This window comes from Balearica regulorum, chromosome 25, assembly GCF_011004875.1.
Source record: "Balearica regulorum gibbericeps isolate bBalReg1 chromosome 25, bBalReg1.pri, whole genome shotgun sequence".
In the NCBI taxonomy this organism is placed as follows: domain Eukaryota; kingdom Metazoa; phylum Chordata; class Aves; order Gruiformes; family Gruidae; genus Balearica; species Balearica regulorum.
In genome coordinates, this window is record NC_046208.1 from 942927 (window position 1) to 1206654 (window position 263728).

General features: G+C 47.2%; 10 protein-coding genes across 27 annotated transcripts; 6 read left to right on the forward strand and 4 right to left on the reverse strand.

Moving 5' to 3' along the window:
• The first annotated feature begins 4696 nt into the window (after positions 1–4696).
• Positions 4697–44468, forward strand: SYT6 (synaptotagmin 6). 5 transcript variants are annotated; one of them, XM_010306727.2, is made up of 7 exons: positions 4697–5277; positions 26005–26341; positions 28204–28762; positions 34990–35110; positions 36642–36813; positions 37474–37624; positions 42907–44468. In XM_010306727.2, exons 1-7 carry the CDS (start codon positions 5124–5126, stop codon positions 42976–42978), a joined length of 1566 nt encoding a protein of 521 aa, XP_010305029.1. In that variant the 5' UTR covers positions 4697–5123; the 3' UTR covers positions 42979–44468. The 5 variants fall into 5 exon arrangements, with proteins under 5 accessions (XP_010305029.1, XP_075632070.1, XP_075632071.1 ...); XM_075775955.1 differs by having other exon boundaries at positions 37474–37603; XM_075775956.1 differs by having other exon boundaries at positions 26088–26341.
• Positions 44469–59701: 15233 nt separating this feature from the next.
• On the reverse strand, positions 59702–62156 carry OLFML3 (olfactomedin like 3). The gene is made up of 3 exons (XM_075775743.1): positions 61977–62156; positions 61191–61476; positions 59702–60760 (listed from the first exon to the last, which is right to left on the reverse strand). Exons 1-3 carry the CDS (start codon positions 62082–62084, stop codon positions 59976–59978), a joined length of 1179 nt encoding a protein of 392 aa, XP_075631858.1. The 5' UTR covers positions 62085–62156; the 3' UTR covers positions 59702–59975.
• A 3923-nt stretch (positions 62157–66079) lies between these two features.
• HIPK1 (homeodomain interacting protein kinase 1) lies at positions 66080–90228 on the reverse strand. Of its 3 annotated transcripts, none has more exons than XM_075776068.1 (16): positions 90091–90228; positions 88217–89294; positions 82498–82621; positions 80116–80235; positions 79260–79346; positions 78220–78404; positions 77754–77916; positions 77159–77381; positions 76167–76288; positions 74507–74641; positions 71811–71950; positions 71448–71630; positions 70655–70870; positions 70139–70377; positions 69611–69747; positions 66080–68611 (listed from the first exon to the last, which is right to left on the reverse strand). In XM_075776068.1, the coding sequence occupies exons 2-16, from the start codon at positions 89290–89292 to the stop codon at positions 68126–68128; spliced, it is 3636 nt and encodes a 1211-aa protein (XP_075632183.1). In that variant the 5' UTR covers positions 89293–89294; positions 90091–90228; the 3' UTR covers positions 66080–68125. The 3 variants fall into 3 exon arrangements, with proteins under 3 accessions (XP_075632183.1, XP_075632182.1, XP_075632184.1); XM_075776067.1 differs by having other exon boundaries at positions 71811–71953; XM_075776069.1 differs by lacking the exon at positions 74507–74641 and having other exon boundaries at positions 71811–71953.
• Positions 90229–90920: 692 nt separating this feature from the next.
• On the reverse strand, positions 90921–97468 carry DCLRE1B (DNA cross-link repair 1B). Its single transcript, XM_075775589.1, has 4 exons — positions 97218–97468; positions 96992–97145; positions 96744–96923; positions 90921–96629 (listed from the first exon to the last, which is right to left on the reverse strand). Exons 1-4 carry the CDS (start codon positions 97404–97406, stop codon positions 95758–95760), a joined length of 1395 nt encoding a protein of 464 aa, XP_075631704.1. The 5' UTR covers positions 97407–97468; the 3' UTR covers positions 90921–95757.
• Positions 97469–97577: 109 nt separating this feature from the next.
• Positions 97578–104978, forward strand: AP4B1 (adaptor related protein complex 4 subunit beta 1). The gene is made up of 10 exons (XM_075775588.1): positions 97578–97794; positions 97872–98096; positions 98223–98353; positions 98749–98896; positions 99573–100069; positions 100795–100878; positions 101819–101922; positions 102119–102326; positions 102607–102891; positions 103128–104978. Exons 1-10 carry the CDS (start codon positions 97682–97684, stop codon positions 103553–103555), a joined length of 2223 nt encoding a protein of 740 aa, XP_075631703.1. The 5' UTR covers positions 97578–97681; the 3' UTR covers positions 103556–104978.
• A 957-nt stretch (positions 104979–105935) lies between these two features.
• On the forward strand, positions 105936–109894 carry BCL2L15 (BCL2 like 15). 2 transcript variants are annotated; one of them, XR_012838925.1, is made up of 4 exons: positions 105936–106300; positions 108106–108266; positions 108961–109591; positions 109701–109894. XR_012838925.1 is itself a non-coding variant. In XM_075776014.1 (4 exons), the coding sequence occupies exons 1-4, from the start codon at positions 106195–106197 to the stop codon at positions 109716–109718; spliced, it is 501 nt and encodes a 166-aa protein (XP_075632129.1). In that variant the 5' UTR covers positions 105936–106194; the 3' UTR covers positions 109719–109894. The 2 variants fall into 2 exon arrangements, 1 of the variants encoding a protein (XP_075632129.1); XM_075776014.1 differs by having other exon boundaries at positions 108961–109176.
• A 1058-nt stretch (positions 109895–110952) lies between these two features.
• Positions 110953–129891, forward strand: PTPN22 (protein tyrosine phosphatase non-receptor type 22). Of its 2 annotated transcripts, XM_075775932.1 has the most exons (22): positions 110953–111232; positions 115052–115160; positions 116007–116083; positions 116958–117053; positions 117444–117482; positions 117827–117898; positions 117993–118052; positions 118476–118618; positions 119480–119546; positions 120190–120267; positions 120810–120902; positions 122257–122333; positions 123170–123912; positions 124871–124954; positions 125082–125212; positions 125747–125774; positions 126200–126280; positions 126575–126678; positions 127317–127347; positions 128081–128158; positions 128802–128866; positions 129760–129891. In XM_075775932.1, the coding sequence occupies exons 1-21, from the start codon at positions 111146–111148 to the stop codon at positions 128864–128866; spliced, it is 2343 nt and encodes a 780-aa protein (XP_075632047.1). In that variant the 5' UTR covers positions 110953–111145; the 3' UTR covers positions 129760–129891. The 2 variants fall into 2 exon arrangements, with proteins under 2 accessions (XP_075632047.1, XP_075632046.1); XM_075775931.1 differs by lacking the exon at positions 117827–117898 and having other exon boundaries at positions 111038–111232.
• A 675-nt stretch (positions 129892–130566) lies between these two features.
• On the forward strand, positions 130567–151096 carry RSBN1 (round spermatid basic protein 1). Of its 2 annotated transcripts, none has more exons than XM_075775605.1 (7): positions 130567–131016; positions 135082–135752; positions 142622–142759; positions 143185–143327; positions 144212–144379; positions 145695–145803; positions 150808–151096. In XM_075775605.1, exons 1-7 carry the CDS (start codon positions 130605–130607, stop codon positions 150913–150915), a joined length of 1749 nt encoding a protein of 582 aa, XP_075631720.1. In that variant the 5' UTR covers positions 130567–130604; the 3' UTR covers positions 150916–151096. The 2 variants fall into 2 exon arrangements, with proteins under 2 accessions (XP_075631720.1, XP_075631719.1); XM_075775604.1 differs by lacking the exon at positions 150808–151096 and adding an exon at positions 146419–147844.
• Positions 151097–151185: 89 nt separating this feature from the next.
• PHTF1 (putative homeodomain transcription factor 1) lies at positions 151186–163944 on the forward strand. 6 transcript variants are annotated; one of them, XR_012838933.1, is made up of 19 exons: positions 151186–151361; positions 151426–151482; positions 151631–151700; positions 152188–152346; positions 153110–153269; positions 154068–154193; positions 155034–155193; positions 156246–156416; positions 156497–156574; positions 157378–157587; positions 157961–158089; positions 158502–158774; positions 159460–159591; positions 159783–159869; positions 160063–160217; positions 160865–161020; positions 161422–161517; positions 162135–162260; positions 162637–163944. XR_012838933.1 is itself a non-coding variant. In XM_075776115.1 (18 exons), exons 1-18 carry the CDS (start codon positions 151317–151319, stop codon positions 162655–162657), a joined length of 2256 nt encoding a protein of 751 aa, XP_075632230.1. In that variant the 5' UTR covers positions 151186–151316; the 3' UTR covers positions 162658–163944. The 6 variants fall into 6 exon arrangements, 4 of the variants coding, with proteins under 4 accessions (XP_075632230.1, XP_075632231.1, XP_075632232.1 ...); XR_012838934.1 differs by lacking the exon at positions 154068–154193; XM_075776115.1 differs by lacking the exon at positions 160063–160217.
• Positions 163945–164057: 113 nt separating this feature from the next.
• MAGI3 (membrane associated guanylate kinase, WW and PDZ domain containing 3) lies at positions 164058–236380 on the reverse strand. Of its 4 annotated transcripts, none has more exons than XM_075776114.1 (22): positions 235991–236380; positions 199280–199396; positions 197332–197451; positions 195154–195363; positions 193699–193873; positions 192779–192858; positions 190614–190671; positions 189535–189629; positions 188722–188910; positions 186677–187285; positions 185624–185655; positions 183869–184022; positions 183180–183271; positions 180816–181008; positions 179433–179618; positions 175801–175986; positions 172297–172399; positions 172062–172188; positions 171410–171553; positions 169394–169532; positions 167683–167772; positions 164058–167207 (listed from the first exon to the last, which is right to left on the reverse strand). In XM_075776114.1, exons 1-21 carry the CDS (start codon positions 236310–236312, stop codon positions 167723–167725), a joined length of 3381 nt encoding a protein of 1126 aa, XP_075632229.1. In that variant the 5' UTR covers positions 236313–236380; the 3' UTR covers positions 164058–167207; positions 167683–167722. The 4 variants fall into 4 exon arrangements, with proteins under 4 accessions (XP_075632229.1, XP_075632228.1, XP_075632226.1 ...); XM_075776113.1 differs by having other exon boundaries at positions 171410–171558; positions 172061–172188; XM_075776111.1 differs by lacking the exon at positions 167683–167772.
• Between the last annotated feature and the right edge of the window lie 27348 nt (positions 236381–263728).

Here is a 263728-nt window from a genome sequence, read left to right on the forward strand (position 1 = left end):
TGGTTGGGTTTTTTTTGTGTGTGTGTCTGTTGAAATCTCTTTAAGGTAAATTCAAATTTCAGACGCAATACCTGACAGAGGTATTCCAGGAATTCCTCTCTTGGTGCCAGTTTTGGTGGCTCAGGCAAAAACTGTTGCTGTGCTGGGGAGACGTGGCGATGGCATCATTAGCCAGGGGCTCATCTGCATCCCCTTGGGTCTCACCGTACTTTGGGTTTGGGAGTCTGGGCCACAGGTGCCCCGGAGGAGGCAGTGAAAGGAGGAGCAGAGAAGAGGTGCTGGTCCCTCACCAGGACCAGTAGTGCTGGCAGGCATGGGCTGATGTCCAGTAGCTCTTGTGGAACATTATCTGAGATGCCTGTTCATGCGCTGAGGCTGACCACGTCTATAATGTAACGGCTTTCCGTGATGCAGGGGCGAAACTGCTCTATTTAGGAAAACCTTGGGAGGCTGTGATGAGCGTTGATGTACTTCTTCCTTGCTTCTTACTGTCATTAGCTCATATTTTGGAGCTGGCTCCCAAGCCTGGAGTTCTTTGTTGCTTGTGAACTGTAGGTGGTCACTCAGCAGAGGAGTTTATCACTAAATCCTGATGTACGTGACCTCCACTGAGCCATCGGCGCGTGGTGTGTGCAAACCATAGCTACTTGCTCCACTGCTTTGGGTTTGGGGTTTTTTTTTTCATTGGGTGAAATTTTGGGGGAGGGTGATGTCACAGTTACTACTTGGGGATGCTTCAGCACTCTTTGCTAGAAACTATGTGATCCTAGTTTGGGGTGGTCTGGTGCTCTGTATGCATTTCCCACACCTTTTACTAAAGTACAGGTGGCTTCTAGAATATTTGGCATTTCATGGGGCTGCAGAAGCTATAAGGCTGGATCTGCAGTGCTGTAATATTTAGTGTGGCTTACTTACATCCTGACTTGCAGAACAGTCTTCCCCAGCACTGCGAAACCAACTGCTGATGTTCATTTTCTGCCCTAGAGTGGCCTCCTGGACACTGCGTGTATCTGAATTTTCCCAGAAGAGGATAAAGTTGTCCTGAAAGGTCGGGGGTTGTTTTGCTAATCTGTCTCTAATCACTTCTGCTAATCTGGTTCTGCAACAGCTGCCATTAATGGTGCTTTCAAGCAGTGGGCAGCAGATCAGATGTTTGGGATCCAGTCACCCTGAAGAAGACTCTAATAGGGAAGCAGCAGCACCAGCACAAGGTGATTGTAATTTAACCTAAGTCATCTCTTGGCTTTTTTTTTCCTTTGTGTGCTGAACGCAGTGTTATTAATCTGCCCAGGTGAGCTGCATGCTCACCAGTTGAGCCTTGTAAACCAGTCAAGCTTTGTCACAGTTTCCAGCTAAATATCATCTCTGGTCCCTCCAGTGTCCCCGTGGAGGTCTCAGACCCCAGCTAGGGTCTCCCTTTGCAAGGGCTCTTGCTACCTGCTCTCGGGACTGCAAATCCCTGCGCTGCATCGTTGACTGCATCTGCAGGGTGGACTGAGCACAGTGCGTGCCATGTTCCTACTGCATCTTCTCAGTCACAGGTGAAGAAGATATTCTATAGGACCTTCTGCAGTGGCACTAAGTTTCTTCGCATACATGAGTGTAGGTATACAAGTTTCTCCTCCAGAGGAGGTGGCGGAAGTAACCCAAATGTTCAGCTTTGGCAAAGATCCTGGGTTGAACTCCTGTTGAAGCAAACCCATAATGAACTCCCTCACACTTCAGTACACCTAAGAGGCCATAGCAGAGTAGGGTCCAGCCCCTGGTAGATAGTGTATGGACCCAAATCAGGGAGGGAAAGGCCCTTCTGTAAGGGCTGTACAGCCTAAGGAAAAATACTGTGCAACAAGTAAAGAAAGACGGAGGCTGGGGGTGTCAGTGATGGGAACGATTGGTTCTAAGGACAGGTTTTGGGCATAATTTGAGTTTCAAGTTTCTTAAAAAGATAAATAGGTGGGTGGGTTTAGTGAGTTTGTCATATAAATGTAATGCAAACTATACCTGAGCTTGAGCTCCTGGCAAATTACTGGTTTAGCTTCCAGCCTTGCAAAGCCTGGAATGTCTACTCTGTAAATGTTTGCAAGCTGTGGTGCTGCCAGCAAGCAGCTGGTGATGTTGGTGTTTGCACATGGTAACCACTTTCCAAAATACTTCCTAACCTGCAGGTATGCCTCACACTGTTTGCAGCAGAAGGTTATGCGGCACTGACCGGGAGGTGGTAGTGTCTAATTAAAAGTGTCTCTTTGCGACCAGTGGTAGGATATTGCTGTCTTAATAAAAGATTTCACTCATGTTGTCATGGCAACAGAAGTTTTTGGAAGGAGAAGTGCTTAGTAGGTAAGTTGCTCTTGCCAGGCAGAGGTTGCCACGCTGGATAAAGTGCTGTGGCCGCAGCCTGTGCTCAGCTAGCGATGGTAAGGTGTCCAAAACACACTGGTCTGGGCAAGGAGGCAAGGACCGGTGTGACCGAGGGGGTCCTGTTTGCACAGGGATGTTGGAGCCATGCCTTCAACTCTGTGGCACATGCACTTCAGCTGCAACACAAGCCAGTTGTGTTGGGAGCCGGCCGCTAACCCAATGGTTGGAGAGTTTACGGTGTTGTTGAGAAATTCTTTTACCAAACAATTATTAGCTTTGAATTTAATAAGGCCTATGAGTGATTAATGTGTACGGAGAAGGTATCCTGACCTTGAGAACAGAAACATCCTGGCAGGATTGCCCAAACAGGGTGAATCACAGAATATCCTGAGTTGGAAGGGACCCATAAGGATCATCGAGTCCAACTCCTGGCTCCACACAGGACCAGCTGAATCAGAGCATATGACTGAGAGCGTTGTCCAGATGCTTCTTGAACTCAGTCAAGTTCGGTGCCATGACCACTTCCCTGGGGAGCCTGTTCCAGTGCCCAACCACCCTCTCGGTGAAGAACCTTTTCCTGATACCCAACCTAAACCTCCCCCGTCGCAGTTTCATGCCGTTTCCTCGGGTTCTATCACTGGTCACCAGAGGGAGGAGATCAGCGCCGGCCCCTTCGCTCCCCTCGTGAGGAAGCTGTAGGCCGTGATGAGGCCTCCCCTCAGTCTTCTCTTCTCTAGGCTGAACAAATCAAGGGACTTCAGCCTCTCCTCATACGTCTTCCCCTCTAGACCCTTCACCATCTTTGTTGCCCTCCTTTGGACACTCTCCAATAGTTTTATGTCCTTTTTGTACTATGGCACCCAAAACTGCACACAGTACTCGAGGTGAGGCCGCACCAGCGCAGAGTGGGACAATCCCTTCCCTAGACCAGCTAGCAATGCCGTGCTTGATGCACCCCAGGATATGGCTGGCCATCCTGGCAGCTTGGGCACACTGTTGACTCGTGTTCAACTTGATAAGGGTTGATAAGGAAGAACAGCTTGGCCGGACAACAGAGTTGGGAAACATCCAGGGAGAAGAAATTGTCCTCAAGAGTATAAAAGGGCAAAAGGAGTGTGTGTGTGTGGGCTAACTCCCCAAATGACCGCCTGAGACCCCCATGCATGCGTAGTGTAGTTTTGCAACACCAACATTATGTGAATGTAGTGGAGAGGCGGAGACTTCTTGGAAAATGTATGAAAAAATGTATGAATATTCATGTCTTTAAGGTGTATAAAGGATGACCTTTTGTTTTAGGGTATGTACGATAGGCAGAGCTATCCCCCGTGCATCCAAGAATGCCTGCTCTTTAATACTACGTTAGTGTTAAGGAGTTCTTTTCCGGTTTTTCGGTGTGTTTTATCCAGTGCGGAGGCAGCCCCCAGCAGAGCTGCAGCCCCATGGAAGGGCACCTTGGTGGTGCTGAGCTGTGGGAGAGGTGTGGGCAGCGCTGGGGCAATACCGGCTCCCCCACGCCCAGCCCTTGTCGCCCCCAGAAGTGGGCAGGGACCAGGCAGGAGGAGGCAGCACAAGAGGCACCTGGGGTAGATCCTGGAATTCCCAGCCTGGGAATTCAGATGCGGAGCTTCTGGGAGGTTTGCTGCCGTGCAGGAACTGGCGTGGCTGGGCTGGATGGTTGTTAGAGGAGCTGTGCTCCAGGGGAGCCCGGTGCTGCATCGGGTGCTCGTGTAGCTCCTGGGACTCAGGTGGTGTGATAGCTCCGAGTGCTTTGGCAAGTAATTAACAGAGAAAATAAACACAGTGGCATGAAGCTAAACATACTCGGTTGCGATGTGGGGCTGAGGGAGCTGTGTAGCTTTAGCCCTGGCTCTCCATTATGCTCATTATATTTGTACTAGCTTCTCTGCTCCAGAAGCTGCAAGAAATCATTCTGCTGTACATAATTTTAATTGCCTGTTATACAATTGCTTCTTTTCCCATGCCTGTCAAATATATTCTCTGTTCAAAAGTGTAGCTCTGTCATGTGGCATGACCTGTCTGCTAAATTACAATAGGAATAAAAAAAATACTGCAGAAAATTAAAAAAAAAAAAAATCCAATTATGAAATACAATAGCATTCTCAATCTCTGTTGCCATCTGCAGCCTGTTGTGTTCGGACCAGTAAAAACAAATCAATAAAACCTGCTGCTTTTCTTCTGTTGCCTTTGGCAGTTGTAAGTAGTTTGTGCAGCGTTTGTGGGAGCACTCTCGTTTCTCTGGTCTGACGATGTGCTGGCCTGAGCCAGAAGATTGCAGCCTTCACTTTTTTTTTTTGCAGAATTGCTCATGGGCTGGGATTTGAAACTCTGCACCTGGAGAATGGAGAAGGGGGCAGCAATGAACGCGTTAAAAAGAATTATCTGGGCTGCAGCTTTAACAACGTCTTGTATGGAGGGCACGAAACTGAATTTGGTAGGAGGTTCTTTGTCTGGAACACGCCTTGGCAGTAAACAGCTATCTGATCTCAGAGGCAACGAGGCATCGGAGCGCTGGCAGGACTGCAGTGGGCTGTGGTTCCTGGCGGCTGACCGCCCCGCTCCGAATGCTGAGGAGGGTTTGTAGAGCTGGAGCACTGCCTGGCACAGGGTGTCCCTTAGGGTGCTGCCATGCCAAAGGGTGGACCTGGTGTGACCCTCTTTGTGTGATTAAAAGTAAACAAACCCTCTTTTCCTAGTTTGACTTTCTTAGACAGCAGAGGGGGATAGCGGAGGATGCGGTGTGGGAGATGAGTGGTACCAAGGATGACAGCCGTTGTCAGAAGGCAGTCCGCATTGTCACCGAGCTGTGCCGGAAGAAAACCCTGCCTAGCTTGGACCTGGACATTTGCAGGGAATTCCTCCTGCTGCCTTCCGACCAGAGCCTGATCATCTCCGAGCCAGGTACAGTACTCTGGTCCTGTCTGCTCCAGTCGTGCTTGTGACTGACGACAACCGGAGGAAGGCAGGAGGACTCCGGCAAGGGGAGGGAAACGTTTGCAAGTCCCGTGGTAGAGTCGGGGGGATTGGTCTCGGCACACATCTCTGTGTCATTATGTTCCTTTACACGTAGTCTGCCGTGAAGTTTTGGGTGCAAGTGCTACCTCACCTGTTGATGCGAAACGGCGTTGCCCGATGGGGATAGAGCTGCACAGAGGGGGCAGATGGGGTGTTACGTGCTGGCGAGGAGGTGGTTAATGAGGTAAAGTTTAAAAACATAGACTGCTGTCCTGTATAAAGCAAAAAAAGCAGTTAAAAAAGCTTATTTAAGCTACTGAGATGATAGGAACTGATTGCTGTTATCCCAGTTTAAGAAAAGGAAGGACTCGCGTGGATTTTTGTTCACCAATAAGGGATCTGAAGGTACTTTCATGTATTTGTTTTACTTTCCCTAAGAACTGCCTGAAGTTGTTCCTTGTTAGCTTGCAGAGCTGGGCAGACACACTGGCGGTGTCAGCGATGAATCAGGAGGAAGCATACTGCTCGAAGAGCAAAGGGGCATTTCTTTATTGGAAAGCAGTTAATTTTCTGTACACTTCTGCTCACAGCTGCTTGTTCCAGAGAGGTCGTCTTCTGCTGTAACTTCAGAAGACGTTGGCAGGGGGAGCTTATATCCCAGGCTCACAGGCTGAGGAGCAAAACCAGAATCCCGTGCTTTTTAGCATTATTGATAACATGCCTTAAGTTGTTTGTGTATGAAAACATTTGCATAGAGTGGGGTGTTTTTTTTTTTTTTTTTTAAGGTTTCTGTAGATAATGATCTACCAGCCCTGCCCGATTTCACAGCATTAAGTTTTCAGAAACTTTTCTTCTCTCCTCCTGAGGACACCTGTGCAGAGCCCAGGCACAGTAGCCTGTCAGTCCCCGTCCAAGGCTTCCTGCGTCATCTTGCTTCGGTTTCTCCTGCCCCTCTCTCTGCCAGCGTCTCGCGCTGGGACACGACTGGCACGCGGGACACGCTTGGGGCTCTTCAGTTTCTCTGGTCTTCTGCCGTTTGTTTGCTTGCAGCGGTGCTTCCACCGTTGTTTTGCCAGTACGTCCAGCCTAACACCTTCATTTCACATCCCGCTCTGCTTGTAACTTAATTGTCATCTTACAGTGCCTTTGCTTTGTACCAGCTTGTTCCGAAGGCCTCTTACCACGGCTGCATTGCATCCAGTGCAGCTGTTTTCTCTATTGCAAATAACTTACTGCCTTGCTTCATAATTTTTTACCTTAGTACCAAAATTAACGTTTTTGTGACTCTGTGCAGCAGAAATACCTGTACTGATCTTGTTCCATCCGCCCCGTTAGGACCGACAGTTGCCTGGCGTTTGCGCAGCCTGCTCAGGACCTTGTTTTCAGGTCGCGATGGCATCATCATACGCCTTTAACATCTCAACCGTTTGTCTGCTCTGCTCTCCGGTTTAAGCGTCAGCCTCTACCCCAGTGCCCTGGGCAAGTCGTGCTGGGCTGGCTGCCCGCAGCGGGTGCACTCACAGCTATTGCTGCTCTCTCTGCTCTGCATGACCGGGCCCGTTTTTATGTCTAGACGAGCGCTCAGGACACTGTTTGGGCCCAACGGGTACTAATATTTCTCAAATGCCTGGATGTAAAACTGCTCCAGCAAGGGAAACACATCCGTTTACATTAAGTGTTGACTAATGTAACGGTTGGGGTGATAAGATACCTTTTCCATTAGTGTCTGGATGTTTATCTAATTATCTGCATTTGTGCTTCGTCCATTTTACACTGAAGACTCATGTTAAGCAAATTTGCTATCGGCTACCTGGAGTGCTGTGTTCAGCTCCGTCGAGTCCTTCCTCATAAAGATATGTAAATAAAAAATGAGGTTGTGCAAAAATGAGCAGTGACACGGCTTTGAGATAGGGTGCCGTGTCGGTACCGACAGGAGTGTCAGAGCAGCCGTGCAGCCTGAGTACTGGGTGCTACCCGTGCTGGATGGCGCAGCCTCAGATGCAAAGCTCGCTGGAGGAAAATTGGCCCTATTTGTCATCGTCATGTGAAGTCAGCGGCTTCTCCGTCAGTTTGTTACCTCCTGGATAAATCTATTAGCTAATAGCTAAATCAGCTTGGCTTGTCAAGTAGCTCAATGAAGTTTGCATCGTTTGTGAGCGGGCGGATGAAAGCACTCTGGTGCCGCCAAAGCTGGGTGCCAGGGCTGCTGCTGCGAAGCTCTGCTTGCCGTTAGACCCAGAGAGGTGGTTTGGGTTTTTTCTGATATTTCACGTATCGATGGAGGGCCGTATCTCCTGGGGATGCTGTGGGGTTGCAAGGAAATCAGCCGGGTAGCACTCGCCTTCTTGAACTGCATCTGACAGTGGAAAAATCCCCTGTGAATATAGAAATATTACTGAGTAGTTTATGTAAGGAAATGTCAGAATATGCTTTTATGCAGTCATTACTGTTTTTTAAACCATTTTGTACCGAATGTGGAAAGTGCTACTGTGTATAAAGTAGATGCTCCTCTGCTCTCTGTACGCTGGGTTATGTAATAGCTGATTCTTCTACTTAAAGTCAAAAAGAGAAATATAGCTGCAGTGCTTCTCCAGTACGCCATACATTACTGTACAGCCAACAAAGGAGCATTGCAGGCGGCTGCTGCTGGCTAGTAATCCAGCAGCTAAGTATGTCAGAAAAATAAGGTATTTGGATGAGGAAGGTTTTGGTACGGATGCGTCAGTGGATATGCGAGGGTGAGCGTTTGCCTGCAGTTTGGCCCGTGGCGGTGCCAGGAATAGAACTGATCTCTTGGCTGTGGGCCCTGCGATCGAGCAAGATGCAGCATCCTTTTGTTGTGCCTATCTAAAATCCTCCCCCGTAGCTCCCTCCATCTGATAGCTCTCTTCCCTGCCAGTCCTCAGCTGTTGTGCAGCGATGCTGGGAGTGTGACAGGGGCATAAGCTGTCGACAGCGGAAATACCTGTGATATAGGGACAACATTTACCACTGCGGTGATGTGCCTTAAATAAATGGATATATCGCTTCTCTGCCCTGGAGGTGCAGGAAATGCTCTAGGACAGCGCTTTCAGAAAATTTGTGGACAAGCCCTGCTGAAGTGCAAAGTACTTGGCTGGGGATGCAGGGGAGCCCATGCTGGCAGTTTCCCACGGGAATGCTGCGCTGGGCATGGTGAGCCACCCCGCGTCACCGGTCCCTCTGCCCATGGGAGTGGGGCTGCTTGTTGGAGAGCAACAGGCTCCAGGGTCTTTGAGAAACAGGGGGCTAAATCCTGCTCTCCGGGGCTGCTTGGAGCTCCTGAGGTGGAGTGAGCTCTCCCCTGACTGCTCCTGCCCAGAGCTGCTCCCAGGAGTACGAAGCCCATGGTCCTTCCTGCGGGCAGCTCGGCTCCAGCCTGCCAGCATCCCTGGGTACCGGGCATTGCGTCATGCCCTGCACAGCTCCTGCCACCATGAAACGTCCTTGTCTGCACGGTCAGGTTGTCGCTCAGTTTGGACTGAATTGCATTCCGACTCACTCCCAACGTTTACCCGCACCAGGTCGCGCTCCCCAGGGGTGCACAGTGCTGGGTCTGGCCGCAGACAGAGGCTGCCAGCCGGTCCTGGGAGGTCGTGCCGAGCACGGAAGATGGGAGCTTGCCTCCTCAGATTTAAAAACAAAATGAGCGTTCTCAAATGAAGGTGCAGAGCTGGTGGAGTGCAACTGGAGCCTGCGGCTTGCGACGCTTGCTGACTTTAAAGGACAGTGCATGGGTACAGGTGGGAATTTACAGCAGGATCAGAGCACATCTGGGAGCAAACCCCTGGGTTTGATTTCTAGCTCCAGCATTACCGTGTTGCGACTTTCTTTAAGGAACATGCTGAGGGTTTTGCCTCGGTGTATCCATTTATGAAAAGCTTCACTGCCCTGTGGAGTAAGTCCAGGACACAATGGGTGATGCGCAGAGGTGTTGCAGTTTTTACCCAGAGTCACCCTGGGATTGCACGCACAGCAGTCCCTGTCGATCTCGGCACAGCGTGTGCACCCTCCTCAAACCCTCCTGCGTGCGCTGAGTCGCACCAGCAAAATGCTCCAGTGCTTTCCCAGTGCAGCATGTGAAAGCTGAAGTGAGAGGAAGAAAACAGACAGCTGGGGAAAAATGCAAAACCAGAAGAGTCTTTACAATATTTTCTGTTTCCTAGCACGCTTTGTCAGCTGTCCTTCTGTGCTCTAATCCCACAATAATTCAGAGCACATTTAGTGTTGTGCCCTTTGCGTGAACTGTTCTTTTTAAACTTCATGATGCAGGCAGTACATCTTGTACAGTGCTGAACACCCTCCTGGCACTTCGCAAATACTATTAAAATGTTAAACCCACAAGTACATAAGTGTTCTTGCTGCAGGCAGAAACAAGGGGTGAATTTTTGTGCAATAGGGGTTTGGTTTTTTTTCATTGCAGGAATGTTGATGCGGAAAGATCGCTTTTATATGGAGAAATTGCTTCTGGAGTATTTTTCTTGGAAAAAAATTATCCCTTGATAGGGCAGTTTGACTAATGGGAAAATTGATGACATGCTCATTCATTGATATCGGATACCGACAGCCACTACCTGTGAAATGCGGGCAAGTCTTGAATTTACTTACCAGCTGTCATACCACACTTTTCTGAATCACTATTCAAGTGTATTTTAAGTAAATATAACAGTAAACACGTTTAAAGCCACCCAGGCAAAGCTAATATTAATCACTGAAGCTTGTATTTCCAGAGGCCAGGCACGTGAGGAGTAGCACCTTGGGGCAAAGATCTTCCTCATCACAGAGTAATGCACTTGCAAAATGGATCTTGCCTTCCTCTGCGAGTGTCTGGTCCACCAGCAGGAAAAGAGCCAGCGAGAGCTACGTGCAGCAGATTTGCTCTTTAGCTCAAGTAAAACAGGTTTGTGCTCTGATCCTGAAGGTGTCAGGTTCAAACCTCGCTACCAGAGGAAGGTTTGCGAAACTATGGTAAAATAAGGTTAAACCCAGCTGCATAAATCTAAGCAAAATGGATTATACGGTCTGTCTACGCACACGTGTCTCTGCTTATGTATTGTGTGGATCTATGACTCTACAGCTGCCTCTGGCTACGCGCTGTGATGGTCCCGGTAAATAAAACGCACCTCCAGAGCTGTGTGGAGAGTGTGCATGTTTAGGAGCTTTCTGAGTACCTCTCCGCATAGACGCAGGTTTGCGTCTGCCTAATTGCTGTTGGTTGACTCATTCCTGAAGCAGTACGGGGAGGCTGGTGATGTTTGTAGATTTTTTTGCGGACCTCGGAGCCTATTCCAGTGCAGCTGCAGTAGCCTCATGCATAGTCAGGGATCAGCATCTAAAACTCCATAGAAACAGGCAGCCAGATTGCTGCTGGTGTTAATTGAGTGTGTGAGCAGGCTGAGGACAGTGACCAGGGACCGAGCTGAGGAGCAGATACCTGTTCGGTAAGTCCACCTTTCTGAAGTTACTTTGTTAATTTTTTTGCCTTTTTTCATAATACAGAGCCTTTTTTCCTTAACAAACATTTTGCTTCAGCAGTTTCTCTCTGTGCTGTTGAAACATTTTCTTCCGATTTCAGTATTCTCCCGGCGTTTCACTGAAACCGAGCATGTGCTTTCAGCTAGTTCAAATCAGGGCATAGCCTGACTCTCATCTTCGCCGTTGTTTTGCGGGATGACTCTGAAAGCTGGTATTTCTGTGTTTGCAGGTGTTTGGGGCTTGACATCTTTGCTTTTGCTGAAGTCGTACCAGTGCAATGTGCACAGCCTGCTGCACGTATCGTGTATTCGCTAACAGTCAGTCTCACATGTGGATATTCATTGTTCAGAGATAAAAACAGAACCATAACTGGATCTCATGTCTGATACAATTTTTCATTTAACTGCAGTTTCAGCTATCCTTGTTTTTCTTACCCGTTTCTTCTTACTGTTCACGTTTCCAGGTACATCGCTTGTTCTTCCTTAGGACCCCAGGTTTCCATCTCTTGTTGATTAGGCAGCTTTTTCTAGCTTTAGTATTTGTTATTTCTTTTTCAAAGATGCTAATGTATATTTGTCCTTTCTAGCTGTATATTGGAAAAATCAGGAAGCTTGTCTGTGACAGCCCTTACTGTTTGAATCCAGTGGACTCACTCACAGAACAGTCCCTCACCCTGGCAGTTGTTTGGGAGAGATGTTTTTTGTCTCTCTGCCACGCATTGTCTTTAATTATACTTGTACATTGCAAAATGGCATCCTAGAGGGACAGAGAAGGGATGTTTCAAGTGACTGTACGTTAACTGCGCATTTTCCATGTCTATGGAAAAAAAGAAAGTTATCCTGCAGGGTGTCTTGTACGTAGTGAAACCGCAGTTGCTAATTAAGGCCGCCTTTATATTTAGTTCGGTTTGTTGTGCCGTAGCAGGTTAGTGTTTGACAACATGACAGGAGACTGTGCAGGGCAGACTGAAGGCAGGATACCAGAAGCTCAGTTCACTACAAGCCCTTTCAAAACCATCCTTAAGACATACAGTCCTAGAGTATTTGGTTCTATGGATTAATAATCGCCCAGAAATTCTAGCACACCAGTGTCTCTGGTAATGTAGGTATTACTCTGATTTTCTATGCATGTTTTCTGTAGGTAATGTAGGTGTTACTCTGTTTTCTATGCATATAAGCACTGCAAAGAAATGCATGTGCTCTTGTAACATCACAGTGTTAGGTGAGTATAGCGAGCACCTCCTTCAATGCATCCTTTCCATACGCAGCACTACATCTCTTGGCTGTCTGCGAGCATTTGCTCAGAGTTATTTGAGCTCAGTTCTGAATGTGGTCTCGGGTCAAGATGTTCCTGATAAATGGATTGTCAGCTGCACAGCATGGAGTGATATGAGTCATTGGAAAAGGGAAAAAGGAATCTCAGAATCCATTTAATACATCTGTAGGATCAGGCAGTCCAGCCTGCGTGCGTGACTGCTGTATAGTAGATTTTAGGGGTTAAAGATCTCCGTCTTTGTTAGGAGCTAATGGAAGCAGCAGCAGCAGCTAATGACAGGAGCGGAGCCATTCAGGGAGGAAGTTCCCTGACCATTCAGCGGAGCTTGAACAAAGAAATACTCTGTTCATAACTGCTGCATTCCCGGGTGGGCAGCGCAGGGTGTCTGTGCCAAGCGGCGGGTCCCGTGCAGGTATGGGGGTAGGTGGGGGGGGGAATCCTTCCCGGCTGCGCTGCACCCTGCGCAGAGCCTGCTTCCAACCAGCCGGTCCTGTTTCGCCATGCGGACCAGACTGTCTTTTGTGTGCCAGGTATTATAAGCATGACAGGTTGAGAGAAAGAGGGCATGACATGGGCTTACGTGGTCGTACTGCGTCTAGATGGCTTTAATTGGCAACCTGACCTCTTGAGGACACGGATCTGTGTATCGCCCAGACACAGGGCAGTTCTTGATGAATCCTGCAGCTCTTGCTTTAGGTTTCCTGTGGGGCAGGTCCAGGCAATAAAACTCTTCCAGCATGCCTTCCCGTGGTCAAGGATCCCCTTTGCACTTGGCGGGGCTCTGTGTCCCTGGAGGGGGGCCACTCAGCCGAAGGAAAGCCTGTGGAAAGCTTTCGGACTGCCTTGTCCCACACTTGGGGCCTTCTGCCCTTCCCCAGGCCGAGCTCTGCTTTTCTGGGTTCTCAGGCTGGGTCCTCTCACGCCAGCCCGGACACAGGGTTGGAGATGCCTGGCACCCGTGCTGGGATGAAGATCAGCACGGGGCTTCAGCCTCTGGGGCTGCAGGCTGGGATGGGCAGAGACCCTGATTCTGCTCCCAGTGAAGCCTTGTCCTGAGATCTTTTCGAGGCAGCCTGATTTTTTTGAGCCAAAATGGAGTCAAAGAGCTGCAGAGCAGCATTTCCCCAGCCCCAAATCTCACTGTAGAAAGTGAAGGGCAGAGAGACGGCAGCTCCGGCGCAGCTGGACACTGAAGCGCTGCTGACCCCGGCCTCTCCGATGTCTCACAACACTCACGGCTTTGAGCAAGTTTGTGAAGGGAAATTTTAAGGTCCAGGGTCTTTGGTGACTTAATGGAGACAGAGTGACAGTGAAAAGCTGTTGCTTTTTCTGTTTGCGTCACATCTTGAGATGCAGTTGTATTTCTACTTCCCAGAAGTGTCTGTATTATGGGATTTTGCTCTCTGTCCGGCTCTGCTCAGCTTCAGCAGGTCTGGCCAGAGACTTGCCCCATGTTGAACAGCCCTGGCACGTCTTCGGCGCGCAGCTCGGGTCCTGGATGTCTGGGGTCACATCATGGGAGGAAGACGATGCTCACTGGCAGGTATTTAACCTCAGCCCAGGGTCACTGGGTGCGTTCAGTGCTGCCGAGTCATTTACAGACGTTGCTACAGCGTATTGTGAGAAAATGTCATGGGTTTAGCACACAGCTACGTACTATAATTATATGCAGTGTGGCTTATAATAGTTCATTAGATCGTCATCAGTTAGGCATAAAGCAATGACAACTCTTACTATCTCATTTATAATACTCTAGAGAACAGCTGATTAAGACACAAAGCGACCTAAATCACTGGGGAATGTTTCCTTTGGTTTGGAACATTATTTTTTTTCCCTTTTTTTGTCACTTTTGATAGCAGAAACGCTGCATCGCTGACAGCTCAAAGTTCCCCTTCTTATTGCACATGCCAGCAAAAGTTTGAATAACAAATGTGCTGCTGATGCAGCCTGGAGGGAAAGTCCGAATCGGCAGATGGGTCAATAACCACTGAATACCAAGGTATTTGGTCTTCAGAAGCCTTTGAGCAATCTTCTCTGGTCCAGCCGTTCCGCTGGGGCACGGCCATTCTAACGTGTATCAGTTATTTTCTCTGGGTATTGATACGGGCCTCTCAGCGTTTTGTATGAAGCCCGTAGTCACTAGTGGGCAAGGCGATGGTGGAAGAAGGGAGTTTCACCTCCAGGTCCTGGCTGGGGAGCCCAGGCTGAGGACAGGTCAGGGACTGTCCATTGGCAGAGCCAACTTCCAAGCGGGAGGCTGGGATGGCACCGCTGAGGATGTCCGTGTGGTCGCCTGCTGCTGCTTCGGCCGCCTGCTCGGCTCTGCCTGGCACGAGCTCTGCTGCCATGTCGGCTCTGCGGCGTGAACAACCCTTGCTCGGGGTCACTGAGTGCTTCTGCACGGTGTCCCCAGCAGAGTGCTGGTGCTGTGCCCGTCTCGGCATGTCTGGTTTGGGCACGGGTGCTACCAGCGAGGAGAGAGCTACGGCAGCACCCCAGCCCCGGGGACCTCCTCTGCCACAGACATTTCTCCCCGGGTGTCCTCTGCAGCCGTGTCGGGCTTGGCGTCCCTCCCGCGCAGGGGGATGTAAAGAGGAGGGAGCAGGGCTCCGCCAGCTGTGCCGAGACCCTTGTGCAAAGAGCTGTTCCAGATGTTACCGTGACTTGTGCTGCACAGCAAGTGTGACTGCTGTGCCTGTGGCTTGCCAAGGTGATAGGTGGCATGTTAACCTCGTCTCCAGTACTGACCTTGGTGGTTTAATACCTTTTGGACAGACCTTCCTACCCACACAGATTTGAGATTTCTTTTCTGTTTCTAATCCATTTTGACCATGATCTGATCTGGGTTTTCAAAGATGTTCGGCTTATGTGGGCTTTCACTGAGCTACCCATCATCTTCGCTCTGGAGGAAGGTGACTAAGGGAAAGGAACAGGCTGTCTTTTTCTGAGCTTGAACGTCTGACATCCTTTTCTCTGTAGAAGATGGCCTTGGATCCAAAATGTCCTGTGCACGGGGAAGAACTCTTATTTTTTTTGCCTGTCTCCTTTAATACGTACACCAGGAAAAGGATGTAGGCATAGGAGTGCCTGACTTGCGGTGGTCAGCAAGCAAAGGTCTCTTAGGGGAAGATGGTGCAGCCCTTTGAGCGGGGATGGTCACAGGACCCTGCGAGTTCAGAACGCACGAGGCACAGACGCTTCTGCCTGCTGATGTGGTCTGAACTCCGGCTGATTGCGGACTACTTAAGACTGTTTCAACTTGCTTGACATTCTGGTTGCCAGAGTCTCAGTGAACGATGAACTGAGTCTATCTTACCACGACAATTCAGCAATTCCTGCGGCAATCCCTCTGTCGCTTATATTCGGTATTACTGCGTAGCAGAGATTTCGCTGAGCTCTTGTTACGGGCGCATGGTATTTTGTAGTTGGGTTTTGGCTGACCAGAACCTGATGTGGTGGAGGTTTCTCCTGTATGCAGCAGGCATGCAGACAGCTTTGGCTTGTCAGCTATTCACGATTCTTTGCACTTTTTTTTTGGCAATTCAATCTTTCTCCATTCTATTGCAGTGAGTAAAGCACAAGCTCCAGGCTACTGAGATCTCCTCTAACGTTGCATTCCTTTGTTTGGCGTATTACACATTTTCATATGTATGTGTTTATTTTTTTTTATCATATATACATATGTATGCGTAAAGTACCTCATTGTCGATTCTGGACTTGAAAAATCACCTTTGGTACTTCCCTCTGAATTACTCTGTTCGGATTTTCTTCTGCTTTTTTAAACTCAGCCTGGTGGACCGGTGCACCTCCCTCCCCTGTATCTGAATGCATTTACCGTCTGTTCCCTGGGTGATAAAAGTACCAAATCGGAAACTGAAAACCACCAGCTAGTAAAGGGTATGCTAGCCTCTATTTTCCCCACCTTTTCTCTGTTTAATGCACTTTAATCAGCTTGCTCAGACCATCAGGTGTGAAGGTCCTTCCCAGCACCGGGGTGCAGCGAGGACAGCACATGCGTTGCCCTGCCCGAGGGAGCGAGCAGCTCGCAGCCCTCCCACCCGCGCGCCCGCTTCCTCCAAGCCAAGACATAGCAGGAGCTTCAGCTGTAGCCTGGCTACGCAAGCAAAAATAAACCCAACTCTCTTTTCTTCTTGCAGGCAGCACGCAATGCAGGTGACTGCTCGGGGGGTGTCCCCGGACCCCGTCTTCTTGCAGGGATGAGCTGCCGCAGTCTCCATCGCAGCACGGGGGAACCAAGTTGTGTTTCCTGGCTGCACCGACACCCAGGCTGCTTGCTGTGGCTGGTGTTGCTGAAATAGTACTTTATTCCATGTGCAAATTTATTGTTTAAGTGTTTTCTCCTTAATTATAATTTGAACCGGAGTTTATAAAATTTGGGAGTTTGCAAGTACTGTCACTAACAAGCTGATAGCTGGTTTCCAGGACAACAAATTACACAACTGTTAAAGGAACAAAACTTTGCGTGAAGTTGTCCGTGTCTCATGTTCTAGTTATTCTCCCAGCTATAGAACCACGTCCCCTAAAGAATTACATTAAATGATGAAAAAAAGCCCTGGCATTGCTTAATGAAGAAAGTTTTGTCTGGACGGGAGTTACGAGGTTGCTGTTTGCACTTGGACCATAAATCATAGTCGCTTGAAACACTGGATCCCTGCAAGGTCTCCTTCTGAAGCAGGTTGTCTTCATACTTAACGTGCAATAATGAGATGGTTTGAATTTTATAATCTTATATAATTACTCTCAAAATAGCTTCTGATTCATCCTTCCCTTTGAAGCTTATAGTTTGCATTCCAATAAGCTCTTGCATGGCAGGAACCCTGTGGTAGCAGCAAATTAATTTTTAAGAAGTTTTTCTTTTTTTCTATCTAACTGAAACTTTGGCATAGCCAGTTTGAGCTGTCACGTCTCTACCTTCCTATAACCCGTTACATAGCTGGGTGTGACAAGGAGATGAGGACGCTCTCGGGGTTCCTGCGGGAGCCCGTGCTGGTAGGAGGAAGCTGGTGGGAACTGATAGCGTGAGACTCGGTGTCCGGGGACTGCCGAAGCACATGAAGAGGATAAATCTCCTTTTAACTTTGTGCAGGAGGAAGGTTGAGTTTGCAGAGCTTCCAAGGGGATATTTCAGAGACTCTGTGAATGTTTCTGCTCAGAAAATTTGCGGTGTTCATCTCATGAGGATTTCCATCCTGCCGCTAGTTTGAGAGGGGGGTTTGCCGTTGAGCTGCATGTGATGAACCGAGCGTGGAAGTGCTCTTGTGTAAAACAATCTGTGAAAACTTCCTGCTTTCACGCTGTTTTCAATTCACTTTCATTGTGCTGTCTCCTGTGGAATTACTTGTGGTTGATGTAGAGTAACAAAACAAGATTTGGGCATGCTCCACAGCAAGAGGCAGCTGGAACCGCTGCTTGCCTTCACCCAGAGAAACTCTGTAAAGCGTACCAGGGTCGTGGGGGTGTGCACAGTGCAGGAGGCTCCCAGGGTCTCTGCGGGTATTTTGTACCATTGTGCTGCGCTGGGCAGCTGAGAGGAATAATCAGTGACTTTTTACTTAATTACCAAGAGACAAACCCACACTGATTTGTTTCTTTCTGGATGGGTCGCCGAATATTTCTGTGACTTCATTTTCCTCTCCCACATACTCTAAGGATGCGGCACTGTCCTCGGCCGGGCGATGCTCCCCGTCCCCTTGCAAGGAAACCTGACAAGCAGCCGAGCTCTGAGCAGGGTGTCAGTAGGTGCAGGTAGAGCCGTAAGGGACCGCTGACACTTGCTCCTGCTGCTCAGATCGCTCCCAGGCTAGGAGCAGTTTGGAGGGTCTCAGTAAACGGTCTCGGAACCTGTGGACCCGCAGGTGATGGATATCCCCGGTGCTCTCCAGGTCTTGCTGCCCGCCTTGCTGCTGCACGGGGGCTGCTCTGCAACCCTTATCCCCACCCACTGCATGAGATAACGTCTGAGGGACGACGGGAGCTCTACTCAATCCATAATTGTTTTCTGACCTGGTCCTTTAACATCTGCTGAGAACTTGATGAAATATTTTCCCCTCACTAACGACCCACACCTCTGTGATCTTGTTTGAGGAGCAGCCTGTGCTGCAGTGATTCGCAACGCATCCAGCTCCTGTGCTCTGAGGCTGCTTGTGAAAAGCAAATTGACTGCAGTTAGACTTTGAAGTGACAGCTGCTAATGGCTTGTCTAGCTCAAGCATATTTCAGGACATGTTCCTATAGCTCATAGCTGCCTAGAGAACACAACCAGTAAATCAAGAAGTGTTGCTGAAGTTGCAAATGACAACCAAATGGCAGCGAGTAGGCCTGAAGATGTGATGATGAAGACCTCAGCAGAGGGTTGACACGCTGGACATAATCCCAGAAAACAGGGGCAATTAGTGAGCAGGCTTGCAGTGCTTCCCTCTTGCAACCGGGGTCTCTGCAGACCCCAGCGCCCACTTAGCCGTTAAATAGAGCTGCTTGCAGATACAAGAACTGAAGCTGTGTTGGGTGACAGGGACAATCTGATCTTTATTATTTGCACATCCCCGTGTCCGTGGCGTGCTCGGGGAGGAGATAAGGAGCTGCCTGAGAACTACATGCTGCTGCACTGCAGCTCGCCTCTCATCAAACGCAGCATTTCACGATTTATAAGAAAGACAGCCGGTTTCCTTTCCAAAATTCTTGTTGCGACGTGCTCTGCTTGCTGCTGCCCTCCCTGGTGCCTTGCAGGGTTTGTGCTGAGCTGTATTCCCAAAGGGGCAGTTCCCTCGCTCTGCTCTGCTTCGTGTTTCGGTTTTGGCTGCGGTGCTGCTGGATGCTGTGCTGCTGCGCTGGTTTAACATTCGGTTTCTGTTCCATCCAGTCCCTGCTCCTTCCTCTGTAAATGGTCAAAGCTGACCGGCATTGCTAAATAAACAAGTCTATAGGTAGGATTTAATGGAAACCTCTTCTTTTTTCCCCTGCTGTTGCCCCGTGCTCCTCTCTGCCCTCGCCCCAGGCATCTGAGATTCACCACAGTTTCTCATGCCCAATTTCCAGCCCTCAGCTAATCAGACTTACATTGCTGAGGTTTCTCAATTGAGAGAAAATTAGATCAGCAGTTGGTGGGTGCCTCACGTGGTCTTTTGTAGCCCCAGAGCTGCCTGTCTTCTCCTCCAGCAATAACTCTCGTAGTAATCCATCATTTGAATGCGTGATCTCTACAAAGCCCTACAGAAATAGAACAATATATTCTCACAAGTGCTGTTGCAATAGAAAAATGTAGCAAAAATGGACAGAGAAGCCTGGAAACATCTCCTGACGTGGTATGAGCAATGGCTGATGTATTACACTGGAAAACCAGTTGCGCAGCCAGTACAAGCGAGGTTAAGGTACATCACCATCACTCCCCACCTCGGGGCTTTGCCACCTCCTGACACTGCTCTTCCAGGAGCATTTGCTGTGGCAAGACGTTACGTGCTCCAAGTCATCGCTCAGAATAGCTGGGAACTGCTTTTTCAGCTGGAAGAAACCTAGTGGGGAAAAAACCAGCCAGACCTCTCCCTGATGCTGAGATTTTCCACTGACCACCAGAAAACTCACCAGGAGGAACTTCTCGCAGGGGTGATCTTGGCAGGATCAGGTCAGACGCTTTGTCTGGGTCTGTGCGTGACAACGGAGCCGTGGCACCCAATGTGCCATGACGGCAGCACCACCGGTGCCCAACCTCAGCAGAAAGTCATGTCAAAGTGCCCGCGCTGCTTTGGTGAGGAGGTTGTGCTGAGGGTGCTCCAGGGCCTGCAGAAACACATCTGTCCTCTCGCAGATGCCGAGGGGCTCCGGGAAGGGGACCACTGGGTCAGTACCACAGGTCCTGGTGGCTGGTGGCCGCTGTGGCATGAGCCTGGCCCCACGCTGGCCCTCAGCCTGTAGCATTTAATTTTTTCAGCCCCCCTTGAACTTCCACTCTAGGTATTCAAACTGTGTTTAACTCCAACAGGTAGTTTAACTCCAACTCCAAATCAAACGTATTTTGTTTTCTCTGGGGGGAGTGGGTGGAAGGAAAGCTAAATTACATCTTCAAGATATTAAATATAACTCTTCACATTAAAATCAGAGCTATCCGTGAATCTCTTAAATGATAGTGCAAGCTACTTCACAGTAATAAAAGTCAATGTTGCCATAATTAGGCCAGTATTGTCTTGCAGTTAATAGACTGTTTTAATCATGGCTTTGTCATATTATTAATCGCTTTCTGTTTGAACTTTGCTAATTATCCCCTTTGGTAACTCAGTTTGGGTATTATGAAGTCATCGGGGACATAAAAGCTGAAAGGTAGTTCCACCATATTCTCTTAATTAGTTCCCATCCAAGATTAAACATAATGGGTGGTTGTGCTGATGAGCTGCTTTCCAAGTGCATGGGTACCGGGGCAAGGGAGGGATGGACTAACCAAGAAATGATCCCCCTTTCCTAAATTTGCTTTTTTAAAATCGCTCCATTGTCCCTTTGTCCTACCCTGGGCCATCTCATCTTTTATTTGAAAGGCAGTAGAAAGGAGTGACCTTCTCAGAAGGTTTATAGTTTTGAATCATTCTGTGAGCTTTGTTGTAAGACTGAATAGCAAGGTTTTTAGATGTTACAAAACCAGTAAAAACACAAACTAAGAAGTCAAGTCAAAAGAGAAACGAGATCATTTGCTAGTGAAGTTGATAGGTTTCAGACCATCTCCTTTGTGCTCTTGGCATCCCCATTGCTTGCTGTTGGCTTCAGGTCTTTTCTGCAGTGAGATTGTTCTGTCAAAGAGCATTTCACTGCTTGAGTCCTCTGCCAAATATTCTCAGTCGTGAAACTTGTTTGTATTTAAATGCTTGAATATAATCTGGTCTCTCAGCTTGCATCCCTTGCCACTGACTCAGGGTGTCCCTGCACGTCCCCATTGCCGTGCTGGTCTTGCCACTGCTCCTGCTGCCCTTTACCATGGGAGAGGGACAGTCCTGGGCCGCACAGCTCCTGAGCATCGTCCAGCCCTCACCGCCTTTCCTTCATAGATACATAACTGCTCCTGCTGCAAGAAAACACAAGCGCAGTGTTGTTTTTGTAACGAGTCAGTCCAAGCTGTTTGTGCCATCTCTGAAGACTTTGATTCATTATTTTCCCTTACGCCAGGCTACAGGGGTGGGAGATCAGCGTCTCCATTGACTCAATTTTGATGTTTAACAGTACCTCCTGCTGCGTAAGTGGTGATAAGCAGTCATTTATCATACGATCATATCATATCTCAGGTACAGCTTGCTCTCTCCTGTTCACTAAAGGAAAGCAGAGCAAAGACCATGATCCGTGTCAGCCTTCCCATGGATGTGCTCGTGTCTATCCTGGCAGCAAGTGGCTTTCTGGTTTAGAAATCTCTTTTTCTCTCCATCAGCTGCTCTGGTGGGGAATCTGTGGCACAACTCATCAAAAGCTCATTCCTGGCCGAGAGGAGTCTTTCCCCCGTTCTCCTGGTGTGGAAATGCTTTTGGTGAAGGTCTCTGCTTTGCAGCAAAGGACCAGGACTGCTGGTGGTGGCTATCGATGGTCACTTCTGGGCCACTGCTGTGAGATGTAATGGTGCTTTGTGTCTGTAGGGATTGGGACAAAGTCTCAGTTCTCTGAGGAGTTTGGGTGCACTCAGAACACAAAGGGTCAGAAATTCACAATTTCTCTTCTGCTTTACATACCATGGTAAACCTCTACCTCCAAAAAGACCTTCATAAGTGAGGTGGACCATTCCTGAAGGAGCCATCTCCATTCCACTAGTTAAATAACAGCTTGGTGCCTTATCCTAAGCGTTATCAGCTCATGCAGGTAAATGTCCATGTCCACGTCCATGTCCTTCCTGCTGCTTGTTCTCCCCTCCCTCCTCCTTAGTCATGCGAGACCTTCGTCATTGCTGCTCTGTAGCCAAAAGCCAAAGCAGTTTCCAGCTGAGGGTTCCTCTGGGAAGGGGCTCTTGCTCCCAGGAGGGGAAGTGAGGCTGGAAAATAGCCGTGTTAAATTTGTATTTGCCACCTCCTCCTTTTAAGCTTTATCTTTTCAATTACAAGTTGTAATAAAATCCATTTTCCAACATGGCAATTCCTGCCGTGTCTCCCAAGGGAGCTGGGCTAGGATGAGGTAGCAGCACCGCGTTAGGTAAGAGCAGGGTGAGGAAAGGCTGAAGTCGTTCTGCGCTTGTACAGCCCTACAAAGCGACAAATAACTCACTGTTATATTTTTTTTGGCGCAGAATAGAATAGAAACATAGTTCTTGTGGGAAACGGCATGGGAAACGTTTGGTGAAACAGAAGCTGAACGATTCCTGTGCCGCTCTGCGTTAGCCAGACACAGACACATCTCTCTTTACCCTTGCTCAGGAAGCCTTGGCTCTGAATGGTGCGCAGGGTGGGATAATCTAAGCAAACAAGCTAATCTTTCCCCTGGGCTGAGGTGTCCTTTTGGTCATTGCTGGCTTTGGAGAAGTCTCTGGGGGAACAGGCCTTACCTCCATCTGCACCAGGAACGCACAAGCAACCTCTGGCACTGGGGGATTTTCTGTGAGATAAGGAATTATCTTGTTTTTATGGTTTCTCATAAGTTAAAGGACATTGAAAGCATAACATTTTGAATACTGGGCATTTTTTAAAAAGTAACTGGTATTTTCAAATTCATAAGAGAAAGCTCATTAAATCAATTAAGGTCAACTCTGTCCAACTGATATTTAAGTTTAATGAGTCACGAAGAAGTCTTGAGGAATTCAGTGTCATCTTCAGACAAGCCAATATTCTTCCCAGGCAGATGCTTAAAAAATGTCTGTAAAATCCAGATCCCTTCTACTTGTGTTTTATGTGAGCTGTCAGAGGAAAGAGTAGGAGGTCATGCATAAAAGTATCTGTGAATCCTGTCAAAGACATTATGAATGCAGCTCAGCAAGAAATGACATGAACTCAGATCTTTCTCAAGCTGGCAACAGGTTTTCAGATGGGATAACTGATTATTTCTGATTATTTCCATTAATGAGTCTGGTGTGCTAGCAGATTCATGCATGCTATATAACTTCTTAGAATGGGCAGAAGTATCTTAACAGAAACTTTTCTGTCATGTAACAACTCCCAGCAGTGATAGATTCGGCACTGTAACTAATTCCTTTCTAACAACATAGTCCAGGTTCTTCGGTTTTCTTATGAAACTGTTTGACACGGAGTTTCCTGGGCACAATTCCAAGACTTAAAGTATAGGAAAATGGTACCTCTGCATTCTCTGTTTTGGTGAGAATACATTTGGCCAAATCTCTAAGGAAGCTCCGCTGCTGACTTGTACAATCCTATTTATTATTGAATAAGACAGGACCTATTTATTCACCCCAGTAGTGATCGGTATTTCCACCTTGCAGCTACAGCAGGAAATAAATGGTGCAGTCTGACCTGTACAGGAGGCTGGTGAGGAAGAGGAAAAGTTGCAAAAACTTCTGGATGGCATTTATTCTTTCCATCTGCACCTACTGGCAGCTTCCAGGCCTTCTTTTAGAGTTAAAGAACCTGTGGGCAGTCAGGAAGCTTTGCCTCAAGCTCTTAGTGGATTTGCTAAGCCAGGTAATTTTGTGGAAAAACAGTGCATTTCCTCTGGGATATCAGAAACAACAGATGGTTTCCCAGGTGTTTGGTAAAACTGCCTTGTTCCGGTGTAGATGTCACATTTTGTGTCTGATGCTTCCTTGAGATTTCACTTATAAGAACTGATGCAAAAATCCTAAATATATAGTAGCTGTTGTATTCCCAGATAGCACGTTAGCAAAGTTTGGTGATATAAATTTGAATACTTTGCTGTTATGGTTTGTTGGTGGTGGTTGTGTTTTTTATTATTTTTTAAAATAATTTTTAAATTCAGCTATTTTGTCAAGATAAAAAACTAGTCTTTCCTCATATTTCATGGATTGTCTAAGCCTTAAGCATTAAATGTCTTATTACAGCTGTACAAAACTAAACTATATGACCAAAGGAAACAGAAGGGCTTCTATTTAAGGTAAAGCTTATGTCAGGGGTCACATTTGTAGTAGCTATGATGAAGCACAGATTCAAGTTTCCCAGTTTATCTTCTAAGAGCTAAGCTGCCTGGTAAGGATGGATTTTGTGGGAGATATTGTTTTAAATGCAGTTTTTGAGAGAACCTAGCGTTTCTTAGAGCTCCTGGAGGTGAGAAGCTGTTTGCCCTGAGAGCATCTAAACGTGATCCGAAGAGGCGCAGTCAGCTCACACAGACAAAACCGAAACACTCCTGTCTGTGGCCGTGGACGTCGGCGTTAACTGGCTTTGACAAAGGGCCGCTCCGTGCTCTGCCGAGGGGGGTCGTGCAGACCCCGCGGAGGGGGAACAGACCCGGGTCCCTTCCCGGGGTGCTGCCGCAGACGGCTATGTCCCACCGCACCGTTTGAGCTGCCGGGGCACGGCCGCTGTCCCACACCTCCCACCCGGGATGGGCTCCGCTCCTGTTTGGGACCAGCCCCGTGCCGCAGAAGAGCGGCTGTGTCCTGCTGATCCCCTTCCACCCAGGATGCGCTGGCTTTCTAGCAGCTACACCTGGCCCTGCCTCCATCACCTAATTTTACAAGAGGCTCATTATACTCGCTAGGAGTCATTTCAGCTGTGACTCCTTAGACAATCCAGAAACACGCACCTCTTGGGCGGTGAATTAAGTAGCTGCCGCCTGTTTCACATGCCAACGCAAAAGATTTATGGTCTGAGTCTACACATAAACAGAGGAGAGTAAGAGGCAATGGTTATTCCACATAAACTTCTGGAGCATTTGATATTTTTTTGCCTGTCTCTCTGTCCTGACTTGCACTGAGGTAATTTAAGGAGTATAGCGTTACTGGTTGCTACAAATAACACAGTGAGCAATCAAGGAATTGTCCTTGGACTCAGAGTAATCTGTGAGTGAATTGTCTGTAGTCCTGACAGTGCAGACTTGACTCCAGTGCAAAACCTGTCTTCATCTTCAGGGACTGGTATTTGTGATTCTGAACTGTTGGAATTTGGGGTTGGGTGGGAATCTGGGAATTAATACACTAAGAAAGGAACTAAAAATAGCCAATGTTTTCTCTTTTTGAAGTGTTGTGAATCATTTCACAGCCTAGATCGTGTGTGTGTATATATATCTATATATATCTATATATATCTTCCTTTTTTCCTGACTCTTCAGCCATAGGTATGGAAGCTCTTTCCTCTCCAGAAAAAGACTGAAATGCTAAAATACATAGTGTATGAGGTAAAAGTGACTCAGAGAGTCAGAGAACATACACAGCTTCTGTGCTATTCAGAATAAAGAAGAACGCGTCGTACTTTCTGTACAGCCTTTGGTTTCACTGCATCAGCAGCTTGTGATTTTAATTTTTTTTTAATTGGTATTTACTTTTTACTCCCTATGGGCACAACAATCTGCTTCCAGGATCATGGTAGATAGATTTTTTTAATATAATGTCTGAACACCTGTGGTATGACGCACTGGACCTTGTTTCTATCATTCAGTTCTGCAATTCTTCTCAGTTTCAGGCTCAGCAGTTTGCCAATGCCACCAAACAAACCAAGGCTGATAATTTATAGCCAATCTAAGCATCATGGTATAAAACGTCATAGCTCGGCCATCTGGAGACGCCCATTTCTCCCCAGATGTGTCTGGGGCAGGAATCGGTCCCAGATCTGTCAGGTGATGCGCACCTGGGTTTGACTCTGGCTTGCAGAACCTGCTAAGAGCTCTCCGTTAGTTGTGATACAAGTCGGTTTGGACCATTTCTTCCCTTTACTTACGGCTTTCTCACCATCTTTCTTTTCTCTCCTTTTCTCCTTTCCCCTTCCTCCCCTCTCCCTGTTGCTGTTGCCTTCTCTCCCCCTGTAGAGCTCTCCGTCAGCCTCCTTGCAGTGATAGTTATTGTGTGTGGACTGGCCCTGGTGGCAGTTTTTCTGTTTCTCTTTTGGAAGCTGTGCTGGGTTCCTTGGAGGAACAAGGCCATTTCTTCTAACCTGGCCGTCTTGCAGAGCGAGGCGGACTGCAATAAGGAGAACATGGCGGACAAGCTCAAGGACACGGGTGCCCTAAGTTTCCTGGAGGCAGCGGTGAAGATCAGCCACACATCGCCAGACATCCCTGCAGAGGTACAGATGTCCATGAAGGACCACATCATGCGGCGCACACGGATCCAGAGGCAAACAACGGAGCCTGCGTCTTCCACCAGGTGAGCGGGACGTGGTGCTCTGCAGGGATGCTGCGCCGTGGGGCGGCTGGCAGGGCGGGAGCAGCGTTGGATGGAGCCTGAGGTTCGGATACATTCGGGGAGGGTAAAGCAAGCACTCTCACCTACATGCTGGGTTACTTTCCAAAGATTGGTCATTAACCGATTAATGTGTTAAGACTGGTTTACCATGGGCCCCTTTTAAAAAAATCAAGGATTCAAGCCCCGTTACTGTGCCTTGACCTCATTGTGTCAAGCTGTCAGTATACTTTGGCCACTTTAATTTTGTTCCAACATGAGAGGCAGGCTGAAGTATCAATGATGGTATGCTGTCAGACAGAATTAGACCTTTTTGTTCTCTCTTGGTTTTGTGGCTCAGAGCAGAAACAATTAGATAAGCAGAATTGACGTATTGCTCGCTGCACAAGCTTAGAACCAGCTGCGCTCAGTGCTTGTGCTCAAGTGTGCAGGGACAGAGATGTCAACATCACATTAAATCATGATAAGGCTGTATGAATCTTGGGATACCTTGGCAAGCACACTGAGAAATACGGTACCTCTTCCTTGACACAGAAGGCTGTGAAACTGGGACAGGAAAAGGTGATCGCAGGGTCCTGGCTGTGCCCCAGCACTTCTGCTTGCTTTGTTGGCCGTGCCCATGATGTGTGCGAGAGTGCAACTGTGAAAACAGACATTGCTCAGAAAATTGGCTGCAGTATTGCAGAATTAATAAGGCACCGATCACAGCCTTCTGTCTGAAGAAGCTGGAGTTTAAATCAACCACCTGCAATTGTGCCACGTACTCTTTCATTTAACTGCACCACTTTTTGGACAGCTGATTGCCTCTCTGTCACGCACACGCTCGTTCAGCTTTTATTACACATTTCCAATGGAGGAGAAAACAAAAGCTCAGCCTGTCTGAATTAGGACAAACAACGTGGAACTTGGTTGTATGTGGGAAGGTTTCAAACCCACTTTCTAGAGCGAAAGAGCCCGGCTTGACTCATGGGCAGGCAGCCAGAGCTGGGGACGCTGGGGAACGACCTCAGCGGTTTGGGATCTCTGACTCACAGCCCAGCCTAGCCCAGGCCAACATGCCTTGGAGGAACCTGCCAAGGAGAAGTGAGGTCTCTGAGCACCACATATCACTGAAAGCTAATGCTCTGGCTGCACAAGTTCTTCATATGGTTAAACTTCATATACTGCTCTTGTAAACACCCGATAATCTGAATTAATGCCATGAGTCCACAGAAAGCTTTTATGCTTTGCTTAGATAAAGCTTTGCTTACATACAGTTTTCCTTGTGCTCAAGGCAAGAGACAGCTTCAGATGAAGCTGTGTGTTCCTCCCTGTCGAGAGTTTATCTATCAGTTTCTGATGGGATTCTGTTGGAGAAGTTTGGAAGCAGCAAGACCCAGAACAAAATCTAACTTTCTGAGATGGTTGTGGTTCTCTTGCTTTGAAGGTTTTTTTGCCTGAGGGAAACTTAGTGCCAGTATCTTGGAGTTGTAAGGGCTGAGAGTGGGAAAGAGTCTTCACATTGGGTTGTCTATGGCTTGGTAGAGGAGTTGTCTGGTCTCATATATTTAGCTGTGGGCTGTTACCTGTGTAACGGGTGAAAAAAATGCAGCTTGCTGCAAATACTCTGAAAGGTAGGAAATTTGCTGGATTGGTTCTATTGACCACTGGAGGTGTTCCCTTCAGTGTTCATTTCCATAATGTATGTGGTTTCTGTACAGAGGTCAGGAGCACCTATTGCATGTGTTTTTGTGCTCTTCCTGCTTTACTAGCATTAGTAGTCCAGGAAGAAAAATGAGCGAAATGTCCTTGGAAAACCATACAGCTGTTGTGTCTTCCTCCTGCAGGCACATCTCCTTCAAAAGGCACCTTCCTCGGCAAATGCACGTATCCAGCATGGACTACGGCATGGACCCACCAGCAGTGGCTGAACAGCCAACCAGCATCGGTCGCATTAAGCCCGAACTCTATAAGCAAAAATCTGTTGACTCTGAGGACCCCAAAAGAGAGGCAGCAAAGACCTGTGGGAAAATTAACTTCACTCTCAAGTACGACTACGAGAATGAGACGCTGACTGTCCGAATTCTCAGGGCTTTTGACTTGCCAGCCAAAGACTTCTGCGGCAGCTCAGATCCTTATGTGAAGATCTACCTCCTGCCTGACAGAAAGCGCAAGTTCCAGACACGAGTCCACAGGAAGACTCTGAATCCCACCTTTGATGAGTCCTTCCACTTCCCTGTGCCCCACGAGGAGCTGGCAAGCAGGAAGCTCCACCTGAGTGTCTTTGACTTTGACAGGTTCTCCAGACATGACATGATAGGAGAAGTTATCCTGGAGAACCTGTTTGAGGCCTCAGACCTTTCCCGGGAGACTTCTATCTGGAAGGACATTCAGTACGCGACGACGGTGAGTGTTTGCCTTCAAAGCAGAGGTGACCCTCCAAAGGTCATCCCTGCCCCGGGAGCGTTCGCAGCATGGTGCTGCGGCGTGGCGCGTGGTACCTGTGCGTGCAGAGGATGGGTACCGAGTGTGTGGTGAGCAGCTCCAGGGCAGGATGGGTTGGGATTCTCATTTTGGCTGGACTACCTAAGGGATAAGTCCTGCATAACTGCCAGCTGATGGGCTTATTGCCAGGTGGCACCTTAGCCCTGTGGACCCACACGTTGCACGCAGGGGTGGCAAAGGCTGTTGTACATACACGCCTGTCAGCTCTACCGCAATCCCGGTTTACTGGAATCTCATCCCCTTACGTAGTGACTGTTATCTTGTTCACAGCGAGTCTCACTGATAACAGGTTTGCTAAAAAACAACCAAGGGGTTCAGTATGTTCCCTGTCGGACCTTCTGTCGGCATGTGGAGGGTCTCAGGTTCTGGTTGTCTGCCACATGCACGTGAAAACAGTAAGAAATAGCTCTGGAGGGCCACTACCAACCCATCAGAGGTACTGGGCTTTACTGAGAGCGTTGTCTGATGTGTTGCTGGCAGCTCTTCCAGAGCTTGATGTGGGTCTTTTAGTAGTTCTGTTGAATTGCCTCTGAAAACGAAGCCACGCATGAGAGCAGGAAAAGTCCCAGCCACTTTCAGTGTTGCAGGGAGCTGGCAAGAGAAGCCACCTTCTCACATTGATCGCTGAGTGTAGAAGCAATGACATTAACCTCTGCATAATAGCTGTCTGCTCCTCCACTGTCCTCCCAGGAGGACCTGGCTGGTTCTGAGGGCAAACAAATGATTGCACTGCTTTGCAGTTGGACACCAAGTCAGTCATCGTCTTTGTCATTTCATGTTGTTATTTCTGAAACTGGAATATGAGATGTCTTCACCCCTGTGGCTGAAAGCATGTGCCCTGTCAAATCTTTCATAGTGAGTGGCATAACCCCATGACTTGCAAAAATCTGTCCTGCAACTTCCTTCGTAGCTCATCTCACACCTTTGCTCTCCCACTTTCTGTATTGGGGAGTGAACTGTTAAATATAAATATTTATTGCATTGTGGTCAGCAGCATCAAAACACATTTGCTTTGTAACTCTGCACAGCTTTTTTTCTCAGTACCTTGCTCCTCACCCATTGTACCCCTTGGTCACTACTATTAGTGCTTGTTCTTTCATTGTAGCATGTTCCTAACTTTCTACAAGAGCTGTGAGGTCCGACATGCGTGTGCAGCACTGCATCCTATGCTGTTGTGCCGCAGCTGGGACTCGGTGCAGGAGCTCAGCGCCGAGGCACTGTGGGGATTACGATGTGCGTGCAGCGTGTTGGTCCTGGTAGGTAGCTCTCAGGCTAGCAGCTGCCCTGGTAGGGCGCAGAGAGTGGCCGTCACGCTTCTGTGGTGGTACAGCTTTTGCTATGCCTGTCTAAGGACATCGAGGTATACGTGATGCCCGCCAGGTACCCCGGGGCATTGCTGGGAGCGTGCTACGAGCTGCTGCTGTCTCGCCTTTTGAGCATCTCGCCTGCAGGCAAGGTGGGAGGGAGGCGCAGGATCAGCCGCAAGGAAAGTCGATGGTATTTAGTTAGCAGGGTGTTTACAGGTCTTGGCTTTCGATCAACAAATAGCCATGTCTGTTATGATTAATGGATGGTAATGAAAGGAAAACCACTGACAAAGAGGCAAGCAGGCATCAGGCACATCCGTTCGCCTGGCAAAGGGTTGCTAGGAGAGGAACGAGGTGCATCACACTTGCGGATGCCTCTTGGAGGCATCTGCCCCTTTGCATCTGCTCTGCCTCTGAGACTCAGCTTGCCGTCAGCTCTGCAGGCTGACTGTGACGTGCCGTGGTGTTGAATCCTGGGGTGAACTCATTTGTGTGGTGGTGGGGAGTTTCCCTTTCCTTGCTCTATGATCAGCATACAAAGTGTGGTAAGCCTGGAGAGTTCAGAGGGAAGAGATCTGTGGGCAGGAGTGAAACTGGGAAGGGGTAACACTTGGTCTTACTGGAGGAAAAGCACATAAAACACAAAGCGGCATGAGAAGGTTATGGAGTTTTTAACCTACGTATGTTCTCTGTTTTGCTGGGATGGTTCTGCAAGAAATAGTGGATGTTTTCCTAGCTAAGTAAACTAATTTAATGGGGAAAAAACCTCCACAAAACCAGGTGGAGAGACACCAACAGAAGGGTTGTTGAGGGAGAAGCCTCCAAAGAAGATGTGAGAGGAGCACAGCCAGCATCATGTCCGTGACACATTGTGTAGCAACCTTGCACAGCTCCCACAGAAACATCGAGTGCCGCATTTGGCTCGTCCTCTCATTCTCTCTGTGCCACTCTTTGGGAATGGGCCAATATTGGTACATCTCAGCCAGTTGTAACACACCCAAGGACATTTCTGTTTAATCAAAAATGAGAAGGGTAAATACAGTTTTCATAAGACCCCAGGAAAGCTCTAGGTGACTAATAATACATTAGATCAATCGTGTGGGTAAGAAGATAGGAATGCACTTAAGCAATGATATAAGCTATTCAACTAGGCAGCACTCAACTATTCAATTAATGATTGTACAGCTTGTGAATCAGTGAAACATTTTTGGTTTCAAGTCTGCAAGGGTTATTGATTCAGAGCTTCCATTATTTCATAAGAGCTACTGATGTGAATTTTGGAAATGTCCCAATGTCTATAATCTGCAAGAAAATAATGTACCCACAGGGTACGTTTTACTCTCCTGTAAAAAATCTCTTGGCCTAATACAATGAGGTCAAAGAACAGTTTATGTTAGTTTTATACCCTGAGCAGGTCCTCTGAGTGCAAGGAGAGGAATAGAAGATGAGATGATGCCCAGAGGGTGCTCTCTCGGTCTCATATGAGGCTGCTCTCTTCTGACATCTGTGTCCAAGGTTTCCTGCCCTCGTCCTTCCCAAACCAACACAGACCAAAGAACACGTGAAAGAGCAGACCCAGCCCAGTGAGTCATCCGGATGCCAGTCTCTGTTGCACCGTGCAGCGGATATAGCGTCCAGTGCAGCCGACTGTCGTGGTTTAACCCCAGCCGGTAAGCAAGCACCAGGCAGCCGCTCACTCACACCCCCCCCGCAGTGGGATGGGGAGGAGAATGGAAAAAAACCTTCTGGGTTGAGATAAAGACAGTTTAATAGGATAGCAAAGAAGACAATAACAACAACTAACTAACTAACTAAGCCACAAGTGATGCACCAATGCAATTGCTCACCATCTGTGGAAACCACCCCCCCTCAGTGCCCAGTCTGTTTCCGAGCAATGATCCCACTTCCCGACTTGCTTCCCCCGTTATATCTGGAGCATGACATTACGTGGCAGGGAATATCCCTCTGGCCAGCCTGGGTCAGCTGTCCTGGCTGTGCTCTCCCAGCTTCTTCTGCACCTGGCTGGGCATGGGAAGCTGAAAAGTCCTCGACTTTTAGTGTAGACATTACAACTACTCAGCAACAACTAAAAGCATCGGTGTGGTATCAACATTCCTCTCATACTAAATCCAAAACACAGCACTATACCAGCTACTAGAAAGAAAATTAACTTTATCCCAGCCGAAACCAGGACATCGGCACACGGTGAGGTTCAGGTGCTCATTTCTTTGGGAATAGAACAGCCATTTCTAATCATAATTTCAGAATATTTATTTTAAATTATTTTCTATTGCCAGTAAAGCCTGTAGCTAAGACTGGTAGATGCAGTGTCTGACTGGAGCTGGAGACACTGAAGCGAAAAGGTACAATCCCAGTCCTCAAGCTTAGTTCCGATGCAGTGGCAGCAAGACACTCCTTGCAAAGTGCCTCCTCAGGGCAGAGTTATTTATTCAGGCTCTTTATTCTGTAAAGCAATTAATCTTAAAAGAGGAAGAATACCTCTAAAGGTAAACAAGAAGTGCCATGTTTTAAAAAGCAAATTGTAATTTTGGGGCACACGATTTTTGAGTGGTCATTTTAAGACACTGTAAATGAATGAGGCTCCGTAAAATACCGAGCTCCCTGTCCTCTGGAAATTGGCTTCACCGGAGTCAGGCAGCAAGACCTGGGGCTCAGCTCAGCTCTCGGGGGCAGGTGACCGCAGAGGTAAAACTGCCAAACGTTTCGGAGCGCTCAGGGGTGGTGTGCATTGCTGCTCTACCTCCAGGACAGCAGCCTGACTCGGGGACACCCGTTAAATTCCAGGTGCCGTAGCTGAAATGCAGTCAAGAGTTAGAAGGTGCAGGGGCTCAAAAAGGTCTTTTGTGTGTGATGAAAACGATCCTGGTACCTTAATGAGGAACTGTTAGTGATATTTTGTGAGGCAAGAACTTTAGCTCCCTGTAGATGTCAAGAGGTACTAAATGATCCTCAGGAAATGTTTCCGCTATTTCATTACTGGTGCCTGACAATGATGCTGTGACTCAAGATCATTTTGTCGCGTTGGAGGGAAAGCTGTTTAGGGTGCCATTGGTTCATTAAAGCGAGCGAGAGATCAGAGTGGGAACTCTGGGTGGGTGACGGTATTAAACTCTTATTTACCAGCAAATAACACCTTCTGAAACAACATTTATTTAGATACTTACAAGTCTAGCCATATGCTGTTCTGTCCAGAAAACATCTGGCTGCCACTGTTTCTTTTGTACACTCTGTACTTGAGAAGAGTTTCAATTTATTTGCTAGTGAAGTGAACTCTTGTCAAGAACCAAGACTTGTATATAATGTTCATTAGTATTCTGCACATCTAAGTGGCATAAATATCTAATCTTTGCCTTACCAGAGAACGAGAAGGAAATCATTTGGCAAAATTCTCATCCATCAACAAGATCTATTCTCCTAACACTTAGCAAAGCTTTAAGTGCCTAATGCATTTACTTGTCTTTCTAGTTCCATCGCTCTACTACTAACAGCTAAAATTTCTTTTCAGCAGATCATTATATCACATTGAAATGAATCAAACACTCTATTTCCAAAAATAAACGGGTTGTTTGCTCTACAGATGTGGGATCTGTACGTACAAAATAATTTCTTTTTTTTAAAATCTGTTTTTGGAAGGTGTTTGGAAATCTTTCTGCTGACTTCAGATAATAATGCTTTCTAGTTTAAATAATAGTTTTGGTTTGTTTAATTTTTTTTCCTGATTTCCCATGAGCAAGGTAACGACGGAATGGGCTTTTAGGAGGTGTAGTAGATAAGGCTGCATGTACAAGAGGGGCTAAGAGCGATGTGTAAAAGTTGTTTTATGGGGGACTAAAAGAGTAAATTGTACTGGCCTCTCTGTAATCCAGAGACTACCGTACATTTCTGAGTGCCATCTGCTGGTTAATTCACTATTTATATACATACATATACCTGCCTCATACTGCGTTTGTTAGCTCTTTGAAGGCATCTCAAAAGGGTTGGTGGTCCAAACGATAGTAAGCATGTCATAACCTAAAAGCTCAGTTGCTACTAAATGGGGCCCTTCATGGTTCTCGTCTGTTTTCAAGCTATGACCTCTGGTCTGTAACTACCCAGTAATTCATGCTCAACTTCAGAGAAAATCACCGTGTTACTCAGAGACGTCTGCATTCTCTGCCAAAATGTAGGCACCAACAAAGTCTGTAAACTCTATTACTGAACTGATGGCACTGGGTATACTAGAAAGTCACTCATTGCATTTGTTGTACAACCAGAGAACACGGCACCGTCGCATGTTAAGGTCTCACCTTCCTGCGATCTTGCTCTGTGTTTGTATCACATTCCTCCATCTGAGGAAAAAGATGTTAGTGCCACACACTTGGCACTGGAAGATATACACTGTACAGTCAAGCAAGACTTGATACAAATATGATTTCCTTAATGGCCTTCATTTGGTGTTAGATATCACTTCACTTCTGCAGAAGCAATGGAGCCAAAAGAGAGGAGTGCGTTAGCTGTAATGCTGCAATAGGAAGCACATACTCCACTGAGGCAGCGGAAGATTATCCTTAACTATGATTTGGAGCCGTAACATTTTTTTTTTCCCTGGTCCCTTTATTCATTTTCAGCCAAATAATGGGGGGGATACACTGGAAGCACCGCCATATAGTAAAGTATTATCACTTGAAAATGACGGAATAGAGAAAAGCCCGTTTCAGTGTGAGTGCTATGAATCCTGCACGAAGCATCGTGGTGGGGGTGGAGGCAGCCTAGCTGGTTCTTGCACGTTTCCAATATAATGTGTTCTCTGTTTTATTAAAGGAAAGCGTGGACCTGGGAGAGATCATGTTTTCCCTTTGTTATTTGCCAACTGCAGGTCGCCTCACCTTAACAGTCATTAAATGCAGGAATCTCAAAGCGATGGATATTACTGGTTACTCAGGTAGGTGCTCGATGGTTCAGGACTCTGTTGCATCCACATTTCTTCCTCCTCCCTCAAGGTAGTCTCAATGGATGGTTGGCATACGTCTCTTGATGCCAAGGCTGTATGATTACGGAAACACCTGATGAAGCTTTGTCCATATTTTAAGTATGAACAAAATTCTAAAAGTAGAATTATCTTTTGAACCCATTCCCAAGGGCATGAATCCAAGGAAGGTGATTATATACATGAATATATAAGGAGACTGCCAGTGGTTTCCCATCCCCACTGAAGGGTTTGCAGGGTCAAAGCTCTGATCCCTCTCTTGGGTTGGACGCTTCAGATCTGTTGCAGGTACTGGCCCTAGCAGTTTTATGTGAGTAGGGAGGTTTCCAACAGATAATGCCCTACAGCCAGAATCAATCATTTCACCCCAAGATTAGGAAAGGAGCATGGGCCATCTGGGTAAATCCCAGGTGAATGGGCATCCCTCTGTACAGTGGCCAGTACTCAAACATTAGCATCGAAGTCACCTGAAGACTCTATGCATTCACAGTTCCAAAGAGTTGGCTTGCAAATTCAGCATGCACAAATTCTAGATTTCAACATAAAAAGCAGTTTCTTTTCCAGAGATCAACATCGTAGCATTTGAATTTCTTTGATTACTTGTATAAAAGGCAGTAACAATCTAGTAAAAGATCTTTGCAGAAAACATTTCTGCTCAGTTGGAGCTTGATGCCAGATGAAATATCTGAGAATTGAGACTTCAGATGAAGCCAGCTCAGCATTTCTGTAATAATACATCACACATTTACTGTTACTTGAAAATGCATTGAAATTGCCTGGGCAGCCGTTACAGCGAACAGGAGCTGTTTGTAACCTGAGAGCATTCTGCCGTCATCAGCCGGTGGAAAGCACGTGAAGCAGGGCTGCCCTAATACCTCTTCTTTCTGCTGCTCTCTGACATTGGGAAAATGGGTTTTAAAATTCCGCTACTCACTGTAACTCTTCTATGGAATGTTAGCAGTTGGATAGTTTTGGTAGCAGTGCAGGAAAAGATCTCTGTAAAATAACCCTCTCTGCCTGTTTGGATTGTCAAACTGCTGCATTACATTTTGCTCTCTTAGGCAAATTTTGAAAAAGTTACCGAGAAAGCACTGGGTTTGCTGTCATTGCCATGCAATTAATGCAAGCTAGAATGCCTGAGTGCCCGTTATCATCTTCTGATGAATATTGGCCTTTGGCTTGAGATAAGGCCTTCTTACACTTGCAAACCTTTATCATGGAAAAATTGATGGAACCGGCTGATTTTTCCTCCCAAGAAGTCTGCAGTAGTGGTTCTCCAGTGCCTGAACCTCATGTTCACACCGGTAAGAGAAATGGTGGATTCAACTGGTACACAGACATCCCTTTTCCTAAAAGTCCATTTGAGGAGTGCCTTTGGCTCACGATAACTCACAGTCCATCCTTTGACAATGCTGTTTCTATATTGTGACGGTAACAAAATAAACCTCCATAAACAGAAGGCCTTTTCCTATCTCTTCCTCTCTAGATCCGTATGTCAAAGTGTCTTTGCTCTGTGATGGGCGAAGACTGAAAAAGAAGAAAACCACCATAAAGAAAAACACACTTAATCCCACTTACAATGAAGCAATAATCTTTGACATTCCCCCAGAGAACATGGATCAAGTCAGTCTGCTTATCTCTGTCATGGATTACGATCGGTAGGTGGGAGGTTCTGGAGAGCTGGAGGGGAAAACATCCTGTTGGGTGCAGGTTTTTCTCCTCAATAGCCATTTTCTTTAGCATCAGGGTCTTGATTGCACAGCTCTGTGCATCAATCCGTCTCTAGTGATTTATTGTTAAAGTGTCATTGATATTTACAGCTATGGAAAATTACCTGCTAGAATGTAAATAGTAAGTATGGTAAAGCTGGTCCTTTGCTTTATTGCATTTTCTTGAGTCAGTACTGTGTTCCCCTTTGCTATTTGCTTGTCCTGCAAAGCATCATCCTGTTTTAGAAAGTAAATGGTCTAATTCTGAGCAGCAACGGGTGTATGAATTAGCCATTACTGACCTTGTACTTATTCTTGCTGTACACCACTACATCACACATCCTTCCAGATCTGTATCTGGACTGAGCTACAGTTCAAATAATTTTAAAGTTGTTATAATTATTTCTGGGGATGGCAGTGCCTCACTGTGCTGGGAGCTGCGTGCGCTGATGGTAGCCACGATCTGCCTGTCGTCGTGCAGACAGGATGGCCCTTGTTCGCTAGCACCGTGCCTCATGGCACTCCGGTAACGGGGTGGAAATCTCGGTTAGACACTGTACGGGCAGTCTGAGCGAGAGATAATCACGTCGCTTTTCTGTTGTTCTTCAGAGTGGGGCACAACGAGATTATTGGGGTTTGCCGTGTGGGGGTCAATGCTGAAGGACTGGGCAGAGACCACTGGAACGAGATGCTGGCATACCCACGCAAGCCCATCGCGCACTGGCATCCATTAGTGGAGGTAAAGAAGTCTTTCAAAGAGGTGTGTGGAGTTATTCTTTCCTTTTAATGCATGCACTGTGCATGAGTGAGCCGGTTCAAGGCTTTCAGAGAGCTTCTACTCTCACTTGGGATTTTCTGACAAGAGCTGAGGGAATTTTCTCACCAGAAATGAACTCTAGAAAACAAGCATCTCTCTACTGTCTCAAAATAGCTCCTTGAGCTTGCAAGCAAGAATGAAAGGGACTATATTTACAGATGTGACTGTTACCATACTGGTTTTTTTGGGGGTTGGTTTGGTTTTTTTTTTTTTAAATTAGAGATTGAGAGCAGTAACGAAAGAGAATGCTGTTCTGATTGCAGAACAAACTGTCCAGGGATATCGCCTATTTCAAGTTTCAATTTTTTTCATCCTAAAAGATTTTTTTGTTGACTCATCTCCAAGTCTTTGAGGGAGAATAAATAGAACAAATGTAATTGCTCTAAGCATCTCCAGAGAAAGAGATTCACTTGACGCAGCCCCAGATGATAAAATAGGGCTGAAATGCCTGGGTACCATTTTGACCATCTCTAGCATTTTCTTCCTCCTTGCACTACATTTTCTCACACTCCTATAGAACATTTTAGGTTTTGCCTGATTTAGGTCGTAAATTCTGGAGGAGAGATAAGGGAAATGGCACGCATGCTATTGCCACTTCAGGTATGAAAAGAAAGCCACCATTTGTGGGCAGTGATAGTATAATAAAAGCAATAAAACCACTGTATCTGGGGCTAAGGAGGCATTTTCCCCTCAAAGCCACAGACTACACAACAAAAAGCCTCTTATTTCCCCCTTGAAGTTCCAATACTGAGCTTTACTGGAAGGCAGATACTAGGCTTGGTGATCCTCCACAGTAGTCTGAATTAGTATGCACCAAAGCCTACGTTGCTCTGAAATCTGCTCTTTCCTCTAACAAGAATGCGGTTTGTGCTCAGCGGTCTCCATCCCAGCTCATATTCATCAGGCTGGTTTCTGAAATTCAGACGTGCCCATCCCAGAGGCAGGTCTGCTTCTTCTGCAGGTTTCTTTCTTTCTCCAAGCATTTGTAAGCAGCAGCCGTGCGAGGCGAGGCCAACCTCCCGAGCAGAGCTCTACAGCAGTTTTCATTACTGCTGTGTCCCTCGGTGGGCATTTCTCATGGATCACAGATGGAACGTGGCCGTAGGGGCCTGTCCAGAGCCAGGGTTTATCAGAGGAATACCCTCACTTCCTGGACCCAGGTCGATGACACCCACTGGGGCAACCCGGCAATTAATATTTTAGTTTAAGACACAGTGGAGATACATATATTGGATAATGGAAATCTGAAAATTCACACTCATTTGTATGAGGCATTTCGTGATGTCATATCGCATCACTGTAAACCAGGAGTAACCACCCAGGTCAGCTGTGCAGAACTGGTGTAAATCAAAATGGAATTAAACCAATGCACAATTCGTGTTTAATGGTAATTTTGCCTTTGGGTGGTGAGCAGTACAGTCCTTCATTAGCTTTTCCATGCTAAAACACCAGCATCGTCCGCTTGAGCCATCGCTGTTTGAGCAGGCAACATATGCCATCTCACACTGCCCCGGGGAGCTGGGCATCAGCAACCGCTGAGTTTCAGCATAAATGCTTAGCGATCTATCCTTTGATCGGTTAGCTCAATGTCTGTATCATCCGTAGCACCTCGCAGCGTGATACCAGCTGCACATCCGACCCAGGGGCAGGAGTTCCTTCTCCAGTTGGTAATTTAGATGACTTTACCACACTGTTCTTGAGATGCAGGTGGGAGTTTAAAATAAAGACTCCTGTAAAGTTTTTGATAATCAATAGGAAAAAAAAAAGATATAATTATTGTGACGAAACTCAGAGAAACAAAGGCAGGCATGTAAGATGACTCACTTTCTAAAATATACTTTGAAAACCACTGCCGAGCCCCCAAGACTTTGGAAAAAAAACCTGAGTGAATCATTTCACCCCCCAGTGCACAGGTCAGGAGTTCTGCTTAAAAGGAAAGAGAAAAAAAAAGCCTCTGATCATCTGTTCTGGTATTTCTGCCACAAGCTGGTGCACAGAGCCAGCAAGCAAATGGTCCCTGTATTTATTTGCCCTTTTAAGTTTTAGCACTGCTGTCTGCAAATCCCTAGTGCAGCTTAAAAAAAACCCAAACAGAAAAGGCACAGGCTCCTGGAGAGAAATTAATGGGAACTGGTATATGTTGGTTACAAGTAATCATCACATCATTTTTTCCATATGTGTTTGTGCATCTTCTAAAAGCAATTTGGGCTTTGTATCCTGTATCATCACCCCTGGGTCCCTGCGCACAGGGGGTCCAGACCGGGCCGGCAGGTGTGCGCTGGGCAAGGGGGGGACGAGAGCTGCCGGCTCCCCAGTCCGTCTGCTCTTGAATGCAGATGCTGGGGGAGAAGCTGTTGACGCTCCATCCCTTTTTCACTCTTGTGTCTTCATGGGGGTGAACTCAGGATGTGCTGGCATCCTGAGCGGTCATCTTCACCACCTTCACCATCTTCATTATCTTCATCATCTTCATCATCTTCATCATCTTCAAGAGCGTTTACTGCCAGGCACCAGCAAACAGAGCATTTGCTTTCTAGTTGATCCTCATGATCATCTCTCTGTTTGCTCTAGTGACCAGTCATGGCCTCTGCTGTACATCAGTGTCTTTCCTGATTGAGTGCTTGATCTTAAACTGAAAGCAGGGCAGCTAGGATTGAATTGTTTTTTTGAATGTATAAATTGAGCAGTGGATGACCAGAGCGGTTAACGTGGGAGCACAGAGCCGTTGGGTGCCTGCTGCCATCTCCCCGCGCCACTCTGCAGTTAGATGTGCTGGCCCCCTCCCCTCGCCGCACAGCAGGACTGCGGATGGGTGAAGAAAAGGGTGGGAATCTGGAATTTCTGTACTGCCCTGCCTGGTATGCCTTGAAAAAACTCTGGCCAAAAAAAAAGAGGCTTCCACCATATTTTGCCTACACCTCAGAATCACAGGTTCTGGTGAATTTACCAGGAAAACTGACACCAGAGGCGTGTTGCACCATGAGGACAGACGGACCCTGGCCCCTGGCTCCCCACCACAGCGGTGCAGGATGGACAGACCAACACCAGTGCCCTTGGGGCTGTGGTCCCTGGGCCAGGCCACCGGCCTCCTCCTGTGTGGCGGGCCTGGTTCCATGGCTGCCTGACACGAGGGCCCTGGGCAGCATCAAGCGTGTTTCCCCCATCCGCACTGCTGTGCCAACACGGCCCCAAACCCCCATCTCAGGGTGGGCGGCGTGTGGTGGGCCCTCCCTCCCTCAGCCAGTGTTCTTTCTTCTCTTTCATGGCTGGAGCCTCGAGGGAATCTTGCTTCTCTTACATTTCATGTCTTTGTTTGCTCCATATTTATCAACAGTGAGTAACAAACTGTAATGACTGCACTTCTTTAATGACCATCATTATTAAAAAGAGAACATGTGCAAATGAATCATTAATTACAGGCTTCTAAGTACTATCCTCCTCACACAGCCAGTTAGAAGGAGAGTTTGTGAGCAGAAGGCAAGAATCCCACTTGCTGTTGCATTTTTAAGTTATTTGGACAATAAACTCTTGTTCTCAGCACAAACCTGTTCCCGTTTTTCAGCCCTGAGGTCCCGCTGGCACCTGCTGCCGCGGCCTTGGCCTCCCAGGTGTGTGTAGCCATCCCACCCATCGCCCTTCCTTCTGCATTTCTCAGTCCCGCCAGCAGCCAGGTTAAGTGATGTGCCTATAAAAAGACATACAGAATTACAGCACATCTTTAGAGGCTTTGAAGGGGATGTCTTCTGAAAATTGGAAATTTCTCTGTTATCTGTGAAAGACAAACTCTCTCTGATGTCGTAGAGTAGCATCATCAGTGCAATGCAAAATGGATCTTTGATGTTGCCAAGTACCTCTGACATTCAGCATGGGAGCATTTATTTGTTTACAACTTTTCTGCAGATAAAAACTGGTAACTTTGCTGAGAGCTAAGTCATGTTCATAATGAAGAACAACTGTTTATCTTTAAAGATATGCAAAACCAGCCTTTTCCAGACTTTTGGGCATGTTTGACTTTCATTGAACTGTTCCTAGTGCCTGACTGTTAATTACACAATGGATGGTTCGCCTTTTCTAATTCAATGAAGGAAAAATACCTCCAGGTTCCTCACAGCGCATTGGCCACTTGAACCTACTCTCGGAAGAGTTTTCATCACATTTTTTTGGGGTAGCAAACATTGACACCACAACTGCAGGCAGAACAATGCAAGGAGCATGCTGAGGACTCTGCCAAAAGCCCATTCCTATTGTAATTTCTGCTTATCTGCAGTTTTATTAGTAACAAATTGGCTGGTGAGCAGCCATCCCATGGCCAGGAGACCCTGCGTCGTGTCACTGGCCGTCACCGAGGGGCACCTGCAGGGTTGCCTTCCTGTGAGCACCGTGCAACCATCCTGTTCTCTCATTTTCAGCTGTGTTTCATTTGAAATGCCTTTGCAAGGGTGAATTTCAATTTGCCAAATGAGTTTTCGCCCGCAGAAGTGAAATTTGTCCATGCTAGAGCATTAATATCAGCCAGCAAAGAGTTTCTGCTTATGTAGGAGAGGAGGGAATTGATCCAGGGGGAGAACAAAGCAGTGGAAGTACTATTCCTCCCGTTGTCTCTGGGAGATGTCTATCATTTGTCACTTGAATTTAATAAAACAGGATGGTGAGATGGACAAGTACTCAAAAGCTTGAGGAGTAATGGTTTTGAATTATAATAATAGCCCCCAAGGTAAATGACTAATAATTTATGATCCCATAAGTATGACAAAATGTTTGCTACATCCACTGACTCTCTGATCTGATTTGCACTTTGAGAAATGTCTCTGGCATGGTGGACACAGCTTCCTTGGAGTGTAATTACCAGACTGGAAAGACTCAAGTAATTTGGAATTAAGCAGTATTTCTAAAACAAAAAAAGCAACAGCACTAAACCAGAAAATGACAGAAAGCTAAACCGAGAGCAAACTTTGTCTTCATAGCACATACAGATACTGTTTATTTTTCCTTTTTCTGTGAGCAGTCCTCACGACTGTGAATTGATTTACAAAGCAATAAAGTAAATTGTTCAGTAATTCTTCCTGAGTGGTTCAACGCAGGTGTTCAATAAGTTGGGACATGCCGTAGAGCAGATGAGAATACTGCAGAACAGGAGACAGGCAACGTGGTAAAGGGATGTGAAGAATTTGAAATGCTTTCTCCCATTTGCTTAGACTTGCTTTCTTTTTTTTTTCTCCCACCAGTGGCAAGGCCGGGCAGCGAGCTTTGACAGCCAGGGTTCCTGTCCCTCACCTAAACCACCCCCCACACCATGATACAGAGCGCGGCGAGTAAAATGGGACTAAACCAAGTTATTTTTGCACTTGGCCTACAGTCTCAGTAATTTGTTGCTGAGTGGCAGTGGCAGCAAGACTTTCCAGTCTAGTTGATCCCGTGTAAGTAAAGGCAGAAACCCGTTTTGTGGTCAAATATGTCTTTGTCTAATATGTTTCCCAAGGTGATGTTTTTTTCTGTGGCTTTTACTGTATGGATCTGTTTCCCGAGGAAGAAGGCGGACTGAGACATGAGCTGGAAGTTTGGTCTATAAAATAACATGTAAAATAGTTTTTAGTGTGTATGAAGGCTGGAAAAAAATGCAAAGAGGCTCTGAGTGTCTACAGACAGCACAGCTGGCCAGGAGACGGGACGGCTGGCCCAGCCCTGCTGCGCTGTCTGTGCCCGCTTTGAGGAGCAGCAGCCAAAGACCCGCGAGACTTCTGATCCGTGAGCGGCTCTTTGGTGGTCAGCCCAGATCCAGCAGTCTGGTCACAGGTTTCCTGTTCACGTAGAGGTGTTCATGAGCTCTTAGAAGTTTGTGCAGTGTGTATCCCAAATTCCTTTTGTCATATAGAAAAAAATGCCCTTGATTCCTCGGGGGGGGCAAAACTGGGGTTTTTTTCCCTGTATTTGAAGTCTCCCTAGAGCTACTTGCATGAAGAATTTCTTAAGACCCCTCTGTAGCTGCTGCTCATCCCCCCCCCGCCCCGTACATCACCACATTATCTGGAGTTGGGTGGAGAGAACTGCGTTGCCACAAGTGGAGTTCAGACATAAAGGGGCAAAGATGTTACGGCCATAGGTGACATCTTCGCACGAACACTAGATCTTTCTTATATCATCCTAGTAATGAAGGGTGAACAAAAGGGTAAAGGGAAATATAGAAACACAACCAATACTAAGAAAAGCTTCCAAACTTTTTTGACCTATCAACACTTCCTTAACAAGTTTTGAAGGCCCACACCCTGGAGGAAGATCAAGTTTTGAAAAAAATGAAACTTTGCTGGTTCCTTGGCTGCAGAGGCCAAAAATGAAGCTATAACATCCCGAGCACTAGCTTTGCAAACGCCGCTGAAGCAGCCGATCTTTATCAGACAAATGTGGAATTTAGACACATTCTCATGGTGGATTTTTCTCTGAGTTTATAAGTGCTGTGCGTTCCACTGTAATTAAATTAAGTAAATGCAAATATTTTGGTTTCGAGTTAAAAGAAAATTTGCTAGCAAGGCAGCCATTTCTCCTCACATCAGGTTAGCAGAACTGCATACGTCAGTTCAACTTTGGTTTCCTAAATGTCACAGCGTCAGCCTTCACTGAGCATCCCGACTAGCAGAGAAGGGTATTTGTTTGTATTGTTTTTCTGGGTAAGATGAATCCTTTGTTCAGTGAAGGACAAATACATAATTTCTCATCACACCTTGTGTCTTAATTCTCTTTACGTGCCACATGCTATAGAAGCGGAAACTCAATAAAATTATTTTATTTGTAAGTCTCGCCTTGTCTGGTGAAATACTTCCTCTTGCGAAAGCAGTGACTGCGTGTTATGTGATTTTTAGACAGTTACAGTAATCACAGGAGATGCTATACAATGTGATAATAACAGACCCTGGCGTGGTATGAGGCACTGTGAGGGCAGACTGCGTGATTTGAAGCAGACGGTCCTTAGGCCATAAACTCTGCCGTTCCTGGCTGTCCTGGGACAGTCAACGCGCATCCCTTGGGGAATTGCTGAGCGTTAGTCACAGAGGGAAAAAAGTATCTCAAGCCCTTAGAGTTCATTGAAATAAAAAGGTGGTAGAACTGCATTAGCTTTCCAGCATAAGCAGTACTGTAGGCTTCTGCCAAGGGACACTGCTGAGGACGCCCCTGTCTGGGATCGGTCCAGGTCTCATGGAAAAGAGTTTCTAACCATGCACAATAAAGCACTTACAGTGGTGGCTGGTTCAAAAACTGACCGCAAACCCCCTGAACCTTGACCCGAGCTGGACAGAGCCTCAGGTGCTCAGCATCGTGAATCGGAAGTGCCTCTTGCAGGTTGGCAGATCAAAGCACCCGTATCGCACGACGTACCCAGAAGCCGCAGCAGCCCCAGATGGATGCAGGGATGGCACTTGACAATCATTAATTGCGCTAACCCACTCGAATCCTTTTCTTTAATCCTGGCTTCTTGGGTTTTGGTGTTCTCTGTATAAAATCTCCATCTTTTATCCATTCTTCTTGTTATCTAGGATTTAGTCAAAACATACGTGGGGGTTGACAAAAAATTTCTATTTTTAATCCTCACTTCACACAGATAATCAAGTTCCACTCAATACTGGCTGTCACTTGCATTACTGGAAAACTGGATCTCACGCTAGTGAATAACACCCACGCCTAGATGGCTCAACCCCCCTACACTTATATTTTAAATGCTGAGATTTTGCCATGTCCCTCGGTGAGGGGATAATCAAACCATTGTGTGTTTGTCATCGCCTCAGCGCAGCCACTCGGGAAGATTGGTCACACTAATGGAAACGAGATATAGCGTACAAGTGCAAATATTTCCCTTTCATCTAGAGAGGGATTATAACTCTGAAAAGAAGCTGAGCCTGGCACAAGTGCCATGCCAGGATTAGTTAAGTTGCTTTCTTGCTCCTCACTTTCCACGCTACTCTTAACCATATAATAGTAACTCACAGCAAAGTTTAAATTATTACCAAGCAAAATAAGGAGGATCACCACAGGGCCATGTCCCACGGCAGAGTTTGCCATCACGGGACTTGGAATGAATTTCAGTCGCCGAGGGGGAGGATGCCTGCTGCCGGCGGTGCCGCTCAGAACCAGGCGGCTGCTGCAGGGCCACCCATCTGTGCCATGCCAGGCTGAGGGCAGCGTGCCGGGGAGGCACCCCCCGATGTGTGGCTGTGCCGGGCACGCAGGCCGGGGAAGGAGACGCTCACAGAACAAGTCACTGGCTACTGGTCATTTTTCAAAGCCTGCAAGCAGCCACAAATGAATAGTCTATTTTATTTTGAGTACTGCAAGCAAAATAAACACACATGAGCATTCCCAGACCTTCCATTTTAATTTTTTTTTTCCCTTCCTTTTTAGTTTTAGTCTCACAGTCTCCAATTTCATAGACCAATGACTGACTGCAGGAAGAGTAAGAGACACTGAAGTGAGGGCTTGCCCATAATGACTGCTCGTTTAAGGATGGGGACACAGGGAAGAGTGAAATCCCACGGGTGCATTGCACTGCTCATGGCGAGGGGTCAGAGGAACTGTCCCAGCCAAGTGCCCTCCCACTGATTTGTGAACAAAATAACTTAGTATATGAGAAAAAAGTGAAAAACACCCAATGGAAAAGTGAGTTTCAGCCGTGGTGAAGCTGTGCTGGGATGGGAAAGGGGCGACAGTCCCCCCAGGCATGCCGCAGCTCCCTGCCGCAGGAAGCTCTGAGCACAGCCCTTGCTCGAGGAGGCAACCACTCCCCAGTGTGCTCGAGAAGTCAGCCCGCATTCCAGCGCATCGCGGCTGGAGCTGCCCTGCTGTGCCTGAAGCTTGTGCAGAATTGTTTTTGTTGAAACCAAGCACCGAGTGCTGCGTCCCAGTGCCGGGACTGGTGCTCACCAGTGCCAAAGGTCCGTTCTGAATCATCTCTCCCATGTCCCTGCTTTGAACAGTCCTGCAGCCTCCAAACGCTCACGGCATCAGGCAGCCAGACACTTGGCAAGGTGTCCCGAGGTGATGGTGTTGGGAATGTCGTAACAGCTACTGGCCTCCCAGAAAAGCCTTCGCCTTCTCTGCACTTAGCACAGAGCTGCCTTTTCAAGCAAATCAGGGGCGTTATCCCTGAAAAAGGTATTGCTGGGATGAAACGGGCTGTTCTGCTGCTCCGCTCAGCAAACGGCCCAGTTCAACTGGTGCTCTGCAGGATGGGAGGACAAGTGCATCGCTTTGAGCGGAGTTTGATCCAAAGTTGAACCCCAAATCTTTCCTAGCGTGCATCAGATGGCTTGCTCGGCTTGCTCATGGCAGCAGGGAAGCACTGCCCGCAGCTCACACAATCTGTGTGTCCCTTCCACCCGTCCGGGACAGTCCCCTGTCACTGCAGGGGAGGTGATGGGTCTTTGAACATCTTTGCCTTTTCAGTTGAGGAGCATACACAGGTTCTTCTGGAGCTCTTCTCTGCTATTGGCTTCCAAGCTGATTGCATCCTTGTGTGATTATTTTTTTTTCATACATCAGCAATGCACGATTTGGCAAAGAGAAGAATCTTGTCACAACAACTTACGTTTATTCTCCAAAAGTGGCCTTTAATTTCTAATTATGCAATGCTACTCACAGGTAGGCAAATCACACACACAAAAAAAAGTGAGGAAGAACTGGGGTTTTATAGGGTTTTAAGAAATAAACAAACATGCTCTGTAATTATCTTAGGAAAAAAATAGCTGAGAAGAAAGAAATTTAAACAATACTGATGTTGAATGTGCGTGTGTGTCTCAGCTGCCATATTCAGGTTGGCTATGTGTCCCCACCGTGGATAACTTAATCTATAGGATGTTTTTGTGCAAATTTGAACAAGACTCGCAAACTCCACCTGGATGCCAGGAGCCAGAGGGAGGGACTGACAGGCTGGGGTATTTGGATCCCAAATTGCTTCGCTCCGCGCAGTCTCACCGAAGCCGTTAGGATGCTGGAACCGGCAGACAGGGCAGGTGCGGGGGCACACGGGATAGTCAGCGTTCCTTGATCACTCGGCTCCGATGGTGACAGCATCGGCCGCTCCAAAGGGTGACTCAGCGGTGACAGACACGGGTTTCTGGGCACGTGGGTGACTCGAGCTGACCTGTGCCAGCTGTGGGCTCAGTGGAAACAGGACCAGCTTTGTGTGCTTCATTTCAAATTTTATTCTGTTTCTTTCAAGGCTTTTATTTACACGTAATTCTTGAATAGCCTGTAAAGAGTATGGAATCACATATACTCAATCCCATACACATGCCAGTCCTGCTGCAGTCTTTATTCCAAGTATCTTCAGTCCAGATAATTTTGTCTTCATTTAACGAGGTAATAAATTAGACAGCAAATTACAGCTCATTTGAGAAAAACAGCCCCGTTCCTTGAGATCCTTATCTCAGCTCTTTATTTGTCCTTCATTTTTTCTACTTTTGTCATTTGCCCTCTTAATCGTCTCTCTAATCTAGCAGTTCTAGATTTCTCAGGCTCATTTTGCTAGAGGTTTTCTCCCCCAGGGCCCTGATCATTCTTCCTGCCATTAAGATTATATATATCAGTGCAGTTCTGCACTTATTTAAATGCTGGGTCAGGGATCTAATTTCTAGTTAAAATGCATCCTGCAAGGCTGACTTCCTTGGGACCAGAAACTCTGTTTGTCATTTATATGGAGTCACAGCTCCTGGATGCAGAAATCCAATCGCTTTATTCTCTTTGATTTCTGCTTACGCAGCTGCTGCTGGGGCGTATGGGGCTGGGGGGACACGGCCCAGGCAGCAGCCGTCCCACACCGGTGCGGGTCCCAGTGATCGCCAGCGTGCCGTGCCTAAAACAACCTGGGTTCTGTCAGCGTCAGCGCGGTGGGGACCCCGCGGCGGGCAGGCTTTCGGGTGGTGGCTCTGCGCTTTGCAGGGGCAGCATCAGTCCTGAGACACTTCATCTCGGACCAAAGATCTCATGGTGAACGCGAATACACTGAGAACATGGGGTCTACAAACTGATAGGGAAGAGGTGGTTTTTCCTTTCATGCCGGTGGCTTTTTGTTTTTAATGTCTCCACAGCAAAAAAATACCTAGTCTTTGTTTTGCAATAAAAGGTAACATAGCCTGCTTTTTTTTTTTTTTTTTTTGCTGGGGTGAGCGTCACCCCAAAATCAGGGTTGTCAAGAGCCCAGTGCTGCAGGTGAACCCAGGAGAAGTGGAGTTTGGCTCCTCTTTGCAGATGCGCAGGCTTCGAAAGTCTGGAGCTCAGTTAGCGTAGCTCTGCATGCCTTACGAACCTCTGCAGCCAGCCTTCAGTGGCAACGCTACTTGAATGTGCAAGAAATGTGGGGCTTTTTTTCCCCTGGACTTTTCTCAAAGATAATTTGCAATTATATTTTACAGCTTTATATATATATATATATATAAAGTAAGACAGTGCATTAATCATGCAAATATAATTATGTATCTTATGTTCCCATGTCATTTGTAATTAAAAACATGGAATTTAAAGCACATCTATTTCAAAATTCCAGTGTAGGCTTCTATTAAAAATGCAGTTCATTAAAGCTAATGAAGTACCTCAGAATGGGTCAAGGCAAATCCAGAGCATGTTCCGTTGCCGTGGGAACAGCCGGCACCAAAGCCAAGTGCAGACGCGGTAACCTGCAGCATCAGAAATAACCGGCAAAAATCAGATTAGGAGAGAAAGCACCCCCAAACCTGGAGCGGCAGGTTCCTGCCTCCTCCCCGTCTGCGGGTGCCAGACACACCAAGATGCCCACGGTTCTTCCCGGGGCTGGAGGAGCTGTCGGGACCCTGGCCCCACCGTGGGCTCAGGGCAGGGTGGGGGTGACGGTGCTGCAACCCCACAGACGTGTCCCGTGGGGACAGGGTGCGTGGCATCGTCTGGTTGCTGGGGCAGCGGCGCCAGAGGCATTGCAGGACCCCCGGCAGCAGAGAAACGTCCCAGAGCAGAGCGGTGACCGGGAAATGTGGCCCAGGCACCAGATGCCCATATGTAAATACTCGCTGGATGGCTAATTGCTTCCAAAGTGGAAGACTTTCTCCTAATCTGCCATTAGCAACCGCACATCCCTCTCCATTTCAAATTGCCTTTGAAGATGAGGGTTTCTTCACTGCCACGAGGGACAGAGTGGAAGAGCAGTTATTTTTTAATTAAGTCAGTTTGCTGGCATTACTCTTGGATGGCTTACATAAATGAAGGAGGATTTTGCTCATTGCCCTGCTGATTTCCTCCTGAAGCCCAAGACCACCCTGCCTGCCCCTCCAGCCCCTCAGCCCCGAGCTGCAGACACCCCACCAACTCTCCCCTTCCCAGCTCCAGCAGCCCCGCTCTCCGCACCAGCCCACTGGGGACTTTGGTCCCACAGGGCTGGTCCTGAGCCACAGGACCCCCGGCCGGCTCGGTGCTGCACGGCGGTGCACGTTGCAAACCCCCTTGAATGTGTCTGCTCCGAAGGCTGCCGTACCAGGCACAGCCCCCGATACGGCCCCTGCCTGCTGGAGATGAATTAATGCAGTTTTTCCAGGACATAATAGTTACAGAAACCAGGACCTTTCTGCCTGTTGCATAACATCGGCTTTATCTAATGAACCTCTAATCGCTGCATGCTGGGTGCGTCCTGCAGGGCTGCTGAGCTGCTCTGCCCCGTCCCCCTCTGATGGAGCTGGCCCCCGCGCAGGGCTGCACCACCCTGGCCCTCGCGCCGTGAGCGCAGAGGGAACTTTCCCCTTTCCTCATGCCGGCAGGGTCCCACACCAGAGCCGAGCTGCAGCCCCCGGGGTGGTGGAGGCAGAAGGCTCTCCTCCTCGGGCACCCGCGACGCTGGGCTGCAAGGCTGGAGCATCCGCAGTGCCTCGGGACCGGCCAAACGCTGTCCTGGGAGCGGGGACCCAGCTGCGTCGGGGTCCTGTGTGCAGACCCAGCTGCTTCCTAGCACAATGCCCGGCCGCCCAAAGCCTCAGCACGCTTCACTAACCCATGAACGATGGGGTTCACCAGCCGTGGGAGGTGAACCAGCAGAAAAGGTGTGTCTCTACAGAACGTACGGGAAACGGGTTTGCGGATTCACGCCGTGCCCTGCCTGGCCCCAGGGGAAGGGCAGCGCTTCTCCCTCCTGCAGTCTCTACAGGAAAAAAATCACCGAGCCCCTAAATGGCGTTGTGCAAACAGGAGCCAAAGTCATTTGTATTCCAGATGCATGGGAGAGCTGGTGCTGGCGTGGCAGGGGGTCCCTCCAAGCTCATCTCTCCAAGGTGACACCACCAGCAAGGGCCGTGCAGCCCCTGGGGTTCTCGGGCTCTGCCGCACTAAGGGACCGTCTAATGTCCTTCTGCCAAGTTGGGTATTCGAAAACCTCCGCAGCAACATCTCCTGTCCCACAGCGCTCACGGCCACCGCAGCAAGTCACGAAACGCCTTAACTCAGAGCTGTCCCGCAGCGACCGCTGGCCACCGCTGCACGACACCAACCGTGCCGGATAAGAGCAGTGGTTCCAGCAGTTTCTTTGAATTCCTCTCTCCAAAACAAAGAATGACTTCAGATGATCATGGTGTGGGACAGCTATTTCTGGCTCGCTGCAGAGCGTGGTGGTGTTGGGCGCTGCGAGGACGCGAGGCTGGCACCGACGGCCCCGCATGTCCCAACCCACCGAGGGGGTGAACTGCTCCTGGGCTGTGCCCCATGCTGGATTTCTTCTCACGAGCAAGCAAAGGTGTCAAAAATGCCAAAGGACGTCTCCATTATTTTCTGCCATAAATCTACAGTACTTAAAAATCATGCTCCTTTCTGGAACCCGGAATTTGTCTCGTCTGCACAAATGATCGGCAAAAAAGGTGTTTTCCACAGGGAAGACAGTCCCAGCAGCACCGCGCGTTTGTGCTGCCAGAAGCGGGTTCGTCAGATATGTCAGCAACAAACACCCTTCAGGGCGAACCACGGTTGGCTAGAGATTGGATTTAATACGGATTTCTTTAGCCAGAGGAAGAATTAAAATATGAGAATTAAAATCTGACATACCCTCCTTCCCACCCCACGTCTCCTCTGCCCGGCGGAGGTGCAGGGTGAAAAAGCCCGTGCTGAGATGTCCAGCCCAGGAGAGCGGTGAGGACACCTCGGCTGCATCTCTGCCCCACGGGAAGCGCAGGGGTGCTGGGGGTGGCTACAGCACCCAAGCTGAGCAGGGCCCCCCACGCACCCCGGGAGGGCTTGGTCTGATTCCAAAGGCCCCAGCAGATTTGATTTGTTTGGCCCAAAGCGAGAGTTCCCAGGGGCAGGGATAGGGAAAAGAATTATTTCCTGAAATGGCATGTTTCTCTAAGCCTACGAAAGTGGATCTTGCGATGAAGGGAAAAACGGAAGAGCCGGCGCTGCAAATCGGTGGCACATAATTGCCTGGTTTGCCTGCGTACGGCTGAACATCATGGGAATACTGCACGGTCCATACACGGCATGACGACACTGCAGCCCAGCTGTGCAGAATTTCATGGCATTTATTGGTACTGATGTCTCTTGATTAAATTATATTCCTTTCTTCATTTATTCTGTAACAAGCTGAACATTTCAATTTCTGAGGCAAGCTCGGATGGGGAATGGAGAGAGGCAGGAGATGGCAGATGACACTGACATCGGAGGTGGCTCAGTCGGGGAAAACCTCTTTTCATTTAAAACCCTGCTTTCCTGAAAAACTGCAGTCAAGGAGGAATTGACAATTTTGAACAAAGCTGCGAGAAGGAATCTTCTGCAGGAGCCGGTTACAAAGCACGGCTCTGCTCTGTGGCCTGTGTGTTTGGCTGTTGAGGGTCCTCCAGGTTGCAAGGCTTGAAGCAATTTTAGGTTAAAAGGGAATGAAAACTAAAAGACGAGAAGGACTGTGAAAGTCACGGGCTGGACTCCAGCACTTGACAAGGAGCAGCTCCCTGGAGGTCAGGGCCTGGCTTTCCACTGCAAATTAATCGATGCATTAACATTTATTTCTTAGTTCTCATTTTCCCCTTAGAGATGTGTCTAATTACATATTAAAAATCTTGCTTTCCCATCCAGAGTTCACCCATCTGCCCCACCGCTACTACCCCGTCCCCGCAGGACCCCTGCCCGGTGCATGACAGGCTCATGCTGCCCTGGTGGGGGGTCCTGCCCTGCCCCTCCTCGGTCGTCCCTGAGCCCCCCCAGCGCAGAGCTCTCCCCGACCCGCAGCAGCGCTTTATCTCTGCTCATAACCCTGGTCCTCTTCCACCAGCCCGTGGCTGGGTGATCTGAAAAGCGCCGTTGCTCTAAATCAACCCTAAAATGTCTCTGCAGGCAGGGAAAGTTTATAGCTCGAATTAAGAGCTATTAAGCCTCTGAGCGCTGCTTCTTGGCGAGGGATGAAGAACAAAGCACGCTGCTTTGGGTGACTGATGCATCAACGGGAGCAGAAATGGGGACGCACCAGGGACACGCGTGTCCGTGGGCTCTCGCGGGTGTGTTTGGGGAAGGACCCTGCCGCAGCACCGCCACCGCCAGCACCAGCGGGAAGGGCTGCGCCGCACACCCGCCCGCGCCGCGGCGGATGCTCTAGCGCAACGCCTCAGCTCTAAATCAGCACGATGGGCTGGCTGCCCCCCTGCTCGCTGCACCTCTACGCCAGACATCTGGTCTCCTTCGGACAGATGCTCCTCCGGTGGCTTTGCCTCATGGCTTTGATCAGACCTTTCATTTTTCCTTGCCTGAACAATTCCATGGAAGTGTTAATCTTTGCATCATTTTCATTTACAAGGGTTAGTAGGCAATTTTGGAGAAATCCATTTAACTGAGCAATTAGTGAGTCAATAATACACTTCTGTATTTTATTAGAAACAGAAAAATTGGTAATTTCTGTTTGTTTTGACCCTACCTCTGTAGTAGTGGCAGCAATTTTCCATAATAATCACAGTTACCATGGTTATATCTCCCTCCAGGTTGTCAGACACCTGCAGCAAAAGACACCGTCGCTGCACGAGCACAGCCGGGGTGCTGCACTGGGGAGAGGGCAGCTGCTCCAGCCCCCCACAGCACCCCACATCCTCATGTCACCCGGTTGTCGGTGCAGCCGTGGGTGCTGGAACCCCACTCCTCCCTCCCCAGCTGGCTGACGGGAAGGCGAGGGGGGCTGGGGACCCCAAACTCGGTACACCAGTACAGGTCAGGGGTTGACCTGCTGGGAAGCAGCGCTGCGGAGAAGGACCTGGGAGTCCTGGTGGACAACAAGCTCTCCATGACCAACAGTGTGCCCTCGTGGCCAAGAAGGCCAATGGTGTCCTGGGGTGCATTGAGAAGAGCGTGGCCTGCAGGTCGAGGGAGGTTCTCCTCCCTCTCCACTCTGCCCTGGTGAGGCCACATCTGGAATATCGTGTCCAGTTCTGGGGTCCCCAGTACAAGACAGATGGGAACTACTGGAGAGAGTCCAGTGGAGGGCTGTGAGGATGATGAGGGGCCCAGAGCATGTCTTGTATGAGGAAAGGCTGAGAGAGCTGGGGCTGTTTAGCCTGGAGAAGACCGAGAAGGGATCTTATTAATGCTTATCAATATCTAAAGGCTGGATGTCTAGAGGAAGGGGCCAGACTCTTCTCTATGGTGCCCAGTGAGAGGACAAGGCGCAATGGGCACAAACTGGAACACAGGAAGTTCCATCTCAACATGAGCTAAAAATTCTTCCCTCTGAGGGTGACCGAGCACTGCGACAGGCTGCCCAGAGAGGTTGTGGAGTCTCCTTCTCTGGAGAGATTCAAAACCTGCCTGGATGTGATCCTGTGTGACCTGCTCTGGGTGATCCTGCTCTAGCAGGGGGGTGGATGAGATGATCTCCAGAGGTCCCTTCCAACCCCAACCAGTCTGGGGTTCTGTGAATCTGTGAACTGGGTGTTTCACTGAGCCTCAACCAGGGGTGAAGGAGTTGGAAGCAAACAGACAAACAAAACTCATCTTGCGTTTCTTGGAGCCGTCCCACGGTCCTCAAGCTACAGCTGGTGCTGGGACGAAGCACCCAGGAGGGAAACCCAAGCCCTCCTTTGCACAGGGAGAATTGCTGCATCCCTCAGCAGTTTTGCTTCAGGAGGATGAATTAAGTAGAAAATTCGGATCTATTCCAGAAACGCTCTGGGGAGCTGATTTTCAGAGAGGAAAGAAATTAAAGAACTGCTTAGCTGAATAGCTGAGCTAGTATTTTTCTGTCCTCAGGAAACATCTTTCACAATAATAGCATTAGTAATAATAACACCCCAAAGAAAATCCTGGTGAAATCATGTAGACTACAGGATGCGTGAAATCCCTGGGATGGGGTCAGCTGCCTGCGTGGGTCTTCCTCGTGTCAGTGATATCCTTGTTGGCTGGTGACAGATACGTTACCACAAACGGGAGCAGGGCACGCAGAGTAATCCATCTTGATCAAAGTACCGAAATAACTGCAAATGCTGTTCGTAAATGAAACTGTCCAGAAAATAATGAAACTTCGCGTGTGTCACAAACCACAGCTCCTCTGACAGGGTTGTGAGCTCCAAATTTGAAGATTTTATTTTTAATCTTCCTGTCAAGAGGAAAGGAAGGAGCGGACATGCCGGCACTGGGAAGGATGAGAGGTGCACCCAGCACCCAGGCTGGCTGCGCCAGGTGGGAAGGCAGCGCCGCAGGGACCCCATAGCTCTGCAGAATCCACCTTTTTAAACTAAATTTCCGTTTCTGTCCCTTCCCGTGAGCCGCAGCACCACCTCCTCCAACACAGCACATGCGACGATGAGAGTGCAGAGGGGGTGCGAGTGTTGTGGAGGGTTTGGGGGGGGCGGCGGTGGGAGGCGCGAGGGACAAGGGGCAGCTCTGTGCCGCGGAGGGTACGGCAGGAGCCGGGGTTGGTGTTTGAGGAGGAAAAGCGGCGCTGGGGGAAGTGGGGGCAAGCTGAACGCGGCCAAACACAGATGTGACCCAATGTGCTCATCCTCAAATCATCTCCCATCAGTGTCTCCCCCAGGCAGAAATGGCCGTGGGCGAGGGGATGCCCAGGGACGCTCCCCCCAACCAGGCTGAGTATCCCCGGCCGGACCAGCCGGTGCAGGGCTCTGCGGCACTGCAGGCGAGGGTCATCCCTGCAGATGGACAAGCATCCCAGGAAAACCTCCCTCCCCTGGCGCCTCATGGTTCTCATCCCTGCAGACCCCCCCACTGCGCCCATGCTCCCGAGGCCCTCATGTCCCCAGATCCCCCAAACTGCCCTGTAGAACTTTGAGCTCACCAGAGATGTGAAAATCGGAAATAGCCCAGAGCTGTGATCAAGCACACGCTTTTAAATCCCTGTTATTAACGGGAAGATCCCACTTTCGGAGGAAGGAGGCTTCCTCCATTTCGGAAAGCAACAGCAGGCTGACCCCAGTGTCAGCACATCTGGCCAGATGCCGGCAGCGCCCAGCAGAGATGGATTTAGCTCCAGCTCAGCCCACGCTGACGCGAAGCCACAGGCTCGAGCTCTCCCTCTCTGCAGCAAAGCTCCACGCAAACGCTTCTGGTGAACTTGGTTTTGCTTATTCTACCTTTCCATTAGAAAGTGCAAAGAACCGTAAGCAGCTGCTGCCGTTTTGTGTCCCTCTTAGCACGTCCGAGACCGTCTCGAGCTCCAGTTTCCTCCCACTTCAGCTGCGAAGTCCTGGATAGAGTGCTTTGTTGGCTCCCAATTCATGTGTGACGAGTTAGACCTCAACCAGATGTTACGTGGGCAGAAATACCTATTTGGAGTTAAAAGCCTGTGATTATACTTGCCAACCAGCCATTAAGAAAGTATTAAATGGAGAAATTATCCCCCTCTTCTTGTTTCAATACAATAGCATCTTTATAATACACTTGTTTAAGTTGCCGACTTTTAATTTTAGTTCCCTTGTTTCTAATACTACACGCAGAACTGTTTCACTTTATCAATAGCTCCTGTGAGCTGGAAAAGGGTCAGGGAGGAAAAAAAAAGCCAATATCCTTGAGAATTAGATGAAGGGGAAAAAATTAGCCAGAAGATCTTGCTTTCTCTTTCCTACTGTTAATATAACTCCTCAATTTAGTTTATCAGATTGCCTTCCAAAGAGAAGTATTTTTCAAGAGGAGCAGAGATGAAAGGGATTATTACTTACAGAGACTCTTCTTTAAAGAGATAAAATATTTGGCAATTAAAGCACAAGGAGCTGCAGACGCACGAGGAAAGCAGTGACTTCATTGGAGCCGTCACATTAGCATATTTTCCACTAACCCCTCATTATGGAAAGCGATAACCCCCGGAGTCGGGGTTCAGGGCCACGAGCCATCTCGTGCTGCTGCCCCGGGAGCAGGGGGGATGCGGGGAAGGGCCAGCCCTGGTCCCAGAGCCGCCTCCGTCGCGGGGCTGAAGGGGACCATGCGCTTGGACGTGAGGGACCGGAACGCGGTGGAATCTCTGCCACCCGTGACATTGAAGCGAAGGCTGAATTTTCCTGAAAATCTGTTAGTTCAGAGGGAATGGCTGGGAGGGCAGAGACCTGGGCAGCCCTGGGGCCGGGGCTGTGCAGAGCAACCGGGACCAGCCACAAAAGCGACAAACCCCCCATTTCCACAGGGAGCAGAGGGGCTTGAGGCCGCCACGCCGGGGTCCCTGCTGCCGCACCGGGCTCACCCGCATCCCACCGGGGTCTGCGGAGGTGCCTGGCAATTAACACCTAGTAGGGCACGGAGGGCCCTGGCAATCCCACCAGCTGTGGCACAACCTTTGCTTTCTCCTAATGGGGTTGATAAATATTTAAAGAAGAAAAAAAAAAAAAAGAAATCAATAAAGCCAAGCAGGAGATGAACTCTTGCGTTGCAAGCAGCAAAGCGTGCGCAGTGCCCGGTGGGGGTGGCTGGGGGATCGGGGCAGGAGCCTGCGGCAGGTCAGGGAGCACGGTCACCCCGAGCAGGCGGCAGCATTTGGGGGGTGCAGCGAGAGAGCCCCCCCCCCAAATGCTTGCAGGGATGTACAGAGCCGGAGGGGACTGCACCTCTTGGGTGGCTCCTCTCCAGGAGACAGAAATCTGGTTTTCTCCTGTTTCACGAGCAGTTTTCCGGCAGCGAGTAAATCGCAGGGTCTCAGCTCCCGCAGAAGGGCCGCGTGTGTCGGTTTGGACGGGCCGACCTTCACGTTTGCTCCTGGCTGTTCCCTGCAGCCGACGCTCCCGAGGGGGACCCTGAGCAGCGCAGGCCAGCCGCCCGGCTATGCGGGCTTCATGCCCCTCCTGCCACGGCAAAACGAAGCCTAATGAGCCAGATTTTCTAAAGAGATTAAAATACTCGATGAACACGTGATGCTCGGCACAAGCGGGACTCTGGCAAGGGCTGCTGGCGACCGTTCCCCCGTCCCACTCATGCCAGGGCGAGCACCGGTGTCTCGGGAGCGAGCGTCAGGTTTTGCAGGACTTGTTTCAGGTTAGAAGATGGTTTCTGGTGCAGCATCGTTACTGCCCCATCAATTTTAATTCAAGCTTAAGAAATCATTGGCATAATTATTTACAACTGTGCAATTGCTGAAAATTATATTTCTGTTACCGTAGTTATTGATCTTGAAAAGGGCTATAAATTAACTTGACAGTTCACATAGTCCTTCACACTTGGATAATTTCTCTGCTTGACTTGTGCTGTGTGTTGAACTTTCAGCACCATCCAATTACAGTCATTCAAAGCGTGTATTTAAACATCTTTCTTATGCAACCAAAAGATATTTTAATTATAATACAGAAGAACCTGAAGCAAATACCATGTCACCTCCACATCGCAGGACAGCTTGCCTCGAGGTTGGCGCAGGGGGATGCCAAACGCCTGCCTTTATGGCAACGTGGGGGTGGCGTGGCCATGCCGTGGCTCCGGGAGGGCCGGTGGCCCCCGGAGCCCCCCAGGTGCTCGGCAGCGGTGTTCCCTGCAGGGCCGGCACCTCCCCGGGGCACCCGGGCAGCCCCATGGCCTCTCGCTCTGGAGGGGGGCCCTGCACCGACACCAGCAGGACGCAATCCTTGCCTGGCATGACCGGCTCATGGCTTCATGTGCTCAGCGTTTGTCCCCAGAATTATCTCTGACGGGAAAAAGAGATGCTTAACGACACATAAAACACCTCGTACTTCATCCTCTGTCCTCTCAGGACACTGTGACAGGAACAAATCACAGCAACCCCGGGTTTCTGGGGGGGCCCATGACACCTCTGGCCAGAAACCGGCCAAATCCTGCACCCCCCAGGGTTGTAGTGGAAATGGCAGCACATGAGGCAGTCGCCGCTGGGTGACGCGGCATGGACGGGAAGGACGTGGCATGGTGGCCACGTGGGGCTGTGCCCGTGCCTGGCAGGTGCCTGCTGCGATCCCGGCCCCCGCCTCGGGGATGAGGGTCTTGAGCCCTGGCAGTGCTGGCGCTGCCCTCCCGAGGGGCTCCCGGCACCTGCCCCGTCCTGCCCCATCTCCTCTGGGGTGCTGCTGCCGTGGGGCCGTGCGGGGACTCGGTGCTGGTGAAACGGGGACGGGAAGGGGCTCAGGGGACGCAGGGCCTTACGTAAGGGGTCTGTGGCAATCCTGCGGCTGCAGGGGGAAGGCAACTGTGCTTCATTAGAAGCGAACTCGGAAAATCAGCAACATCTGGTGCCCGCTGGCTAGGACGCCTCCCCAGCATGAGAAGAAAATCTCCAGTTGTCCTCTCAGATTAAGGGATTTTGCTGTTTGCTCACAGTTTTGTACATGCAAACCAGGCTGGCCCTGGCCAGGCTCAGGGGTCCCCTGGCTGCAGCAGGAGCCTGCCCGAAGCCCCCGCCAAACCCCCTGCCCGCAGCCCAGCCCAATCCCCCAGCCCAGAACTCTGCCCAGACCCCCAACCCACAGAGCTGTCTGCACTCGCTGCTCTGGCCAGCCCTGCACGGACACCCCACCCTTGGGAAGCGTCTTTTGGGGTGACTCCGGGGCAATGTGGAGCTTGTGGCTCTGGCAGCCTGGCCCCAGCGCCCCGCGCTCCCCCCAACCAGGTGGCTGCAGCTGACTGCGTAGTATTTATTCATTATATCACAAAGAAATATCATTAAATTAGTCCAGGTTTCTGCAGGGTGGTTCTGGGCAGTGACACCTGGTGCTGGTGGGTGGAGGGTGGCCAGGGGCGGGGGTCCAGCATTTCATCATTTCACAGTGATGGGAGATGGGGCAGAGATGCTGCCCCATGCCCGGGCCGGCTGTGCCCCGTGGGGCAGGATGGGCAGAGCCGTGCTTGCCTGGGCGGGGTGGCTGGACGTGTGGGGACACCCTGCCGTGGCCCCTCAGACCTCCAGCTTCTTCTTCATCTCCATGCGGTAGATGATCTGGTAGCCGTCATCCCAGGCGTAGATCTGCCTCTCCCGGGGGCTGTACTTCATGCTGGAGTGGGAGCCGTAGCGCTTGGGGAAGTAGACGAGGGAGGCGTCCTCGGGGGACAGCGTGCCGCTGACGTCAAAGACGCACTGCACGCGGGAGCGGCTGGGCAGGCGGGTGTTGTAGACCACGTGCAGCGCCCCGCACACCACAAAGGCACCCTCGGCGTTCTCCCGCGGGCACGGCGTGTCCCACATCTGCTCGATGTCCAGCGAGGTGGGGTCCAGCTTGGCCAGGCATATGTTCTTCTCATCCTCCTTGGTGGCGTAGATGGCCCACAGCCCCTCCTCGTCCGCCGCCAGCTCGATGTAGGTAAAGGGGGAGAGCCCAAAGACGGGGATCTGCTCCTCAGCCGGGAACACCGAGCTGTCTACCACCGTCTTGTTGGCCAGGTTGAACTTGATCACCTGGAAGGGGCCCTGCTGGCGGATGTAGTAGAGGTGCCCGTTGTAGACAAGGTGCCCGGTGCCCACCCAGGGGTAGGGCAGCTTGATGCGGGCGGCCTTGCGGGTGGCAGAGAAGAGAGTGAACTCCCGCATGCGGGGGAAGACGTACACCGTGTCGTTGGCCGTGCCGTCAAAGACGTAGATCTTCTCAGAGTTCCCTGCGGCATCCTTGGTCCAGAGCCCTGAGGTGCTGCCGAAACGCTTCAAGATCTTCATGGCTCTGATGCTCGCGATGGTGTCGCTGCAGTCTGCAAGAGTGGGGCAGCTGTGAAAGCCTGGAAGCCACCCAGTCCCACAGCAGGGACTGCTCCCACCCTGCACCGGAGTCACGCAGGTCCCACTGCGTCCCACCCCAGCCCTCAGGCCTTGCAAACTTGCTGCAGAGGTTGCAGTGCCATCCCTGGTGGCATCGAGAAGCCCCCTTGTGCAGCCATGCCATGGGCAGGGGAGGCCACCCTCACCCCAGCCCTACCCCCAAGGGCTTTGGAGAAGCCCAAGGCTCTGGCCTGGGGCTGGAATGTGTTTCCTAGGTAGTTGCAGGGATGGGGGTTTTGTTCCTGCTGGGACGTAATGCCACAGCATGCGGCCGGGGGAGACCTGGAGCTGGGTGGGCTGGGAAGGCCCAGATTAGCCCCGCACCCGGACCATCTCCCCAGGGAGCCACAGCACGCCCCTCACCTGTCAGCTTGGTGTACTTCTCGTTCTTCCTCTGCTTGGCTGTGGCCACCTGCTTCTCCATCAGCATCTCGTCCACCTCCACGCAGGGCGGTGCGGGGTTCTGCGTCTCCAGGTAGTCCACCTCACGCTCCAAGCGGTCCACGCGCACTGCGGCGCTCTCTGCCTCCAACCGCATCGCCTCCCGCTCCTTCTCTGCTGTCTCAAGCATCCCCAGCACCTGGTTCTTGAAGTCCCGCAGCTCCGTGGAATAGCGGCTGCTCTGGTCATGCCACTGTGAGATCCTCTCCTGGGGGGGGGGGGCCAAGGGGACACTGGGGTCTCTGCACTTCACAGCCTGTCTGCAGCAGCCATCCCACTGCCTGTGCGAGGCTGTGGGAGCCCCCGGGGGCCACACGACACTGCCACCCTGGTGCTCGTATCTCTGGGTCCCATCCTGCCACGCTCCTGCACCCATGATACTCCTGCACCCGTGATGCTCCCAGACCCATGATGCCCCCGCTCCCGCGATCCGCCTGTCCCACAGCGCTCCCATGCCCATCATGCTCCCGTGCCTGCGATGCTCGTGCTGGGCTGTGCCGGGCCCTGGTGAGGTGGGGGCCGGGGCACCCCACACCAGCTCTGCTCCATCCCCATCCCGGCTCCTCCTCGCCCCAGGCCTGCTCCCCGCCAGGGAGGAAGGGCCTGGGAGCCCCGTGGCGGGGCAAAGTGGGGCAAAGTGGGGCAAAGTGGGGCGAAAAGTGGAGCAAAGTAGGGCGAAGTGGCCATGGGGCTGGCGCGGGGCCCTACCTCCAGGAGGGTGAGGCGCCGCTCCACGTACTCCATGAACTGCTGCTGCTGGGCGCGGAGGGCCGTGGCGAAGAGCGGCAGGAGGAGCAGGCAGCGCCAGGGCCCCATGGCTGTCGGAGAGTGCAGCCTCCACCTCAGTGCTCAGGAATGCTCCGGCCTCTCGAAGCCCTTATTGAATCCAGATGTGAAGAGGGGAGGAGAGGCTGCTCCTTCCCCGAAGACCAGCCCCAGGCGCCTTAACCCCTTCGCACCCCGGCGGGTGCTCACTCCGGTCCCGGCACCCGAGCCCGGGGGATGCGCTGCTGCTGCTGGTGCGTGTGGGGTGCGGGGTGCGGGGTGCACTGCAGCAGCCCCACGCAGCAAGGGAAGGACACGTCCTCCGGTGCCAGGACAGCACGAGTCCCAGCGTGGGGACAGTCTGTGGGACAGCGTGGGGCCAAGCCGGGCCCGGTGCGCCGATCCGCAGAGATGCCCGAGGCAGATGGCCAACCTGAGGTTGCCTCAGCCGTGTGCCAGGTCCGGTGGAGTCAAAGCTGGGCCAGCACCGCGGCTGCCGGCCCCCAGAGCCCCCCTGCCCAGCCGGGAGCTCCTGCCTGCCCCCGCCTCACGCTGGGGTCCTGCGGGCTCCCGCCGAGCAGAGCGCTCCTGGCCCGGCCCACCGGCAGCAGGCAGCCCGGGGCTGCCCCGCCGCCCGCTCCCGTCAGCTCAGCGCCTGCTCCCGGAGCGGGACGGAGCCGCACGGCCGGTCCCGCACCCCGGTGCTGGCCGAGGGACGGGGCAGGGCCCAGGTGCAGCGTGGCGGAGGGAGGCTGCAGCGTGGTCGCACCTGCAACCGGGCCAGGCCTGGTGGTGCTGCCGGTACCGGCAGGGGCACCGGCCGCGGCCCGCGGGTTTCCCGGGAGCTGCGCGCAGGCCGCGTGTGCCACCTAGTGCTCCCGCAGCCCGCGCACCGGCCCCGGTGCTGGCAGGGCCCGGCTCGGCCCCAGCGCCTCCCCGCTGCGTTTCACGCGAGGCCGTTGCTCACGGGTGGACAACCGTGGTGCCCAGCAACACGCAGCTCACCGCGGGCCAGGGCCGGTGGCGATGAGCCCGGCCCAGCAGCCGAGCGGCACCGGCGGCCGGAGCAGTTTCAGGCTGACGCTGGGCCTCTTGCCCCGCTGCCGCAGGACTTGCTCTGCAGAGCGAGCGGGACGTGGCCCAGGCACCGCTCTGGGCAAACGCAGGGACCCTTCGCCCAGCGGACGCAGGCTGCCGTGGCGGGTGCAGGGTGCCCCGGGGACCAGCGCCGGGCTGGGGGCTTTGGCAGCCGCTTCCTTCCACAACTGACCCTGAGAGGACAGGAGGTCTGAGAAGAGCCCTTCGGCACTGGCAGCCTCCCACCACCCCACTCCATGGGGAAGCCCCAACACTGAGCCTTCACTGCGCAGGCTGTTACGGGTGTTTTGGGAGGGTGAGGGACTCTGTCCTTGCCTCCTCCTGAAGCCTTCCTGGGCATCCAAGTGTCTAGCAAGATCAGAAGGGAGAGGTAATTTTCAGTACCTCCCAGCAGCCCCTAACCCCACCGGGATTCAGACCAAGAATCAACAGCACTCAGGGCACCTAGGCTAGATGTGCAAAGTCAAACACATTTATGAACATAGACCAAGGTGACGGGAAAGCTTTTTGTCACTCGAGATAGACCTGATCCCAGTTTACCCCCCAGGAGCACCACCAACAGCCGCAGAGCCCGGGGACCCCGAGCCGTGGCACAGCAGCTGCCCGGCCGGCGCAGCTCAGCTGGGGACCGGTCTTGCCTCGGCTGCTGGAGCCGGGGCCTGGCTCCGCTACCCGGCACGGCACACGCTGCCTTCGCTCTGAATCCAGCTTGCCAAGGATCTCGCGTCGCACACTACCCCTGGATGCATGGCTGCACCACGGGGTCAGCAGCAAGCGGTTAACAGCGTTGATATTTTATCCTGGATATGCCCAAACCCCCTTTCCAGACCCTTTAATAGATCAAGTGACCAAAGTAATAGAGTACAGAAAATTAACCCTTTTTATTGATGCATTGCAATTGTTCTACATTTTTACCATATTATGTAGAAAATACTTAAAATACAAGCTACTTTGTAAAACCAAAGACAAACATTGAATCCAAAGATAAACTATGTTTTCACAATGGACCCTTTTCCCATATAGTTAGTATTAAATTTTTAAATATCTATTTCTTTTGTTAAAATGATTTTTACATACCCCCTAAGTACATCAGCAATACAAACATAAAATCAGTAATTGTCAGAAACTACCTGTATCTAGCGGCTTGTAAAAAGGAAGAGCACAACCATAAAAGAAAGTTAGATTTTACACAGTAACTAGCATATCAAATACATTTAATAAAGTAGGAATTCCATTGCAATATCAAGGATTCAAGCAGAAATACTAACATTACATATAATGTACTGCTACATGTAGTGAGATAGATATATTTCAAGCTGAATCTGAAATCACACATTATATAAAGTTTAGCAACAAACAACCATGTGGACATGCGGCACCATTCAGAAGTTTAAATAAAAAAGAAAGCAGGGCTGTGCCAATCCTGTCATTTAGAAGCAATTTAGTTTCATGTCCTAAAAAGAAATTGCTGAGTCAGAGGTAAATTACTGCATCCCATCAACTAGGTGCTAAGCAGGAAAGCCTCAGCAGTTGCTCTGCGGTGGCTATCACAGCTGCGAACACAGGGCAGGTAATAGGAAGAACTGATTTAGCAGTTCAAGAATCACACAGACAAGTCTAGATGGGACCACGGTTAGCGAATATTCAGAAGGTGAATCCCAAACTAGTTTTTAAAAAAACCTAAAGGACTCCAATTTCTATCCAGAGATAGCACATTTCTTTACAAAATATGTGTAGCGGCTCTGACGGCGAGGAGAGTCAATTCTTTAATCTAATTTGAAGGCTGGATATGCATGGGAAGAAGGGATGTATCTCCTTAGAGCAGACTACAATGCTTAAACTGGGCGACACATACTGGGACCAAACTGGGATCTGCCACGCTTGTGAAGCCAGCACCGAGATGAAAATCTGGCCCTGCTGCGGTGGGGGTTTTGTTTGCTTGGTTTATGCTGTGTGTCACAGAGGAATTCTAGGGTAATCGACAACTTGTTTTAAATGGAGTACGTTTCATTTTACCTATGTCATTTCCATCTTGTCCTCCTCGTTTCAATACTTTTGGAAACTTGGAAGAGATGACACCACTCTTTGTGAACACATTTGATTGGGTTTAATTATGTAATAAGGACGCTAAAGATAAATGGTCATTTTAATCTGCTTTTCTGGTGGGAAGTGGGCAAGTTCTTCTCAAAATTATTAGCAGATTTTGCTAGAGGTCTTTCTTTTCCTGTTAGGACTGCATGGAAAACACTTTACTATTTGTGAAACAGGGAATAAAGTTTCCCTGAAACACACGAATTGGAGCTTGTTTTGCCTTTCGATGGAAAGGCACAACTCTGTACCCAAGAGGTATCTCAAGGCAAGTACTGAACACAAGCAATGTAATATGGAAAAAAGTAAGAAAGTGCCTACAGCAACATACAGCATCGTTTACACCAACAATGTGGCATAGCAAGATCGGCTGGTTATCGCACACTTACAGAAGTGCTGACTAAAAATACACTGAACAACAACGTCACTAATGCTACCGTCCAGTTTCAAAGTCCTTGATCCCTCTATCGAAAGTAGATGCCAAAGCTTTAACAGTTCATCCATTTCAGGTCAGTCCAGACTTTCTTCTATCAATAATGTGGAATTTCAGAAATGACTTTTGCACTTCTCATCATATACCGGTCAGAGAACTGGCCTCTTTTCCACCGGGACGGAACATAAACTGGAATTCAAGGTTACCAAAACCTCTTATTGCTGCAGTAATACGACCGCTCAAGCCAGTTTATCGTCCGCTTGGACAAGATGCTTAATCTACGTACTGAAGATGAGAAGTAATTCCTAGTACAAGGGACCCAAGAAAGTAACGTGTAGTTTAAAAACTGCACTGATTATCCAAAATGAGTATTTCCTCTGAACACTAACTAGGGCTACAGCTGACAAACCTTCCCAACAACTCCACATTAGCAGTAGCATTATAAAACTTTTTAATGGTATTATGTGCTTTACAGCAGGCTCTCTTTGGTATAAATATTCTATCACCAAGCTAGCAATATTTTACAAGAAATGTCTGCTATTAACGTGGGGGAAGGTAACACCACACTAATCTAATAAAAAGTGATTGCACATATTTAATCACTTCTGCAATATTAGACTAAACATTCCAATGCATTCCCAGCACTACCTTATTCGAAATGCACTGACAGACATCTAACAGTACATGTGCCATTTCAAGGAAAAGCTTTAAGGAAACATCGCTTCACTCCAAACAAAAACATAGCTTTTTATGATAGCATTAAAACTGAGAACAATGCACCTATGCAACATACTGTTCTTGCTGTGATAAGCTTAGTGGATTGCTTCAATTCGACGGGGGCTTGCTGGTCCCTCATAAGGCAAGCTCACTGTAAACTCTAGTCACACTACATCATCATTTAAGGCACTACAATAAGGGGACACACCAAACAACTCTTCATCACACATACCTGTGCAAAACAAATCAGAAGGTATCCTTTCCTCTCATGAAGCTCTACTCCTCTCTCAGTGCTACAGTGATGAGCTCTAACCATTGCATTATATCACATACATTCCAACATGAATCAATTCATTTTGGTTTAAATACAAAGGATACATCAATTCCATCCCCAGGAACGTTTAAGAATTAGACGAACACTAAGTACAGAGTTCAAGTATAATCACTACACATTTTGATTACAAAGACAGAACATTTGGGGTTAGCAGGAAGTTTTGCTTGTTATATTTTTCTAATCAATATGTACATATTTCATTTTATGTAAAATATTAAAACACCACCAATACAAAACTTCTAAAATAGTTTTAAATTCAGTAATAAACTTTAAAATCTGGATTTTTTTTCCTTTTTTCTTTTTCTTTCTCTCTTTTTTTTTTGATTCCTACATGCATGTACTGTATACAAGTCTTATTAAGAGCGCTTTAAAGTAGCTGTTGACATATCCAGGAGGATACGCTCACAGGAGTATAAAAAGCTGTACACATCAATACAGTGATGTTTCATTGTATTTCAAATTCAACTCCCTCCTAAATGAATCGTGTGAGGAAAAATATTAAGAAAAACAGAACAAAGAAAAGCCCTGTGCTTCTGTGAAGGAATCCAGCTCCATTATAGGGCCAGCATCTAATATGCGGCAGAAACCAAATTTTAGAGCAATGTTGCACTTACTCATTCCCAACTGAAGACTACAGCATCCTGGCAAAGCTGTTGAGTTTTGTTACGCAGTGAGATCTTGAATATAGTTTGGAAAACTGAGAAAAATTCTGCAATGAATGCAATAAAAATTCGCCTGGGTTATGGAGACACAGAATTTTTGAGAAAACAAAACAGATTTCAGGGTTTACACAGACTCCCGAATATAGAATGTTGCCAGTACGAGGCAGCTGCCTCTACCAGTCCTTAAACAGAGCAGTCAACAAAAAAACTGACAGTAACATATGTGGAGATGTAATGGCTTTTGCACAACCAGCAATTTGTTAGAGACAAAGTGAATTAGAGAAACAAATGTTAAAATATTAAACTTCATTTTAAAACTGCCCCAGCAACATAATGAGATAAACGTGCATTACATTTTTAGTGGCGACATGGATTTGTGCAAGCTGCTAAAATATAATCTGCTAGTCTTTTTGTTTAAGTTACACAAGTTAAAAAAGTCATCAGGATCTGTCTTCCAAGAAACTGGTTTTCTTTCCTCTTTTGATTAGCACAACAGAACAATTTTAAATAAATGTGACCATGAACTTTTTAAAAGCCTCTATAAAAAGTAAGTAGAATTTTAAAAACTGAATTAGTGACCCTCGTACTGGTAACAAAGCATGCTGCTCAGTTAGTGACTGAACTCACTAGAGACATTTTTGAACAACATACAACCAGATGAAGGAGAAACAAAAACCAGGCAGTCATTACCAGGTAAAGGTTCACCTGAAATCCTTCTCCAATCTCTCAGGCCTATTACAGGACAGTGCTTTCCCAGGAACTACAAGTACGAGTACTGGTTGATCTTTGTAGGGCTCAGCGGATATCCAGTGTAAATAGCAGATCCTCTGGAAGCACCAATATAGGACTGGGGAGCAAACTGATGTTGGTACTGGGCAGGTGGAACATTTGCAGAAGTCAGCAGACTCGGACCAACACTCACAGGGACCTGGTGGACAAGTGTGCTAGGGTGGGCAGCGTACGTGGTGTGCCGCGAAGAGCCCTGAGGGGAGAAGAGGTGGGCGATGGAGGTGGTGGAGCCCAGCGTTGCAGCAGTGGTTGGAGCGTAAGTGTACATATGCGGCTGGCTGGAGAGGTGTGCGTTTGCCGTTGCTGCTGCCAGGTGGGGATGCACTGGGCTGCTGTGCTGAAACGTGTAGGGAGCCTGAGAAACAGTTGACGTGAGGGGTGCCACATAAGCCTGCTGCCTACGTGGGACAGCATTTCCACTTCTCTCCTGTGAGGCCAGCACTGTTGTTTGCTGGTTCTGCAGGGAGAAGAAGTACGTACGGTTAGCGGCTATCCTCGGGGAAAGGTGCAGCGGACAGGAGGTGAGCAAGGAAGGGTCAGCCAGAGCCTCCCGACCAACACCTCCGTTCAGGCTGCAGGACTGATCCTCCCTTCCCAGCTCTGCGAAGCCCCCACATAAATTTGAGAAGGGTTTCTGCAGTTGCACCGAGACAAAGGTTACACTTTTCCTCTACAATGGGATCAAACGACCACTCCTGGGGTGCCACAGTACACAGCTGTACAAGGGCAGCCAGGCCCTAAGACTGACCCAGCCCCTGAGCTCCTCACACATTTATTCTTCTGCACCTCAGTGAGAGTGGCAGCAGGGCTGCCCCATTTTAGCACAACAAAGCCTGTCTTGTCCCCATGCCAGGAACGAACTGGAGGTGTAACACTTCCTGTCTTCTGAAGGGCTACTGCAGCTTGACTCAAACATCAAGAGTAGTGACACAAATTGAAGTGAAACCAATCTCTAAAAGTTTCAAGGGAAGTCAGGTGCTAATTGCTAGTTTGAGAGACAAGGTCCAGCCTTAATCTCCTGGTCGGGACTTTGTGAGATGTACAGATCTAGGTAAAGAACAAAAGAATCTCTTCTCATACTGCCGAGTGACTTCAATGCTACTCTAATTCATGAGCTGGATCCTCGTGTCACTCCCCCATGAGCGGCAGGAATGAGCCACTGCAAGACAGGTGTGACCAGGAGCACGAAGAAAGAATACGGATGTAACTGTGCTTCCTTCTCCTGCCCTCTGGTACAGCAACAAATTCTTTCTCCTGAGAAACTTCACCTATACTCCCTACAGAGTTTACCCTACCCTGCAGAGGCACGGGACAGAATCAGCTTCAAAAAATTAATGAGGTAGCAGCTATCGATCCTCTTGCAACCAGGTCATTCTCCCTGCCACACAGCATAGCGTTTCTAAAGCAATTCTAAAGCATCACGTTCAGAGGTCAGCAAAAGTCCCACAGTGCTCACCTGGCTGAGATTGAGAGGCTGCACACCATTTGTTACCACGCGATGTGAGCGGTACCCTGTAGGTGTTATACAGCATCCTGACGACTGTCCACTCACAGAGGCCACTGGCTTGGTCTTACTGGTGCTGCTCAGGGTGCCTGAAAGATTTCAGAACATCAGTCCATTCTTCCCTTTCACACGCCATGCACTGTGATAACCAGCTTAGGTAAGCAAAGAACCCACAGGGACTATTTCCATAACAGAGCCTTTTCTTCAATTACGATTTAAAATCTGACTGTACAAGAAATCATTGGGGAACTTTTACAGGTCTTTCTAAATGTAGCCATACATATATGAAAGGTAAATCTATCAGTGAAACTGAAAACAGACCAAGGCTTGCACTCTCAGAACAGCAGCTGTGAAACCTAAAGCTATGAAGACCCAATGCTGATAGTCCAAAACTGTGAGGGCAAAGCTGCCCAGGGGTAAGACAGCATCTGAGCCTTGGCAAAAACTGCTGAGCACAGTAACCTAGGAGAGCATACCTACCTGAAGCTTGGGTAGCTACAATGCAGTCATTGAGCTGTGTTTTCAGTGGCGGCACAATGATCGTCCGAGAGCTGGAGCTGTCAGCCGCTCCTCTACTCGGCAGCTCCAGGGCGCCGCCTGTACTCCTGAGAGACGAAAGTGGGTCTGTGGCATAGGGGCTGTTCAGGGAGGAGTCGGAATCAGGGGAGTCATTAACAGTAACGTAGCTGATGACATTGGATCTCTGCTTCATACCCAAACTGCAGGGGAAAAACAAACAAACAAAGGGGATACATTCCAGCTTTTACCACAAGATAGAGGAGATCTCCCTCTGGGATCCCATACCCTCCCTCCTTGTCAGATGGAATTCTGATTAACTAGACACAAACACCACCACGGCCATGATGCAGGATTTTCTGTCTTATGCAGTGCTTCTTAGCCAAGGCAGGGCTTTGCACGTAGCGCTCTCCACTCTCCTTTATGCTTGGGCTGAGCTCAGGACAAAATCGGTACTGGCCACCTAAATGAACTTCTTACCTGGCAGGTTTGTATTTGCTGTCCTCTTCCTCATCAGTGTCGCTGCGAATGGTGATGACACTGACGGGTGGGCTTGGAGTGTCTGGGATGACAATGGGCTGGTGCTGCTCCTGCACTGGGACGAGCACGTTGGAAGAGGAGGAGGTGGAGCGCAGAGGGCTGCTCCCAATGAGCGAGTAAACCTGGGAGGGCACAGTCTCTAGAGTCGAGCTGGGCCTGAAGGAAAACCAAAGCAGTATTCAGCAATGTGTCAGTAGGCTGGGACAAACCAGCTCCAGCACTAAGAACAGCCAGGCTCCTGCAGGCTGGAGCACACATACGAGAAGAAACATCTTGAAATACACAAAGAGAACGTCAGTGCAGACACTCATACAGGACAGCGCCACAGAACACATCCCAGAAGGGACCAGCCCACTCAGGGATGCTCGGAACAGGACTGAGTCATCTGAACACGGCCAGAAGCCTGCCACCTGGTTCGACAGATGTCAGTTCTGTCACTTGTACTGCTAGGGCACCAACACACCCCAAGTGTGTAAACCCTCCCCCCCCCCGTGACCAGTGCAGTAAAGCACTTGGTCAGCCACGTTCCTTGCAATCTCACTGAAATTAATAGCACCTATATCAGTGACTACAGCACAGAGACTTTTTCCAAGACACATTTAAAAGCAACTGTAGCACACTAAAAAGTTACACGACAACGCCTCTGTGACCAGAAGACCAGTTTTTCACACCGTAAAGGCAACCTCGACAAACACACCCACAGTCTTTCTAGGGCTGGGAAAGGAAACCTTACTTGGCTGTGCTTGGTGCTGGCTGCTTGTTCTTCTTTGCTGGAACGTTGCTGCTTTGCTGCTGCCTAACAACATGAGCAACTCCAACATTCAGAGGCTGCGCTGTAGCTAATGTCACGTGGTTGGTCAGTAGTGATGGCTGTTGCATGAGAGTGCTATACTGATTTCCATGGGAATGTGCATTCCTGGGGCAGAGAAAAAAAAAAAAAAAGACCCAAATCCCATGACTGCACTGCAGGAACCGCAAGCTGCACCGAGCCCCTGCGTGACTCTGCAGGGAAGGGAGAAATTTTGTGCATTGCAGGCAGTACTGCCATGACACGTATTTCCATTCAGCACGGAGTTAGACCTTGTGGTATCCCTACCTCCAGTCAGTTAATTGCTGGCTGCCGCCGATCGTCTCCGGAATCACAGCCGCTGGCTGAACAGAGTTGTGCAAAGCAACCCCTGGGAGCTGCTGCCAGGTGGAAGGAAGCAGTATCTGCTGGGTTCCCCCAGGCCAGGCCTGCTGCAAAACAACAAACAGATACACAGGTTTGCTAGATTTCACTTCCTACAGGTGGAGAGAGAGAGATTTGTTCCAAGCAATAAACGCACTCGTGTAGATTGTTAGCTTGCAGAGATAACGGCACATCATTTTGCACTTTCTCAAAACGTCTCAGTACGGTAAGAGAACAAGAAAACCAGAGAAACGAGCTTCCCCTGACACTTTGCTAACCTTTTGTGTCACTGATGTCACCTGGGGAAAAGAGTGTTAACATTGTACTGCAGAATGCAGCCAGATATTGTACTGCCAGATGCAGCGTGAGTGTTCAGGACTGTTTCTGCATGTGAGTTTACGCACATTGCTCTACTGAAGGATTCCAAAATATAAAGCCAATTTGGTCCTTTCTGTTTTTCTGCCCCACAGGGCTCACACAGAGAGCTGAGACAGTGTTGTTATTGTAGAAATTCACCCCACCTCAACTAAAGTATTTATGAAAAGCCACACTGAGAGAAACATTTAGTTACACGGGAGATATGTGAAGATATTTTAAATTCATTAATATTAATGTTTCTGTCCAAATTGACAACATGCAGGTTTTTTTTCCAGAAAAAAACCTCGAACAAAAACCAAAATAAATTTGGCAGTACAATATTTCTATGATTTTGAAAGTATATGGCTCTCTTTCTTGCAATTTAAACTGCAAACCCAGAAACACCTGCTGTTTTAAATAAAATATTTCTGCAAGTAACAGATCCACTTATTACAAATATCGGTTCCAAACAAGAAGGCTTCAAAGCAGAGAGCTGCTAAAACCTCTGCCAACATAAGCAGAATAATAATATTGAAAAAAAAAAAAAAAAAGGAGAAATATGTTAAAAGTCACACCATGCGTCTTTCCAAAAGCCAACACCTGCACAAGACAAAGCAGAGAGTTTAATACAGCAAGATATAAATTCCCAATGAGAGGCAGAAATCGGGCCTTCCAAGCGACGAACTGTTTTGACAGAGGAAGGACAAAAATACGCAAAGCTTAGCAAATGGCTAATGCAAACTCAGGGAAGCAGCAAGGGAGAAGTGTCGGAAGCACTAAAGGTGAGCAAATTCACGCCAAAGGCTCCCAGAATCCAAACAGAAACAGTAAGTCCTCCAGAGAAACTCAGAATCCAGGCTCATAGTCTGGAGACAGCTGGCTCTGATCTCCACTGCTGTACAGGGGAGTTGAATGTCAAGTCCACTGCACGCACACACACAGAGGAGAATAGAATTTGCCTGTTGAATCAAAAGCCCAAAGACACTTTTGAAAACATCACTAGCAACTCACTTGTGTCCCAAGCTCTGCTACAGTCACCCCTTGCCGTTTTCAGAGCCTAGATTGCAGCCTTTCAGCAATCAAAATTCAAGAGGAGGAAAGGAGATGCATCCCTGGGTCTGTTTAGCTCAGGGCTGTGAGCCAGGAGAACCCCGCTCTCCTGCCTTCCCGTCCTCAGAAAGAGGGAGCAGTTAACTTGGTTCAGAAGAACCCAAATAAGTGGGCTTTCATTTCAGTACAGGTATGACTCGAGCAAATTCCACTTCAGCAGAGGGCTCCCTCTTGGAAGAAAATGACACTCAAACTACCACTTTAAAGCCACAAGAAACAACATGGTTCACATAATGGAATGTGCTTTGAAAGACATGTGAGGATACCAGCACTTAAGTGCACTGCAACGTTTTCATAAGCTTCACTGATCTGATTCTGGAGTTTTACAATGACTTCTTTGTGGCACTGACGCAGGTGCCAAATGAATACAGAAGAGGACAATTTTGAAAGCATACGCTTCTTAAAGGTGCGTTTATTCCATTCCCCCATTCTTTTTTATAAATTGTTCCAAATAGCCTAAAAGCTAGCTATTGCCGTTTTGGATATTAGAGCTCACCTTTAATTTCAACCAAGAAATACATATGAACTGAAAGTATCTGTGAAGAACAGTATCTTTATCTGGATGAAGCAAGCTACCTGCGATTGGCTATAAATAACAAAAGGCCAGAAAATTATTGTCAATGTTCAACAGAGGTTAAGAGAAATCAACTGCTAAAGCAATACATTAAAGAATTCGCTATCATTAGAGATTTTAGCCTGTGCTTAATGACCTGAAGCATTTCTACATGCAAAGCAGCTTTACACATGTTGAAACAAAATAAGTAGCTAACTTGCCAAGTAGTTCAAATTCTGGCCATCCAGGTACCTGTAGCAGAGTCAAGCTAAAGACTGATTCCTTTGTATTCAACAATCAAAAGGCAAAGATAGGATAGTAAGCGAAGAACAAGAACAATTATAACTCTTCTATAGTATAGCTTAGAAGAGCTTTATAATACTAGGCTAGTAAAAAGTAATAGTCAATGGATCTGGATTCTTTACAGAGCCACACTAAACGTCAGAGTCAGACAGTGCTTCAGCAATGTTGGGGAGGAAAACAACAGACATTAAGATGTAGCAAGAACACAGCCACAAGATGGCACATGCTTCCATGCCCTCTGCAAGTCTAAGTTAAAACAAAAACTCAGTTAGTGAACACAATCAAGGGAGGCAATTACCAGTACTGCAGCCGTCTGTTCTACTAGCGCTGGCCGGCCGGCTGCGCAGTTCAGAGTAAAGGGGACCGCATACTGCGGCGTGATGGTGGCTACTTGAGGATGAAGAGTTGCTACCATTAGTGGTGTACAGCTTCCCTGAAATGTAGATCAGGCAGTGAGTGAAACACACGTACTGAGGCAGGATAAGTGGGTTCAGCAACAGGGCCAGGAAAGGTTTCACCTCGCTGGCATTCTATGGTGCTTGAGCAGACTCCAGAATTGTAATGGATGCAGTGAAACCAACACCCAGACCCTCCGGGCATGTTCCTCTAAACATTACATGTCCCTGAGGGGAACACAAGGAAGGGGGAATTTGGGAACAGGATCTCTCCGATGACACAGTTAAAGTGAGATAGTGTTCAGCTATCGATACTTTACTGGGTCCCAAAGAGCAAGTTACACTACATACACTGCACTAACCGTAGCACGAACTGCACCCCTCGCAGGACACAGCATTTCCTATCGTACCTCCATATTCACGTACAGTACTCTTGGAAAGAGATAAACTAAGGGATTTAATAGAAGGCACGGTAGGTCTTTTGTATCGTGAAAAAGCAAAGTTATCTGTGAGGAAACTACAAAGACACATATTAGTCCATCAAATGCCTAATTAAAACTAGATTCTTAGCGTACAATTTGCACTCTGAGGAAAAGCAGGGTTTGGATTCAGGTGGGCCCCCTTCAAGTGTATTCTGCTTTTTGGATACTGTTACCTGTATAACTCTGCTAAACAAACCAGAGATCACAGAACACCACCAAAATTATTTGGACTGAACAACCTAAAATTACTCTGCAAGTGGGTCAGTAAGTACAATATACTGCCTGGAGAATAAAACTAATAAAGTATTTGTTAATGCCAGCAGAAACTAAAACTATGCAAATAAACAAAAATGCACTTAGTTACAAAGGCAATTACAATTTTTCAGTGAATAAAACCTGTGAATCACTGGGTGCTCGCTATGTATTAAAGCATTACTTTTTGGAAATAAAAATTGTTTTAATTTATGACACATTACTGATGTTTAAAATATCAATTTTTTAGAGTTATTTGTGAATTTTGCTATCGCATATTGTTTAAACTGCAAACAGAAATGGGTACGTCATCGCTACACATCAACTCACACTAGCAATATAACTAATTGAGGATTCAGAAATAATTTTGTTTAAAGACAAAATTTTAACATGAGTAATCTGATAATCTGTGTTGCCACTTCTGTTTACTGGGATCTCACTTCTCACAGAAATGATTTCTTCTAAAATTTCCTGCCACATTTTTAAAGTGTAGGCAAAAACATGCACCACTACCTATAAGGCAGTGTACACTCGTGAAAAAATACAGTCTGTTTTTAGCAGCTGAAAACTATGTATTTATTCCCATTCTTAAATCAAATGCCTAAAACCAGGGAGGCACAGGACATAAAATAGTTTAATTTTAAATATTCCAGAAAAAAAACAAAACAAGAAAACACTGTCTTAGAAGTGATCTGCATTTAACCTTTCAGAGTGTTCCAAGAGCCCCCTGCATTCACCCCAGCACCAGAGGGGCAGTCAGGTTCTCCTGGATGGTGGTAGCAGGAATTGCCGTTAACTCTATGGGGTTTTTTGTGGTTTTTTTTTTTACCTGTGTGAGAACTCCAGACTGGATCTGCAGTGGCTGTGCTGCAGGTGCTTGTGGTACAATTGGGACAGCATTCTCCATCCTTACTGGGAACCCAGAATGCTTTGTAGTTGCCTGAAGTCCGGCTGTGGAGGACAAAAATACATCACTGCTAAGCTGCCTTTTTTTTTTTTTTGAAGTTTCTTTCCAATATCAAATTCCTACCAGGTAAGGGCAGAAGACAGGGTCAGGTGAAAAGAATGAAAAGCTGTTCCCTTTGACAAAAGCATACTAATAAAACACCAGCTGAAGTAAATGCTTCTGCAGTCCTGGTATGCCAAAGGGAATGATGGACAAGCAGTCCTCAAAACCTTGGCTCTGTTGAAGTCCATAGTCTGGTTTTCCAAAACACAGACATGTAATTCCATGTTGCTTGAGACTAAGTTCGAAGTTCAAACCTTACACTATCAGTTCCCATTTCATATATAACCCTTCATACTAACACAATCGAGATCGAAGCATAAATAGAGAACTTTCAGGATTAATAAAGCTATGCTGGTGCTAATCTCACTTATTTGCAGTCTGTGACAATTTGTTGCTAGCAAACTACACAGCTGCATCAGTGCTTGTGAACGGAGACTCAAAGGCCAGATATTCAGTCCTGACAGAGAAAACACAGCATGATACTTTCTTATTTTCAGATAGGTCTGGCTGCTCTGTTCACTGCTTTCTGTGGAATGCTGCTGTGTTCAGTTTGAGGGGAAAAACTGGTTGAGCAACCAGATGAAGACCGCAACCTAGGCAGGCAAGATACTGTCACCTGTTCAAGCATGACCTGGAAAAGAACCAAATTGTCCACACATGTCTGACCTGATTCCGCACTTACATCTGATGCAAGAGCACCGTATGACACGCACAGAGTCATCTTCTGTACTTTCTCAATTTAGTGCAAATTACAACTTCTCATTTCTACCTAATTGAAACCACAGTATCATACAAAGGGTTTTTCCGCTTACTTTGAAAAGCAGGGGGACAAACAATGAACGTTTGCTGGAATGGGTCAGTCTGTGTGCAGATCTGGGTGGTTCCAGGTTGCAAGGAAACGCTCTGTTGTGCCACTCCTGCAACCGGTGCTGCAGATGATGGATACAGAGCAGACTGATAGTTTAGCAGTGAGACGTCCGAGTTTGCCAGGGACAGAGTAGCAGCAGCAGTAGAATTGGAAGCCAATACACTGGCCTACAAAAAAAAAAAAAAAATCAGATTTATCACTCGTACTTTTTGTAATACAAACAACAGGAACCATCAGTATTATACTATGAAGAAAACACCAGGAAAAGGTTCCAGGGAAAAGGCATAAGACAACGTGGGAGAAAAAACATGAATTGCACCAACTTTACGTACGTTTCTGAACTGACAGGCAAATATGATTAGGTGAAGTACAGAGACTGCCTTGGCCTGAGTTTCAGAAAATTAAATTTCAAGACGACTACAAACTCTGGAGACCAATTTAAATACAGTATTTTGCAGAACAGGATTTGGCCTGAAGGCACAAAATTAGACTACTCCCCATTTCTCTGATTAGTATAAAAGAGCTAAAAGATGCTATACCTGATTGTGTACTGTATTGAGCTGGTTGTTAAAGCTCATGGTCAGATTTGTGCTTGTATTAGGAGCAACATGAGTCGTGAATGGGCTCTTAATCTGATTCACTGTATCATACATATTAACTCTTCGCTTGCAGATCTCCATATTCTGAAAGCAAGATTTCACACTGAAACAGAATGACAGAAAGAAAATACCAGATATGTAAAACCAGTACAACAGAGGCACAACACATTCCCAAATTTATGCACATGCCTTTAGGTTTAGGTTTTTGGGTTTTTTTTAAACCAACAAAGAATGTCCTAAAACATGAAAAGGAAGCTTATGAACATTCCATTCCTTATAAACGCCACTGCTGTTTTCAGATAAGTCAGACACTGCGGAAAACAGCATTGACAGAAAGCAGGAAAATGTTATTCTGTGCTTCCAGTAAGTCCTCCTGAAACAAAACAAGAAATCTAAGGAAGCCTACTGATTACTGTGTGGGAAATCCAGTAGATGTGCCATTGTAACAAACGGATGGTTCAAAGTCTTCAGTGGAGTAATTCTCTTATCTGCATCAATTGTCAACATTTTCTTCAACAAATCAATATATTCCCTTCGGTCAGCCTTCTCTGCCAACATGTCAGTCCCTTCTAAGTCTGTAGACATATTCACCTTGAAAATAAAATGAGAGTACTTCACACAAACATCAAATTAACTGCTTGCTAACAATTCAGTAATTTCACATCAGGCAGGAATATTTATTAAGCATTTCTGTCTCTTAGCCAGCTTAATTTTAGGTAGTAGAGCGCTAACACACAATCCTTCCCTTGCTTATTCTATAAAAGGAAGTCAAACTTATACATGGAATTCTCATCTCGACATGAGGTTGGTCTGTTCAATAGATATCAACCAGGCTTCGTTCTCCACTGCCTGGCAATACGCCCTCATTTTTTGTGTGGGGCTCTAAGGGGCTAGCAAATCAGAATGGCAAGATTCTACATTCTCTGCACAGATGTAAAGTGATGATAACAGCTACAAAAACAACAGAAAATTGAGACCAATGTATTTAAGAGTCAAGGCCTCATGATATTAAAAACACTCAGATCTCCTTCATTTTACCTATGAAAATAGAATGAAAAAATAGAATGAAAAAATAGAATTATCTGTAGTTCCTGTCAACATTTCCAAAGTCCAGTGAGAGGCCTAATCCTATAAACACATCTGGAGGGCTTAGCTTTCCTACTGCTCGACTACTTCTAGTGATAACAGGCTAAGCACACTTGTTGCATCTACCGGATCAAGGCCTAAGAAAAACAAAGAAATTTCTAACAGTTTCATGATTAACATTTCGATAGTCTTTAAGACAGTGATTTCTGATGCAGACTGGCACCATGGCAAACCTACATCAGTGTTATCAACAGCACGTGGAAGAGGACTGCTCCAGCACAGGAGATTCATTTTTAGAGATCCCAATAACTTATGTAATTAATACGATAAATATTTGTATGTTGCAAGATCTCCACACACCTGCGCCATATCATCCAAACAGTTGAATATGTATTTCCGAGCTTCTTTTGATTTTATTCCTGTCTCCAACTCATGTTCTTCTGGGGTCTATAAAAGAAGGCATTTGTTAAAATAAACTGAGGTACTGCATATTGATAGAGAAAAAGCAGCAAGAAAAGAGCCAAGCCAGGTGATCTTTTGCCTGCTTTAAGACAAATCACATGCCAGTAAGCCAAACCAAAACAGCCATGAGTTCTCATTTCCTCAGCTGGAAACAGCATTCATTGCAAAGCTGAATTAACAACAGGGTGACTTCATTTCAAGGCTTCGTTAGGTAGCGCATTAGCCAGAAGAACTGAAGATTTCCGATTTAGGCAGAGAAGAGGCTATAAATATTTTAAATCCCTCTTTTACACAGAAGAAAGGCAAAATCCCTTTCCTTTTGCTGCTCAGCTTTAAAGGCAAATCAAGCATACATCTGAGTCTTTCCTGTCCTCTGCCAATACACAAATAGATTTGTTAAACTAACAAAGACTGTCATGAAATACTCCCTATTTTACTCTTTGTATTTTCAGGAGATGACAACAAGATGACATACTTCACCCAGACTGAGCAGGCCATAATAAGTAACCATTATCTCAATTACTTAACACCCACTCTTTGCTGGTACTATCAGGCACAGCTGCTATTGCTAGATGAGTACCAGGAGGTTAGTGCAGTTTCTGAAATGAAATAACCCAAATCAGCTATACCTGAATGGCATTTCAAACCCAATCTATGCTCCAGAATGTTTTCACAGCACACTAAAACTAGGCGTGAATTTATATCAAGTCCTCAACAAACAAAACAGAATTGGGAATTAAAAAGACAGACAAACCTTTAGCCTCCACAGTGGGTATCCCAAATTTGGATCTCTGTTAAAAAACCTGCTTGTTTTCGTTCCCGCACTGAGAAGATACTCCGCTGGAAGGCCTTGAGTTTGTGAAATATAACGAATCTAGGAAAGAAAATGAAAAGAATGAGGACTCCCAATATAAAGAACTCATAGCTAATGGAGTAATTATCAGCCAGGTTCATTCACAGCAAACAGGAAATAATCAGTAAATAAAGAATGTCCAGATAACTGCAAAACTAAAGGGACTATCTCAAATATTTATAAGGACATTTAACTTTATCATATCATCTGCAGAAATTTTAGCTTTAAAATACATCTTTCTTATTTTATAGAAATATTTTTTGCCCAAGTATGCATGAGCAGACTGTAAGCTTTTGAGACATGGTTAAAGCAACACCAATAGTCTTTAATATCAGCAGTGTAAGTAGTATACATTTTGAGAGAAAAATACCACAGAAATTATCATATATGTATATATAATTAAGGGCATAAGTATCCAAGCAACATTGCTGTGACTGGCTACGTATACTCTAGGCACATCATTTGAGAATAACGTCACAGCAAAGCTCTCACTGACCAAGAAAGCAAGACCAAACCTCTAGTACATTCAGATTCTTACATCCTCAAAAACTTTTAATAAACTTCAAATGTAACAAAAAAAATGGCTCAGAATTTTGGAAAATGCACCTGAATACTTGTGACGGTATCGATACGACACTGGTAAAGGGCTAACAAATAAAAAGGTATGCTCAAAAGAACATAGCAAGTTATGAAAAAACACAATAATAAGTTTTTAAAAAATATTCCAAATGCTGCCCAACTGCTAATGCTACTTGTGCTCAAGATGTATGGTGAGAAATGTGACATCATCTTTCTCTTGACTCTGCCCTCAATGGAGTCTATTTAAAAGTTTAAGAAAAAAAACCCCTGCTAAGTCTGATTTATGAAATGATGACTGGAAACCCAGTGTTAAGGTAACTAGGCTTTATTGGAATTATCACTTATAGGTGCTTTAGCATGTCTTATTTCTTATTTGCAAAACTGCTGCTATTCCACTGTGCCAAACCAGCTGAAACTGCAGGGCACTGAACTCACTGTTACAGCTTGTGATCCATGTGAAGTTATTGACTCACTTTTCATTCATGCCAGTGAGGATCTGAAGTGTCTGCAGGTGAGCACTTTTTGTATCTACACAATAGTTCAGTTAAGAGTTCTGCTATTTTTATGACACGTAACTCTTGCTTTACAGCCAAAGGGTGTTTCAAAAATAATTGTAAATCCCATCCCAACTCGTGAAGTCATTCCTGGAGAGGTCCTCGTGCAAATTCTGCCTGAGCTTTTACTTGCTGCTGCAGGATCTCAGAAAACACGAAAGCAAGTCATCCCTAGTTTTCAAGGGCAATTCGGATATCAAAATCAACCACATGACATCACACCTCATGCTGCCTCACAAAGGACTGCAAAATCCTGTCTATTAAGCAATGGAAAAAGCACCTCCTCCCCACCCACCTACATGACTAGATAAGGTTCTCAGAATTACACCAAACTCAGTGTGCAAGGAAACCACCATGCTATATACCTCAGCTATTTTCTAACTCATTCTGCTCATTAAGGTACCACTGTGTTTCCTTTGGAAATTCACAGCGCTGGGAAGAGATAACACAAGTAAGTTTTCAAACTTAGTAAGTTTTCATGTATTTTATCACATAAGGAAAACTATACCAAGCACTGTAACAAGATACCACCATAAAAACCACAATGGAAAAGTCACTCTCATAAAAAACCTCTCATCTAGACTTCTTGCCCTTTTACAGGCAACTGACTAGTCCAGGTAATAATGCAAAGTATCCACGGAAAGAACTAATTAGTCCAAGATGCCTTTTCAGACTCTTGCCCTTGCATTTCAGAGACAGCTTGGGGCTCCCACTTTGCATGGAAAATGAGGGCTGCTGTAGGTATTAACAGGACAGGAATGATAGGTTTGCTCTGTCTCCACATGGAAAAACTGCCCTCATGGTGAAATTACAGAGGGCGTTTTAAGTCAGCACACACACCTCACTTCTGTTTGGCAGGAAGGTATTTCAACAGCTTTTGGGCTTGGAAGTCAGGAGGTTAACTGTAAATTGACTTTATGTATTGGATAACTACATTAAACTAAAAAAAACAGACAGAACTCCGTGCTCTCCTGTACAACCACCGAGACAGGCAGTGGGAATATCACAGGGTGAAAGTGAACTTAAGATGGCAAACAGCAGCGATTTGTGCTGGATAAAATTTGACATAGGATACACTGGGTTCAGAGGGTCCGGACACGGATGGTTGTTGTTTCATTTGAACATCCCCGCATCCGCCACCCACTCTCACCTGATCATACTCAGATGCTCCTGGATACAGCGGCCAGCCTAGAAACAGCTCAGCTATCACACAGCCCAGCGACCACATGTCAATAGCTTCACAGAATGGTAAACCCAGTATGATTTCAGGAGCTCTGTTGGGGGGGAAAAAAAAAAAAGAAAAAAAGAAAAAAGTAAAATCTTCGACTCTGAAAGCATGCAGTTCTTTCTTATAAATTGCTCTGGATAACGTCCCTCCTTCTCTCCTCCAAGCACAAGTAAATCTGTGTGAAACAAAGTGATAGACTTCAAAGCAGAAGATGTTTCCTCAAGTGGCCTAATAGATCCTAACCTTTTTATCATGCAGTGGTACGGCTGGGTTCCTTTTATTGCCGTGGTGCCCTCCAACTCCTAGGTGGCTTTTATGCAACTGCAACATGAAGTTACTCCTTCAATAACCAGTTTAATTACACCAGACAGTATGTATGGTGTGAGGCATCCCTGAGACAGCACACAACCTACCCTAACAGAATTGGGAAGAAAAGTCCTGGCAAATGGTGCTCAGACTTTTCTCGGAAGCAGGTCTCGAGATCCCAGGTCACCTGCTGCAGAAGGCTGCCTGCTTTCACGTGGAAAAGAACAGCATCTGCAGAGCCAGAAAAAGGAGCTCTTCAGAGAGCTGCTCGGTTTCCATCAGCGGGTTTTCATACAGGGTTTGTTTGGAGAGTTTCGAGTTTAAAATGGATTGAGAGAACGCAGCTGGAGATTGTGACTGCTTTGCAAGGTTGTGTTACAGGTTTCTGTGCACTGAACCACACCTAATGCAAAATTTACCTGTCTGGCCTAGCCTTTACGAGAAGGTGATGAAAAAAGCTCAAACTCCAAGCAGGGTTTGCTTCTGCAACAGGTTGGAATTTCAGGGAGATTTCTGTCTGGAACTGACTCATAACACTAAAAGGATGGTTTAGTACAACTCTTCACCTACACACAGTTCTGAAACAAACTGATGCTGTTCTGTCAGGCTAAATTCTGGTCATACATTTGCATACAGCATAAAACCCAAGTGCTGCAAAAACCATGTGAGATGGTGTGGGAATTTACTCTGGAAAGTACAGGAAACACAAAAACCTTGATCATCTTCATGCATAACTAACACAAGCACAAAGGAAGACAGAAAAGCCCTAAACTCCAGGCTATCTATTTTCTGGTTGTGACTCGGGCAGCATGCCCCAGGGCTTGCGTGACATTTCGTGTGTCACAGTGTGTGGATATTTCTGTTGTTAAAAAAGGCTCTGAAACCAGTTCTGATCTTTCTACAGAATTCTAAAAAACAAGGCTTGCATAACGTACAGGTGTCAATAGATCTGACACCTTCTTCAACTGTTCATCCTGAACGTACCTCCCAAATGTTTGTACATAGCAAGAAGTGACACTCCAATTAATCACCCTTTAGTGTCACGGTGACACAGACACAGCTTTTGTTTTAGGCCAATTGCCATTAGCCAGTCTCCAAAACAAATGCACTCATCCCAGTTGCCCAGGCCCAGTGCCCCTGAGAAAGCACAAGATCTATCAAAAAAGACAGATAGCTGAACCAGCTGCTTGCTGCAGTGAGGTCATACCTACTCTCTATTGTTCAGCTTTAAAGCAAGGAGGTTCTTCTATTAAGCCTGAGCCCCCCAAAAACAGAGCCGTGATACACCTTTAGTAATCAGAAGAACATATTATTTAAGCTAAGACGTTCTGACGCTCATTCTGCTCGACACTGATCTGTTTCTACGTTCTTGTTTGTCTGTCCCTGGCAGCAGTCGCCTTTGGAATGGTTTGGCATATGTGAAAATATATAATGATTATGCAAATATCATAAGTATCTGATATGTGAACGCTGAATGTCCTGCTAAAAACGTGTATTTTAAAGAACTATGCTAGAACACATCCAACTTTCTATAGGCTTACAGGTGCAAAGTAGGGGAATCCATTTCTGTAGTACTTTGATGCAGCCATTCACCCAAGACTTTCAGAACTTGTGTGCCATTAGGCTACTAGTCATCATCACCAAACTGTATTGATCCTCTTGATTAGCCTACTTATGCAGGAATTTCCAATTCAGATAGGACCCAAACCTGTCATATAAGAAATGCTGCATGCATAAGTTTCTTTGGTTTGGACTGGCAAACAAAGTAAAATATAAGTGGCTTATGGAATAAGCAAAGCGTGCTAATCCTTCACACGTGCGTTAAAAAAAATCTCACCAATTCCAATGGAAAGCAAGATTATTGGCAACAAAGGCTGGATGCGATAGCTTGTTAGTCTTCAACTACATGCTGGAATAGATGTAGATATTCCAAAATCTTAATACCAAAATGATAGCAAGTTGAACTCTATGCATTTTATTCCCCGAATTCTCACAAGCCCCCCCGATTACATTTTGATTGCAGGACAGAGCTGGTAAATCAGAATCTCATGTCCTTTAATATCACTATAATTGGCGGCCTTACAAGATGTCAGCTGAAACAGGACAACAGGGAGAGGTCACTTTCATAGCTGGTCTGTCAGAGATTAAAGTGATTTTATGATCTTAAGCTCTTCAAAATAGAAATCAACAACATTCTTTCTTTGCATACACACTTGCCAAACTCTGACTTCCAGTTGGCAAATATGCTCAGGCAGTCTCAGAAGAGACAGGATTCACAGCAGTAGTGGAAGAATCCGAGACTTACTTCTAGCATTTCAAAACACACCGTGTTTACACATGGGTCTTCAGCCCTCCCCCTTGCGAGGAATGATGGTAACACAAAGCTTGTACAACCACAAGGAGCAATGCAGTAAATAACGTGATCACCACTCAGAGCTGGATTAGCAAGCAGAGAGCTACATTTGGCAGCATGCACTGCTGCTTCCCGGGCCAACATGACTGGGACAGAAGTAGGTCATCTAGTCCAGAGCAGAGGTAAGAAACAGATACTACTGCACTCCACAGGCTCCCTCAACACTGTGCCACCTTCTCCTGGCCCAAATTGTTCAGTCCTTCAGCTTAGTATCTTCAGTCTGCTAGGCACCTCTACACTGGCCCACAGGAAACGTCAGGAGGAAGGGATCTGAGTAAGACTCACACGATGGCTGTACTTACATATAACATAGGACACGAGCGAACCTCACTCTCTGAACAGCAGGGAGATCAGTCTTCCCAGGGATTTTTCATTTCTGCAAGCTGTCTACTTCCTTCTATTGTTTACCTTCCCCAGGGAGAACAAAAGCATCCATACCTTTCTGCACCTGATGTAACAAGTATATACTCTGGTTTTCAGGTCAGGAATTACCAATAGATCTCAGGACTGCCATAGAAACTAGTCACTGTATAAAAGCATGACTGCCAGAGTTAGCCTACTCCTAGTCCGTGCCTGGCTTCAGAGCCAAACAATTCTTCATGGGCACTTCTACTCACACTTTAAGTCAACCATCTCATGGCAGTAAAACCGCCTTTCTTGGCTGGGGTCAGGCTGCAGAGGCAGCAGTAATGCCTGCGGAGAGAGGGAACCTGCCTCAGCCTTGACACGCTTGCCCCAACAAACCCAAACCTACATCCCAACTGGATGTATGGCTCCAGCAGTGTCATCGAGACCGATGCAAGCTGTCCAACTGCCAGAAGTACAACCAGAACCCGGAGTGAGCAGGGCTGTTAGACAAGATGACCTCCAGCAACACTGAGCACAATTAATAGAGGAAAGGTTTGGTTTTTTTTTTTTATACTTCAGGGTATATATATCCAAAAATCCACCTTACAGTACCCGCGTTTGGCTGGTTTAGATGTCTCTGCAGGAGACAGAGGTTACATAAGTGCCAGCAACAGGTATCAAAAACAAAAAAGTGAATACAGAACGAGAAGTTTATTTTTAATAGCTGACAGAGAATAAAATGAACCAATGTTTTATTAAACAGCACTGAAAAAATTTCCAACTTAAAACTCGTCTGAACACTAATTTAATGTGAATATGGTTAAAGCAATCCAGTTCTCCCACAATAAGTTTGTTTCTACACCATCTCCGTAAGTTCCTAAATTATGGATTTTAGTAATCATCACCATTAAACTAATTACATATCCCTAAATATTAGATTTCCACATCACAGCATTCTTAACTTCAGTCGAGCAGACAGTCTTAAACACCATCTAATCTCAGGTTATTTGCCTTCCTGGCAGCGTCAGTCACCCTTTGCCATGGAGGCGGAAGTGGCTCGGAGTGCAGTGCCGCACACAAAGATGAAGCAGGCAGCTTCCTTCCCAGTAGCCCCTTTAAGATACTTATCATCTCCTGCTGCTTTTGCCTCAGCCAAATCTGGTTTTTGCGATATCAGAAACTGGAAAGCACTGTATGCCTCCCCAAACTGCTTTGCTGACACGTGTTGTAAGTCAGATAGAGCAGATTCTCGACCAGTGGTCGCCTCTTTCAATGCAACAACAACAAAATTGATAATGCATTTCAGACAGCGAGCATTTTAACAGAGCTATGGCGCATAGAAGACAACTGCATTACAAAAAATAACAGCCAAAAGTTTAGAATTGGAAAGATTGGTGCCAATAAGCCAAGCGAAGATCATGAGAAATGGATTAAGAAAAGTCTGTATCACATGAAAGAAATGGCACAGAAAGCTGGTACTTGGTGTCAGAGGGAGTAAAAAAAAAAACCAAAACCAAACCAAACAAATGGGGCAAGGATACAGGGAGTATGAGGAACGAACAGAACAAGCCTACAACAAGCCAGGGCTTTAAACTGAAGCTAGGAGGACGGGAAAGACATCAAACAGGGCAGAGACACAGGGTGGGGTGGAGTGTCTCAAGTCCTCTGTCTCGTCCCAGCTGGAAGGACTAGATACTAGTTAAGTTTTGCGTCAAGTGAGCTCGCATTCCACTGAAAGCAACCCTGACAACACGGCACAGACGTTCTCATGTCCCTTTGATGCCAGAAGTTCTTTCTGCGTCCATTTATTGAAGTCTACTGCTACTTATATTGAAATACACACTATTAACAGAACCAAGCTGGAGGAATAATTGAAGGAAAAAGCACAGCTTGCTTTAGCCACACATTTTCTGAGTTTTAACATTTTTGCCCATAGTTTATTTCTAACTCTTAGACAGGAGTAGGGTAGAAGCCATTTCTACATTTTGCTAAGGGAAGCAGACACCTAGCTCATCGCCGTTTTAAAAGAGCTACAGGTCTCATGAAAATGTGACTTATCAAGGGCCAACACAAGAAGTCATGTGCTCATGAAGTGGGTTCAGACAAAGATGGAACCAGAAGAAACAGGATTAAAAGAAACCGGCGTCTCTTTGACTTCTCTCCCTTCTAAATGTCCACAGGTAACAGACTAGTTTCAGACCAGGCAAGCAAGCCAAAATGCACTACTTACTGGTAGCATACTGCTTCCCCAGTTTGCTACTTCATGCATCGTCACAAACTAGCGACAGGGTAAAATCAACTTATGCCCTAATCTGAGGTAAAAGGGAGGTACTGGACTGCATATTACGTCACATTTGCAAAGCAGAAGTTGTATTTAGTTACACACAAATTTCAGAAGAAATCTCCAGAAAACCTGCAGAACAGTGGACAGGCTGATCATCTCCTCCTCCCCCTCAACTGGGATTAGATCTAATGGCAGAAGAGTTAAGTATCTGTAGAAGCAAACCCCTAGGACCACATCAGCTTTTCTTTGCTCACGCAGCATATGAAAGTGAGCATTGTGTCGGTACTTACCTGTAATAGCGTGACTGCAAATAAGTGGAGCACACTGCTTTAGACACGTGGCTGGCTGAACCAAAGTCTATCACCTTCACTCTGTAGGGCTGGCGCGCAGGATCCACCAACATGATGTTTTCTGGTTTCAAATCAGCGTGTATCAGTCCCAAGCTCTTTAACTTCATCAAGGCAGTAGCCACTTGCTGCAGAATTGGCCGGATGTATTTCAGGGGCAACGGGCTGAACTTATTTTGCTTTAAGAAGTCGTATAAGTTCTGTTCTAGCATCTCAAATACAAGGCATGTATGATTCTTGTGTTGAAAGCACTCATAGGAGCGAACAAAGTTATATTCGTCAGCATTCTCACTGCTCAAGCGAGAGAGGATGCTCACCTCTATCTGGCCCTGCCTAGCGTAGGAAGGATGGTTCTTCAGGATTTTGATGGCTACAATCTCCTTCGTGCTACGTTTCCAGCATTTCGCCACCTGCCCAAACGTCCCTCGGCCCAGGAATTCCAAGACCTCGTAGCTGTTTGTCATAGAGCACAGGATCTCATGCTGGACCAGCTGATAATCTCCTTCACCACTGGAACTGCTGCTTTTCGTGGTTACAGTGGTGGTCGTGGCCGCAGCACCCACCGCAGGTCTGTTTTGCAGCATGAGAGGTGGATGTTCCTCAATTATCTGCACGCTACCGTTGCTGTCGACCTCTTCACTTTTCCTTTTTAATCCACATTTTTGGTATGGTTCCAGTAAAGAAACGTTGCTCCTATGCGTTATGGTCTGGCTGTTCTGGAAGGACGCTGTTGCGCTGCTGCCTGTGCTGTCGGCTGCTGTAACCACGATGTGCTCAACTGAAGGAGCAGGGAGAAGGAGGTTCTGATCGTACGCAGGGATGCTGAAATTGGCTACCTGATGAGAGGAGCTTGCTTGCCCTTGAGCTGCTGGGAGGTTTTTGCTGTGGGTATAATACTTGTCACTACTGCTCTGTCCTGAAACATCCCAGACAGAGGGCTCCACTTTCAGTTTCTTGGCACTGCAGAAGGCACTCGAGGATACTGACGGAGGGGAGAACACCTGCAGCTGTGAGGCCATACCTGAAAAGGGAGAGGAGCACTCGTTAGGACTGCTTTGGTGGCAGCAGGTTGCGATGGAACAAGATCCTCCAGCTGCACAAGAAACAGAATGACAAGTATTTTTCTAAGAACCATATGGTGCCTACCACCTAGGAAGGCAACCTTTTGAACCTCTGATCCTACGGGCATCCACAGAGCGAGGATCTCCAATGAACTACTGCATTTTACCTTACTATAGCGTAAGAAGCAGCCAGACCTTTACCCGATTTTCTAAAGGCTAAAGAAATCCCAGCACAAGATGGGAAAACAGTTCTGAAGAAAGGAAGTGAGAAGATGCTCAGAAAATTAAGATCATTTCCCCCTCTCCCGAGTCTGTTCCCTCCTTAACTACAAAACCAGAGTCAATGAGAAATCCAACTTAAGCTGAACTTCTAATCGGAAGCCGCTCCGGGAGCGCAGCACGGCCCGGGGGCAGCGCCTGACGAGCCGTTTCAAACGGCACGACCCGAGAACAACGGCCAGGCACGCGCCGCCCGCCCGCACGGCCCGGCGCCGGGGCGAGGGCTAGGCCCTCGCCCCGGCGCCGGGCCGTGCGGGCGGGCGGCAGCCGGCAACGGGCCCTCCCTGCCCAGAGGCCCGGCCCCCCCCGGCCCCGAGGAAGCCCGCAGCGCCGCCCCGCCGCGTCCCGCTCTGAGGGGAGGCCGGGGGGGGGTGGGGGGGGAAAGGCGGGCCTCCGCCGCGCGGGCGCTGAGGCTTCCCGAGCCCGCCGGGCCGCGTCGGCGAGGCCCGCCCGCCCGCCCTCCTGCTCAGTACTCACCGCCGGTGGGGGTTTCTCAGCCGCGGGCCGGACCTGCCTGGGGGACACACGGGGGTGCGGAGCCCCGCAGCGGGCGCATCATAGCCCCGCCGCGGCCGCCGACCCGGCCCGCTCGGCCCGCGCACGCCGGGGGGAGCCCCCAGGCCGCTCCGCCGCCGCCAGGCTCCGCCGCGCCCTCACGGCCCGGCCGGGCTCCCCCCGCCCCGCGTCGCCGCCTTTCCGCCGCCCGGGCCCGACCGCCCCCGCTGACTCCGCTGCGCTCCCGCCGCTCCGGGCCCCTCGGCCGCTCGCGCCAGACTGAGCCAGCCGAGCCCCGAGCCGGCCAGGCGGGCCGAGCGCCGAGCCCGCCCACGTGACCGCGCGCGCCGCCGCGACGCGTACCGAAGCGGAAGGGGACGGGCGCGTCGCCGCTGAAGCGGAAGGGCCGGGCGGCGGTTCGGGGAGCTCGGTCGGGCCGCGCCGGCCTCTGCCCGGGCAGCACGAAGCCCCGGGAGCCTCCCTTACCCCGGTACGGGGCCGGCGGGCCGCGGCCTTCCCTCCGCCCGGACTGGCGAGGCCGGCCACCGGAGCTGTGGTGAAGGGGCCGAGCAGGGGCTGAGGGTGGTTTCCGTCCCGGTACCCGGGACCGCAGTTCGCACGCCATTGGAGCGGCCTGCGTGCTGCCGCCGGGCCCTCGCCGCCCCCTCGGCATTCTCGTGGTTTGCCACCGGCCGGTGTCCGTTGAACGGGCACGGGAGAGGCCGCGGGTGCGGTGTGGAAAAGCCGGAGCGGCTTCTCGGGGGTCAAACGCTTCTGAAAGGGATTAGGAGAGTCAGAGCAGTACCACCCACTCAGGAACTCCAGGGTTTTTTAATTCAGCCTCTTCCAGAGTCAAAACGATATTACAGAGATGTTTCTTGGGTTTCTTTACAGTATTTTGAAATGTGTACAAATATTCTTACCAAAATCTCAGAAACTTCCACCACTTCACATTTACTCGAACAGCAGCGCAACGAGCGTGAACTCGCACCTTTTAACGAGCATAAAAAAAATAATCACGGCTAGTAGTTTGTGTCCAGATTGAGATGATCAGTGGAAAAAAAGAAAAAAGTAAGAAATGGAATAAGAAAAAAAAAAATCAAAATACCTTGATCTCACAATCCACTGTTTGCTAGTTAGATTGTTGTAGGCAGATACACGAATAAGGTGAAAGATGGAGACTCTATCAGCCCCGCGAAAGCCACCGCGCGGCGTCATGGTGGGCTTTTTGAGGCTGTTGGAAACCCAGTCCTGTAACTCGAGCGTTCGTTAACGAATGATCCGAGGCTAGAAGCAGTGATGGTGAGTGGGCAAAAACTTGCCTACGCATCCCTGGATGTCACAACATGTTTAATAACTTCCCTGAGGGCGTGATGGGACTTGGTCCTCAGGCAAAAAGTGCGAGTTCCAGCGCTAAGCAAAGAGTGCATTGATCAGGGACGGTCCTGTGTTCATCTTTAAAAAGTACCAAGTCATATCCGCTACGCACGAAAACAAAGTATTACCCTACCGATCCTTCCAACACGCAGAAAGAAAAGCACACGTAGGATCAGCCCCACGTGCTGCTCTGCGCTGCGCATCTGTCATGAGCGGAGCACGCGCACAAAATAAAAATATTCCTCATTTTCCCAGGCTCCTGCTCACAAAACCCCAGACTCCCTGAGCCAGGGCCAAGAGGTTTGCTGTCAAGGGCCGTCCCAAACAATTTACTGCACACTCGGGGCCGCTTGTGCTGAGGCTGGCATGGGGCCAAGTGCAAAGTGACAGCAAGGAAAATTTAGGCACTGTAGTGACTTTAGCAAAAAGAGCCCAAATTTAGCAGAAGGAATCACAAACACACAGAATACCCACAGCCGGACAGCAGCTCGTTTGAAGAAGGCACCTCACATGATTATCAGGGTGACTCTAGCTTTTCTCTATGTTCTACTGCTTTTTCAGACGGTCCGCGAAAGAGCACAAAGCCAGAGATTTTTTTGGCATGAGGTTAATTTGGAATAAGCCCAAAGCAACAACACACCATATAGCAAATTATGTAAAGTCTCTGAATTCATTTTCTTGGTGAAGAAGAAAAAAAAGTGTGTAATGGGGAAATCTTTACCTAGAAAATAACAGTAAGAACCTGCACTGCAGGAATGGACAGCAGCTGTGCAGCAGAGAAGACAGAACTTGTTGTAAGTGCTTTAGCCTTGTAGTACGGGAGGCAGCGTTAGAAACACTGCTGAGCAGAGCGCTCCAGGGCGTTCCTACAAAGTTAGATTATACACTTTGCCATGGAGTGCACAAGCTAGTTTAAGTTTTACCTCGGTCTCTTAGCAGCAACCTCAACTTAGAATACATTTCCTCCTCCCCATAGCATAGGCAGGGTAGCCCTTCGTGGTTTTCTACTCTGGTTTAGGGAAGCTAGAGCCAACTAATCTGTTCCATAGTATAGCGACTGGACTTTCGCAGGCCACCGTGTGCAGGAGCTCAGCAGGCAGCCCTGCTCCCAGAACCATAAGCCTGCCCTGCCCTCACGACATGCCAGCATTTGATCACAGCTTATTAAAACAGCGCTGAAAACTTGCCAAAGGGAACTCAGGTCTGTTCCTCACTCCTCTGTAAGGCCTTGGGCGAGTTTCATCCCGCTGGGGCTTGGTTCCCAACTGTGGAACAGAGATAAGCAGCTCAAGCGTGCTCTGCACGTATAGATTTGGGAGGGCTTTGCTCTGAGCACCTTTCCCTCCCCCCCCTCCACCGGGATAACTGTAAGTTTCCAAGCATGTGGCCCTTAGATAGCCAACAGTCAAGCTAATACTTGGCTACAGCTTCTCACTGTCACTGTTGTGAGCAAAACACCTGTGGTAGCAGTGTTGGCAGAGCCCTGTGCAGCTGAGCTGGACGCAGCATGTTCAGACCCTGGTGTACGTGACACTCCAGCTCTCAGCTGCACCAACACCCCCCTGTGAGCCAGGCTGGTGGTAGGAAGAGAGGGCTATTTACTGCCAGGAGACTTCAGGCGAAGCTGAAGGATTCTCAGAAACCACAGAGCTCAGCAATACCATACTGTCAGCTTTCCCCACAAGGCCATGTTTTGTTTTCCAGAATTCTAGGCTAACACACAAAACCAGTATTTTAACGCCTAAGAGAGGGAGGAAACGTGGCACTCTAAAATGCCTCATACACCTGCGGTGCTGAGGCAAGGATCTCCAACACACTGCTCCTGCTTCTAGTGCCTTTTAAAACCACAGAGAGATTTTAGGGTTCTTTGGCTCTGTATAATTTGGATGATTTCTTTCTGAAGTGGCAGGAATTACCTTTTAAGCTGTAGTAACAGAAGCCAGACCTACTACTGTGGTTTTAACTAAGCATTCAGAAATGGGGTGCAAAACCCCAGCTTCTGAAGCCTCTGCAATTTTCACTACTTTTTGCATGATCGGAGTTGCATCTGTAAAGAATTAACATTTACAACTCCATTTTGCCTAGAGGTTCACCAGGGGGTTCTCTACTTCATTTACTTGAAAAAATGATTGATAAGAATGGTTGATAAGAATAAAAGAGGAAAAGCTCGATGCCACAAAACATCAGCAGTGAAATGCATCAGATCTCCGAGGTCCTTTGCAACGTACCTAAACGGAGCAGTGACTCAGAGGGCAAACATTCCTTCTGAGCAATGGAGAGGCTGCACGCGAGAGCAGGACCTGGAATCTGGGAGTTCACGCAGTGCTTCGCTCTCTTGCCTGTCAAATGAGTCACTTAAATTTCAACAATATTAAAATAACAGCCTGCATCTCCAAGGCAGCCAGCAGCAGACAAAACACCACAAGCATAGCACAATTATTTCCCTGGCAGTCTCAGATGTTAGAAAAGATGCAGGTGTCTCCACTCACACTGACCTGATGGGGCTCTGCAGTTGGAGTTTTGATTAGCAAATAATCCATACAGAAACCTCCAGGAAACAGGTCCATACAGACCACAGCAAGGAGCTGAGCTGCCCTTGCAACCCCTTTTGAAGTGTATTTCACGGCACACGGCTCCATCACTTCTGATGCCCCCGTAGCAGCTGGCAGGCAGACTCAACGGGCAGCCCCAGCAAGAGGCACCGCTGACCACTGTGGTGATAAACGCTGCAGCGCCTGGGAAGGCACAGGGTTGGGAGTTAGGACTCCGGTTTGCCAAACAGCTTTCCAAACATACCCATGCTGGCTGTCATTATGATTACTGTTCAGGACAGCCTTGTTTTTAACAGGTGTGGCTGCTGCATCTACAGGCATCTTTTGCTCAAAGAGCAAACGCTTCCTTTTCTGGCTTGATTCAGGGAATTCAATCCATCTAGCTGACCGGGCTTGGAGAGACCTCGCAGGACACTACATTCAGAAAAGGATTCCAATCCTGATCAAAGTCACATGAAACATTTTGCACTGAAAGTAACAGAGGAGGCTAAACAAAGCTGAATAACAAGCTGGTTTGTTGCTCCAGGAAAGTGCCTAGTGACCATTTCCACTCTAGCGTTGCTGCCTTGACCCCATGGGGAGCCAAACTGTAACGTTCCTAGTGCAGTTTGGCACGGGTAACTGCAGCGTCTCCAGGCTCCACAGTGGGCACCCGCTGGCTGCTCACTCGACTGACTGCGCCAGGCTGCAGCTCTCCGCAGTGGATCTGGAGTGGGAATGCGCCTGACCTCTTAACAGAGCCAATTTTTCTGTTCCGCCACAGTACTCCTTCCAAACAATGCTGCTAAGACCGAGCACTTTACACCACTAAGCAAATGTTGCATCTTCCATCCCAGTTGCCATTGCGGGATAAGAACAGACAGCAGGCCTGGCAGAATGCTGGCAGTTACCAGAAGCACTTTGCAGTCGAGCAGAATTCAGACGTGCAGGCTTGAGTGCAGAGACTGCAGAGGATCTAGTAACCCATTCCGGAAAGTCCAGAGCTCAAGAACCCAGATAATTCCTATTTTTTCCAGCCAGTAACCTGAAAAAGCATTGACAGTTAACATTAAGATGGTGCTTTCAGGACAGCAGAACTGCAGGCAGCTGCAGTTAGCTGGATACACAAGCAGTGCTGTCTGCAGGTATTAGTAGATCAAAAGATAGAAAATAGACTAATAGACTTAGAGGCACTTCATTTTCTAGGTTTCTTTAAGCACCATTTTTAAAATTTACCTTAATGCATATTATTTGTAATGTATCTTGGAATGAACCGCTCATTGTCAATGAAGCATTACAGACACACAGAAAGAAGAATCTCCAGGGCTCTCCGTTTCCCCCTTCTTGCTTCTTTCATCACATCCAGCCCCATTAATTACTTCAGCTGCAGGCAGCTCACGCCCTCTGCAGCTCAACTCGAATCGAACCGGCCGTACCTGCCTCTTGTGACAGAAGAGAAGGCACTGAAAAAAGGCACACCCACCGTGGGACCGAGTGTAGTGTGGAGACCCAACAGGTGTACTCAGACATACAAAAATAAATAATTTTTTTAAAAATTGAATGCCTACAAACTGGTTCTAGTTTCCTCCTTGTCCTCGAATAAGAGGTAAAGAAAGTAGACCCTCATAGCTGAGCAACTCTCCTGAAGGGAAACTTGAGCACCGAGAAGGGGATGCAGCAGTAAGGCCTCTGGTATCACTGCTATCAAGTGCATTGGCACTGGCAAGTGTCACACAATTTTTCAGGACGCTTCTCCCCTCCTAAAGAAATCTTCTACCAGCTTGTCAAATGTCCGTGAGGAATTCTGCTTTAGCACATTTAAGGGAGTGAGTAAATACTGCTCCGCAAATCCAGTTGGAAAGTGCTCATCAGGAACAGGTGCCTGGCTAACAGCACTAGCTGCTCCTGCTGCTCCTGGCTGTTCTCCACTCAGCTCCTCCTTCCCTTTCTCCTTGCCCGTGTGACAAGTGCAACCTTCTTTCGAGCAGAAAGCTGACTCGCAGTAGTTCTGCTGAGGAACCTTAGTACCTGCGAACTCTTCAGTTTTCTCAGTGTGTTTATCTGGGGACTCATAAACAACCCCTCGGGGCCCAGAACACCAGGCAGCTCTTTGCAAGAAACACATGGGTTCCTGCCCCTTCCTTTTGCTTTGCTCCTGTACAGACTCTTGCACAGGCTTTGGGATTTTGAGGTCAGGAAGTGTCTGGGGGGCAGAACTTAGGTATTTCTGAAAGTAAGCCTGGCACGTGCCACCCTTCACGATTGGAATGACCGAGCAAGGCTTCAGCCACTTCACAAACTCGCACAGCTCCGAAAAAGATGAGTGATCCGAGTACGGAATGAGGTGGATGTTGGGGTGGGTGACCTTCACGGGCCGGCCAGTAGGGAGGATGGCAATAGTGGGGTGCAGAGTGTTCCAGCTGACAAGCGTATCCCAGCGGATCTCGGTGACATCCACAGCACGGATCCAGCCAGCCCCCTCCTCGGTGGTGAACACATCAGGTAGCTCCAGCAGCCGCATCTGCTCCAGGCGCCAGGGGCTCACCACGACCCAGGTGCTGAACTCCACGGCCAGGTCCACCAGCAGCGTCTCCTTCCCCAGGCTGTACACACCTGCGGGGAGAGCCATGAGCAGCGCACCAGGGACGGGAGGGCACGAGCCCCTGCCGAGGGGTCACGCCGACGGGAGGGGAAGGCGAGGGCACTGCGGCGTGAGGCGGCACTCACCGATGACGACTTGGTGTCGCGGGTGCGTGCGGATGACGTGGGCGGCCTGGCGCGTGGCACGCTGCCGCGAGGGCAGCGGCCGGTGCGGGTGGCAGTGGGTGTTGTCCAGGTAGAGGCGGTCGATGTGGCGGCCCCTCAGCGCCGGCTCACCCTGCATCGAGCTCGTGTAGCGGAAGTCCCCTGCAAGGACAGGGTCGTCAGGGCAGAGCGGGGGCCGCGGCCGGGCCCGGGGGGGGCCTGCCCCGTACCTGTGTAGAGGATGGTGCCGAAGGCGCCCTCAAAGAGGAACATGACGGAGCCGGGGCAGTGGTTGGAGTCGAGCAGCGTCACCGTCACCGTCACCTCCTCGCCCAGCACGTGGCTCTGCCCCACCTCCAGCGGCCGGATCCAGCACGTCGGCACCTGCGGGGGCCGGGCGGTCAGGACGGGGCGGGTGGGGCCGGGCGGGGCGGCGGGGGCACCGGGCGCACCTACCTGGAGGCGGCGGTGCAGGAGACGGGCGGTGAGCGGCGAGCAGTACAGCGGGCGGCTCCAGGTGCTGGACAGCCCCACCGTGTGGTCCGAGTGCAGGTGCGACAGGAAGAAGAGGCGGGCGCCGCCCGCCCTCCGCACGCTCCAGAAGTCCACGGCGATGGGCGTACCGGGGATCACGGTCCCGCTCATGGCGGCCGCCCGCCGGGGGCAGCAGCTCCCGCCCCGCCGCTTCCCGCCGAATTTGGTGGGCGGTACCGCGCAAGCGCAGACGGCGCATGACGGAGCCGAGTCGCACGTCAGGGGCGGGGCGGGAATGCGTGCGCAGCGTGCTAGGCGGGGCTCAGGCGTTACGTCAGGGGTGCGGAGGGGGCGCGTGCGCGGGGCGTGGCAGCGGGCCTGAGCCGAGCGGAACCGAGCGGAACCGAGCGGAACCGAGCCGGGACCGGACCGGACCGGACCGGACCATGCCGTACCTGGGCGGCGAGGACGCGCTGCGGGAGCTGCGCCGGGCCCTGGCCAACCCGCACGTGCAGGCGGATCGGCTGCGGTACCGCGCCGCCGTCTTGCGCGTTATCCGGTAAGGCGGGAGGCGGCCGTGGCGGGGACCGGGGCGGGGGCCGGGGCCGGCCGCGCTGAGCGATGTCTCCGCCGCAGGCACATGGCGCAGGGCGCGGACGTGTCGGGGCTGTTCCCGGAGATGGTGAAGGCCAGCGCGGCGGCCGACGTGGTGCAGAAGAAGCTGGTGTCGTTGTACGTGCGGGCGCAGGCCCCGCGGCAGCCGCAGCTGGCGCTGCTGGCCGTCAACACGCTGCGCAAGGACTGCGCCCACCCCAGCCCCGCCGTGAGAGGGCTCGCCCTCCGCAGCCTGTGCGGCCTCAGGTGGGACGGGGCCGGGGCGGCGGGAGGGGGCTGGGGACGGGGAGGGGACCGGGGCCGGGGCGGCGGGAGGGGTGTGGGGATGGGGCCGGGGCCGGGGCCCGCTGACGCCCGGCCGCCCGCCCGCAGGATGCCCGGCATTCAGGAGTACCTGCGGCAGCCCCTCCTCAGCGGCCTGCGGGACAAGGCCTCCTACGTGCGGAGAGCGGCCGTGCTGGGCTGCGCCAAGCTGCTGAAGCTGCAAGGGGACTCCGAAGTGGGTAAGGGGGCTGCCCTCCCCGGTGGATGGTGCCCGCCGGAGTTGGGGCATATGGCTGCTGAAAGCACGTCCGGGCCGGCGGTTTGTCCGGGTTTCGCTGCGTATCGAATCGTTAATGAAACACCAGGCGCTGCCAGGTGCCGTGTCTGCATGCCCCTTCCGTACCTGCCTCCCGCAACGCCTGGCCGTTTCCGCGGTCTCTGATCGGCCGGGTGCCGTCCTCGCATCCGCAGACCTTCAGGAAAAGCTGTGCCAAGGGCGGGCGTTATTGTAGAGCTGGAAGTTTTGTTGACTGCTTCTCCCAGTTCAAGCCGTATCTGTTGTTCGTGATACAGACAGTGATTAAATTGCAACATGGCAAGAGAATTTGATATAGAGACCTCTGCTTCTTTGCAGATGGGGCGTTGGTGAATGAGCTATACAGTTTGCTTCGTGATCAGGATCCTATTGTCGTTGTGAATTGTCTGAGGGCCTTAGAAGAGATCTTGAAGAAGGAGGGAGGAGTTGTCATCAACAAACCCATCGCCCATCATCTCCTCAACAGGTTTGCTGTCTTTGAGATTTAGATGGTGCTGGAAGCTTCGTTCTTGTTCTTGCATTTCGCATGCTAGCAAAACAGGTATTTCTGGGCTCTTGTCAGAACTTGAAGGGAAGAGTCAGGCACCCGAAGGTAGGGGTGCCCATCCTAAGAGAGACCAAATTACTGTTATGCTAAGATCTTAAGAGAAATCTGAGATGCCCTGCTTTTCCAGGGAGTCATCGTTTCAGCTGGTTGTTTGTTTTGGAGTTGTAAGTTAATGTGATCACTTTTTTTGTGACAGTATGTACGATATATTTGTGGGACTGGTATGTTCTAGTACGTCTCTCCTAATCCATTGAAAGAGATGTAACTTATCCATTGCTTGAAGAAATTAACATTTCTGCAGATGATTCTACGTGATCTGGCAAAAGAGGGGTGTTGTTCTGCACAGGGATCTTGTCAACGTTGCTGTCTGGCTTAGAGCACCAGCAAAAGTGCACCTGCCTGATACTGGGTTAAGCCTATGGGCACAAGCTGGTCAATTCTCTTGAGTTAAAATTGTGGTATCTACTTCTGAAGCATAGCGTTCGGTTTGGAACAGAGACTGTAAGAAAACTCGGATGCTAAGGCCTCTATTCTGCACCGCGCAGACCTTGGTGCGCTTCTTGACTCCTGCAAACTGTGTTTATTCTCTTGGCAGGATGGCTGATCTGGATCAGTGGGGGCAAAGTGAGGTGCTCACCTTCCTTCTGCGTTACAGACCCCGCAGTGAGGAGGAACTCTTCGACATACTCAATTTACTGGATGGCTATCTCAAAAGCAGCAGCCCCAGCGTTGTGATGGCAGCCACCAAGCTTTTCCTAATGCTGGCCAGGGAGTACCCACATGTGCAGACAGATGTTTTGGTGAGAGTGAAGGGACCGCTGCTGTCGGCCTGCACTTCTGAGAGCAGGGAGCTCTGCTTCACTGCGCTGTGCCATGTGCGTCAGATCCTTGGTAGCCTTCCTGGCCATTTTAGCAGCCACTACAAAAAGTTCTTCTGTTCGTATTCAGAGCCCCACTACATCAAATGCCAGAAGATGGAGGTGTTGTGTGAGCTGGTGAATGATGAAAATGTACAGCAAGTACTGGAGGAGCTGAAGGGCTATTGCACCGATGTATCGGTAGAGCTTGCCCAAGGGGCAATCTTCGCCATAGGTAAGAGCTGTGTCTTGCCTGAGGAGCAGCCACAGCCCCAGACCTTTTAAGGCAGGCCTTTCTCTGCTCAAGTATGTCTGGGCAAATGCCAAATAACTGCTCTGTGCTGAAGCAGAACAGCCCCCTGTAGACCAGCCTCCCCAGGAACGTTTTGTGCGAGCGTGTTTCTAAACCTTGATTGTGCCGATGCTTTCAGAAGTCCTGGTATTGAACTGTTTCAGGTTGCGCATGATGTCCTTGAATCTCGTTCAAGTGTCTGTGCTCTGATGAGATGCTCTAAAGAAATAGTGTCATTTCATCTTATTAATGAGCTTTACAGTGTTGAATGAAACTGCGTAGTGGGTGGAGGAGCTGCTCTAATACCTGCTTGTTTTTTGAGTTGTGATGGGGGCACAGTTAAGGTGATTTGGGGTGCTTTTGGTTTTGTAAGCTTTAAAATAAGTGAGTTTCTGTAGCATTCATAAGGAGAAAGCCAGGTTTGCTAAAATGCCTTTCTTATGTGTTACGCGTAAGAAAAGTTCAGACTTCTGAGGCGTGGCTTCAGAGAAAGGAACATATCCCTTGTGTGGGAAACAAGCTCGTTTGACTACATTTTCAGAAATTGTAGTCTAAAGGGAAGAGAAAGACTGTTTCTTTAAAGTGAGTTTGTAATGAATAGTTGGGCTCATGGTTCCTGTTTCACTCCGATAAAAGATTGACTTTAATGTTCTTTGGTTTCTCTGCAGGCAATATCGCAAGGACGTACACCGAACAGTGTGTGGGGATTCTGACAGAGCTCCTGGGGCTCCAGCAGGAGCATATCACTTCAGGTAATCATCTGCAGGTTGTTTACCTGGCTTATGCTTTCAGGAGGTGGCCTTGCTGGGGCTTGTGGTCCCAAACTCGAGATTCTGAAAGGCACTTGGCTTTTAATTTAATTGGCATCTTCAGATGGAAGTCTTCTGGTGGAGTGGGGGGTTTATAGCGTGACCGGACATTGTAGTTTTTCCTTCCTTAGGAACTGCCCTTCATGATGAAGGGGGAGATGGTCATAGTTGCATTCGTGGTCCAATGTGGAGGCTCCTTTCTGGTTGCCGCCTGCTGACTTAGGGAGTGAGGACTCAGCAGAGACATTTTAGTGACTGACTGAGGGCCAAGGTGATTAATAGATCTCTTAAATCTTTATTTCTGTTCCTCATATAATAGTCTGATTCAGTTGTACCCAGGCTTCTCTTTTTCTTCTGCTGCCGTCAGGTCTAACTTCATATCATTGCTGTTTCTGCCCTCTCTTTTAAATAGTCTTGCTTTCAGTTTTGAAAATCACACGCTTGCACTCAGCTGTTAGAAGCTGCTGGTGTTTCTGTAAGTGGGCAGCAGAGCCTTTAAAATTTTGACCTAAAGTTCATGAGACTCATTTTGCATTGGTGTTAGTTTAAATTTGTCATTTTAACCTTGTGTGTCTGAAGCATCATGAGTCAGTGTCTTTTTAAAGGTTGGGGAATGTCCAGAAGAGAGCTTGCTTTCCAGCAGCCACAGAAACCATCTAAAGATTCGGTGCTTTATTTTAGACTTGGTGCGACTTTGCTCTGACAAACGTGGTGTCATGGGACTTTGAAGAAGGGTGTCTCAAATCATAGTCACAAGCAAGGCACTGACCTCCGTAGCTGAGATTTGCAAAGTCTCGAGTGGAGTTTTTTTGATTTTATTTCCACCCCCGCCCCAGTGGTTGTATAACTCGGGGGGAATGCTGATCATTTTGTTTCATTGCAGCGGTAGTACAGGCTTTTCGGGACCTGGTTTGGCTGTGTCCCCAGTGCACGGACGCCGTGTGTCGGGCCCTGCCTAGCTGTGAGGATGCCATCCAGGACAGTGAGGTAAAGTGGCTTTGTGCCTTGGGCTGGCAGCTGTTGCGGGTGGCTGGACAATGACTGTTTGGCTTTCCTTTGGCTCGTGATTGGTGGGCAAAGATCAGAAATCTTCAGAAGACTTGTTCTCTCGTATCTATTTCATGTCAGCACTGTCTTTCTGGTAAACAGTGCCTATTTGCTATTTTTTCTGTGGTTCCTTCAGGGCAAGCAAGCGCTGATCTGGCTCCTGGGCACACATGGTGAGAAAGTACCAAATGCCCCCTATGTTTTGGAGGACTTTGTGGAGAACGTGAAATCGGAGATGTTCTCGGCAGTGAAGATGGAGCTTCTGACAGCATTGGTGCGACTCTTCCTGTCTCGTCCTGCCGAGTGTCAGGACATGCTAGGGAGACTACTCTATTACTGCATAGGTAGGTTCCCTTCCTTCTGTTTCTGTAGTACAGCCTTGTTGGCACCTGGTTTGGCTGCGGCCCCAGTGCGTGGGTGCCGTGTGGCGGCATCCTGGCTGTGAGGAGGCCATCCAGGATGGCCAGGTAAGGTGGCTTTGTGCCTTAGGCTGCTACGTGGTCACTAGCTGTCTGGTTGGTGAGCATAACAGGCTTAACTGTATCCCTGGGAATCTGTTTTTAGTGATGAAGGGTTAATCTGGATGATAGAATTCTCCATAAATTATGTCCCTCTAATTCCCAGAGGAGGAGATGGATATGGCAGTACGAGACCGTGGATTGTTCTACTATCGCCTTTTGCAGTCCGGTGTGGAAGAAGTGAAACGGGTCCTGTGTAGCCCCAAGTCTGACCCTTCTCTGGGGCTCCTGGAAGACCAAACTGAGCGACCTGTGAATACCTGGGCTTCAGAGTTTAACACTCTTGCACTGGTTTATGGCAGAGAACGCTGGGCACTTGTCACTGCTTACCAGCCAGCAGAACCCTCTTACGCTTGTTCTCCTTGTACTGACTCCAGGAGCAGAGACACAGGTAACCTGCCTTACCTTCATCTGGGATCCGTTTTCCTCTTGTCAGTAAATGTTCTCATGGGCTTTCTTTGGAAGAAGATCACCATGCTTTGAGAATGCTGTCTTAGTGTTCTGACTTGTGCAATGCATGGCTGCGATTCCAGCCCTCTTCATCTGATGGCTCCATAAGATGTTCTTTGTGAAATTGGGAGCTGCACCTTATATGCTGCATCTCATGTGTTTGTGGTTTAATTTCAGAGTCACTGATTTCTGAAGAGAGTAAAGAAATCCTCAAGGCTCATCCCGATACAGGCAACCTGACCTTAATTTCTGATGTTTACCTGACTGCAGAAGAGTTTGAGAAGACCTGGCTGAGCTTAGAGATGAGCTGCCACCTCTCTTTGCCCTGGTGTGGGACTGTTCAGCCAGACACCATACAGACAGCTCTTCACGTTGTCCACATCCAGACCATTGCTATGAGCAAAGCTGGCGTCCAGCCCTGGAAAGCTTATCTCAGTGCTCAGGATGACACTGGTTGCCTCTTCCTAACGGAGCTCTTGCTTGAGGCGGCAGATTCGGAAATACAGGTGTCAGTGAAGCAGAGTGAGGCAAAGCCGGAGGCACTGCAAACCTTTATCTCAGTGTTAAGGACAGTTATGGGGGCAGTTGCCGGACTGGGGTCCTGATTGTTCCCTGCTCCCGTTAGGACGCTTGCTCAGGGCACAGGAAAAGTTTCTTTTTCTGGCTTCATTTGCCAGATGCTGGTTTTGTACTTTTACACTTCGGAGGTGTTGGCAGCCCTTTCCTGGAGCAGAGCTGGGTCCAGCAGGCACGTGTGGTGTGGGGGTGGCTGTAGCTGGAGAACGGGGCAGGACAAAGGGTCTGTCCTCCCTCTGGGCTGGGGGAAGGATGAGGTAATGCATTCGTGAGCCCGCTGCTTCTGCGTGAGTCACAGAAGTGCTGGCATCTACGGTGACTGTCACGAGACACTGACGTGACTGATGGAACCAGAAACGTGCAAAATTCAGGAATGTGTTTTGGAGAGATTGTTCATGAGAATTGTAAATAGTTCAGAGCCTGCAGGACTCTGCTACTTATCTCACATTAAGAAGAACAGTGCAGTGGAGAGCAGTATTTAGTTGTTGGCTCCCTTTACATATGATTTAGTTTTCCATCTGATAGACGGATCTCGATAGTAGCTTCACTTAGGGGTGAACGCAGCTCCGCTGTGCCAGAGATGGGAGAGCAGGGTACATCGTGCTCACTAGAAACAGCATGATTCTTTTTCAAGAGAAAGAAGTGTATTTTCTAGTTGAAATGTGTTACTGTAATCATGAATCACCCTCTCTGAAATTCCCTCCTCAGGGCTACTGTAAGAAAATGCAGGAGTGTGCATGATGTGTTTGCGTGAGTTAACGTGGCCTGAGTTTTGTAGCCTGCACCACTTTGGCTGTGTCAGCAAGCTGTCAGTCCGTGGTGCTCACACCAATAATGGAAGAATTGCTGTTTAGATAATTAACCTGTATGGACTATTAATTTTTTTGTTGATACTGATTTTTACCATTTGTTACTTTGTAACTGGAATGGGTATTTAAAGGGTTTCTTTTCTGTGTACTAATTCCTGTGCAGTACTGTCATCCTGTCCTCACAGTACAGCACACGAGACGGTGCAGTGCTTTGTGACTAAGTTTTTACAGTTTTTAAAGTTATATTCTGGCCAGCCTCGGGACTTGTTTTTTTGATGAGCATGTCGACAGCACACCATCTGCTCTATTGAAAGTTACGGAGAGTTGGACTTTGTACAGTGTCGTGCAAAGTGTCGTGCTCACAGCCGCGGTTTACACACGGCAAAACCCTGCAGAAGGCTCCTTGGCTTACAGTTGAGGTACGTCGGTTACTGTAATGGGGCTTTGTGGTACGCTGTGAGGAGTGGCTTTGTTAACCCTGTTCTGTAAGATTTCTTGTAATTTTGAATTTCTTTTAATGACTGTATTGTACCTTTAAATTGCAATATACCTTGCACGCACTTCACTGAAACGCTGCTGTCGCTGTTAAACAACGGGGTTTAGATTTTATTTCTGATTTTTCCTAACAAAAATGTGAAATATTCCTGGCTGTTTTCTGGAGTACTTGTTCATTCAAGTCTGAAGTCTGTGGGATGGAGCCACCTGATCGCTACCGTAGATCTGGAGGGGACTGCAGTTCGGCTCCTGCCTGCGTGCCAGACAAGGTTTTTCTCTTCCAACTTCCTTGAAGCGAGGCTTTAAGGAGCAATTGTGCAACAATTTATTTCAGTCTTGTGCCAAATTACTGTAACTGGTGAGCTACCTAGGGGTGACTTCAAAGGTAGGTAGCTGTAGCAGGGCTCCTATTCACAGTTTCCAGGGTCTTCATGTACATGTGTTCCTGTCCGTAAGGAAAGCTGTGTTGGAGCACTAGCATTATGCTGTTTTCAGGAAAAAAAAATACAGTTGATTGCTTGTTGGCAAGCTATCATTTACTCTTCTGTGGCTAGACCGAGTCTGGGATGGGACTTAGAGCTTCTAGCCTTTTATCCACACCCCTTTCTTGATGAATAAAAAGGTCAGGAGTCTCTGATAACTTGTAAATATTTCTTTCGTGGAATCATAGAATGGTTTGGGTTGGAAGGGACCTTAAAGATCATCTAGTTCCAACCCCCCTGCTGTGGGCAGGGACACCCTCCACTAGACCACGTTGCCCAAAGCCTCATCCTGGTCTTAAACACTTCCAGGGATCCAGGGGCATCCACAACCTCTCTGGGCAACCTGTGCCAGGGCCTCACCACTCTAACAGTCAAGAATTTCTTTCTAACACCTGATCTAAACTGACCCTCCTTCAGCTTGAACCCATTCCCCCTTGTCCTGTCACTACACTCCCTGATAAACAGTCCCTCACCAGCTTTCCTGTAGGCCCCTTCAGGTACTGGTAAGCCGCAATTAGATCTCCCCGCAGCCTTCTCTTCTCCAGGCTGAACAATCCCAACTCTCTCAGCCTGTCTCCATAGCAGAGGTGCTCCAGCCCTCCGATCAGCTTCATGGCCCTCCTCTGGACTCGCTCCAACAGCTCAATGTCTGTCCTTTCAGTTGATTTTAACAGAAATTACTTATTTTGAAACTAACCACGCCCATAGCTTGAATGACAAGAGAGCAAATATTGTCATGTTTTGCTGTCCTGGGGAGGAGTTGGGTCATACTCTTCCCAGAAGGAAGAAGCTGTGCAACTCTGGGTGAAGGAAGCCAAACCCAAGAGGCAAAGCTCACCTGCAAAGCACAGCAGCTGTGGTGGTGTTCCTGCCCGCTCTGCGATGGCAACCTTCGAGGAGCAGACGGAGTGCGTCGTGGAAGCCTTGTTCTCTGACCTCCTAGGTGGAGATGAGAGTGATTGCCGGAGCCTGGAGACAGACTTGGGAGGTAGGGCAGGTGTGGGAGTTAAAAATGGTTGGTTTGCTGCAGATGACAGAGGAGTTTTGACTGAACGCTTACAAGAAGGAGGCTGTAGCTTGGGGTCCTTGGGTTTCCTAAAATGCAGCCTTGTGATGGTTTCCAAGTTATCTCTGTTCTGGGGGAAAAGTTAGAGCAAGGTAAAGTTGTTTGAACCCCGGGCAGCCCACAGCTGCAGCCTGCCTTGGCAGGGTCAGGAATGGGGGCTGGGATGGACGGTCACCCCGCTTTCCACTCCTGGGGACTGCGGGTGCTGGTAGCGGTGCTGCCGGCTGCTGTGCCCCGCGCGGGTCTGCAGGTCCCCAGTAACTTGCTCCCAACTAACGGGGAGGGACAAGTTTTAACTGTCATTACCAAAAAGAAAGCTCATACTGCTTATTGGATAAAACCAGTTGCTTTAATGTCTAAGACAGAATGTGGTCTTTGCTTCACAAAGCTCCCAACATCATTTGGGCTACTTTGGTTTGCTGGGCAATGCTGCAAGAAACCCAGAATTTCACCTGCGTTCATATCGCTTTTCCCATTACTTTGTCAGCAGCAAACCAGTTAAAACATCCCAGGAGGTACTGGGATCCTGCTGACACCGCCTAGCAAGCAAAGTCCATTTCTCCAAAGCTTCATGGAAGTTTGTTGGTTTGCCTAAAGAAAAAGTCTCAGCGTATTGCTCGTTTCCCTCTCCTGGATCAGATGCTCGTGCCTGTCCAGAGCTGTGAAACTGCCCCCGAGCCCCGGGGGATGCAGGCTTCTGCCCAGGGCCGCAGGCGCCTGAGCCTGACGAGCTAAGGTGGAATTAGTGGCTGGGTGAGGGAGGGGGGGCTGGATCAGGAAGCGATGTCTCCAGATAAAGTTGCCCGGTGCTTTCTGTCGAAAGATCCTGCTTTCAGTTCCTCTTGACTTTGTCAAATGTGGAAATGGTTTTGCTGAAACTTTCAGTGTTGGGTAGCTCCTTCTAGCTGAACCCTGTTTTGGTAATATTCAGAAAAAATAAATAATACTCTGTTGTTGTTTTTTTTCCCCCTTCAGGATGCATTAAGGGAAAAATATTTTAACTGAGGTGCACACACCACGCACACCCCCCCACCCCATTAAGTAGTTTAGCTGAGAAGTTCTAATGGGTTTATATACTTGAAATTTGTGAAGTATGCCTTTTGCTCCTTTGTGAAAACCTTCCCAAATTTGAGTCACTATGAGACTTTGAAATACTGCAATTTGCAGTTGCTCAGAAGAGCCCTTGAGTATAATATCTAAGTTCTCCAAAGACTGCACGCCATGATCGCAGCCTCAAAACACTGGGGAAATGCAGGCGAGACTTTCCTGTCCGATCGATGCTGCTGTGTCACTGCAGTCAGAAGAGAGACAGGAGATGTCTTCCGAGTCCTCTGACCTTCCTCGCTTGCTTCTGGCAGCCTGGGAGGAAGGAGCTGCCGGAACCCGGAGGGGTAAAAGAGCCCTCAGGGATGCCCTTGGCAAAACAGGAGTGGGGATGAACCGAGACACAAGCATGAAGCAACCAAGGTGGGAGGAAGGAGACCTGGACAAACCCGTAGTACGGAGCCCCTTGGCCCCTGTAAATCACCGAATACTTGAATGGCTGTATGATATTTCTTTGGGACTTTGGTTTTGCATTTCCTAACGCGTCTTTGTCAGAGGTCTACCCTGCGTTCACCTCCCGAGCGCCTGTGATGACCGTAGTACCGTTGAAGGCCGCGCTTTGGACGCAGTAGGCAGCTCAAGAGGCTGGGCTGTCAGCATCTGTTCTCTTCCCACATCTTTAGTACGTTGTGCTGTTCCAGAGCCCGAGCAGTCTGCGGAGGAGCTTCGAACCAAGTTTGACCCAGTCGTGATCGCCAGCCGCCTGCGGCGGATGGGGGACCAGTGCAACATGGATTTTGAAAGCGTTTCCTCAGAGGCTCTTGCTGAAGTGCTCAAGGGGAAGGTAAAGCACACCTTGTCCCGCCTGGCCTGCTCCTTGTCTGTAGGCCAGCCTTGTGCTGGAAAATAGCAAAAGCCTAGGGAGCAGCACGGCTTGCGCTGCAGGAGTTGGGGGGGTCTGAGGGGAAGGCAGCCTCCCACCACTTCCATGTCACGGGCAGCGTGCGAGCCAGCAGGACAGAAGCTGAAGGAGGCACTGAGGGAGCTGCCTTTTCTCCTCCTCTCTCCCAGAGGAGCTGCTTTTTATCACCTGAGAAGCCCTGGAGCTGCCCGGGTCACCCTGCCATTGCAGGAGATGCTCCACAGTCTGGGGGCGGCGGGGGCAGCCAGTGTGTCGACGGGGAAAGGAGGAAGACTGTGGTGAGAGAGGCAGAGCGGGTGCTGCAGCCTGCCCTGCAGCCAGAGCTCTCATGCCAGCGCTGCAGGCAGTTCCAGCTTCAGGTTCGTTGCAGCTCTGGTTAAACTACCAGCTGTCCTCCCCGGTCCCTCAACCGTGCTGCAGTTCGTACAAGCCGCAGTAAAGGAGAGCCCTGCCTTCGATGTCCGCGCTGTCTGGGCATCACCACAAAGCTATGAGGTCACCTGCTGTAGTCATGGGTAGAAGCAGGAATTTACCTGAATGTTGCATTTTGAACCTAGACTTACTTAGCACACTGTCATCTAAAAAGAAGCTCAAAGTGCCCTCTTGACGCTTACAGATGGAGAAGTTTGGGTCTGCCGTGGAGACTCTCAGCCAGAGTTGGTGTGACCAGAACCCCGAGCTGGTCTATGAGAGAGCTTTTCTCTGTGTTTCTGTGAAATTGCTAATGCACGTTATTAAGAAAGTCTCAGCTATGGTGCAACCCATCCAACTCATAAAAGCGATTAATGGAAATTCTCGAGTGAGAAACCACATTGAGGCCTGCGGCGGATGGGTAAGGATGTGAAGGTGGTGGTGATGTTTGCCTGGATGTTCATGGCTCTTCCTTTGTGTCTCTCACGTCTCCCACCTGCCTCGCTCGGCTCGTCGCTGGTACCCGGTGTGTCCCCCGAGACACGCGCACCAGCTAACTCCGCGTATAGCCGTGGGTACGGCTTTGCTGAGCACCTCGGTGAAGTCTTGCTGGAGTCGGCATCAAACTTCCCATCTGCTTCTCTATCTCAGGGTTTAATTCCTTATCTCGCTATCTTGGGAGCTCAGCTTGCTACCTTAGATGAGAATCAAAATAAAGAAGGATGGGCCAGACAAAAAGCGCCGTCCTGCTCACGCAGCTTTACAGACCCCGCTTGGTGCATTTTACCAGGGGAAGGGATGGCATCGGTCCGGGAGAGGGTCACAGCGGGAGGCAGGTCACTTGTCCCGCCATCCCGCATCCTCGTCTTTCTGCTGGTTCCTTTAAACCTGCCTTGAATTCTTTCTCTAAAACACATGCACGTAGGGGTTTTTGTTTGTTTTCAGGAGAACTTGGACAACTGAGCGAAACGGCTATATTACTTTCCAGAAGGTGAACCTGGGCTGTTCATTGATTTAACTGGGAGAAATGCTGCTGTATTTCTTCAGGAGACTGCAAGCAGAACTCCACACAAAAGCACCATGTAAAAGAGATTCCGTATCACTGCAAGCAAAAATTAATAAATGTTTATTGTTATTAATTTGTTCTTCTTTGTGTGTTTCTCTTGAATTTAGCCATAAAAGTGCGATTCACTCTTATTCAAGGTTTCTAGGTTAGTGCTTAGTGCCGCAGACTGATCAGGTGAATATTCGTTTTAAAACACGTTTCTGTTAGTTATTCTAAAGATCTGTCTGTTCCTCTCAGGTGGTTCAAAGGTTTATTTTTGCAAAATTAGAACTTCACATTGTTTTAAACTAAGAGGGATCACTCTTTCAGAGTGATTGGCAGCCCTTTGCCCTTTAGCAGCCTGATACAGAAATCTTGTAGCTATTCTGTACCCGATCTGCAAGAAAACACAGAAGGGGAATGCGTTTAATGACTAGTTACAATCGGAAAGAGAGGCAGACCTGGTGCAGCCAGGCTGAAGTCTTTGTGCAAAACGTGAGATATTGGAAAGATCCATGTTGTGATTTCCATACCTTTTTTTTTTGTGGGTTTTTTGGGGTTTTTTTGAAGGTTCTTGGTTTTAGTTTAGTTTAGTTTTTCCTGCTTCTGTGAGTAGAGAAAATGGATGGCTTTCGAGAACTTTGCTCTCTGCATCTCCTTCCCCCTTTGGAATGACCTCCTCTTTGCCCTATGGGTTTTTTAAAGTACCTGTAAGTGTGAGCGAGTGAGGTGAATTTAGGCTGGCATAATTAATTGGATTTCTATAGTCTACTGGAGTCAGATTTGACCCTCTCTTCTGGCACAAGCTGCCTTCCCCACGGCCGCCCGGCAGCAAAGCGCAGCCCCGGGGAAGGGGACTCAGCTGCTGCCCCCCACGCTCGCCCCTCCAGTCCGCGACCCAGCAGGGCTGTGCTGCTGGTGGCGGCTGTCACGGTGCTTGAAGAAGTCAGATATTGGGGTGCTTGGCTCTGGTCTCCAACATCTCCGCGGCACAGCGTGTGGGGAAACAGCCAGGCACGCTGGAGGCACGTCGTGGCCGAAGGACCGGGCAGCTCTGCTCACGCACGAGGCTCCTGCCCAGCTCCGCGCTGCCCACCCTCGCCACGGGGCGCACACAACGTGCGGGTGGTTTTAAAAGGAGGCGCTAGGGCTCCAGGTTACGTGTTTTGTTTTGTTATTTGACCACGATATCTGTTACGTACTAATTTCCTTTAAGACTTGTGATGAAGTCAGTAAACCACAGCCTGCTGCGAGTGCTCTCCGGGCTGGTGCTTTCCGCTGCGGCGTGCATTTGACATGTCCGTTCCCAGGTTCAGCAGGCCAGTCACGCTCGGTCTCCGGCAACATGGACCAAAGCGAGATTCTGCTGCAAAACCTGAAAAGAGCCCAAAGCAAAAAGCTCAACCAAAAAGAGTTTGTAGAAGAGTTTTTGGTAAGTTTGCTTAAAGCACGGCTCTGTGTTTCTGTTGATTTTAAAGGGAACTGCTCAGTCGCTTCTCAAACGGGGACGTGATTTGCATGTGACAATAAGGTTTTCTATGAATTTTGCAGCAGAAAGAGATGCAGGAGTTAACTGCAGCAAAAGGAACGTAAAGACAGAAATTAATTTAATTGTTTGCATTCAAAGTAAAACTCTTTGCTGTTTAAATAATTACCCGAGTGCTTCCTGTTTTCTGCTTTGTGAATGCGCTTGTCAAGATGCAGTTTCACTTCGCCTGATAATACAACTGGGGGTATAGCGAGGGATATGGAGCCGCTGCCCCTTCTCCCCATTGCAGTCCTTTATATCTGCGATACACGTGTTCCTGCCAGGGATCTCCGGTTGCTACTTGAGATAGCTTTTCCTTTTTTCGTTTCAATAGAGCCCTGCCGCTGCCCCTGTACCACCTGCAGAGCAGGGAGCGGGTGCTCAGAGACATGCCCTGCGGACCCGAGACTGTTCCACCTCTCGTGGACACCGGGCACGGTGGCCAAGGCGTGGGGAGACAGCGATCCGAGCAGCTGGACGGGCCCTTTCTCCACCCGCCCGCGCTGCGCTGTTACGTGGAAGGGCTTGTGCATCCATTTGCAATGAGTGCATGTGCTCTACGTCCTGCGGTGCTTCTGGCCCCTCCTGGAAATTAATTTCTTCTTCCGTAAAGGCAGAACTAGCAAAAAACGCTGATGGCTCTAGCCTTCCTTGGCGTTCTGCGGTGGCTCGCTGTTGATCTATCAGCTGGAGGAAGGTTGCTCCGGTAGGCTGTCTGGGCTGCTCTGAGAAGCAAAGGCATTGCCCAGCTTTAGCAGACATAGGGAGGAGTAAAAGTGGTCTACCTGTGAGATCTGAGATGTCTCAAACACCAGAATAACCACTGGCCCTGAGACGGACACATGCGCGCATGTGCCGGACAAGGATTGCATCATACGGTGGTCTCTGGGGAAGGTGCAGGGGTTACTCAGGAGTCCCCACAAGATCCAGCCCTGCTTTGTCGTACCAGTGAAGGCTGACACTTCAGACACTTGGGAAAAGCTTAGTGCTTGGTTTCTAGGTGTCTGGGTTGGAGGGAAGTGATTAATCTGAGCCTGCAGTGACAGCCTGTTGTTCCATGGAACAAAGCGCTGTCGCAGGCTGCTGAATTTCCCCCCCCTCGTTGCCGTGCTGGGGTTGTGCTGTGCCATGCGAGGCAGCAGGCTGTCGAGCCCTGGTGCATGGGCTAGTTCTGGCAACCAAACGTACAGTTAATTTTCTGACCAAAATGGCAGGTAGAAGTGGTCAAGGCTGCGTTTCCTCTTGTACCAGGAAGAGATCTTCCCAGGATGGCCCGAGCTGCCGGCCACTGTTGCAAGCGCAGAAGCCTTAACAGGCAATTGCGATGGCTTGCATTTCCAAACTTGGTAAAAATGTGCGATGCTATTTTACCATCCTAATGCCTCCCCTCTCTTTGTGTGAACAAGCATTTGTACATGCAAATTGTGGTGGTGTTACTGTAAACGACGGGGCTTTTTTGTTTAAGTCTCCTTTTTCTATTTGTGCAGGCTCACATCCAGAGTTTGATCCTTACTTGCTTGCTTTCTCACATGTAGGCATTTCCCAGGCAGTTTTATGTCAGTTTATGCAGGGACAGAAAGGTATGGCGATTCAGAGCCTCAGCTATGAGAAGACTGGCTTCAGGACTAAGCGATGCCCCTTCCATGAAAGCTTACCCTGGGAGTTGGGGTTGCATCGGAAGGAGACAGGGGACGATGCGACCAACAGCAGAACAGCTCAGGGGGTTACAGGGATGTGTAGTCTACAAAACCCATCCTGCTCCCACAACTTCTATCACACTGTGCCTGCCCCTGTGTTCTTGATTAATAGAGACCGGACACGTGGACTGTCCTGGGCCTCCTGTACCTTCTTCCTGACTCATTCCCTCCAGGTCAGTGAGATGTGGCTCCTGTGGTATTATAGCTGGAGAGCAGCAGAATTTAGGGTTTAAAAATTGCAGTTTAATGTTTAAAAACCATTGGATCTGAATCGGAATATCTGTGCACAGAAATACTGTGGAGATGAGAAACACGTTGTTCTATGCACCTTTTATCTGCGGTATTGCTAAGGGGCTGCTTGGCATGGTCAGGTACGTACGACCTACAAAGTCCTCCAGCTCCTGATGTGGCTTTTTGGGCAAATATCATTATTTGTAGCTTAACGCAGGCAGGTCCCGATGGGTGTCCTGTCCTAGCGGGTGCTCGTCTAGAGCTGGTTGGAGTCAAGGGGAGTTTTGCAGCTCTCCTGCAGCCGGTAATACGTTGGGTCTGCAGCAAGGAAGGACAGGGGATGGGATTCTCAAAACTGGATGAGAACTTTTGCGAGAGCTGAAACACAGATGCTTATGAGCTCCTGTGGGAAGGTCACTGGTGAGCTCATTCTCGAAGTGATTTACGGTGAGCACCCAAAAATCAGGGCCCTGAAACCATCAGGACTCCTGTGACTCCTGCTCACATGCTGCCATGCCAGAGCCGCAGCCCCCGAGCCCTCGAGCAGGCTGCCGGTACCAGCAGGAGGGTCTGCCGCCTCTTCAGCATTAACCCCTTCGACCATGGCGCTGCTTTGGTTCGGTGACCCTGAGACCAATGGGCTTGTTTTCCCCATTTCCCCCACACCATGAGCAGCTGAGCCACTGTTCCCACTTCGTGTTAGCAGCTCGGGGAGTCACCATGAGGTGTGCAGGAGGTGTGAGCGACCCTCCCACCTTGCAGCTCAGGTGTGCCCATGGTCCCTTCCCTTTGTTCTTCTCCCCTGCACACCTTTCTTTCATAAAAGCACATGATACTGAGGGTTGTCCTGTGTCAGCCTGAGTCTCTGGACCCCAGCAGCGATGTCCAGGAGAAGGGCTGTGAAGGTGCGGCTCCGGGGTGATGGGAAAGGGAGACTCGCCCATCGGAGTGTCCAACTGTAGAGACACTGATTAGAGAAATGGCCTTTTGTTTTAAATCGAAAGCACCCCTGGGTGGCATGAAAAGTGGCTAGGTAGACAAAAAATTGTGAAAGAAAAAATACAGCAAGAATGGCGCTTTTGAAGTTGATGGTAATGAACGGCATGTTATTCAGAAGCTGATGTATGTGAAATCAAATTCTATGCTTTGGCAGGAAAAAGATGCTTGAACTCTTCAGGAGCGCTGCAGCTTTATCCTGGAAATGAAAGAGCTGAGAGATTCATACCCCTAAGGGTCTGTCCTAGGATTCCTTCTCCTTTCTCTTTCATCAGCGCATGTAGCTACTTTGCTCCGATTGCTTGTGCTCCTTTAGTGGCTCGAGCATTGCTGTTTGCACCTACAGAAGGGAGCATCTTTACCAAAGTGAGAAAAACCAATTGATTTATCTGTCTTTTCTGATATAATTTGTTAAAGGTGGTTGAACATTATTAGTACTCTTATCTAGGTGCCATTTATACTGAGAATGATTCCCCTGTGTGTCACTTATTTGTGAGGGTGATGCTTTATGTGCTGTATAAATGCATCACTTCAGAAGCCTACGTGCCCGAGTCTCGTGTGGGCACTGCCTCGGCACACACTTTCCATTCTTCAGAAGCCTGTGCTGGGGCTTTCAGGTGGCTTCTGTCTCTATTCTTGCTCTGAGCACCTTGAGAAAAGCCACTCAGGAAAGAATTAATGGTGCAGACCTTGCTTTGTGGTAGTGAACCGGGTCAGGCTAGAGACCTTCACACGTACTCTCTAGTAGTGTGTTGTATGTAGCACATCTGCTGTAATTTGTTCCATTCTTTTATCACAGAAGCTGAAAAGGCAGTCAACAAAGTACAGAACGGATAAAATCTACCCTACAGCAGCATCTGAGCAACCAGAGAATATCAAGAAGAACAGATACAAGGACATCTTACCCTGTAGGTTGGAAATGGCAAATGTTCCTATTCAGCCTTTTTTTTGTTTTGTTGGGGTTTTTTTGTTTTTTGCTAGCTTGAGTCTCATCCCTTCCTCCAGCATTGCCTGCACAGTTGCTTGCATGTCAGCATATCACTGGCTGTCATTTGGCCGTGAATTCTGCTGCTCAGATTTAAGGCTTTACCTTTGACTGTCACAGTGCATGATCTGGAAGACTTTTGGCACGTATTTTCTACAGATAGAAGAAGTTCTGTGCAGTAGGAAAAACATCCTCTAATGATTGTCCTTGCAAACTTTCTGGGTAGTATTGCAACCACTTTGGACAAAGATGTCTCCATGAGGTACAAAACAGATTACAGGCAAAAACTGTCGTGGCTTATCCTGGTTTGGTGCAGTAGTCTCCAAAAAGGAGTCTGTCCTAGGATCAGAGCAGACTGTCCCTTTCATCCAATCTAGCTTGAAAAAAAAAAAAAATCTAAACCCACAGACCTCATTTGAGCCTCTAAGATGGAGTGCAGGGTGATTCTAGGCTTGCCTTGCTCCATGGTCAGAGGAGGAGACTGGCGTTGCACGGGGGTACTTGCAACACCTCCAGCTCTTGCCTAAGCCCTCGTGACCACTCTGAAAGCGAGCTGGCCTGTCTGCTGCCCCTAGGCAATGGCCGTTCTGTGCAGGCCATCCATAGGTGCAGGAGGTGGCATTCGCTGCCTGCTCAGCCACTCATCTGCTCTGGGATGAGCTCTCTGGTGTCCGTGCTCCTCCAAAGCACCTTGTGCTGCAGTCTGAGGAGCTCAGCTACCACAAGAGACAAACAGTAACTGCCGCTTCTTCTGCTTTTGTGCCTGCAGTTGACCACAGCAGAGTGAATTTGTCCCTGATCACATCAGATGCAGATTCTCATTACATCAATGCCAACTTCATCAAGGTATTGCTTCTTTCATGGTCTTTTGCTGTGCAAAGGTGTCTGTAGGAGCTGTTAGTGCTGTCTGGTTGAGTTGTGCCAGGAGGAGCAGGTCCTGTGGCCGTGGTGAGTGAAAGGACTAGTTTTTGGCCTGTGCTCAAGGGTAATTGATGTAAAGACGATGTGGACAATCAGTGAGCCCTTCACAAACACCCCTTGCAGCACAGAGGCACCAGGCTACAGGGCAAGGGACGCTCACGCTGGGGCAGGTGATGGAACAGTTTGTGGCTCACAGCCCTGACTTCCTTGTCAGTGTTACTGCCTTTGGTGGGTGTCAGTGGTGCAAAATTGCCTGTGGCCAGAATCGCCCTGCCTGAAACCAGTGCACAGGCAGGAAGCTTTGCACTGCAGCACAGCTGAGACCCAGTGCAGCAGCGAGCAACAGGACAGGACAACGCGGGCCGGTTGTCCATCAGGAGCTCCGTGCGTTTGGGGACTCTCCTGTGTTCATGACCTTTACGGACCTTCGCAAAGGGATCACAGTTCGTTCTTTGGCCAACAGCCACAGATGTGCCAAGCTGCACACTGGAGAGCTGGATCAGCTGTTGCAACATCACCTCCACACTCCCAAATGCACTGCAAGAACAGGTGGTCTCTGGGAGCAGATCTCACCTCAAGCCCAGCTCCCTGGCTTGGGTCTGCTTTGGGAGGTTTGCACAGTGTTGGTCTCTGGATGCTTAATTTAATGTAGGTGCCTAAAATTTAACTATATAAAAGTCCTTCTAAATCTTTAATGGGCTCATTGGATAGAAGTGAGATTCAGCAAGAGGGATGACTTTTATTTCTGCTAGCGAGCTATGCAAATACGTCTCCGTGTCTGATTTGAATGCTGTTTTAGGGTGTCTATGGGCCAAGAGCATACATTGCAACCCAGGGTCCTCTCCCCACTACTGTCATTGACTTCTGGAGGATGATCTGGGAGTATGAAGTCTTGGTAAGGTGCAGATTTATATTCCTTTCTGTTTTGTTAAAAAGGAAAGCTGTCTGTAGTCCTTTTTGACTAAGCAGACAGTGGGAGCCATAGGGTTTTACTCCCAATGCTGTGTGTGCCCCGCATCCTTCCCATGAGCCTCCTCCACGCTCGTGCTGAGGCAGGAGCCTGCTCGTGGTGGTCTCTGCATTCGGGCTCTGAGCGGGAAAGGTCCTCGTGCCTGGGCAGTGGATGATGTCCCGAGTTCGATTCACGTGGCCGTCCGGGACTCTGGGGAAGGCAGCCCACGGAACTTCCTCACTGCTGAAAAGTACCTGCAGGTGATGAGTTTGATTTTGCTGCCTGGATAAGAAACTTGTGTTCAGACTTTTCTAATGAACCTTTTTTCTGCAGACTGTGGTCATGGCTTGCATGGAGTTTGAAATGGGAAAGGTGAGTAACGTGTCAAAGATGGCCTCTGTCACGACAGTGCCTGGGCAGGGTGGAGACATGCAGATTTTTAGTAGATCCCATTAGCGACAGCAAGTTTCTGTTTAATACGAGCTGTCTCCTGAGTTTCCAGGAACTTGGTTTTCTTAAACTGTTTCCAGTAGTGTAGCTAGCCTCCTCAGAAGGAAAAACCCAGCAATGATGGCTGCAGGGAAGGGAGGCTGGAGCTGGCTGGCTGCAAGAGCCGGGCATCCCCCCAGCACCAGTTTTGTCCTGCAAAGTGAGGCAGGAGGCGGCGTGGGTGGCCCGGTGGTGAATAACCAAACGTGTCCTGCTTCTCACAACAGAAGAAGTGTGAGCGGTACTGGGCAGAGGCGGGCGGCTCTCCCCTGCAGTGCGGTCCTTTCTCCGTCGCCTGTGTGAGTACAGCTGCCGCGAGCACTGTGTCACATCACGCGCTCTGGAAACTCATGTCATCCGCAGAAAATGTGACTCTAACTTCTTCTTCTGCAGGAAGCTGAAGAGAAGAAAAATGAGTATGTGATTAGGACTTTAAAGGTGACCCTGAATGAGGTAAGTAAAGGTCAAGGCAGGAAATGCATCTTGGCTAGCTTTATTGAATAAACAATACATCGAAATATGGCACACTTTGTGCAAAAAATTTTATGCTGCTCAGCCTGCTATTTTAGTAAAAAGTTAACAAACTCAAACCTCAGTTTCTGAAGCTGTTTGTCAGTCATGACAAATCAGGCCCTTCAGGCCCTGGGTAAGTGAGGCCAGCAGGTAACACCAAGAATGTCATAAGATGGCAACGCTGCTTTTGCAGCTGCAGACGGCACCTCTAACCTTTGCCCACCGATGCAGATGGGAACTGGAGATGTCTGTAGCACGCCGGCTTCCCTTTGCAGGGCCAACATCCTGATCCGTGCCCGTGGGAGCTGCGGCAGTGTCCCCTCGGTGTTCCCAGACCCTGCCAACTCGCTTCTCCTCTTGCAGGAAATCCGCACCGTCCACCAGTTCCACTATAAAAACTGGCCGGACCACGATGTCCCCTCGTCCATTGACCCCATCCTGGAGCTCATCGGCGAGATTCGCTGCTACCAGCCGGACGACAGCGTCCCCATCTGCATCCACTGCAGGTGGGTGAGCCGGTCACCGGTGGGGAAGGGGTCCTGGCCCCCTGGCCCCTACACTCTCGCTTCCCAAACAGCCGTGGGGGGTGGCAACCGGCACAAACCTGCAGTCGAGCTTCTCTCAGAGGAATGAGAGCTTTGCGGCTTACCAGTACCTGAAGGGGCCACAGGAAAGCTGGTGAGGGACTGTTTATCAGGGAGTGTAGTGACAGGACAAGGGGGAATGGGTTCAAGCTGAAGGAGGGGAGACTGAGATCAGATGTTAGAAAGAAATTCTTTACTGTTAGAGTGGTGAGGCCCTGGCACAGGTTGCCCAGAGAGGTTGTGGAGGCCTCATCCCTGGAAGTGTTTAAGACCAGGCTGGATGAGGCTTTGGGCAATGTGGTCTAGTGGAGGGTGTCCCTGCCCATGGCAGCAGGGGAGTTGGAACTAGATGATCTTTAAGGTCCCTTCCAACCCAAACCATTCTATGATTCTATGAATTCCTGAGGCAAAGGTGTCCTCTGAAGACCACCAGCATGGCCGGGTGGCAGGGAAGGAGACAGCAGGCCAGCGACAGCATGTTGTTCGGAGACCACCAACATTGGGCATGTCCACGTGTGGGCTGGTCACCACGGGAGGACTGAGAAGTGTTCGCAGGAGCACGAGATGTGCCTTCCAGCCTGCAGCAGAGCTGCGGGCAGGTGGAGCCTTACGTGGGGCGGGTGAAGCTGCGGCGGGAGCAGGATGGCCATTGTGCAGGTCTGCACCCTCTGTGGCGTGGGACGGGAGGGTCGCAGGGGATCTTTTTCAAATAACCTTGTCAGAAAATACAGCGTGCCCATCCTCTGACCTCTGCTAGCAACCCCACTGTGACTGTCATTGCAGTGCTGGCTGCGGGAGAACAGGAGTCATTTGTGCCATCGACTACACCCAGAAGCTGCTGAAGGACGGAGTGAGTGTCAGCCCGGTCTGCGCCTTCAAACGGCGCCTGCGTGCAGCACCGCTGCATCTCTCTGTCTCTGCCTTGTCTTCCCTCTCCCCTTAGTCTCCCTTTCCCCCCCCCGCCCGACTGCATGCAGATGTATTTCAGATGGCAGCTGTGCACGAGAACTCCCTTCAGACCAGGGGGCCTGGCTCTGCGCTGGCCTTCAGTCTTCAATTTGTCTCTCACTTAAGCATCAGAAAGCCAGGGTTTCCAAACTAGCACCTTGACTTCCTCTGGTTCTTCAATAAAAACGTACATTTTAACAGTGAAGTGACCCCTGGCCTTGCGGCAGGACTCGAAGGAGTGGCTGCTTTCTGTACCGCAGCAACCCTGGACCCATTGATCTGGGAAATCAGTCTTGCCCTTCGTGCTATCCACTGTTGTCACCAATGCTGTTATAAAAAGTCTGTTTTCTGTGGAGTGCAAGATGGGAGGGACAAGGCAAGCTGGTTCATCATCAAAAATGGCACTCTAAGCAGGTCCTTCGTTAAAAATTCTTAGCAGTAGCAGGCCTGAATTTCGGACGCCGCTCTAAACTGCGTCACGACTTGGAAGCTGCTTGGCCGTAGACCCATCTCTAATTTTTTTTGTCTTTCCTCTTTCTTGCAAGATTGTTCCAGTAAACTTCAGTATTTTCAGCCTGATCCAGGAAATGCGCACGCAAAGGCCTTCCATAGTGCAGACCAAGGTACGTTCAGGAACTTTCACCAACTGGAATAACTCTCCATACTGGGGCCTCAGCTTTTCCCCAGGAGGGTCCGCAGTAAGGAAACAGAGCGGCTGTGCTGCTGGGAACCGGGGCATGTAGATGGTCTGTAAGGTCCCTTTTCTGAAGAGAAGAATGATTTTGCAGAAATGAATTTGGTTGCTGACCATTTCCTTGTAGACAGCTGGAATAGCTTAGTGCTTGCAGTCTGGTTTATCGAACACTCACGATGTGGAACAAAGGACTGTCCAGGAAATAAAGTGGGAAGTCTTCTCAGCTGAGATAGACTGAAGAGGAAGCTCAATGCAGAACAGCATTGTTTGCGCACACAAAACCCCCCCAAATGCTTCAGTGTGAACCCTTTGAAAGCTGTGGCTTCCACCTCTTCTGAGAATTTACCCGGCCAATGGGCCAGAAAGTGGCAGCTTCTCTCAGGGGCTGATGCTTGGTTTGGGTAACAGGTGACCATTTACAAGTACCGCAGGTGCTGGCTCTCATCTCTGTTTTATTTGTCCGGAACACAGGAGCAGTATGAGCTGGTTTACGATGCAGTGATTGAGCTCTTCAAAAGGCAGATTAAAGCACTCGATGCCCAGGAAGATTCTGCTGCTTCACAGGTAAAAGTCCCCAGGATAAACACAGTAGTGGCCACTTGCAGCCTCGGGCATGCCAGCTCTAACCTAGATTCCTGCTGCAGAGGTCTCCTCTGCAGACCTGGAATGAATCGCCGTGTTTCCTGCTACCCTTTATGCCCAAACGGAGCCTCTTCTCAAGTTATTCCATGAAAATCCAGCTGTTTCCCTGAACGTGCAATGCTTATCACAGGATTTGGCCCCAAGCGAGAGCGAAATTTTCTTTGCTCTCAAAACAATTTTCTATATATATTAATGTAATGAGTGAATAGAATAGCACCAACTTTCTTCAGTAAAAGCTGATTTCCATGTGGACGTGCCAGTGAAACTCGGTTTCATGGAGTGCTTGCAAGCAATAGAGTGACTTTCAGCCTAGTTTGGGAAGCTTGGGGCGGTACAGCTGGAAGGGCACATCTGCAACACGGTGGTGTTCTGGCGAGGCACGACAGCGTGCCTGTGGCAGAGCGTAGGCTAAAATATCTTGTGAAAAAACATGTCAAAGTCTTTCAAATCTGATACACCTCCGAGGAAAACAATGTGGTCTTGGTATGAAGTTGCATATAAACAGGAACATACAAAACATCCATGATTAAGCTTTTCTTTGCTCTTGCTGTTCTTCTGTGACTGCTGGCACGGACCTTACCTTGCCTGTGTAGCTGTTTGCAATCTGGCTGAAGGAAATGCATTGCCATTCTTACGTAAAGGCTGAAAAGTTACAGTTAGCTTATTTTGCCAGAAGCTTTTATCTAAAGAATTGGGAACGGGCTCCTGCGGTGGGATTCGCGCCTCAGTTTTGCCATAGGATTTGCAGGATGTTCCAAGCCAGAGCTGAGCGAGAAAAGAGCTGGAAAGAGCCTCTTTCTAAGTTGTGGACAGTCTGTAAGCAAAGGAGATGCAAGAGCAGGTTGACACAAAACACAGAAAACAGTTCAAGTCCGGATGTGGTTTTGTAGCTCCTGGCCAAACCGCTCGCCTGCCTAAACCTCACTGCCCTCCGAAAGCACTGTGCAGAGCAGGGGGGATGGTCCTGGGCTGGAGTGCCACAGATGACACCGGGCTGAGTGCCTGCCTGGGGACCCGAAGGCAGAGATGTCTGCACAGGTTGTTCTGTGGGTGTTTGGAACAGCGGGATGATCGTACGGCTGGCTGTACTCTCGTTTCAGAAGGGTGCTGAAAGAATTGCTGTTCTCTGTTTTCAGCTCCAGCTTGGTGTTTGTCACTTCCGAACTGCATTAGTCATTAAATGTAGATGGCACAAATTCCAGCTCCTGAAATAGCATGTTTGTGTTCTTTGCATTCTTCCTCCTCACTCTCGTTTTCTAACCTTTTCTTTCACTAGGTACAAACAAAGCATCCTACAGCCAAGCCACTTCTGACTCCAGAGGAAGATATTTATTCTCTGAGATTACTATCCTGGTAAGGCTGTAGCACAAGTATCCCCTGGGTTAGTATTTTCAGTCACCTGTATGATTTCAGGAAGATGCATTTTTTTTATGTGTGCTTTGCGACACAGTTCTGTTTGAACGTTGCATTTCGTTTGTCAGCAGGATCTGCATCCTCCCTTGAGTCCCACTTTGACTGTCACATTTGTTCCTCACGTAATTCCTGCTCTTCTCACTGATGTGTCTCTGAGACTGAGCTCTCAGCCTCCTCCCCGCATGCCATTATCTGTTCCCCCCCTCTTCTGCCTGTTTCATGCTGTGCTTACACAGTGTTTCACATACGAGCTGAAAACACGTCACAGGCCGGTGTTAAAAAAGGCTCATGCACATGAAGACACCCCAGTGCCGGTTCATCTCAGCCCTCTGCCTGGAGCTGGCCCTGCAGCGTGTCCCAGGCTGGTCCCATCTTCCATCTGCACGTGCCGCTCCAGTGCCTCTTGCTGTGGGAACTGCAAGCCTGAGGAGTCTAGCTTCCCAACATGGGCAGCTTCACGGGGTGGCGGGATCTTTCCGTGGGCATGTTTTGGTTTGCAGTGTCTGCTTTCTGTGAATAATTTTGCTTTGTGGTGTAGTCTGCACTGAGGGTGTGCCTTACCCGCATAAAGGGGCCTCCTCTGTTCATTGTTTAATGGTGCTCAAAGGGGGAACCAGGGTGCACAGTCCTTCCCTGTGCTCCCTGCTGGAGGCTAAACCGGGCTCTGGGGGACAGATCTGCTCTTAGGAGCAATGTTGTGGGGCCTCGTTAGCAGGATAATAAAGATTTCTGAGTACTAGATGGCTTTGACTTCACATCACGGTGCTTTATTGCAGCTCAGAGCAAGAGGCACAGGATGTGCACCAACGTCTTCCTCCGGAGGTGCAAAGCGAAGCATCCCTGACATCGTTGTCTGCCACGGGAGCACACGACAGCTCTGGAGTCCCTCCCATCTCCTTTGGCACTTTGAACTTCACCAGCTGCAGGAAGGCAGCTGCCGCTGAGAAGCGGGGCGCTGGGGACGCTCTCCAGAAACACCGCAGTTTGGAGTTCAACAGCATCTCTCCCGAGCAGCTGCTTCTGAACCTGGAACCGAAGGGAGCAGGCAGGAGAGGGCCTTGTGGCAGAGCACCTCTGACACGGGCTGCATCGACCCCGTTTGTGCTGGCGCAGCGGGGAGACGGCTGGGAATGGGATGCAGGGGATGCAAAGCCTGTTTTGAGTCCGCAGTTGCCCAGTGCCTGTTCCTCAAGCTTTCAGGTGGAGAAGCAGGATAGATTTTCCACTATTGAGCTGGATCACTCGAGCCAGGACGTGGACGGCTCCTCAAGCCACACGAACTGTGGGCAATGTCCTTACCCTTACATCTGCTCAGCAGAAGACCCCTACTTCTCTTCGCCCTCTCCAGAGGAACCCACGTTCCCGGTGTTTGCCGAGTGCTTTGCGGAGGGGCAGGACGTTTTTCTCCCTTCCTGCGCCGTGAGTGCCCCGCTGCAGCCTGCCGCGGCCAGCTGCCCATCACCCAGGCCGGTGTCCTACCACGCTCCCCTGCTGAACGAGGAGAGGATGTCCTCCCCGAGTAAGTGGTGCAGCACTGCGACGCTCTGGGCTTGGTCACTCTGGATTGCGGCATGCCGGAGTGTTGTCCTTTGGCACCCAGGCAGGGCTGTAGCTGCTCCTCGGGACTGCGTTCCCGCGGAAGCTGAGGGAGCAACTGGTTTCATCCTTGCACTCGTTTCCTCCTGCCTTAAATTCTTCCGATAAACACTATTTTTAGCACAGCATGATTTGGGGTTTTGCATTACACAGCTAGTCTGGACTACTGTGTCACCTGGGTACAGCTGTCACGGGAAGGCAGGCATTGGTGCCGACCGATTCTTAAACCAGGGTGCTCCAAGAAGCATTCAGAAAGCTCCCAGAAATGGTTTTCTCTGACGATCTAGTTTCCAGGTCAAACCCCACTCCTTTCTGCAGAGTGTTTGTGCAGGGGGACAGACATCCCACCGAGACTGAGAACCAGGACTTCAACGTTAGCGTTTTGCCCAGATCCATAGCCTTAAAACCATCACCTGCCATATGAAGAAGGCAAAATTATTCCTTGGCCTGGTCAGTCCTGGCCCAGTTGGACATTTCCCATTGTCCACAGCTTTGGAATTTGCTCAGCTTTGTCCTGCTGAGGCCCTTCAGCATTCAGTGTCACAAAAGTGTGCTCGTTATCTAGATGCTAGAGACTCTCGGAAAGTTGTGGGAGTTGCGGCACAAGCCAAGCAGCAGTGGTACTGCTGTGAGCTTGGCTCATCATCTTCCCTTGTGCAACAGGAATTCTGCTGCCGACGCTGCTGGAAGTCTGCCCTTGGGGCCACGTAGCTAGCGGCAGGTGAATTGGTGCTGAGGCCTGTTTGGATTTTTAACTACGGCGTAGAGGGGTTTAACCATCATCTCTGGGCAAGAGCAGTCAGCTCGTAGAGTCTCTACAAAGGTCTGCAGTTTTGCCGTGTCGTGCTGTGCAGGTAATCTGTCTGTGTCTCTCCACTTAGCCACCCTGCCACAACCAGACGATGATGATCCTCCGCCCCTGCCCGAGCGAACCCCCGAGTCCTTTATCGTGGCCAGCGAATCTGGTAAGCGCGTTTAACAAAGCAGGGGCCGAGAAGGGCACTGAGGGCTCTCCCCGTGTTGGGGTGGTATCGTGGCATCCGGCAGTGCCTGGGATGAGAAATGACCTCTCTTGTGTTCAATTGTTTCTAGGACAATTTCTTCCGGCCACTTCTGATTTTCAGCTTCCAGCCAGAAATACAAATATCGGAACCTCTTTGGAGTGGAGTGGTGAGTCTCACTCAGAGGCATTTAATGACTCAGTGAGGCTGAGACCATGTAAGGTAAGTAAGTGGCTTTTTATCTCTTCTTTAGCACTATTGCTATGCCAAGTTCCTTATCATGTTTCCTTCTGTAAGAAAGACCCTAGTTTTGGCACCACGTACTTATTTCAGGGTGCAGGACTGGGAGGAAGAGGTGGTGTCAGTCAGGTTCCTCCTTATCAACATCTACTTTACTCCGAAGATATTTTTTTGGGGGGTCTTGGATCCCATACAAGGGAGTAAAAATATTGTCCCTCTTTTAGAGAAGGATAATGAAGACGGGGAGTTAGTGGTCGGCTGAGGTTCACGCTGCCCTGTGGAACAGGCAGGAGCTGAACAAAATTTAGGCATATCTTGATCATCCTGTAGTTGAATTATAGCTTTGTAAAGTGAAACAATAAGACGTAGGTCTATCTTCCATTACATGAGCGCGGAGGCGTGTGGGGGAGGGTGTTTGCACCTAGCATCATTTCCTCGTCTCCTCTGGCTTGCTTGTGTGCAAGAGAATGACATTTGGTAGTTGGAATTTCAAATACCTTCCTTTTTTGTTTCCAGAGTGTGAAGCTTCGGAGCCCACAAACAGGTATGTTTCATGCTGGGATAAACTATCCTTGGAAGTAAGGTCTGCTTTTTACTGACGCTGCTTTACCCTATTTAGTAAATGTCTTTAGGATCTGTGCTCAGTCCAACAGAAATTTTGTGTCGCTAAATACTTCTGCAACTAAACAGTTCTAAACAGAACTAAACAGTTCTGCAACCAAACGAACCGGTAGTTCTGTATTTCCTACTCAGCTCCTGCCTCACCCCGTACGCGATGATGTTCCTTGCAGCCGCCTCAGGCTAAGGGTTGTCGCATCTTTCGCTGCATGTCGTGTGTTTCCTTTGAGAAGACTGACATATGCCGGTTAGAGTGCTGTGGATCTCTCAGTGAACCGATATATATATATATATATATATATAGATGTATTTAAAGCTAGGTAACCAACTCTTTTATCTTTGCTTTCTTAGAGACAACCCGGGATCGCTCTAACTCTCCTCCCCCGCTTCCTGAAAGAACCCCGGACTCATTTGTTATTGCTGATGCAGCAAGTAAGTGATGAGTTATTTTCTCTGCATGTAACAGATTCTATATTTACACCTAAACCTGTAGATAGCTGAGGAGATCGTGACCCACTTGCTCGAAGTACTACCAGTGGTAGTGCTTCAGGACCTAACTGCAGGAGAGTTCAGCAGATATAAAGAAAGTAAATACAACTAGGGGACCTGCTGGAAATTTCTAGAACTGTTGCATTAGAGGAAATGACAAGCAACAACAAAGCACTTAGCAAAAAGGTAGAAGGATTCATGAATGACCACTGAAAATGTTCTGACGTACGTTCCCAGGTCTGCAGCCTGCTGCAAGAAATTCTACAAGTGCTCTGGGCTTGGAGGACCATGCTTCCGAAACATCGTCAAAAGAGCCTATGAAATGCTTCCGGAGAAGCAAGGTAAAAGAAACAAGACAAAACAGAAGCTATTGAAAATGGAGGGGGTGAGAAGAAGAGATCGTTCTAGCTACAGCTATTGCTGCTTTCTCACTGCTAACCTTGTGAAAATTGCCTGCCTTGAGACCACTTGTATTTAGGGCAAGGAAACAAGGCTAATAAAAATATTTTGTTGTAGAACTGCAGACAAAACCACTGAGTAAGGCAGAGAGTAACGCAGCCATATGGTTGCCTCGGCACTCTGTCCCCCTGAAGTGCCAGTTCCTCTGGGAAAACGTTGCTGGAGTGGAGTCTGAATTCCCGTGGAGGACAGACTCTGCTCATCACCAGCCGCCTCTTAGTGTGGCCCTAGTTAATTAACCTCACGAGCAATTGTACTTCAGGATGTTACGGTTGAGCAGAGAAGCATTTGAGGAAAACAGCAAGAATAATACAAACGGGAGGCGCATCTGGGTTGGCTAGAAAAAAGGCAGAGAGAAAGTGAATGGCAGAAGTCTGCGTTTCAGTCTCAGCTGCTAGGCATGATACCTCTCATGAGATACAATCCATGGATGTTTATCGGTGAATTCTCTTTATCTTAGTAGCTGATCTACTGCCTGCTACATTTTTTTCCAAGAATCCTTTTTTTTTTTTTCCTACAGAGCTTGAAAATATTGAAAAACATGAGAAAGAGTAAGTCTTTCAGGCTAATGTGCATCTTCCTGATGGCTTTAAGCAAGTACATAAATAGGTGGGACTGAATTTTCAAGAACCTGAACTTGTGAGATGTGAAACGCCCTGTACGTCTGCCTACCGTGGCGTAGGACGTAGAGCGCTGGGCTGGCTCGCTGAGTACCATCTAATACTTGTTTTAGGAGGATCGTAAGGATGCTGCGGTGCCCTTGTAACGCCCTTTGGCCGGACCCTGGGGACAGCTCCAGTGTGCCCAAATTACCAAATTTTTCAGGTCATTCAAACCTGTGTTGTGGGACAAATATTCTAAAGATGGGGGATAGGGATGCTGTGGGGAACGTGAGCCCCATCCTGGATTCTGCCCCATCTATTTGGAGCATAAATAAGGAGTTTCTCATTAAGTTCCCTTTGATCTGAAATTAAAATGCTTATCTTGGAAACAGGACTGCTAAAAACTGTTCAGAGCACTTCTGAGCAAAGTTTTCCCGGTGGATTATGCTGCCGTAGTACGCTCGCTCCCTGGTATGAGCAAATCATGTCATTAAACCTGTGTGGCATTCAAGCTCTGCTAGCGTGGAAAGCACTTAACTTTGCTTGTGCTGAAATCACACCTGACCGAGTGTCACCGGCATGTGGCAGTATGTGTTTTCCTGCAGGTGTGTCCCAGCCCAGCTCTTCAGGGAATTACCATAGTGACTAACTGCTTCAGTCTGATTTTTTTTTTTATTTCTAGGCATCTGTAGTCCGTCGTCACTGACAAGACCATCGGAATCCGCCCCGTCGAACCATTCGAGGTTCTTCCTTAACTTTGGTATGTTTTTCTTGTTGTGTTTTGGTGTAAGAAGTACCTGTTTTTTTGAAAGTCTAACTGCAGGTCCCAGGCTGAATGCTAACAAACACCACTTATTATTTTTTACACATTTAAAAGTTCATTGATGAAATGTTTAAAGATCAAGAAAGGACAGAAAACGCAAACCCTGAAATCTACTCTGACAAATGTTTCTCGAGGTGTGAAGAATCTAAAGCGTGCGTTTGGCTTTCCGGGATCAGAAAGCCCTTATGTGGCAACAGAGACGGCGGAAGACAAAGACAAAGCTGCGGCATTGCTACTAGGTTTATGTTGTGTAATATGGCAGAGGAGAAACACCGCATTTTCCATCTTAAATTCTTCTACTAGAGAGCAGTCATTTATTGGATTAGGCATAAGATCTAGTTATCTTGATATTTGCGCTCTAATGACAGTATTTGTCAGACTGACACGTTGATAGATTGTTTCTGCACCAGTTGACTTATGATGACAGGGTGTTGCTTTAAGTCTACTGCATCTTAAAGTTTGGGAAAGAACTGAAATTACAAGTATTTTCAAATACTCTGTTATCTTAACGAATTACATAATCAACATCTATAACATACAGAATTTGGTGCATTTAAAAAAAAAAATCATTTCTTCCTAGGCTTTGCAAACCGATTTTCAAAACCTAAAGGGCCAAGAAATCCACCACCAGCATGGAATATTTAGGTATGTTATATACGTTATAGATCTGGCATTACAGATTTGGGAAGTCCTCCTGGTATGTCTTGAGTACTCATCCCAGTTAAGGTTTCCATCAAAATAAACACGTCACAAGCTGTTGCATCATGTTTGCAGCTCAGGCGCTACTTGCACATTCTTCATCAACTGAAGTTTTAAAGTAAAGAAGAATATAGAGGTAGGAGCAGCTAAGCACTTTCCGTTCATTTACAACAGGGTGGAAACTAAAACAGGGAATAGATGTTTTATTCTAAGGAGGGATAGATTTTTGTTGTGTTTTGGAACATATTCACTTCCAAAAGATGGGATTGAGCTTTCTGAAATGAAGGAGTGTAGACTGGTGACAGGATCCAGCGAAGAGAACTGAATGACAGGGAAGGCCAAAGCGGAACGAGACCCTGCATAGTGCAGGCACAGCAGCTGTGTAACATCACTTGTGTAGGTCTACCATAATCAGATCTGCACTTCCTTAAACGTTTGCGTTACTTGGACTGAAAGAGAATCAGCATCTCGGATTTTAGAAATATTTAAGTTTTTTTTTTCATCTGAATCAGGTAATTTGTCTTGATTTTTGGTCAATAAGACGCTGATCGATCATACAGAAATTAAACTAGTGTAGCAGACTCCAGAATTAGCTGACCTAACCGCCCTCGCTATCTGAAAAAACCCCCAAAACAAACCAAAGCAAAATGTAAATGTGTTTTTAAAGCAATGCTGTTTGTAAGGATGTGCGACTCTCCAGCACAACCCTGCAGGCAGGTACCTCGGGAGATGAGATGTCTAGACAGATTCCTCACCAGCTTCCCTTGCTCTCTATATCCTCCGTGGGGAGGGATAAAGATGTTGAAAACCGCTTTATATGGTTATTTTCCTGTAGAGAGAGAAAAACAAAGTGGGATTTGGGGAATTTGGTCGAGAGAGGAATCTACTGACCACTACTGGAACAGAGAACTCGGGCTGCTCTACCGCTACTCTGGCTGGAGCAACGGCTACCGCGGCGCGGAGCAGCCTGCCGTCCTTCGCCGAAGGCACCCGTGTCCTCAACGGAAGAAACCAACGGACGACCTTCCCTAATTTATGTTCTGCGTTTCTGCGCCGTACCAAAGCCCCGGTCAGGGAGGCAGGCCTGGGCCGGGCCCGCGCCTCGACGCCTTCACGGGGCCCAGCCCGTTCCCTGGGAGCCGAACCCCGCCAACTGCCAGGCCAGCCGGCTTTACCTCACGTTTTACAATGCTGTAACCGACGTTCCGTGCTCGTGTATTTAACCAATGAAGCATTTTATGACGTGTGAGAAATGCCGTAAAAATAAAGTTTATTTATGGGCCCGCAAGGCCGGTTGTACTGACGGGTCCGCTGGCGGATCGCCGGTTCGGGAGCCGCTGGCACCGGCGGGCAGCGCAAGGCACCGGCGGGCAGCGCAAGGCAGCGGCGGGCAGTACAGGCCCCGCAGGCCCCGCGCGCCGGCGCCACCCCGCGATGACGCAGCGGCGGATTTGCGGTGACCCGCGGATTTCCGCGCGCCGCCCGGTACCGCCCGCGCACGTGATCAGCTCCCCGCGCCGCCCGCCTCGGCCGGTCGTGGCAGCGACCCGCGCATGCGCTTTCGGGCGGACTACATTTCCCGGCGCATCGCCGCGAACTACAGTTCCCAGGGTGCCCCGCGCGGCGCCTGCGCAGTGCCGGCTGGCGCTCGGGCCATTTAAATGTGTGTGAGGGAGACTGTGAAATGGCTGCGCAGGTCGCTGCGGTGCGCGCCGTGTCCCGGGCCCCGGAGGAGCCGCCCCCGCTGCCCTCGGGGGACCGGCCCGGCCGGCCTCGGGGCGGCGGGCGGCGGCGGCGGGGCCCCCCCGGCGAGGCGTCGGGCGGCAAGCGGGCCCGGCTGAGCCAACAGCTGCTGGCGGGGCCCGGCCCGGCGGAGCCGCTGCCCCCGGCCGCCCTGCCCGGCCTGCCCGCCGCCGCCGGGCTCTTCACCTTCTCCCCGCTGAGCCTGCCGCCGCCCGCCGCGCTCGAGGAGCGCCGCCACCACCACCACCGGCATCGCCCTGCCGCCGAGCCCGGCCGCCTGGCCGTCGGGCAGCCGCAGAAGGCGAGGCGGGGCAGCCCCGCGGACGGGGCAGCCGGGCGGCCCAGCAAGCGAGGTGAGCGGCGGCGGGGTGGGGGGGGGAGCGGCGGGGCTGACCGGCTGCCGCCCGCGCACTCGGGCTGCTGCCCGCCTTGGGCGCCCGGTGACCCCTCGGCCGGCGCGGATCGCCTCCCACAGCCCGGCGGAGCCCGTCCGCCACGTCCCTCGGCGGCGGCCTCGCACACCGCCTGCCTTGGCCGGCCGGGCTCGGCGGCGGAGCGGGGCGGCGGAGCCGTTCGCTCGGGCTCGGCCTCGCTCGCCCGGGTGAAGGCGGGAGCGGAGGAAAATGCTGGCCGCTGTTCTGTGCGCGTTCGTGTGGAGGTGTGCGAGGTAGCGTGAGCAGACCGCGCATTTAATAGTCCTTATCGCCACTCGCTGTGGTAGCGGGGCACGGCGCTCCTCCGGCCGAGGACGGAGCCCAGGTGTGCGGGGCAGCGGGAGCCCGGCCGTGGGCTGGCGGGCGAGGAGCGGAGCGCTCGTGGTGCCGCTCGCACGGCAGTGCTGCTGCTGGTCGGAATCGCCATCCTCGCAGGTTCAAAATGAAGTGCTTTGATGATAATAAAGCTTTCTTCCTCCTGTGCTGTACTAACGCTTACTAGAACCGAGAAGCTGCTGTGTTATTGGTGTCTTTTTGTTGTTTTGTGAGCGTTGTTTTTTTATTTTTTAAGTAAGTGCCCTGAGGTTTCTCTAATAAGAAGGCCAAAAGATCTCTGGATTTTGGGAGGGAGGGTGGGAGGTGTCTTTTTTTTTTTTTTAAACGGTACAGAATGACAGTTTGGTTCTGCTCACAATTTTGTGATAGTAAAAAGCCTTTTGGTGAGAGCAATGTAGACAGAAAGTAACTACAAAAGCTGCTGTAATAAAGATACTATATAGTGAATTGTACTTCAGGAGTACATGTGAAGGTACTGTACCAAAGATGCACATGCTAACAAAAGTTAGGTCTGTAGTGTAAACTCTAGATAGTATACTGTCTTAAGAATGGGCAAAAGTGCTCCGGGGAGAGACTTTTTCACTACTGTTTTAAGCTTCTAAACTACTGCATTTGAATAATGACCATAAAAGCTACTGGCTTGTAAATATCAAACTTTGAGAAATATAAAGCTACAGTAGAATGTCTTGGTAGATTGGGAGTGTCACAGTATGTCAGTCCTAACCCAGTAATCAAATGAGGCCTTTTTTTTAATGCAGGCTTAAACACTGCTAAAAGTATCTGAATTCCAGATTTGCAAAGGAAAGCTGTTTGCAACCTGAAAGTCTGAAGCTCTTCAATACTTGTCCTAGACTGTATATGTAGTGGGTTTTGGATGGGGCTGGAATTCTCTTCCTGTCTTTATCAGTTTTTATTTCTATGTACAGTCTAATTAAACTACCTATTTCTTTGACTGTGATTCTTATCTTTGGCCACAGGTGACGATAAACATCTTGAGTGTTTTTGGTGTTTAATAGTGATACTAGTGTGTTTGGTTATGTGATGTCTAGTAGTTTTAGACTAGCTGAGTTATCAGCGCTGCTGCTCTACCTCACTGTGGGAGCCTGTAGTTTGACCTGGCTGTAGCTTTCTTTGTGTTTGAGGTACAGGAGGCTTTCCATTTATTTAAAGGAATAATTACAACTATATATTTCTTTCAAGATTGTCAGGCATTACTGAAATGTCACTATTTAGCTTTGCTTAACACAGAGGTTACTCTCACTGTAGTGTTCAGTGACCAGGATAGCTTTTATCCTGAAAATAGACCAGTGTTCACTGGAAGTTCCAAAATGCAAAGAGTGCAAGATGTATGTCTGCTATTAGGGAACATCTTCAAACAGGAAGATACTCTGAATTAAAACTAGTGCATGCCTAAGGTTTTTAAACTGTATCTAAAATTAGAAATGCTTAAAATAAGATGCCTTTAACAACCAAAGATTAACTTAGAAGCATCTACAAAGAAGTATTCCCAGCAGCTCAGTGGTGGCATGAAATTCTTGTTTAGTTTCAGCTTGGAATTTCTGGTGCCACCAGAACAAAGATCTTCTCTGTGATTAGTATGTTCATTGCAGTTAGTAAAGCAGTATCTATACTTGGCAGCTTAGTGTTTGAGTAAGCTGATGCATGCTTAACTTCTGAGACTTCCAGAAAAGCATAGTCAAAGGACCATTTCAGTTGACTTATCAAAACAAGTGATGCCACCTTTCTTTTCCTGGTTTTCCTAGCTGTAATATAAAAACAAGGGCACTTGCTCTTTGTAAAGGCTAACAGCAGTACTGCAAAAACTTGTATTTCAGGTCCAAAGACAATTGTATGAAGCAATCAACTCTCTTTGCTTCATGAGTAATTCTGGTCATTACATCAGGCTGCTATGAAGCTGAACCATCTTTGCTGAAGAGCTCTGAGACCAAACTAGTAATGATATAGTTAAATTTAGACCAAATAACTTGAAGATGCATGTTATTTGTCATTACACCTTTTCTCATAGGTTGGTGTAACATGATTTCTCTTTAACTTCAAGTGCTGCAAGAGAAAAAAAGAGGGAATACAAATTTGATAGCTTTGCAGGCAAAGAATGGAAATGTTGTTAGCACAACAGTGGGAAACTGAAAAACTTTAGTTATTGCATCTTCTAGTCAGATGTTACCTTCAGCAGCAGATTGTTCTGATCCCCATGGCTATCCTGGGAATATGGCTCTGAGAGCTTTATGTGCATTGTTGGCATGAAATAGTTCTTTGATTCAGGCAAGATTAAAATCTTGTCTTGGCAAATGAGTTTTTTTAACAGTTGGACCACCAAGACTTCTAACTGCCATTGTAATTGCTAAATATTATTTGAATTAATTTTAATTGCTCATCTTTTAGGAATAAAAACTATTACCTTTTGCCTGATGCAACTGCTTCTTTACATTTTATCTCTCAGCCTTTAAGCCTTTTACAGGCCAAATAACCATTAAAAAACCCAACAACCTTTTAATTGCTAGCTCTGAATTAAGTGAATAGTTAACTACAGGACTGGCAAAAGATAGCTGAAGATGTGGATGTGATGATTTGGATCCTTTCTGTTCTTAGGTTAGCGTGTGGCTACTGTATTCCATCTGTACCAAACAGTGTTTGGGGCTTTTCAGTAAGCCACGAACTGAGGACTGGGTGCCTTGGCGTAGTGTTTAAGAGCTATGAAGTCTGTCACCAGTCTATTAGGGCAGGTGTATAATAGGGATTAAAAATGGTCAGGACGATGTCTTTCATCAGGTACTTTGCCTTCTGCTGTGCTTTGTCCAATCTGGTAACTGGCGTAGGAGCCACAAACGAGGCAGGCTGTGAGAACAGTGCTAGCTTTTAAAATACTTTTTTGGACTTCAAGTGTCAGATAAAAGATCATGTATTAATGTATAATAAAATTCCATGACAAAACGAGATGCTGATTGTTCACATTATAAAAATGGCTTTACATATAACTTTAACAAAAGTGTGTGCTCAGCTTGATACGAAAACTTAGTTTTGCTTAACAATATCTTCAGTATTTGGAAATACCAGTTCTAAGCTTTAATGTGAAAGATCAGTAGCCTAAGATTTTATTTTTTTGGCCAGAAAGCTAACTGCTTTAAATATTTTTACCTTTAAATGTCAATAATGCTTGTACCTCTTCAGTTGCACTCTGTTTTTCTTCTATATTGTGTATCCAAAATCAGGGAAGTGTTCTGTAATGAAAGCCTTAATGTTTAAATGTTATGCATGCTTGCTTATCCTCTTCTGCTGCGTGGCACTGCCTTAAATGTCAGAAGTTCTTAAGGTACTTAATTATAGATGTTCTGAAATAGGGACTCCTTTTAAAGGTACTCTAATAAATCTATTTAAAATTGAAATATTTCTCAAATATTAAGGTTGAGTTTTGGAAGCTTTCTTTAATCCAAGGCTTTCTTTGCATAATAACCAGATGTACTGCATTTTTTGTTGTATAATCAAGTCTTGTAAGTCAAAAGTCAAGGTATTACTATTGGTCAGTCTTCCTGGGAATAGATAGCTTTAGCAAATAGTATGTCTTAATTCTTTTTGGGTGAATATGCTGCAAGTACAGAACTCTAATCTTCTCTTTATTGTTGCTGCCAGAAACTCCAGATGAAAATGGCAAAACCCAGCGAGCTGACAGTCTTATTATGAAGAAGATAAAGAAAAAAAAGAAAAAGAAACACCGGGAAGATATGAGGGGAAAACGCTTGAAGATGTACAACAAAGAAGTGCAGACAGTGTGTGCTGGACTCACTCGCATTGACAAAGAGACTCTGTCTCAAGGACAGTGTGATAACTTAGAAATGAATAAGGAATCCTTCAGGTATCTGAAGGATGAGCAGCTCTGCAGACTGAATTTGGGTATGCAGGAATATAGAATACCCCAGGGAGTACAAACACCATTTGTGACACACCAGGAGCATTCTGTTCGCAGCAGCTTCTTGAAAACTGGCACGAAATTTAGTAACTTCATTCACGAAGAACACCAGTCCAATGGTGGTGCTCTGGTCCTTCATGCTTACATGGATGAACTCTCATTTTTGTCTCCAGTGGAGATGGAGAGATTTGCAGAAGAGTTTCTTGCGTTGTCGTTCAGTGAAAATGATAAAAATGCAGCTTACTATGCTTTAGCCATAGTACATGGAGCAGCTGCTTATTTACCAGACTTCCTGGATTACTTTGCTTTTAACTTTCCTAACACTCCGGTGAAAATGGAAATTTTGGGCAAGAAGGACATTGAAACAACAACAATTTCAAATTTTCACTCTCAGGTAAGAACTGTTTAAAGGCATAAAAGTTGTACGACACCTAGATTTGATTGATTTCATTAATCTGGAGCAGGAATGGCCTAAAATAGGGGAGGCACAAGCTTTTTTTTCTAAGCAGATGAAAAAAGATGATGTTGGGGACTGCTACTGCTGTGCTGTTTATTCCTGTTTCCGCTTAAAGCTCTGATGTGCCCGCTGGTAGCTGGTGAATCATGTTTCAGACACTGCTAACCATGTCCTGTAGAAAGATCTGCGCTGATCTTCTTGCTGACTTTCGGTTGATCTTGAGAGAACACTGACATAGTTTAAAACAATAGGCAGGTCTGTATTAAGAGTTGTATTGCTTGCAAATATTAACACTGCTTTTTCTAGTCAATAGATGTGGGGTTTTTGCAATGACATTACTTTGCAGGTTTCAATATGTCATTCACAAGAAATAAGTTTGTTTTTTAAATTTTATTCTATCAGTGATGCTGGGTGTTATTTAAACTTTCCAACTTCAGAGATATGGTTAGAATAACTTTTCAATTGCCTTTGAAAAAGGCTTTAATTTTATATATTATCTTGATTTTCATAGTAGGCTTAAACTAGCTTAAATTCTCAAATTGTATTTCCATGTAACTTAAATGGATGCAACAATAAATGAAGCTAATTGCAGGATTCCCATGTGAAAACCCCTTGCACTTGACTCTTCTGATCAAGCTTAGAAGTTATCTATGAACATACAGATTTGATAAACTTGTTCAGATGGAATGAAACCTCTTCCTGCTTAGTCTAGTCTGAGAACTGATCCAAGCTGCTGCTTGCTTTTAAAGTCTCTGTTCAAGACCTCAGTTACTTTCACTGGTTCACCTGTTGGAAGGAAAAACCTGAAACTCTGTAGTGGAGTGCACTTCAGTGCTGTTGGAACAGACCCTCTTTAGCAAGAGATTTTGAAATGGTAATGCTTGTGAATGGGCTGTCTGGATCTCCCCAAAGTTACCGAATGCTTCTAAACAAGATTTGCATTGGAAAAACAGTTACTACTTGAGAGAAAGTTACTGCGTGGTCAGTTACAGTGTCTTTGAATACCTTCAGGTATTTATCATAGATACCATTAAAGTAGTAATTCTGGCACTTAGCTTATAAATTTGACAATGAATAGCTGCTGCAGCACTTGGTTTAAACCAACTTCTGTTTCTTGGTTTAAGTAATTCTTTGCACCGACAGAGCTGCATCAGAGTGCATAGTACTCCAAAAACAGTTTCTGTGAGTGTACAAACTGCTGCTATCAACAAGAACACTTTTGCACAATACACACCTGTGCTCTGCAGATGTGAAACTTGTCCACAGGTTAGATTTTAAAGTCTTCTTAGTGATTTATCTATGTTTGACATCATGATTACATCCTAATTTACTTAGGTATGTGTGATTACCCCCTAAAATGGCTAAACAGTGCCAATTGGATATTTAACAATTATACTTTTTCTTGGTGAATGTCTGTTTTGTGAGCATGAATAGTTTTATAGTATAAATACATATGTGAGGAATGTATGGTAATAAATAAGAGGCTTCACTGGGTTATAGTCTGTGCTAGCATTTCAATTAATTCTATTTTAAGTACTGTCTAAACTTGATTAAGATTGAGTCATGACATAAGATTAATTTGGTCTAAAACACATCTCTAAACCCAGCTTCAGCATGACCTAGTTAATCCTGTCTGGCTGAAGTATGTTAGTATGGTTCACACACTGAGCAAACAAGTATAGTTTTCACAAGTCTTAAGACAGCTGAAATAGGACTTTTCAGAGAATATAGGTGATGCTAAAGGATCTGGTTTAAAATAGATGCATTTAAATTGATGGTGGATTCAACTATGGTAGCTGCATGCTGCTAAAACTCAAGTTTTGCAAGCTAGCTTATCTTTAAATAGGGAAGGCTAAAATGCCCTGCTTAAGAGAGCACAGGGAGGATAAGTCTGGCATTTTACTGCTATTCCTTGGCAGCAATGTTGAGGAATGAACAGATTGGCTAAGCTTCGCTTTTGGACCTTCCGGTATGAGAAATTGTACAATACAAAAGCACTTTATAGTTATGCCTTTGCAGATTAAGCATGCTACAGTATTGTTGTGTGCTGTAATACCCATTTTAATTGAAGATACTCAAAACTAAGTCACCTCTGTTCTAGGTTGAACCTTCTGGTTGCATGAACTTGTTTGCTATACTGTGGCAAGGGGATTTTGAGCATTAGGTAGTCTTGAGTCCTGGAGACTTGGTGGCAAGAAATCAAACTTTGATCTGTAAACTGCAAGTTAACTGAAAATTAATGTGACCTTTGGCTTGTACAGCTTTCAGCTGTTTGTGTACCTTTTTAGACAAACTGAATTTTAGTAGGAAGTGTCTCCAGTTCAAAATAAGGACTTTAATCTGGAAGACTTCCTAGAAATCTAGTGATAATTAACTCATTTGCAAGGTGAATTCCTTTGTTCTCAGGGCAGCGAGGACAATGTAAATTGAATGTTTACCACAAAGCACTCCGATGTGTATTTGTAGTATAACTGTTTGGTTTCTGTGTATTAAAATGATTAAGCTTTAATGTTCTCTGGATTTTTTTGCTTGCATTGGCTCTGGTTCATTTGTTCGAATACTTTAGTGCTAAAGCTAAGCTTTAGTTCGGAGCTATTCACTTGGACTAAGAGCTTTCAAGACTCAAATCACTGAACAGTAATTTGTAAGCTTTCTTCACATAAGGGCGTACTTTGGTTTGAAAGTTGTTAGCAATGCAGCTAGAATGAACTCTTATTTTCCCTATCAATTGTTCCAGTACAACTGCTTCGAGGTCTACTCAGTGAATTGGAATATATCTAGACTTGAAAAGCAACTTCTGGTTTTTTCCAAGAAGAAATTGCTCAGCTGCCTGATCAGTTCAAAGAGCAGTTAAACTGCCCCCAAGGAGCAGGATCCTAGGAGCAGGCCGGGAAAGAGTTGGGGAGAAGTAGGTTTTGTGTAAGCTGCTGTTCCCTCTGGGAAGGAGGTGGGAGAAGCAGCCATCAGGTGATAATAGGATAAGTTTTCCTACTCCTGCAACATACTGTCAGCAAAGGTTACTCTATTCCTGACAGCTTTGACTAATGAACTATATCACAGTTTGGTTGTCTGTCCCGTCTTCTCTTTTCTCACTACTGGAAAAAGGTCTGTTATTCTGGAAGGGCAGTTTCTTTTTTTTAACAGAAGCTATCAGAGTATGAAATGGAAAAAGTGTGCATCTTTACTGCAAACTAAATTTGGTTTATCACTTAAGCCATGCAAATAATGCCTGATGGTCTTACTGAAATATCTGACAGGTTTTGGTCAAACATGCAACCCTTGCTGTAATGGCATGTCACACTGTCCTCCTTTCCTTGTGTTGTCAATCGTAAGCCGCCTTGAGTTCTTTCTTCCTTGTAGCAAAGTGTTTGCCTGGTTGGTTTTATAGCGGATTTGACATATTAAAATACTGTCGCTGTCAACTGATTCATGATTTTCTTGAAACTAGAGAGAAACTTCTGAAACTTAACGTCATTTGTCTCAAGCTTATGCCTCATCTGTACATCCTTTTTCTTACCCTAGAGGTATGCTGTTTGCTTAAGCTTTCAGGAGACAAGGGTCTGAATTCTCAGCAATATGCAAAGACCAGATCTGTAACTTCTACAGGAAATACTGATGCTGTCTACTTCTGCTCTCACTCGAGTGTGGGAAACAGATAGGCACATGCTATAAAGTGTCTTGATGAACACTGAAGAGCTAATTTTAAATATGCCTATAACTTCACTTTTAGTGTGATACTGTATAGAGTAGGGGATGCTATAGGGTAGTGATGGCTGTTTGGCCTTTTGAAAGGGCACAGGACACCTGGGTGGTCTTAGTAGCCCGATGGTCCTTATACAACAGTGAAGATAGTGCGTGATCTGATCCGTAGATAGTGGCAGTTAGTACTCATACAATCCACTAATCTTTTTCGAAGAAGCATAGTGAACAAATTACAGCAATGAAGGTGCTATGGTAATAAGTTACTAACTTCTGACAGCCACGTAAACTGGAATGACCTGGGCTAAGTTCCTGAACAAGAACTGAACTTAAAAATAAGAAACTTTGAGAAAGGTCCTAGTGGATATAACAAAGTGACTTCAGTTATTTCATAGTCTCATTTTTCTTTGCTGAAGAGAGGTGTGTGAAGGTGGCTGTGAAAGTGAGGAGATGAAATTAAGAGCTAGTTAACAGTAAAGCTGTTAAGAGTGCATCTAGAGTGCTTGGCAAATGGAAGGTCAAAGTAGTTTGCAAGAAGGTGCAGCAGGCAGGTTACTTGGCCTTCCTTTACGGTTGGGTGGCTTAGTGTCCCGTGAGTATGATGCCTGTTCTTTTAGATGTTCATGAACATGCTTGTTATTACATAAAGAAGCATACTCCATATCCTTGAGACCACTCACCTAATCAGTCGTATTAGTATTTGTGCTGCTCTGGGGGAGTTAAGGTTGAGAGAAACTGTATGTGAAGGAATTTTTTACAGCATGTTAAACCAGTAGACTACTTTCCCTGTGATTGAGGTGCTTGAGATGAATACTCCAGCCTGCTGGAGATTGCCATGAGTTGGTACCTACTTCCAGTGTAAACTGATCCTAGTTTTAATTCTCAAGTGTGTATATTTCTTTAAGTTCTATTAAAAGCTAGCAAAACATTGAAATCCAAGATTTCCTTAAAGTATTTCTAGTGTCTCCTTTATAGCTCTTGAATTCTTTTCTATTTTTTCATTGCATTCCAATGCATTAAAAAAAATGTTAAAGCTTCTGGGTTTTCATTCCCTTTGAAAATATTACAAAGAAAAAAACTGCATATGGTATTATAGTTCATTTTAACTTGGGACAAACACCTGTGAAATACTAGTGACTCTCAACAGGTGGTTTCAATAGAGCAAACCTCATCTGGAAGTAGTCGATTTCTCCACTTTAATAGTGCCAGGCAGTTAAACTTAACTGGCTGAAGGACCAGAGCATTTCAGTCCTAGTTTGCCCATAGGTGCACAGAAGTAGACTAACTCTACGGTTTTCCAACACTACTGCTCTGAATAGCATTCTAGCTAGCTGGTGAAATCGTTCCACTTTAGCGATGTTAGATATGAACCTTTACCAGTAATGTTCTAATAGAATTTGGGGGCTTAACTTTCTCTTAGGGCAACAGCCAAAAGGAATTAACAGCTTCTGAAGATAGTGCCCGGTTCATAAAATCCATATGGTCAACCCCAAAAGTTTGTATACGCTCATTCAGCAGCTGCTACTGGTCTTGATGGAGTTGAAGGTGAGGTGCTTGAGCTGCACAGTGAAGTTCTGGGAGTGACTTAGGGTGTAAATTTCTACATCTGCAGGTACAGGTGATGTGGTGCAGCACTTGGCTTAGGGCTGAGGAGTAAAGCTATGTGTGAAGTCCTCTTTGGCTGCTACTTAGCTTTTAATTAAAATGTAAGTGTGTGTAATCAGTGCAGAACTGCCAACTGCATATATACAAAGCTAAAGAAAGGAGGACTCTGGAAATAGGAGTGAGCTGAACTCCTATAACGAAGAAGCTAAATATCTATGGTTGCTGCTAGAGGACAAAATTGCAGCAGTAGCTGTTACTCTTGCTTTATTAGTCTCTCCAAATTTACCTTTTAACAACTTCATGGAGTAGTTTTAACTACATCTAGTTTGTTGGCTAAACTGCAAAACTTAAAACTAGAAAAACTCAATAATAAGCTGCTTTATACTTATTTCTGTAAGTGGAGTTTTAAAAGGCATCACACTTTCTGTACATGACTATAAAATTGCAAATGTACCATTTGTGCTTGTCCCGCTGCTTAGCCAGAGAGATTGGCTGTAGTTTTTCACCACTGGAACCACTTGATCAATGTAGAGAGGCTGTTGAAGAATGATGGAAGGTTGGGGCTCAGACACAACTGAGTATACAAGACTAATTATGGCAGAATCTGTGATCTTTTAAGATTGAGTAGCTGCTGCCTCCACATACAACCTACTCTTTGGCCATATGGCATGTTATAGCTGCAGTCCATAGGACGAGACTAGGGAACACTGGAGTCTTGCCACTGAGTCTCTGCTGGTAACAGGCAATTGGCAAGAAAAGCTTCCAGATGACCCGGGGAAGTAGGACAGTCTGTGCTACAGAGGATGTCAAAAAGCTGTAAGTGTGATTAAAGTGTTTCTGGCCACAGCAGTGACAGCAGGTTATATTGCAAATGGTAATACTAAAATTGTTGTATTTGATCACCGAAATGTATACCTGACCACTGGATTTCTAGCTAGACCGCTCATTTCCTCAATCTTTTGTCCAATTTTATGTATACACTCTAACAATGTTATCAGAACCATTGCATGAAGGACACCTAGATTTTTTTTTTTATCTGCAGTCGTAGGGGAAAAACCTCTAGAACACGGCTGGAATGAAAATGCACATACTTCAGTAGCATACAGTTTGAGATGTAGAAGCAACAGTCAACTGCACAAATTAGTAGAGAGTTTTAGCATGCTGGTGGAAGCCTGAGTCACAATGAAACTTTGCATGGCGGTTTTCTCAAGTCAGCCTGGAAGTGTTGAATTGTTCCTGAATTAGTCAAATACTAACTTGCTATTATTCAAACTTCAGAAGTATTTCCTATCAGTAATACAGGCAGGAGTTCTTTTCTCTTGGTATAGCCTATGGGCATCTCCTCTGAACGGTTTCTGTGCATATTCCCAAAGGCATGTCTAATGAGACAGATGTAGATGAGTCCAAGATTCATCTCAGCTGTTATTATATTAATCAATTCTACCTTCTTGTAACAGAACTAAACCTGCAGTGGTATTGTCTTTTCCTTTCTGGCCACTCAGGTCAATCGAACGTACTGCTGTGGAACCTACAGAGCAGGACCAATGCGACAGATCAGTCTTGTTGGAGCAGTGGATGAAGAAGTTGGGGACTACTTCCCAGAATTTCTAGATATGTTAGAAGAATCTCCATTTCTCAGAGTAAGCAGTAACTTGCAGTGTTTTGTTTAGAGTGCTATAGATAATTAAACAATTACTAAGTAGCATATATTTCCAAGTAATTAGAAACCATAAGTATTTTTGTTTGGGCTACATAAGTACGGTTTTTCCTGTGTCTGAATGAAAGGTACTGAATTAGGTAGCTGTTGGTGTGTAAGGAATTAGAAAATTAAATATAATTTATCATATAAATGTATAGACTACATACATAATAATTTACTTCCCTAAAACCAAAGTTTGATAAAGTTAGCTTGGAATGTATTTTACCCCTCAAACTTATTTTAGTTTCTATGCAATTCTTTTGACAGCAAATTTGAACCAGTTTTACCAAAGGCATCATTTAATTTTTCTATCTCACCCAGTGTTATGTGTGTTTTGTGGGTTGTTTTGTTTTTGTTTTCTTATAGATGACTTTGCCCTGGGGTACACTTTCTAGTCTCAGACTTCAGTGCAGGTCACAAAGTGATGATGGCCCCATAATGTGGGTGAGACCAGGAGAGCAGATGATCCCAACAGCTGATATGCCAAAATCGCCGTTCAAAAGGCGCCGGTAATGTTTTGTTTTCCTTTCCGTATTAAAGGTAAAACATTGCAGTTATGTCTGTGTTAGATTTGAGAACAAAACCGAAATACTTCTGTGTAACTAGTCCTTCAGAAAGCTAATTCACAGATTTAAATTTTTCACTTTCATTTCTGTTTCAAGTTGGCTTAGTGGATAAGACAAATATGTCACTTGTGACGGTTGTTTTATGTCACTACTTTTCATAGTAGTATGTCCTAGATCGGTGCTTTCTTAAGATTGAAACCTCTTTTTATTATCGTTCAGGAGACTTCTTTTATTCATCTTATTTCTGTGGCAAGAACTAATTTGGGGGGGGGGGGGGGGCAGGTGAAATGCTCTAAAACAGCAGAGATCCTTACACTGTTCATGTCGCATTTTAATGTTAGTGCTAAAGCATTTGTAATACTGTCTGCATTCTCAGGAAATGATGTGTCCATATGTTCTTACTGAGAAAGATAGCGTTCTATAGAGCAAATTTTAGGAGATAAAGAAGCATATTTTAATTGTAATTTCAGGCAGAATTTTTGGACGTACTCCAAACTAACTAAACTTCTGTATCTGTTAAAATAGCTCTATTTTACGTTCCATTAAACTCCTGGAAGAATTCTTTCAGCACAAGTGAACAAAAAATTTTTTTTGGTGATTGGATTTGTTTTATAAAGTTTGATCACACAGCCTGATTTGTACTTTGCTGTGTTTGTTTCAATCTTTTTATTGTCGAACATACACCTAGAAGAAATTGGAGGGGAGTGCTTTGGTCTTTGATTTTTTTGAAGCCTGCAGCACACAATGGTCTAAGATTATTTTGATACAAGTATTTATTTTTGAGTAGTCTGAAATGTTTTTTAGTATGCCTTTTTATCACGTTGTAGGTCAATGAACGAAATAAAGAATCTCCAGTACCTACCTCGGACCAGTGAGCCCCGTGAGGTTCTGTTTGAAGACAGAACAAGAGCTCATGCTGATCATGTGGGTCAAGGCTTTGACTGGCAGAGTACAGCTGCTGTAGGTGTTCTGAAGGCTGTACAGTTCGGGGAATGGTAAGTGCCACCAAAATGTGACTATCCTAGTAGGAGGGGGTAATTCTGAACACTTTCTTAAAAAAAAAAAAAGAAAATTCCTTGGAAAACAAGCCTGATCAAAGAAACTGTTTGAATCCTGTAATGAGATAAATGCTGTCTAGAGCTTGAAAAACACAAGCTATATACCTAGTATTTTTCCCTCTTCTTCAGGCAGTAGAAAAATTGTAACAGCAGTTTGCAGAAAATTTTAGTGACATGCAAAATAAGCCTTAAGATAACATGCCTGGACCATCACCTGTGATTGTTCTTTTCCTGAATATGTATATTAATACTAACTTCTGTAATGGTAATCCAAGAACTCAGTGTAGATAACTTCATAGCTACAGTGCTTTCTCACGTCATATACCCAGGACATTAGTTTCTGTGCAAGGTCAACAGCAGACTTGCATCACTGTTATTTCTAGCAATTACAGTAGGAGTTGGATAGCATCATTAGCAATAGATTTTCATATGAATGAAAGATGCCAGAACTTCCTTTACTCTAATTCACAGCTGTTGAGTGAACCCCAACTCCTCATTGCTTTGGCTTCAGAGTTAGTTTGCTTTTCCTTTAATACAGAATTATTCTGTGTAATTATAGAGTGGAAGAATTGAGGCAAATTGTGGTTCCTAGAATGTGCAGAGAGCTTTAGTAGTGGTAATTTGAACCTAGTTCTCGGACATTTCAGTATAGTATTTGTCCATGAAAACATGACTTCTGTTGGGCACGCATCAGGAAAGAAGTAAAATAGAAGAGAAATCTATGAATTGTACCTCCTCTTCAAAATAATACATGTACTGAGAAGTGATGAGACTTCATGCCCAGTGTAAAACTGAATGATGTGGTTTAGCCCCAGCTGGCAGCTGAGTGCCACCTGCCGTTCGCTCACCCCTCCCCTGGTGGGATGGGGAGGAGAACGGCAAAACAATGGCAAAGCCTCGAGGGTTGGGATAAGGGCAGTTTACTGGGACAGCAAGGGGGAGGGAAAACAATCAACAGCAGTGCTGATAACAGATATTAACAATGGGTGATAACAGAGAACAATTTACCGATCCAATGACCTGAAGCTCAGCCCGTCCCTGCCCCACTAGCCCCCATGATGTCCCATGGTGTGGAATAGCCCCCCGGCCAGCTTGGCTCACCTGTCCTGGCTCCTTGTGAAATTAACTCTATCCTTGCCAGAATCAGGACACTGAAGTAGGTTGTTGGTTTGATGAAACTGTCTGCTGGAAAGAGCTGTAATTCTCTAACTCAAATTCTTCAAAAATTCCTGGAATTCTCATCTTTTTCCAGGAGTGACCAGCCTCGTATAACCAAAGATGTGGTTTGCTTTCATGCTGAGGACTTCACTGATGTCGTGCAGAGACTTCAGTTGGACCTGCATGAACCTCCAGTGTCGCAGGTACTGAATCTTTTCCTAGTGACAGCTCATTCTTAGCGTTTTGGAAGTAGCTTCTGACAGATTTCAGGTTTGCTGTATTGCCAGTCCTTTTGCATCCTCAGTGGCCCTCAGTTCACAGCTCTCTTGGGCAATTTCCCTTCTCGTGTTTCAGAGTAGAGTAGTGCAGTTGGAATGGACTTTACAATGATCATCTAGTCCAACTGCTTTTCCTTTCCACCAAGCTGGGATTTATGCTATGAGTCATGATATGTGCTATAGAAACAATTAGAAGTTGATTAAGAAGTCACATATGCCCGTTTCTGCTTTTTCTAATATACTGATGTTGTATTAGGAGGTGAAGGCATCTAAACTCAGTCCTGGCAGCCAAAACAATGCAGCCTCATGTTGAGCCTGCTGTTTTCAACTGTAACTGTAGAATGCTCTTAACTGGTCATTGTCCTAAGACATGCATGTTAGATAAACTATATTTAGAAAGTCCAGTTTTCATTTAAAATTGAAGTTTTACCTGTTAAACCGAAGCATTCTGATTTAGACACAAAGTACGTTGAAAATAGGTGGATACTGAATTGTTTAAGCAGAGTATACCACTAACTTTACCATCTTTCCTTCTCTCAGTGTGTTCAATGGGTGGATGAAGCCAAACTAAACCAAATGAGACGGGAAGGCATTCGCTATGCTAGAATTCAGTTGTGTGACAATGACATCTACTTCATCCCTAGAAATGTCATTCATCAGTTCAAAACAGTGTCAGCAGTCTGCAGCTTAGCCTGGCACATAAGACTTAAACAATATCACCCTGTGGGGGAGACTCCTCAAAATGCAGAAAGCAATTCAAGCTTGAACAGTAGTGTTCCTGGAAAGACAGAGCCAGAAGGTGAACCCCAGTGTGTGAGTGTAAAAATAGAGTCTGAAGAACCAGGTATAGAAATGCAGCTTACAACAGGGGTGCTCTCCTCCTCTGTTTCTTCAATATCAGGACTTGTGCAACCAGATCAGGTGGCCCAGCCCCTTCCAGGTTTTAAAATAGAGTCTGATCAGCAACACAATCCACAGGATCATGCAGGCTCTTCTGTGTGATATGTATATAATCAAACATTTTTTTAACAACTTTTTAAAATTTTGATGTGAAGTTATAGTTTTATAACTGGCTTATGTTTTATTGGAGAAATCTTGCCTATAATTCTATAGAGAAAGGTGACATTCCAAAATGTCAAGCATATCTTTTTTACACAGATTATGCAAAATTCAAGTTGTATTTTAACCCCTTAGTACAACCTGTAACAGTGGTCTACCACTTCTTTCTGTTTAAGTAAAGAGATACTGAATATCTCCTCAAAGTCAGAATGAAATTCCTCCAGGAACATAAAATGACTCAACTATATTGGTCGGTGTTATTTCCCTACTTTTACTTTATCTCTGATCTTCACCAGAAAGCGATGCTTTTGTAGAAGACTTGCAAAGTGACTTTCCCATCTCACTTTAATTGCTTAAAAAAAAAAAAAAAGAAAGCACAGCACTTTTGATGACTTGTGAAATTTTTGGTATGTCTGTTCTTGACATGTTGGTTTATATACGAGTTGGGTTTATATACAAGCTATAGAAATTGATCTCTTCTACTTACAGTTCCTACAAAGGTGATCTGTAAAATTAACTGAAGAAAGTGTCTGATCCTGTTGAAATGCAATGACTTACTGACCTAACACTTTCCATAGCACTGCTTATGTTGTTTGGTGTGAGGGGTTTGCTTCCAAAATGCATCTTCCCTGAACATGAGTAATACTAGTGTCAAAATTAGAGAACTTATTGGTAGTCTTGTGGAGGAAACTGCTATCTTTGAGCACTTTAAGGCTTTAAAATACTAACCAACTTGGCAGCTTGTTTTGATCAGGTCGTCATGTGTCCGATGGAACCACACTTTCCCTTGTACTGATGCACTTAATATATTAGCATTGAGTTGGTAACTGACTTACACAGTAAGGCTGTCCTTATTCTAGGAAGTTCTGTATTACTATTTCACAATAAAATGTATTATGGCATTGGACTGCTGTTTCCATGTGTAGCTTCTGGGTGCCCAGGTACTGTGGAAAAATCAGTGGCACGTGCTAAATATGTAGTGTCAGCTATCAACGGTTTTTAAACAATCTTTCAATATTTCTGGATGTTAACGTGTAATCTGTACTTGACTTTCACTCACCCCATTTATTACCACCCTTTCCAGTCATCAAAAGGAGAAGTCCTGTCCCTTCCCCCTCCCCACACGTAGAGTACAAGTTGGGTTTTGGTGCAACTTAAGCTGTCTCCAGATAACTTCATCTGTTCTAATCCTCACTGGGGTAGGAAAGAGTTGAAACGCTATGTTAGACTAGACAAAAGCAAAGATGCTGTGTTAGTTCTGGATGCATCTTTTTAATATCAATTATTACTCTTCTCTTTATAAGGGTCTCTAAAATATGTTACTCTATTATAAATCTTACTTTGTGCAATATTGTTTGTGTAGGCTTTTATATACATATTAGCACCTCAGTGTAGAGGTCACTATTTTAAACTGATAGAAAAATAATCATCAGAAGATACTGCAGTGATTAGTTAGAACCTGTATTACTCCTTATGTGTATGTATGTATTGTCTTCGGTACAAAAATGAGGACTAGGAAATATTTCAATTTAAAACTAATTTACAGATTGAAGTGGTAGTGACTTGTTTAGTAATCTGTGTAAATAAGGTGTTAGAATGGAAAGCTTTTATGATGAAAAGTAATGTGATTCATGCAGGGGTGTAATTTAATCTTAGCAGAAATTCTAGATGACCCAGACTGGCTCATAAATGAGCCGTCTGTTCTCTGGTGGGTTTTTTCCACTTTTTATGTTGAGAGGAATTTCATAGCTTTAAGGGTTGTGCAAAGTAAAATTCCTCGCAGGCAATAGCGGTTTCAGTTCATCCTTCACATTCAAAGCTCGTATTACCCAAGGGTGTTCTTTCCTTTTTACGAAGTCTGCTAGTCTTCCAAGTGCCCATTTCACTTCTCACGTGTGCTATTCTTTGGTCGTGTCAGTAGAGGTACATCGATGAGGTGGCCGTTCTTTGGCAGCCAGCACTGCATACAATCACTCAGGAATTGACAAATCTGCAGATACCACAGTGAATCTGCAAACACAACTTTAAAGGCAGAATAAACAGGTCAAGAGCCCCCATTCACCAACTTGTCTGTTTTATAGTGACAGTTGAAATAGAATGAGGAGGGGAATCAGTTTGGGAGTCTCCTGTAAATTCTAATGGCATGTTTTCGAACAGATAAAGGAAGAAGGCCAGAGTGGCTCCTATTGCTTTCAAAACTGTAGCTTTAGTGAAATCTGTGACTACAGCATAAAGTACCTGGAAAGTGCTCTGGCTTAGCTCCTTGGCTGGAGGGACATGACCAAGAGTATTGTGCTCTTTATGTTCTGTTCAATCACTAACTTAATATCTAATGTCAGATTTAAATACAGAAATGTATCTTCAAATGACTTGAATGTTGCTGATGCTGTTCTAGCATGCTTGGGAGATTGAGGAAGAGAGGAGCAAACTTTATTAAAAAAAAAAACAACCCTATTACATAAATACACTATCAGCTCTGGTACGCTTTAACCAAAATGACATCCTACTTTCAAACTCCACCTCAATTCTGGATGTAAAGTAGAGAGGGATCGCTTATGCAGCAGATTGCTGTACTGTCTAGCCATTGCTCCAAGATCACTTCAATTGCTCTGAAAACAACAGAGCAGAATTAGAACAATGCCTTGATGTGAAAGATGTGACATTTTCCAGAACAAGACATGTAGAATACTAATTTTTGTAAGCTATAGCTGTTTAGAAGTGAAGTAACTAGTTCAAGTCACTTAGCGTTTGCTGAGCAAAACAAATCTCTGGGTAGGTCTGAGTAAATATTTCTGAATATCTCCTGTTAAATAGCGGGCTGTGTTTGAATTTCTCAAAGATTTCATAAAACAGCCTATGTAATGAGATAATAAGACTTTGGCAAATTTCATGGTTTGTTCTGATAGTTCTCAGTAGTACCTGAATAAATGCAGGACAGTTTGTAGGTGTGAATGTGCTGGTCAGTTACTGTAAATCCTCAATTCTCCATTTACAAGGATCTGCCCTGTGGTATGTGTGCCAGTCAAGTAGAAAATACTCCTGCTTTATGCTGGAGACAACCACTAATTGACCAAGCACTCTGTCTATAAATGATCAGCTTTGAGATATGAACTCGGGCTTAGGCTTCTATTTTAAATGAAGTGCTATTGATTAAAAATGTCATCGGGGTAAAGGCGAGTGGCTCAGTTGTGCTAGAACTGGGCTAGCAAAATGCAATTTAAAGATGAAATATTGATTAGCTTCAGTTTCCTCTCTCCTTTTGGCATGCAACAAGTCATTTGTGCGGATACTCGACACGCTCTCTTCCAGGAAGGTGGGACACTCGGTGAAGTGTTCTCAGGGGGTTTTTGATCGACGTTTTTCACAGGTATAGGTCTCGCCATACACAAAAAGGGCTCTCCGCTGTGCTCTGCCAGTTTTTCTGCATGTGGCAGTTGAGTTCCCCTGGACCAGGCAGGGGTCAGAGCTTTTCCCATGGACCTGGGCTCAAGTCCTTAGTCTGCCGTGGCCTGCTGCTTTCGGTCCCGCTCAGCTGAGTAGCAGATGCTGAACCTGTAGTTCCTGAGGAGTGCTTAGGTGGTGGCAGCAAGATGGGGGGAACGCTCGGCTTTACTCCCAGAAAAGCGGCCCCTCTCCCCAAAAGCTCGTCCCGTGTGTCCTTGTGCCCCGGTGAGAAATGTGGCGCGGGGCTGGGGAGGTGTCTGCGGGGCACCCGAGCGCCCAGAGGAACGCGTGCGCCGCTCGATTTCCTTGTACAACCTGTAAAGAGACTTCTGTATCGCTGTTTTTGTGATTTTTTTTTTTAATTTGATTTTGATTGGCAGCTACGATTTTTTTTTTCTTCTTTTCTGTGGTTTTAATTTATCTAAGGTCTCTGCCTACAGAGGACGTGTACAATTGCCTGGAAGACTGTTTGCTTTGTGCGGCCTTAGTATATTTATTGACATTAGCAAGTGTTGCAGAGAGGTTGAAGGATGAGCGCGGCGGTGGAGCGCCCCGGCCTCCGTGTGAATACTCTAACGCGGTGCATTTCTGTCAGTAGCTGACTGTACACCAGTGTCAAACTGTTAAGCTATTTCTTTGTAAAATAGTCCAACGGAATGCATAGAATTTTTTCCTGTAAAGTATTTTTTTAATAAACAAAAAGTCTGATTTTGTCCTTTACTGCCTGGTTGGTTATTTGGGCTCCTGGGCCGGGGGGGGGTGGGTGGAGCCGAGCTCGGCGCTCTCCTAGTGCTGTCTGGGCGGGGGCGGGGCCGGGCCAGGCGGAGGCGGCCGAGCGCCGGGCTTGCGGCGGTCTCCAGGGTAACAGCGGCCCGGGCCGGTACCGGAGCCAGGGCCGGGCCCGCCCCGAGCTCGCCGGCGCCCCGCGGCGCCTCATGGCCTCTCGTGACAGGGATGCCATTTCCTGGTACCAGAAGAAGGTGAGTGAGGCGCGGCGCGGGCGGTCGCGGGCCCGGCCGTGCCCTCAGCCTCCTCTCCTTCCAGATCGGGGCCTACGACCAGCAGATATGGGAGAAATCCATCGAGCAGACCGAGATGAAGGTAACGGCGGCGGCCGGGCGCTCCTGCTGCCCTCGCAGCCCGCGCTCGGCTCCCCTCACAGCTAATGGGCCTTTGGGTGGGGTTTTTTTTTGTTGTGTTTTTTGTTGTTTTTTTTTTTTTGTTTTTTTTTTTTCTTTTGGCTTCGTAGGGCTTCAAAAACAAGCCTAAGAAGAAGGGTCACATTCAGCCTGATCTGATCGACGTGGATTTAATCAGAGGTGAGAGAGATCCTGGTGTCCCTGCCGCAGCCGTTAATGCATCGCTGCTTTGCACAGGGCAGGGGAAAGGCGAGCCTGCTCTTGGCAGGTGTTTTTTCTTGACCTGTTAAGTGGCTGCCCGGAGCCTGAGTCATTCAGCTTTCTGGCAGCAGGGAGGGTGGTGGAAGCCCCAGACCTTACCACCGGGGTTGGGTGTCTGTGCTTGCTGGCGTCCGTGCAAAAGGAGATGCAGGAGGAATTCGGGGTGATTCAGCAAAACCAGCTCTCTGGGGTTGGTGAGAGCAGACTTGGGGGGTGGGGAAGGGCTTGCAGCTGGTTTGCTGAGATAAGACGAGGGGCTACTTACCGAGGTGCCTGAGCTCTATAGATGGGACAAGTGCCTGAAGCGGGGCTGCTGTTACCCTTCTGAACTGCAGCCTTCTGTCATAAGTAAGGAAGTTCTTGTAATTCACAATTATGACTTGTTTGTTGTTCCTTTAATTCCAAGGCTCTACATTTGCTAAAGCCAAGCCTGAAATCCCCTGGACATCGCTAACTCGGAAGGGAATTGTGAGAGTTGTATTTTTTCCATTATTCAGCCAGTGGTGGATACAGGTTACTTCCCAGCGTATTTTTATGTGGCTCCTGGTGCTCTACGTTATGCAGGGTAAGGGGTGGTAGCAGTCTGTGCCACAATCCTTTTTCTGCAAGGAATGCGACACCATTTTGTAGTTCATAATCTAAAGCATAAGAATCCTATCTGAAGTCTACTTAATGTAGAGTTGTGGCACTAGTATTTGTAGACATTATAAAACTGAGTAAAAATAAATAGTTGTCGTGGTTTAACCCAGCCGGCAGCTAAAACAACTGCCCAGCTGTTCGCTCACTCCCCCCTGCAGTGGGATGGAGGAGAGAATCAAAAAAAGAAAAAAAAAAAAGGTTAAACTTGTGTGTTGAAATAAAGACAGTTTAATAGGACAGAAAGGGAAGATAATAATGATAAAAGAATATTAAAAAAAAGTGATGTACAGCGTTATTTCTGAACCAATGCTCAGCTAGTCCTGAGCTGCACAACCTCCCGTCCCGCCCCCAGTTCTATATGGTGCATGACGCTATATGTTAGGGAATATCCCTTTGGCCCGTTTGGGTCAGCTGTCCTGGCTGTGTCCCCTCCCAGCTTCTTGGGTGCCCCCCTGCCTTCTCATTGGCAGGGCAGTAGGAGAAGCTGAAAAGTCCTTGACTGCTTGGCAACAACTAAAATATCAGTGTGTTATCAACATTATCCTCATCCTAAATCCAAACCACGGCACTACACCGGCTGCTAGGAAGGAAGTTAACTCTGTCCTTGCTGAAACCAGGACAATAGTTAAGACAGGAAAACTGGGCTATGCTCTTAATTTTTGCATTTGATACCATTTTTTCCTTTTCAGTCATAGCAGTTGTGTTGTATTTCATGATGCCTGTTGTGAATGCAAGTGAAGTCATGGGACCAATGTGCCTTATGTTACTGATGGGAACCGTTCACTGTCAAATAGTGTCCACCCAGATCAACAAACCTTCAGGAACCAACGGACTCGGCAGGCGGAGGAGGTGAGCGGGGTGACGGGTTCATTTGTTGGCATCAAAGCATATGATGGATTGCTTATGGTAGAAGTTAATGGGTAAATATCTTCTATTTTTACGTAAATATGCTATTTAACCATAAATGTGAAAATGAGTATTTTCTGACTTGCTTGTCATCTTCTCATAACCAAGACAAATGCAGCAAATTTACCAGGCTGCGATAGGTCTGATTTAGTTGTCAGTTGGGCCTTTTTTTCCTAATGTGGCTTTTTAATACAGTTTATTTTTGCAGCCAGAGGAGGGCATTCTGCGTAGAAAGGCATCTTCAGGGTTTTGCAAACCAGTCTGGTGTCCTGCTTTGGCATTAACTGCAGGGAATTACTGATGTGTATTGAGAACAGGCAAAAGATGGGAGAGATAACCGTGGCAGATTAATTGCTGGCAGTTTGTTTGTGCATGTGGGAGACATGCTGTATCTACTAGATATTTAACTGTTAGGTGTCCGACTCAGTTTAAACACTGATACAAGTATTTGAACACGAGATGATGGATGTGGGTAGAGTTTTGCCTCTATCGGATTCCTGCAGCAGAGATTTTGTCCAGATTTTGTCTGTTGCATCCTTTACTAATATTGATGTCCTGTAGGTATATGCATACCTTCTGTTAATCCAAATAAAATTTATTTTATTTGGAAATAAGCATTCTGTCTGCGTGACTTAAGAAAAATAGCATCTAAAAAGCTGCTCAAATCTGATTCAGATCATTTAAGAATGACGTAAAAGTAGCTTGCTATGCAAATTTAATTCTCCTTTTTTTAAAAATCAGGAAGTTACGCAAATCTGTGGGTGTCGATGGGAACAGTTGGTCTTCTCCTGACAAAAACAGTAAAGAAGAGCAGTCTGAATCTGCATCCATTCTTAACAATTTATTTAGTATGCTTTTCCGAAGGAGGTATGTGATCTTCACTGGGTTTGCTGTATTCGTAATGACGCTGCAAACAATTCGATACCTGGAAAATGAAGACAGAATGTATACTGTCACTGACACCCCCAAAGTCTGCCAATTAGTTTCTTTTGAACTAAAAGTACTCTTGGTATTGCCGGAGACTGATTCCACGTGAATTTTTAGTATGTCCTTATTAGGAGATAATACCGTATCTCACATTATAGCTAAAACTGAGTGTTAGATGAGTTGCAGAAAGTGGCAGAACTTATTTTTATTTATCATGCAAGTGACCTTTCTTGAATGTGTACACTCAAATTCTATTACTGTTTTACCTGATTTCCAGAAGCAATTGTGCCTTCTAGTTTAAGTTGCTTGGATAGTCATCCCACTTTGCCACCTTACTTTTTCTAAAAGTAACTCGAGGAAAAGGAGGATAGATTGTTTGGGATAGTATTTCATTGTCTTCTACTGTTTTCTCAGGTGAGTTTCTTGGTGAGTTTTCAACTGACAGGTCCTTTCTCTTGATGAGGACTTCTTGTCTTCTGAATTGCTCTTCGCATTTCCCACCCCCCCCCAAAAATAATAATAAGAAAAAATTTCCCTCTTGGTTTAGAAGTTTTAAGATACTGTTAGAGTTACAAAAGAACCGTCTAGTGAGAGTGAAGCAGATACAAGTCTCTTCAACAAAATCAGGACACCAAGAGCCTGTCAGCAGAAGACAATTATGTGTTCCCTTAGCTATATTGTTTAATGTTGTACCTGTGTGGCAAGTGAAAGAGACCATGATGTTTTCCTCAAAGAGTTTTCCTCTGACATAAAAGCATTTAATTGTATTTTCTCTCATAGGATTAGAAGAGTAAAGTTGGTAGCCGAGAAAGGGACTGAGACAGAAAATGGTGTGAATGCTGTGAATAATGACATTAAACAGAGACATGCCAGATCTGAATACAGGCTGTTGCACTTCAAAGAGAAAAAGAAACTTTCTGATGGGGAGAAGAGCCTTCAGGTACCGGCAGGAAAGATCTGTGTAAAGTCACAAGTTTCAGTGTATTCTGTATGTGCCCGAAAGCTTGTTGATACTTGACCGTTCGATTTGATCTAATACAAGGTACTCCCTTCTTCTACTAATCTTTGCTTGCATATGGGAAATCTAAACCCCCTTTCGACTTCTCGATTGAACAGCTGACAGGGTGCCGATACTCTACTGTCGGCATCTTTTCATCTGTTACGAAAGCCAAGTATGCCAAACACAGACAATCCTGGGAAATGTCTCTTTACCAAAGTGCTTGTTTAGTTGTAGAGACTTCTGATCACAAGATGTTCAGTTAAGGAATACTGCTGATAATGATAAAAATAAATAAATTAGCACTTTTCAAGAGCAGTTCTGTAATTTGCCTTGCAAACAGTTCCCCGCAATATCCTCTCGGGGGGGAGGCAGGAAAATAAAGACTGAAACATCCCTTGGGGAAAGAGAAAGACAGTTAAAGCATTGTGACCTCTGCTGAAACCTCTAAAACATAAAGCTTTGTGGAGTTACTTTTGATGCTCCTCTGGGTCGGTAAGGTGTTAACTCCCGTACAAAGCTTAGATTAGAATCTGTGTGGAACCGTGGTAGTATCATCCCAACTCCTCTCTTTCTAGGCATTTGGAGAGGAGCAGAGCTAGGTGTAGGGGTCACATCTGATGATTTTGGGCCTGCTAGCTACGAGCTTGTAGATTCATCTGTTCTGGGCTTAAGGTTGCTGGTAAGACCTAAGCCAAGAGCTGCTGCTGCCTTTTCCTGCCCTTGCCCCAAATCCAGCTCCACCCCACCCAAAATTCCCTCTCATTACTTCTGTGGCAAGGCAGGGGCGGGGTAGGGAGTCATGTCCTTGTGGTGCTAAGTTGGGTTCTGTTTCTGCGTGTTCCGTGGAGATCATTTGCTGGCTGTCACAGGTAACTCGAGATGACGGTGTACACCAGTGTAGTACCAGCGTGGGCTCTGAGTCTTCAGTTTGATGCAGTTCAGGCTGGTCCTTTATCGGTGCCTGAGTCTTACTTTGACTGCTGTATTTCTAGGATGACTGTGCCAACAGAGGTGGCGTTTCTGACGAGCTTTCCAGTGAGGAGGATGCTGAAGCAATGGTACAAAGGATCTCGTTACGCCAGAACATAGAAGGGGCCTCCAGTGACAATAGTTATGAAGAGAAAAAGAGGCCTCTTGTTTCTTTGAACCAGGCTGTCTCACAGGTACTCATGCTGAATTTATGCCATTTTCCACACAATTTTTTGCTATGGATAATGAGCTGTTTTTCCTTTGGTTTTGGCAGGTCAAGCAAGCTCTTAAAGGTGCCAGAGACTCTGATAGTGTTGTGGAATCTGAGCTCGAGTCTGCATTATACAGTCAGGTATGGTCATCAATTCGAGAGAGAGCGCGTTACCGAGCCTGGCCAGTGCAGGGACAGCCTCCCCATTAGAACAGATCATTATTAAATGATAGTGCTTCAGTGTCCTCAGGTATGAGGTGTGGCCTCCCTCCCTGCTGGTTTGCAGCTTTATAAACTTTGTTCACAATTCTGAGCATATTACTTTACTTTAACGAAAACGAAGCAAGCAAATAAAAAAATCACTCTATTGGCAGCATAGTATGGTCCAAGCTGCCTCTAACTGCTCATGTTGAATTGCTGCCATTGCTTTTGTGGTTTGGGAGACCGCACTATAGCTTTTATGATAATAAATTTTGATTTTAAAATGAATAAATAATTTTATTCTGTGATATATACTCATTCATTTCACTACTTTATCTTCCCCCTGCCACTCCTCCCACCTGAAACTAAAATAGAAATTTATGAATATCAAATTATAAACATAAAAATCTTTAAATAAATATAAAATATAAATGAAATCTTAAAATAGATTATGCAAAAGCCAGAAAACATTTGCACTAGAATTAATAAGTCAATTTTTATTTTGTGAAGTTGGGAATAGAGGTGGGGAACTACTAATACTCTGTGCGACATCCTGTGTAGAAATGCCGGTTGTAAAACCCGTCAGAGTAACGCTGTCTTTAACAGTTTGTGTCGGGAGGGTGTGACCAGGAGTTCTGGGCTGCCCCGGGGAGCGGAGGTAGCCGATTGTTGGTGGGGAGGAGGAGATGGTTCTGCAAACTGGGTGTGGGGCTGTGCTGCCTAAATTTTGCTTGTCTTCAAAGGACTTGAGATCCTGCATTAGTGCGGGATCCCGGAGCTGTAGCGTGACCCGGAGAGACTCGGAAAGTACTCGCCATGACTCTGAGACAGAAGACATGCTTTGGGATGATCTGCTTCACGGGCCAGAGTGTCGCTCATCCTGCACCAGCGACAGCGAGGAAATGACTGTGAGAGGTACCAGGCGGGATTTGAAGGAAGATGTTTTCCAGCAGGTTTGTTGATTTATATCCAGTAGCTGAGATTACTAAAAGATTTCACACACACCCCCCCTTTCTGCCCAAAGAACATGAAAGACACACCTGAATGCTGTTGGTGTGACGTGAGCGACCTCATGCTGGATGAGCCCATTCTGTCAACCGTGCTAATCGCATGGAAGTCTGGAATGATCTAAATAGCGTCAGTGATCAGCTCCCTCCTCCCGCCGGTGTTATGTGGACCACTGCTAATCCCAAAACCAGAGTATTTCACCCAAAGACAAATTTCAAATCCCCCTCTCAATCTTAAATACTTTCTAGGAAAAAGCATGTTTTTAATAGTGGGACGGAAATACATCATACACCTTTTGCATTCTTTTTTCTTTTACAGAATCATTTGTTTTGGCTGCAGAATACAAGTCCAGCATCTGCAAAAGTGAGTGCACTGATCTGGGAAGGGAATGACTGCAAGAAGGTGGACATGTCTGTGCTGGACATCAGTGGGATTATCATGAGCAGGGTAAGAAAGAGGGCTGTAAGGCATTGGAACCTCTCTCCCTCATGCTTTAAAAACCAAGGCTATACATCCAAATATGAAGTGCAGTATAAAACTGGTCCCTCCTCAACTGCTAATACAGTTGTCCTACATGTTCTTAAAAATTGCATAAACCAAAATTTAGGAGGTTCTGGTGAAGACTAATGAGTGCCAGTTATTGTTGGCTGTCTCTCTGCAGTGTGCTGAAGGTGGTGGTTTTATTATTTATTGACTGATTGTTGTTGGGTTTGGACTGAAACGGGTGGAATTATTTTAGGCTGTGTCCTTTGAAGGGAAGGGGAACTGAATACTTGGTTGAATTAATGCAGCATACCTTTTCCTTGATGCAAAACCCCAGGTAATATCATCCTATTTTTTTTTTGTTCCTGCCTGCCAGGTAAATGCCTACCAGCAAGGAGTGGGTTATCAAATGCTGGGAAACATCATCACCATTGGATTAGCATTCCTACCGTTCCTCTACAGGCTCTTCCGCACAGATAACCTGGAGCAGCTGTGCTCCATTTCTCTAAAGGAGCTTTTGCACATCTTTTGTGGAGCGCCTGCTAGCGCCCCTGTCATTGTTTTGTCTGCAATCAACTTCCTTGAAAGACTTTGTTTAACCTGGATGTTTTTCTTCATGATGTGTGTTGCTGAGAGAACATACAAACAGGTAGGTTTACATGTACTGTTGCCTTTCGTGAGCCCTGGAACAGGTGTTCTACCAAAACCATGCTGCCTACCGCTGAAGACGCTGGCGAGACAAGCATGCCTCAGCAAGCAAGCGTCAAAGCTGGTAAGGTGGCCAAGAAGTTTAGGGGTGTGTGTGGGGGGGTGTCTGGTAAGAGTCCTATTACTCAGTCACAAACCTGTCAAAACCCTTCCTGCCCCCAGGGGAAAAAAAAAAAAAATAACCTTTTAGCACCTTGAAGTGGCACTCTGCATGGAAGTGACTGTGTCGACACAGAGCTGTGAGTGACGAAGAAGAAAAAAAAAACAACAAAACCCCACTTTCTTGGTCTGTTCCAAGATGAAGCATGAGATAGTTGGCTGCAGCACGTTCAGCTCCCTCATGACTGTCGGCAATAGCTGTGTCAAAGTGGCTGTACATGTTGCATGGTAGGCAGGCTGGGTTATTTGCCATTTTAGAAAGAGCTTTGTGGCTAAGCCTGCAGAGCAATGGCAGTCCCGCCTCTGGCACACACACGATGCCTGCTGTTACTTACCCCAGAGGGTCTGCACCAAGGTCTCCCATTAGGCTCACCTTTTCTGTGAGTTACTGCTTGGGATTGCTTATCAATCTTTTTTGTTTTAGACTAATTTCTGTTTATGTGTGTGGTTTCGGTTTTTATTTGCAGAGGTTTTTGTTTGCCAAACTTTTTAGTCACATTACATCTGCTCGGAAAGCCAGGAAGTACGAAATTCCTCACTTTAGACTCAAGAAGGTAGAAAACATCAAGATCTGGTTATCCCTTCGTTCCTATCTAAAGGTGAGTGCTGAGCCAAGGTGGGTGCATTTGATTATTGGAGGGTGTAACCAAGTCCTTGCCTACCCGTACTTTACCTTGTTGCTGTCGGGCACAATGGACAACGCTGCTTGAACCGTTTGACAGCCGTTTGTGGTGAGCCCCGACTTCAGAGCTCTGCATCCAAACCTTAGACCTGATCTCTGTTTCTGCAGAGGCGAGGCCCCCAGCGATCTGTGGATGTTGTTGTATCATCCATCTTCTTACTGGCTCTTTCAATCGCTTTTATATGCTGCGCCCAGGTGAGATTTTTTAACTATTTTTTTAAAAAAAAGTAGTGCGGGGGAAACCCCAACTACTGGAGGCTTTTCTTTTGCCAGCTTACAAAATGCTTGAACTGTAGTTGTTTGTCTCCAAAGTAATATGGCGGGGTTTGCGTTTTTTAAAAGCCTTGTGCTGTTTAGTTGGTAATGGGTGTTCATTCTCTATTTGCAGAGGAAAGTGGGGCTGTATACTCATTAGGAAAATTCAGGACATAGGCTTTTGTGCACAAAGGAAAGGACTCTGCCCAAGTACCTCAAGTGTTCACAGGACACTATTTAAGAGGGCTGGTTGCAGCACCCTCTTTAACCACCGCTGTTGAAAAGCAGGTCAATAACTATTTCCTACACCTTTTAATCCTTCACTAACCCTTCTGTTTAGTAAGCAGTGTTAATGTTGGAGCTGTTTTCTTGGCTGTTTCTTTTTGGCAAGAGATTCATTATAGTGTTTAGCCAAGTTCTTGATGCCAGTAGCAGTGAGATCGATGATCAGTAGGTACTGGCTCTCGCTGCTGCGATTGCTTTTCTAAGCCTCAGGCTTGCTGGAGGAAGCAACGACAATCCCAGCCACGCTGTGTTAGACCTGCTGGGAACGTGCTGGGGAAGGCAGAATCAGCTTAGTGTGGCTGTGGAGGGCTGAGGCTGCCAGTGGGACGAGCACACATGGAAGGGAAGACATTTACTACCAGTTAATTGGAAAGAAGGAGGAAAGAGAAAGAACAAGACCTCTTTTCTGACCAGAGAGAAAGAAAAAAAAAAAATCAAATCCAACCTAAAGCCAGGTTAGAAACAAGACCTTTTACTTTAACCTGGTTACATGACTGAATTGCAGTTCAAGGGAAGAACTGTCAGTAGCCACAGAGCACGGGGAGCTGCTCAGGAGCAGGGGCTATGCTTTTGTGCTTCTCCAAAGAACAGGCAGGTCATTTGTTACTGACATGGGCGCTTTTCCCCCCCCCCCCCCTCCTCCAATACAGGTTCTTAAGGGTCACAAAACATTTCTGAATGCAGCTTACAACTGGGAGTTCCTAATCTGGGAGGCAGCACTTCTTCTCTTTTTACTACGCCTGGCATCTTTGGGCTCTGAAACCAACAAGAAATACAGTAATATTTCAATCTTGCTCACCGAGCAGGTATCTCCATTTAGCTTATTCTCCCTTATTGGCTTTGTGGCCTGTTTGGATATAATTATTGCATTTCAAACCAGTTTAAAAAATATTGGAATAAAATTTTAAAATTTAGGAATCAACACTTGTGCTGGACAGAAGGCATTAAGCCCCTGTACAGCTGGGGAGGGACAAGCTGTTTGACTCAAATTCTAAAATTCTGGATTATTTTTGTCTTTGGGTTAACATGTGTTAGCCACGTCAACTGGAACAAGTATTATCACTGCTCAATTCCGCTGTGGATGCATCCATTCCTTAGGAGTGACAGTGAACTGCAAAAAATGGCTCTAATTTCCCTCAGTTAGAAATCAGTTGGGGACTAGTACTGGAATATTATTAAAGTCTGGTTGGTAATGCCTGTGTCACAGATAAACTTATACCTAAAGATGGAGAAGAAGCCAAACAAGAAAGAGCAGCTGTCTCTAGTAAACAATGTTTTGAAACTATCTACAAAGCTACTGAAGGTAAGCTACTCTGCCGAAAACCATACAGTTGCTGAATTTTATGGAACCAATGTGTATTTTTGCCGTTCCTGTTTTGCTCCTTTCTCGATGAGGTTGGTTAGTTCTCACAACGGGAGTTTTTCTGTGCTTCTACAGCCATGGCTGTAGATACAAGACCCTTGTGGTTAATTAGTGCTGCAAACATTTGATTAGTAGCAGCTTACTATGATTTAGGTAAGAGAGAGGAGAGGCTAGTATGAACACAGCACATCTCCTTACTGCTTGAATCTCATTTTCCTTCAGCAGCTTCAATGCTAAAGCTCGTTGACAGTAGCAGAGCAGATATCTGGAAAAGAAAGTGCATAGTCTGAGAGCCACATAAATTAGTCTAGACAAATTCTACAGCCTGTTGGGTCGATCTTGCATTTCTACAAAGGAGGCTTTTCAGGTTCAGCATGGCTATTACAAAACATCTTTGAGCTGGGAGGCCTGAAATGCAGAGTGGGAATTTCTGTACGTACATTTAAGTAAGGATACAGAGGCAGCACGTGGTTAGCAAGGTCTGCCAGAGAACCAGCATTAAGCGATTAATTGGTTCTGGACTAACGCTGATGGACTTTTTTTTCCTTTCACTGCAGGAATTAGATACTCCATTTAGGCTGTACGGACTGACCATGAATCCATTAATCTACAATATAACACGTGTTGTAATACTCTCTGCTGTCTCAGGTGTTATAAGTGATCTTCTAGGATTCAATATCAGAGTAAGTACAACTCCCACACAGACTCCCACCGCTGAATTCCTCCCACCCAAGCAGAAAGGGCGTGGGTTTGAATGGCTGGTAATTCAGAGACCAGCCCACCAGGAATGAACCTCCAGCTCCCTGAGCCAGGCTAGGGGGGAGCACAGGGCTGACTTAACCTTCGGCCCCGTTCAGGGCTTCGGTGTGTTACTCAGAATCCTGGGTTCCTTCGTTCAGAATGAGCACAGTCCTCCTGCGGCTCACACTGCGACATCTGAGCTCGCTGAGCAGAGCATCCAACGCAGGATGGGCAAAGAGACCGAGTCTTACCTGTAGATGAAAAGCGCTCAGACCTTCGGCTGTCTGACCCATACTCACTCTCAGTATCTCTCTCCAGTTATGGAAAATTAAACCGTGAACTGACCCAACGTCGGCACTCAGCCCTCTGCCCCCAGGACAGACCAGAAGAGATGACAAACCGCTTGGGCAAAAAGTTCTCCAGCTACGGAAATCTGTAATAATGATTTTTTAAGCAGATTCTCAGTGTACGTATCGGAAGTTCTCCCTCTGCTTTACTGTTCAACATAAACTGGTCTAACGAGTGATGCTATCCTCTGGCACGCGCACAGCATAGAACAGAATTAACGGGGCAAACACTAGTAGCTGGCGTTGAAAACGGCAGAGCTCTGTGCGCAGGGTGGGGCATCAAACGGGAAAAGCCGTGCGAGAGCTCCGTGAGGGACACCGGCGATCACTACAGGGGCCTTGTTTCTGCAACATCGACTCCTCCACTGTGACGGGGAGGAGCCAGCCCTCCCGCCTCAGCTCCATCCTGGAGCTATGCTGAAATGCATCCCTCAGGGTTCTGCTCGGACTGATACTACTTAGACGCTTAATCTGAAGGCGCTGAGGAATATTTCCTTTCTTAAAAGCTCAGCGTGCGCGAGGCTTTGCCTCTTTATCCTGAAGTACCGCGGGACGCAGCGACATTCGCTCTGCACACCATGAATTCTGCCTCCACGGTGACAGTTAAGCAATATAACATGCTGGCTGGCTTACACTGCGTCTTCTGCAAATAAATAATAATTTTTTGAAAACATTACTTACATGAGAATGGCCTTACACCCCAAACTACACTACAAGAACACAGTATGTTCCGTTGTCTGTTCCCGAGGCAGCTTTGCTCCGTGCTGCGAGAAGCCGCAGCAGCAGCAGCTCGGCACTTGCCTGACACTGGAACCTGAGGAAGAAATCTTGTGAGGATCAGTTGAGCAGCAGAGAGGAGCAGAGGCTTCCTCACCCAAAGGCAGATTAATGTTTAGAAAGGGCATAGGAGAGACACAAAACGTTTTAAAGACATCTCTGTTAAACCTACGTTTCCCTTAATGGACTCTACTGTCTTCTATTGTGTCAGTAATGAAAAAAAGTAAAAACCGAGGATTTGCGCAGCTTCATTCTTTCAGGTGAGGGGTAAGCAAGGTGGCGTAAGAACTTTTGGTGGTAAATTGTTTACAGCTATTTTCTGTACAAGGAGAAGTTGTAAGATGTAAAAGGAGATGACAATTTTATATATCAAAATGTACAAATAAACCTACAGTACAAGTATTTAATCATTAACAGTTGTTTCTACATGACTTGATGATTTTTATAATACCTTTGTTGAACATTTGTTATTCCAATAATAAATTGCATTTGTTTTCCAGAAGAGTATTAAGTTTGTGGGTAGAAGCTGGGTCATGGACTGAGCTGTTCAAAATATCACACCACTGAAAGTCAACAAAGAATCTATTTTATACAGTGCAGAACCAACAGGCCATGAACTGGAGTTTCTTTTTAATATCTATATAAAAAATAATGAGCGATTTACAGGTCTCTCTCTAGTCAGAACCTCAGAAGTATGTATAAAGGTGCTGTACAGTATATAAACATTTACACCCAGTACATCCATACATTGCTTAGCATTCCAAGGCCACGTTGCTAAGTCATCTCATACAGTAAGTACAGGTACAAGTTCTATGGAAGGAGAAATCACACACAGGTAAGACACTAAATCAGGTCACATTAACATACAGAAAAAATATAGGGGCGGTTGATGGCAGGGAAATAATTGCAGTGGTGCTAATTCATCTTCGTATTCAACGTCTGGATTTGTTACTGTACTCGGTGGTTAGGGCAAGTGCATACAACTGAACATAAAACAATCTCTTGTTAAGAATACATGGTTAATATCTACATAGGCTACTTCAAAGTATTAAATATTTTCACAGTCATACTCCACAACAGGGAGTATTTGTACGTATTACGCTACGCAGCAAATCTCAATGGATCATCCAACGTCAAGCAGCAGAGCACAGTTCAGATCTGCTTTAAAGCCTATTTAATTTTCAAAGTCTTTGTTTAAATTGAGTAGTCATCTGTGCTTCTAAAGAATTCAACTCAGAACTGATTCACTGTGCTTCATTAAGCTTTAAAAACATTAAATGTTTCAAAGCCAAAACAAGATACTCACTTTCCAATAGCAAACCCTATTAGTTTGAATTTTAACACGAGTAAGTAAAGCTTGACCTTTTACACTTCTTTCTCCTGCAGACTGCACCGACAGGCTCCTTTTCCCATTTTTCTGCAGTCATTAAAAACCTAACATCAGGAATTCATCACTAAAGCTATGAAGAAAATAAACCCCTTCGATTTATGCAGCCTGCTGTTCTTACAGCTGTAGGACTGCGTGTCCACAGCTTCTGGCGGTAACACCCCTCTTCTTAAACACTGTATTACAGCCCAACAACAGGCATTAAGTCTCCTGTACCCGGTGTATCAGCCTGTTCAGCACTCCTAGAACAGATCACACAGGCGAAACAACACGTGGGAGACTTCTAATATACACAGGCAAGAACTTAAGAAAGCTACTATGGCAGTTGGTTCTGTCCTAAAGGTCAGTTGTTACCTCCACGGAGGGAAAAATCCGATTCCTAGCTAGCATTAAATAATTAGAGATGGGACTTCAGCATACAGCACCACAATGAGGCCGAAAATAAAGGCGCGCTCATTGCTTGCGTTCACAGAATGCCGGGATGACGCGGTGCCAACAAGGGAAACCCGAGGAGTTATGTTATTTAACAGAACCCAGGATTTTCTCTTTTCAGACAGACGTTTGCAAACAGTTGTTATAAGCATCCTTATGACTCAAGAAAATAAAGCAATTTTGCTGTGTTCATAAAAAGCAAAATTACAAAACATTGATTATGCCAAATAGAATTTTTATCTACACGATTTTGTATTAGGTATAAAAATTTAAGAAAAACATCAATTGAACAGCATCAGTGGCTCATTTTCTGCCCTAGAATTGATAGAACCAACTCAACCATCTTCTTACTGGACCAGTAAGAACATGTGTATTTCCTTATGTAAACATGCAACATGCTCTTGACAAAAATACCCATTTCAAACAAAACCTTGCCTTTTCTGTGACTGGAATACCTACGAGAAGGATTAGACTGACTGGATACAGCAGATAACTTGGCACAAGAACAAGAAGTGAGTCATGATCACATTGGCAATATAGGCATTAAATAATTTTGTTCAGAAACTCACAATACTATCTGAGAAAGCCGTAGCAGTGCAACGTTGAGAGCAGCAGAACACCGCCGTCAAGAGGACAAGGGGACAGCAGCTTATGGAAGAGTTTCATTTAAGCAATCCAAAAGGTCCTTCATGCAGCTTAGATAATTTAAGAACGAATCAAATACTTTCCACCCTCTAACCAGTTTCTGAAAAAAACACAACAATTTTGTGAAAAGAAACAATGCTTTTGAATGACCATTATTAGAAACGTGATTAAAACGTTTTAAAAAAAAAAAAGAAGCGTCAGTCAGACCCGTTTTTCAGCCACACCTGCTGTTTGGGTGACTTTACAGGTGCTTGGTACCCTCCAAGGTCCAGGAGTTATCGGTGTTTTCTTGACTGGAGAACTACTCTCAGATTTGGAAATACCATCATCTTTGGTTTCATCGGGCAGCTCCATGTGTCTCTCTCCGCGTTGTCTGTTCAGCGTAACAGTCTCCTGTGTTTCTAGCCTTCTTTGTTTCTCCATGGAAAGCAGCGGAATATTGGAAAGACTGGAAGTTTTGAATCTGCTGGAACTTGGCTCTCCAGAGGCTGACTTCTTCATTTTTTCGCCTTCAGATGTGTTTCTCCTAGAGTCACTGAGGGGAAGATTACTCTCACCAAATGCTGCATATTGCCACTCTGGAGACCACCCTTCCGTCTTTCCAGCAGTTTTCTGCTTTGTGTCTTTCCTGGTGACTCCTGGTTTACCATTTCCACCTTTCAATTGCTCAACAGTCATCCTATCACCACCAGCTGTCCTGTCTTGATAATCTTGTAACCTGCCTACCGCGTCTACGTTTCCTGGCTTACCGAGATGCTTTTGGGGACTGGCAGACCTTCCTTGATTTCCACTGGAATACTCTTTCTTGTTACTATTGTTCATCGCGATTTCTGTGGGTTTACTCTCACTCTTTCTGGAACCGTCAGATTTATGTGAGAGATTGCCGTAGCTTCTTTCAGGATCCCCTTTTCTGGGGTTGTGGAATCCCGTGTGAGCGTGTCCCTCAGCAGCCACTAACCTTTCTGGACTCGCAGATCTGTCTCTTCTGGTCCTTAATTCCAAATTACCTTTTGTGATTTCAAACCCAGGGCTGGAAGGACATTCCTGTCTGTTCTTTGTTCTCCGGGGAGAAGACTGAGGCTTCATCTCAAACTGGTTTTCAGTTAAAGTGCTTATCTTTTCAGGCACAGTGTTCTTTGCTTGTTCCAGTTTCTCAGACAGCTGAACTCTTGTTAAAGCTTCTCCTGGTACTGGTAAATAACACACTTCAGATGGGGAAGCAGAATGTGAAGATGAAGATAATGGTGACTGTTCTTCATATATTACATTTGACGAAGATGGATTATAACTATCCCAATCACCTGGAAGTGAACAGTGAGAGATTTGACTAAATGACTACCAAAAAATTTAAAATCTCTTAAATATTTTAGAAACGTGCATACTACTGAGGTTCCAGGATGTTATATGAAATCTTCAATTTAAAAAAGATAATGTAGTGGCACACTCTCAAAGTCTTATTTAGTCAGTTTTCTGTCTTGCACTGTTCTACAACCTACAACAACCATAAGGATGTGATTTGGGGAAAAAAAACTTGTGCTTGGAATGCTGGCATGATCTCTGTGGGACTGACACGGTCTTGTATCAGCACAACTTTGGAGCCTACATAGCACAATTGCAAAACAGAAAGTCCCTGACCTACATTGTTTAATATAAGAAAACCAAATGAACTGAAACTGTTATGCTAAAAGAAAACTGAAAATGGTGAAAAGCTGAGGTTATTCATAGCTTTGCACTTTAATAATAGGAAGAGATGAAACACAAGACATGCAGATTTACCAAGTCTTTAAGGAAAAACCAAGAAAAGCACTGAAAGCCCTTAATGTTGCTCAGGTTTCACGTAGGGACACAGACTGGAAGGAGCCAAACCTGAAGGAGGAAGAGAAAAAGCCCAGAACTACATACCAAAATCACAGAGTACAGCAAGCAAGATTTCAATCAGAAATGTATGATTAACAGCAAGACAGGAGGCAACAAAACCCTTCCCCTCTCCACAGCTGCTGATCTCATCTAAGTTGCTGAACCCAGTCGCAGACCCCACTGACACAGGGCTGGACCAGACGGTCTCCGGAGGTTCCTTCAGACTTTTCTGGGATTCTGAGTTTCCACCTCAGGCTCAGGAGACTTCGGTGAACATGAGGGCCTGGACTGATTCCAGACAACTACTGCACAGCCCTCGTGGTGCAGGATAAATGGCATTTATCGCTGCTGAAATGATACCAAGCTTAAATAGCTGTTGGTGAGGAGAGCTGGAGATGCCTCACGCTGCCTCCCTCTCCTCTAGCTGGTCAGTGCTGGACCTCGAGAGAAGCTCCTCCGAGCACAAGGAGGGCTACGTTTAACCTTCACCCTCAACAACAAGGTCATTCAGTGAGAGAGATGAACCCAGCCTGCCAGGAATTTAGCAAGATGGCCCAGAACAGACCTCGCCGTTCACAGATGGGCTGTTTCCGTGCCATGCGCTAATTCACTGATTTACTGTGCTGTGCAGGTTGGAACAGTAAGACGTTAAGGGCCATGTCCTAGCTCTCTGGAGGGAAGAAACAGAGAAAGATCTGAGCAGATTTTATCCCTGGAGTGGATGCCAGTTGCCGTCTGTAAATGACTGAATGTGACAAACTATTTGGTAGCTCAAACTGTGTGTGTTAAAATTTTCAAAGGATAAGCTCATGATGGTCACTATTAGTGAAAAGCTCCTCATCAGAAAAAACGACCTTACAATTTTCTTAAATTAAAAAGTTCACCGTCAGAATCATGGTGTCAGCATCTAGGATTAAAAGATTAAAATGTGCACTCAGAGAGAAAGTGTTCTTTACTGTAAAATACTGCCACAGCCACAAGTCTTTTTGATTTGTAGTTTTGGAGCGTTTCCTAAATCAGACTCAAAATCATCAGTTCTGTGCTCTGCAGCTGAACTCAGAGCTCCTGCAAGGATTTGCTTTTCTGCCCTGCCTTTTTCTTTGCCTACAAAGTTGTCCTTTCCTGGTGTAGATGCAGAAATCACAACTTTAAACAAACCGAATCCATTTTGAGAGCAAAGCTTTCCGAAGTTTGGGCTTTGAAAAACAAAGCAGTCCACATTTCAGAAGGCTAAAAACAGTGAAGCAAATCTGTAGAGAAACAATATTCTCAATAACATAGGTATTTTGAACTGAGCACTGTATCAGAGAGAATTTTAAATTAAAAGGCAATCAGTGTTAATTATCACATTTTTATAGAAAAGCTTGATTAGCTTGGACAGAGCCGAGAAACTTTATTACAATTACAAATAGGCAATGATTTCTCACTGTGTAATATTCCTTGGCACTTGTCATCTGTTAATTCTACCAAAATATTCCTTGTATTTTAAAATAAACGTAAGCAGCCTGCAGAGCTATCAAAGAGGGAACTGCTAATAACTATTTTGGCAAACAAGCACCAAAGTCTCCTTATCAGACTGTACTCCATTGCCTCGGACCCTCAAAACGAAACAGCACAGGAGATGACATACTGTGATCTGGTATCAAGCCAGTCCCTGGTCTCAGCAGCAGCAAAACTTTATTCCCTCCAGCCTGAATCAGCTCAATGGCTCGTGTGTGAGTGATTCCTTGGGTGGGTTCTCCATTAATTTCAACGATTTGGTCACCAACCTGACGAGAAAAGAGCAATCGGGTTAGTCTTTGTGAATCTTTGACATCGTAAGCTGCTTGAATGTGTTTTCATTCTGGATCATCGTATGGAGGGAGCTCGTCAAACCACGGATGAACCACGTCAAACCTGGCACCACGCGCCTGTCTCAAGTCCCTCTAACGAGGTAAGGAGCAGAGCAACTGCTCCACACTTACTGCAGAGCGGAACGCTGCCACGGCACAACGGGTTTTATGGAAGGAAAGGATTTTTTAATCCAGGTAGGAAAGATCACCACTCTGCAGTTATCAGTCCTGAGGTCTCTGAGGCCAATTAGCAACTTAGAGAGGTCCTGGGCAGGTAATTACAGCTCACATTAACTCTGCAGGCAGCTGGAAGGGGGTTGGATAGCACACCCGCAAAAAGTCATGAAACCTGTTTCGCAATACGTGGATCAGCCAATGGATGTCACTAGTACATAAAATTAGCCGTTTAAATTAGAGACTGACTGCGCTTTGTTAAACAAACTGTCTCTGCCAAAGGAGGTCACTGGCTGGTTACTCATCGGACAGGACAGGACGCTGCACGACTGCCTCCCGTCACGCTCAGCTGCCACTGACCGGGTGAGAAATTCCTCTTCGCTGTTTTAAAGCGCAGCCAGGAAATGACACCGTTTTCCAGCTGAAAAAACTGAATGATGTGAAAATGGTGAAAAACCTGATGCTGGGCGAGCGCAGCCCCTCTTGTGCTCTGAACTGCTGGGGACACACAGCAGAGCGGACGTGGCTGCATCCACCGCCGCAACGATCCCCTGCGCAGCACGGTGCTCGGTGGTGGAGGGGTTACACCAGAGTGCTGAGGGCCCACGTCCAGCGTGGGGGTCACCTTGCGAGAGCTGGGGCGCTTTCAGCTGCATCCCGCTGCCACCGTGCCCCCACCACCCCCTGCCTTCGTCCGCACGAAGCAGAGTGTGGTCAGCGAGGAGCCTGTTGGTTGCTCCTGCCCGGAAAGCAAAGCCCTGGAGCTCAGTGTAACACCACTTGAAGGAGCAATGCAAGAAAAAATACTAGTACTAAATGCTACACTCACATAGTCTCTCAAGCTGGAGGGGAAAAAGCTAATTACTGTAAAGAATTAGGATAATAAAAGTTAACAATACTTAAGACTGTCACATCTGATTAAGCCTCACAGTAGCCCCAGCAAGTGTCTGTGTCAGCCCCGTTTTGCAAACCACAGTACAAATGGAGGCAGAGCCTGGTGCCGGCGCCCACACGTGCAGTGAAGCACCAGGACTGCAGCTGGGACGGCATCTCACGGGCACCTGGCCCAGCTTCACGCTCCAGCTCTGAAAATTCAGCTCTGGGCAGCAGTCACAGATTCTCACGTACCATCGTTCTTTGCTATTGTACCCATAGATTTTGCTTTTCTACAAGATCTGAAAGTGAATTCCTTAAACGTAAGAATTAACATCATAATATTTGAAAAAAGGTAGGCTTACATCTTCAAATGTGGCACAGAACAGCAATAGCACACTGCATACACACATTCCTTGCAAATTCACTGACTTGGGCAACGATTCTCCTTTCAGCTTTCTGCTCCACCGTGCAATGTCTTGTCTGGGCTCCTAAAGTATCCTGAGTAACTGCGGCTCACGCCCTGGGACACGTACATTGCTGTAACTCAAGCAGGGGTGGACAGTTCAGTTTGGATGGCCAGAGCTCTCCTTTAAAAGCCACTGCATTTGCACAGGAACAGCTGGAAGAAGGGCAGCTGCCCAGATGCTGTTCTACCTGCTGGGACCCTGCCCTCATGAAAAAACAAAGTTTGTGGCCACTATGGGTAAATTAATGTGTCAAAAGGCCAACCCGATCAACAAATTGATTAGAGAGGACGGACTCACGTGTACTCTCCCATCTTTGACAGCTGGCCCATCTTCAGCAAGTCGAAGGATGAATAAGCCCATGTTGTATTCCTTCCCTCCCCGAAGGCTGAACCCAAACCCTCGAGGGCCCCTTTCCAACTCTACTGGGAAACAGCCAGGGTTCTGTGTGGGAAGTCAGAGGAAAAAAAAAAGATGAGGACCTGTAGGCAGATTTAAACATTTGTTTTTCTGGAAAAATGCTTCTCACATTTCTATATTTTGAGAAACATGCAATCCACGATTTGAACTGAATTCATCACAACTCATGTATGACTACATGTAACGGTTTCATTCTAAGACTAAACATACAGAACATTTTTCCTTCTAAGTTTTAGATATGCATGAAATTTCTTTAAGAAACACTGCCAAAGGGTCTGTAGTAGCCCTGTTGCATTTTCTGTTTCTTTTATCACGAGTATTCAACTACACTAAGGAGATAATAAAATTTAAAACATTAGCAAAAACATTCTGTGAAACACTTTAAAGCATTTTTACATGCAACTTTTCTACCCACGTCTGACAGGGAAATGTTTTATTGTTCTGCTTTGAAATACTCTGTGGCAATGCCACTGCAGTGTCTTGACGGACGAGTATTTTGCACATCTCCGTGCCCTCTGGATGGTTACTGTACCTGGGAGTGACGGCTGCCAACAACCGAAGCAACACCAGCATCGGATTGTGTCAAGTGCTTATGCTCGGGCCAGGAAAGTCTGTAACTACTTGAAACTTCTTTTCCAGTTTCACCTTCTGTAGCTCCCCTACAGAGAGGTAAAAGGACGTGGATGTTACCTTTGCGTTAACAATCCTCCCGGTGAAGCTCTTCTAGCTGTTTTCAGTTCCTTTTGCCAAACCCAAAAGCACCGTACCTGTCTGCACCGGAAGGGTTGATCTGTGCTGATCCCAGCGGTCGGTGCTGTGGAGCTGGACTCTGCCTGGCCGAGTTTGTTCCTGACGGAGGACCACGGTGTTCTAATAAATCCAAATAAAATTGACAGTCAGAGAGAACTTCCCAAACATAAAGCTGGCACGCTTGCCACGAGAGCACAGTGACCATCAGCGCTGTGTGCGCTGTTCCCAAGGATGCTGTGAGCTCAGCTCGCTGCAGTCACAAGGTGAAGAGGATTTTCCAAGGTCTAACACCATTAAGCCAGGAACCCAAGTGCAGTTCGTTGGTTCCATGGAATAAATTCCTAGGAATTTTATTCTTACCTACGCTGCTTTTCCTCAGAAAAACAAGACGATTTTAACTGAACCAGACGTGAACAGAAGGGTTTTAGACTGTCTGCAAGTTGATAAAGACCAGAAGGGATTAGGGCTAATCAGATCCATGAAGTTGGTTGGGATATTCAATATAATAAAATTTTGCAAGAGGTGAAGACTAATGCCCATTTGAGAACATACCCCTTTTTAAAGGTAAGAGGAGAATGAGGATCTGCAGGGGCAATGAGGATTCAGAGGTGAAGACCCTAATGATGGAGGGAAACGCTCAACTCGTTTAAGGCACAACGGAGAGTTTGATACCGGCCAGCTGTAGGAAAGGTTACACACTGGTCCCACAACCACGCTGGAGGGACTAGTCCATTGACAGGTTATCAGTGAGAATTGTAAAGTGTTTCACCTTCTCCCAACGGCTAAGGAAAAATTACAGCGTAATGACATTTTAATAAAATCTTCTAAAATAGCTTAAGATTATCTTCCCTTCCACACAAAATACAGTAATTGTACACTTCATAATAAATCCAGTGCATTTCTGAAAAAAAAACCCCATGTTTCAGGATACAAAATGCCTCTGTCACTTAAGAGTAATGAACCATACTCTACGCAAAAAGCTGCCTCTTAGCTAGAGCCTGAAATAGCAAGTAGTGGCCCAAGATAAACTCATGTGCTGAATTATAATCTAATAAACTCCTTTTCCTGAGAAGGAGTTTATTAAAAAAAAAAATCCCAAGCACCCAAACTAGAGACGTTCCAGCCCTCCGGTAGGTCCATCACGTTACTGCGTTTCTCAGTTAAGGACAAACAAAACCCCAGTAAAACATACCAAGCGCTCGAGCATCTTAAGGGAAGGAAAACATAATGCCTATTATTAGACCGAATTTCTCAGGTATGCGAGACCTCTCGAGTCCTTCACGGGACTGCTTGGTGCTATTACTATGACATGCCTTAAAGAGGTTTTTCTCTAGAGACAAAATGTCAACTTTTACCCCTGGTTTATACTCAGAGTTTTAATTTAGAAGCACAGGCAAGAAAAACGCCATCTGTTTGTACAAATTCTCCAGTCCTCTTTTCAGCCTGCTCTCTTGTGTTTCCAGCTAATACATGACAAAAGCTGACAGGCTTCTGCTTTCGTGAAAAATGTTAAAGAATGTCTTCTGGCGCATGAAGTGGAATTCGTTTATTCATATGAAAAGCAAAGATCACACATCTGTGAAAGCTAGGAGGGAGAGGGAAGGGTACAAGGCAGTATTTTCACCGCCAGTCTCAGAGGACAGCACTGAGGACGATGCACCGGGGAACAGCAAACTCTATTAGGGTTTATGCTTTGTGATGCTGAACAGCTTCTGGCAAAACGGGCATTTTTCTCTCTGGAGTTACATCCTGCATCTTCCTCGGTGCTAACCACTGTCTTGCACACCATCCCTGCGAAGCTCAGGTCTCTCCCCGCAGCCCAGCGGGGAAATTCAGATCCACACTGGCTTCCTACGGGAGTCTGCGGTGCGGAGGGGAATGCTGCGAGCTAAACCGTATTTCTCAGCTAAACCAAGGAGAATTTTAAGTGGTGATATATTCCCATTTCTGTGGAACAGGTTCTGCTTCTCTCTTCTTCATGGCCACAAAATTCTTTACATCTGAAGCACGCCAAGTCCAGCTCCTCTAAGGCACACGTTTTTTCTGACTGGTCTGTTCAGTCTTGTTTTATCACCCACTCCTGACTTTCTTTTTCCCCTTCCCTCTCTTTGTTGGGTCTCCCCAGGTTCTTGTTTTATCTCTACATTTTGGGTCTAAACCTGTAATTGAGGAAGTGAGAAAAGCTAAGCTCTTACAGAGAGTCCAGGTAAAGTCATGCATAAATAAGGGACAAAAATGTTATATTCAGAAAGCTTCTTTTGAAAACAAACCCAATTAAGAGCCTCAGAGAAACAGATCTAATGCAACCAACTCAAACTTCAGATGCATTATAAACACTGCCCTGGGAAACTGCTTTGAGGTGTGTCCCTACAAACTGGAATGTATTAGGTTTATAAAAATTAAAATCTTAATGGAAAAATAACAATTTATAGAAGTCTCTCTGCTTTAAGCATTAACAAAAAGGAAAATCAAGTCTGAAACTCTGTATTACAGGTGAGCATGTTAAATATTTGCAATTAATGTGAAATTAGAGAATAATCTGTTGGCTTTATTCACATTCTGACTTTAGGTATTTATTATTTAAAAGGCGAAGAAAGCCAACTTTCTGGTAAAATAAAGATAGCAAATTTAATTAAACCCACAAGCAGCAATCCAGAAAAATGCAGCAGTAAGCAGGGCAGGAAAACAGCTTTTCTCTTCAAATGATTGGATTGCACATATTTATAGTGACTGTTTGTGTAGGAACAATACTGTATTGAACGCAGTGTTGCGTGGGAGCTTTCATTAAAAATACGGTCTCTAAAGATGGGACTTTGCAGCCACAAACACTCGCTTTGCTGCTTAGATGACATGGCAGTTGTGCGTGAAGAATTTGCTAGCAGCCTGGGGGGCTCTGCAGGAAAACCCTGAGCAAGGTTTTCACGGTGGGACGTGACCATTTTTCTAAGGGTAGTTTTGGCAGACAGAAGAACTACAGAATCTTTCTGTTATAGCCCAGGGACGCAGCGTTAGGCCATTTGTGTATTTTAACGTGGCAGGAAGGAAAACCTGAGTGCCTAAATGGAGAGGATCTGCAAAGCGGGTGTCCCTGCAGCCCCAGAGCACCCCAGCTCTGCCCAGCACAGCCGCTCCAGCGCATCTCAGGAGCACGTCCCACATCTGGAACAAAGAGATGGGCACTGCCTGGGGGCGACAAGATTTTCTTGCTGAGCCTCATCCCATGTCTGCTGTAGCTTCCCCATCTCTCATATAAGAAACCACGAGCATTTCTCTTACCCTGCATCGTGTCATTAATACTTGTACCTTACTTTTTAGTAGAACCACCTTGGCAGCTGGCTGTCTCTGCCCCACCTGCCTTCAGCACTTCCAGAGCAAATGGCTGAGCTTCAGTCTCTTTTCTTTAATTTCCAAACATCTTAAAATACTCCACTTTAAGTGAATTAACTTCAGAAGTTACAAACATCAGGCTTTGGTAGTGTGATAAGATCCATCCACCTTCTGGGGCCACGCACCCTCCTTACCTTCCTCGGCCACGACAGTCAGAGTCACCACGTTGCCCGCGTCCTTGATCAGCTGCACTATGCTGTCGTGCGAGAGCTCAACGATGGATTGACCATTCACCGCCGAGATGCGGTCTCCCACTTTCAGCTTCCCGCACTGGTCAGCTGGGCTCCCATCTATAACTCGCCCGATCTTGTGAGGAATCACTAGGAAATCAAGAACAAACATGGCAACACGATTAATATTCATGTCAGATAAGCATCACCCAGACCCAGAATTGCCAGAGTCATCCCAGAGACCGCTCCTGCTCCCAAGGGCAGCACTGCTGGCACAAGAAAAGCCAGAAGAAACCTCCGCTCAGCAGAGTGAATGGAAACGCCAGCCCCTGGCCGCACGGCCTTGTCACGTACAAGTTGTGCCTAAAGGAAAACACAGCAAAGAAACGGGTCAGATCTGCAAAGGGATGAGTAAGACCACGTGTCCCAGGAGCGCTCTGAAACGGTTTGTTTTGCAGCTCATAATCTATTGTTTTCCATTTCACGCAGAGACCCTGGAGCACTGCGTGGACTCAGAGAGTGTTACGCACAATCCAGTTTAATAGAAATCTGGATGCACGGGTTGTCTCTTCCTCCTTGCAAACAAAAATTAAGCCTTAAATACACTTCAAAAGGAACTCAAACTTCTCCTGCCAGAGACTAGCTTGGTTACTAAGCACTGGTGAGCATCTCGGCATACTCAAGCAGCACAGCAAGGTGTGCTAGCTCAGCTCTGCACAGACCTGTTCCCTGTTCCTGCTGAGATGAACTTGCACCTGAAATAATTGTCTTGAATTTTAGCTAGCTCCCCTGGCATGGTTTCCTCAGTTCATCCCACAGGGACACGCTGCTCTGGATACAGACTCCTCTAGAGGCCAAAGCAACAGGGCCAGAAAAAGACAGAACAGGGAAAAGAAGGAATTTTACAAGAAGTAGAAGGAAAAAAGACTGCTTTTAGTTACTTTCCCAGAGGTGAACAGAGATACAGGAATAAGCAGGACTAAAAAGACACAAGGAGGGAGGGATGTTCCACTCCAGCACAGCGTTTCCTCCGGTGAAGAGCACCATGGCTCCCGCGCTCTCCCCGCCGAGACCCATGACGGTGCTCGGGGAGAGATTTGGTTTCTGGTTTGCTGACCCAACGTCAGCACTGCAGATGGCACTCGGCAGCCAGTGAGAAGCCGCTGTGACGGGAGGAGCCTACCAAAACCCGGGGCAAAAGAGCGGCTCCTTGAGCTGCTTGCATGCCGCCGTGGCCCTGACAGAGCAGATTCGCATTACATCAAAGCACATCAGTCAGCATGCTTTCCCAGGCGTCTAAAACAGCCTTTCATTCATCTGGATGCCCGAAAGCATAGCAAAATTGGCTCCTGACCTTCCCAAATCTCATCAGAGCTCTTCTGCGCAGGAACTGCTGCACAGCTCCTTTGTAACTCATTTCCAAACCTCTCCAGACTGTCCTCCACACCTTTCATAAACGCTCTTCCTGGCACTTCATGTGAAAGCCTGGTTGTATCTCCAAAGCCTGAAGTGGGTTTGATGGATACCTGTAGCTGCTGCTCTCCCAAACGTGCTTTTCTCTGAGGGATCGGAGAGGTGAGGAACATTATGCGCCTGCCAGGATTATCAGCTGGCTTTTCAAAACCATGACAGCAAATCTGAAACACTTTCACAGCATCATCAACTGCCCAAGATTAAAAAACCATCAAGAATTGTTTTAATGAGCTAGCATGTGCAGAAGTTACTGCAAAGGAACAGACAGTGATGCCTTCTAGCACTTACCCTGAGTTTAAATTTTAATTACACTTCCCTTAATAGACTGTTTTTTTAAGTATTATATAAACCTAAGAGCCAACTGTGAAGAGTAACACACTGCAGGGTTGCAGACTCAATTGCTGATTGCTTGCTTTAAAATATCCTGGCTTTAGAAGAACACTGTAGCTTCGTGATAAACTGTGGCACAGAAAAGTTCTGCACAGCACAGCCTGTGGATGCACCAGCGTCTCTTTTTTTCCTGTGCGTTACAAACAGCTGAGACCACAGGGCTTACCTTTTCAGCACTGCAATTGTTTTCATTTGGCTTCTACTTTCAGTTGCAATATCAAATAAACAGAGATTTGCAGCAGATTCTAAGACAAAAACATTGTCTGTAGTATGGTTATATTATAACAGAATACAAATATATTATAGAATAATTCTGTTTATCACATTTTTTCTTAATATCTGACTGACCAGACAACACACTGTCAGCCCACGGCCACTCTGACGCGGGACACGATCATGTGCGCAGCATCACACAGGGGAAGGTGACATCTCACCCTGCCGTTGCCACGGGAACGTGACAGCAGTGGGCAGCTCCGCGCGTGGACCACTGCCGCTGCGCCATCCCACCGCTCCAGCTGTGCCAGGCGCTTCCAGAGCGGCTGGCTCTAACGTTCCTGAAAAGGCATCGTCTGAGCCAAGACTGCATCGCACTCTAAATACACATCATATGAATTCAGCACAACGTTATTTAGAAACGGGGTTTTTTTGGGCTCCTGCTGGTTTCTTATTGTGCAGTAAAACGAAGTGGAAAAACAGAAGAAAATGTCTGAGGCTCAATAAAAAAAGAGATACACTTTCAGCTCATCGTTATGTTTCAGAAGGGTGATTTACACTAAGGAACTAAAGGAATCAAGTAAGGATTTCAGGAGTTATCTGTACCTTAATGTCAGTGCACTGAGTGAACTTTGTGGGTGAACACACTGAGCTGGGTTGCATTTTGAGGGCTGCCACAGACAACCCAAACCCGATGGCCAAAGGGGATGAACCTCAGGAGGATGATCCTACTCGCCACCTCGTGCAAAAACCGCTCAACAGTCTCAACCTGGCACTGCTGGGGAAGCAGCAGCCATCAGCACGGGGAGTACAAACACGCTCGATTACACCGAGCGGAACTGGTCCTGTGCAGGGCATCACGGATCTTCCCATTCACCGAGTTGGACTCCAGGGTTTCTTGCAAGCACCTTCTCTCACTCATCCCCATTTCTTTTTTATTTTTGCTTTTAACCTTGGTTATTTGGCTGTTTATCTTTACAGCTACGCCTGAAGCTGTGGCCATGTATCAGAACTGCAATACCAGAGCACACTACTTTTTCATTTTGATGATCTTTCTAGACAAACACCCCGACAGTAACAACTTCATCACTTTGTTCCAAGTGCTGCAGTCTCTACTTTCTCAGATCCCCAAAATAAGAAATACCTACCTGAGCAGGTAATATAAAGCCAAAGTTGAACCTATACTTCCATTAAAATGCCTATGAATTAAGGCAGTGTGAGAATCGACATCACCACCACAGCCTGACAACTATCCACGCCCTGAAGACTGTCCTGTGACAACTACACACTCCTGTGTACAGGCTGGTTGCGTGTGATACACGTCCCCCCCCTGCTCCTCACTTCTGTCACAGCTGGGTGAAAAAGAGCATAAACATGAAGCCAAACAGACCGAGCCTCAGCTGGTCGGGCTGTGAAACACTGTGAAAGACGACTGTATCTATGCGGAGTGCTGCGTAGGTACCACCGCCGCATCAAAGAAAGAGAAATCCCTGCAGAAGCCGCCAGAACACAGCACTTACCACCAGGAGGAGGTTTGTTCTTTGAGGTAAGGATGACAAAGCCAAATCCTTCGTTCTCCTTCCGCTGCAGACGGACATCATAGACCTCTGGGGACTGCAGGTTTGCAAACTCTACGCGATTCAGTCGAGGAGAGCCGTTTTGTGTCAAGACAGGCTGCGACTCCTCCTCCTCTGGTTGCTTTTCCCCTTGCAGGTAACAGACAAACAGCAAATAAGGAAAACCCAATACTGCTGTTTTACCAAGCAACTACACAAAACTGTACGCATCGCTATCAGTGCCAGCACGAGGAAACGCTGTCTGCCTGGGAAAGTAAGGTGTGAGTTTATTAACAGTACAATTTGGATCAAACAGAAATCAGATGCAGGATAAAGCATTCAGAGTCCTACACAGCTGTGCACAGTTGTGCAAGGAAAGCCCGCTGCACACCGGTTGCATAGCCGAACAGACTGGGCAGTGTGTGCACAGACTCTGTCAGTGATCTGATGCCTTTTTATAGTAAAAAAAGATCGTAGGTTTTCTGCATGCTACAAGTACAAGATCTACGGCAGAGATCCAGCTACAAACTACAACTATTGCTATCTTAAGGGAGGAACAACTGCTTACTTGGAACAATGGAACGTTTTTCAAGAGGCAGTTTGAAGACTGAAACCAGGTTTTCTTTCAGGAAACCTACAACATTTTGGTCCCCAAGTAGTCTATCTATGAGAAGGCATCTTAAAAGAAATTGAGAATTGATCTTAAAAATATTTTTTTCCTTTTTCTTGTCTATACTCAGAATTAACAGTTGACTAACGCAGTGGAAAAGCAATACTGGTTGCTAATTGGAACAGGGGACCACTACCAGTTCTCCTGAACCCCATCCCAGCTCTGTCAGTGACATGATCAGCATCATCGAGTCAAGGACAATAATCTTCTGTACACTGCCGCTCTGGACTCTGATCTAAAACTGCAGAACCACAAGATGCTGCCCCGAATCATTTCTGGTTTGAATGCACTTATTCTTGCTACACAGATGCCAGGAGACTGGAGAATACAGCATGTTGTACAGAAAAGACGTTGTGTTATTAATGCATAGCATTAGCGGCTCTTCTAATTAGTATCTGCAAAAAGCTTTGAAGAAAACACCACTGCCATCAATTTTCAGAGCCTTACCTGTCCAAGCAGTGCAAACGAGCAAGTACCAAAGCATCAGCGTATTAAATTGTGCTTTTTTTCCACTTGCTCAGAATTGTAGCTGACCCTCCTGAATCTCAGGCTGCTCAGCTCTAGTGCAATAACTGATGAGCTTCAGGGCAGCTTTAGTCGATCTGATTACAAAAATAAGCATTCCTTTAGCCAGATCTGTGTCCTGCAGTCCCCACTCTGGACAGACAGACACGTACCACCAAAGAAGATCTTCCTCCGGACTGTGAGCAGCACCTGACCGTTCCGTGCAGCACTGGTCATTAAGTCCAAAACTTGCTTGTGCGACTTCCCTTTAACAGGAACCCCATCGATACACATCAGCTCATCCGCAGCTCGAAGCCTGCCGTCTTTTTCTGCTGCTCCCAACGGGATTATGGCTCCAATGTAAATCTGCCAGCAGAGCAGAGCCAGGGGTTTGAACGGCAGAACTTGAACTCATCAGAACACGTAATGGTGGGGGGATGCAGGTGAATGCAGACAGGTGAGGGCTTTTGGGAAGGTATTTTTCAAGATTATCTGACTGTCCAATTCCAGTAGAAACACAGCCAGCTGTGAAACACTTTGCACAAGATGACTGAGTGGATACAATTTGGGGGCTCAAAGCATTCTGTAAATACGCAAAGTTTGGGGGAATTTTTAATTTCCATGAATTCTGGAAGCATCGCTATCTCTTGAGCGTATTTCTCAGTTTGTTAAAGAGCCCGATTTTTGACATAAGCATACACTGTGTACTTACTATGTATACATGATTTCTCAGAAATTATCGACACGAAAGCCATGTATTCCACTTTTTTTTTTTTTTTTTTTTTTTTTTTTACCAAGACTAGGCCAGAGTGTTTGCGGAAGAAGTAAAAGCTTTTGAAAGAACTCAACTTCACTGCTGAAAAGTAGACAGTTCCATGCTTGAAGTTTTTTCAGTGCACAGCTTTTGGTGATTAGATAATGAATTCAAACTGCTGCACTGCCCTTATCAATTTTGTCTACCCCCACATCATAAAGTGCTACTAAATGTAACACAGATAAGAACAAACACAATTTCATATGCTGGAATCACATTCCGGTTAAGTGAAAGATTAAGAATAATTATGGCCAGTAGTCGTTGAGGTTAAGCAATGGTGAGCAGATCATCTACACGTCATGACATTAGCTTGACACTTACCAACAGCTCTGGCTGTTATGGAAACAAAACACCACAAATGCTATAAAGTGCAACAGAAGTCAAATTCTTTGGTTTTGCTCTTCCTTTTCCTTAAATGCATGTTAGGGATTAAAAAAAAAAAAAACTAGCGCTGGATCGCAGCTGTGAATGGTGAAAGCCATATTGCTTAACTGCAATCAGAAAGCAGTCTATGAGTGTCTATTCCAAAAGTTTTTCCTCTTAACTGGATGGCTGAGAAACAGCCCCTGACATATGGTAACAAGTCTTAGCACTTCTTCCCAAAGGAAAAAAAAAAATTGCCTTTTTGGAAATAGAGGGCAGTCTCCTACAGTCTGCTCTGAGGAACAGACTAGCCAGGGTTTCCGCACCAGCATTTGCCCGTTGGCCTCCAACTCTGCTGCTCCTTGGCAATTACCTCTCACGCAGAGTCATCCAAGTCCAACTGCAACAGCTCAGCGGGCTGAGGCCAGGAAACACCACTACATGGATGACTCAAAATCCTAACTGAACTTTAGTCACTGACCAGGTTAAAGCAAACGAGGCTCTAACAAGTATTCTTCCTCCTGTGCAAACATCAGAGCCGCGTTCTGATGCCAGTTACAATGCAAAACGTCACCAATACGCATCTGCAGGAGGAAGCCAGTCTTAACAGGTTCCGTTTCAAGGCTTTCACAAAAATCTTGAGGTACCACGTTTTGCATTTTCTGAGATGAGAGGGAAAATCACAAGGCAAAAAAAGCCTGAAAGCATGCACTGGAAAGGCTGGGCTTGTCTCCTTGAGACGAATCGACTAGAAACCACACTGACTGACAGAACAAAATGCATTTTTGAAAAGTTGGTGGGAGAGGTGAGGGAAAAGTGGGACACAATCCAAAATCTTGCCTCATTTCACTGGGCCGCATTCAAAGCAATGGCCTGCGGGAGTTTTTGCAGGGTAAGCAGCACCTTCCTTCCACTCACCTGCTCCCCAGGATGCGCCAACGTGCACGGCACACTGAGCGTTACCAGGGCGTGTTTTGTGCCAAGGCCACCATCAGGATCAGGTGGAAATGGGCAAAGGCTGAGCACCGGCGCTGCCCTTTCGAGTGCTCCTGAGACACAGCAGCAACTACAGCAACATCTTCAGTATTATCAGCCTGGCAGAGAAAGCTGCTGCCAAAGACAAGCTCCAGATAGCCAAAAGGGCACGGGAGCCTTGCAGATTAAAGTCAGCCACGAAGAGGAAAAAATGAAAGGTAATCTGAAACAATTCTTGACCTTTAAAAGGCAGATACTGAATTGATCAATTTTGCCATCACTGAACTGTTTGGGATGAGAGGGAAATGAGGATGATGGAGCAGGAGTCATTCTAACAGTAACACTGTAAGATAACACGTAGGCAACCGTAAACTGTTTCACTTACGGGCTGGTCTGGTCCATCCCCTCCAAGCACCCGGAAACCAAAGCCTGACTCTTGTTTTCGCAGGAAAACGTCCAAATCTCTTGTGTTTGGAGCTAAGACAAAGCAACATTTCAAAACATGTAAGGAACTATCTTTGATTATCGAAAGATTATGTTTTTATGGTGCATTCTGACTCTTCTTAATGACAGAACACAGTAATCAGAAATACAGTAAATAATTCAAACAGTCAAATCTTCAGCGATGTTCTCTTTACAAAATGGAAAAATAAAGTTTCAGGAAAAGGCTGAAAAAAGGAAGGGACAGATCAATGAATGCCAAAGGAGAAATGACAGCTGCACTTGTACGGTGGACCAGGATAAAATCTGGTCTGCAAGACAACTCAAAACTAACTCCTATAAACTCGGAAATGGTCAGCTCTACTTCCGTTTCCTTCAGAGCTAGATCATCCTTGAGACCATTTCTATGATTATCTGTTTTATTATAAATATGGTTGAAGCATATTGTATCTTTTTTTTTCAAAAGGAGTTCCACAGGTTTCTAATTTCTGTATGAATTACACATTTCTTGAAATGTTTTACCTAGAGGAGGTTAAAAAACTCAAACTGAAAGTCACAGTAGTTTTACCATACATACGACAGAAAAAATTCCTTCATAATTGAGTACTTCCAAGTTGAAGTTGATATACTTACGCTTGTCCTCATACAGAGTCTTAGACTTCAAGTAGACTTCCGAAGGGTCTAGTTTAGGAGAGCCCGATCGTACAGCAGTGGGTGGGAACGGCATCGGCTGTGGGATGGGATCACCAACAGCTTCCAAACTACCCGAACTGTCCTGCTTGTCCTTCTGAAACAGACCCCACCCCACAAAATCCATACTAAATCAAAAGTGTAACTCAACTTGTGTACTTATGCTCGCAAAGACAATAAACATCATGCAGAGGTGAAACGCAGGGCTAATTTCCAATTGATCATGCACTAAAGTAACTCTAAATACTTTTTTCTGGGCTGAAACCCAACCTGGAAAGCTTGAACATGGTCATCTGCACGTGTCTGTGCACGTTAAACACAAACACAAGCAGAACAGACTTAGATATGCCCTTTTACCAAGAGTGGAAGAAAACTCCCCCAAGGGGTTTAGCAGTTTGACACTTCTTGTATGTTTATAAACACAAGAACTTGCCCTTTTTAACTGAATTATTTTGCCACGCTGCTTAATGCCACTGAACATCGAGTGCTCCACGGGAAGTTGCTACTGCATGTGTGCTAGAACGCGAGTCCCTGAGTCCAAAGTATTTTTAGCATGCCTGCACAGAGCGCACTGACATGGGAGCCACACTGACAGGGCTTGCATCCTCAAACTGCAGAGATTTATGCACCCATTTATTTAGCGTGGGCAGCTGTACGCTTGCAATGAACGGAATCTGCAAATCTTACTGAGTGCAGTCCATTTCAAGCGCACTAAATGTATGTGCTCACTTTATCCCACTGCTGGGATATGACTTCAATACTCAAACCACATGCCAAAGATAGAAAAAGCAGCTGCATCTACATCTTGGTAATGGGGTTTTCCTGAAATGCAATAATTTATTCTGTACAAGAAACATTTTTAAAAAAACAGCTCTGTTCACCGACTAGCCTAATACATAAAAGAAGCGCGCACGACAAAAAGATGCATTACTGTCAGCATTATCAAATCAGAGAGTATTTTATTAAGCCAAAGAATTCTTCACTGAGCTAATACATACTAAAGATACCCCAACAGATCACACTTCTAAGAATAACGAGTATCAAACTAGGAGTGTTCAGCTACATAAAGACTTCCTGAAAATACGGATTCAAAGATAAGCAAGCATTTTAAGAAGGGAGTACTAACCAGTCCATTAATTCTATGACAGGACTGAGAAGCATCGAAGTATTGTAAACTTCCTTTAGAAATCCCATTTCACTTTAATACAGGTAATTAGCAAGGAAAAAAAATAGATACTGTATTTTGTTTCCCTTTTAATGTGTATTCTGACAGCAGTTACTTAAGAGAATGAGTTTGTGGCAGCTAAGTAGACGTGGTTTCACTAAATCATGTTGCAGATTACCACAGGGACTAAAACCCAGAGAGGATGAGATTACCGAAGCAGGTCAGAGCGTGCACACAGATAGCAATTTCATACAGTGCAAAACTAGGAAATAACGATGGGACTTAAGTGGAAATGTCACATTTAAAATCCTGACAAATCAACACCACTAGACCTGTCATCATACAAGATCTTTGCTGCATTCTTGATTCCTCAGCAGTAAGAAGAGAGATCTCCATCACCTCCGTTAAACAACTCAAAAAACTCAAAGGAATCTTTTGCATTAAGTGGACTGTTTTTATAATTCTGTTTTGCAACCAAACCCCCCTGAATATTCTCCATCAGAAACAAATTTAAATACATCGCTAATACTTACCCCTTTGGAAGTTTTAGTAGGTGAGGGTGGACCTGAAGAAAATATAATGTAGAAAGCAATTTCAATAGTAGGTCACCAAAAGTTTAAACAGCATTAAAGCAATATAATCAGTTCCTCCTGGGTTGAAAATAGCAACTGCTTATTCATTCTTCTTTTAAACGGCAAAGTGAATGTTCAGTTGACCAAAACCATCACTTCAGAAAAGTCTCAAATTAGAATTGCTAGCTGTACAACAATGAAAAACATCTATTTCTCTTTTTGCTAGACTCCGGTCAACCAAATCACGCATCGGTTCATTGGATACAGAGACTTTGTGAAGTTGTCTAGAGGAATTTCACTTGCTACCAAAGAAATCTAATTACTTCTTTAGCAGATTAAGGAATAGTAGCATTGATACAAAAAAAAAGACCTGAAGATTTTCACAAACGTCGATGACTCTTTGAAGTGACGCTCTCAGGGCTACAATAAAAGCTTAAAGGGACACTAAGCAGCCACATGTTGCTTCATAATTCATTTAGCTCCTTCTGGCAAACGTACACTATCTACTAGTCAGCTTTTGGGGAGAAGATGCGTTCTGGTCTGTGACTGACAGTCAATGAAAGGGTATAAATATGCAAATGCAAAAATGAGAACTTTTCTGGTATTTCCAGTGATCTGCTCCACCTCACTGCTGATGTTTCTCCCTGTCTCCTGTAATCACCTGTCCATTGCAGCTACAGTTACTGGAATACATTTGGAGAGCCGCAGAAAACTCTATCCATCATACGCTTTGTATTATGCTACAGACCGCATTTTTGCTTTAGCACTCCCCAGACACTTGGAAGAAACAGTGCATAAACACAGCACAATAAAATTTTTGGAAAAAAAACCCCTAGTGACATGCTCTCATCCCAAATACTCAGGGGTATGAATTAAACTTGGAACATAACAGCTCAGAGACCTAATAAGCTGCTACTTAGCTGTCAAGACTGGACACGATTTAGATATCACACTAAAAAGGGACGTTTAAAAAGCATATAACCGTACATGACAACTGTAAATTTACGTATGTACCTCCTCTTAGGATAAGCAGCGGCACCTCTGCTCCTACTGGAAACTGCTTCAGTACCTCCACCACCTGCAGATGTGTCAAGCTCTGTACGTTCTGATGGCAGATCTCCTTGATTACGTCCCCTTTCTGAAGGCCTTGGCACCACTGACTGTCTAAAATCATTTTCACCTTCTGTCCTGTCGGACTGTCTGCAATGGCAAACCCAAAGCCTTTGGGACCTTTGACTAGAGGAATGGTGACCAGCTCTGGCTGAGAGCCTCCTGAAGATGCAAGAGAGATCCTCTGCTCAGCTGTATCCATGGAAGGGCCGTTCAGACGACCGTTGACCAACATAGGGCCCATTTTTCCATTCTGGTCCAACACAACCGTTCCTGCTATTAAATCTTGGCTGGTCACACAAACGTCTCCTTTGGTCACAGGCGGTCCGTTGATAATAGGTGTAGCTGTCACTATATCTACCACAGGGTCTTCGTTGTCGTCAGGAAGAGGATAGCCACGACACAAAGTCATGTTCACATACTGATTGACGGGAACTAGCTGAAACATCTGGACAACATCTGCATGGGTATGGCCAAGGACACAAGTTCCATTTATGTCTACAATGACATCACCTGTTACAAAACAAAGTTCAACAGTGTCAAAACCAGAAACGAAACCATCCAAACCTGTCCTGTGTTCTGAGACTCAGAACAAAAGCCTAACTGGAGAAAATCACTGTGCAGTCTTAAAACTAGTAAGGAATGGTGGCTGGGCTATTACCTCTGGGCTATCTGTTGCCAAAAAGCACAAAGGATTTCCTCTTTGCATTTATTCTATTTCATCTCAGAACACAGTGTGCTAAATATATAAAGTTTAATCTGCAGCAGATTTAAAATATGATACTGTACAGCCACAGGAGATGAAGCAGCGCGCGCACGCTACTGCAAGCAGATGTCTTCTACTTTAATTCATATTGTACGGCACCCTAAACTCTACCCAGAATAAATCGGATTTTTTTGGGGGGGGTCCTATGTTTATTTTAGGACTGGCTGAACTTGAGTTAGGATAGCGCCCACACACATTCCGTACTTCTACACTGTTGCCACACATGGCTAAGGGTGTATTTTCAAACTGAAGTGGACTTCAGATCCCAAAACTTCATTTCATAATTTGCATCATTTTCATTGTGAAACTTTGCATGTGCAATACAATATTCCCAGCAAGCAAATAGTCTTATCACGTAAACGCCTGGGCATCAGTAAAACAGTAACTCTCTTGTTACATGAGCTACAACAGGAATAGATACACATCTTTCCACTCAAACGTGTGTGTGCACAATGCAGTGCTGCGGGATCGCCTTCATTTTTACGGAGGAAGAAAATGAATCACATACAAACAAGTTCAAACAGCAGGTCAGCAACAAAACAGGAAACTGTTTCATTTTATAAGTAAATACTATTAAAGTATTGAAAGCACGAGCTCTTCTTACTCTTCTTCTCTGAAGAGTAACAGAGTTTATGTGATACGTAAAGAAGCATTTTGCCTTTTCTGGTATGTAAACCATGTTACAGCAAGCTTATAGGTAACTTAAACATATAACAACAATGAGAAAGTGTGCAATTCTTTATGGATTTCAGGTACTCTCATCCCTCGTTTCCTCACTTGTCCAGTTCATACAGCTTTGCTTGTTCATTCCTGCTGCAGTTTTTTTTTGCAATTTTAGTATTTGGTGTTGTTTTCCGGCAGCAACAAGGCAAAATACAGACCAGGACTCAAACACACTGTTTTTACTTTACGTACAGAGAGGGAACAAAAAAAACATTCTGTAAACAACCATGAAGCCAAAAGTCTCAGCTAAAGCAGAAGTACAGGAAAAGCAGATTTCTATCCAGAATAGCACTTCTTTTTCTTTTCAGCCACTGCTCTGCACAGAACTTTCACAAATCTGAGAACTATTTCATTTAGTGAGGTGTTCGTATTCGGAGTCATCCAACCTCCTGTGCTCAGAAGCTGTGTTCTCTAAAAGCACCACCACAGGAAACGGAAGTTTAGAGAAATAATACTTGACCTGGGGCAATTCTGCCATCTTGTGCAGCAGGTCCATCTTTTAGCACGTTCTTCACCTGGAGAAACTCATCAGGTCTGTCCCCCCCAATGATTGTGAAGCCAAATCCCATTGTACTTTTTTTCAGCGATGTCCGTATAAGCGCTCCTGTAAGCTGGGATGGATCTCTAGTAAACACAGACTTCTCTGGTCCTTTCAAATTATGGAATAAAGAGACATGAAGGCAGAAAACCAGAGTCAGTTTTGGTAAGTTTTTGTTTGTTTGTTTGTTAAGGTGTCATAAAAGTTAATGATTTGTTTGGTTAACATTGGTTAACCTCTGCAGAACTGTTATGGTGTAAAGCAAACAAGATACTGTTATACTCAGTTCACAGCTAAGTTAAGTGAAGGGGAAAGTTAAGAGTTTTTTCAAGACCGTAGTACAGATTACAACAGAGCTGGAACTAAACCTGCCAACTTTAATTCCCAGTTTTACACTTTAAACCTAGAATACTTAGCTTTAAGTAGATCAAAAGCATAAAAATTCAAGGTGGGGTTTTAGCTGCATCTTCCAGCTGGCTCTTCTAACCCTCCATATATTCAAAAGCTGCTTATGACAACCAGCTTCAGAACGAGCAAAATGATTTTAAAGCAGTCTTAGGGTCTCAGTTCAATTTTAACATTAAAAAAAAAAATCACTCAAAAAACCCTACAGATTTGGGAGGGCAACGCCACAACTGCCAGCAAAAAGACAAGGCTAATGCCTTGATGAATTCCAAAATTGGTTACTTGCGATGCATACTTGCAGATAAACTGACACACAATCTTCAGTGATACCTGATTTTGAAGGGCCAACATCAGTCTGTCCTAGCTGTTTTTTTCTTTTGGCTTCCAATACTGGATTCTCAAACTGAGTTTTCTGGTTAATATGACTGTAGGCATACAAAAGGTAGATCAGGATTTCAGCAGAAAGCATTCTGCCTATTTCACAGAAAAGACAACCACAAAAGATACATCTACAAATACTATTTTTTTATTATCTCAGATCAATGCTCTGGAAGAATGAATGATAAACTATCGTAATCAACACTGAAAGCATTTTTATTCTTTCACCAACTTGGTTTACTTTAAGAGCCGATACAATTTTACTTCCTGTTGTTATTAGGCACAGTGTACCTTCATTCCACTCTGCAAAAGACTGTAATAGTTTAGAACTGAGAAAACCTGCTTTTTCTCTTGACCCTACGTGTTGCTTCCATCTACCTATAATGTTCACAAACTCTGACACCACCTTTTTACTAGTAGATGCTAGAATAGTACAGCAGAGTGGGGAAAAAAACCACTCTGAAGAGTGGAAAAGCAGAATTTAAATAACTGTGTTGGCTTTGCAAAGTCAAACATGTTAGCTTGTTCTCTGAAGCTAACATTTTCAACTCTACTCATTTTCTTCTCCATGGTTAAAGAGAAAATTTTCTCTGACCTGAAGGAGACTCAGAAGAGCTCTTGCAGCAGTTTAGTAGTTATTTACTCGTCTCTTTGGAGACAGCAATGAGATAGAAGTTATTTTTGCTCTTTTACAGTTATCAGGTGCCACTCTTAAATCAAGTGACCTCATTTTTGTTAAAGCTAAGAAAAATGACATCAGCTCATTCCCATTAATAAATTACAATTTGCTTGCTACTTGCTTTCCCTCCCCAAAAGAAATATGCCCCAGTAGGTCTGAAAGGTCACACCATGGATCTGCCCATGTGCTGGTGCTTTGGAAACGTGTCCCTGGGTGCTCATTGCCCCTAGTACTGTTTCTACTGGATATGTTTCATACTTCAATTGCATTGCAACCTATACATACTGCATATGAGCACTTAGTTATAAATTGAGCAGAAAATAACAACATCAAATTAATAATTAGCACTTACTCAACATAGTATGTTCCGTATTGAGGGTCTTCTATTTTTTCCCATCCATAAGGAAGTTCTGCAATCAGAAAGAAAAAAATTCTCCATTACAGTGGCAAACTATCTGCAAATAGCAGAATTCTTAATGAAGGAACGAGAGGACAGATTACAGACTCATGAAAAATACCAGGAAAATACAGGTCCTTTTTTATCCCCTTCATTTGTTTGAGGCTGGTCCTTCTGATGAAAGGATATCAGCCTGTTCCAGGGAATTTGAAGCCCTATAACTCTCTTTGTTCCATTAGATGAGGAGACTCGTATTCAACAAACTCACACCACTTCGAACATATAATAAACTTAAAGACAAGATACAAACTAACCTATTTAGAGAGGAAGAACCTATAAAGGGGAAGAAAAATACATTATTTAAAATTAATCTAATTATAAATTATGAATGTGATTTGATAGTTGTCAACTTTTTAAACTGCACAATGTGAATATGGTCACACTGCTTCTGCCCCCAAATACACCACAAGAGAGAGCTATGAATGCCTCGCAGTATCACATCCCAACCTTGTAAAACTATGCATCTTCTTGTACTTTCCGTTTAAGACCACCTGGCAGAAATAATGCCACCTTTATTTATTCTCTCAACAATATCAGGATATTTCACTGTATTCCGACATTTCTGTTTTCAGTCAACCCAAGAAACCTTCAGTCAGAACTGTAAGATAGGCAAGAAGAGAGCCCCACCATGGCAGGCCATTTCGCCCTGACGTTTACAGGATAGCGAGACACCCCAAAACTAGCTAGCACGTGTTTGGGTCTGGTTGCATCAGATTCAGCGCAGCCTGGCAAGATGACAACGTGCAGTTCTGCACTGCTGCAGCCTGACGGCTCCTGCAGCCACGGCAAGCCAGCTGAGAGTGGCTCGGGCTTGGACATCCTTACATTAGGGGTCTAAAATAAAAAATTACCTGTTTGATATAGGTACTGAGAGTTACATGTGAAAAGCTCCTTTTTATGGCAAATTCAGAATCTGGAAAGATGGTGCCCAGCAGCAGATCATTACTGGCCAAAGGTGATAAGCAGTTAACACAGAGGTCCAATTATTCTAGCTTTACTGTTCTAGTTATCTTGACCATGGAGATTTAAATATTAGAATAATGGACACAGGCAGGTAGCTAGACATTTTAAGGATAAAACTGCTATGTAATCTTGTTTGAGGCTGCCCTAAGTTTGACGGCAACAGGAATTTTTCCTAGCATATGACAGCATGTAACCAATTATTAATACCAGCATCACTCCACAGGGTTTGACAAAAGACCCAGTGGGTCTATTCATTTAAATGTTGTTCACTTGGAGATCCAGCATCTCTCTGTTTAAAGTGCTCTTTTTATCCCGTGGTGAGCTGCACATATGTTTAATAAGCAGCAGTATGCGTCCATTGCTCCAGCTGGCTTCATTATGAATACATGATTGTTAGGCTGTGCAATTTAGGAAGACGATAGACTATTCTGAGTCTGCCTCAGCTTTTGCAACATGTCAGGCATTTGCTGAAGACAGAGCTATTTGGTACTCTTTTCTAGCTGACTAAATTACACGACTATGTAGGAACTGGTTACAGGAATTGTCTGCAGGCCAATCATGAATCTGACCTGAAAGTTTTGAAGCAACAGCATGAAGAGTTGGAGGGAGTCAGACTGTTGCCTCTACTTGTGCATTCAAATATTCTATCACATCACATGCAACAGGCGTCATTAGCAATAGGTATTATGCTGTATCTTCCTTATTATTCCTAGATTCTAATACTTATGGACCTTTTCCTCCTGCCATATTCCACCCACACAACAATTTCCAGTGAGATCGTCACCAATATATGCAATTTTCTCCTTAGCAAGGATAGTTACTGGAACAAAATATCTCATTCTCGTCTCAGGAATGCAGATAAACCCGTGATTCAGTCAGATTCTACTACTCCAGGGAAAACACACTATGGACTTTCCCAGTCTTATGTAAACTTGTATTGCCGAACCGAACTAAGGACGCTCAGCGCTACACTGCCTGCTCCAGCGTCACAAATATCAGGAAGAAGCTTCTACCACAGCAGTAATGAATTGTATCCAGCTGTGATAAACTCAGACCTTTATCAGGCACAGGAGACAAATGAATTCTGAACATCTCACCTCCATCTTCACAATCTTCAGGAGCTTTGGCTTTCTTACAGAGCCGCGGATCGAGCCACGTGGTTGTCTTGGTGTTATGGCTGTGGAGCAGAACACTTGCCATTAAAAGAAGAGAACTCCCTGAGACTGAAGAAACTTGGCTTTACTTTAAAAATTTACTACCGTGGGCAAACTGTAGCCTTTAGATAATATAGCCTTTATTTGTGCCTCAGTCACATCATGAAATGCTAAAAAGAAAAGACAACAGTGATGCTCAGAGGTACCAGCATACTGGAGACTCCCCAGGACAGATGTGAAATGTTAGAGGGACAAACACTCTCCCCTGCCCCCGAGAGCTCATGTGGGAATAGCAGCTGGTCCTACCTGAAAGGAAAAAATACTTTTAGCCTCCTCTTATGCTTAACTCTCAGTAAGGTTTCTGTTTCATTTCTGCCTTAGAATTCATTAATGAGGCTGTTTCACACGTGCACATATGAGCTGCTTTCCTATCCTGGACTTTAATCTGTGCTGTTTGTGTTTTTAAGCATGCATTCCCAGCCAAGGAACACAAAGAGGAAGAAAGAACAAACAAGCTCTCAGATTTCAGGGAAATTTGACGTAGTGAAGGCTTATACCTCACTTATCAATACCCGCCCAGCTTTGTATTTTGCAAGACACAAAACTCGTATTACAAACAAACTGACTTTGCAGGTGGAACCGGAAGGCTTTCTTGCGCGATGGCAATCGTAACAAGCACGCGACATAGATGACCATCGGTAAGGAACGTAACAGTAGGAATATATTAAATTTCATAGAGAAATAGAAGCAGTAAGAGCAGAAGAGAGGTGTAAGTGCAGCAGGCAGCTTCCTAGACTGCAGCCCGTCAGCACTTCTCTCCTCCAAAGAGCACAGCAAGCCCTCCACGGTGTCGGTCTACTCACTCAATGAAGTAGATCATGCCAGTGTCGGTGTAGGCCATCTCCCAGTTCTTGGGCAGCGGTTCCAGGGTTTCATCCCTCGACAAGTAATTTCTGAAGTCCATGGAGCTGCTTGTCTGGTTGTAGCTGGGAACAGGTTTCATCCAGTCAGGAGACTCCGAATGTTTTTCTTTGTTTTCTGCAGTTGTTGGGGGAAAGTGTTACTATTTGTCAGATGTTTATGTTGTTTCTCACAAAGAACCACCCTCTTAATCTGGCTAGGAGTGGATGTCAAACACGTCCCTGTATGTGATGTGCATTTTTCCACTTTTTTTTTGTAACTTTGAAAAGCTGACTCTGCTCGTCCCCTGCCAAACAGAATTAACCTTGTATTATGTGTCTGAGCCTACTCTGAAAAATCAACGCTGGCAGAAATCCAAGCTGACTACACTCTGTTGCCATTCCTATATAGAGAACAGTGTGTGCAATGCCATCAAAAAAAAACCCACCCCAAATCCTACTAATATTCCTCAAAGCACCAGAATAAAATATTGAAAAGACCCAAACTGCCAGTGAAAGAAACACCACCCTCCCGCAAGCCACAATAAGAAAAAGCTACCAAAAATCCCTGCAGAAAATGTTAAATGCAAGCCTCCACCCTTCAGTCCGGAGGTTATGCTCGGTATCCCCTGTCACACCACGATGTCCCTGACCTCACCTAACCACCAGCCCAGCCACCCGGCCACGGTGTTGCCAGCCCTGAAGCTTGCAAGACTAGATCAGGTCTGGCCGATGTAAGTCTGTCTTAAACACTCACACACAGGATCATCTGCAAATGCAATGTGACGGTTTCTCTCCGCCATCAGTTCTTCCCCCCCCAAGATGAGTCACCGTGACAGTGAAAGGAAAGGGGCATCCTGCCAATCTTCGCAAGGTCCCACTGGACACTGGTCCGACCTCAACGCACTCCGCTTTATTTCTCCCCACAAACTCCCCTTTAGGCAGTTTCAAGTTGTGCGATAGTTCCCTTAACCAAAATCATCTGAAAATTTTACAGCATGAGCTAGTGTTGCCCCTTAAATCAACTGTTTCGCTAAAATCTCCTGCATACAAATTCAGTAATCTCCTCAAAATTAAACAACAACATTTACAGGGTATGAAATATACTCTGCAAAGGATTCCGTTATTTGAAGAGTGGATAAGTTTTTCCTTCCCCCTCATGTAACTGGCTGATACCCAGCACTACATGTTCTCTACTGAGCAGTGCATTTTATGATGCAATTGCACATCTGGCTGGGAGAACAGCTGTTTCTTTTTAAAAGATAATTTCAAAATCGAGTAAAAACACCAGTGTGTATAGAAAACTGCCTTCGAACTTCACCAAACTAAGGAAGCGGTTCAAGCAAGCATGAACGTCTTTTGTACACTCCTCATCCATCCACACAACACTTCAGGGAATTTCTCCCCTTGTCAACCAACCTATCCCTCCGCTGCCATTAACTGCTTCCTTTTCCTCCTCTTCCTCCTCTTCCGGGAGAGAACTGTCCATCCTTTGCATTTTGCTGACGGACGTGGTTCTTTTCCTCTGCGATTCGGTATCAAAATCATTGTCGAAAAGGACTTGATCCACTGGATCAGGCTGAAAGGGGCTGGGCTCCGCTGGAGGCTTTGGAGTACCATAAAAATTACCTGACAATGAGACGGAAACCAAGATCGCTAAAGCTCTGATACTTGCTGAAAGTACCGGCAGTTGCAGTGAACATTTTCTTGCCCATATAACGTGCTTTTGGTGAAAGACCTGAACTGTAATTTAACTTCTTTAAGAAGACACCAGCACTATCAAAAACCAGTCAACAGTCAAAACCTATTTGTGCCTACATCGTCTTTTTGCCAGTGATGCTATTGTACATCAAAACCCAATAGGTTTAATTCAAAATTTCTATCCTGCCACATGTTTTCAAAGAAAAAGATGGATTTGTTACTTTGACTGGAATTCACTAAAGCTCCATAAAGAGACTTGGGGAATAGTCTGAGGCAAGCAAAACAGTGAAAATCAATTGTTCTTACTCTATATACTGATTAACTGATTAACAGAGAAACATGCAGTGATTAACAGAGAAACATGCAGCAACAGAAACACACTAAAGTCAAAAAAACAAATTAATTTTGTGCAGAAACATATCTATTTACATAAAAACAATTACAAATAATTGATTTTCAAACTGCAGTCCTACATTTTTCTACATGCTAAACAAAGCTGTTAATATAGCTTCATCTAAAAATGATTTTTACTTGAGAAAAACAAACAGATTTTTGCTTCAATATTTTAATCTAAACCACAAAGACCAGGAATCATCTGTTGTTTTCTGGAAAAGAATTTCGGAAATTGACCTCTCTCCTGACTGCTCATATGATTTTTATTAGGGAATTGAGCACACAGCAAGAGAGCTTCCCAGAACTCTTGCTGAGGTAACGTTTGGTGGCTGGATACGGTTTTGACCATGTGAAAAAAAAATAAGAAACCCTTCTGAAAATATCAGCGAAGGTGAGGATCAAAGTGCCGACAGCCAGATAAAGGGGAGCTAAGACAAAAAAAAGGGCTAGCTTAGTCTAAATTTGCTTAGGAGATTTGCACAGACAGGATGCTGTCAACAGACAGCACGAGAAATATACTTTGGACATTTTCTTTTTCTTTTCTTTTTTGAGGGGCGGGAGTCAATCAAATTAATTCAAGTGCCAGCAAAACCACCACCTACAAAGAAGTCCTCTAGATGCATGTTTAAAGTTACTTGTAATACATGTACAAATCAGGTTTATAATCTGGTAAATCCCATTTAGCATCAATGAAAGCTGCACATGCTCAGCATTTCTGAAAATTTGGCTGTAATTTAATTGACTTCAGGTACAACTATACATTTAAAAAATCCCCTTAGCCAGATCATATTTTGGGTTTTATAAACTTACAAAAAGGAATGTGAGACGTTTGTAATTTGTTCTGTTTATGGTGTTGAGAGGTAAAAAGCAGCAGAAACCAGGCAAGCATCATGTGAAACCCAGCTACCAGGGCACACTCCCCAGGAGTGCAAGACATCCCACGGCTGCGCCGGTCAAACTTGTCTCCCCTTCCTCTCACTTTAAAGGTGGGGTTTGGGTCCGTCCCCCACCCCAGAGTACAGGGATGTAACGAACCTTAAAAATTATCTCTGACTGCCATCGAACCCTTTAAAACAAAACAAACTAAAGCAAAGCAAAAGCCCATCATGCGATGGCAGCTCTGTGACTCCTCTGGATCACCAGTTCCTGACGCCTCACTACCTTCATTACATTGTTTTTCCCCACCATATTTAACAAAACCAACTTTGCTCCAGATTTGGACACTCTGGTCTAGCGCTGTTCAATTTTCCATTGCCAAATACTTTTTCTTCCCTGCTGTGTCATAATTTCCTTTGCCTTCTATCCTTTTGAAGTGTGCCTCTGAGAAGAACACAGCTCTGTTCTCAAAGGTTTAAACAAAATTGACTGAATTCTGGTAAACTAAAATTGTACCAAGCACAGAATGCTTCCTCAAAAACGCAACAGGGAAAATGCACTTAGACCAAGACACTGGACATGAGTACTGGGTCCTTATTCCCATTCCATTAAACGTCATCAACATACCATCATACGTTCCACTTTCCAGCAAGGCTCCGCTTTCTTCCAGTGCTTTGAACTGCTCAACAGGAATGAAATTATAGTCTACCCCAGGGACCTCCCCATCTCTGGGAGCCCTTGTAGTGCCTGAAAAGACAGAGAAAACACTCTTGTAAGATACTTAAGTGCTGCCTGTTTACCAAATGCTGCCTGCTGTACAACTCAGTAAAAACAATATATTTTTAAATCTTTATACAATGATGATGTCACTTCAGTAAGGTAAGAGTTAGAACACTGGTGAGCAAGTGAACATAATGTATAAAAACTAGGCCAATAAATTATGTAGGAATGGCAGCTCTGGTATTGAGGAAGGAGGAGAAAAAAAGCTGGGTGAGGTGGTAATTGGAGAGAATTCTTTCTTATGCTCAGTGAACTGAAAACTTATTCTGTGGAAGCTGGCGACGCCTGAGCCAGGCAGTCGCAGTCTGGGACTCTGGGGAGCTGTTTAACTGGGGTATTTTAACACAGCGTAAGGGTGCTTCACCTCTCCACTCTTTCCACCAGTACCAACTCGCTAATTTGGAATGAGGTCACCGGGACTAAACGTATTTGATTTTGGGGCCACCAAATCCGTAACTGGGCACAAAACCTACTTTTTAACCCTACAATTCAGAGTGTAATTCATCTATACTCCAAACCTGAGCTACGGGTAAGCTTTTTCCAAAGTAATCAGTAAATTGCTGTGTTAATGCAGAAGTTCTCGAAGTGTTATGTCTATAAATACGGGTCTCCCATAGTCATAATAGCTTAATTGAAGCTCTCCTGGAAAGGACTCCACTGATTCGTTACTGCCTGTAACCTAATAACATTTTAAAAGCTTATGTTGATTTTTTTTTCAGGCAGCACCATGAACAAGAGCTGCTAGTAAACAAGCCGCCTTTCACTATTGCTACATTTTAAGAAAGTCACAAACTCTTGGGTGCTCCCAATATAACACTGATGCTAAATTGAGAATGGAATTCCTGTAGTTACAAAAACATTAGTTGACAAACTTTTTAGCGCAATGAATATTTAAATGCAGTCGGTGATGAGCCTTTTTAATCAGTGAACCTTTGAGACACAGTAAAGGATGATCTTGTGATAATTAAGAAACCAAACGGCACAGAAGGGTGAGAAGCAACGACAGGGTATTTGGCAGCTGTCAGAGCGTCCTGTACCTCGAAGGGTGCTTTCTATAAACCTCCACTCGTGGGAGCAGTGCCCTTTAGGCACCTCGCTAAAGGCAAGTTAACACCGCTGTTGGCTGGACCCAGGGATGCCAGCAGACGCTCAGAGCAGAAGGGCTGGCATAACTGATGAGACAGGGCCATCCAGATCCTCTTGACTAATTAATTCTTGCTGTGACACTGAAGTTTGTCCATGTGCTGTTTCTTCCACTTCTCTTGGGCCACAGATTCGCTCTCCCTCTTGCCTCCTTGTACTGTCTTCTCAGGATGAGCGAGCAACAGTTGCCATGCATCTCTGTCATTGCAACCCTTTCTGCATGTAATCCCTCCCGCAACTCTGCTTCCAGCTGCGCTGCTCTGCCTAATGCACGTGACCCTCCGAGGTCTCAGTTTCCTCTTTGTGAAAAAAAAAACAAAACAATACATTGACAAAAAGCAGGACCCGTCTGCACTGCTTGATCATGCTGAGGAAGGTTTATTTCCCATGGTGGCTGTGCTTATTTCTAACAACAAGAACCGATGAGTAAACCACAGGTATTCCTGAAACACTCTGAGCTTTGAATGCTCAAGTTTTCGCTGTTTTGTCAGTCCATGCTGGCCATACATTTTCATAGCAACTTAAGGTATGAAACTGCTCTAGCAAAGCAATTTATAGAAGCTCCAGATTAGGAGAGAAGGCATTTAAAGCTCTGGAATTATGTGACGGTTAGCAGGAACAGATCACATGCGGATGATCTTTACATACTTACAAGGGATGGTTCTCAAGTAGAGATTGTCTCTGATCACTTGCTGGAGTTTATGGTCTATCGAGCCCTTCTGGAACTGAAGGCTCAAGTAGTGGCGCAAGTCTTTGTTGATGACTTTTCCTTAAAAAACAACAAACAAGAAAGACTCATAAAAATTAAGCAGGATCTTGCAACAAGAATAGCATTTCGCTGGTATAAATGTTTCAAAAAAAGAAAGCAACAGAAAGAGTTGGGTTGTTTTAAGCGCAACGACCTGAATGGAAAAGCCATTCTATGCTACCAAAGCCTGACTCTCTGCTGGTGTGAATTGGCACGGTGATTTTAAGCATAGCTGAGCAACAACCATCCAACCTCAGTATCTCCCAAGCAAGAAAGTTACAATGTTCTGGAATTGTTTGGAAATCAATAGAAAGTATTAAGATACAACATCTGTTACCCAAATTAAAAGTCTCTACAGACAGGAGACTGCTTCAAAATACAGCGATACTACTTTCTATTCAATTTTCACCTACTGGCTAGGCACCTGAACTCAGTATGTTGTCACATGGGAATATGCATTCTGGCTATTATAAAAAGAAATTTTTTTCCTTTTTAAAAACACTGCATGATAGAAGAGGAGGGTTTTTTTACAATTATTCTTTTGCAATACTTCTGTCAGGTATCATTAGCGAATCTGTCATATCATTAGATCACCATGGCCCCTTCTGCACACAAATAACTGAGCTCTTGCATTACTGCTTCATCCTTCTGACAGAAGGGTACAAAACAATCTTTTGTACCCTGTCATCTTCCCAGAAAGCACATTAAATAGGGTTCAGCGACCTTGATAAATTTAAGTTACGTACTACAGCAGAACACTCGGGGCTTAAGGGAAAAAGACTCTCAGCCTTCAAAACCCAGCTAGGGGACAGCCAGCAGCAGGCGTATGCTGGCGTATCACAGCAGTGGGAACAAAACCTGGAAGAGACAACTCCTCCTTTTAAGTTATGTCAGCAACAGGTTATGAAACGTGGAAACTCGCCATAGGAGTGATTCTGACAGAGCCTCCAACGCCTGCAGGGATCAACTGCTGAAGAGACCACCTCAAAAGCCCTGAGAATGAAATGGGGCACAGACCCACATCGGTCTTAATACAAAGCTCGTTTATACCTTAAACCAAGATTACTGTACTTCCATGAAATGTCAAAGTTAGAAAAACCCAACAAACCAAAACCCAAAACCCCTTCCACCACCACTCAGCAAGTTTTCCCAACCACATGTCACTGCTGCAAAATCAGTTGCATGTTTTGGCAAGTTGAACCTTTCCCTTCCATTTTTGCCAAGTTAAGGACAGATACGCACCTTACACCTGCGTCTCAAATGTTACCTTGGCTATTGCCATTCATTAATGACAAACCGTATTTCAAATCATACACAGTGCTTGATGTGCACCCTGAGCTCCGGATAAAGTTCATTTCTCACCCTCCTTTAACACTGTCATTTATTTAACAATTACATCCAGAAGCACAGAAAGCATTCTGCAGCGTTGAGAGGACAGCACAGTACGGTCCTCATGGCTGTCTGGGAGTTCCAGAAGCAATACAGCGATTCCCTACAACGTGGGTGGGGTGAGCAGCATCCCCATCCCAACTCCTTCCCAACACTGCAGTGCTCCCCGGGGCCAACGTTCTCCGCCGTCATGCCAGCGAGCCCCCAGCTCAATTCCCTATTTTGCCACCATGAACTGTTCTTTATAAAACTTTGGATTTGCTTCTTGCGGCATAACGAGCAAAACATGTCATGGAAAACAAAAACAAATGGTGTAATCTCCAGCAAGAAAAATATTTTCCATTTGTTACTACAAATCGCTTTATTGTTTGTAGACAAGATGGTTTCTCAACATTAAAAAAAAATGTTTTACCACTAAAATGGTCCATCCATCTCCCTGTCAATGCCAGATCTATAGCACTGCTCTTTAACAATGAAGCGTATTTCACTCGGGCAGATCAATACACACCTATTTCACTCGGGCAGATCAATCTGGTTGTTAGCTACATTCAGAGCGTTGCATGTCAGAAAAACTTGGCAAGAGGTGAAGATCTCTACTGGATGTAGGATTACAGAGACTTTATTTATTCACTGATTTTTACCCTCTTCATGTTTTAAAATGTAAAAGCTCGTAAAACCTTTCCAATAAATATCTACTCAGTCCAAAAAAAGTAAAACCAAAGTCGTTATTAAGGATATGCTGATGTCGAGGGGTTAATTTTAACATTAAAACCTTAAAAAGATTGGACTACACTATGTGACCAAGATGACTACATTGAAGATTGAAAGGATCGCCTGGGGAAAACAGGAGAAAGTCAAACAAAATAGTAGGCAAAGAAAAAGTGACAGAAAGTCACAGAGGATGGTGTGCATTAGGAAGCAGGAAAAAAAAGCAGTAGTAGTAAGGATGCTTTAGGCAACCTTCAGAGCTTGTTCTTACGCAAAAGCCAGATATTTCCCCCTTCAGGAGCTGAACACGCTCCTTTACATTGTTCACGCAGGCTTTTAGGAAAACCTCATGTATCAGACTCCCCGAAATGACCTAACAAATGTCGGGTTGGTGTTTGTTGTGCTGCTGAGCAGTCTCTGAAGGATGACACACGCAGCGCAGGGACCAGTCAAGAGGAATCATGTACTTTATACCATTCAGGTTCTGCAAGATGAACAGGCACAAGCCTCTTGTTTTCAGTTTTAATTTAAATTAACCACAAAGGCACTGCTAAAATGAGGATATGCACACTGCTGTTCAGTAAGGAAAACTAAGTGACTGCAGAAGAAAAAAAAGCCTTGAGCACCACTGCAGCAAAATCCAGCGCTGAGAAGGACAGAGGTACATCTGAGTGTGACGGAGGCACGGTGAAACACAGAGGTAGTGGCTTTCACTTCTCTTGTCACACCACAACCTGCAGCGGTAAACTTGTCTTTGCTGCCGGCACCCAAGCAGGACAAAGACAGCTATTTACACATCCAACCTGGCATGGAAACGCCAAAGTATACCTATTGCAATTACAAATAGGTGAGTATTGCCATGGTGCTACCAGAACTCGACACAAAGAAGTCCATTTCTAAATTAGCGATGTTGGTAAAACAACAAAGCTCAAACATGCAAATAAATTCTAAGAACTCAATCTGCAAAGATTTTACATTGCTGTACAACAATAAGGCACAGCAAAATACTGTCACAAGTACGTCTGGCTAATGCTGCCAGCACATGGAATCTCTGCGACATCCCCCACAAATTGCTCTGAAGACACGTGGGAATCCTCCGTTTCATTCCAACGCATGTTTTGTGCAGCCAGACGTAGGCGATGACTTTGGAGAGGTATGGCCCATCGTATTCCGTGCTAGGCGGGAGCTGTGCTCCCAAGTCTCTGTGCCGACACCTCCTGGCATCTACATGCTGGTAAGGAGCTGCACCGCTGATGGGTGAACGAATGAGTACATGCATCGTTCTTTCAAGCTTTTCAAAAAATACTTCAGTTAATTATAAAAGCAATTTTTCCAAGTAGCAGTTCATTAAAAGCAGGCTACTTTCCTATTAAACAATATGATTCATTACAAGTGCTTACACTTCCCTGGAGCATTTAGCACAAAAACATATTTTAAGGGAGCAGACGTGAAAACAGAATTGCATTCCCTCATTCTTGGAGGACAGTTTTAAAAGCCTCTCTGCTGTCCCGGCCTGTCCCACCGGTGAATCGAAGGGTAAAACACAACCCCACGAGTGCGCAGCAGGCAGGGCCGCAGCCGAGGCCTTGCCCAGGGCGGGCAGGGGGGCTCTGGGAGGGAGGGTGTCCCGGGCCGGGGCGGGGGGGGCGCCGGGAGGCCCCGCTCCCCCAGGCCGGCCAGGCTGGGCCTCGGCGGGACAGGGCAGCGGCAAGGAGCCGGTCCCGCGGCATCTGCCGCCACCTCCCGGCCGCGGGCCCGGGCCGCCCCGCTGTGCCGCCGGCTGAGAGGCGGCCTCGGGCAGAGGGAGCCCCGGGGCCCGGGCAGGCCTCGGGCAGCGCCGCAGACCTGCTTGGGGATGTCGAACTGAGCTCCCAAAGTCCCATCACCCCCGGCCCCGCTCCCAAATGCCCTCTCACTCAGCCCTCCGGCCCTCAGCACTGCTGTCCAGAGCGGTTTTAAGCGGTAAAGAATGAAAAAAAAGTGCCAGGTCAGGTACTGCTGCTCGATGGGAACAAAGCAGGAGGAAAAATGTAAACAGAATTTCATAATGTAAATTCAGAATTTCATAAATGTAAACAGAATTCCAAGGTTACGCTCGGCTGTGTCATGTGTTACATAAGAAGTGATTGCAAAAGGCAACCTAGAATACGAAAATTCCACGTGAAACACACATTAAGGGCCAATAAAACAGCTAAATGGCTTTGCTCAAAAGCAGCTAACTAAAAGACGAATTAATCAGGGTTGATCAAGCATAAAACAGTTACTGTTTAATTAAAACTAGGCGATCAATACGTAAAACAAGATTAAGCAATCTGTGACGTGACTAAGCAAAAGCCATTTAAAGAAACATTTGGCTACACAAACCAGATACGTTGCATTAGGAAAGCAAAGTTGTAATTGGTGTGCAACACATTAACTTTATGATATTCCGCAGCAACTACTCACATACTATAATTTAATGCGAGTTACAGATCTGAACACAATAAATTCTTTCTAAAAGCATGCATGAGAATCACCGTATTCACAGAATCTGGAAAAGCCAGAAAAGCCAGGCAGTAACACAGCCTTCAGTACTTGCACCAGGATGCTGCCCACCTAACAAACACACACCCACGTTCCCAGTACAAGAAACATGTGGGAGGTTCAAATTATTACAATTAAAGAAGAAAGGGACAGCAACATTTTGAGAATGTCTGACCCAGTCAGCAGGTGCAGTTTGGCTCAGCTTGGGGGGCTGAATATTGACGGTTACTCTGCAAAAGTCTGCTTTTCCCCTAGGGAAGAAGAGGGGCCAGTGGCCCTGAGGCCACCGAGCATGACAGCCGAGGCTGGCAGCACCAAGGGCTACGTGGACACGCTCCCACTCCACACCTCCTCGTCCCTCTTCCAGGTGTCGGATGCAAGAACCTGAGTTAGGACTCTGCCATTACGGAGAGGAGCTCCCCAGAAATATTCAGGCCATTGAGATGACGACCACGCCTGGGCCAGCGATCCGGCCGGGAACAGAGATCCTGGTCCTGTTATGGGCTGAGCTCATTCACTAGGTAGCTGCTGCCTCTTCAAAGAGCAGTCAAGCTCACCGTCAGGTGAAGCTTTACCTTCTAAGAGACAAGGAATAAGAAAATCGTGGTTGTCAGCACTCAGTAAGCACCTATGTGCCATCTGCAATTACCAGCTGCTTTGGAGTTTAGTCGCTACAAGGATGTTCAAAAGACCAAAAGCAGACAATCATCTCAGCAATGTGAGATGTACCTTCACTCGTTTGCCTTTTAATGAGACTCGAATGGCAGTAGGTCCGCACTGCTCTGCTTCCAAAGTCTAAATTAATCACGGCTTTTGATTGCCGGATCCGACATCATAAAAGGCCGACCGTTGACTAATTCGGCAGAGATTCTACAAAGGGCCGCAGTGGGCAGGTTTCTGGTGAGACACTGTCAGGGCATCTTGATTTGCTCTATCACTGGTAGGTAGCGACATTTGTCTGAAAACAGAAATCTGTCACAAGACATAGATTTTCCCCTGACACTGAACAGAACAGACAAGGTAAAGAATGAAACTCCCTTTCCTAGAACAAACATGGGAGAAGAGCCAAATACATTACAGGCTTATTTTTGGATGTGAAATGCAAATGATGTATTTCACAAAGACAAAATAAAGAAAAAAAGAAACCCCTTAGGTTATTAAAGGGCATGAAAAAAGAGCAAGAATATATTTTAATCTGTTCTGGCCATACCGACAGACTTCTCACCTTGTCCCACAACCCAGGGTCATTTGTAGAGATTTGGGTTGAGAACGGACCAGCAGACTCTTCTGAAATTACCAACACCGTTATCAGCGGAAAGAGAATTGGGGAATGACTTGGGAAAGTGTTTGGTGAGGGAAGGGAAAGTCCTGAGGACGAGGAGCTGATGAGCACAGATAAAACTGAACTGGACAGTTTGGGAACACAGAGAGGTATCAGAGGAGGTATTGTGGTTCAGAATAACGCTGTAGGGAGAAAACATTTTTAAAATATATTTTGAATTCCTCAGTAAGAGGTCTCACAAAAGCTTTCAAATATTCATTAACAGAATCTCACTAAAGCCTGCTGGGCTCTGCGAATTTCCCTCTACTGAATGTCTGCAGAGAATAAATGTTTTGACTGAAGACAGGGACAGCAAAGATATTTTTACTAAGCCATGCTGTACTCAGCAAGCTACACATGTCCCCAAAAATAAGCCTTAGACAACATGAAACTCCACGGACTGGAGCCACTGGCGCAGGGTTAGCATCAGCTGCGATGCAACCGTGGGAACAGCGGAGACAGCCCGGGTTTAGGTGATGAGCGTACACGGATGAGCAAGAGGGTCGGGAACAAGCGGAGCGAACACGGAGTGGAGAGAGGGGGAGAGATGCGGCGTGTGTGTGCGGAAAATCCAAATCAGTGTCGTTACGCAGTTCTGGAAGTTATTTCAGCATCTGGAGAAAACATGTTATAACAAAGGAAAAAAAGAGTATTTGAGAAATTAGCAAAACTTTTGGGCAAAGGACATTTCAAGAGAAGTCCTTTACACCACTTCCTTTGAGAGGAGCTTTTGTGCGCAGCCCTGCTGAGCACATCTGAGCTCTCCAAAAGCTTGGAGGAGATTGCCATCCATTTGCTTTATTTTACCATGCTTTTTAATTGTATCACATAAGATATCTAGGAAACACTAGCCACGTGAAAACCATTACCCTCCTGCATGCCACTGTCCTACGGAGATAGATTCAGGAGAGACTCAGACTCACGGTAGGTTTTTACAGGCGAACCAGACCTGCTCCGCATTCTCTCAAGCTGTCCTGCCCACCATTTTCCTGTGCGATGCGTCCAAGAACTGGACATCTAATAAATATTGAAGACCTATGCACATACCTACATTTACAAGGCTGATTTTACAAATCCCTACCAAATACTGCAAGGCACACAGTAACAACACAAGACCAACCGGTATGGGTGGGAAGTCCCAGAGCATCAGCACGGAATGAAGGAAGTGGGACTAGAGGAGACCTCGCCGACAAGTGGCAGGATCTGCCCAAGCAGCAGAGGAAGGAATTTAATTCCTCCAAGTAACACAACTAGTCCGTAAACTTTTAGCTACAATAGTAAATCTTGTCTCCTTGTACTGAAGAAACATCATGGTGCTGAGCATTTGCCGAATACCATGCTGTGAAATAAAGGTTGTCAAGTGGCTAAATGTTACTAGAGTCAATCTTCTTGAAAGAAAATTGAATTAAGGATCTTTCATGTAGCTGAACTATGGCTGCATCATTAAAGATATTCTGCAAATTCAGAAAAAGTAAAGGGTAAGTATGTCAGATTCATCTAATTAGATGATAGAAGCAGAACAATTCATAGAAGAATTTACATAGGGTCTATTGTACAGAAAAAAAATCTCACAGCACTTCTTAGCCACTAATCCATTAAACCAGATTCATTTACTGGTTGAAAGCTGAAAAATATTAGGTTTACTTTGAAAGGCTTGTTTAATTGTAGTTTGTTATATGCTGCCCAATAAATTCTTGGTAACATATATTTCTAGAAGTTATGGTAGAGATAAGCCTTACAGTATTAATAAATTATTTACCATAGCATTCAAAATACTGGAACTGCATTTTACAGTACTTCTGAAATCAATGAAAACCTGTTTCTCCAGATTTGAGAAATAACGTTGCCACAAACCTCATTAGAGTACGTACATCCCACTTCACTTTGGGGATCTTCTTATTTTTATTTGTAATACAAAGTACACTCAGAAAATACCTGTGAGTTTTAACTTTTTAAGCCTAAAGATTTAGGAGACTGCTCATCACTAAAAATGATCAAAGGGGTGATCAAGCCTGTACAGGATAATGCCTTAAGATCTTCAGTCCAGGTGGTGACTGATTCAGGGAGACAAAGTTTCTCAATCCTCCTTCTCAAGCATCACAGCGTACTGTGTTGTACTGTTCCCTTGAGATCTTATAGGTTTGGAAATGTTCTACCAATAAACCAGCCCACTGCTGGTAAACCTATGCAAAAATAAGTTGGCTTTGTGTTTGATTATGAACTTCATCATTAAAGCATTTCAAGTTTTGAAGATAACTAAAATATGCTTTGGAAGGCATATCCCCAAACAATCTTTAAGAAATACAAAAAGCATTGGCACATAATGCATTGTTTATTCTGAAAAGCACTTGGAGCTGAGAAGGACAAGAGATGAAATGTGAACAGTGGGAGCCTGTATGCAATCCTCCAGGTTTTTATTTTTGGCAGTATAGAAACAGCAAAGTCAACTGTAACAGAAGCCTCTAGGTTGTGAATATCCATGACTGGGTTCCTCATCTACCATGAAAAAAAAAAATTAAAAAGAATCTATTGTTTAGTGCAGAGGGAGGAAGAAAGAAAATATTTGCAGAACACGGATGGCATTTAGATGGAATCTCTCAGTGCCATTTGGTTGGTATATGAAAATAACACTTGTTACCCAACTAACAATTGCCTCCGTTTGCAAATAGATGCATCACAGTTGGCTGAATCTTGAAAGCAAAGAATAAGGATCCAGCACTGTGAAATCAAGAGGTTTTTTAAGAGGAAAGCAGCACCTTCTATCACCTACCCTGAGCTCATCACCCCCGGCTCCAGAGCACGAGACGTCCATGGGCAGGGTCGGGGGACACTTCCCTGCACCCCCAGAGGGCAGCTCCCCTCTATCCACAGCCAACAACAAACACGGCTTTTCTTTAAACCCCCTAAAAGCAAAAGTGTTTAGCTCACGTACCAGAACACACATGAACATGGACAGCACCCGCAAAGCAGAAGTGCAAAGCCCTGGACTGCCAGGGGAGCGTGAGCACAGAGCTCGGGGTGCTCGGGCTGCCCCTTCCCTCGACCTGCTCCGTGGGGGCACCTGCGGCCGGCTAACGCACAGCAGGATGGTCACACTTTGGGATGGCAGAGAAGATGTACATTAAACCAGCGGTGTTTGGAAACCTGTATGTAGGACAACAACAGATAAAGGCTCTGCTGGACTCAAGAACAAGTAGTGTTTTGCAGCAATGTCATTGCAGCTACAAGACGCTCCTTCATTACAGCCCAGCACAATTTTGTGAAGAGGAAAATAAAATATATATATTTAGTGGAGTTAACATGAAACAAAACATACATGTAAAAACCAGAGAAGATTAGTACACTGAGCGATGATGAGAAATGTTGGCAATTACTGGTGGACCACACTGTCAGTTCATTATTTCTCACCGAATGTTACTTTTTCTTTTCTGTATCCCGTTACATCTACAGACATTCTCAGCTTATGCACCATTTCTGTGGAATGACAGCAGACACCATTTTAAGTTGTTTTTGTGCGATGTATTGGTAGCAAAAACCTTGCATGCTTGCATAGCCTAATACATTTTCTGCCTGCAACCTTAAGGATTTTTAAAATTAAAATCCTTGGAGTGAAGTTCAAACTTTCAGATGCCAGCTTCAAGCACGCTAATATCTGATATGATTCTACTAATACATTGCATGAACACAAAAATCCATTAACCATGGAAGTACTGTCAGGAGAATTACCAACGGGTAGGGTTGTCTCTGATAACGCCAAGTATTTTAATGTACCATTATTAAAGAGGAGAACGGGAAGGCACAAAGAACTGTACAGCTGTTTCTGATATAAGATCAGACACTGAAGGAGATATGAGTAGAACTCAAATGATTTAAAATAATGAATGGGAACATAACCATTTCCTTCAACTTAACAGTGGGGAAGAGAAATGCAGAACTTTCCACAAGAGAACAGTTTGACCTTTTATATTATACATGGAGACTTTCCTCTCCTCTCTTTGATTTGCTATTTTCTTGAGAAGTTAAAAAAAAGCACCGAGCAGATCAACAATCTTTTGCCTATTTATAAAAAGACTTGCTATATTTTCAAGAGACATTTTAATTCTCTACTTTTCCCAAGATCTTTCCCTCTGGCTGTAGTTCTCACCTCCACCGCCGCTCCGCTTGTCCTCGTCCTCCTCATTCTGCAGCGCTCCTCACAACACTAAACTCCATCACTGAAACGGCACGTGATTTCCATCTCAAACAAGATGTGTCCGCACTGATGATAACGAACAAGAATCCAGATAAACTGTACCCTGTAAGCCTCTGCCAGGTTTAAGACAAAGACAAGGATTTACAGGGATATCTGGAAAGCTCACTGAGCACAGCCTGGGAGCTTGAAAGACCTCACAAAACAAAACTTAGATTTGCAAGCTCTAACTATGGCTCTCAAAGTAAGAGAGAAAGGTAAAGCATGAGAGCAACAGGCTTTTGACATCACGACAGCAGACAAACACATGGAGCAAGACACGGTATCATCTATCGAACCACCGTGCTGGTGATGGAGCCGGTACGGCGACACGCAAACGGGCTCAAACATATTAAAAGCGTGTGCTACAACAACCTACAGGGTCAAAACAACACCTAGAATTTGTAATATGCAAACACGTTAAAAAAATTAAAAATACAGGGTTGTTTTAATAATAGCACTTTATTAAGGCTTCCTAATTATGCACTCAGTCCCTTGCTGAGTGTTAATCACTGTGCAACTCACTACACCTCCAGAGGCTGTCTGGCACGAGTAGCGTCTGTCGCTGCAACGCTCGTGCTGTAAAGGCAAATATAGACACTGGAGCCGTGAAATCAGAATCCTCTGTAGCTGTCATAGGTTATAATAATACATAAATCATTTAGCCTGCTCTTAAATTGAGCAGACACAGAATTGGAACACTCCAAACCAAAGATTAGTCACTCAAACAATAGAGGTGATTTTCCTCAGGGTAACTATGGCTTGTTTTTCCCCGAGTTATAAACAATCTTCCATTCATTCCCTTAAATTTACAATGCGAGGTTTTAGTTTATTCACACTAGAGAAAATGATTTACTGAGACAGCAAACAAAGCAATTTGCTCTAGAAAGCACAATTAACGTACACAACTGAACAAAATGTGACTTGAGTCCCAAAACTGTTCTAATATTAATACTTCCCTTTGATAATCTGCAGCTAACGTGCAAATTCAAAGTTCCTGACATTCAGTATTGTTTCAATACCCCACCCCAACAAGAGATCCCACACAGGGCGCTTGCAGGTTAACCCACCGTAGTGCTTGGCCAAAATTATCTGCCCTTGCGTTTGTCCTAACGTAGCATCACATTTCAGACACCGACGTACGTATAACGTACCATATCTTATTGCTTAAGCAGCATGCAGTTCTATAGAATGACACATTTCAGTCACGTCCCCAAAGAAAAATGTCCTTGCAGCTGCTCTGCGTTACACAAGCGATTTAATCTGCTTGGGACTTGGCACTGTTTTCCCAGCATAAGGGTACATGTTCACATGCCAAGACCTTTTTTTTTTTTTTTTTCCCTCCAGTGTTCTGATTAGAATAGAACTTATGCAAATCATAGACAGGTTTATTTTTAGCCAGTTTTCCATAGGAAGCAAGACATGCAATTACACTCTGCATAATTTCTAGGCCCACTAACCTATTTCAGTCTGGAGTTTGGCAGAGTAGGAGCCTGACAAAGATACTACAATCCCAAAGATGTTGTATGTCTGTTCTCCTGCAGCAGAACAAACCTGCTGAGTACCGGACACCCAGGTAAAGGAGCAATTCCTGCTCCGAGGAAGAGTCATTATGCAGTTTTTAGGAAGGAATTAGAGCTTCTCGAACCGGCTTTTCAGGAGCTCGGGAAGTCCCAACGCTCCCGGAGGCGGGCTGCAGCATTCCCGACAGATAGCTCGCGCTTTGCCGGAGAGAGGCACTTCGGCAGTAAATTGAGGCTGCAGAGCACCCAGCTGCGCCTCGCCGCGCTCCCACGGACTCCCAGGAACTTCAAAACACCGACGTCTAAGTGCTAGGTCAGCGCTGCTCTGACCGCATTAACAGATGTGCCATGTCACAGTGGTATTGATTTGAGACATCTCAAAGTTTAATTGGAAAACAATGCACACATCCACCCCCCCCAAGCGCTCTCTGCGCAATACGGACAGTCAGCAAAATCCCTGTAAGTCCAGATGTGCGCTGGCCGTGACTAACGTTAACGCCTGACTCATACAGAGTTCACATGGCAGTTCCGTCTCGAGAGACGCTTTGTTCGGTCTGCTACAACAGCTAAGGATCGGGGGCACACCAGCGTGCACCGCAGCGCTCCGGTAAGAAAAGGAGGCGAGGAAAGTCCCTGGAGATGGTCCAGGACGGCGCCGGTGGGAACACAACCATGCACAGGCTGCGGCGAGCGCGGGGGCTGCAGCGTCTTTCTCAGATACCCTCTCTGCACAAGCATGGCTGCAAGGAACCAGGTTTGTGTTCCTCAGATTTTTCAACGCTTTTCTCAGCAAAAACAAGCTCGTTATAGAAAAGTATCAACGCTGACATTTTAAAGTGCTGGTATAAACAGCACGGCAACTTTTAGCTTGCCTAAGTCACACCGATTTCATAAAAATAAAATATGAAGAAGACTTTCTCTCAAAACACAACCTACAAAACAGCATTTAGTATCTATTGTGGTTAAGTTATACCCTTAAGGAACCTTAAAAAATTTAAAGTTTTCCCCAGAATGCCTCTGAGAACGCGCTGAATATCCACTGTACGGTTTTACAGTAAGCGTACCCCAATCACAGCGTTACCACACAGGCAGCTAAAAGCACGAAAGAAAGTAAGTCAAGACTTACCAACATTGTTCAAAACACTTTAAAAATCTTCCAATTCAGAAAATAAGGTAATTCTCACTTTCACCTGGATGGAGATGTCGGTCAAGTAACTTTTCCATCACTTATTTGGCACTACATCTACGTGTGAAAAGTACAATTTGAGAGCCAGGAGACTCATCCCGGAGCAGGGATCAGCTACCAGCAAAGCGCACCGGGAGACACAAACTCCTGCCCCGCCAGAGACCGAGCACGCGTTGTCTGTCACACACCCACGAATCTCACTGGTTTCACGCAGTGAACTACAATTTTGTTATAACTTCATTTTGCAGGGAAGCTTTTGTTTATGATCTTAACGGCACGCTGTTGTTGAAGTAATCACATAAGGAAAGAACATTTCCCTACGTGTTAAGTTAATCATCGTGTAATATTAAAAACGAAAGGAATTTATCTTTTCCATTCCACAGCACATCCTATTATTTCATCGCTATTCATTTACTAAGATTTATTTTCTGTTATGGCACCCAGGATTTTCAATTAAATATGAAATAGTGCTTTCTCTGAGAAGAGCAAGCGTGAAGAGCGGGATGCCAGCAAAGAGGAACTGCTCAGCCTTTGAGATTCAGTTGCCTCCTAGCAAAGTACACGCAAGAATTGAAATTGCCCGGGCAGCCCCGGCGCATCCCACCGCAACTCTTTGCTGCAGAAAGCCAGCTGCACAGCACGGCAGAGCGCAGCACTTAACCTGGCGCAGCCGCATCGAAGGTGCCGCCAATTCACGAGCTCCAAAGCAAGTCGCGGGAGCAGTTACAAGTCATCACCACCGAAGGCTACAGAAGAGCTGTCAGAAAACGGTGTGCTCACCTCCACAGTTTGGTGTGTTAATTTAAATTTCTAACGAACTTGGGCAAGCTGAGGCTGGTACATTCCCTCTGTGACTTACGCTCCAGGAGAAGTGAGGTAAGACTTAGGGTCCGAAACTGCTGCAAGCAGCGTGATGAGCACCCGCCTACCCGAGCTCGCTCCTGAGCATCTGGGGACCCAACAGCTTCTGCCTGGCATGCAGCACTAGGTTCGAGTGAGTTTTTAAACTTCCAGTTAGTTGCTGCCCGTGGGTGCCAACCGACTGAAGGTGCTTGACACGCTCCAGGGGGTGACACGGCAGGCGGGGGCACGAAGAGGTCCGGGCGCCTCGTCCAAACAGGTCTCCAACACGGAGACGGGCTCCTCAACCTTCCAGCTCCTTGAGAACCGGTCTGCGCGACAAATGTGCGATGACCGAGGGCAGATTGGCTTTAACGAGGTATCATCGAGATAAAAGAGCGTATTACCAACCTAACTTGAAATGCAATTATGGAACCACCCATTTGCATTCAGCCAACGTAGTATTTTAGCAGATGAGCCTGCTCTGAAGTATAAGCTTCATTTAGGCTTTAACTGATTACATTGCCTGTCCTAACCGATCGTTCATAATTTATTTTTATGGTCATGCAGGCAGAGAATTTGCAACATAAAGTAGGAACCACTATGTTGATGCATAAAACTACTACAATGCAGTAGTTTTAAATTCAAGGAGGAGATAGATATTGAAGACTTCCAATTTATTAAAAAAACTTCACTTCATTATTGTTCCTGCTCTAAAGTGTTCCATAAATAAAAGTGTTTGGACTCTGGAGGACTCAGAAGAAAAAGTAGATGAACTAGAAGTGATTTAGTAAATGCAACAGTTGAACAATTCCTATCCTACAGATGAAGCTCACACAAAAATCAAAAAATAGACACACTTCCATTCTCAGAACAAAGCTCGACTATTAGATTCCTACAAAAATGGCCTATTTATCCCAAAAAGTACAATTATTCTAACCCAGTTAGATAGTATTTTCTCTCTAGGGCAACACTAGCAGCAAAAAACTGAAAAGATTCAGTTGTGCTGTGTACATTCGAGTCCACATTTCAACACTTGTTTTTTCCCCCCGTAAAAAGTATCTACGGAACTGAGAATTAATGAGTATTTACTGTACTGACTTGGTTTAACAGCAAGCGGTAAGGAGAGAGGAAAAGAGACGCAAAGGCGCAGGGTGGTCCGGAGCCAGGTGAGGCTCAGCCATCCCCTCCCGGCCGCAGGGCTCCAGCCAGCACCGTGACCTGCTTCACCGCAGGAGGCAACGCTGGCACCAGGGAGGAACCGCATCCCGATGAAAGGACTTTTCCTACCCACATCCCCACCGAGCTGCTGCTGGATGAGCAACACCGGCATGCAAGGAAACACAAAAGGAAACGCGACCTTGTGAGCAGGTAAAGAAATGAAGCAGATTTGCAACGTAAAGGGTATACATGGAGCGAGACCCGTAATGGGTCGGAAGCGAAGCCCACGGTCTGACCATGTCAATCATCACAGAGCTGCTAAATTGAAATACTATTGCTATAGGAACCGCTACCTCCCTACTGCTGTGGCTTGTACCTTAGCGTTTCCTGGGAACAAGTGACTACGAGCCTAGCAGGACACGCAGCTCAGCTTTTAGATGGTAGCACTTAGAAGAACCTTAGGTAACTAGTATCATTACACACTGCTGTCCTCCATATGCTGTACACCATGTACATGTTTCTGACATCTGACAAGAAACAGCATTTCACAGGCAATGACTGGGTTTTTCATAATATAATTAAATTAGTTTACTTCCTTGGGCAGAAACTTACCATCTGCGTAAATGCCAGTGTTCTGGATTACAGTTTGCCAAGGAATTTACTCCCAGGATTATAGATATTTATTTTTTTTTTGCTTGAAATGTAATACAAACTCAATTATTTGGCAACCTAGTACATTTTGAAGTATAAAAAACAATGCAGAAGTATAGTATCTGTAAGTAGTAGTAAAAATTAACAGGACATATATTGATATTTTTAAGTATTATTATTTGCATATGCTCTAACATCATGAAGTTACTTAAGAAAGCTTAAAGCCTACTTACATTTTAAAAGTCTTTAATGATACTGTAAATGACCTAAGCCAATGTGCCATGTGGATGTATATACAGGATACATTCAGAGTAGCACTACAGAGGAAAGCTGCAGTACTTGATACTTTCAGTCCTAATACTGAATGAAAAACCCCGCTATCCCAGAGTGTTTTAAGATCATAGAATCAGAGAATCATTTAGGTTGGAAAAGCCCCGTAAGATAGCTGGCTGTCAAAGCTCCAAACGCATCATCACATCTCTGGGCTAAAACCTGAACCGAGCCATCCAGGAAACAGATAAACCGCAGAGGAAAACGTAACTCCTCGATCCGACTGTAGAACTGCACCGACACCGTTGATAAAAACGCTGGGAGGTGGGAAAGGCTGTGAACCCCAGTATGGAAAACCTGTCTCGGTCGAGAGGTTTATATGCAAGAGACAAAAGCAAATAAAATTATAAAAATGAATACCCTTACACTTGTTACGTTATCAGACACGTTTCCAACATCTTGCAGGAAACACAATGTTTTTATTCCTTATGCAGTTCCTGCATTATCCTAATGGCATCCAGCATGTGTAAACAAGCCCTGAACCGGTTCAACCACGGAAGCAGCTTTTTTCAGGAACGACAGCCAGCGAGCAAGAGAAAACCAAACCCAACTCACCAACCCCGGTCAACAACTCTTCCCTTTCAGGAATTCCTCGCACCCTTGTGCGCCAAGTCTGATCCAATTGAAATCTGCACCCGTGGGATTTTCCCGCGGGCCGTGCGCGGCACTGCAGCCACGTCCAGCCCGGGAACACACGGATCCATTCAGCACGGAACCTGAAAACCCAGCGCACCTTCCCATCGCCTGTCTGCATGAAAACAGCACCAGGGCAGGAACCTAAATGTTCATTCTCTATTTATTATTCTAAAAAATCCCCTTATATCCACGTGCTAAGAAGCAGTGTTCACAACTTACATGCTTTCTCCAAATTTACTCTTCAAACTGTTACAATCTGTGACGAGTAACTTGTCAGAAAAACACTGTTGCATATCTTGTTGGACGGTGGGGGCGTTGAAGAGGGTCAGAAGGGAAGGATGACGGCACTCACAGCCTAGCACATACTCATTTATTTCTCTAATGAGAAGAAAAAAGGAAAAAAAAAGGCATTGCAGAAGAGAATTATCCAGAGGGCAGACTGTTGTAACTGCAGCCGCAGCTCTAAATTACATAGCCAGAAGGTCAGAACGATCTTTATCTTCCTCCTTTACACGCACTCACCCGTAGGTACAACAATGGCAACTCCATTCCAGTAACGGAGTTAACCTTGGACTTTTAAGGTTAACCTTAAATGCCTGTCTGTCTTTTTTCTGTCAGCTCCCGTGCTTTGCTGCTGTTGGCTAAACATCTTCACGTAACGGCAGGTAGAAACTCCACAGCACTAATGATTATTTTCCTTTATTGACACTTTAAGTTCAGATCTCCATGGCGTAGCTCTCATGTCATTTAAATTACGATGCGCCCCGTGCTTAAAACCAGAAGTGTTCTATTTTACCAATAAAGGGTTAAGGACTTCTAAGTCAGTTCAACTGACCTTGGTATGACTTACCCACAACACAGTCAGCTCTTCAGCAACACAGATGGTTGAACTGATGTTGCCAATGTTTTAAGCTCAGAAAATGCCTTTTTAAAAAAAAAAAAAATTATTATTATTATTTCCCCATGCAGTGTTTACTGTTTTACATATGCCTCTGACTGCCAAGGAATTGTTAACTAATCACCATGAGATTCATTTTGTTAGTACACAGCCGGGTACTTGGTCATGCAACATCTGCTTCTCAGCATTTCTTCTTTTTCTTATCTATCAGTAGTTTGTAAGAAAACAGTTGCAACAGAGTACGTCAGTCAGCATGTGGAAAAAGAAGCTGGTAAATGAAATTATTAACTAATGGGTATTAATACATACACCTCCAGATTACTAATGAACCTCTGTCCCCTACAGAATGGAAAATCCACCTAGAGCAGACATGAGACAGATAAGAGAAATTCCGATTTCCTCATCACAAGGTGTTTATTAAAGACTACTGCAACTTAGAAAGAGAACATAATGGGAATGCTGCAGACTCCTGGAGTCCCACGTTCTGCAAGAACTGGTCTCCATACAAGTTCCACCTCTCGGAGCAGCCTGGTCTGAAGCCCAGCTCGCCCCCTTTCCTGCAGAGGAGAGCCCTGGGCTCAGGGCAGGAACCGCACGGGAGCAGCCTCCCGTGAAATTCGCAGCGGGAAGCTGCCTTTCAGAGTGCTGTGACAATCACTTCTCCAACACTTCCCAAAGCACCTCCTGAGGACCGACCGCAGAGGCGGACGGTTGCCCATCTTATGACCAAAACCACTTAGTTCCCTCGCCCAGCAGAACCTGACACGCAGTGCTCTCAGCAACTTTGAAGAGATTGATTTGCTGCCTCTCCACTGTGCTTTTATCTGCTAAATATTACCAAGAGAAGCTAAAAAAAAAAAAACACCCAAACCACCCTGTAAAATTTCCAAAGAAAGAGTTTTTACAAGATAATCTTCTTTTAAGAAATGTTTCTGCTATAAAGTTTTCAGAACATCTGCATTTGAGAGATTGGCAGATTAAAAAAGGGCAAATAACCTATTCACTAGAACAATAGATCTGGTTTTCATAACGAGAACTTACTGAACATAAAACAAAATTCGCTCTTTCATTGCCACCTATGAGAACTTCTAAGCACAGATCACAGGTCAGTTCTGCAGCAGATTAAGTTCTAGCTGGCACGCGTTAGCATTTGTTCACCTACGGAGAGGTCATTCTGCATGGGGAACACAATAGCTGTATTTCCACTTAATTCTAGCTTCAGAACAAACTTCTTCCGCTATTTTAAAACATGCTTTAAACTAGAACTAGTTGAAGCAGAGAGGAAAAGCAAGGACAGAGACTTCACAGCGAGATAACTGCTGTCTTCATTTCTACTTTATGCTTTCCATCATAAAAACTAGTCTGCGCAAGCCACGTACAACCATACCTAAAAACCTAAACAATCTGATTTTAGAAGGTCCTCACGGGCCGTGACTGCAGTGAGATACAAACGGCACACATCACATCACTCGTGGTCAGGTTCCAAGCCACCTACCCTCCCTTCTCTACATATGTAAACGGCCACAAAAAGGACGTATCAAACAATCAAAGCCTAAGGAACAGGGCAGAAAATAACTGCTCCCCGGCAGATGTCTACAACAACTATGTGGATGACAATCTATTAGATTCGGTGATTAACTTTCACCAGTTGCTTTCCGTTTAATTTTTGCCCACAAAAGTTCGGCACGAGGTAGGCGTCATAAGCAAAATGATAACGTTTGTATAGGCTATGAGACAGAAAGGGCCATCCAGTTAAAATAATAAAAGTTTCACATACGGAGCGCTTAGCTCTTGGATTGCGGTGCATTCGGCTCGGGAAGCTTGCCAGTCATCATCTTTATGCAGCTGTCTCCAAAGGCTGGACTCATTTATATCTGCTTAAAGAGCTCACTAAATTCAAGACTGACACAGAAATGGAATTCTCATAAGAAAGCACTTCAAATAAAAAGACAGCTTTGAAGGCAAAGCCAAATCTAATTTCTGTTCTCAATTCACAATCAATCGGAAGGCAGCTACGGATGTACACCCCAACAGGAAAACCCAAACTGACAGCACGGTGGTTCTTTCCTGTATTTATTGCATCATTCCCTTTTCTGTCATCCTTGTCTGACCGGATAGGTTCTGCAGTAATCTCTTTGAAATGCTTTACTATGGCCAGAGCACAGCATTTCACAGAGCTGATATTTCTGTTACCCAGAGCAGATACTTCCTCTTAAAACGCTTCCTTTCTCCTTGCTTCCAGGACACATGTGCAGACCCGAAGGTAAGAGATTTAAAAAGGTTACCTTTTCGTTTGAACACAAATATATGATATCTATCAACTTACCAATATAACAAAACATACAACTAGATGATGAAAAACTTCCCTCCACCTCTGACTGTAAGAATTACATCAAGCAAATCTGACAGCAGGTATCTGTCCTAACAATATTCATAATCTCGCAAAACTGTGACTGGAACGTGATCAACATCCTTCCTAATTCTACTCGTCATATCGAGTCAGAATCAGGTAAGAGTTACGTAGCTGGCACTTGATTGTTACTGAACAAAACCATTTAATTCCAAAATTCACCGTTCAGTCCCCATTGGCAGCTATACAGAAACAGCAAAGAAAAGAAACCAGACATCTTGCTGCTCAAATAAATAATGTGATGAAACAGAGATTAGCTTGTCTTTATCTGCCAGTTTAAATTCTTATTAAGAGACTAACAGGGGTTTCCTGAAGGCACTGTCAGAGCAATCAGGCGAAACCAATGCTGTGCGCGTTTGGTACGAAGCACATCCATATCTGCTCGGAAAGCTCAGCACCCTGTGCAGCCGGAGCGTTCACTGTGCCAGGAGGAGTATTACTGGGAAGGGACAACCGCATCCTTTGCTACTGTAAGAAACAATGCATGGCCAACATGCAGGCTGAGAATAAATTTTGAAAAGCAAAATTGCAAATATCCTCTGCTTCTAAATTTATTTTGGAGTGTTTGCAGTAGCACTGAGGTCCAGCTAACTCTGCAGGTATCACTTGAATTTCCTGCGTTTGAATCAGATGCACATTGTTACTTCAAAAAGCAGATTTTATTTTCATCTCCACATATTTGTTAAATATCGGAAAAGCCTCGCACTTTGCATTTAAAACTTGCACTTTCAGGTACCAACCAACACTACATCTTTCCAGATCACTGCAAGCAGCCTGAAGAGAGGGCCCAGTTCTCGTGTCCCAATTTCAAATTCTTTAGGTAAGACAGAAAATTCTGTCAGAACTGGCGTTTTTTTTGAACACGAGAGGTATTGTTTTTCTTTGCCCTTTCCTTAATACCCTACATCTCTGCTACCACACACACCAGGAAGAGCCACGGACCTCTTAACAACATAGTTCAATTAGAGGGGAAAAAAAACAACCCAGATGTGTTTGCCAAGAGGCAACAAATAAGGATTTCAGAACAACAAATTTTATGCCCCCGAAGGTGATTCAACAAAGCAGAAATTGATTTAAGTCCTTTTTTCTCTTTGCTGCATTTCACCCGGTATAAGAAGAAACAGTCCACAGAAAGAACTTCCTCAGGTAAAAACCCTTTTACTATTCCTACAGCATGACACTTCGCATTACGTATCAGAGTTTGATGCCTGAATGGAAGAATATCCTATTTTTAGTAGATTTTTAACCGAGAGAAAAAGCAGAGAACAGTTGGTAGTTTCCGAATACTCTAAAATGTCCCTGTGGAAATACTACACATGCTCGTGTGCGAATACACGCTGATAAAAAGGTTAACAAAGACCCCGGGATCCCGTCCTCGGCCCCCAGAAGGACCACCACAGCCCGATGAAAATAATGCCATTTTAAGCAGCGTTCAGCACCACGGCTGAAACAGCCCATCCACAAAATGATTTTCGTGTTCGTTCCAGGTTCCCTCCCTCTGCGAGGACCAGAGCGAGCCGGTACCCTCCTGCTTCCTAACACGCACACCCGTCTCACCCTTTTTTTGTTACGGAACCTCTGCTAAAATCAGACTGTTGCATGGCCAAGGTTTATTAAATTTATGCAAATCACAGCACAGTAACGGAGTTCTCCAGGCTGCAGAGAGTTCCAATTCTCAGTATTTGGGATAAGGAACTGTTTGAATAGCACAAACGCTTCCAATGCTGCTTTGAAAAGCAACTGACAGTTCTGATGGCAGACAGCTAATGACGGGAAAACAGCTTTAAATCAAGAACTGTGCACATCACTTATCCGTGCTTAAGTTTAAAAACTGCACTAAGAACATTGTTTCAGCAATACAAATACCTGTGATCTCCAGATATTTGTAACTCCAGGTTCCAGCCAGAGATTGAACGTTCCACCAAAGGTAGGGCAGACACCAGACACCATCCGAGCTGTGACCACGGAGCATCCCGCAGCTCTCCGACTGCCTCAGAAACACCTTAAACCCCACTCTCCACCCGAGACGAGGCAGTCTGAGCGACACCAAACCAGCGCCCGCGTTTGCACGTGCGCTCACGGGTGAACGATGTGATTCTTTACACACCTGGATTACCCGCACTTGTATCTGTCCAGGGCCCTGGAGCAGGAGACAAGCAGCCACCACACTCTCACTGCCTTCTGCAAGTTATTTACTAAGGTCAAAAGATTAACATGAACAATTCATATCAGTAAAGCTATTCAGCTACCAAAGCTAAGTGACAGCGAAGCATTTTCTGTGCCGTACCGTACGGCTGAGCAGTACCTTTTTCCCCTTACGTTCCTCAGCTCCGCAGTGACAAAGCAGCAGGAGATTGAGAGATTTACGCTCCAAACCCAAACCTCATTTTGAATCCGTACACCTTACATAGGGGTTAGAAAAGATGTGCCTGGCTAAGGAAGACCCACGTATCCTGACACATTTTGCAGAACGGAGCAGAACAAAAAGATATAACACCCAGCACCGCGTGAACAACTTCCAGTCCACTGCAATTATTTGCTATTTTGATGAACACTAAGCACCCTGCCCTAATGAATTCATTTAAGTACTAGCAGCATCTCCTAATGGGCATTAATTAAACTTTTCCAGCGTCTCTACCTTCACCAGAGAAAAGTAATTACTCACTGCTGTCCTACAGAGAGGGAAATAAAATCCACAGGATTAGGGTTTTTTATATTGAGTAAGTAGGGCAGATAGGAAAGCCTGCAATTTAGAGGCAAGTTGCTGTAGTTCGTAATTCCACGACATGAGCAATACTTCAGGCCTTGCATTGAGTAGAACGGTTTTCCTGCTACCTGTAAATAAGCCACAAAATAGAGTTTAATAATAGTACATAGGTCTGTCAAGGACGTAACTATTTGTCTTTTTCAAAATTCCTGAGAGAACACAGCGTAAGCCAGTTAGCTGTCACTTCAGCTATTCTGTACAGTTTAACCACCAGCTGTGCACACCCATCAACATTTCATACCTTATCTAGCAGCAAATACATTTTTAAAATACTTTTATTCCTAAATACGGCATATTAATGCTTCCGTAATAAGCCATTTAAAAAAACACATGCATGAGTGGCATCTGAAGATGTCAGAGATCTAGGATAACGGACAACAATATTTATTTATTCATACAAAACCGCTTTATACAATAGGGACCAACTCTCAATACAAAATAAAACCACAGCAATTTTGCCTTCAAACTTATGCCATTAGCATTTTTTGTCATATATCAAACACAACGCATTAAAGTTCACATTACAAACACTATCTTCCAAGGAAACACTGTCAACTTGAAGCAAAGCCAAGGCAATAACTATTTCAAAACATTGCTCAGCAATGGAAAACTATATTTGATTACTTATTGGTACTTCCACTCGATGGTACCCACAGTACTAAGCAGTTTTCGCAAACAAGTTCTCCCCACATCAAAGCATTTACAATCTAATCTCACTGCAAAGAAGATTAGTGAAATTACTGAGCGATAATAGTTTCGGCAACTGAGGTAAAAATACTTCCCTGGCACTTGCGGTCAGCTGATTTCTGAGGAATTCTTTAGACCAATAAAGGACGAAACAAGCCATTAAACATCGTTCCCCGGGATTAATACAGGGCTCTGCCTCTCTCTTACATAACAGGATTCTGAAATTCCCCCCAAGTACATGCATTAGGAGGAAATAATTTCTACAAACCTCAAACTTTAGGGCTTAGCTATTTCCTGATAGTTCTGTGGTTTTAGAGGAAATAAACTGGATGTTAATCCTCTTGCATTTAATGAGTAGGACCGGCAAATTCTGCCTCTGTCTATTGCAAGAAGGTCACAGCAAACTTGGCGTCTAACCAAAGCAACGTTGCATATACTGGCAATGAAATCTTAAAGGGGGGGAAGGCTTCAGCAGGTTGGGGTTCAGGTGTTTGTTCTTCTTGTTGTCTATTTGAGCAAAAACCACGTCAAAATGACTTAAAAATCCACCTATGTCCTTAGCTTTTTTCATACAAATCGGCGCAGGAGGGAAATACTTAATCAGCATGTTGACTTCCACTGAGTTCAAATTATTTGCCAGTGGGTTTATGCTTTGTTTTTTAATAATGCCAGGAAAAGAAGAAATAACTTACTTATATGCATCTCTGTATTCAGCTGTAGAATAAAGCTGGTAGGCCACCAGCTGCGCAAACATCAGAAATGTGCCAAACAGAATAGACCTGCCCTCATTTCTACTGCAGTTACACTTTTATTGTCAGCTTCCAAAAAAGTCTTGCAGGGAAAAGGAAAACTTAAATCAAGAGAGATACTTCTGCTTTTTGTTTCTATTTGTTCTTAAGAGAGTGATTTTTAGACCCAGACTCACTAAGTTTTACACTGGACACCACTCCCTGCTTCGTGCTGCTTTTTTCAGAATCCAAAGTACATGCCCAAGCCACTACGTGTACTACTTTTTCCTAAAGACTGGCTACAACTACAGCAACTATTTAAGAGACACAACACTTTTTAAACAGGCTTTCTCTAGCAAATCAGACAGTGAACCACCTAGTCAGCTAAGATTACATACATTTCATTTCGTTATCTTGAAGTTAACTTTGTTATAACCTTACACAAAACAAAAGCACAGAGTTGCACATCAGTTCCTTTGTTTCTTTCTTTCTTTTACTATCAGTCTTCACCATCCCAGGAATTTTACTTTCAATGTCTTAGAAGAATAATTTCTTTATTATTCTTTACTATTTCTTTATTATTCCTTTATTATTTTAAATCAGATACATTTTTCCTTAGGATATTAAGAATTAAAACTCGTTTAATTCTTTGCATTCACCCAGCTGCCTCATTTCAGGAGTTAAGAAAGATATATTTGCAGATACTCTAAGACTCACTCAATTGCAGATCCAAATCCCTCAGGCCATATTTTATATTTCTTTCTGGGAACCTTTTAGGCCAGGCACCAGAGGCTGCACCGCTCCGCTCGACACCCCGCAGCAGTGGGTCTCAGTTGCGGCCGTTGGAGACTGAGACGCCCTGAGTGACTCCCACAGTGTTCATGAAACATTTAAGAAGAGCAGATGGATTAAAAACGGGCTTAACTTCACCACGCAAGACTTGGTGACACTGGAAAATTCAGTCAAATAAGTTGAAAGTTACAGCTCTAGAGCAAAAACCACTTTCTACCCTAACATTATTTCCACTAACAACTTAATTTGACAAACTACATCACTGTATCGAGCAGTAATTAAGCAACCACTTCAGATGGAATTTGTTCTCTCATCCATTCTTTCATCAACATGAAAGATGATTTTTTTTTTTTTAAGTACATGTTTTTTTCTAGCTAAGCACAAAACTGGCGGATATGCCACTGCACCACTCCCACCTTGGTCAGGGGAATATGCTGAGACAGCTCTCCACCGGCACTCAGCACCGAGCAGGATACCGGGCGGCACAGGCAGCCGCTTCCTACCCCGTCGCGATCGCACGGGTGCAGCATTTCCACGTCAAAATTCCACGTCGAAGCTCTTGCGTTCCCACCCGCGAGCTGCGAAAGAGCACGTCGAGACCTTCACCTTCTCCAAGCGGGGGAAGGAGGATCCGAGGAGATGCCTGATGCCATGGCAGGAGAGGGCTCTGGCAGAGCGCTGCAGAAGGAATCAGCCACTATGGACTCCCCAAGACCGGTCACGGCCGTTCCCCCGTCCCAGCACGCCCCGTTTTGCCCACAGATGGGCAAGAGCTGACCAGCCCTTTCGAAGGGCAAACGGAGGAATCCCAGCAAAACGGTTCCCAAATCACACGGCACGTCCTCGCCTACATGCTGAAATGGTCCTTCATAGAAGAGACACAATTTGAATCCCAAACCATAATAGCAAACATTGAATTGCTCTCAAAATACAACTGCGAAACAATCCTAGGCCAAGGGAAATTAGTTTCTCCCTAAATGTTTTATCAAAAAACCCTCTGGCAAAGGCAGCAGGGACATTTCAGTAGAAATTCAGCACTAAATACATTCCTTTATATTCTCTGCATCCAAGCTTGATACACAGGCTAAACCACCAAGTATCAATGGTTGCTTTTCAGAGCAATTTCTGGCAGATGACTGCCCAGATCTCCTGAATTACATTTTTAAAATTTAAAATGGCCTTCGGTGTTCTTCATAGTTCAGAGAAACTGGCCAATGAGGCATACCTCAAACTGCATTTGATTTCCAGGAGGGAAACAACACTGGAACATACCAACCATTCGTTTTTATTTCTAAGACATAAAACCTTTATTCATATTCACACCACAAGTGAAGTGTCTAATGGCCAGGCCTAAAAACGGGTGTGGGTTTTTAGTGGGGTGGGGGAGGAAGGAAGCTTGGTTTTTTCTTTTAAATGACTACGATGTTTAGTCTATGATGCATGTTGAGCTGAAAACTGAAAGTGGTTTTATGTAAAGCTGTAATGGTCTGCAGACAGCTACTGAATGTTGTAAATCTGCAAGCCAAGAATCTAAGATGGAGTAAACATTACCCGGATTCACATCTTCCAGGTGCTTGAATGGTTGTTTTCAAGTAAAGTGGTTTCTTTAAAAAAAAAAAAAAATTTAAAAAATTTCCAATTTCAAGTCTTTATTTCCTGTTGTTAACAGGCTTCATAAACCAACCCTGGAAACACCCAGGTTGTGCCTCCCATCAGCAGTTACCTCCTCTGGCCCTGGGGCAGCCACCCTGCAGCAGCACACCGGCGGCATGGTCGGATGCCCCTGCCCCACGGGACAGCCCCACGGGACAGCCCGTGCTGTCGGATGTCACACCTGCACAGCTGGGAGCACGTTCTAGCCAAGAAACAACCAACACACCCTGCAACGCAAACACCTCGAGCTCTACCTGCCCGCGGGCGCAGCCCTCCCCAGGCATGCAGCCCGCGCACGCCCCGTGCACCAGTAGCCACCAGTGCCCAGGGGCCACAGGAGGCCCTGGACCCCCTCCCCGCAACAGGGGAAGCTCTTTCAAAAGCGCCTGTGCCAAGCTTGTCCTCATGCCCTGTCTCAGATTGCCACACTCTTGAACCCCAGACAGACATCCAAGTGTATATTTATATGTTTACAGTGCACAAAGGAAGGATGGGAGGGCTGCCGTGTCCCCGCTCCCTGAGAAGCCCAGGTGACACCCAGTGGTACAGGAACATTTGGGGCCGTAGGGGTTTCTCACGGACATTTCCAGTCTCCCCATGGCATTTACACTCAAAAGCAGACATGCTCTCCTCCCAGCTGGGCACACTTGGAGGGACGAGTTTCCCCCCCGGCAGAGGCATCCATAGCTGTGGGACCTCCACAGGTCCAAAGAGATAAAGTTTTAAATAACTGTTTAAATAACATCCAGCATGGGGGAAGCATTCCCATGTCTTCAGTTTGAAGGTATACTGGGACCAAATTAGAAAAAACCCTGAACATCTGTGCCTTCCCACACACGGTTATTAATTGGCACGTACAAGTCATGGGAACAGTAAGTGTTACAAGGCAAAGTTCAAGCAATTACTGAACCTTGTTGAACCTGACTCCAGGGACTGACCCTGGCACCCTACACGCCTGAAGACATTTTCCTACTATCGGGGATTATCTGCTGTGGGTTATGGCCTCTTACGTGTGCTGTGAGAGAAGGAGCAAAGTCCTAATCCTGCTCTTTTGTACCATTATCACATATTCCCACTCCTCGTACTTATTTCCTTTGTGCTGTAATTCCACCTGTCTCGCTGCGTAAGTTTTTCCAGGCTGGTGAACTCTTTCTTTGCATCCTCTCTCCTTCTGTCTCCAAGGTAAGTCGAGCAGTCACCCTCAAAGTACTCCCTAATATTATTCGTAGAAGTTGGCAGCACCAGCTTGCGACTTGCAGCTCCCACGTTCCCCACTGCATCCGACCTGCCCCACACGTGTCGGCTCAGGTGCCCGCGACACAGCGAAGACAAGGTGATGCTATCAGCTTCTTCCAAACAGCAGTGCCAGCCGCTGCCGGAGACGGTCCCGGATGGTGCCAGCCTCAAACACACACGTTTTTGTACAAGTGCAACGTACAACTCTTGTTGAGGCCACATTTGGGGTTAGGTTCTCACGTTAGGGCAATACTGGTCTGGGTTTGTAAGGATGTGTGTTGCCTGCTTCCCAACGCAGTGGATTTGAGATGACTTTAGTAACAGATAATTCACACAGTCACATTAACCTCGTTCACTGCCTTTACCACCTTTTTGAAAGAATACTTATCATGCAGATGGAAATAATGTGTTTCTAGACACCAAAACCCAGAATACTTCTGATGTTTATACAGCATCCATAATCCATATTCATAAGACACCAGCTGTTACATCGGATTGTATTTATTACCAAAAGTCAGAAATGAAACGGCACCGAAGTAAAACACAGTAAGAATCAATATTCAACTGTACCGAGATCTGACAGAGCTAGAATTCAAGCTTTACATTTTCATACAGGTAACTGAAGAGAGATGGCAATCCAGAGCTTAAAGGAATTAACTTTTTACTCGTATCTCAGGAAAATAATTTACAACAGACCAAGTTATACAAACTAGACTACTACTCAGCAAGTGAGGAGTGACACAGGATGGATAGTAAACACACCAGTGATTTTCAATTTGAAGAACTCACATTCAATTGAGAGCAACCAACAATTCATGAAAAATTACAGGCTTGAGAAACATATGTATTGAAAAGTAGCTTTAAGCAAACATTTTTAAAGGTATGAAAACACACTTTAAAAGCTCACTGTCAGAGAAAGCCCAGAGTTACGTCTAACAACCTCGGTGCGCTTTGCAGATGAAATCGCATTTCCACATAAGATCATTACTTTAGTAGGTTGCATTTGCATATGACAAAAAAAGCACAGTGACATAAAATTGAACAAAAGATTGCTATGATTGTGTTTCATATTGAAAGCTACACCTAAGCTAATCACAGAACATGGCGACGTGCAATCACCCCTATTTGCACTTGTAACAGCAGCACGGAGGGACAGCTCGCACAGGTTTTAACAGCCAGCGTGGGAAAATAAACCCCAGTATGCCTCGGTTTGCTGTGCCCGTAGTGGCGAACCCCTTTTCTCCATCAGTGCCTTTGCAGCCTCCTTCACGCCACACTGATGAACGCCCATCCTGGGGTACTCCCCTTTTCACCAAAAGTATATGCTCTTGCTTTTAAAACAGCTTGGAAGCCAGCCACCGTATTCAACTACTGCTGGTGTGTCATCTGGGAGCAGCTCCCGCTCCCACTGTGACCCGCTGAAGGCCCAAAAAAGATTAATTTAACACAGATTCAAATACCAATTAGCAACTGAGAAGATGAATTACTTAGGATTCAGGTTTCGATGATGGTGTAACAGCTCAATCCAAGTCTGCAATCTTCCTACTGCATTCTCCCCTCACCTTCTGTTCAGCAGAACTAAGGAATTTACTCTCAAACACAAAGAGCTCATATTTTTCTTAATCCAAATCTAGTACTCTCAGGCATACTATTGCTTTGAAGAAAAAAAATTGTTCCCATTCAGGGAACAAGATGCGATTTAACTAACAGCCCATGAATGCAACAAGTATTTCTTAAAAGGAGGCACCATGAATTAAAAACAAGAACCAGAAGAATGAATTCAAAGACCTTAAAGCAGACCATCAATCAAAACTAGTGTAATTTTTCAGCTGTCAATTTGAATGCACAATCCTTGTTGTATTTTAAGATTTTTTTTAAAGAATTATCAGCTGAAAAATATCTTGAAGCAGATGTTTCAATAATAAAGGAGCACGGTGCACATCAAGTTATACAAGCACAGCTTGTTTGCTTCAGGAATTTTCCAAAAGGACAGTTTTAAAGGGTCTTTGTTCTATAAAAGCAAAATGAAAATTCTTTTTAAAAAATTTAAGGAAATTGTATCCTCTGAGAGCGATAAAAACAGCCGTTTTCTACAACTGACTAGCATTTCATTAAAGCCAGCCAAGAATTCAAGAGCAATACCTAGACAAAAATTATGAAGATGAAATCTGCTGTTGAAATCATGGCTTCTAATACAGGTTCATCTTTATTTCATTCTTGGCTTCCTTCACATAGAACAGAAAGCCTCCTGCTACTGCATAGTAGAAGAATTACAGTTTCAAGGATTTTAAACAAGTTCTATGCTGTAAACCTAAGTTTGTGTGTTGTGTTTTTTTTTTTTAATAGAAAAGCAATATAAACACATATGCAAGAATTTCAATCAAAACAGTCTACCTGAATGAGAAAATTTCCTTCCAGGAATAACTGTAATACAAGCGTTTGATCATTCAGTCCTAGCGAAAAAATCTCATTCCCTTAAAGCGGGGGACACAGAGGAGGTGGGTTTGGAGAACGGCGACTGCGCTACCCGCTCCGCCACCAGCTCCGGGTAAACGCTGGCCTTACTCTGCGCTATTCTACTGGGTCTCCCCTGAGACACATCAAGGAACGGTACAGGGAAGAGAATGGCTCTCCTGAAGGGAACAAAAAAGTACAAATTAAAACCATGGTGTTAAGCAGCACAGTAACAAAAGCCACACGAGGCCTCGTTATCATTTGAAACTAACACGCCAAGAAAGAATAATTAGAGTGCGTTTCTGGCAAAATCATTAACACAGTACTCATCACGGTACAATTTAAGCAAAGGAGTATGTGAAAGGGAAAGGAAATATGTTCTATGCCAAGAATAATATGTTTATATAAAGATGAATATGAGAAACAAGATTACAAGTTACGTGCACATACTAATACCCATCCCTTGGGAAGTGCCTGACAGTCCTCTGCATCCACACATCCGACACGCAAACTAATAGCTTTTTGCACAAGGTGGCTCCCAAACTGCTATAGGACACACCATCGCTGCTGCCGATGCTTTAGAGAAATGACAGCCTCCAGCAGAAAGCGCTTCTGGTTCAGTTTTCTTTTTCAAGATGGCACATCTGTCTTCCGCCCAGGTTCATGAAACTGGAATACCCTACGCATTCGTTATAGCAACCCTTGGGCTTTTCTTGGTGCGGTAAAATGAATCCACCTCTCCTCCTTTTGTATAAAAATGGACCAGTTCCCCACACACTCTCAGCGGGGAGGGCAGCTTTCCACGCCAGCATCCCGCAGGCCTCCACCTAACGCGCGTCGAGAAGCACCCGAGCTGGCTGCCTTAGCCACTCCGACTAGCACAGTAACACATTAGGCTGCTTAATCACCGAGCCAGCCTACTGCCAGCTTCCAGAGAAAGACAAAATTAGGGTAATGCCTTTCCTCGGAGAGGCAAAATTATCCTTGTGTGTACTCTGATCTCTGTTTTAACATGGCACATTTAGAATTCATCTGATTTTGCAAAAACAGCCCCGGAGTGCGGCGTGCCCTCCTCTCTGCTGTAATTGCCAAACATGCAAATGTTTACCCCCACGCGGAGGCTTTGTACCTACCTCAAGCACAAGAGAAAATATAAATCAATCTTATATACTCAGCTTGGAGTATTATGTCTCGAGTGCTGAATCCTGATCTGAGTCACTGTATTTGTCATCACCGTTTTCATTCATTCTGCTGCAGAGAAGGGACCCCCATGCGCAAGCCGACTGCTAAACAATTCCATTAACTCCTGTCGGTAACGGAGGCGTTAGGGATCGATCGCCATGCAATTTACTGTCACATGAGAAAACGCGTCCAGCAATAAGTTGTCTTCCTGTAAGCTTGTACTAGATTTTGATCAAGAGAGCATTTTGGTAAGAAAAGGCCTTGCAAGCTTCAAGATCCTCAAGTCCCAAGAGCGTTCCATGATTGAGTGAAAGTTATTGACTCAAAAAAAAAAAGAAATTAGTTGGGTACTGAGAACCTCAGAGTACTACATCCACCTGTCAACCATCTCATTCTCTGTACGAATGTACTCAAATAAAGCAACAGATCTGAAGCAGTTAGTGACGACACGACGGAAGGCTGCAGACTACGGTTGAGCACACACAAAGCGGCAACACGTGACAGGTTTGGACAGGGTGTACTGTATTGTAAACAGCATGAAGGACCAAAAAAAAAAATAAAGAACCCATGAGCTCTATGAGCATGAGCTGGGAAGTCCTCCACGTGCCCCAGCTGGGAAGAAAAACCATCAAAGTGTGAACTGACACCTTACTGTAGGCCAGGCAATCCAGGCTGGAGAGAATGAACAAATGGCCCCGTCGGAGAAAGACCTTGGGCCATGACCGTGAAAGTCAGCTATGAAACAAATACATAGAAAACCAAGGTTTAATAGTTTCAGGAGTACTGATACTATTAAAAAAAAATTTAGCCTGGAGGAGACTTTTCATCATTTTAAATCTTGCTGCATTTTTTGATTAAAGATGAGTTTTGATGCAACGGAACCAACATGATTCTCTCAATAATCAAGGGACAAACTATGTGCTCTGGAAGCATTTCTCAAGTGGAAGAACTACAAGACTATGCCCGTTAGAGTGGCCGTGAAACCACAATAATTGCCACAGAGTAGCTGTGTTCATCAAAGCTCCTTAGTTTGGAAGGAGAACACGTTCCTTCCTACGTAGTATCTGGCAACTTGGGCTGCAAAAAGAGGAACTTGCAGATAATCAGTAATTTTTGTTACTTTAAGTCTGCAACCTAGTTCTGATGTATTTTGGCTACCACGCTGCTATGAAGAAAGAAGGCATTCAAAGTTACATTGATGAGTATTTTAGCAAGCGGGCTCGCCTGCACATACAAACATCTTTCTGGCTAAATCTGAATGCCATACGCAACTAGTAGGTTCCTTTAGAGGATGAACTTCGCACTCAAAGACAATGGATTTGACTACAGCAAAATGTTTTAGTTTTTCCTTAATGGAAATAAAAGAACCTGCAGCAGTGCCAGCTAGTTACAAGGCTAATGTACTAATCTGAGTAACACCGGACGGGGAAGGTCCTTGAACCACACGGCAGCCATCGTTTGGATGCACGTAAGCAGGTGATTAGCTTGAAACCAGCACTTACTAAGTCTGGCTAAAATACAAACGCGCTCATTAGGATGAGCCAGCCTACATTAGCATGCGTGCACACACATACAAATACCACGTTGCACAAAAAGCCTTATTTCTCCGTACTGCCGTTTTGCTCATCTGATCAAGATGATGATGAATTATACAAAATAGATGTACGGTTATAATCTCAAACATCAACTAAAATGAAGGGAAACCTAGCTTTTATTCAGACAACTTGGATCCCAGTATCCGTCCAGGGATATTGGCAGAGAGCTTGAGATTGGCCTTCTGCAGACTTTGCTACATCAGCCTCTACCGATCCCAGAACCGAAGCTTTTCCGGCCATCCTGCACGCACCAAGCCAGACCCCGTCTGGGGCAGACCTGTGGCACCCATGACGCTCATCCCCGGCTGCAGCACACCGATCTTGTTCACCCTCCTCGGCAAGTAAGGATGGAGTAAGAAAGGGAAGGACAAATTTCTTCATCAACAAAATGGTCCATCATTTGTGATGTGCAGTTAACAGATGGCGTTCAAATTAACATTCATATCTTTCAAGTGTCTTATCAAACAAGACTAAACAGCATCTTGAAATTTCCATTTTAAATTTTCTATGAGCTTGCTAGAAGTATCACAGACAGATTTTACTGCTGTCAACTAAAGCTGTTGCTGCCTTTAATAAAGGACTACATCACTACATAAAATAAAGCAGTCCAGTCCCCCGACACGCTGTTCAAGGCCATCAGGACACCTGCACAGACTTCACCTGGAAGATGGAGCCAGTTCTTAAAAACACCAAAGCTGCCCTTCTAAAACACGGAGGCCGATCATGAGCATCAAGGCTTTGTACATCCCCTAAAATTCAGAGACAAGGTGACCGATTCCTCGCTGTTGCGGTAAAGACCCCCGAAGTTGAATCCTCCCAGACTCCTGTCCCAGTAGAGCTCAAACCTGAAGAGCCTTTCAGCACGACGGTCCGTTTGAGAGAGCGTGGTTTCGACCGGAAAAAAACATGAAATGCGGGGCTTTGAAACCAGTGATGCAATTACGGGTCTCTGAGAATTCAGACATATTATGAGCGCACCACGGACCGCCAGCTCCCAGCCCTCGTTCCCTTCACCACCCCCCACATCTTCCCAGCCAGCGAGGCTGGATTACTCTGGATCACAAGGGGTAGAAGGGAAGCCAAATTCAAAGTCACAGGTCTTCACAGAGAACGCTTGTCAACAACTTTTATAATTGCATATATCCTAACTGGAATATTGCCACTGAACACCACTGCGGTGACCTTGGGGGGGGGGGGGGGAGGAAAAAAACCCAACCAAGAAAACCAGCATGCTTTAAAATACTGTATTTAAAGGCATTAAGTCTAACACAGAAAATTACTGCAAAAATCATCTGATGTGGTAAATAAGCTCGCAGTATGTTCCTGTATGGGAAAAATTGCTGGATCTGAAGCTTCAATTTGATTTGTTCCAAGAGTTACATAAAATCAGCATTAAAATGTTAGTTCTCTTTTTACAACTCAACCCAGCGTTCAGTTTACAAGCTCCGGATGACTATGCTAAATAGCACAGGTCTTTGCAAGACTCCAGCAGTAGTCTCCTTCTGCTGAGAAAACTGTTTCTGTATTTTAACCAGTTACTAATCCCCAAGAGAATTCCGCTCTTCTCTTTCGGCAGCTGCACTGCTGCACAACGCTCACCCAGCGAGAGCCTCATTCAAAGTCTATTGATACCTTGCTAAAAGTCTATTTGAAAATCCACTACGCCAAAATACTTGGATTTGATTAAACCAAGCAGCGAACCTTCAATAACTAACAGAATTTCTTCTAAAAAGCAACACACTCTCCTCTTTATGGGGTAGTTATTCACATGCACTACAGTTTCATTCTTAACTATAGTTTTAACCAACTTGGTGGAATCAGAAGTCAGTCCTGTTTATCTCCTGGGCCCTTTTCCCATCGGCACCGTATTTCCTCACCGATCGAACATATAACGAACAGGCAACACATCGCTGCTTAGTACTTCATATTTGGAACTCCAAATGAACATCTGGCCCCAGCCATTTTCTACTATTCATTGTATCAACTTTTTCTAAAATCTTTTCTACCAGTTTTAACTTGATGGTTTGAGACATCTCTGTTACGGAAAGTCCCAGGACAGGAATACCCCTACCTCCCTCCATAGTAAACACAAGAAATTCCTTTGATCTTCTAACTATAGTTTCATCTTCCACAAGCTTTCTCTTTTTAAAGGAGATTTATTATTGTCCTCTATCTCAAACAATTTGTTCCTCAGGTTTTTTTATACTCTTATTTTACATTTAACTTGCAGCAGTTTTTATTTTCTTCATTCAGATGAGATTGCCAATTTTGGAAATAAAGATATCTTTCAAAGCCTACCAGGCTTCTCTAAGTGCTTTTAAGGTATGGGTTTGGTTTTGGTGGGGTTTTGGTGTTTGGTTTTTTTTTTCCACTGCTGTTTTGCTTTTGTTTTCTAAATTTAACCGGTGATATGCATCAGGACCAACTGCACAGTCTCTATATAGAGGATGACTTTTCATTAGTGGTCGAACAAGGACAATCTGACTTAAAATACGTATTACCTCAAGTCAAACAGCAATCCATCAGATATGAAAGAAGTACAAGACGGGTATTAAACAAAGAAGTCATGTAAGAAATATTACACACAACAGTCATAGAGATCCTGCTATCAGTTGGGATTCAGAGAAAAAAAATGGTTTTACCAAAGGCAGTTTCTTTATAACACCTCAAGCTCACACCGGGATTGCCTGACCAGGAAAGCAGTACGTCGGAAACTCGTTACACTGGGAATCATTAACTCGTGTGACTGCAGGTGCCACTATTCAGTATTCACTTGACATCTGACAGGCACGTTGATAAAGATTTTATCACAACAATCCGGTATCGTTAGGTAATTAAAGTGTACTCAAAATTAATCCAAATCCACGGAAAAAGAAGACCCAGTCTGTTCTCTGGGTTCGCCTTTGCCATGGCTCTACGCTGTTGGTTTCTCATCTGCCGTTCCCGCCCTGCCCATTTACCACCACCCGGCTCCAACCGCTTCCTACAAGGACCATGAAAATCCACGGAACGCCGTTTCTTCGCGTACCGGACCCCGAACTCGGGAACAGCCGCCGCCGCCCCCCCCCCCCCCCGCACAAAAACGCGGGACCAGGGACCCTCCGGGAGCGACGGAATCGCCCGGAGCCTCCGCTCAGCTCCGTAACGCGGCCGCTGCCCGCTCCGCCGAGCCCCGCACGGACACCCGAAACGCAGCGGCGTGGAACCAAGCGGCCCCCTCGGCCCCGGAGCCGCTGGGCAGCGCTGCCGGGCAGAGGCAGGGAGGGAGCGGACCGGGCCCTCGCCCCGCCGGGACAGCGGCGCCCCCCGGGCTCGGCCACCGGGACGGGCCACCCGCCCGCGGGCTCGGACCGTGGCACCGGCGGCGGGACGAGGCGGCGGCCCGCGGAGGCCAGCCCGCTAGCGAGGCCGGCGGTCCTCGACGGGCCGGGGCGGGAGGGGGGGAAGCGAGCGCCGCCCGCCGGCGCCTCCCCGGGGCCGAGGCGGGACTCCGGGGCCGCCCACCGCCCCACGCTGCAGCGGGGCCGCCCGCCCCGGCCGGCGGAGGCGCCCTCCCGGAGCCGAGGAAACTTTCGCACCCCGCCGAGGCCCTCCCGCCGCCCCGCAGGGCGCCGGCGCGGCTGGGCCTACCCGCGGCCGGCTCGGCGGCGGCGCGGACAGCGGCGGGGCGGGCCGCGGGTCCGGCGGGCGCGGCGCGGCCTGCGGCGGCCGGCTCACCTGGGCGCACGGTCTTGAGGCGCACGGGCTCCCTGAAGTGCCGGACGACGGCCAGCGTGTCGCGGTGCGTGAGGCCGCTGACGGGGGTACCGTTCACCTCCAGCAGCACGTCGCCCGGCGCCGGCGCCTTGCCCGAGAGCAGCACGGGGCCCGGCGCGCCCTCGCCGCCCGGCGGCAGGCGGCCCGCCAGGTAGGGGAACTCGCCGCGCTCGGCGCCGCCGCGCAGGAGGTCGGGGTCGGGGCCCGCCGGGCCGCCCCAGGACACCACGCACTCCTGCACCTTGCTCAGCCAGTGCCGCTTCTTCCGCAGCGTCTTGGACATGCCGCACCACGGGGCGCCGCTGCCCGCCCCGCGCCGCCGCTCCCTCCCCGGCCGCGGCTGCCGCCCGACTGCCGCCCCGCCGCGGAGGCGCCCCGCCCCGCCCGGCCGCGCCCCGCCCCCGCCGCGCGCGCCCCCGAGCCCCGGCCCCGCCCCCGCCGCGCGCCGCCGGCCCCGCCCCGCCCCCGCCGCACCCTGTGGGCCGCGCTGGCCACGCCCCCCCGCCCGCCGCGCCGCCGGCCCCCCCCGGGGCGGGGCTTGTGCCGTCACGGCCAGCGCTGCGGCCGCGATGGGCGTCCCGGCCCCGGCCCCGCCAGGGCGTCGCCAGGCCCGTGCCGCGGGCTGGGTGTGGCCTCCTCGGCCAGGAGCAGCCCCTCAGACTGGGCCCGCCTCGGCCGGGTTGTCCCCTCAGGCGGGATGTCCCCTCAGCCGGGATGTCCTCTCAGGCGGGACCCCCCCTCAACCGGGATCTCCCCTCAGCCACGATGTCCCCTCAGGCGGGACCCCCCTCAGCCGGGATCTCCCCTCAGCCAGGGTCTCCCCTCAGCTGGGACCCCCCTGGGCTGGGACCCCCCTCAATCAGGATCTCCCCTCAGCCTGGAGCCCCCTCAGCCAGCGCCTGCCTCGGCCTGGCTGTGCAGTGCCACGCTGTGCCGTGGTGGCACTTTGGAGAATCTCGGCTGAGGGAGGGCCGCCATCCCCTCTGCCGGGAGCTCCTTGCATCAGCCCCGGCGCCTCGCACCGTCCTTCACTCGTGCGGAGCGAGCTGTGCCGCACCTCTCCCAACCACTCTCCACGGTTGCATTTACTGCCTGCACGGCCAAGCAGAGTGCCGGGCTCCGCGTGGCCGCCATCGCTGGAGCCAGCTGGGCCGAAGCTGGCTTGAGCACATCGGGTCAAAGCAGAGGTCAAAATGATGGCTACAATTTAGATATACCTGTCAAGATATTTTTTCCACAGGAAACACAAATCCAGTGCATTCGCTCTCCACATGAGCTTTTTTATTTAGCTACATCTCAAAGATTTCAGCGTAGCAATTAGCTCATGCCAGGTATGAGTTACACTCCAGATACGCGCTACGAAAATCGCGGTCTTTGGGAGCATAGTGCAGCTGTTTAACAAGTGAAACGCTAAAAGCTACTAACCACAGGAAAGTTTGTTCAAAATCAGTGTCACCACTGTAAAGGCTGAAAATTAATCCTTTGAAAGCTTTATGATTCAAATGGCAAATTTCTCTGCCCAGTCCTCTTAAACTGTTTTTCTCTTACACAGAGGCTGAATTTCCGCTGCAAATCTTTTTTGACGTCTACAGTGTTTTAGAAGTGAAGGCTGCAGCTGTGCCCTGTGGGCAGAAGTCCTCCCTGAGCAGGTGGGGCTGCATTAAACCTGAGTCCTGAGAAGGTGCAGCGTTGCCATTGTTTGCAAATAAGAGGTGTGACTTTGCATAACTCAAATACTTCTTTCCCTTCCATAGGAGGAAATGAAGAAGCCGGTATCTGCGGAGTCCAAAGAATGTTTGCTGAGTTGTAAAACAATGGATGTTTGTTTCCACTGCTGTGTCCCTGTGTTCACCTCGTTTGCACCACAGAGCACATGAGAAGTATCACATTTCAACACAGAACGTTTTGCAATGGTAAATAGCAGCAAATGGTTAATTTCTGCGTAGTACAGAAACCACTAAGAAACCTGCTCAATAACTTCTGTTACAAGATAGTTTCCAGATCTTGCAGATTCCTCTCTACCTTTAAGGCCTGCTAGCCTATGACTTACCCAAAAGAGCAAGAATGCTGCCAAAGAAGTTAGAAGAATGCCAATCTTACAACAAAGCTGTGCTCGCTGGGGTAAAACAATGTAATCCAAACTTGTCTGGGACGTGAACCAAATGCTCCGGCATTAATAGAGTAGCCACAAGCGCAGGTTTAGCTCTTGGTGCTATTTGATGTACAGCAGGCTGTCTGCCAACGAGCATGGAAAAAGCTGCCGGAGATAAATTTTCTTTCACACTTGCAGAATGCAAGCAAGAAGGCTGAAAGCTTTGTGGCGTTCCCAATCTGGACATTAAAAGGAACACTGTCATGTGATTTAAAACCAACCTTCGGTATTTTACACAGGAATTGTGACACCAGACATGATCCGTGATTTATAAGCTGCCAGCCATCGCCTGTGCCAGAGGTTCCAGAGAATACACGCAACCATGTGTAGACAGCATGGACATCTCAAGGAGGAGAGGAGTGTCCTTTTCAGTCCAGAGTTAGCAGTTCACCCGTCCCCCTAAACAGAAGGCCTGTCCGCCTCTTATCTTGTGAAAATACAACTCAGTCTTTTCACTGGCTGAGACTTTCAAACCTCGGAGCGAGATGCCCACTGCATTTACACACCCGAAATGGGGGACAGCTTCAGAACTGCTGAGCTTGATGTGCTAGCTAATGACACTAATAACAAACGCAAGTCATGGAGCTGCTGTTCCTTCAGTGAAAGTCCTGTTGTCTTTAGCATAAATTTGAAAGCCAAAATAAGCTGCCTAATCCTATGTAAATTTTATGAAGCTCCCCACCTCCACAGTCCTGGTGAGTTGTGCAAGTTAGTTATCCATACAGACGATAATCCTCTTCTGCAGCTGCGCCTTTGCCTTCCAGTCTCCTTGTATTCTGAGAGAGTAAGTGGTGTTGAATATATTTATTTTCTCAGCACCACTCACTAATCACCCATCTCCTCCTCAGTGCTCGGGGGGTGGGTGCGTTGATGCCACGTTCGAATCCCGAGATGCGCGAAGCCTCTCTCGGATGGTGACCACAGCCTGCGGGGCTCCTTTGGGTGTCACCGCTGCCGGGGTCACTGCTGGAGATGGGGGCAGTCCCCGCAGGCCACCCTCTGTTTCGGGGTAGCCCACCCCACACAGCACATCTTACCCCGCAGGACCTGCTTTATTGTTCTGTCACAAACAAACTTTGAAATGTGAACAAAGCGCCTGGGAGCTGATGGACAATTTTAATTCTCATGCCACATGACGAAGAGTTTGTTCGCCCTGCTTTCCTTCCTCCCTTCTGATTACTCATTGCAGCTCACAGACACGTGAAGTGTCTGCACCTCCTCGCAGTGATCAGAAGGAATGTGCTCTGCACCACCACCAGCCCCAGCCTACCGAGGTGTGAAGAAGTGTGTTTACTGAGCGCTACCGTTTGAAATCGCAGCGAGCGAAAAGGGGCCATCAAAGAGACATCAGTGCTCCAGCGTCTTCATCACCCATCGTGCCGTGGCAGCTGCCATCCCTCTCTGCTATTGGCATCGGCACACGTACAGATGTGATGAAAACAGGGTGCTGAGCCCTGCCACATCAGAACTAAGGACATAAACTGCTTCACAGCAGCGCAACTTCTTGGTAGGCAGGGAAGTGAAGTTTGTTTATCACACTGCCAAAGTTCAAAGGCAATCAAAACAGCACAAACATGTCAGGCTGCTGTTTAATTAGAGCGTGAAGACACACTTTCTCGGAGAGGACAGAAAGGGAATTGTGGTGTTACATTTGGACTCCTCCAAAGTCCTTCTCTTAGTGCCCAACACTTGGAACTGTCCGTGCTACCTGCAGTCCATCAGTCCTGCGCTTAGAGGGAAGAGCCCCAGACGCAAAATACTCAACACAAACACAAAATAAGAACGATTCCATCCTCAGCAAGGATGAAATGAAAGCAAGTTGCACCAGTACAGAGCAATGTGCAGACATCTGTATGTGTAGAAGTGTCTTATTTTCTGTCCTGCCAGTGACTGGGCACACAGGAGCTCTGACTGTCTCACTACGATACTACCTGACCACAATGCCGTTAAAGCTTTTGGGAAAACCAGCGGTGATGGTTGACTGCACTGCATTAAATGAAAACGAAAATAGTTGCCAGGGAGGAGCAGTAGGAACAGCATTCCTCCCTAACAGAAGCACTCATCTCAAACACGGGGTAACAAATTATTCAGCAAGCTACGTGCCTCCAAGGAAGGATAAACAAATCACGGTTGGATGAGAGTGGTTCAAAGCCAGGCACTTTCTATTCTGCGGACAGATGTATCCAGGACTGTCTATTTGAAAATTCTGTGACCCTAAGATACAGTTATCTGAAGGCAAACTTTTAAACACATCATAAATTAACTTATACAGGAGCAAAAGCTGTCATGCAAGCAGATCTTACCAGGGAATTTCGTCAAGCTCCAAAACAGCTTAGAGAATAAACCCAAGTCTTAACAGAGATCTGTGTCAACCTGGGCTGACTGACTAATTCCTGGTCTCTGGACTCCTCACCTGGGAGCAGAGAATGTGTCAGCCCCAGCAGGCTGTAGATCAGTATCAATGAATGCTTCACCGATACAAAGCCGCTCCATAAATCTGCGTGTATTTAATATACACATTGCCACAGCGTGCAAACGAGAAGCAACACCAGCAAGGCTAGCATTCATGCAGCATTACATCCTTCTCTCCTCTCTCTGCCCCCTTTCCACAAATAAAAAACCACCCTTGAGCAATGCAAATATTAACTAGTGATCATGAGATATGATAGGCATTGAATGTCTCATAAATAGTCAGGCAAAGTTTTCAAACAGGAGCATTGGTCTGGGAATTTACTATGTTTTGACCGCAATTTTACAGTAAATTAATTCAGATCAGATCCTCTGTATGCCTCAACTTCCCAGCTGCACATTCAACAACATTTCACACCTGAAACACCACAAATTCCTTTAAACTAATGCTCATAAAACGGAAGAAACATCCATGGAGGGAGGCTGCTTATAGCCAGATCCCTGCAATGGAGAACATGAGAAAAAAAAAAAACCACACCAAATGGTTTGTTTGCTTGACACAAGCATCTGCCAACAGGTTAAAAGCTTGGACAACTGATGAGTCTGCTCCTGCCCTGTGCTGTACTTGCTTTGCACAATGACAGCAGTGTTTAGGTATCCTCAAGCTGGCAAAAGAAAAAAGAAAAAAAAAAAAAGGCAAAAAGCTGGGGGGAGAGAACAACAAGCAAGGCACTGCTGAAAGAGGGAAATAATTTCCATCTGCAGGTGTAATGCAGATCTGTGCGTAGCACACAGTAATATGCTCGCAAGCACTTTTTGTCTGCTTTGCCGTTTCTTGTGCAACTCACCCTCAAGAGTCAAAACTTCTAGAACTGCAAAAAAAAAAGTAGCTACAGAGATTGCTCCGCGTACGCCTGCTGCAAGTGCGGCTGGTTGCTGCTGTAGCTTTCTGTATACGAGTTAACAAGATGAGCTAAGAGGACTTGTCAAAGTGAATAAGGAAGCAGCCTATGCAAATACCCCTCAGCCGCTCGCTCTGGGACGCACATGAAACGTCTGCAGTGCAATGTGATCAAGCGCTGCAGATGCCGATGAATGCAAAGTGGGGATAAAGGCCCAGTCAAACAGTGAACTGAGAGTCACGCAGTCATACGGAATCACAGCTAAGCATGGGTTTGAAGCCTACATATTGGATTTAGAGCCTAAAAGTAGTAATGGAGCGTTTAAGTCTAGAGCTTAGTGCTTTGCGGAAGAATCAAGGCTGGATAAGACCAGTGGGCTGCGCAGACATGGTGCGGGGAGGCGAGCGGGACCGAGGGGTTCGGGCAGTGAGGACGCCAGGGCGGCAGGGCCAAGGCGGCGTTCGCAGGCGGCTGTAGTGGCAGACCGCTGATCAGTCATCTGGGTATTTGCAGTCAGGGGACATTTGAGAAATGAATGCACATCCCAGCTCTTAGTGAGAACCAACCTGATCTCCGCTGGTCCTGTCATTTCGTGCTCTGCCTTCTGCATCACTGAGGGGACACATCCCCCCCGAACGCTTCCGAAGTCTGCTGCATGCTGGGTTTACGGAGGCGAATCTTTACTCCTTACAGCACTTCCGTGTGCTGTAATGTTCAGGTTACTGCCAGCTCAGGACTTGAACCAGGCAATTTAGATTGAGGAGAGGGACTGGTTTCTTACTCTTTCAAGCTAGGCTCGTTTGTGGTCTGCTTGCATACTGGAGGGAGGACTTTTTGTCTGTGAATCCATAATCATTCATAGGAACGGAATTATCTGTTGCAAGTATTTCCTCTTAAGAGCTTACCTAAACCAAATGAAATTCAACCAGTTTGAACCACTACTTCTGGTGCATTATTTAGACCATTTATCAGAAACAGAGGAAGCTGTCAGTTTGATGATGTTTTACCATGTTCATCAATCCAGCCATTTCTCTCCGTTCGAGTGTTTCTGATCATCACCCACTGAAATCCCTTGCTTGAACCCTCTTCCTGGTGTCAGCCCGCTTCACCAGCAGCCTAGTTAGCATCTGTAAGCGATTCAGCTCTGTCAGTGGTTTTACATCTTTAATAGGATCTGAAATATCTGTAGCAGCCTTGTCAAGTTTTATAGCCCTGTTCACAGGGATTTGGGATAGCTGACATGGTCCAAAAGCCTACCCCAGTCTCTGCCTGATAAATGTAATCCCCAGTCCCTCTCTGATTCCTGCTCCTTTTCACCAGTCGCTTTCTCTCTCCTAACTGGGTATATGAGCAGCTGGGGAAACAAGGGGGAGCAGACCAAGCTCATGGAGCAGCACCACAAGCACGCTGTGTCCATACACTCAAACGTCCCCGGAGAGCACAGAAGGAAAATCCACTTTCTTGAGAGCAGATGCCCACTCCTGTAAGTCATTGCCTTCTGGGACCTCAAGAATCCTACAGTTATTTGCAGGCTGTACTACAGTCTGCTCTTGTCTTTCAGAGACAAGCTATTTCTATCATAGCCACGACAGTGGATCTGAACCAGTGCTGGGGGGCGGTTTGAGATGCTGTCCTGCCCTCCCTAGTTACACCGATCCTACTGAAAGAGGAGCCATCAGGGAGGAGACGAGGTTTGAGCTGCAACAACGCACTGACAATTTTCTTTATTTCTAGAAAACAGGACAAAGGAGGAGCAATGGAGTGTTGGGACCAGAAAAAAACACGTCTCGTGCCCCTCCCTGCCCCTCCTGCGTCTGGAAGGAGAACTAGTTGCCTGCCTCTGCGAGCTGGCAGCGTGCGCGTCAGCCTTCTCCGGGGGGTCGCTCCCCGGTGTCCGAGGTGCGATTTCAGACTAACACAACCAGCCTTTTGTTTTGCTGCTATTGTACACGTAGCTGGCTTTGTTGCTTTGAGGATCTCTTCCAACTGCACTACCATTTCAGAAAGCCTCATTTGAGCAAATAAACCTTGCCCAGCTGAAGAAGGATGGCTGCGTTCGTTATTCCTAGCAACGTGATAATTCATATCTGGTTACACTACTCTGTGCAAAGCTATATGATTAATGCATTTCTTGTATTTCCATGATTAGTATTTAAACATCAGCAATGGCATGCAAAGGTTTTTACAGACTTATTTAGCAAAGACTGTCCCCATTCTTCTTTTTTTAATGTTAATAATGTAGTTAGAGTCTCAGTAGATCTGTCATAAAAAATATTATCAAAGGAACCAAGATAAGTGCAGAATTATTTGCTGTTTGGAAAATCCAGACACATCACAGAAAGCAATAATAACACAAAATAACTTTGATAAAAGTTTTACAGAAAGCTTTTTTTACAGCCCCAGCAGTAATTACAGCTCATATTGAAATAAGCTTCTTACATTGAGTTTAAGTTAATTTACATTTTAGCACAAGAAATCGAATAATGCACTCTGACAGAACAGACTTCACCTCAAGGGACGGGTCATCCAGCTGTCGCAACCATAGGTGAAGAACTTGGCAAAAGTATACCTGGGGTTCAGCGGAGATCTGTAGAGAGGTGTCTGGCCCCTCGTTTTGCTCCTCAGCAAATGGCAGAGCATCAGGGGGTGGAAAAGGGACTCCAAGGATTCTGCCAGCAGCGCCCTTCCCAGGCCGCCGGCCCGGCCGGCACGGCTGGAGCAGGAGGGTGCTCGCCCCCCAAACCCTCTGCCAGGCGCCGGGCTCACTGCCGGCTTCGGGATCCAGGTCCCGAGCGGGTGCTGCCGACAGCACCCAGGGGACCCCGTCCGTCCCCCAACTGCTGCCGCAGCTCACCCAGACCCCTCCCGCACTCGGGGAAGAAAGGTCTCCTTACTTTCCGTGGCTACCGTGGCAATCCTGCTGTGCGGTGCAATGGCTGAGCATCCGCTGACTGAGAAATAAACTGTCATCTTGCCACTGCACCCTGTTCAATTCCCAGATTCTCCGTTTCCCTGGGGTTTTCAGTGCGTTTAAGGGGCAGTATCAGAATCAGAGGCCATTTCAAATGTCACTGTTCCTCAAAGAGCACTGGTGAGACACCTTTCTCTAAGTCATTCTTTTTTCTCCTTTCCTCCCTGTGCCCAGTCTTATCAACCAGACAAAAATTACCACCAGTATGTTACGACATCCATAATTCTGGAAGTCCTGTTCTATTTTAATTCAGTTTTAAAATTACTGTGTTTAGACACATTGAGACAGATTTTTTAGATTTTTTTTTTTTTTTCCTGGCAGTGTTTATACAGCAATACATGTCACTGTAGACCAAAACTTGATTAGTACTTCTGGTTTTTGTTATCAAGCTAATAGCAAAGGACCCTTTTGGCATAAATTGGATATAATAGAAGCTTCATAGGTTTGCCATTATACTTTACCATTATCATTTAGAGCTAGTTTCTTTTGTAGTCATTAATGAATAATGACAATATAATAATCTTCAAAGCTCACCATTCCAGCACCAACCTTTCCTCTGACTTCTAATTAAGATGTCAACATTAATTTCCCTCTCAGAAAGCAGGGCCTCTTCTTTCTTCGCTGATGGATCTATTTTACAGATGTCAATTCTCATACAGATGTCAATGTCTCCGTCCCCCGGCTCGGCTCGACCTCACAGCAAAGGACGGTGTGGTGGCATGCACGGTTCTCCATTTTTCAGCGTCAGCCCTCAAAACCAGCTTCGCTAGGAAAGAAAAGAAAACAAAAAGAGAGTGGTACGTGGCCCCTGCGGGCTCGGGCACTATCTGTTATCAACATAAGGGAAGGTGCAAAGACAAGGAGCGTGCTGGAGAGGTGGTGCGGGTGCTGCAAGGCCGCAGAGCTGTGCCTCGGAGATGCTGCAAGGGCTGTGCACCGGAGAAGAGGAGGAGGAAGGCTCCCCGGGCATCGGACGCGCCGAAACGCTGCCTTTCGGCAGCGTTTCGGCGCGTCCGATGCCCGGGGAGCCTTCCTCCTCCTCTTCTCCACTCATGCTGGGCCAGCCTAAGTGGCAGAGGTGTGGGTATCCTAGAAGATACCCTCATGCAATTAAACATTCATGTCCTCTTGCTTCTTCTCATGTATTTTTATTACTAACAGGTTTCCCAGCTGATAACACACCAGCAAATACATTATTTAGTCCGGTTCGCTGACTGTCACTGCTGGTTGTCTCCATTACACCGACATCCTCCAACACTTACAATTGAGGAACCCGGGATTCACCGTGCTGCGGCCGACGGAGAGGTGGTGGGATGGGGATCCCTGGCCCAGCTCGGCACAGCTGGAACCCCCTGGAGACGTCGGTGAGGCACAAAGGGGCTTCTCGGGGCTGAAGTGCCACTCGTGCTTCTGCTCTTACCTTACAGAGCCTCCACTGCCACAACAAATCCCTTTCTCTCCTTTCCCACACGCACCGTGAACACAGCAATTACCTTTGCATCTCACAGGGGGGCTGTGAAGGTTAATTAATTTGTGGGTTTTGGTGCTTTGTGCTCTCAAAATGCAGTGTGTTTAATTCCTTCATTACTTCACAGTTAATAGCCTTATTTATTTGAGTTAGGGCAGTCCCCACAAAGCCTGTGCGAGGACGGGTTCCTGATGCCGTACGGTGCACGGGCAGCGGGAGGACCGGCCCCGGAGCATGGAATCGGGGCGGGCTCAGGAGGTGCGAAGCCATAAGGCAGCGCCTGGCCCTGCAGGTTCATCCCGTCCTGCGGAGAGGTCCCCGGTGCTCTCCCCCGAGGGGATCCCGGCACAGCTCCCCACGGTCCCCGGGCACTCACCAACACTGGCAACGCACGGACATCGCTGAGCAGGACACGCACCTGCCCCGACCGCGAGCCAGCGTCCCTGCAGCCGCGACAGGGACTGGCCCTGGCCGGGCACGGGCTCCCCGTGCTCCCCATCACCCACCAGTGACCAGAGACTCTCCCCGGGCAGGTCTGCGTCCGTTCATGCCTACAGCCCCAGGGTGGGGAGAGGCTGCAGCAGCGCTGCTCCCCGGTACCTGCACACGCCGTCGTCCGCGGGGAAGAGGACATCCGTGTGCGGTGAGCGGGGCGGTACGAGGGGGATGAGGCGTCTGGAGGTGAAGCTGAAGCCCTGCTCGTCGCCAGGCAGCCTTTGTGCTCAGCTGCTTAGAAAGACCTATCAAGACAAAAATTAAACAGGCCATTAAGCAGTGCTGCAGTGGATTAACGTTAGTCTGTCTCCCTTACACTGCAGGATTTCAAAATTCCTTTGAAGTTTGCGTATTAGAAAATCACTTTCCAAGCCAAATAACTTTGAGCTTTAGATGTTTCCTAACACTTCTGTGGTTGAGGAACAGCTGACTAATCCTTTAGGATTTAATGAGGTTAACTAACATGCACAGCTTCGTAGGGGAGCTGTAGCTGGTATTTTGGTAGCTAACAGGAAAAATGACAACAATAAGTGGTGTTCTGCAACATTATGGGAGCGCGGCACCGTTTCGGTAACTTTTGCTGAAGCTTCTTTTTCCTTCAAGGAGCACAGGTAGGTGTTCTGGTCTTGTTCAATCATCACAATTCATAATTAACGGCACTATTTGCTTGTAACTCTCACTGAAGTCAATAGGACTACTTACTTCTGTTCTCTGCCTGTCCAGGGAATCCCTCCCACGTGCCGGTAGAGCACTAGCAGTGTTTTGCTGGCAGCCGGTAGCTGTTAGCAGCCGGGGCGGGTGGCAGAGCTTGCCCAGCACGGGGCTGTGACTGCAGCCGGCGTCCCGCTGTTCGCCCAGCAGACCCCAAACCTGTCCCTGGCGAGGTCTGGCACGGAGCCCTCCTCTGGACCCGGCACTGGGGACAGGGACGAGCCCACAGCGAGGAGCCAGAGCTGTCTCAGCGCAGCCGCCCGCGACGGGCAGTTTGTTGTGCCGGTTGGACTTCTCGCACGTTTGCACGTTTGTTCGGCGAGGCAGCTGTGCCCGGCCCGGGGCTGGAGCGCTGCCCGGGAGAGGGGACACCCGGCGACTGCTCTGCATCCTTCTCGGCTCGTGAAGTTGGCTGCGGAGTTCCCGTGCTTCGGGTGCCTGGAGACCGATGAACTTAATTTGGTATTTACAGAACACAATGAAGTTGCACATAACAAGTTGACACCTAAATTCATTAGGATGCAATTACAGCGATCAGAACTTAGGCTACTCCATTATTTTTAGCAAGAACATGTAATTAACCGCAGGTTCACGTCAAATGCTGCCTGGTGCCGTGAATGAGGCTCAGAGGGTTGGCTCGCACAGGAAAAGACAGCAGCGGGGTTTTTCCCAGAGCACGGCCGCCTGGCTGGGAGACGGCAGGCAGACGGGAGACGGCAGCCAGCGGTGGCTTGTTTTGTGGGAGACAAGCTCGAGGTGAGAGAAGATGCACAAAGCATCTTGTCCGTCACCTGGCAGCCCGGCTGATGGGGACAGAGCCTTTCCCTGAGAGAGGGCTTCAGACACCCCAAAATAGACAAGGCATGATTCTCGAGAGCCACGTAGGGTAACACGTGTGGAGAGCACGCGGAGTGTGAGGCGGCACTGACACGAGCTCCCGGGAGTGATGTCGGGTAAGAGGAGGCAGAAGAGGAACTCGCTGTTCAGCTAACTTCTCTTACAAACTGGCCCACACCGCCCTTACGGAGACCAGCAGAGGAAAGGGGTACGATGTGCGCGTTGGTGACGTCGTGAAAACCCTTACAGTGCTTTCCTACCTGAATACTCATTTGGTAACCAGAAAGAACCGATTACCAAAACATCCTCATCGCTTCCACACTGCTGCTCAGCTGCCATTCCCACCAAGACAGTTCAGCCTCAGCTGACGCTGCGGATTCAAGGCTGATTTTTCTCACACGGGAGGAGGACCTGCGGAGCCCCACTGCTCTGCGCAGCCAACGCACAGCCGATGCTCCGTAGCAGCGCAGGAGCTGCAGGGACAGGGGGGCTGTGAGAGCACCCGGGTGCAGCGGGCAGATCCTGAGAAGCCCTTGCGAGGGACCCCCCCACCCCGGGTGCACTGACACCGTTATCACCGCGTTTCGCCAGGACCAGAGGAGGAGAAGCAAGATGGAAGCTGCAGATCCTGTTGGGATGCAACAAATCTAGCGCCTTACTCTCGCATCACCTCGGTTGGAGAACGGGAATGAACAGCCCGGGCCATCAGCCGGGTCGCGGCAGCACTTGACGAGCCCTCTGCGAGGGTTGCTCCTCTCCCCGCCCTTCTTCGGGCAGCGATTTGGGGACCCACCAGTGTCCCCAGGACGTTCCTCCCGCCCAGCCCACGCTTGCTCTTGCTCTCACATGCACGGTCTTACTCCAGCCGTTCCCGCACGTGCTTGGCAGCTGTGGGAAGGACAAAGACGAGGAGCAGAAAGCGGGACAGTCCCCCGTGCAGGACAAGTGACAGACCTGTCCTGAGTGCGTCAGGGACGCGAGCCCAGCACATCGAAACCACGTGGAGTATTATCGCTTCTGCGCCGTTGCTGCCTCATGATTAAGCGCCATAAATATGTACAAGTTATTATAGCTGCTTTGGAAAGATCTGCCTGCTACAGCTCATAGAGCATAGTGGTGCTGGAAGAAAATAAAACTCTGTAAAACTGTTTGCCTGTTGCTCCTTTCTAACTCTCTCCTTCAGTTCTCGGGAACCTGGAGACAGCGGCCGGGGCTGTTCTGTAGAAGCAGTTTCCTCACCACTCTTCCACTCGTGAATTATTTATTTCATGGGAAGATTTCTTCTAATAGTAAGAGTGGAAAATTCAAAAATATACCTCATGCAAGTAAAAAATCTCTTATAGAGCAGTAGCCGGGCAGGTGGCTGTTTAGGGGCTGTACGTGAAAAGAAAAAAGGAAAAAAAGAAAACAAATCTTTCAGGATTTACCGGGTGCATAAAGCAGGAGAGTAGCGTGGGTGTGAGCAGCGTAAGAGGACCTGGGAGATGTGGCACGGTCCTGTATGCTACTGAAGCATATTTGGTTAATTGTCCGTCCCTCGGTCCCCGGGCCAGTGCCTTGGGGCACAGGAGTCCTCTCTCCCTGCTCCGGTCTCGCCTGTTCAGGAGGAAGGCTTCTGCAAAGAGCCAAATCTTCCCACGTCTCATTTACAACTGGACTTTTAACAGACTCCGACTGTCTGCCAAAGCATAAATAACGAGCCTTTACACTGCAACCTTCAGCTTATTGCGGAGAGCTTTAAGCAAAGCCTAAAGAGCAGCTGGTTTAAGAAACAAGGTTGGGAAGGCAACGGTGCTGACAGCCGTAGCACGTGGGTGAGCGCCCGCGGGAACGCGCCAGCGAGCAGCGCACGGGCAAGTCCTCAAACACAAACCCCGTTTCCAGGCGTCGAGCCACGGCTGGAGAGCTTTCACGCGCGGCGCCGAAACGAAGGCACGCGGAGCCTTACAAAAAAAAAAATGCCTTATTGCCGCAAAACCGTGCAACTCTGGATCGCATCATTTACCCCTCACTGGGGGAAAGCCCGGGCCAGGCCACGGCAGTGTCGGCGCCCAGCAGCGCCAGCGTTCCGTACCGGCGCGGAGCCGCGGGGCAGCCGTGCCCTTTGCAGGGAGAGCAGAGCCAGACATGCCCGCAGACTTCACAGGCCAGCGCCTGGGAACCGGGAGGCACCAAACCGGAGCGGGAGCCCGTGCGCCGACACGCAGGCAGCCCGAGTCGGGCTGGCAGAGGGCAGGAGCGCCGCAGGGTTCGCCGCAGCTTCGCACGGTTTCCTGCGGGCGAGCCGGAGCCGGTGCCGCTGTATGATTTATACGCCGCTACCTCATGTACTTCCCTGCTGCATAATTCATACCTTTTTTAAGCAGAAGATATAAAACTTCACAACTGCTAATGTGCAAGTGTTTATTAATGCAGAGACTGCAAGACAGACCTTGGATTTGGAAGGAGCTCTTGAGAAAGAGCCAAAGTCTGTTCCTCTGTAAGCAGGTTGGTTGGGTTTTTTTTTGAAAGCTGCTGCCTGGTAGGTAACAGGCTCCAAGTGATTCTTTGGTGGCTGCTGAGCTGCTTCTTCATTGTGGAGCCCCTGAAGAGCTTGAAGCATCGTAGAAGCAGAAATAAATAAATAGATCAGTTCCTTTAAGTGAGGCTGGGTGCTGGATGTGCCGATTGTTCGTGTTCCTCTCCTGCGCAGAGCAGTAAACCAAGCGCAGAAAGGAGATAAGAGCGTTCGTTCCCACGAGGAACACAGATAGGATGAAAAACAAGTTTTAAGTCATGTTCTGTGCAAGGTTGTTTATAATGCCTGTAACTATTTTTAAACCTGGGAAATGAAGGGCTGCAAGCTGCAGAGAGCCCTTGAGGGTAGGTGCACTGTGTTATATATCACTGTCAGGTGAACAGGAGCGGACACTCGGTACCTGGCTGCCGGCACCGGCACGTCGGTGACGCCGTCCCTCCCCTTCCCCAGCGGGCACTCGGCCGCAGGCGCCACCCGGACACCCGCTGTTGGGGTGACGCCAACCTTCGTGGGGACGATGTCGCTGCGAAAAACCTTCCCGAAGACACTGCTGGGGGAAAAAGGCGGTTTCTGGGTCTAGAGGAGGGGCGTGGAAAAGCCTGCCAGGTGACGCTGCCTGTTTTGCACGGCCCCGTCCAGCGGGACGCAGGCACGCGCGGGCAGGACGGCTTTGCAAGCATGGGGCCGGAGGCAGGGTGAGGGCAGCTGCCTGCAGGGCTGGCCCCGGGCGCTGGGGATGGAGAGCAGCGTGGGAAACGCTGCGAGATGCTCCAGCTCCTTCAGCGGGGGGAAGATGAGGGCAGGACGGGCAGCCAGCCCCTGCCCACCTCTCTCCCATCGCTGGCACGCCAACGCACGTTAACTCTCGGATGCTGACAGCAGCTATTTTGAACAGCCTCTGACACGGGTAAAGTGAGAAATCAATTCCCAGAGCCAGAATTTTTCTCTCTAGCGTTTTGGAGAGATTTGAGGCCACCCAAGCTCATGCTGTAGGATATCACCGCGGTGCCTTGACGGAGCTGTACCTCTGTAAAGAGCCTTCCCACGGCCCCTGCGGCCCCACGAACGCAGCCCTTGGCCACGGCACAGCTCCCCACAGCTCAGTCCTGGCTTACCTGGGGATCAGGGACTGTCTAAAATCTGCTCTGTCATTTCCTGGAGGTTTGATGTGTGTTCATCAAATTGAAAGGGATTAAAAAAAGAAACGAATATTACAAATACCCTAAATGACTTGGAGCTATAATCGCTTCCCTGGCACCACTAGCATACTGTCAATATATATGACATTATTTAAATAATAAGTTAACAACCTTTGCCTGTAAATTAAAATATCTTATTGAAATATATGCTGATTACAAGGCAAATGTCTTTGTTCTAATTATCTTAATTACGGGCTTTTAATGGCAAGGAGCTGTAGAAATAAAAACACACGCAAATGGCAGCTTATAATGGTGATAGCTGCACCTGCTAGCACTTTTACTGTGTTGTCAGGGTAATGAAAGCATTGATTCCTGTTGAAGGCAAGGAGTGCGACGGGTTTGCAGGGAGGCTGGCTGGCTGAGGAACGTGTACGCACGTGCCTGTGGCGGGAAGCGACGGTGGCAGCTCGGGCAGACTCAGTTCGGCACCCCGTTTGTACAGCACCCACCCCATGGGTGCAAAACGCAGGGGCTTTGCTGGGGAGAGCGGCTGCTTGGGAGGGAGGGAGGGGAGCGGGAGCGTGCGTGGGTGCGATCCGCCGGGCACCGCGCTGGGTTGGTATCTCCATCCCCGGTGCTCTCCCTGCTCCTCCCCTGTATTTCTGCAGCCTGCCGCGGCCAGCCCCCACGCTCGTCCAGGGAAACCCTCAGACTGGGGCACAGCCACGGCCAGGTCCGTGCTGCGGCACGATTAGTTAATTAATTTCTCCTCATTTCATCGTACCTGGCCGGAGCGCTGACGCCAGTGCTGCATCCCTGGAGGAGGGTTTGCTTGGAGGGAGTCCTGCCTGCTGTGCCCGATCTGCTGGCGGGTCCGAGGGGGCCAGGGCAGAGGGCTCCCCGCGGCGAGGGGTCCGACCTGCCGCCTCCTCGCAGGGACGCTGAGTTTGGACGTTGGGCAGGGCCATTTCCGAGCAGAGGACCGATGCAGGTCTCTGCTCCACAGCGGATGGGCGGCAGTTCCCTCTTCTGCAAAGACACGCGGAGAAGGAGAATTCATTTCCATTTGCTCTGGTTCGGTACTTGCGATTGCATTCAACCTTTTGGGCTCCTGACTCCGCTCCCATTGCCTGTGCCTGACAAACTAATGAATTTCTGTTGATTACTTGTCTGTGCTGCGTCTCCTACCTTCATTTGATTCTCATTTTAACTCCTTATCTTTCTTCACACTCTTTTAACTTCAGCCTGTGAATGGCTTCATCCCTTCTAAGCGAGGCTGCGTGCCTCTCACAGGCTCTTTCTTACCTCTGATTACAGAAAGTAATCACCCACCTCGTCCTACGGCGGGATGCCACAGAACCCTCTCAGAGAGACGGGATTGAACCCCCAGGAGAATAATACCTGGCTGATTAATGGCTGAAAAAGCCCCAGCAACAGAAGCCCGAGCTGAGGGCTGATGCCTGCAGGCCTTCCTCGCTGCCTCACCATCCTCAGCACCGCGGCCGCTCCGTCCTCCGGGCTCCTGCGCCCGTGGGAGACTCCGACGGGCGCCGCTTGGGAAACCGCGCGCGGGCAGGGAGCGAGCGGTACCCGTGCGGGGACACGGGCTTCGCTCTCGCTCGTGCGTAGCCGCACGAATACGTGCAGAGGTGCTGGGGCAGAGGCTCAGCGGCAGCGGAGGAGCAAGCCCTTCTCTGCCCGGCTGTCGCTGGCAGGGCCTCCCCGCAGCACCCGTCAGCAGGAGGGGTCTGCGGCTCCTGCCATAACCTGCGATGGCGCGGAGACGGCTTCTGCAAAGTGTAAACCAAAATAGATCAGAACCAGGTTTTATTTATTTTCAGATTTAGGCAGGCACAACAGCTTTTGCTCTCCAGCTGTGCGTTAACCTGGATAACCTGGCAACACGAAATCGTGCCCGAACAATTGAGATGATGGTACAAATTCAGATTGGATTCCTGGTCTCGTGAGTGCAGATTATGCGACTCCACTTCTTTTCCAGCATTTGCTGGGTAAGCTGCTGTCCTGGCCCAGCTTAGGTTTATTCTTGAATTACCAAAGGTACTTAACATGAATCAGAAAAATCTCAACACTACCTGTTTACGCTCGGCTGAACAGGGACGTTATTTTTCCAGGCGAGGTGTTTGAGCGGTGCATGAAATCAAACATGCAAAAGGTTAAGTCTATTATTAAAAAAAAAAAAAAAACCAAACAACAAAACCCAAACCTGAAAACCACCGTGTCAAAACAAATGCAGCAACAACACTCCCGGCATGGGGAGCCACAGATTTTGTCCTCAAGATGAATATTACAAACCTCTTTAGATGTTCCTGCAGGTCATTTATCAACATCATATCCTAGGAAAGAGCTTCGCCAGCACTTTTCCTCAAGCCGCTGCACCGCCGGCAGCAGGAGCGGGGCCGTGCACGGCTGCCTCGGTGGCCGGCTCCGGCTGCGGGGCTCCTTTCCCGCAGAGCCGAGACGGTGCCTGACGTCCCAGAGCATCGGACACCTCCCGCTCACACCGGGCTTTGACTTTAGGGCGTGCGGCTGCTGCACCTGGAGCCACAGCCCTCACATTCATTTCTTTTTAGATAATTTACTCGCGGTGACTAAACCTTAGCCTAAGATATATTGCAAAATATTCTTTATTTATCACACTAAAACCAGGGTTTCTGAACTGTCACGGGGAATTTTCAAGTTCCCTTCCCAAGCAAAGCTAGAAGTCAGTTTTTATTGGCGAGACCCCAGCACGGGCTTCCTGGATATCGGCGATATTCTGTGCTGTCGTGTTCCTCATTTGGATGGCGAGTGTCCTGCCTGGTCCTCAGCATGGCGTGGTGCTCATTTGTTTCCCTTGCCTCCAGAAACACCCCCCGCAAAGGCTCTCTGTCCTCTGCACGCAGCCTTGCCACGTATTTTGAGGAAAAATCGGTGTATTGTAAGAGCAGACCGGCAGGCAGATTTCAGGTTGTTTTTCTTTTCTATCCGGACATATGGGTACAGGAAATCTTTGGAGACCTTGAAGAAGAAAAGTGCCTCCCTTTGAATTCCTAAACCAACGGCGTCTCTAAGAATAGCCTCCGAAGGGAGCCGCAAGATGAGTGACACGAGGAATTCAGCACCTTTTCTTACTGTGCAATATTCTTAATATTTAAAAAAGGTGAAATCCCATGCAGGATGAAGGAGAAGGGGAATAGCCAGTCACGCTGAGGACATTTGGAGGAGTGTGCTATTATGTAAAGCGAGCCAGGGAAAGGTTAGCAAATACCACTCCTTCCCTGGGGAGCCCTTCTCTTGCAGGAGTCATTAGTGCACCGGCAGGATAACAGATCCCCTCCACTAATTCTCTAGGTCATAAGCAAATTAAGACAGAAAAGCTGATCCGCTATCAATCTGCATTAGGCATGGCTGACCAGCTCACCTGTCCGGTAGCTGCTGTTTTACAGAAAGGTTAGGACTGCAAATATCAAAGTCTCGTCATTAAACCAAGCACGTTTTCTTCTCGGCTCAGCTGGGCGGGTGGAAGCGCATCGGGCGATCACAGGGCTTCAGGATTGGGCCGCTCCTGGTGCACCCTCGGGTGGGAGCCCGGCACCGGGCGCGCGATTCCCGGCACTCCAGGACTTCCACAGGTGCCGCTTCACCCCGATGAGAAAGCTGTGCTCCGCTGCGGGGCCGGGGGATCTGGGGAACACGGGGGGCTCTGGGGACCCCCGGCTCAGCCAGCTCCTGCTCAGCACAAAAACCCGATGGCGGCTCACGCTAGTGCAGCTCGTGATTTGGAAAGGGACAGACCAGGAAAACGCTGCTCATGGGATGCCAGAAACTCCATCCCCAGGCAGGAGCGGGAGAGGGAGGGCGGCGGGAGGCAGAGGCTTCCCTGGGAGCAGCCTGGGTCTCTCCCAGCGTGGGCGCAAAGCGCTTTTAATAACCTACGATGCAAACTGCTCGGTGAGATTAAAGCAACCCACTTGTGGGGAGGATTAAGTGCAGGTCTGGAGCTCGTCTCACGCGTGGACACATCGCTCCTGCGGATGAGTGTCCCGGGCATGGCGGTGTGCCGGGAGAGCGACCTCCTCGCCGGAGCAGTCCCGCGGGCGCAGCCTCGTGGGCATCGCCCCCAGCGTGAACGCCAGACGGGACCCCGGACTCTGAGCGAATTCAGCCTCTTGTGCGCTGACGGGCTTCGCTGTGCCAGTTCTGCAGGAGGGAGGTTCGGTCTCTGCCCTTGCTCCTTCCCGTGGAAGCGGGTCACCCCAGGAGCTGTGCCCAAACTATGGGCCAGTGGCCATCTTGGCCTCTTGCCGTGTCTCAGGCACCGGCCTCGTGTCGCAGGGCGAGCAGGGAGCCGGCAGGGCTGAGCACCAGCCCCAGCCCCGAAATCATCCTGCTCACACCTCCCATCTGCCCTCCGACCCCCGACCCAACCGCAGCACCCCGGGGGGGACGACACCCATGGGGGCATGGAGAGCTGCGCCCCGAGAGCAGGAGAGGAGCCCGGGACCCCCCGTACATGGGAACCCCCCTGCAAACCCGGGGCAGCAGGTGCCAGCGGCTTCCTGCCCCTCTCTGTCCCGGCGGCACTTCGGGGGGGTCCCAGTGGGGAGGCAGCGCTTGAGAAGCCTCGTGCAAGTGCTTTGCCGCACGGCTGCTTTCATGAGAAAACGCGTTCTCTTCCTACCTTCGGCTCCGCGAGTCATCTCGTGTTCGAGCCGCGGCAGGACACGGCCCAGGCACAGCAAAGCTTGCGGAGCAGCAGAGCCAACTTCAAACAGAAACGCTGCCTGCGAAGCCTCCGGAGACGTATTTGCAGCGAACAAAACCACCCACCCGTACGCAACACAGCGTTTCAAATCCTGCCTTTAATCTCAGGTTCCCGTAACAACCTTCTCCCCATCCAATTACTTGTCTTACAATTGACATCGCAATATTAAATTCCTGAGAACTAAAGCGCTTTGAAAATATAACCTACTTTTAAAGCAGACAAGATTTATAGTGGAAGTATTTACTTTCTAGTCCTTGACGCTATCAAAGTCACTGATGTCTGATCAGCAGCCGCTTAAATGAGGTCTCCATATACGCGTTTGCCAGGCACCGTGTGCAGGCTGAAGCCCTGCCGATGACGGCTCGGCACCCATCCAGAGCCGGGCGTGCTCCCGGGGGCTCCGGTCCCTGAGGTTTTGGTGTTGGGTTTGGCCAGGCTGTGATTTTAGCGCTCGCGAGCGGCGTGGGAAGCGCAGAAAGCACCTTTGCCGTCGCAGGGAGAGGAGGTCCATCAGCCACCCCTTGGGAGTCACGGGAAGACCCGCAGTGGGGCCACAGCCCCCGGGTCTGGGGCGCGGGTACAATTCGTTTGGTCAAACCATCTAAAAGTAAGGCGCAACTAGCCGTACGTTAGATAAATGCTGCCGCAGCAGGAGACTTGACCGGCATGTATCGCCGCACAGGGACCTGTCCCAGAGGAGGACCCCCACCCCCAGCGGCATCCAGCCCTTCTGCTTCTCCGGTCCCACCGAAGCGGGTCCTGGCTGAGCCCCTCCAGCCGTCGCCCCATCACCGTGTCCCGTACGTGTGCCGGCTGTTTGAAACCGCGTACAGCGTGCCCTCGGCACCGCGTGAGCTGGCACGGCTGAGAGCCGGGGTCTGATCCGCACTCCTCCGGCCGCTCCGCGAGGCGCAGACGCTGCTGCGTGCGGCTTTAGCACTGCGGGCTCATTACTACGCAGCTGTAGCATCCAGGAGCAGCTCAAACATAAAGTGGGAAATCTTTCCACCGGTGGAAGCAGCGAGTCTCAAGCCAGGCAGGCAGGCAGGGGCTCTCCTGGTACGCGTTTCTGCCTGGCCTCATCCCTAATCATAAATTGCTGCGCTAACCTAAATGGAGAGGCATTAACTTTCACTCCTGAAACAAGGTGCAATTAGTTGGGCATAAAAGAACACTGAAGTGATACTAATTACCTTCTAAAAGACTAATAGAATTGAGTCAGAGAAGCAGAAAATTACTTTTGTGGGAAATCGGCTTCAGAGTTTACACCGAAGCAGCGGCGGTGGCTGGATGGGCACTGCGAGGTTCAGCGCCGCTTCTCCTCCGCCCCGTTTCCAGCCAGGCCACGAGCCCCTCGCGCCGGCCGGGCAGGACCCCCGGTCTGCGTCCCACCCGCACCGCCTTCGGGCGCAGACTTGGCCGCGACCCCCGCCGCTCGCGCTGCTCTCGGACAGGAGGGGCAGGGAGGATGCGGTGCAGCTGCAGCTGCATCTGCTGTATCATCTCAACCCTCAAAGTGAAGAACGTGTCTTTTAACAACAGCTCACAGGCACCTTGACTATCCCATTTTGTTTATTCCTGGAGACCGTCCAGGTTTTTAATTAGCCCTTAACTATTCCCTACCCATTTAGCGCGTTCAAGGAATCTGTTGTACTATTTGCACACCCACGCCGCAGGCTCCTCTGTACCGCCTCATGGCACTTTGCTGATCAGTAATTGCTTCCGATAACAGCGCGTCGTTCAGCACCGACAAACTCTCCTCGTCGCAGCCTGGCTCAGAGACGGGCAGCAGCTCTGCGGATGGGCCGAACCCCCCCGTTACTGGCCTTCCTGCAAAGGCACGGTTCCTCCGGACCCTCGCACGGATCTGCCGCCAAACCACCGAGCCCCAGCCCCGCGCCCGGGGTGTGCTCCCGCTGCGCGAAGCGCCCCGGGTCCCCAGCGCACGTTGGTGGCGACGGGACTCGCAAACCAAACTGGGATCTGCCCCGGGTTTGCTCTCCTGCAGCAGTGAGAAAATCTGGCCGTAGGGCGGCACGCCAGCCGCTCCGGAGCCCAAGTTACGTTCTGACTGCAAATCCTTCGCTCGCAGAGGTCTGCTCTGTGGCTGCGTGCGCCCGAAGCAACCCGGAGCATCTGCCGGGGTGCTGGAAACCAAACAGGACAGCTTCAGGGCTTTGCATGACCAACACGTGCGGCAGAGACATGCCACGAGCAGCGCCGGTGGGAGCCCTCTGCGCAAAGTGCTTTGTGTCACTTTCAAGGCTGAGCGGCCGAGGTGAGGTGATGCTCTCGCCCTTCAGATCGCAGCAGTGAGGCTCACGGCTGTGCCCGGCGCTGCCGGGGCTCCAGTGCTCAGGCCAGACCTCCCCAGCACGTCCCAGTTGGGGCTGGGTTTCCCCAAGAAAAAACTGGGGGTGGGGGGGGTGGGGGGGGTGGGTGTCACAGCGTGCTTTATCCAGTGCAAACCCACCCGCAGCCGAGACCTCAGGGAGCTTCAACCCCACCTCCTCCATGCAGGCAGGCAGCACGCGGTACCGCGTACCTCTCGGGCCTTTTAGTAGCAATTAACGACCCGTTCTATTTGAATCTCGGTGGTAAGGGGCACGGGGAAGGTGCCTGCCAGGGTTTGGAGCAAAGCACCTACCGGGACGGCTCTGACGTGGCTGCAAACGCCTCCGAAAGGAGAGAGACCTGGCTGTCCCGAGGGCTGATACCTCCGGAGCCTTTCCCCACTGCTCTTGGCGTTCACACGTATAAAACCTGTATGTTCCCACCAAAGCTACTCCTGGATTTATGCTTATGGGAAAAGCTCATGGAATATCTTGTGGGAACTAAAGATTTAAAAAGGCAATTTGAAAAGCAGGCCAGGAGACAACGTGCTTCCAGGTACCGCTGCCGCTTGTTCTCCCTGCTGCACAGGACTCGCTGTACCTGCAGCACTGGCCGTTTGTTCCAGCCTGGGTTTGAACGCTCATTTATAAGATGCATTATTTACCAGTCTGACATGCAGCTAATTTAAAAACAAGATTTATCAGCAAAAAAAGTAGCGCTTGCTATGGTGGCTTCCAAAAAGCGCAGTAGAGCGTTTCGCTGGGCTCGTGCTGAATCTGCGGATTCCTGCCCGATCCATCACCGACGGGCGCTGGCAGCAGAGCCCCGGCCCTGCAGCCCCCCGGGGCTCCGCACGCCTCGGCCCCTTCCCAGCCCCGGGGGCAGTGTCGGCAGTGCCGCCGGGACACGACCCGCCTCGGACTTCCGATTTCAACAGACCAGCCAAGCAGGAGGAGGCCCGCGCCAAGGGAAGGACCGTCGCGGCGTCGCAGCAAGTTCAGCGCCAGCGACGAGCCTGGGTCGCACAACCGAATCAATCCCACGGGCCCGCCAGCCCGTCCTGCTCCACGGCGCCCGCGAAGCAGCGCAGCACCTCGCGACACGCGTGAGCGGCAGCATCGCAGCCCAGGGACGGCGGGAGTGGGTCCCTCCGTGCGAGGGGTGCCCGGCTTACGCTCACCGCCAGCGAGAGGTCTCTGCCTCGGACAGAGGCGGAGGGAACGGATGATCGTTCACCGTGCCGTCACCTGACAAGGGAGGGTATTGAACATGCCTGAGAGGATACAGGTGCTGCCTGCAAAGCCTGCATCCCGGCGGTACCCCCTTGCCCCATGCCGGGACCTCCCCACTTTCTGAGCCGCCGCTTCCGACGCCCGGGAGCTGGGTCTGCCCTGCTCCTCAGGCCGGCCAGCTCTGCAGCAGCCGAGAAGCGCCCGGTCTTTTGTACGGTGCTTTGCGGGTAGAAACAGCTCCCTCCAGCTGAACAAAGCCGGAGGAACCGCTCCGCTGCCAAGGAATTTTTAGCAAGCCGTGGGAAGTGTCAGTCGCTTTGCAAAGGTGCGACTGTTCGCAGAGCGAAGCGTAACTGGAGCTCATCGGCAGATCAAGATCCACCCTGGAAATGGGATATCGGCTTTGGATGAACGGTGTCCTCTTCCCGCGTGTTCCCTTCCCAGCCGGTGCCCCCCCCGCCAGCTCCTGCGCCTCCAGCTCCCGGGACCAGTTGCCCCATGGGGCCGTTAACCAGTGTCACCCAGCGCTCCTTTCGGGTGGGGGCAAACCCCAGCGTGGCTGAGAGCCTCTGAACGCAGCAGCAGAGCCGCAGGCACGCAGGCCAGGGACAGCCACATCCGGCTCAACAATGGGTGAGGGGTCCGTCGCAGCCTCCATCACACCTGCGCCTTCGCTCACAGACACGTGCGCGCGCACGCTGGTCCTGGCATCGCTGCCCCTCCTCTGCAGCCGGGAGCTGGAACGTGCTGTAAACACAGATAAATATTTAATGCTCAGAGAGAGAGTTTCTGCAATGACCTAGATTTCTTTTCCCCAGACGCCCCGCTGGGACCCAAGGGGATCGCGTGGGGCAGGAGCACGGCCACTGATACGCACGGCCCCCCCTGCCCGGTGCTTATAAGCCAGGACAGCGCGTTTTCCCTGCCTGGTGTCCGGTCCTCTCAGGGCTCCTGTTTGAGCCAAGATGGACACACCTCTGCGGGTGCCACACTACCGATCCGCGCCGGGAGCGAGCACAGAGGCGGGAGGTGGATGCCCCGCTCCCCTCCGAGGCGTGGGAGGAGCAGCCGGGACGCTCCGGGCAGGATCAGCCCATTTCCCATGGCAGGCAGCTCCCCAGGAGAGGTGCCCACCCAGAGCATCCCGGCCTCGGCGCCCGCCTGGCTGACCTCCCCGGGAGCGGCCGCCGGCACCGCAGCACCAAGGGTGCTGCTCTCCCACTCCGGCACACAGCAGAGTCACGTCCTCCAAAGGCAGCGCTGCCTTATCAATAATAAAAGGCAATTTTCCGAGACAGAGCCGGGAGATTACGCAGCCCTTCACGCTCCTCATCTGCCGCTGACAGGATGGGAAGAACTTTAATAAGATGCGATTTGACAGTAACACAAAACAACAACAGCATTAAGGGAAGAATAATGGCAAAGGCAGCTGTCAAAAACCTCATGTTCTCTAAGCAGGAGAAAGAAATCAAAGCTGTCAGGCCCCAGCAGAGCAGCGAAGGGCAGCTGAAAGGGAGGGCAGGACGGCAGCGGGCAGCCAGGTACCGCTGCCCACGGTGGGATCCCGTCACGGCGAGACCCCGTCACGGCGGGACTCAGCTTTGGACAGGGAGGACGAGAGGACCCACCACGGCACCAGCTCGGCACAGACCCCGGGATCACCACGGCCAGCTCAGCTCCACGGCTGTGGAGCCCCGTGGGCGGGAGAAGCACCATCGTGCTCTGCACATCCATTGCGGAGCAGGATGCGGTGCCGTACGCCCGCCGGTCTGCACCGCACGCAGAGGAGCTGCGCGCCACAGCCCTGCATGCCGCAGCTGCCGCAGAGATGGACCCGTCGCCCAGGCTGGCAGCAGAGGGGGATGGAGATGGGCCAGACGCTTTTGCGTCAGCCTCTATGAAAATGAGCCAGAGGACATCCGATGGCGTTCAAAGACAGAGGAACGAAAGGTGTCCGGAGGAGTCGGGCTCCGTGAGGTCGTGCCAGCTCAACAACCCGAGGTCCGGGGCCCAGGAGCCTGCAGCGAGGGCTCAGGCGCAAGGGCAGCGCTCCGGGGGGTACCTGCCGCAGAGGGTGGGGGACCACCAACCCCGCGGGGATGGCACCGCTGACATCGGGGCGCTCGGTTTAGCATAAGTCACTGCGGGGCCGTGACACCCGTTACACAGGCTCCTCATCGCTATCGCAGCAGCAGGCAGGGCAAAGCTTTGGGCAGCCAGACTGGCCGGGCGGGTGCTGCGTTTGGGGAGCAGCAGAGGGAAAACCTCTCCGTAACATCACCGGCACAGCCCGAGCACCGCGAGGGAACCGCAGACCTCTGCGGCTGCTGCCGCTGCCTGTCGGTAATGACAGCATAGGGAGGAAACACCAGGTAGAAAAGTGACGACATCCCACTTGGAAGGACACCTAGAGCCCCCCACCATTGGAAGCACCGTCCCGAGGAGGAACAGCCCAGACGGGGACGCCGGGGTCAGCAGAGCTCATCACACCGCGCAGCGGCAGAGGATCCAATGAAAACTTCTCCCGCTCCAGATCCAGCCGTGTCGGAGCATCCAAGGGCAGAGAAGGGCTGCGCCTGCCCGTGCAACCCGGGCCCTAAGGCTGCTGCCAGTCCAAAAGCTGGTCAATAAAAATAACGTGTATGCCTGGAAAGACAAACAAACAGAGCTTAATGAAACCTTTATTTTAAAAATATGGTTTTTAATTTAAATGCAAATTGGGTGCTGTGTTATCTGTAGGTCACTTGCACTGACACACTGCTTAATTAGCAGGGATGGGTCTCAGGAAGCGAAGGCAGCTAATGGCCGGCCCTTTCCTGTGCATTTGTTTTAAGTTAATTAAAATTTTTCAGAAAGGGATCCATCCTGCTCTGCCAGAGCAGCTCCTCACTCTGTTCAGCCAGTGCTTTGCTAAGCCAAGCACGCTGCCAGGGACACTCTCAGCAGGCTATTAGCTATTAATTGAGTAGGGCACATTTATTTCAGCATCCTGAAATCCCCTTTGGTGAGTCACAAATCACAGCCCACCGTTCGATAGATGCGCCTGCAACATCCAGCGTCAGGCAAAATGGTATCAACAATAAATCTGAGCAAGGATGTGGGAGATTTTTCTAAATGCTGGGGTGAATTACATGTATAAGTCTTCAGAAGAGACATTAAACCTAATGTGAAATTGAACCTTCAAAGTGATGAGCGGAGCAGTTATCCCCAGCGTTACACACAAGTTATGCGCAAGAGGATCTCATTTAGAGAAAATCTGCCTTTGCCAAGGGAGATGAGCTGGAATCGAGCCATGGTCCGTGCCCTCCGAACGTGCGTCACGGCTCCAGGGACAGAGCTTTAACCCTTCCCTCGGGCCCAGCTCTGCCTCGTGCCGCTGCCACCCACCGCACGTGGACCCTGCAGCAGCCCGGGCACGGAGCGGGGCCCCGCCGGCCACGAAAAGCTGCTGGTGTCCGAACCGCACGTCCCGCCACTCGGCTGCCTGGACTTGTGCTCACACGGAGGAGACCTCCCCAGAGGGCCCGAGCAGCGAGGCTGGGCGGTGGGAGATGCGGGGGGATGCTGCGGCACCAGCTCGGTGGCCGCAGCGCCGCTCACGTGCACGGAACAGGAGCGGCTCCTCCGGGACACGGCGTGATCCCAGGGCTGGGAAGTCGCTGGGGAAGCGCAGTTCGGCTTCCCAGGCTCTGCAACCTCTAGAGGGGGGGCCCAGGCTGCGGTGAGCTTCCCCTCTGCAGGACGAAGCAGCTGTCAGCTCGCAAGA

Coding starts and splice junctions, on each gene's coding strand:
- SYT6 (XM_010306727.2), top strand. CDS start 5,124: ATGAGTGGTACCAAGGATGACAGCCGTTGTCAGAAGGCAGTCCGCATT. Junction 5,278..26,004: donor CCTGATCATCTCCGAGCCAG/GTACAGTACTCT, acceptor CTCCCCCTGTAG/AGCTCTCCGTCAGCCTCCTT. Junction 35,111..36,641: donor GGATATTACTGGTTACTCAG/GTAGGTGCTCGA, acceptor CTTCCTCTCTAG/ATCCGTATGTCAAAGTGTCT.
- OLFML3 (XM_075775743.1), bottom strand. CDS start 62,084: ATGGGGCCCTGGCGCTGCCTGCTCCTCCTGCCGCTCTTCGCCACGGCC. Junction 61,477..61,976: donor GGCGCCTCACCCTCCTGGAG/GTAGGGCCCCGC, acceptor CCCCCCCCCCAG/GAGAGGATCTCACAGTGGCA. Junction 60,761..61,190: donor GAAGTACACCAAGCTGACAG/GTGAGGGGCGTG, acceptor CCACTCTTGCAG/ACTGCAGCGACACCATCGCG.
- HIPK1 (XM_075776067.1), bottom strand. CDS start 89,292: ATGGCCTCACAGCTGCAGGTGTTCTCCCCTCCGTCAGTATCCTCGAGT. Junction 82,622..88,216: donor TTGCAGTCACGCTATTACAG/GTAAGTACCGAC, acceptor CCCCCCCAACAG/AGCTCCTGAAATCATACTGG. Junction 77,917..78,219: donor GATTTCCCACACAGTAATCA/GTAGGCTTCCTT, acceptor ATTCTGTTTCAG/TGTGAAATCTTGCTTTCAGA.
- DCLRE1B (XM_075775589.1), bottom strand. CDS start 97,406: ATGAGCGGGACCGTGATCCCCGGTACGCCCATCGCCGTGGACTTCTGG. Junction 97,146..97,217: donor TCCTGCACCGCCGCCTCCAG/GTAGGTGCGCCC, acceptor CGGCCCCCGCAG/GTGCCGACGTGCTGGATCCG. Junction 96,924..96,991: donor CGGCACCATCCTCTACACAG/GTACGGGGCAGG, acceptor CTGTCCTTGCAG/GGGACTTCCGCTACACGAGC.
- AP4B1 (XM_075775588.1), top strand. CDS start 97,682: ATGCCGTACCTGGGCGGCGAGGACGCGCTGCGGGAGCTGCGCCGGGCC. Junction 97,795..97,871: donor GCCGTCTTGCGCGTTATCCG/GTAAGGCGGGAG, acceptor TCTCCGCCGCAG/GCACATGGCGCAGGGCGCGG. Junction 102,327..102,606: donor ACTACTCTATTACTGCATAG/GTAGGTTCCCTT, acceptor TCTAATTCCCAG/AGGAGGAGATGGATATGGCA.
- BCL2L15 (XM_075776014.1), top strand. CDS start 106,195: ATGGCAACCTTCGAGGAGCAGACGGAGTGCGTCGTGGAAGCCTTGTTC. Junction 106,301..108,105: donor CCTGGAGACAGACTTGGGAG/GTAGGGCAGGTG, acceptor CCACATCTTTAG/TACGTTGTGCTGTTCCAGAG. Junction 108,267..108,960: donor CTGAAGTGCTCAAGGGGAAG/GTAAAGCACACC, acceptor TGACGCTTACAG/ATGGAGAAGTTTGGGTCTGC.
- PTPN22 (XM_075775932.1), top strand. CDS start 111,146: ATGGACCAAAGCGAGATTCTGCTGCAAAACCTGAAAAGAGCCCAAAGC. Junction 119,547..120,189: donor AGAAGCTGCTGAAGGACGGA/GTGAGTGTCAGC, acceptor CTTTCTTGCAAG/ATTGTTCCAGTAAACTTCAG. Junction 126,281..126,574: donor TGTTATTGCTGATGCAGCAA/GTAAGTGATGAG, acceptor GTACGTTCCCAG/GTCTGCAGCCTGCTGCAAGA.
- RSBN1 (XM_075775604.1), top strand. CDS start 130,605: ATGGCTGCGCAGGTCGCTGCGGTGCGCGCCGTGTCCCGGGCCCCGGAG. Junction 131,017..135,081: donor CGGGCGGCCCAGCAAGCGAG/GTGAGCGGCGGC, acceptor TGTTGCTGCCAG/AAACTCCAGATGAAAATGGC. Junction 144,380..145,694: donor GCTGTACAGTTCGGGGAATG/GTAAGTGCCACC, acceptor ATCTTTTTCCAG/GAGTGACCAGCCTCGTATAA.
- PHTF1 (XM_075776115.1), top strand. CDS start 151,317: ATGGCCTCTCGTGACAGGGATGCCATTTCCTGGTACCAGAAGAAG. Junction 151,483..151,630: donor TCGAGCAGACCGAGATGAAG/GTAACGGCGGCG, acceptor TTGGCTTCGTAG/GGCTTCAAAAACAAGCCTAA. Junction 157,588..157,960: donor AGGAAGATGTTTTCCAGCAG/GTTTGTTGATTT, acceptor TTTCTTTTACAG/AATCATTTGTTTTGGCTGCA.
- MAGI3 (XM_075776110.1), bottom strand. CDS start 236,312: ATGTCCAAGACGCTGCGGAAGAAGCGGCACTGGCTGAGCAAGGTGCAG. Junction 195,364..197,331: donor GGAAAGTGGAACGTATGATG/GTATGTTGATGA, acceptor TCTCATTGTCAG/GTAATTTTTATGGTACTCCA. Junction 183,272..183,868: donor GACTCTGTATGAGGACAAGC/GTAAGTATATCA, acceptor GCTTTGTCTTAG/CTCCAAACACAAGAGATTTG.